Source organism: Drosophila suzukii, chromosome 4 (genome assembly GCF_043229965.1).
Source record: "Drosophila suzukii chromosome 4, CBGP_Dsuzu_IsoJpt1.0, whole genome shotgun sequence".
Taxonomy (NCBI): domain Eukaryota; kingdom Metazoa; phylum Arthropoda; class Insecta; order Diptera; family Drosophilidae; genus Drosophila; species Drosophila suzukii.
This window is the reverse complement of record NC_092083.1, coordinates 310,492-528,526: the sequence shown is the minus strand read 5'-3', so window position 1 is coordinate 528,526 and position 218,035 is coordinate 310,492. Positions and strand designations below refer to the sequence as shown.

Genomic DNA, 218,035 nt, shown 5'->3' with positions numbered 1-218,035 from the left:
ATCAAGGGTTGTTAGCTTAAGTCATTGGCATATAAAAGTTTAGTACATTAAGCATTTAGTTTAGGTTATTACAACCACACTGTCAAAGTGAAAAATGAAGTCTACGGCATTTAGACGAATGCGTTAAAACCTTAAAAGCCATCGCGCACCGTCTGAAACGTTTTTTTTCAACTTTTTCTTTTTGAAATGCGTTAATAATACCAAAAGGAAATATTTAATACAATGAGAATATGACCTTACACATTTCACACAAAAAAGGTCCGCCCTAATGTCCATGTGATATGTCAAATGATAAAATGTGTCATATGATATACAAATTGAATAAAAAATTATACTTTTAATATATAAAATAAATGTAAAAAAAAGGTTTATCAAGGTTTTTTACAGCAAATGGGTAAAAAATATCCAAGTGGTATTTTCCCCATTTTTCTTGGATAATGTTTCTTCAAGTCTTCTAAAGTCTCCAACTTTTTTTAATCTCATAACAATGATTTTTTTGAACATTTTTGAGATATTAATATGAAGTTATTTTCCTTGCTTAATAGTTATAGTGTTATTATATCTCAAGTTTAATTCGAAGATCATATACTTGAATTATCCATTGAGGTTTAAGTAAACATTTATGAAATATAAATCGAAGCAGATACGGACATTCTTAAATATTTATGTACAAATTTCAATAAAAGCTTGATTGCAAGTAAATGTTTTTACCACCTTGCGACATTTTTTTTAACTCAAAGATGCAATTAAAAAAAAAAGACATCTTGTTTGGCAAACCGATGTTTTATACCCTTGCAGTTATTACAAAAATTAACTAGTCAATAAAGGCAGATCTCAGATATATTTCTTCAATATTTATTAAGACTACAAAACGCCAAGCAACAACGAAGTAACAAGTACTAATCCCTGTTGATCTGATTAAAAATTAAATAAAAATGAATGTAGATATTTTTCAAAATGCGAAAACCTGACAGGTTGAGCTGCTAAAAAATATGTATGTATACTTTATAGGGAAGACAACTTCTTCACTGCCTTCTGACCTAAATTATAATCCTGCAAGTGTATAAAAACAACCTATACTGAGTAAATGCACATACAATTGTTTATAGACATTGTAAATAAGTAACAACCAAATAATAGTTATTAAGCAGCGTTTCCATTTTATCGGATAGCATTAAGATAAAGTAACATATGGCTAAATTTCTATTGCAATAGAAAACGTTATTACACAACGACTCTATTTTGAGTTCATGATTGTCTCTAAATTTGAATATCTTTGAAGATTTTATATTTTTAAAAACGAGTTTAGTAACAAATTACATACAAGTACATGGTTTTCAAAAAATGCGCACCTTTTTGTAATTGCGGAAAATTATCCAACCGTTTGATGAACAAATACATATATAACATATGATCGAAGAGCATTGCAACGAACTTGACACCAATAAAAGAAATACGCCAACATCTCATCCAGATAAACACACCTCCCCGAAAAAGCCTTCAGGTTTATATAATAAATGTCGTATATAATATTATGTATGGTTCAAATTTATATTTAGAACAAATTATTGTAACATTTCGGAATATACAGATGTATCTGATGTTCTAAAGAAAGATTTAATAAAATCGTACATACCTGTATAAGTTATGTTGTTCTTTATTCTTTTTTTTAACAGTTATCTTAAATCTTTAAAGAAAAACAAGGGTATAGTCGAGTACCTCGCCTATTTGATACCCGCTACTCAGCTAAAGGGACCAAAGGGAAATGGAGATATGCAAGCAGTAAAGCGAGATTAAAATGCGGCAACTTCCCGCGATCTCAATATATGGTTATGTGGGCGGTAGACAGCCTAACTTGGCAAACTTTTTTTGGGGTCAATCGATAGGTATTGTCGAGACTAATACATTTCAGTTAACATTTTTTCTAGCATGAAAATTGTGGGCGCCACAGGCTTAGGCGGTTTGTGGGCGTTAGAGTGGGCGTGGCATCTTCGCGTAACAAACTTGCACTGGGCACAAGGCTACGGAATCTAAATCTGAAATCCCAATTCCCTATCTTTGATAGTTTCCGAGATATCCGCGTTCAAATCTACGACTTTTTGAAGTTTATGCGCGGTTTGTGGGCGTTAAAGTGGGCGTGGCAAATTTTTTTTGGGTTAATCAATAGGTACTGATGAGGACAATACATTTTAGTTAAAATTTTTATTCTGGCATCAAAACTGTAGGAGCCACAGTTTTTTGCGGTTTGTGGGCGTTAAAGTGGGCGCTGCGTAAGAAGCTCAGGAATCTGCATGCCTAATCGCAGTATTGTAGCTCTTATAGTTTCCGAGATCTCAGTGTTCATCCGGACGGACGGACGGACGGACAGACGGACATGGCTAGATCGACTCGGCTAGTGATCTTAGCCTACTTTATGGGGCCGGAAACGCTTCCTTCTGCCTGTTACATACTTTCCGACGAGTCTAGTATATCCTCTTACTCTAAGAGTAACGGGTATAACAAGGGAGAACGCTATAGTCAAGTACCTGGACTATCAGATACCCGTTACTTAGCTAAAGGGAACAAAGGAAAATGGAGATATGCAAGCAGCAAATCGACATTGAAATGCACATCCTACCCGCGATCTCAATATATGGTTATGTGGGCGGTAGACAGATTTAAGCATTATGGGCGTTAGAGTAGGCGTGACAAACTTTTTTTTGGGTCGATAGGTATTGACGAGACAATGCATTTAAGTTAAAATTTTTTTCTATCATGAAAATTGTGGGCGCTACAGGTTTGGGCGGTTTGTGGGCGTTAAAGTGGGCGTGGCCAACTTTTTTTGGTCAATCGATAGGTATATATGTATATATTATATATATTATTATATTTATTTTTATTTATGTTAATTAACAGTTAAAGGCTTCATTTACGTGTCGGGGATGCTTCGCCATCTCCGCCGCGCCATCTACAGACTAGCTGTGATTCGCAATATGCCAACATGGGCCTTGAGGTAGTGGGAGTCGGATTGGGAACGGGGTTGTACCGCTGATGCTTCAGGAAGTCGCCCAGCATCCTGGCAATGCCTGGTAATGGCTTCTCAAGCTGTACCTTAGCGGGCGACCTTTTTTCCTCCTCCCTACAAAAACCAGCGCATCCTCCAGCTCTGCATTATCTGCCAGGTATCTGGTGGAGGTGTGGTCCTTCGATTCTCTAATGGAGCCCGTCGGATATCGTATTGTTGGTTGTGCAGCAAAATAGAGTGCTATATAAGTCTTTGAGTAGACTCGTCCGGCAGGATGTCGATTGGATTATCTTCAGCATCCAATATTGCTTCCTGTCAAGTGCCACAATAATGGGCAACGTGGATAAGGCTTGGACTAAACGCCCTTTTTCATTTGTACTGACCTCCAACAGTTGTTTTGGGTTTTGCATTTCATTTTTTAATTTTTGATTCAGCGCCGCTTTTTCTACACACACACCGAAAGTTTAAAATTTTGTTCCTTGCGCGACGCCTAACGGCGTTCATCGAAGTTCACTCGCGAAATCTGGTATTTTCTTACCCTATCTGGGTACCGGGCTGAAAAACAGACCCGACAAAAAGCGTTAGCCGCCTTTTTTCCACATGCTCACTCCTATGGTCAGCTCATGGTTTTCGTCGATGTGAGTACTAGTCTTAAGCCATTAACCGCATAACTCCAAAACTGCGCCTCATTTACTCCTGTACAGTAGTAGTACTGGGCAAAAGAGAGAAAAATAATTCCGTAATATGAAAATTGTAAAAAGTTATTTTGGCTATTGTTTTTGCCTAATAAAGGAAACAACGTCAGTGCAATGCAAATAAATAACACTGTGTTACCTCGATAATTGCTAAAAAATCTTACTCGCTTCGAATCACTATTTTGAAATGTGTTCGCCAAAAATCGCCATATCGCCAAAGTGCAACTCTATATCTTTCGAACCCCATAGTCGAAATAATTTTTGTAAGGGAGGTATACACGAAAGAAGACAGTCATATAGATACAGCTGCGGAATAATAATAGTGCGTCCGCCCTTCATATTTAAAAACAATTAAATGCAGCATTTTAGAAACATCATAGCCTCACTCAGTATGCCTTGCACTTTTTGCAAAATTCCATTCACTATACAATGAGCTGCTGTACGTCAAAAGCACTGTATACAGAGTGTACTGCACCATGTCTGAATGAGTACAGTATTTGGCATTACAGTCATACGAAAGAAGACAGTCATATAGATACAGCTGCGGAATAATAATAGTGCGTCCGCCCTTCATATTTAAAAACAATTAAATGCAGCATTTTAGAAACATCATAGCCTCACTGTGTATGCCTTGCACTTTTTGCAAAATTCCATTCACTATACAATGAGCTGCTGTACGTCAAAAGCACTGTATACAGAGTGTACTGCACCGTGTCTGAGTGAGTACAGTATTTGGCATTACAGTCATAGGTACTGAATTCACTCATATTTAAAGTAACAAATGGTACATGTTTTTACAATGAGTGATTCATTTGCAGTTTTGAATGCATTCCTGCTGAAAATATAAAAGCTAGAAAGTTAGGATTAAGCATTTCGATTCGGAGCTCTTAGCCTGGCAAACGTCCAACTCCCACGCACTTCCTTTCGTTTACTTAAATTATATTACACTAACTAACCATTGTGCGAAAGTTTCATCCAAATTTCTCAAGCAAGTGTCAAGTTTTTTTTTTTTAAAAGGTGCTTAAAACGTAAGACTCCAATGAATAATAAAAAGATCATTATAAAAAGTAACGAAAACGTGATGTCAAAGACTTATCGACAGATTTTACCTTGAATTCGTGTGTCGTTTGCGGAAGGACCCTGTTCTCTGAATGCTTTTTTTACAATAAAGACAGTTTTACACAGTTTACAATTGTATATTTGTTCAAATATATTACACGCACGTATACACACACATAGATTAAAATACCATAATTATCATATAAATGTTACTTAGCAAATACAAGTAGTAAGACTGGTGCAACGTTTTGCTTTTAAAGTTAATCCGATCTTTTGTAAATTCCCTTGCAAAATATATAGTCATTACGGAACAAACAAGAAGGTAATTGTCTGATCTCAATATCATTAGCAAGCGAATTTGTATTCAAATGATTTAATTTAATTTATTGTTCCACTCTGCTTATTGTATAGGTAAATTTTAGGTTGCCTATAACACCATGAATTATTTCAGTACATTTATACATTCTTATCTATCTATCTTTTTAATATTATAATTTGTTTTGCAGCAAGGACAATAAAATTCTGCATACCGAATTTCGGGCACTTTATTATGTATTCGTCAAAAAATCATAATTTTTTCGGAGGCATTATTTAATATTTATTTTATTATCGTGAAATTCGTTTTTAAGGTATATATGTTTTTATATTAGAGCGTTCTTATGCGATATGTTAGTTGGATTACGTAGCCTTTAATTCTAAAGAACAATAAAATATATTTTATTAGCAATTGCAATAGTAGGTACATTTAAAAAAAAATTAAAGTAGTACTTTTTGCACAACCAACACATACATATGTATTTTTAATTAAAAACTCTTGTTTAAGACAAATATTTAAATCCATTTGAAATAATTTGCTATAAAATTAATATAAAGTTAAAAAAAGTATATTTTTTTATACCGGTATCTTAAGAATTATAGGTTACCAAAGTAAACATAAACGTATGGAAATACATTTGTACCGAATTTTCTGGGCGCAAGTGTACCTCTCACCATGATCTCTTTTGGATAAGGACAACTCAGGATGCAGACTTTATTTAAATAATTTTATACGCCATTAAATTGGCTGTTGATATAAAATATCTCTACAGTCGGTTTTCCCGTTGATAAAAAATTATTTTTATGCTCCAAAGTAAATAATTTATTTTTAATGGATAGTTTAAAGAATAACTTTAAAAAGCCAAGTTTTGTATACCCTTGCAATTTTACGTAATATTTCTTAGCAATGCCACTCATAAATAATCAAAAATTCTTCACAAAAAAATTATAGTTAAAGTCATCGAATACTTTTAAGAATAAAGATTTTTTTGGACTCGACCTTTATAGTGTTGTAACGAAATAAATGTATACTGTATGGATATCAAAATCTCACTTCGGTCTTCCAAAGGCCGAGATCGAATTTGTATCGTTTTCAATCTACAAAATTGAGTCCAATTCATAAAAAAATAAAAGATTTGTGTATTTTTTTTTTTTAAGTCAGTTTGTAATTTGAATTTTGTAATCTGAATTTATAGTGATCGTTCCTTGTTTTTGTTTCGGGTAATAGTTTATGGGATCTACACAAATTTGAATAAATTCGTAATCAATCAACACACAATCGTCGAAGCAAATGGTATGTGCTATGCTTTTAAATAGTCAAAGCTATTAAAAGCTTTTATTTTAGCTTTTGAACACGCAGAAAATGTCTGTTATGTATAGACTACCCATAAAACTATTCGTCAGATTGGTAAATGTTGTAATATAAATGGCTTGAATTATATATTAGCACTATGCATACCTTTTTACAAAAAACGAATAGATTATACCTGTAACATTCATTCTTTGGAAGTTTAAAAATAAGAACAACAATTTTGGGTTGAAGGTTACAGAACAAAAAATAGAAAAACAATGACCGAATGTTTAGAAAGTACAACCAATATAAATATAAACCCAGGCTTGTTTTCATATATATGCGGAATTACTTTATTTCTGTTAACTGCATCACTGGAAAATGGACTGTATAATCCACAAGTTAAACCAATTTTAATAAAGAATTGGATTCAAAAAGTTTTTAGCACAATAACTACCGTTAATGCATATGTTGATACTACAACACTTAATTAAAGAAACATCTACAAAATCGTTAAAGGAATGAATATTATATTTTGTTTCTGGTAAAGATTGCATTTTGATCTATGTAAATGCTTGGCCCACAATCTTTACAGTTGGCAGCTATTACGTTTATTTAGCATATTTTAAACAAATTATAGTCAAACTGCCTGACCCCGTATGTACTTTTGGATGATTAAGAATCAAAGGAGTACAAAATATTGTGTAATAGGAACTAGTGTTTAAGTTTGTGATATAACAAATTTTAATGGAGAACTCTGCATTTTATTTTTGCAAGGGTATGTAATTATTGGCATTCCGAAGTTATAATTCGATGATTTAACTTTATTGGGGGTTTGATTTGGTGGGAATTTTTGTGTACATATTAGAACATTCAATTAACTTTTTTATTCGCGAGTGCCAGCAATGCAACTTGATACACGTTGATGCTCGGTATAGTATGACATCTACGCAATCCAATAAATATGTACAATCCATACATACACTATCAAAATATGTTATTATTCATACATTAAGTTCAATATTTATTTATACATACATACACAGATACATGAAATTTATAGTCTAAAACGTTTACGTACTACAAATGTATTCTCTTATTATCATAAGTAACTTTTCATTATAGCAATAAATTGACCAGATGAAATGCTGAACTAAAAAATATCAAGTATTTACCATTTTTTACCGACTTTTTAATGCGAAAAAAACAAATACCATGTTAATATTAAACAATTGTTAAAATTCAATTTAATTTTTATTTATAGTTGTACACAATGAATAAAAAACTTTTACATTAATTAAAATAAAACTTTATATTATAAATCAAACTTATAAATACATATATCATAAAATAATAATGCACAAGAAAACTAGTTTTAAATACAACAAATTTTATTAAAAAAATGATATTCAAAAAAGTAAGTTTGTGAAGTTTGAAAATTATTAAATTAAACGCTTTGTTTTATTTTATAAGGGAAGTTACCGTCGCATAAATATATTACTATTGGACACATTTTTAGTTACGTGGTCCCAAGAACCATAATGTTTTATGAAAAATGAATTTTTAATTTCATGTTACAGCATCATGGATACAAAAATTAAGAGTGTTCAAATATATTACAAAAGTACGAAATTGTTCATCTTTGTCTTAAACCGTTGATGTGTATCTAAATTTTTTGTAAAAGTAAATATATATGTATTTTTTTTAATCTTGATAGAATATGGTGGTGTGCATTTACTTAATGCCGCTAAGCAAAAAAAAGCAAAAGCAAAAAAAGACTGAAAAATATCAACTCTACAAAATATATTCTTTTTAACAGGATTATCACGATTATATCGAGCCCTTTTATATAAGACCGAAAATTGACATTTACATTTTTTTTAGACAGAACAAATTGTTTACAACAAAATGTTGTACACGTTTTCATGTAAGTTAAATGTATTTAAATTATATTTTTTAAACATATGTAAGATTATTACGAGAGCAACACTTATAGTTCCCTTGGTTCCCCCATTTTTTCAGGTGAAAAGTCTTTATGTTGGGACACGTTATGTTTTCACCCTGCCATTGGGTTATAAACTTGTAATACTTTTCTTACATTTTAGTTTGTCGTTAACTTGTTTCCTTTCTTTTTTTATTACCGACTCACGTATCCCATTGCGGAGGCAAAATGTTTGGTTTCCAAAATAAGTAACTTTCAACAAAAAAAAAAAAAATAATGTATATATAGGTAGGTATTTTGTATTTATTATTATAAATGCAGGAAAATGTCAAATGTGCCAAACCGACCCAGCGGACAGACCTTCTTTCCCATTCGCAAAAAAATTATAGCATGCAATTTTTATTTAATTGTTTACATTTTTCAAGTGATTTCAACTAAGAACTTGTCAATATAGAAATGCAGAATCAAAAAAAAAAAATTGAACGAAAAAATTTAATTTTTAGAATGACATTTATCTCTTTAATGAGTGTTCTTTTTCATTTTTATATTTAGGGCAAAAGAATTTGAACACACTTAATTTAATAATTGGCCAACCTTTATATATTTTTGAACGGTTATGAGAAAACCATTCGACCAAAACACATATTATGATCTGTCTACCAATTCTTTAAAATTATCACTTTAAACCACATTGCAAACCCGAGGACCAAGTAACTAAGTGTTCATGAAAAGAACATTGTCGTTTGTGTGTGTATTACGCATTAATTTACAAAATCTTTTTAACATATGTAAGAAATGAGCGATATTCTCTTTTTTTATGCGAATACACTTTTTAATTTCTTTGATTTTGACTTTCCGTAATTTTCCGTGACGATAATCACAAAAAAATTTAAAAATGTTACAACTATTTATCGTACCATTAGGAATGTGACTTAGGACCATGAACTGCGGTTCAAAAAAGCAATACACGAACATTCTTAATCTTCAATTTTTAACATAGGTAAGAAACTATATAAATATTAATCAATTACTTTATTTTAAGTTAAAATTAAAGTCAGTCGATATTTCAGTTAGATTAGTTTATCTTGAATATTAAATCTTACATAGTTTTACTTATACCAAATACATACATACATACAAAACCACACTATTTAAGCATTAAATGAGCAAATACGACATTTACAAATGATTTTTATAAATTGCATCTGAAAGAAAAGAAGAATTTTTTATAAATTTAACAGTAAATTTATATGAGACGTAACTGATAGTAATCATGATTCTTGACTCCTAAGTCACTGCGGACGGTCATCCATGACGTTTTATACTAATTTAGATAGTTTTTAATTTTAAGAGCCTGGAAAGTATGTATCAGGTAGAAGGAAGCGTTTCCGACCCTATGAATATATACTTGCTCAGGATCCCTACCCGATTAAGCATTCCAGATTGTTTTAGTTATGATTGCTGCAAAATCAATTTGACGACCGAGGATATGTAGACGTTTTACAGATAAAATCAACTTGCTAAGCCCCTTTTTTCTCCTCTGTACTGCCAGGATTGCCAGGGCAACGAGCCTATAAATGAAAACTAGTTTACCTGTCTGCATGTTAGCTGTTACTTCATCCTTATTTCAAATATTTGGGGTTGTAGATATTTTTATCGTTGCAAGCTATCTTTTCTTTGTCAATCTGGTACCACACTTCTTCCGAAAACAGATTTTTAGGTTATGTTATAAAAATATAATATTTATCTGTAATTGCAATTCTCTTTAATCTCTGCTAAACTACGAAGAATAATCAAAAGTGGGACAAATGACAATTAAATTATTTTAAAATTGAAATTGGTTTCTTGTGCAAAGGCAAAACGCTAAAACTTTGCCTACCCCACTGAAATACATTTTACCTCAAAATGTATAAACACACTTTTGTAATTTGTGCGAGATTTTCTGTTAGTATGCCTCTTTTGTGGAATTTTAAAATTAAATAATATTTTAGCATCCGAAAACTTGTACTTAGACTGCAAATGGTCGAATCCCTTCTGGCATTTAATCCCTACCTAATCCTGCAAAAAAAACATTGCTTATTACTGCAAAGGCCTATTTAATACTTAGTTTCTAAAAAGGGACCAGTTTTGAATAACCTCAAGCTACTAAAAATATTTTAGAATGTAGCTAATAAAATAAACCAAATCGATGAAGTTTTAATGAAATAAGTAAGTGTGCCAATAATTTTGTTCATGGATATGAGGCGTCCTTTTTGGTTTTTTTAATTTTTAATTATAATTATAATTTTTATAATTTATATATAATTATAATTTTTTTTCTATCTAATAAAATTAAGTCCCAAATATTACCAAAGCAGATAGAGGAAAACAGTCTTCAAGTTGAAAATACTTGTTGTGCCAATAATTAAGTTCATCATGTACATATACATAGTAGTCGCCTTCGCACACTCTTCTTGTGCGGTTGGGTACTACGTTTCCACAGAGATAAAAATAAACTGAAAAACTTCGAAAACAAGTGAAAACGCTATAGTCGATGGCCTTGATTATTATATGCCCGCTACTAAGCTTTAGGGAGTGCGCGAGGGATGGAGATATGCTGAAATCAATTCTGCTTTTTTCTGCTATAGCGCCACATATCTTCTTCTTCTATAGCGCCATCTAACCTATAACGCCCCCAGCGGGTTGTTGGCGTATTAGTGAAAAATTTGCTGCATTTGGTGTGGAATCTCGATTGAATTGCTAAATATTGATTATTATTTGGTCATAGCCTTTTAATTTTTTTGGGCATGTGGATGGGTATTAATAACACCAGTTTACAAAAAAAAAAATCAACGAAATACGCCTTGAAGACGACTTTGGTTTTCCGGTAAGGTACATTTCTCTGATTAAGAAAAGGGCACTTAACAGTTTTCCTAGTGTTGGGGAACGTAAGAATTTTGTGCAAGTTGTTACCTTACCGGAAGACCAAGGTCAACTTTAAGGCGAATTTCGTCGATTTTTTTTTTGCAAACTTGTGTAATTTCATTAAAATTTTTACAAAATATTAAATGTGGGAGCTAGACTGGTTTTAGTGTTATGGACGTTTGTGGGCGTTAGAGTGTGCGTGGCACCCTGCTAAAACTAACTTGCGCTGCGCAGGAAGCCCAAGAATCTACATGCCAAGTCCCAACATTTTAACTCTCACAGTTTCCGAGATCTCAGCGTTCATACGGACAGACGGACAAGACTAGATCGACTCGGCTAGTGATCCTGGTCAAGAATATACAGGTGTATATATAAATTTACTTCGTGTACATTTTTGCATCAATGGAAAGGTAATTTAAATTCCGCTTGAATGACACAAGACTTTTCTTAACCCATTCAGTACTTGTTGAAAATGCCTAATTTTTATGAAAATATACTTTTCAAACTTTGTTCCACGTCTTGAAAACTAAGACTTTTTTGATGCTAAAAGTTTCTCTAAACAAAATTAATAGTAACTGCGAAAACTTTTTTTAAAAAAATCAAAAAATAAAGCCAAATGATTTTTAAAATTTTTTTTGCAGTTATTGTTTTTCCTTACAAAAACTTTTTGCATCAAAAAATTTTAGTTTTCAAGACGAGCAAAAAAGTTTAAAAATTAGACTTTTCACAAAAATTTGGTATTTTCAATAGGTACTGAATGGCTTAATAAAAGTATTGTATCATTCAAACGGAATTTAAATGACCTTTCCATTGATACCAAAATGTACATGAAGTAAGTTCAAAGTATGAGTATATTTAACTTTTGTTTTGTGTAAATTCTTTTGACCACCCCAGTACATACTTTGTGGTGTCAGAAACAGTTTTATCTACCTGGTACATACTTTCCGACGAATCTAGTATTTCCGTTTTCTCAATGAGTAAGGGGTATAAAAATAAATTTCTGTGACTGATAAATATGGAAGCAATCCAGTTTAGCAAATAATGATTTTATGAACTATAACCTTATAAATAAGCTCACTTTTTGTATTTCTTTTGTCAGCGTGGTAGGATGAGAAAATTCTTATTCTGCCGACATTATGTTGTGAACTTGCTCTAATTTAAAAGCCAATCGCTGCTTTTGCGAAAATTCATCCTCTTCGAGTGTAACAGTTAGCTGTTCATTGTATTTCACAGCATATGTGTACAGCTCATGTAGTGCACAATTTGTATTAAATTCTGTTGTGTGCAGCTGAAATAAGATTTAAAAATAGATATATTCTAGAATCCATTTTTGAGACTTATAAAAACTAACCCTTGATTCTTCTGCAAGCATGGCATTCATATCCTGATCTGATATTGGGGACATATCGCGAATGTCTCTATAATAGCGGTCTACCCATTTGCGATACTCTGGTATGTCTTTCGCATATAGAAGTTTCGAGCTCGGTGAGTCCTTACCTAAGAAAGGTTAAAATGTTTAACTGTTTTTACTTAGCGCTGTCCTACTTACCCAATCGGTGATCAGAAGTTGAACAAGAGTCCATAAATGTTTGTGCCACAACTGACAAGCAAGAATCCACTATATTTGACTTATGAATGTCAAATACAAAATTAGGATTTTTAATCAAATTCACCCAAAAGCTAAAAATTAAATTAAAAAATATTAATGAATAACCATATAAGTAATAATAAAAAATACTTACCGCAATGGTAAGCTGTTACTTTTCCAAGTATGCACAACTTCTGGGTCAGTTATACCATGCAACTGAGCTTGATCGTCGAGAAAGTCAAACATGTACTTTATAGCTAGGGGCAGTGCCGATCCTCGATGAGCAGTACTAAATATCGTTTCAAAAAGATCATCTACGAATTTCTGAAGTGTACCTTTAGTTGCCAATAGTCTGGTTAAGTAAATCTCTGATACCAATTTGTTAACCCGTTCCCCTTCTTTCTGCATGTCACTATCATGGTGTTTCACTAGATGCCAGTATCTTAGACCATTATCATGCATATCATTATTAAGAGGGCTCCCGGCGCGGCTAAATGTCGGAGAGGAGGAGGTGTATTTCGATATATTAAGAGTTTCATACCTAAGATTGATAATAAAATATTAAAATTTTATGTTAAGAAATGTATATTGATTTCTTTAAATAAATATCTTACTTGTGAGATTTTTCGTTTTTATCCGACAAAATACTGAAGTTATAAATCGAACTTTGCTTTGGTACCAGACTCAAGCCGGCGCCGTCTGGAACATTGTAGTGCTGCAAAGTGTTAAGCTTTTTCCATTCGCTTTCAGTTTTAGATGTCACATCCTCATCGTACAGAATTACTCGACCTGTAGCACCTGTTCGCCACTCTAAAACAAAAGTAGTAGTTAAAATTGCAATTAATAAAAAAAGAAATTCAATTTTGCGGGTTTAAAATGTAAATAAATAGAAAATTAAACTATTTTAACTATGAACAAAGTCGCACTGCATGCTACCGATATCGATATGTGTAAACTCATAAAGTGTGTGCTACGTACATTGTACATTCTCCGGCCGTACTTTTACAAACCGAACGGATTCACAGAAAAATATATTTTTTAGAAATTTTTCATTCGCTTGAAACTTTTTTTACGTATACTATTCGGTAAATAACTAAACGCTCGTATCAGGATTTAGCTGAAAAAAGTTTCTTAGCCAGAAGTTTTGTTAAAAAACGTAAAGCTGAAAAAATACCCTCTGTTTAAACATTTATAGTAATCCGGTTGACTTTTTTCTTTTGTATTTATTTCTCAGAAACCTTTTCTTTCATAATAGCATTTTTTAAATACAATTTTTTTTTAATTTCTTTTATATTAAACAAGTTAAAGTATTTATAAACACATCCAAAGAAAAATTTTTGAATGCCAATTTAATAAGTGTGGGTAAAAATGACCTACACCTAAAAAAAAAGATAAATAAATTTGTAACGGGAAAGACTTTAACCACTAACCCTCATGCCTGTGCACCAAAAACAATGCGCTATCACTCTGAGCCTAGCCTTTTCTTTTATATTGTGACACAAAAGCTTTTCCGAAGACAACTTTTGCCAAGATTTTCGTATCAGAGATTTTTTGACACTCAATAGGGATTTTGTTCCATTTTTTGCTTTTAAGATATCGAAATTTTTATAACAAACCCTGGGAGGGATGTTAACCAAATGATGACGCCTTTGAAACAAATATTTTTTTCTCAAAATGGGGAGGTCAAAAATCGGAAAAAACTATGATTACGTAATATAAGGACAGACCCTAATGGCGTTGGGGTTTCTGCGTCGTTTAACACGTATATAGTTTTAAAACAGAGTCTACTTTGCATAGAAACAGACATTGCTATCTTCTGGCAATTATCCTCAGCAGAAGTATAATACAAAAGCAAGCCTTAACCTTAATGTTAAAGAATATAAGGAGCTCAGAAAGCATCAATTAGTTGTTACGTTAATGTAGATTATATGTTTATCCACCAAAAGCCAATCGGTGTCGTTTCAAAATCTAACAGACTATCGGTAGCCTAAAGTATTTATAACCGGTAATCGTAGAGTAAAAGAGTATACTAGATTTGTCAGAAAGTATGTAACAGGTAGATGGAAGCGTTTCCGACCCTATAAAGTAAATATATTCTTGATCAGTATCACTAGTCGAGTCGATCTAGCCATGCCCGTCTGTCTGTCTTTCCGTCCTTATGAACGCTGAAATCTCGGAAACTATTAAAGCTAGAAAGTTTGGCTTATAGATTCTTGAGCTGTGCGCAGCGCAAGTTTGTTTCAGCAGGGTGCCACGCCCACTCTAACCACCATAATAAATAAATTTGCTCTTATTATCAATATCCTTTTACATGCAAAAAAAAATTTATAAATCGGACTATTCTTTTAATAGTCAATATTTTGCAAATTCAATCGAGTGTGCACACCACATACATGCAGCATATCAGCCGTTTTTACGAATACGTCAAAAAGCCGAATAAGTCGAATAACTGATATACACATGTAGATTATTACTATTATATCCCAGTCGTAAGTTCGGGAACGCATTCCAAAAAATAACGCATTGCGGTGCTTTTTAGAAGTGGTTAATTTACACAACAAAAATTAATTCTGCCAAAATAAAAAAAATAGTGGATTCGAAAGATTTCAATTTGCTTTATATCTTTCAGAATCTCAAAAAAGGAATGGGCGCAGGACTGAACTGCGTAAAGAATAAAGTGACACAAAAATAAGTTTTATTTATTTTTAAGCTTACAGATATTTATTTTTGAAAGCATATAAGTACATTTCAGGTTAGAGTTTACAGGCGCATTCCAAATAAATGCGTACAGAATGTAATTATTTGGGGCATTCCTGGGTAAAGCTTACAGGAGCGTTCTGAATAATTGTGTACCAGAATGTGTTTAGTTGGTGCATACAGGCGCATTCCAAGTATAATAATAACTAATAATAAGATAAATTATCTTTTGTCCCTCACCCGTGTAAATAGAATGGGAAGGATCATCACTTTCGGCACACGTTTTTGGTGACCACTTCATAATGAAAGAACACGGGTTCTGAATGGAGTCATTTCCGACTGTGACAGACCCTTTACACTACTACGAATTTCATGAATTCTCCAACACGTGAAATAAATATAGCCCCTGGGAGTAAGAGTTGGATAAAAACTGTTTAGTCCAAGCTGTGGTCCATTATTGTGGGACTTGACCCACAGGAAGAAATACCATAACAGGTTTGATACTCAGAATAGCGGAAGTGCTGGAGATAATCCAATCGAGAAGCCCATTGAGAAGGAGCATGACGGGTGGGACTTCGCTCCCTACATGGACATCCTGCCGGTCGTGTCCTCGCAAAGAAAGTATGTTTTGGCCAAACAAATTTGTTTACGTTGCATTAAACTAAGTTAGTTATAAAATCTCTGACAAGCTCTCCATTGGGGAATCGCTGGACTCCACCTCCATCAGCTACTTAACAGCTAATACGGAGTTGGAGGACGCGCTGGCTTCTATAGGGAGAAAGTAAAAAAGGGAGCCCGCCAAGGGACAGCTGGAGGAGCCATTACCATCCAGAGCCAGGATGCTGGAAGACTTTCTGCAGCATCAGCGAAACAATGGATGGATCAGAAATCAGTTATCATGTTGTTCTGCTGAACGCGGTGAGTAACTTACTTTTATTACTTTCGTACCCACAAATGGTAAATACTACAATATTTTGTGGACAAATGTATTATTTTTAACAGGTTAAACTTTTGCTGTTAAGCAAAACTATGAAAGTCTCAAAATTTCAAATTTGTTTTCTTAAGTCACCTTTTTTTATGTTTATACATTTATTTAAGTTGTCTAGTAAGATATTTTTTGTTATATTATTTCTTTACAGAGATAAATTTTTGTTGCAGGTGCCCTTATTATTTTTACACAAATTTTTATTTATAGCCTGTACCAAGTTCTTGTGTACTTCACTTAGATTCTAACTAGAGGTGATATGACCCCTGATGGAAAAGAGTAACTGGAAATATTGGTATTGTGGTGGATAATCAAATTGGCCAAAAAAATCTAGAAATGTATGTTCTCAAGGCGTCTTTTGCAGTCAAATTTGGTGATTTTAGAAATTATATTGTGTCTTTTTTTTCGTTTTGAAGGCGTCTTTTTAAAGAACAACTTCACGTTTCTTAAAACAAAAAAACATCATTAAATCAAATCAGCTATTTTTTCAAGCAAAGAGAAAGTAGCATTCGATTTTTCTAGTTTTAAGGGTGTTTAAAGAAACATTTTTTATGAGTGTAGGATGTCGATTAGGTGATCAGGCTCAGTTTTGTACAGAATCGCGAAATGTCCTTGCATGGATTAACATTGATAAAGGCATGGAAATATTCATTACTAACTGAATTGGCTGGATTATTAAATATATGAATCGATAGAAATGGTGTTTGTTATCAACCAATGTTAATATTCCTGATTACTCGCGACAACAAATCAGCAGAAAAATGGTTAACCGGGTATCAATTTCATCAGTAGCCGTCTGCCAAAGACAACCATCCATGAACGGACACTCCTTTAACCAATTACTTTTGAGAATGTTAACATACAAGAAATTTATTCAAACCAACTAATGGATTGGAAGATTATAAAAAAAATGAATCAGGAAATTTTTCCTGGGAGAAAATCAAACGGGGATAAACCGCATGGTAAAAGGTCGTGCAAAAACAATTAGGGTCGACAGAAAATATTTCGTAAAATTGTCTTACAGTATTGCTTAGCAGTGCATAAAATAAATACCGGAGTTAAATTTGTAATGCATTTCCTCTAATAAAAAGTTTATAAACTACTCGGCAAGTAACGGGTACAAAAATTTATTTAGTTTAATTTTACTTACCCAAATCTAAGTCATCCTTTCGCGGTCTTTGGCTTGATGGAATGTTTTTATAAATAGTTTCCAAGCATTTTTCTTTTACTTGTCCAATTGTATCACAGTCCAAAACCTTTACAGACACATTTTCGGTATGAGGAGGTAACATATCTAAGTTGTTGCAAAATATTGGCTGTTGTATAATGCTTGCATAGACATTCATTGGTCGGAAATCGATAGACTGGCGTATAAGTTTTTCTTCACTAAGAGAGTATCTTGCCTCATGTGTACAAGCATCAACGGGACCCTTATCTACTTGGCCCTTTACAGCGCGAAAAAGCATATATAAGGGCTCTCCAGCACATTCCTTCAAAAACTTGTAAAGAAGGAAGGTAAACCAAGCACTTAACATTTTTTCTGCCACACTTTCGGTTCGCCTTAATAAGAGTTTCGGGTGACTCTTTCCCTCTATACATTTTTCAATCAAGTCTCCCAATAAAGTTTTTAATATATCTGTACAATATTCCAATTTCGATTGTAGTGTGACCATAATTAATGAGGCCACATTAACTCGTTCTCTCATGGAGAAGTATCGATTTGACTCTAAGGTTCGAATAAAAAGTAGCAGGAAAGTTTTGTTCATAATAAGTTGGCCAAAAATACGCAATCCTTTTTCCTTTCGAAGAAGCTCAGGTCGCTCCCATTGCAGTACAATGTGGTCTTCGTGATTGGGAAAAAGAATCTTCATTGCATACGATCGATAATCTAAAAATGGAATGCCTCCAGACGTAAGATCCCCTGTGAGATCAGTCATTTCTGTTTGGAGTTCTGCAAACGCCTCCTTACATTCAGCTGCGACACGTAACTCTAATATGTCCATCTGCTCCTGCATGTTTCGAAGCACCCGGTTCGATTCGGAACTTTTCTTTTTATATGCCACAAGCAAAGCAACAAAAATCAGCAGTAAGATAACGATTGTCGCTATTACAGCAAAAATTACATTTTCTCCCCAATCCAAAATGATGTTTGATGATTCGTAGCTAAGGATACCAATACGGTACTCCAGAGAAGTTCCAATACGAACAATTACTTCTGGTCCGTTTATACTTTTAGTTGCCGTTGCTTCGGGAGGAGGTCTACATGTAAGTTGTTGCCTTGAAAGAGACGTAATATTGCAAAATCCATTTCCTATTTTTACTTCCACATCAGTCTCTTTGCAGGCGCGATCTAGGTTCCTGCCATTTATTGTCAAATATTCACTCTTAAAGTACTTAACCCTTTCTTCAAATATGAAATATTCGGGATTTGGATAAAGTTCAAAATGGTTGTTATGAATTTTTGATAAATTTTGTACTCGCAAAACATTATCCATAAGGAACCCATATTCTAGAAGCATTGGTCTTTCCGCTTCAATAATTTTGCTGTCCACCTCAATAACTGGAGACGCGCATTCCATTTCAGTATCCGATTGCACTCGGCATTGGCTTGCATATATCTCTCCATTGTATACTACGTAAATGTTGGGAGTTTGTATACTGGTGAATTGGGTACCAATCACGGAAATTCGAATGCCGCCAGCTGGTATTCCTTTCGGTACCTTTATTTGCCCACTTGGTCCTGAACTAACGTGTTCAATTGTAGGATCCAGAACATATTTAAAGTTGTAGTCATTGAATTCTCGGGGACCATTATCAAACGACATTTTCAGTCTTCCTTCAATGATACCAGGGGAAGGTGAGGTGCGACATATAGCTTGTGAAGAATCTGTGCTTAGAATTTTGCAAGGCAAATGATCATTTATGGATGCTTGTATACGAGAGCCGGCATTTAAGTGCTTTCCAGTTATATGTATTTCAGTTCCACCAGAAGTTGGACCAAACTTTGGATTAAAATCCAAAATTTTCGGGTCAACAAATTCGTAGTCTTCCTTAGACTCACCCCGATAATCCCCTATTTGTACCACTATTTTGCCGTTCCTGTACATTTGTTCTCCAGGACTATCTACAGTACATACGATTTGCTTTGTGTCAATGTAAAATTGGGGAAACGGCATACAATTTATGCCGGCTATTCGAACGCCTGAATAAATGTCGTTATAATTTTTGCCCAAATTAATGCCACGTATTGTTATGTTAGTTCCTCCTTCCCATGGACCCGTTTTCGGTTCGAAAGTGTGAATTTCAGGGTTTGGGCAAATTTCACTTCGATTAAGCCAATCAGTTTTCCCTTCTTTGTTCTTGTTACACTGTTCTTCAACTTCGCATGTGTTAGTAGACGAACACCAACCGCAATTGTACTTTTCGGCTAGGGCCAAACAAATTCCACAGCTGTCAGCCATTTCTCGACATCGATATATAACAACTGCAACACATAATATTTGAAAAAGAACGTGGAGGATATTTATAAGGATCGTGTTTTATCATAAACTTACCATGTATGTTATGAGGGTTATCAAGAGGCTTGGAACCACCCCATATAACCGCGAATGTGGCTGTCAAATTGGGTGATCTTGAGGTGTACTGAAACTCCATGCTATCGCAGTAAATGGTGTCACCTAACAGTTGAGCATTTAAACTCGTTACGCGTCCTTCAATATTGAATTGGCAAACGAAACGCGTTTGAACTATAAATTGTCCTATTATATGAACTTTAACTTTTATAGATTTGCTTGTTCCACCAGACACTAGTACTTCACTTCCATCACCTGTAGCGTTAATCGTTGGACAAAACCCAGGACCTGATCTATAGCTTGGGCCTATCCGGCTAACGCCTGTAACCAAAATGTCGTTGCGACAATTTTCAGCAGTGTCGTGTGTGCACCGGTGTGCCTCAACACACCAATCACACGGAAATTCCGAGGACACACAACGCGTACACGATGAGTGTGTGCTGCAATCAAAGAACGTAAAATCCGTGGACACTAAGTCAGGTCCATTTCTGGTACGCACAGATAGTTTGGCTGTAAAATGATGTTTTCCTTGTTCAATTTGGGGAAGCATGTCTGTTCGCGGTGTTGTACAGTTTACGCCATTTCTTTTTTTCGTGGCATTAGTAAAGAGTGCTTTGTCCTCTGTGGTAAATGCGCATATTAAATTCTCCTTTAATTGCGGCAAATGATCTATAATAAGCTCTAAAGTCCGAGCGGTAGTACGTTGTAGCTGGTGGGGCACAACACTAGTTATTGTAGTACATTTCCCAGTTTTATAGCTGACCCAATACAAAGGATCGTTGGCGTCGTCCTGGCAATTGGATCGTGGGCTACATTTATTCTCCAAAGAGCACCAGCCGCAATATGGGTCTCTAGCACCTAGGCATTCTCCGCATGTCTTGTAATCGGAGCAATCGAACACTTTAACCTTGGACACTTTAGTCTCGGACATGACATACATGTAAAGGTTTTGGTTGTCAAACTGCATATCCTGACTAATGGCGGAGCCCAAGTCTACAGGAAAACTGGCATACTCATTCGCAACAGATGAAGATTCGACTACAACTTTCTTGAGGTATCCATCTGTTGTGCCCACAAAGACAACGGTATATCCACTGGTGCTTGTTGCGGCAACTGAAGTTAACTTCGTGTTAAACATGGCAACCGGCACTGAAGTAATGGGATTCTCTCCCCCTAAAGGTGAATTTACATCCAGTCCACAGAAATCTTCCCCAATAGTTTGCAGTTTCTGAAATTAGATCATCATTATAAAATATGTACCAAATAAATAAATATGTAATAAATAAATTTCTAATTCTATGGCTAAAATAACGTTATAACTATATTAAAATGTGTATAGTATATAGTTAATAACGGTCACAATGTATCCTTTTGTTGAAATGTGCATATACGATCTCAATTTTAAACTCAGAATTTTCATTCACTTTCTTCAAACGCTTTGAATCTCCATAATTATTGGTTTTTGATTTTTCATACTTCTAAATTTTGTATTGGCACACTTTAGGTACACATACACACATTTTAGGTACATGTTTGATGGGTAAATAAAACAAAATATCAAGTATCAACAAATGACACTCCAAAAAAAAATAATCTTTCCGTTAACAGGACCATCGAAAAAATTGTCCTGTTAACTCTAGTGCTTAAATGAAGGAATTTAAAATCAAGTTCCTTTTGAAGTTTTGCTAAGAGTTTAACAAATAACAATTTTAGTATTTCTAAACGTTTTTTAATTTTTTAAATTTATTTAAAATAAAATATGTTTTAAAGAATTCGGTTAATAACTTTTTGAGTTATCGGGACCTACATTTGAAATGCGTTGCGTCAGGCCAAAAATAAACAGATTTGAATCAGTGTTGTGTCTTTAGGTACTATCATTTTATTATTTTGAAAATGTAATGATAAATAATTAATTACTTTTGAGAAAGTAAGGCTAACAGGAACTGTAATTATAATGAGTTTTATTTTAAAACTCAATAAATAATCATTATTTTTGATAAAAAAAAATAGCATAATTTTTGAGTTTTATAATAAAAATCAAAAATAATCATTGTTTCTGAGCAAAAAAATAAAAATCAAAAATAATGATTATTTCTCATGTTTATTTTTTTGATCAAAATAAAACTCATTTTGAAACCACGGCTCTCCTGTGCCAATTATTTGAAATTTTTTGAATAAGCCTACAAAAGTAACGCCAATATGGTTATATCGGCCTTCTGCTCCCTTGCAGATGATATTTTTCTTTGGGCATTCTTTAAAGCAAATGAAACCATCGTTTAACACTCATCCTCTACCTCATAAGAATTCGCGGATACGGAAGAATTGGTAAGTTACTGGGCAAATTGTTGGTTTGATAATTAAATCCATTCTTCAGTAACCGCGAATTCTTAAGACGTAGAGGATTAGCTTCTACAGATGGTGTGAATCACACTCAACTTAATAAAAGAAATTTAAAATATTGGTATTGTTTTAAATGTTGGTCCCATTTGTTTTGAAGAATTAGCGGCTTCAATTGGTTAATTTGTTCATTTTGAACAAAAAAGAGGAACAACCTCATTTCGATTTGCGATTTGTGAATAGATAATCATATCTAAATAATTAATTACTTTTGAGAAAGTAACGCTAATGAAAAGTAAATTCATTACTTTTTGAAAATGTAATGCCAATGAAAAATCCATTCATTACTTTGAAAAATGTCATTGGAATGTCATTGAAATACTTTTCAAAAATATAATGAGAATGCCATAGCAAAAAATAAAAAAAAAATAATTCCAATGGAAAAACAATTCATTACTTTGGAAATCAATGTATACCCTTGCAGTTATAACTATTAAATTTAATTCGAAATTCTTAAAAATACAAAAAATTATATTTCCAATAATATAAGATATGTCAAAAAACACCGAAGCTATAATTTGTTTCATATTATTTTCCCACCAATTTTCCGATCTTTCCTATGGCAGCTATATGTTATAGTCGTCCGATTTTGATAAAATTAAATTCGAAATTCAGAACTAATTAAAAAATGTTATTTCCAAGCGTAGGAGGTTATATGTAAAAAACACCAAAGAAATAATTAAAAACAAAAAAAAAAATTTCCGATTATTCCTATGGGAGCTATAAGATATAGTTGTCCGATCCGGTTGGTTCCGATTTATAAAGTACCTGCAAAAGAAAGACGACTTTTGGGAAAGTTTCAGCCCGATAGCATTAAAACTGAGAGACTAGTTTGCGTAGAAAGGGACAGATAGACGGACATGGCTATCTGGACTCGTCTAGGGGTGCTGATCAAGAATATATATACTTTATGGGGTCGGAAACGTCTCCTTCACTGCGTTGCAAACTTCTGACTGAAATCATTATACCCTCTGCAAGGGTATACATATAATGCTTATGATTACATTCCATTAGAAAATAATAATGGTAATGAAAAATTGTATAACTAATTAAAAAATTAATTGAACGTACCTACGTCGAAGCTTGGGAAAAAAAAATCTGAAGCTATGACACATTTTATCCATTTCAATTTAAATTAAAGCGGTACCGCACATAAGGGATCTTGGCCATCTTAAGAATTCGCTATTTTTAGTTATCCACCACTAAATCGCCCCTTAGAACATTGGATCAGCATTTAATATGACAAACAACCCTTGTAGCCATCCCTTCTGAAGAAATCGCGGTTTTTGTATATCCACCTCTACAGCTTAACACTATGTAATTCAATTGGTATGACAACCAGACACCTAGGGATATATATGGCCATCTTAAGAATTTGTAACAAATATAATTTTAAATAAGATACTGAATAAAAATTAAAAATCATAAATGTCATTTAAATAATGGGTCATTTTAGAAGTGGACATCAAAAACCGCGAATTCTTAGGATAGCCATATGTATCCCTAGGTGTCTTTTGTGACTTACCAATTGAATTACGAAAGTTTAAGCTTTAGAGGTTGTTATAAAATAGCGCGATTTCTTCAGAAGAGACTGCTAGAAGGGTTGTTTGTCATGTTAAATGCTGATCAAATGTGTAATGGGGCGTTTAAGTGGTGGATAACTAAAAACCGCGAATTCTTAGGATGGCCATATGTATCCCTAGGTGTCTTGTTGTTATACCAATTAAATTACAAAAGTTTAAGCTTTAGAGGAGGATATAAAAAACGGCAATTTCTTCAGAAGGGATGGATTCAAGGATTGTTTCTTGTGTGAATGTTGTCTACCTACTTACGGTAGGTAAATATCATTCACAACGCCAAAAAAATGGTATTTTTTTTATTTATTGTTTATTTTTATTTTTAATCCTTTCACAACACTGTTAATTCTTGGTTTTATTTATTTAAATACTGTTACTCAATAGAAAATATTAAATTGGTATTTAACGAATCAAAGAAAATGTGATGAACAAGTCTAATCCAAGTCTAACACCACTTCATTGGCGTTGTGAATGATGTTTACCTACCGTATACTAAAGTCACCTAACAACGGTAGGTAAACATCATTCACAACGCCAATGAAATGGTATTTTTGTTATATATATTGTTGATATTTATTTTTAATCCTTTCACAGCACTGGTAATTGTTGGTTTTATTTATTAAATACTGTTATTTAATAGAAAACATTAAAATGGCATTTAATGGATCAAAGAAAATGTGCTGAATAAGTCTAAGCCCAAGTCTAACACCATTTCATTGGAGTTGTGAATGATGTCTACAATATATGGCAAATCAAGAAAAAAGGAAGCTATTCGGCAAGCCAAAGCCAACCTAATAACCAGCTTTAAGATCGTGGTTTATTTCAAGTACCCATTCACACTTTCACAATATAATATAACATGTGGGCTCACACGGACCCACAGACAGACATTCAGACGGACATAAATAGATTGGCTTCCTGTTCCTTCTACCTGTTACATACTTCCTGAAGAATCTAGTATACCCTTTTACTCCACAAGTAACGTGTATAACTATCGGGATGAATCTTTTACTTTTAGGAACATAAATTTTTTAATATTTCAGAATTTCTGTCAATTAAAAAAAAATCGGACGACTATATCATATAGGAACGATCGGCTTCGTTATCTTCGATCAAATTCTACCTTGGTATATAGCATTTTTGTAATATTTAAGGTTTGCGAATTATATTTTATAAAAATCGGTCTACTATATCAAATAGCTGCCATATACAGCACATTGCACAATATAGAAAGATTAGGATAGCTTACCGTTAAAACACATGGCATGCTTGGTGATATAAAGTCTAGTCCCCTCATTCCGTTTCCGTTAAAACAGGATTTTATGTTTTGCATAAATTTACGACGGATTGATTTTAATGAGTAAATGCAGAGTGCAGAGTTATTAGTTGGAGTGTTTCCGTCGCCCTTTGAAAAAACAGCGAAGAGAACATCGTCCTGTATGGATATTCCCAAACTTTGAGCCAAATCCGAGCTAGGTTTTCCCAAGAAACCGGCCTGAACCAAGTTGAATTTAGTGCCACCCTGGGCATCACTTATACATTCGACAGGAATTTCAGTGTATGAATAATAGTTTGAGTCTTCCTGGCAAATTCGCACAAGCTTTGTTATATACTCCTTAGGAGAAGAATGGTGACTGTGCTTTAACTGCGTGGTGAGAAAATATGAAAATCGCTCAGAACTGAATCCATAAACATAGTTCACAAAATAAGTTTCACGTGCGTAAGAATTAATAAAAGTTCTCGTTCCCGTCGTAACCGCCGACGAAGCAATCTGAAACATTTTCGTCTTTTCAAGAGAACGCGAAGCCACGGCTGGGATTTCACTTCGGTATGGTGAATTATTAGTATAAGTAACTCCGACGTACATCACATTTGTCACCGGATGCTGTGGAGGACCCGGTGCTATAAAAGCCACGGTTGATGAATTGGCATCGTTGGCCACAACCGCATCAGGCACTTCATGCTCAATTATGCTAACATTCTGAAGATTACGAACTGTGCATGTACCCTGAAACAGTGATCCGCATGCAATAAGTCGAGAAGTCGCACGATCTATGAGCAAGACCTTATTATAATTGTCCGTCGGACTGCGAACAGCATTTAACGGGCAGTCGAGTATACTGCACTCTACCGAATCGTTTTGGGGTCCCGTTTTAACCGTTTCGGACAGCTCCAAATCAGGCGATAACTGATACAACCTGTTAACACCACCAACAAAGACTCGACCAGTAATGGTGTCCACTAACAAGTGATTTAATTTCGTGTCAAACTTAGCTACATTTGTTATGGTGGTACTGTGGTTTTTTGCATCCTTTACCGTCGCATTTACATCAGTCATATTTATGGATTCATTTTGAATAGCCGTCTTGTCAGACCAAATATTTGCTGCCAGTGTCTGCGAACCTGCTCTTAAGTTCAGCCTGTGGTCATATTTATCTCCTAGAGTTGCTATTAGCAGCACACTAAGAATAAAATTCATCTCCAAAATCGCTCCTTCAACAGGGCGATCCAATTCACGTATTAAATTAAGAGTTCAGATGCAGTTGTCAGTATATTTATCTTATATGTTTCCAGTTTTTTATAATTATTTAATACTTTTTTTAAATTGCTGGCATTCCTGTGGTTTTTTATATCCGCCTCTCCTCAATTGGCTTTTATTTGTCTTTCATTTGTAGCAGTGACTTTTATTACAGAAGTGCAAGGAATTTATTTACTGTTATGGATAGCCACATCATTGAATCTGAAAATTGAATAACATTTTAAATCATATTAAAATTGAAAGTATTAGTTGCATTTTTAACTGTATTTTGTGTACAAATTATTATTATTTCCTCACTCAAAAAAATTGTTTGCATTTTTGATACAATAATATTAAAAGTAGAGTAAGAAGAGAGTGGTATTTAAGATGTAGCGTCAAAATTTCTGATCGGTAGATAACGATTTAATCGTGTTTCGATACCGGCATCTTTCATAACTGCAACCTAAAATGCTATTCGGCAGAATAAAAAACCTTGACATTAATAGCCTGTTCCCATAGAGTTCTATTCACCATCCCCGATCCGTTCAACTGATGGTCCATAAGGTTCTGCCGTTCTGAAAATGTTCCAGTTAGATATATAAAATCTGCCCTTTTTTCTATGAGCAAAGTGTCAGGCTCTTGTTTTGTTTTCATTTCTTACAATAATACTATTTTTTAGCAAAGGCGTTCTAAGAAGGAAGGTATGTCACTCCTCCGTACTCGTAGAGTAGAAGGGTATACAAGATTCGTCGGAAAGTATGTAACAGGCCGTCTGTCCGTCCATCCGGATGAACGCTGAGATCTCGGAAACTATAAGAGCTAGGCTATTGAGATGCAGATTCCTGAGCTTCTTACGCAGCGCAATGTGCCACGCCCACTCTAACGCCCACAATCCGCCCAAAACTGTGGCTCCTGCAGTTTTGATGCTAGAACAAAAATGTTAACTGAAATGTATTGTTCTCATCAAAAAGTTTGCCACGCCCACTCTAACGCGCATAACGCTTAAATCTGTCTACCGCCCACATAACCACTTGCATATCTCCATTTCCCTTTAGTCCCATTTGCTGAGTAACGGGTATCTGATAGTCGAGGTACTCGACTGTAGCGTTCTTCCTTGTTTTGCTTATATTGATTGATGCCAATTTTTGGCATCGTTGATTATATTGATTGATGCCAATTTTTGGCATGTAAGTAAGCATGTATTGATAAGCAAAACAAAATCCCGTTTAATTTTTTACAAAATCTTTACCCATGTAAACCAGAGTTTCACTGCGCAAGAGCCCCTTAAATCAGAATAATTAATCTTAATTTTTAAGCTTTTATAGTTAACGAGGTCTCACATACATGCGTAAATGTAACACACCTGCCGTAGCCACTCGACCGGTGTCGTGGCAGACCGCCGGTAGACGACTCCCAGACTCGAGAGTTAGGCCAGTGGTCACCACTGGTTCATACGGACGACAAGACAGAGAGACAGACTGATAAAGCTAGATAATTGGCTAGTGATCCTGATCCAGTCTTCTCGAAGTCTGTCTGGCGGCCACATTTTTTGACATAATATTTTTAAGAGTAGGTATGAAGCCCATGTGAAATGTGACTTTTATACCCGTTACTCGTATTTTACTATACTATATTCGTCGAAAAGTATGTAATAGGTAGAAGGAAGCGTTACCGACCTCATAAAGTATGTCTATTCTTGGTCAGGATCACTAGCAGAGTCGATCCAGCCATATCCGTCTGACAGTAAGAACGCTGTGATCTCGGAAACTATAAAAGCTACAATACTGGAATAAGGCATGCAGATTCCTAAAATTCTTGCGCAGCGCAACCGTCTAAAAACGTTGGTTCCTACAGTTTTAATGCTAGAATACAAATTTTAACTGAAATTGATTATTCTCATACCTATCGATTGGCCCAAAAAAAGTTTACCACGCCCACTTTAACGCTCACAAACCGACCACAAACTTCAAAAAATCGTAAATATGAACGCGGATATCTCGGAAACTATCAACTTTCTATCGTTGGGATTTCAGATTTAGATTCCGTAGCCTTGTACGCAGCGCAAGTTAGTGACGCGAATATGCCACGCCCACTATAACGCCCACAAACCGCCCAAACATGTGGCGTCCCCAGTTTTCATGCTAGAAAAAAAATTTTAACTGAAATGTATTAGTCTCGTCAATACCTATCGATTGACACAAAAAAGGTTCCCATATACATATCACCACCTCCACTTGGTCCCTTTAGCTGAGTGACGGGTATCTGATAGTCGAGGCACTCGGCTATAGCGTTTTCTCTTGTTTTTATTTTATCAATATCTATCCACGTGCCAAAAATGGTTTAAATCGGACCATTAACTAATACAATCTCGGCTATAACGTTCTGTCTTGTTTGTTTTAGAGTCCTGTTTGTAAGTTTGCAACGCAATGAAAGATACGTTTCCGTCCCTATAACGTTTTGATCATCATCACTAGACCAGTCGACCTAGGCTATCGGAATTAAACTTTCCCAAAAGTCTTCGTTCTATTGCAGGAAGTATATAAGTCGGAACAAGCCGGATCGTACCACTATAACCTTTAGCTTTCAAAGGAATTATTGGAAAAATATTGAAAAAACATTCTAGCTTCCTTGTTTTTGATGATATATTCTTCTACTCTCGTACAGCTCTCTTTTTTACAATTTCATAGTTTCGAATAAAATTGTATTTCAATCAGACGACTATATCTTATAGCTGACATAGAAATGAGAGAAAATTAATGAACAAATAATAGAAAACAAATACTAGCTTCGTTGCTTTTGATCACATTTTATTCAACTCTGTGGTATAGCAATTTGAAAATTTGTCACAGTTTAAAGACAATAGAAGTATATTTTAATCGGTGTATAAACCTGTTGCGACCGGACTATCGTAGCCGTTTTTCAATTTGTCGGATATACATATATAGTACCTTTCACGACCATAGAATCGAACAGACATTCAGAACCGTTTATAAGGCCTGTTGCTGTTGATCAAGAACAAATACACTTTAAATACCGGAAACTTGGAAACAATGAATAAAATTTATGTACAATGTAAGTCATCTAAACTCTACTTTCATTTCGAACTCAGAATCAGGTGTTTATGTTCTGTTTTTATAAACACAACACTATATTCCATGGCTGAGACCACCTTATTCTTCCCACTATGTACATATTTGTATAACCATTGAACACTCTTGAGCGAACACTGGCCATTGGGCCAGTGCCCAACTAGAGTTTTTTATAAAATGTGTACTTTGATTTGTTCAAAGACTTAAAAAAGTTTAAAAGTATTCCGTTTCCGAACTGTGTTGTAGTGTTGAAAATAACTTGAATGTACTTAAGAGATTAACTAATGCCAGTAGAATTTTTCTTTTCTTTCGATTATCTATACAAGACTTAAAACTATTTGAAGCTGTTTGCAAGGGCTATGCTTTACTTAAGAATATACATGATCCATTTGCTTTCGCATTTTCTAAGATAATGGTGCACCCACATATATATGTATGTATGTATATCAATGTACGTACATACGCTTATTTTTCAGCAATCACAGTCTGAACATATTTCTTTCCTTTGGATATACCACGCCCCTACAATAAAATTTAATCCAAGTACTTTTATGTCAGAAACGTTAAAGACTGCTACAAAGTGTTCCAGTATTTAAATTTTTTAGCAAATAAATATAATTATTTACTCCGATGCACTTTGAACGTATCGTACATATTAATCTATGTATAGATTTGTAGGAAAGGTTTTGAAAATGTATGTTTCTGTAAAAGTCACATATTAATTCCAACAATCGTACAAACGTCCCAAGTAGGTAAAATTTGCGTTTATAAGACTTCATACAATGTGTATATTTAACAAAGAACCAGACGCTAAAGTTTTTGTTAGCGTAGCGGGGTCGGTTTTTTGATTTTGTATGTATATCTGAATCATTGGGCGGAGAGCACAAATTTGATGGAGATTAGGAAACACGGCTTACTGATTTCTTGTTAAAGACACATTTGATAAGTACCAATTCATTGCATCGCAAAACATTTAACATGGTTTCTTTTCATTTTTGTATTACACTACACATTATATTACACATTATTGTACGAAAACGTTATCGATATTACTATACGCGATTAGCAACAACTAGAGATGAACCATAAACTAACACAACCCCTATCGATCAATGTCTATACTTACGAATGGGTCAAGATTCTAATGTTATCGGTTACTTTTATAGCACAGCAACACTTATAGCCTTTGCACACAGCTCCTTAAAATCGCTGTTGCAATTTTAGGGGATTTTTGTTTGGGCCAACAGTGACGCCACGGGAATTTTCCCAAGCTAGATCCGTTTAAACTATTTTAAGCATTTATAAAAAATTTCTCGCATACGATTCTTTGACCATGTCCATTTTTTTAAGTTTGGTCATTTCGTCCAGAAATAGCACAGCAATATTTATTTTCAAGATGATAACGGCGCCATTGCAGTTCAAACGCATATACTTCTCAAATAAACGCCAAGTACAAAAACTCGTAAAAAAATACTGAGTAAAAACAAGTAAAGTAAACAAGTGAAGTACTAAATCGATTTGCGTGTGCTATCCCATGTTCCGCTGACGCGAGTTGTAAGCACATTTTCCCGTCTTTTTCGGTCACGTGGATTTCTTATGCAAGAAAAAGTTGCTGAAGCCGAATTTAGTCGCTGATGCGGAAATCCCCTCTGTGTGATTAGGATATTTGAGGGGGCGATGAAAAATTTGCTTAGGTCAAAGAAGTCAGGACAAAATCAGTATATTTCCATTACAAATTAATTCCAACATTAAAACTGTAGGTGCCACAGCTTTGGCCGGCTTAATGGCGTTAGAGTGGGCGTGGCACATAACGCACAGTAGCGCCTAGTAACATGAAATATCTGGACAGGGTGATATGTTAAGAAGTAATTATACAACTTAAATATGGATGGAATAGATTTATAGCGCCGTTTTCTCTTGTGCATGCCAAATTTGAAGTAAAATGTATGCAAACTTAGACTTCTAAGCCTGCTTTAAATTTAACAAGAAGACGAGAAAACGACACGAAATCCGAAAAATTATGTATATTTTTTGGTATTGAATTAAATCATGTGAATAAAATATGAAGCTGGAATCGCTTCTAATATATTTCTCGGGAATGCTTCCAGATATTTTTTTGGAGAGCATATATGTAGGTGGGTAAAGTTTATAGGCACATAAATAAATGCGTTCCATATTGTTCAAATCCGACCATTCATTAAGAAATTATGACGAAATATTGAGATCGACGATAGGAGGCGCTCTGTAATGCTGGCTGCTTATCTCCATCTCCCTTACGCCTTCTTAAAAAAACGATGTAAAATAAGATACTTTGATGCATTGATGATTATATTTGCGTGGGCGGTCCCATTTTTCGCTGAAGCTGAGTTATAGCGGCTCTTACGCATCTATTTCTAGCACGTGTACTTCTTACGGAAGCAAATATCTCCTAAGCGGAATTTGGTCGCCGAAACGGAAACCCCCTTTGTGAAAACTGTGACGAAAACCGAGCGCCAGCTGTTTGAGAGAGAGAGAGAGGCAAATAAATGGCTAACGCGAAAGGAGGAGGAAAAAAGGCCACCCACAATGAAGGGAAAGCTGGAGAAGCCATCACCTGCCATTTCCGGCATGCACCAGCATAACTAACTGTTCCCAATACTGCTCCCACTCCCTTGGCCAAAGCCCATGTTGTTAAATTGGGAATCAAAGCTGAACAGCATGCGTCGGGAAGATGCTGCCAAGGTAAAGAAGATTATGACATAAACAATTACGCGTAAAGTAAATGGGAATGCCCGATTCGTCTGAAAGTATGTAAAATGTAGAAGGAAGCGTTTCCTTCCCATAAACATACTAGATCATGATCCCTAACCGAGTTGAACAAGCCATATTCGCATATCCGTTTGTCTGTCCGTCCGTATGAACGCTTTGATATCGGAAACTATATGCCACAGCCACTATACCGACCACAAGGTACCCAAAATGGTGGCTCTCGTCAATACCTGACAATTGATCCACTTCCACTCAAAAGTCCACAAGCCGCACAAAATCTTCCGTAACGCTGATATCGAAGAAACTATAAAAGTTAAAAAGTTGGGATTAAGCATTTAGATTTCAGCAAGGTGTCACGCCCACTCTAACGCCTACAAGCCACCCAAAACTGTGAAGCCCACATTTTCAGAGATTAAAATATGAAATAAATCTAGCTTGTCAGTACCTTCCGGCACAGCCAAAATTGTTTAAATCAGACCATTACTTCATACGTAATGATATTACGCACATAATTAGCCAGAACAGTACGATGTAAAATGTATATTTCCATCTAGGTTTCTTCTTTAAATTGATTTAATTGACTTGATTGCTGCTTGACATCAAACCCAGCTGACTGACAGCTACGTGCTAAATGCATACGGCTGAACTGTGTAAACTTCGATCACAAAGAATATGCTTTTTCGACTAGTGAAACTGTTTTTCGAACTGAGTACTTGACTTGAACTGTTTTTTTGATAAGCAAAACAATAATTTTATTGGAAAGTGATATTCACTTTCAATTCACTTTCATTCATAGTAAATTTACCAAGTTGCATAACTTGAATTGCTAAATTGTTGAAAGTTCAACAGAAAACCTTAAATAACTAATGCCATGCTCCTAAAATTCTTCAATTCAGCAATTACCCTAAGCCCGACTTAGTCCGGTTTTTATCATACGATACATTTAACTTTATGGTCTTTCACATTTAGAAACAATGGTTTCCTTTTGAGGTTTGATTATTTGCAACAATTGCTTGCCCCCGTAATAAGTCTAGTACTCAGATCGGCTAAGAGTTACACTAGCCGAAAAATCTTTTTCTTTGCTTTTCCTCCCTATAGAAGCCAGTGCGTCCTTCATCCCCGCTTTAGCTGCCAAATAGCTGGTGGAGGTGGAGTCCTTATTACCCAGTGGAGAGCTCGTGGGAGATCGTTATGGTAGCCCTTCTTAAAATGCTACTTCTATCAGTACAACGTAACCAAATTCTTTTGGCCAGAGCCTACTTTCTTTGCGAGGACACGCCCGCAAGATGTCCATGTTCCCACTGAAATTCTCTAATGGATCTCCTCCAGCACTTCAACTATTCTGTGGACCTGCCTTGTTGTGGTATTGCTTCCTATCGGTGAGATCCCACAGTAATATTCAACAGCTTTTCGTCGATGTGAGAACTAGCCTTTAGAATCAAAACAAACAAAAGCTGACATGACCCTATAAATAGAGTCAACCAAGTGTAAGCACTTTTGGAGTACTCGGGTCACTCGATAGGCAGACCGACATAGTGTGAAAAGGCTTTAAATTTTCGTAAAATACAAAAATACTAAAACCCGTTTTTACAAGCACAAACGCATCCGATATTTTGAATTTTTGGTTAACTCAGCTCTAGCTCTTCGGAACACACTCAGTACACATACTCCCACACTTCTCAGTTAGTCCGAGAAAAATGTTCGCGTTACGTGCTGCCTCCAAAGCCGATAAGAATTTGCTTCCATTTTTGGGGCAATTGTGTAAGTAGCATATAATAATGAATGTTTGTAGTTAGATCAATGCAAACTTGTATTAAATGAAGAAGTTTTGTACAAGATGTTTATAGAGTTGGATTGATTGAGTAGATGTCGAACATAACCTATACGTGCTGAAAAATGTTACGAGTGAAGAAAAATTATTACATAACGATAATGATTTAAGGTTACTTAAGTGTTATAATACATTATAAGCACATATCGTCCAACGAAACAGTCCCATTAAAACTTTGTACACTTGAATGTTAAAAAAATGTGATTTTCTGTTACGTATAGGATGAGTTTTTACGCCTTAGAAAAGATTTCGGGCTTGTTCAGTGGAGCCACTTTTATATATGCGTTAAAAATTTGGTAACTGTTTTGTTATTTTGTAGTTCCATGTTAAACAATTATTCTGACGTGAAGTAGGTCCTTGTGGGCTCTGACCACCATACATGGGTTTGGAAGAAATGAAAATCGATTTGTACATTCGGCTTGCTTTAAAATAATATTAAAGTTGATTCCGCGATCAGATATGTTCGTATTGCACAATAATAATGACCATGAAGGTGTTCAAAATAAAACTTTTTCGGTTTTATAGGTTTATACCGGGGTGACCAAAATGTTAATAAACATTCGATTAAGGGAGATTTCTGTGTGGCCCGGTTTTAATTTTGTTTCATAATCTTTTCTAATTGGTTGCCGTTGATTCTAGTTAAAGTTTTAAATAATTTGTAGAAAAATAACCTTTTGCCATCTTTAAAAAGGCTAAAAAGTATTTTTCGGATTTCAGCTTCCGCCTCCCCTACATAAAACTAAGAACTAAAAAGTGTACATATGTACGATTTGGAATTCATTTCAGCTCGAGGCCATGCTGCCAAGGCTGCAAAGGCTGCGGCTGCCGCCAACGGAAAGATTGTCGCCGTAATTGGTGCTGTCGTCGACGTGCAGTTCGATGATAATTTGCCGCCAATCCTGAACGCCTTGGAAGTCGACAATCGCTCTCCTCGGCTCGTGCTCGAGGTGGCCCAGCACTTGGGAGAAAACACCGTACGCACCATTGCCATGGACGGCACTGAGGGCTTGGTTCGCGGACAGAAGGTTCTCGATACTGGGTATCCAATCCGTATTCCAGTCGGTGCTGAAACCCTGGGCCGCATTATCAATGTGATTGGTACGTAATTTAATTTCTGACTATAGAATAATTTTGACAACTTCTTTGAACAGGCGAGCCCATCGATGAGCGTGGACCAATTGAAACCGACAAGACCGCTGCTATTCACGCTGAGGCTCCTGAATTCGTTGAGATGTCAGTTGAGCAGGAGATTCTTGTCACTGGAATCAAAGTCGTTGATCTCCTGGCTCCTTATGCCAAAGGCGGTAAAATTGGGTTGTTTGGCGGTGCCGGCGTGGGTAAAACTGTGTTGATCATGGAGCTGATTAACAACGTGGCTAAGGCCCATGGTGGATACTCAGTATTTGCGGGAGTCGGCGAACGCACCCGCGAGGGAAACGATTTGTACAATGAGATGATCGAGGGTGGTGTCATTTCACTGAAGGACAAGACCTCCAAGGTGGCCCTGGTCTACGGCCAGATGAACGAGCCTCCAGGTGCCCGTGCCCGTGTTGCTCTTACTGGACTGACCGTTGCCGAGTACTTCCGTGATCAAGAGGGACAGGATGTGTTGCTGTTCATCGACAACATTTTCCGGTTCACTCAAGCTGGGTCAGAGGTGTCCGCGTTGTTGGGCCGTATTCCCTCCGCCGTCGGTTACCAACCAACTTTAGCCACTGACATGGGTTCTATGCAGGAACGTATCACCACCACCAAAAAGGGATCTATTACTTCTGTCCAGGCTATCTATGTGCCCGCTGATGATTTGACTGATCCTGCTCCAGCCACTACTTTCGCTCACTTGGACGCCACCACTGTGCTGTCGCGTGCGATTGCCGAACTGGGTATTTACCCTGCTGTGGATCCCCTGGATTCCACATCTCGAATTATGGACCCCAACATCATTGGACAGGAACACTACAACGTTGCTCGTGGTGTGCAGAAAATCCTACAGGATTACAAATCCCTTCAGGATATCATTGCCATTCTGGGTATGGATGAGTTGTCTGAGGAAGATAAGCTCACAGTTGCTCGCGCTCGGAAGATTCAGCGTTTCTTGTCGCAGCCATTCCAAGTTGCTGAAGTCTTCACTGGGCATGCTGGTAAACTCGTGCCGCTGGAACAAACCATTAAGGGCTTCTCATCGATTCTGGCTGGGGATTACGACCATTTGCCTGAAGTTGCTTTTTACATGGTCGGCCCAATCGAAGAGGTAGTCGAGAAGGCTGACCGTCTGGCAAAGGAAGCTGCATAAACAACTAATGGCGTAATCTTCAAAGTCGTATTACCATAATAATTGAATTATACATTAAATTGTAATCAACTTTGTAACAACAAATTGGAATTCAATACACGTGAAGAACTCAATAAAACATATTTAATTAATTAATTAATTAACCATAAAAAAGTTAAAGACCCTATCTTAATCTTATCTTAACTTATATATATGTATAAGTACTGAGATATATGTATAAGGAAACGGCTTGACATAAAAATTTAAAAAAACAAATTCGAAAGTAATCATTAGGCGTTTGATACGTATAAATAGGTACAATAAGCTGCATAAAAATTCTATTTGTTTTTGTTCTAAATTTTTAATTTTGCCATTTCTCTACTATACATTTTGCAGGTGGCTTTAAAATGTGCTGTTCATAATCTTAAGGCATGCCCGAAAATTTTTTTTGGAAGTTAAGCCTCTCTAATCAATTCCCCCATGTATATGGAAATAGCCAAGTGCCTAGGTGTGACCGCATACTAACAAAATACCGGCTTTCTCTCCAACATCCTAGTAGAATTCTCTTGAAAGCAAGAATACTGAAAACAATATATGCTTGCGTTTTTTTTTTATATCCATTTTGTGTGTGTATGCATATATGCTTTTGCAGCTGGCGGGATAATGAAATTTGCTTAAATATAAATTCCTTTCTTTCAAACCTTTCCGCTACATTATAATTAATAAAATTAATATAAAAATATCTTTTATAGGAAAGTCTTGCAGAAATTTTAGAATTTCGAAATCAAAATGTAAGAGATAATATAAAGGGTAAGTTAAATAAATACATAGGTCCTTGAGGAAATCCACAAAAAAAAAAGCGCCAAAACCTCCACCTTTATGGTAATGTAGAACTTAGGAATGTTTTGAATTTAATTTAAGTAGCAAAGATAAAAGCAAGTTAAGAGTTTAGGACTATGTAACGATCTATTTACAAAATTTCCGCAGGAGACGCTTCAGGCGACCTTGCTAGTCAAATATAAAACAAGGAAGAACGCTATAGTGGAGTACCTCGACTATTAGATTCCCTAGCTAAAAGGACCAAAGGGAAATGGAGATATGTAAGCAGCAAAGCGAGATTGAAATGCGCCACCTACCCGTGATCTCAATATATAGTTATGTGGGCGGTAGACAGATTTAAGCGTTATGGGCGTTAGGGTGGGCGTGGCAAACTTTTTTTTGGGTCAACCGATAGGTATCAAAACTGTAGGAGCCACATTTTGGGAGGTTTGTGGGGGTTAGAGTGGGCGTTGCATCCTGCCGAATCAAATTGCGCTGCGCAAGAAGCTCAGGAATCTGCATGCCAAATCCCAACAGCCTAGCTCTTTTAGTTTCTGAGATCTCAGCGTTCATACGGGCATGGCTAGATCGACTCGGCTAGTGATCCTGATCACGAATATATATTCTTTATGGGGTCGGAAACGCTTCCTTCTGCCTGTTACATACTTTCCGACGAATCTAGTATATCCTTTTACTCTACGAGTAACGGGTATAAATTTGAGTGCGGACGGGAGTAGGACGAATCGTACCGGGAGTGCACTTCAAGCTGGTCTAATGCGCCAGAAAAGCCACTTTTCAAAACTTTCGCAAAAGTCTTCTTTTTGTTGCAGGTAGTAACAAGACGGGCAGCTGTATCTTATCCTAAAAATAATACAAATCAGACCATTAGTTAATACTAGGATATCTCGGAAACCATAGAAATAAGCAAGTTGGCATTCAGAGTACAGATTACAGGGAGTCCTACGCAGGGCTCCAGTGCCACGAAATACGCAAGAATCTTCATGCTTAACCCAAGCTTTGTAGCGTTTTAGGTCAAACGAAAGGTATGGGCAAAACCATCACATTACATAGGCGTGGCACCCTGCTAATCTAAATAGTCTAGCTTTTAAAGTTTCCGAGGTCTCAACGTTCATACGGATGGGCGGACATGGCTAGTTCGACTCGGCTAGTGATCCTGATCAGGAATATTTATATACTCTAAAAATTAAATAAAAAATGCGAACTAGTAGCAAGACAAAAAGCTATAACAATTGTAAAAATCAACCGAACTTGTCTGGATACGTTCGTACTATGCAGGGTCTAAATAATTTTGAAGTCGATAAAATTATTAGAGCAATACTAGTAACAAAGCAGGAATTCCATAAAAATATTTCATTGGTAGAACGAATATAAGTTAAAATGTATAAGTTGAAATCGAACACCAAACAAATCAAACTGACGAGGTTCACGGTTATTCCCCAGACTTTGTTGTTTTTTTGGCTTGCATTTATTTATTTATTGCTCTATTGGATCTACTTGAATTTATATGCGGCGCATAAACGCACAAAATCTAAAAAAAAATATTTCAAAATACTTTAAAAAGAGCAAGAACGTTAAAAAATAAAACTTAAGCGTGTTAGCGATAGACGGTGTACATTTTTAAACTAAACATTTTGATGATGAAAATATATAAAAGTGATGTTTTGGTTTTATTTTGTCCTTTTCATAAGCCAAGTCTTGCTTTTTGAGCTGCATGCGGCCAGTGGTGATAAATTGGATCTTAGTGGGCACTAGGCCCTCTATGAAATATTGGCTATGAAATTGGCTGCTCTTAGGGTACGGGCTGGGCACTAACACGCTTACATTTTCCTGCTTTTTTGTATATATCTTGAGATATGGTCGAAAACGCATCCTTCACCCTTTTTACACTCTTAGTCGAAAACAACATACCCTTTTACTCTACAAATAAAAGGTATAAAAATTAAGGATGTTAATGTCATTTGAGGTTTTGTCATTTAATACAAAGGCCACATGGTTAATGTGAATGTTTATTATCATTTTTATTAAGTATTTATTTGTATTTATTAAATCATATATATGGAATAATTTATTTTATATTTGGAATTTTTAAATTGTGTTAATGGACTTTGCATTATGGGCTAAAATTTGTATTGTTTTTAATTTCCTTAAAATATAAGAGACATCCACTAATAAAAATAAGTTTTAAAGGCAATTGCATTCCATGTTTCTTTTATTTTATTTTTTGGATTTGAAAAACATAATTCAGTTTATGAATTAGATATTATTCTAAGAACGTTTACTTTAAGAGCAACAGCTTTTTGATCAATTTAATGTGCCCAAATTCTTTAATATAGTTTGTTTTCATAGTATAAGTATTAAATATTATTTCAGAAGACATTTAGGTCCAAAAAAAGGGAATTTTTGCAACGGCATTTGAATTGATAACCATGTCAATAAGTCCCATTCCTAGATTGACTTATAGTATTAGACAATTTGAAATAATAGTCAATACATCCCAAGCACTGAAAAGACATTGCCTCATAAATATTTAAAGCTAGAGGCGTGGATTGCATTTAAAATAAAACTTCTTGGAGGCGGACCATTAATCCAAATTTTGTTGTAAACTTTTATCAGAAAATTGTTTTTGGCTTTTAAGTAAAAAAGTGTGTGCAGTGTTTGGAAATGCCTTTAAATCCAAATTTGTGTATACATACATATATGATCAGGAAACAGTTGTAATCATTTTACAATGATACAGTCTCATAAATACAATATACATATGCTCGCATTTATGCTTATAACAACGTATTTGGAGTTATACACAAAAAGATCTATTAAGTAAAGGGACTTAACCTAGTACACATTTTATTTATATTTGAATTCGAAAGTAAGGAGAATTGTTGAACGCGGGGGTTCCACAGAAATCATTTCAGCGCTAAATCGTGTAAAATTTATATTGATTAACATAAAAAACGTACGATGAATGAGCGCTCTGCGAATTCTGTGCCCCGCCCCCCCTGAACATATTATTTATGGCTTTCATCAATAGTTGATAAATATTAGATTTCTTTATAAATATTATATAGCAAAGGTGTTTAACATTGAAATTTGATCAAAAAATAAAATAGGAAGAAAATAAAATAATAATTTGTATTTAACTGTAATGTTGCGTTTTTTTTGCACATATGTCGGTATCTAACTAGATAGGTCCCAAGGACCATTTAAAATAACTTTAAAGGTTCTTTGTAAGACAATTCAATGTATCTTTACGACAAGGTTGCACAAAAATAATTATACAATATAACAATAACATATACATATACCAAAAGCGGCACTACAGTCCCACTCGAGCGGAAACATATTTAAAAGTATTAGGTAATTATTTAATCGGACGTAAGAGATACATAATTAAATACCTCCATAAATGTGACGTATGTAAGTCGAATTACCGGTATTTTGGGAACCAGATGTCTGCATTTCTGTATGTTGTCTGTACAGTCACTTCTATTTTTAGGACACCTTTATATTCTGTTATATGCCATGCGACCAGAAAGGCAACATAAATAAACATACATATGTAGATTTAAGTCATCTAGTGAACTTGAAGTAATCGCATATTTTTAATTAATTCGGCTTAATTTTATATTTCAGTTAGCTAATTTATTTTGTTTTTCATGTACTTAATTTTTCAAAATTTATAATGCTACATTGAGTTACCTAATGCTTTACAGTTTTATAAATCGTTAATGCTAACTTGAGTAATTTGTATTCGCCTGAATTCACACATTTTAATAAGCTATGCATGTGTGTATATACTTGAAGAACGAGAATAAGCGGACTGCACAAACAAATGATTATTTGTATCCTAGTAAGTGATACATGCTTTTTAAATTGTTTGCATTATTTTTAGAAGATTACGTAAAGTGGTTGGAATTATTTTCTTTCTTATTCCAATAGATACAAAGTTATTAATTTTATTTTAAGATTGATATCAATTTTAGTTAAATGATAAACTTGTTTCTTTCCTTGACACCATTCAAATTTACAATCTTATGATTGGTACAGCGATATTTACTTTAAATATTTCATGTACCAATATTATGTTGAATTTTTTATATTTGTGTTGTTTGTTCTTTTAATTTATAAAGTGACCATATTTCTAGGGGATATCTGAAATGCGATACATGCTTTTAATTTTACAGTATATTTTAACAGAGAATAACAGGGGACACAAAACACTTGAATTCAAATAAATAAAATAATAAAATTCGCACTAACAACTTTATTCGCAAATACTATTGCGTCCTCTAATTATAAATATAGCACTTTTATTCATGTGCATAATGACAGTTCATATTCCATTGACTAACGCCCACTACTTTTGGGGTATAAAATCGAATGTAGTAGCTCCGCTTATTTTGGCAGATGCACTTCGATGAAAGTGAACATTTTGCCATTTGTTGTCGCGTTTGTGCCATACGCGTGTTTCCTCAGACTGATGGGTGTGTGCATGTCCTTGCCTATATATAAAGAAACATTTTAATTTTAAGGTGTCGAGGTTATCTGTGTCAAGTACTTACTTATCAATGTACTGTGTAAGTCTGACATAGGCAATGCACGCGGCCTCTTCACCCAATAAGTGCACGTGAGGATTTAATATGGTTGTGTTTATAGCTTTGCAATTCTTACCAAGAACTAAAATGGTCATTTAATAATTTTTTATCTTTCGAATATAGTTTTATTGAACTCACCATTTTCAAAGTAAAATTTATGAAAATCAATTCCTTCGACAAGATTACCCAAAGCTTCTGGCTCGAAGGCAGTTAAATGGGGATCACATATTTTGCTGAAGAATAAAAATTATTTTTTATTGAACACATATTTAAATTAACATTTTTGATCAGATTTTGTATACATATTGTACATTGCTTATGTTGTGTGGATAGCATTATTATTTTTGTTTTTTAATAGACATCAGCAATGTTTTGTAGCCTTTGTCTTACTTCACCACAAACTTGATTTAATTTTCTATACATAATTTAGTTTAAACTATAGGCTAGCTTTATTTTAAAAAATTATTAAATCTTTTGCGTTTTGAGGAGGCGGAGAAGAACGTAGCACTAATGGCCCGTTTAACACTATGTTTCTTGAACAGGATTAAACAACTTACAAAAAAGACATAACCTCAAAAACTTCAAAAATAACTTGAACTTTTTTTTAAACCTTAAAAGTAAATGAAATGGATGTAGCTCAAGGCCACAGTAGCTATAGCTGCAAAAAAAACATAGGTTATAGGTAAATTGCAGTTGCCTTTTAAACTGAGAATAAATAAATAAGCTAAATAGCAAAGTTTTTTGAAACAATGACAAATGTTTGTGTAATATTTCAAACTTACGTGTATCCATCAAAGTCGCCACTGTTAATCGCTTCAATTAACTGTTCAGTAATCTTTATTATTTCTTGTCGTCTAGCTGCTTTGTTGATAGACAATTTTTTATTTAGGTTATTTAGGGTTTAATTGTTTAGTTGATTATGCTAAAACTAGGTATATCTCCGTCTCATATTTATCTACCCATGAATTCTAAAACACTCTGATTCTTTATAAGGTAATACACAGGGATTCCACAGAAATCTCTTCAGTTGTGTAAAATGTATGTTGATGTCTATACATTAGGGTGGACTTGTCTAAGGTAAAATGAGCTCACCAACTTAAACAGTAGTTTTCTGTACAAAATAAGTTAATGCAAAAAATTTTATTTGGAAGTTTATGCGGTGCGCAAAAAAATGATTCTTCCTTTCCTTAATTTGTCAACTTTTTTGTTCTGATCGAGTAAGGGAAATAAAGAGTAGCTAATTTCATGAGTTAAATCAGTTCGAAATAGACTAGTCTTCTGTCTCTAAACCCATAAGAATCGTGTTCGGTCCCCGAGGAATCCATTTTTTGTTGTCTATTGTGGTATTCACATTGCAATAGCAAATATATTTTATAACTTTTAGGATCAAAGCATAAATCAATTTGAATGTACAAGTTCTAATCTATTAAATAAAGGCTAAGGTTATTACAAGAAAACTGTCAAAGTTAAATATCAAGTCTACGGCATCTAGACGAATATAAAATATGCCTAAAAGTCTTAAATGCCATTTCGCACCGACTAAAACTTGTTTTTTTCTTTTGTATGTTATTCCTTAAGAATACCAAAGGAATATATTTACTGGGGTGACAGTATGACAATTTCATACAAAAAAAAGTCCGCCCCAATGTACGTAAGAAAATTAGTAACATTCAGAGTTTTGCGATTCCTGTGACACCCCGATGTGGCAGCCCATATTAATATATTCCTAACGTAGCATATAAGTTCTAGCCATCAAAAAATTAAGAGCCTTGAAACATGCGAAGTACATTTCATTAAAGACCTAAATTATTATATATAATCAACATTTTATTTTTTACCCAAAAAATATCAATTAGTTTTTAACCAAAAAATTTCGATCAAAAAATAATTTTTTCGACCAAAGCTGAACACAGATTTTTTGTAATGTAATGTTTTAATAGATTCGAATTATATCTTGTTATGTTTATCAAACATTTTCAAGAGATTTTCAAATATTTTTTAAAAATATATTTCGTTACAATATGTTTTTGATCTATATATGAAGTTAGAACAGAAAGATCATTCTTGGTTTGTAAAAGTGAATAAATAAACCTATGATTTGCCGACAATTATTGTTTGATTTTGTTACTATTTAAATTTGTTATTTATTGTAAAAGTCGACGCTTTCTAATTGGTTTAAAAATCCTGGTGCATTTATTACAGACAGTTTTTTTAGGTTCCGGACTTTTATCTTTTTGTTTATAGTTTGTATGCTTTTAAAATACGTTGTTTTAAAAAGTCTTTGGATTTTAGACTAGTCTTATTTTTTCTGTGGGGTTTTTGTTAAATATTCTTCCAGAAATGTTTGTCCTAGAATGTTTAGAATTAATTGGCATTTATGTATGTTTAGATTGACTATTGTAAGAAAACATATTTTTAAAAAATTTATAAAAATCGTCTTATGAATTGAATAGTTGGTTTCCTTGGTTCAATTTCAATCCCTTCAAATAATGCATCACTGAAAAAGCTTTCGACTATACACCTTTTAATCCAAAACACACACACAAAAAAAATGCATACATTTTTTATCGATATGTTTTCTTTCACGTACAAATTACATTTTTTTAAGCGATTAAGTAAAATTCAACAAAATAAATTTTATATCGTCATTTTTTTTTATTCAAATTGATTAATATTATTTACGGTCCCTGCATTTCTTTTTTTTTATCGAGCCGAGGGATGAAGGAAGAAGCTGGAAATACCCTTGCAGACCTATATGTATATGTTTGGCCAGAGCTTGCTAGAAATGAAACTTCATAGCAATTGGAGCTTATAAAATATTAAAGTTGAAATAAACAACATTCCAAAATTTTGTTTTACTTGTAAATCATCAACTGGTTTTGATTTCAGAGTGCCAGAACATTAATTAATAACAAAATTGAGCTGCTAAGCGCCTTTACAGAGCTTGCTTTGAGTATTACATAAGCTGTTTAGGTTTTGCTTATGTCTGAGATTATAAAATTGCATCTTTAGTACTTAGTAGGGAGTATGATTCCCTGTCAAAGTTAGCCCGCACATTGACGGTTGAAAAAACAAAATTTATAAGCAGGGACTTTGTCTGTTCGAAAAATGTTAGCCGAAACTCGAGAAATTGGCACATTTAGGTACTTAGCACCCTTATCGGGTTTGGTTAGAATCGTTTTCTGTAAGACCTTCGTATAAGGCGGTATTCTCATCATTGCAAGTATGTAAACATTATTTTTCACCTTCGTAATTATTTTGTTTCCTTGGGCCATTTAAAATTTCCTTCTTTTATTTTCTATTCAATTTTTCTTTTATTCCGAAAAATTCAACGTAATTGGTATCCATGCCGACAACCATTACCAATATTTTTACATTTTAAGATATAATAAGACATGTCAGCCTAACTTAAAAAAAGTCTGCCTTATTCTCAATTCTTATTAGGACAAAACATTTAAGTATTTATTGGAGTTCGCCTTGGTTTATAATAGAAAAGTGTTAACGGAAAAGTCTGAGGGAACAAAATATATAGGATATAAGCGTCGTTTTTGCAGTATAATTAATTGAAAATTATTGTGGTTCTAGTAATGATATTCAATACTCATCAGCAAAGTGCAAAAGGCATTATAAGTATAAAGGACATTGCATATAATTGGAACATGGTCAGCATGCACTTATACAAGCAAACGATTATGAAATTCTAGTTGACAAATATATATTTGTTGTGTATTTATGGATCTGGAAAGGGCTTCTGAATTAAAATCAACTCTACAATTTGTGGTCTTGTTGCCTGTCCTCTATAGAAGAAGGCATACAAGTTGAGACCACCTCAAAATGAGAATTTTACATTTAAAGTCATTTTAGACTTGGAACTCGAAACATTTTTTGGTATACATACATACCTGACGAGCACTGCGAGTTTCCTGTATTTTGCTGGCAAGTTTTTGCAGGACACAGTATCCTTATATCTAAAACGCACATTTAGTTTTGTATAAAAATCGATGTTTTATACAAATTGTAAGTGTTTTTAGTAAAATAATCACAAGAGAAGAATTTTTTGTAAAGAAAGCAATGAAAATTATTCCCAAGTGGTTAGGAATATGGAATGAATTGTAGTCTACGGAGTGGGCGAAAATGAGTATGCACTTTAAAACCCTGCTTAAAATAAACATGGATGTAAAAAATATGCATAAATTTTAGATCGAAATACATTCTTTTATAAAAGACGCCGTAACTAGTTACCTTGTTAACTACTTGAAAGATAAATATGCCCCCAGTTGGCGTCACTGCTGACTGTGACAGTACTGACTAAGGGGCATTCGGTCAAATGAATTGCAATAACAAAAAATCAATCTAAAACAAAAACTGTGGGCCGCACAGACTTTTGGCGTGTAAATGGATATTGCTTACACAGTGCAACCCGGAAAATGTAACAGCAGCTTGGATTTCAAATTCTGTAGGTGCTCAATTAACCAGGCTAACCTCTATTTGGGGTTTCTCTGAGTTAGCTCGCGTTTTGATACTATTGCGACTTAAATTTTTGGTATAAGACTTGATTTATAAGGCAATGTTTCTAAAGAAAATAAGGAATTTGGTATTCAATATGGAGTTTTTCCAAGATTGTTTCACAATACCGTCTTTTTTCAAAAACGATGATATTTATTTGGAATCCTTAGTGTCGTACCTATAATAACTCTGAAGACTTAAATACAAACATATGCTTTTAAGATAAATCCAATTTTTACTTGAAATCTATACATCGCTATATTATCCAAACGCAAGCTAAGGGAGAGGACAATTAAAGGGGGTTTAAATCTTTTCAAATCGTAATGTCAGGCTTTGAAATCCAAAACGCGGTTACACTCGATAACGTTTAAAACGTTGCACACTAAAAAATGCAGTCCACATTAAAGACATTCTTAAAATAAGAAAAAGCTGAGTCGGTCTATACATGTTTGTTTGTTTAATCGGAAACTATACTTTGGTTAGCTGAGTAACAGTTATGTGACAGTCTTATTTTCTCAATCTCTCTAATGAGCTGCATGTGACCGCTTTTCGAAGGCGGTCGTGGGTTCGATCTCCGGAGAAGAATGCATGAGTTATTCGTAATTATCCTTGAGATTAAATATACATTGTCAGTCTATAAAGTTTAATAAGGTTAAGAAAATATTTTAAAAAAATACAAAATCAAGAGAGAGCGCTATAATCGAGTGCCTCGACTATCAGATACTCGTTACCAAAGATAATATAGACTACAAGATGAGTAACAACCATACAACGGAACGAACAGAAAGATTTTTAGTGTGGATTATCGATCTCTATAGTGAGCGTTGTCCGTGAAAGATTCTTCGGCTGTGTTAGTGTATAATTTCGTTTGCTCTGCTGCAAAAAAGGGTCAACGTCGCATTTGACTAACGCGCAGTAAAAAAAACGATGTGGGCCAGTCGCTCCTTCAGATATATTTTTAATGTGTGTAAAATACATATCAAGGTTTTTGAAAAAGTTTTAATAACAATAAAAGCAAGAGTACATTAATCAATTTATAACAAATCGATTCGTAACGTGTACTCGAGAGACCGATTTTTCATCTTGGTTTGATGAATATGATGAATGCTTTTCACATCAAGGTTCTTGCAAGTTGTTTTTTTAGCAGGCTGCAAAAGCCACAGCACTAAGCCCCGCCCAGCGCCTAAATTTTTCAATATTTTGTAAAAATGTAAATGAGAGTTTGTTTCGGCGCTAGCAACAAGCAAGCAAATCTCCATCCCTCTCGCACTCTCTTTAGCTTAGTAACGGGTATCTAACAGTCGAGGCTAACGACTAAGCGATTTTTCTTGTTTTGAAGTTGTTTAGCTGAGTAGGGGTATCTGACTGTCGAGGCACTCGACTATAGTTTTATTTTTGTTTATTTTTAAATATATTATTATATTTTCATATTTTTAAAAAGGTTATAAGTAAAGAATAAACGTTCTTCAATTAAGAAAAATGCTTTTAAATCAAGACCAGTTTTTCTTGAGATGAAGAACATTTTGTCCTAACTAAAAAACATTCGTTCTTAACACATTTTTATGATATTAATTTTAATATTTTCTAAATTTCAGAATCTCAGTGTCATATGGACACATCTACATTGACTTTAAGTGTAAGCGTTCTGTAATTATTACAAAAATGTTCTTCCGAGTTCTTTGTTTTATAAAATTTAAAAGTTTACCCTGTTGGAAAAATTTACTTTGTTGAAAAAGATTAGTGAAAAAACATGTTACAAACGAATCCGCTTCGAAATAGGATAAGTATACAATACATTTTACGTTTTATTCTATAAACTTGTTTGACAGCCATAGCCCAGGTATGGATTATATGAATGTCGCCAACAGAAGCAGCACAGGGGTGGCTCGCGGGATTGGAAATGCCTTTTCCGTAGCTCTGCTACTGTTCTACCACTGCTCTGTTCACACACGTAGTATAGAACAATAGTCGACACTCACACTTCAACACGTTTAGCTGAGAAACGCACAGCACACATACAAGTTCCAACAAATTAATGTAACATCGGATATTGATGTCTCACTCTACAAAAAAAAAAGAAATGACCACAAAATAAAAACCCTATAATGCGATGACTTCCTTCAACAACGATTCCATAAATCAAAACTCAGCCATGGTGACATTTAATATATAATATTTTAATATTTTAATATATATATATATTATATATATAAATTTATATATATATATATATATTAATAATAATGGTAATATTTTAATATGTCGACAGTATGGATTCAAATTTAAGATAATTTAGTGTTCTTAAAAGAACATATTATAAACATCAGGATTTCATTAAAATATAGTCCGTTCAGCTGAATTTTTAGGATTATGTATTTAACACTTTTTTGGTACAATTTCGGTTTTGTGACTAATCGTCAATAGTCAATCAATACAGTCAAATAAATATTATTAAAAAGGTACTTTGCTTGCATTATAGTTTTAATCCAAATGCAGGAGATTCAAAGCTGAAATGAAAAAAAAAGACTCTTGGCAATCGACAAAAATCTTTTGAATATAAAATATTTGTTTTGTGAATAACCAGAAGCGCTCGTACATGCTAATAGTTTTCAATGTCGATGCCAATGCTGGCAAGAATATACAATACTACACATAATTTACATACGCAATGTAACCTATACTAAACTTTTTAGTGAAGTAACTTTTTAAAATCATATTAACATAGCGCTGTACATTTAAGTACTTTATATTTGTTTTATTGGAAAATGGACGGATGATGATTAAATGAAGGTGCGTTATATCTATTTGATGTTTCTTTTACAAATAAGAAATGATAATTGTATATATTACAGAAACTCAAAAATGCAGAATAAGATTTACCTTCTGGCTCTTTTGATATGACTGTGGTACTGCGATCAACGATTCCTTTTTTATCTTCTAGGGAAAACAAAAAAATTTTATATTTAAAATTGCAAGTGTACCAATATGTCCCTTATGGTAATTCTGGTAAGGTAATGAGTGGTGTTTGTGTAGAGAGTGCTTTCATTTGTTCGAATTCTCTTCCAACCAACGTCGGTTAGTTCAGGTCAAGTTAAGTGTTAGGGAGTACAATTGGTATTCATGATGCGTTGCTTATTTACAATTTTCAAGATTTAAAAAAAATAAGGTTATGCAATTATGTTGATATAAAAGATGGAATTTAAAAAGCAGCATTGACTTATAAGGTTGAAAGTCTAGGACTCACTGCAATAAGAAAGTCTGTCAAAAGAATATTTGCAATTATACAAATTGAAAATTGAAATGTTTATTATTATTATATTCAGGGTTGTACTGGGCTGACGTTCAAAGCTTTGAAATCTAAAACAATGTTGTTACCTCTTGTAAATATATATATATATAATGTCATACAACACATGACATTTAAGTGTCTTAATTTTTGTCAATAACTTAAAAACGCAAAATGCCTTAAGTCGGAATTTATAAAAAAAAATTGAATAATTATAAGTGCCTAACAGTAGTTTATACAAATAAGATCAACAAAGTACGTGGTTTAATTTTTAAGGTAAAATAATATTTTCAGAAGTGAGTTAACAGTTTATGAATAAAATATGGCACATTCTAATGAAAAAAATGGTACCTACAAAAATGTGCTTTAGTATTTTTTTTATTATAATATGTTTAATCGTTTTTTTCAAATTTTTTTTACCAAAATATTAAAGTTAAATTTAGAGGATTGAGTTTAAGCGCCATTCAGTCTGCCACCATCGTATGGATCGTATGAATGAAATCGTGCAAAAATAGTTATATAAACAAGCTTCTAACGATAGTTATATAGATAAAATAATGAATCCATCCATCTATGAATAAGCTATTTATGACAAATCTAGCCCAGCTTTCTATAATCCTGAGCAAGTTAAATACATCTTGTCAAAATGTCAGCCTGCAAGGGTAATTGAAACTTCATTCTTGGTTGATAAATAGCTAAGTTATGATGGCATTTAAATATATTCACAACATATATTTATGAAAATATTTAAAATTAAGGGTTGACTTTACAAAACATGCACTCACAAAAAACAGTTTACGTCAAAGAGGACAGGGCCAGCTTCTTTGGGAACATATAAAGGCATTACTAATTTCGGAAGCACAAAAAAAGATTACAGAATATTTTAAGTTCCATTTTGAAATATTTTATGTAAACCTTTTTTGAACTTTAAATCTTGTCACTTATAATAAACTCTCTGGTAATGTCCGATTCCTTCCTTCCCATCAAGTAAAAAAGAACAATATCGTATTTAATATAAAATATGCCAAATTTAATTATGGAGCTTAGAAAAATATCTATGTGCTTTTACGGGTTAGTTTTGTTTTATTTACTTATTAAAAAAGCTTCACCTAGCACTGTGTATTGGTGCAAAGCTCTAGCGGTTGATTGTGGTCCTGACATACCTATCTAGTTCACTAGTGTTCGCAACAACTTGACAGTTTTAGTTTTCTATAAATGAATGTGAAAGGAAATTTTAAATATAATATTTACCTTTAATGTCATCGTCTTCAAGGGTAGTGCTAGAAGAATCTGTAGATTCCTTAACTTGAGATCCGTCACCCTTTTTGGTAATCATACTTCTGCCTGTAAAATACAAGTATATTTTCATTAAAATTTGAGATCACTTTAGGTGACAATCGTTCAAACTAAATCATTTTAATATAAAAATTTCGGGCGTGCTCTTGTATTCACATTAGTTTTGCGATTTGCAAAAAAAATTTCGATTTCGTAACATGTTTTTATTTTCAAAGTTTTGGTTATTGTTTGTCCTCGGAATGTTTTATTTTGTCACCGTTTCGTTTTACTGCAATTAAATTTTATTTTGGCCAAATTAAAATTTTTTTTTTAAATCAAAATATTATTAAAAAATCTATTCCGCCATGCCTTTAACAGCTTGTTTTTCCAATCAGCCGCAACAAAAATTAGTTTTTGTATTTAATTTAAAAGATGCCGTTTATGAAATACGTCTAAATCTTACACTTTTTTCCCCGTCTGGCACAAATATTTTAAACTTCAACTACCCCTCCAATACTCTAGTAGCCATAGCCATTGTGTCTTCCCTTCGGCAAATACAAAGGCAAATTCATCTCGTGTTTTATTGTAGTGGCTTTCGCTCTCTTTGCTCCCGCCCATAACCCCTTGCAAAGGGGATAATGATTTTAGTCAGAAGTTAGCAACGCAGTGACGGAGACCTTTCCGACCTCATAAAATGTATATGTTCTTGAACAGCATGACTAGACGAGTTGATCTAGCCATGTCCGTCTGTCCGTTTCTACTCGAACTAATCGCTCAGCTTAAAAGCTACTCCGATGAAACCTTCCAAAAGGTTGTATATCTATTGCAGGTAGTATATAAGTCGGAACGATCAGACAACTATATCCTATAGCTTGGGAACTAGAAAGTAGATTCTTCGCTTCTTGCGCGGTAGGGTGGCAAGCCAATAAAGTGCGCTATCTTTGAAACATACGCTTTTCTACTTGTGTATCTCTTTCTCCTACGCACTCCCTGAGTGCTTCCAGTACACTTAGCTGTAAATGTTTCACATTAAACTGAGTAGTATTTTAAATTTGAAAACAAGAGAGAACCCTATAGTCGATGCCGTGGTACAATTACACAAGGTAGTCCCGTCGATTTTCTAATCGATCGGCTTTCAGTCCGTTAACGTGTTACAGCGATATTGATACCTTGAGTACCTTGTATAGGGTCCTCTCTTGTTTTAAAATTTAAAATACTACTGAACTAAATGTGAATCATTTACAGCAAGGAAAGTTTTTGCAGTCGACAACACTTTCTCTTGGGAATTGTGCAGCACTAGTGTTGAAATTATACAATCCTGTCATTAAACAGCTATCTAAAATTTCCAAATACATTGCATTTTGTGTCTATTGCAACTACTGTTTGTTTCTTGGATGCTATGCTTTAAATGTATACTGTAATGTATGTATGTATAATAATCGGGCCTTTGGCTGAGAAACAGAGGCAAAGTTAAATCTTTTGTTAAAAGTTTGTCACTGCAGTCAGCTGTTGTAAGGCTTTTAACCACATGTTCGTGTTTTTATGACCTTCTCTTTCTTCTAATACTAACAATGCTTTGGTAATTGTCGCGGACTTCGTCGCGGTGGTTATTGCTACTAATATAATAAATTCTTCCAACCGCATTCGTTAGGATTTTGTTTGCGTATTTCTCTGACATTCCCGTTTTTACCGATATTACCAAGTGTTTGTATTAAAAAACACGAAAGATACCCGTTACTCAGCTAAAGGGACCAAAGGGAGATGGAGATATGCAAGCAGCAAAGCGAGATTGAAAAGCGCCACCTATATCTCAATATATGGTTTTGTGGGCGGCAGACAGACTTAAGCGTTATGGGCGTTATCAGCGTTCATATTTACGGTTTTTTGAAGTTTGTGGGCGTTAAAGTGGGCGTGGCAAACTTTTTTTGGGTCAATCGATATGTATTGATAAAAACAATAAATTTGAGTTAAAATTTTTGTTCTAGCATTAAAACTGTAGGAGCCACAGTTTTGGGTGGTTTGTGGGCGTGCCACACTAACAAAACAAACATGCGCTGCGCAAGAATCTAAGAAATATGCATGCCTCATCCCAGTATTGTAGCTTTTATAGTTTCCGAGATCACAGCGTTCATAGGGACAGACGGACATGGCTAGATCGACTCGGCTAGTGATCCTGATCAAGAATATATATACTTTATGGGGTCGGAAACGCTTCCTTCTACCTGTTACACACTTTCCGACGAATATAGTATACCCATTTACTCTACGAGTAACGGGTATAATTACTTACTGGAAAAATTTCTGGTAGCCAGCATGGTCGTAAGTATGGCTCCCTTTAGCTTACGACGCGCATTAAACTTCTTGAGACAGTCTACGGTTTCTTGTCGATGCACAACGGAAGCCACGCGTTCTCGTTGCTGTAAATTCGAATGTACATTTATTTCTGAATCATTCTAAGTCGTTTTGTCTGTACTTACACAAATCCATGGGTGCTTTAAAGCCTCGGCGGCGGTTATTCGTTTATTTGGATTTACTGTGAGCATTTGATTGATAAGATTTTTTGCTTCTGGGGTCACCGTATCCCATTCTGGAGACGGATACTTAAATAAAATAACATTTAAAGATAAGCACAAATAAGTTGTTCAAGATTCCATACATCATAAGCTCCTGCTTTAATCTGCGAGTACAGTCGGTGCTGATCCTCGTCCCAGAATGGTGGGTAACCAACAAGAAGTATGTAAAGAATAACTCCTGTGATAAAAAAAAGTAAGATGCTGAATTATGCAATACGGCCTTAGATTTTCATGCACGTGAATAAGAAGAACAATAATTGCTTACCACATGCCCATATATCTACCGATTTGCCATAGGGCTCCTTTTTCAATACCTCTGGCGACAGATATCCTGGAGTGCCAGCAAATCCAAACCAAGCCTGATGATCGCCTTGAACTTCAATGGCTAGACCAAAGTCAGCGAGTTTCACTGCTGCACCCTTTGCCTTACTAGCTAATAGTAAATTCTCTGGTTTCAGATCTCGATGCACCACACCATTTTGGTGGCAGTGATTGACCGATTCCAATATTTGTTGAATACAATGTGATGCATCAGCCTCTGAATAAAATTCGCGTGCAACAATATCTTCGAAAAGTTCACCACCAGTTACACTGCAAATGTATGTATGCATAGTCAAATTTTGTGGGTGTGTTGTCTTAATTTAAATTTAGTTTATATTTCGAATAACAATAGCGGAAACAAACTCTTTACTATAATAAAGTGTTCATATTTCGCTGAAAAAAATTTTGTTCATACATATGTATGAACGATCGGAGGGAAAAGGATGAAGTATGAATCTCAATAAACAATAGTCAAGTCATTGCAATATGTATAAGCGTTTGTTAGAAATTCATATTTTTTAAAGATTTTTGGAAGTAGACAACGGGAATATTTTGGAAAGTATTTGTATGCAGTTTGTTGCTTACAGATCAAAAACAAGGTAGTGATAGTTCTCCTCCTGTATACTGTCATGCAATCGCACTGAAATAATAAAAAAGTTTCAATTAATTATTTTAAGCTGTACATTTCTGCTGCATATTTAGTACATCAAATAATAGTTCAAGAGGTAACATCGATTGCAGGTCTTTTAAGTGCGACTGTTTAATTTTCAAAAATATAAATCAATAATTAAAAGACACCATCGTGTATTTCGGTTTTCTTAAGGTAGAGTTAGCAGTAATAAAACAGTTTGTTATTCTTACACAATGATGGTAGTCGGAAACCCTGTTCCCGTTCAGAGGGCTCAAAAATTACACTTTTTAACAGTTTGAAATTTACACAACAGAATTGTTTCTGCATCAATATTACAACAACCGTGATTTCTGACTTCTAAAAGGGCAAGATTATAGCGCTTTGGTCGACGTCTATGTCCTATCTAAAGATCGGCTAATCTTGCGCAGAGTGAATTTGTTTCATATTATTTTCCCACCAATTTTCCAATCGTTCCTATGGCAGCTATATGATATAACCGTCCGATTTTGATCAAATTAAATTCGAAATTCAGATCTATTTAAAAAATGTTATTTCCAAGCGTAGGAGGTTATATGTTAAAAAACACCGAAGCTGTAATTTGTTTCATATTATTTTCCAACCAATTCTCCGATTGTTTCTATGGCAGCTATATGATATAGTCGTCCGATTTTGATAAAATTAAATTTAAAATTCAGAACTAATTAAAATATGTTATTTCCAAGCGTAGGAGGTTATCTGTTAAAAAACACCGAAGCTATAATTTGTTTCACATTATTTTCCCACCAATTTTCCGATCGTTCCTATGGCAGCTATATGATATAGTCGTCCCATTTTGATGGAATTAAATTCGAAATTCAGAACTAATTAAAAAATGTTATTTCCAAGCGTAGGAGGTTAGCCCCTTTGGGAGCTATACGATATAGTTGTCTGATCCGGCCGGTTCCGACTTATATACTACCTGCAAAAGAAAGGAGGCTTTTGGGAAAGTTTCAGCCCGATAGCTTTAAAACTGAGTGACTAGCTTGCGTAGAAATGGACGGACGGACGGACAGACGGACATGGCTAGATCGACTCGTCTAGTCATGCTGATCAAGAATATATATACTTATAGGGTCGGAAACGTCTCCTTCAATGCGTTGCGAACTTCTGACTGAAATCATTATACCCTCTGCAAGGGTATAAAAACGCAATTTTAAGGCCCTATCTGAACCTGTATTTTTAACTTTCGTTTTACTTTTAGCCCACAAAAAATGTTTCTTCGCTTTTCGGAAATCACAACTTTTCTTTTGTTTAAAATTACACTTAATGTTGAGTAATAGCTAAACGTATTATTTATTTGATTGTCCTCAACCTGCTCCGCCCAGTTTTTGTAGATATAAATGGTCTATTATTGACATATAAGCTAAGGAGATATTAAAAATGTTAAGTATTGATGAAAATAACATACAACTTTTTGACAAGCCCCACAATCTCTGCAACGAATTATAATAAATAATATACATACAAATTGTGCACTTCACATACCTATGTTGGGATGGTGTAATTTTCTGCAGATCCTTGCTTCACGTTCCAATTTTTGAAAGTCTGAATTAAATATAATAAAAAACAAATTTTGCGTTATATATTTAAGTACTTTGCAAGGTAAAGCGAATAGGTATTACCAAAAACTAACAAGGAATTTAATTGTGTTGTTGTATGTTATGTGTTAAGAGGTGTTTTTGTTTGACGAACATAGATTGCGTCGACCTTTGCTCCTTACCTCTTGCAGTTAACTTTTTTGTATTTATAATTTTTGCAGCAAATTCAAATCCAGTTGACTTTTGGACGCATCTTTTAACTATTGAAAATGCCCCTCTGAAATATAATTTAATTATTGTAATATAATCTGTTAGTTATAACCATCTTAATTACATTGACTCTGTTTAACTTACTTTCCCAGTTCTTCTTTGATGTCGTAGTTGTCCGAAAAACGCGTACAGGCTGCTGGTGCAGCCATCGCGATGGCACACTTAAGAAAATCTATTGCGACTATAAATCTTCAACAAGTCCCTAGAAGTGCCTTCTCAGGTGTTCTAAGGGTTGTTCTCTAAATATTTAAAAAATATAAGAATATTAGTTAAAATGTTTCAGAAAAACAGGTAATGGGTTTATATTTTAAAGATTTAGGTTGAAAAGGGTGGACTTAGTTTACGAAGGGCTAACGTCTACAAGCTCTGCAGCTAGAACCATATGTTTTTAAAATCATATGTATTTTACAGAAACGTTATAGACCGTACATATGCGAAGCATTTTTAATAAATATACCAATAGATCCTATTCATATTACTATCTCCTTAACTTTTCGATCGTGCGATTAAAAAACCATTTAATACTATAATTCTAAAATCTAAAAAAAAATGGTATAGGGCAGAGTAGAAGAAAATCGAAATTTTATACAGTACTATATTTTTGTCCCTGCCATTTATTTCTTATACCATTTGTTTCCTTCATTTTATAAAATAAATATTAATCGTGGTGTTACAAAATTAAAAAGAAATAACCAGACTAAAAAATATGTCCAAGGTATTTTCATTTTTCCTATAATTTACACGGGAGTTATAGGATATATATTTTCGACCCGGCCTGTTACGACTTTTATACTACCAACTATTAAAAAAGTCTCTTGGAAACTGTTCATTCAGATAGTTTTACGACTGGGCCTAACTTGCTTAGAAACTGATAGACGTAGCTAGGTCGATTCGATTGTTGATGATGAACAAAAATATATATACTTTGAGACCGAAAACGTCTCCTTTGCAAAGTTGCAATCTTTTGACTGAAATTAAAATACACACTGCAAGGTTTATACCCTTATAATTAAATTGGATTAACAAGGGTTTCCAATTTCTTCGGTGCTACAACTATAACATTATTTCTACTTCGTACTGGTGACCTTGCTTTTTCAGTTGCACGCTGGAGACTCCCGCCATCCAATCACGACCAAAAATGTTCTCTGGTCAACATGCCGATGTGGTAATCGGTTCAATCCTGGCTGCTACCTTAGGTTAATCCATAGCTCAGTGGCCGACCGGCGATCAGGTCCAGCGACCAGCTTTCGTGCAGGACTCGGCGGGTAGATCAGGAATTAGTTAATTTACTCTTCGGTGGGATACATTAAGATACAGGCAGCCTTGTTGTTGGCGAAACTCGTTCGGAAGCGACCTACGTTTTTGGTGGCAAGTCCCGGCCTATCAACCAAAATGAAGCAGCACTTACGGCACTTAGCTTTCTTGAATAATTAGGTGGGATAACTTAGGTAAATAACTTAATATACAAAATATAAAATTATCTCCAATTATTGCAATGAATATATTCATTCGGGTTGGTCACACTTTTCACTAATTTTCTTCCCCAGCTCGTAGCGGCGTTTTGAGAAAAGCCAAAATTGACTAACGCAATTGGAAAAATACACACCCGCTTAGATTACTATTGATTTACTGGTTTTTATAAGTTACACTGGTCAAGAGAATGAACATTTTTAAAAGGGGCAAGCCTATGGGTCTTGTTGCTTGCTTTAATGACAACGCTTTGCTTAAGTTGGAGATAGGGCCGGTTTCTGGAGACCCGGCTAACATTTCTTGGAAAGATAACGTGCCTGCTAAGGACATTTGGTTTTCTCGAGTGTCTACGTGAGAGCTAACTTTGACAGGGACAGACTCCCTGTTAAGAGCAACAGTTTCTTTAAAGTTTAGTCGTTCGATAAACTAACATCATATTGAAAGGATGAATCTCTTTTTCCAAACGATTTAAATTCATTCAATTCATACTGTTCGCAGATAAATAGGCAACTAGCACTTTAACAGATATCGGCCCTTAGTTAAATAAATAATAATCTCAAATTTAAAAATGGATTTTCGATGAATGTTTATTTGAAAAGGGCGTGCCACAGGACATGGCAAGTCAGGAGTTGACCTTGAGTTGAACAAAAACCCCACTAGGAAATTTTTATATTTTCGTTTTTGTGTTTATAAAAATTAAAGTTATTTCAAATAAAGATGGATCATTTTAGGGGGTTTTAATTTTAATGTATTTATTATTGTGGGTGCAACTTCTAAGACACCGCCAATTTAATGTTTCTTTTGAGTTATGCAGATCTAATTACTTCAAATCTGATGAGTTGTGCGGCTCCTTAAACACACACTGATTTTTTAGTTACAGCGGTTTAGTTTAAGCACTGATTTTGAGCGACAGGTGTTTTTGGTTAATTTTGGTTCCTTTCTAAATCAGAAATTCATGCTTAAGAGAATGTATCTGGGGCACAGTACTATCATGTACTTGTACGTAAGTATGTATCCTTTGCAGGTTTCATATACTGGAGCTTTTTTGATTGAGCTTAATGGTAAAACGCCCCTTCCCGTTTAACAAGGATATTCCAGGGCATTAGGTAGAACTTGTTGCAAATAATCCAGTTGTGTAAAATCGTATAAACCGTCCAAAATCTATCTGAAGGAACTTTTAAAGCTTTATTAATTTAACCGTCTTTTTGTCCGAGAGACAACGTGAGTAGTGGGAGTAACACAATTAGTTACTTATAACATTGTGATAAAATCAATACCCTTAACTTAAGTTAAATGAAATTTAAAAAAGATGTCTTAAAGAAATATCAAACATGTATGCAGATTTTGTAACGCAATACTACATACATACATATGCACAAAAATGGATACATGCAATCGTTAAAAATCCTATTCAACTTGTGGCGAGACGAATAAAATTACTTATTATCTTAAATACAACATGGTGCACCCTTTGTACACATAAAAAATGTTTTTAAATATTTGTAAGGTTGTGCAAACTTATATATACATATACAGAAAATATGAACATACTTTAGATCGAAAATATGTACGTTGGTGTATATTTTTGAATCTGTGTTGACCCAGAATTGTATCAGGAGAATAATACACCGTTATAGATATGTATGTATTTATATAAATATATGTATGTATATATAAGTATGCACAATGTACATACATATATAGAATTATTTTATCAATTGGATACCTATATACTTGATGTATACGTCAGAAGTGTGCACTAAAATCAATGTTTTCAACGTCTCTGCAACTCCAGCGATGTGTCTAAATCTTTGACAGTATCTTTTGGAATGACAATACGGTAAAATAATGTTCCGAAATGCACACAGAAGTATCTACATGTGTATATATATTTTTTAAGCGAACTGGGAGAACACGACGCGTTAGATTCAGATACCGAAAATTTAAAAACGTCTGTTTGCTTGAAAATCGAATTCAATACTGACTAACAAGATTTTGCGGTCGCGTTTTATTCGATGAAGTGCCAAAACGAAAAGCTTTTTGCCGACTTTTCCTCAGACTGTCGTTCAATTGAAAACTTATGCCTACGAAGGCCTTATTCAGGAGTATGCGCACTATAGTGAATATGTATCAGTATCCCGAACTACAGTTTGACAATAATTGTGTGCTGCTGGAAACTCGCTACTCGACATCAAAATCTCTTTCCAAAGCAATGTCTTAAAAGAAAGTAGAAAAGATTTTTGTGTAAAGGGTGGAAACAGCAATTACAATTTCGAAAAACTGTTGATATGTGTCAACCATTGATTGAAGTTTTCCATTTTATTCAAAAATTCGTTTTAAGTATACTAATCATAACGTTATACAATTGTATTTAATTTAAAGTCTTTATTTTCCACACATTGATATTTTTCCAGATTACAATAAAAAATTTGATTTGGGTATTTCTATACGGAGAAATCGAAGAATTTATTAATTTTTGATGAGCTATTTCACACAAACTCAATTTTTAGAAAATGTAGCACTGAATGTTGTGGCTTTTAATTTAAAGTATTAGAAATTAATTGAAAAAAATAAATGTAGGTAAATTAATCAAGATTTATTTTCCTAACCATATTACAAATATTAATGTTGTCTGCTTGAAAATTCAACTAACTAGGGTTTGTTATATTTATAACAAGTTTAAATCTTGAAGGAGGAATCCGCGTTTTGAGTGCATGTGAATATTTTAATATTAAATATTGGCTCGGATAAAAACGAGTAATATCCGAGTTCCATTGACACATTTCTCCACATTTATCCATTCGTAAGGTATTTTTAGTATATTTGGTATTTTTTCTTATTTTTAGGCAACTCATCACTAGAGTATTTGCCTAGACCTTGAGTAGGGATGGGTTTTTTTTTGCAATTTTATTTAATTTACTTTTTGTTTATTTTGATGAAGTGAATAACAAATATGCTGTAAAAAAACCGCTTATATATGCTTTTTGTTTAATAAGTGTTGGTGTTGTGTTTATTCGTGCCAATTTTGAGCTAAATGAACACGCCAAGCAATTAGACTCGAGCTATGGAGCTAGCCCAGTGAAAACAGTTTTGAAATGTGTATAAAAATACGTTTAATTTTTGTTGCGGTTTTTTAAAGTATACTTACTTTGATCTTAGGCGACTAAGGTAATGCTTGTCTTCTAGTTAAACTAACTACGAATCTATAGTATCTGAGTTTTCTCATTCTTAATTCCCGTTACTCGTTGAGCAAAAAGGGTAACTTAGATTTGTCGGAAAGTTTGTTCCATCGGAGGGCGACCAAACCATGCTGTTAAGCTTAAAGCCTGGTAGTCAGATCGACTAAGAGGTTCACTAGTCGAAAAATCGTATTCTTTGTAGTTTGACCGAAGTTTTCAATGTTCACCCGCAGTGCATGTGCATGGTCTTACTGTCAAGCAGCTGTGTTTGTTTTTAATGACGATTTCAATAAGACAAATCTGTTGGTGCACAAGGAAATACAAATTTTTTTTTTGTCATTATTACTTTAAGGCTTTCTTCTCGTGTCACGGATTCTTTTCCATCTTCCCCGCGCCATCTGCAGCCCAGCTAGTCCCATAATAATGGGCAACGCCTTGGGTTAGGCGTCCTGTTTCATCTGCACTAACATCCTACGCCCGTTTTTGGGGGTTTTCCTTCTGTTTTTAATTTTTTGTTTCCACACCGCTTCTGCACCATCACACGGAAAGTATACATTTTATATTCTTTGGGCGGCGGCCAACGGCGTTCATCGGAATTCACTGACGAAACGTGTTTTTTTTCTGGTATTTCCATAGCTCATCTGAGTACTGCGCTAAAGAAAAAGGCCTGACGAAAAGCATTGGTCGCCTGTTTGCCTCTCGCTCACTCCTATGGTTAGCTCGCGGTTTTCGACGATGTGAGAACTGGCTTTAAACAAGAAGTTTGTGGAACGCCAGGTAGGAGTATCACTAGTCGAAAAATCATATTCTCTGAAGTGGAACCGAAGTTTTCTAAGTTCACCCGCAATGCATGTAGCATGGTCTAACTGTCAAGTAGCTGGGTTTATTGACAAACGGAAAACAAATCAAGTGGATCAATTTAAAAAAGAAGAGTGCTGGTGCACAAAGAAATTAAAATAAATATACATGGAATTTTTTCATTTATGTAAATTGGTAGTTTAAAGCTTTCTTCTCGTCCCACGGATGCTTCGCCATCTTCCCCGCGCCATCTGCAGTTCAGCTCCGAGTCCCAATAGGCATATTGGACCTTAGGGAAGTGAGAGGCGGATTGGGAACAGGATTGTTCCGCTGATGCTGCAGGAAGTCGCCCACCATCAAGACAAAGGCAGGCAAAGGCTCCTCCAGCTGTCCCCTAGCAAGCGCCCTATTTTCCTCCTCTCTATAGAAGCCAGCGCGTCCTCCATCTCCGCTTTACCTGCCAAGTAGATGGTGGAGGTGGAATCCTGTGGTTCTCCAATGGAGAGATCGTTAAGGTGGTTCTGCTAAAAAGATACTTATATTGGTACTATTGGGTCAGAACAAACTTTCTTTAAAGGACCCGCCCAGCAGGATGTCCATGTAGGGAGCGAAGTCACACTCCGTTCCACTGAGTTCCGTAGTGGATCTCCTCCAGCACTTTAAAGGTTCTGCGGATTTGCCCTGTTGTAGTATTGCTTCCTGTCGGTGGAGTCGCACAATAATGGGCAACTGCCTTGACCTCCTGCAGGCGTGCTTGGGGTTTTCCTTCCATTTTTCATTTTTAGTTTCCACACCGCTTTTGCACGAACACCGCCAAAGATACAATTTTGTATTTTTTGGGCCTCGGCTAACGGCGTTCATCTAAATTCTATCCCTATATTAGGTTTTTTTTTGGTATTTCCTTAGCTCATCTGAGTACCGTGCTGCGTATTTGCCTCGCGCTCACTCCTATGGTTAGCTTTAGGCTTTAGCCTAGTACTCAGATCGGCTAAGAGTTTCACTAGTCGAAAAATGTTATTCTTTATAGTGTGACCAAAGTTTTCTATTTTCACCCACAATGCATGTAGCATGGTCTTACTGTAAAGCAGCTGGGTTTGTTGCCAAACGGAAAACAAATCAACTGAAGATATTTAAAAAGAAGGAGTCTGCTGGTACAAACAAATTTAAAATAAACAAGGAAGAACGCTATTGTCGAGTACCTCGACTATCAGATACTTGTTACTCAGCTAAAGGGACCAAAGGGAAATGGTGATATGCAAGGAGCAGAGCGAGATTAAAGTGCGCCACCCACCGGCGGTAGACAGATTTAATCCTTAGGGGCGTTAGAGTGGGCGTGGCATATTCTTTTTGGGTCAATCGATAGGTATTGATGAGAAGAATAAATTTCAGTTAAAATTTTTATTCTAGCATCAAAACTGTAGGAGCCACAGCTTTGGGCGGTTTGTGGGCGTTGGAGTGGACGTGGCACTCTGCTGAAACAAACTTGCGCTGCGTAAGAAGCTCAGGAATCTGCACGCCAAATCCCAATAGCCTAGTTTCCGAGATCTCGGCGTTCATCCGAACAGACAGACATACGGCTAGTGATCCTGATCAAGAATATATATACTTTATGGGGTCGGAAACGCTTCCTTCTGCCTGTTACATACTTTCCGACGAACCTAGTATACCCTTTTACTCTACGAGTAACGGGTATAATAAATGGAATGTTCAACAAATGCTTTTATTTATGTAAATTAGTAGCTTAAAGCTTCCTTCTCGTACCACGGACACTTCGCCATCTTTCCCGCGCCACCGCTGTCCTGCCCCGAGTTTCCAATAGGCATATTAGACCTTGAGGAAGTGGGAGCCGGAATGGGAACGGGGTTGATACGCTGATACTGCAGGAAGTCGCCCAGCATCCTGGCAGTGGCTGGCTATGGCTTCTACAACTGTTCCTTAGCGGGCGCCCTATTTTACTCCTCCCTATAGAAGACAGCGGGTCCTCCAGCTCCGCTTAAGCTGCCAAGTATCTGGTGGTGAACGTGTATGAGGTCCTAATGGAGAGGTCGTCGGAGATCGTGTTACTGGTGGTTCTGCTAAAAACATACTTCTACTAGTACAACGCAACCAAATTCTTTTGGCCAGATCTTACTTTCTTTGTGCCCGGCAGGATGTCTATCTAGAGAGCGAAGTCCCACTCGGCATGTTCCTTCCCACTGGGATTCTCTAGTGGATCTCCTCCAGCACTTCAACTATTCTGCGGATTTGCCCCTGTTGTGGTATTGCTTCCTGTCGGTGAAATCCCACAATAAAGGGCAACAACGTGTATTAGGCGTCCTACTTCATCTGCACTGACCTCCTGCAGTCGATTTTGGTTTCCATATCGCCTTTGCACTGCCAAAGACTAAATTTCTTATTCTTTGGGCCACGGCTAACGGCGTTCAACGAAATTCACTCGCTAAATCTGGTATTCTTTCTGGAATTTCCTTAGCTTATCTGAGTACCGCGCTGAAAAATAGACCCGACGAAAAGCATTGCCTCTCTCTCACTCCTATGGTTAGCTCGCGGCTTTTGTCGATGTGAGTACTAGACTATAGTAATGCGAAGTTTCTTCGGTGCGACACTGAGCTCTTCTTTTTGACAATGGAAATTTAAACATTCACTACGAAAACGTAAACAATGATGACAGGGAACAACAGAAAATGGAAGGCGCAGAAGCAACAGGCTTGGATCGATTATGCAGATCAGCTGTTATAGGATGGTAGACGGTGGATGTGCTCTATGGGAATCGTAGTTTCACATTTAAAAACGGGAGGCGCAGAAGCAACAGGTTTGGTTTGATTAGCCACAGGTCTTTAGATCAGCTGTTTACGGATGGTAGATGGTGGATGTGCCCTGTGGGAATCTGAGTTTCACATTTGACATCGATTGATAGAAAATTATATTAGTGTTGGACCCCTCCATCTTCAACACTCTATTAACATTTTTTTTGCGTGTTTTGTATTTTCAGACGGTTGAACATATCATAAGACAAGAAAGGAAGTTAGCTTCGGCAATCCGAAGTTTGTATCCCCGCGCAGTTATAATTATTAAATTTAAAAAACACCGAAGCTATAATTTGTTTCATATTATTTTCCCACCAATTTTCCAAACGTTCCTATGGCAGCTATATGACATAGTCGTCCGATTTTGATAAAATTAAATTTGAAGTTCAGAACTAATTAAAAAAGTCGGACTCCAGACAAACGAAGCGTATTCCAATCTGGACCTTATGAAAGCAGAAAATAGGCTTAGTTTCGTTTACGGATCTTTAAATTGCGTGGAATTTCGTTTTACAAACCCATACATAGCGTATGCCTTTGGAATTATATAGTTTATGTGATCAACAAAAGTAAATTTGGTATCAAACATAACTCCTAGGTCCAGGTATTCATTTCTTAAGGAAATAATATGGGAACTAATGGAATTCGAACTGAGGACATTAATTAATTGTTTGCCATACCTAACATGGAAACACATTGACAAGTTCAGAGGAAACTTATTACGAGAACACCAATTCCCCACTTTTACTAGGTCATTTTGAAAAAGTTCACTATCGGAGATTGAGTTCACAGACTTAAATATTTTAAGATCGTCCGCAAAAAACAGGAATTCAGAATTTTTTATGCAATAGCTTAAATCATTAATGAAGATGATGAAAAAAAACGGACCCAATGCACTTCCCTAAGGAAGGCCAGAAGTTGCCGCATACGGGTTTGAGAAAACACCATTGCACTCTACTCTATAAATACTACTTCTTCTAAATATAAATAAGTTTTAAACCAATTTAGTATTGATGAACGAAATCCCAATTTCTGCAGTTATGCCAATAAAGCGTTATGGGAGATTTTGTCAAATGCTTTGGCGAAGTCGGTGTAGACCACATCAACTTGATGATGCCTGATAAACGAGTGAATGCAAAAAAGATTGAACGTAGCTAAGTTAGTGGTAGTTGACCGCCCAGGCAAAAAACCATGTTGGTTAGGACTGATGATCCGACCAGCAAGAAAAGTTAGCTGCTTAGATACAATACGTTCAAACATTTTTGAGACACTGCTTAGCTTTGCAATTGGCCTATAATTGAAACAATATTTTTGTAACCAGACTTGAATATAGGAGAAACTGTGGCAAGTTTCCATCTATGCGCAAATACGCCAGTGGAAAGAGACTGGTTAAATATCATTTTAAGGGGCTCACAAAGAACACCTATACGGTTTTTCAAAATAAATGGAGAAAGGCCATCGCAGTCTAATTTCCTGAGTCGTTAAAACTCTCAGCCGCCATATAGCAGTTAAAATCAGTGACATCTAAGCAACCAATATTTTGCATCGTGGCAATGGCATTGAGTGAGTCATCGTCATTCCATGGCTGTATAAGAATTTATTAAGGAACTCAAACTCACGCTTATGATGCTTGTACCGATCAAAGTCAGCAGCATCACCACTTTCTATGTAGCCCTTATAAAATTTATTTCAGAGATTTTTATATTTTTTTAGTCCTTGTGTGTACTATGGTAGTCTATAAGAACTTTGAACTCTAGTTTTAGCGTATCTGCTAGTAGAGAGAAAAAACTTCATAGCTAGTATTCACATCAGCATGCGAGAGGACTTCCGCCCATCTAATATTATAAATATCACTACGGATAGAATCTAATCCACTTTATGGGGTCGGAAACGTCTCCTTCACTGCGTTGCAAACTTCTGACTGAAATCATAAAGTGTATAAACATGAAAAAATTGTTAAAAAATTATTATGGGTTTCTACTAAAAATTTAGATATAAAAAAAGAACAAGAACGCTATAGTCGACGTCCGGAACCATTTTATACCCATAACTCAGCCAAAGAAATGCGAGGGAGATGGAAATATGCATGCAGAAAATCGGCTGTTTCCGAAGTTTCACACTTTATTTGCCTATAATAAATGGTCCGATTTGAAAAATTTTTGGCATGTAGATGGTGATTATCGATACCCATCTACATGCGAAAAGTTAAAATGAACAAGAGAAAACGCTATAATCGATGGCCTCGACTGTTAGATTCACCTTACTCAGTTTAAGGGAGTGCGAGAGGGATGGTTAAAGCAACTTTGCTTTTTTCACTAACACACCTATCGTACAGCGCAATCCTATCTTCTCCTTCTATAGCACTACCTAGCCTATAGCGCCCCCAACTGCTTGGTGGTGTATTAGTGAAAACAGCTGCTTTGATCTCGAATGAATTGCAAAAAATTGATTATTATTTGGTTATAACTCATTAATGAATCAATAATATTCGTGTACATGGGTGTTGATAAAAATAACAAAACCTCATTTAAATTTTTACATAATTTGAATAATGTGGGCGCTAGACGGGTTATAGTTTTATAGTCGTTTGTGGGCGTTAGAATGGGCGTGGCACCCTGCTAGATCGACTCAGATAGTGATCCTGATCAAAAATATATACATAAACTTTATGGAATCGAAAACGATTCATTCTACCTGTTATATACGAGGGTGGTCCGATAAATACTTAGCCTCCAAAAGAAAAACGAAAATTTTGGAAAAGTGGCGATTTATTTCTCAACATAATCTCCTTTTAGCTCGATACACTTGACCCAGCGATGCTCCAACTTCTTAAACACGTCTGAAAAATACGTTGTTTCGAGGTCTGAAAATAGGGCTCTGTGGCGGCGACGACATCCTCACTTGACGCAAATTTCTGTCCAGCGAGTGACTTTTCAAGTTTGGAAACAAAAAGAAGTCACACGGGGCCAAATCTGGAGAATATGGTGGATGGGGTAGCAGTTCGTAGCCCAATTCGACCAATTTGGTCTTGGCGAGGGCGGAAGTGTGAGCCGGTGCGTTGTCATGATGGAAGAGCACTTTTTCTTCGCCAAATGGGGCCGTATTTTCTGCAATTCGGCTGCGAATCGGCCCAATAATTCGGCATAGTACAGCCCTGTGACCGTTTTGCCCTTCTCCAGGTAGTCGATGTAGATCACACGTTGTGAATCCAAAAAAAAACGGCGGCCATCACCTTTCCGGCCGATGGGACAGTCTTCGCCTTCTTCGGAGCAGGTTCACCCGGTGAAGTCCACTGTTTCGACTGTTCCTTGGTCTCTGGTGTGTACCAGTGGATCCATGTTTCGTCACGAAACGACGTAGAAACTCCTTCGGAGTTGTAAATTAGTATATTTCACTTTTTTGGTAATAAACATTTTCTTAAAAAATTTTTAAACATTTTTTTACATGTTTAAAATTTGTTTATAGCAGATTTATATTTTTTGATTACATTTATAAGTTTTCGTTGTTGCTGTATATTTTTAAATTTCTGATGAAATATAAAGTTTACAAGAATTGGGTCGTAGTTGACATGTAAAATCCTACCAAGTTTTCTTTCGTTTATTTTTGACCATTTTTTGTAGAAATGTAAGTTTAGACAAAAAATGAAATATAAGTTTGCACATGTTATAAGATCCGGAAACATTGACTATGAATAACATTAGTTAGAAAATTAAAAATAAATTATTTAACGTCATTCCCCCTATTGCTGAAATTTTCGTTTGGATTTTTAACAAAACTGCAATTTATCAGGTAATGGAACGTCCAGATTATTTGATGTGCGGTTAATAATAGGTAATTATTTAGTCATGGGTTGCATTGGTCAATACTCTACAAATTTTATCTTTACGAAGTTTCCACTCTAGTAGCCTACTGCTTTTCGGATAATATTAAATATAAAAAACGATATTTTCATCAACACTATAGTACGATGGTAACTCTATTTAATGATCCTATGTCATGCGCTTTGTTAAAGCCTGAACACGTTGGGCATTGCAGCTCTTACATAGAACGTGATCATCTAGGGGATAACATCCTCGGCCTTCAGCTTCAGATGACAGTAATAGCCCACAGTCCTATTATATTTATAAAAAAAATTAGTCAGTATCCTTTTTTTTGGTAAAAATAATGTATTTAAGTTACCTCGCACTTATAGCACTCGAGGTGAAAGCTTCGATCTAAGGCGACCACTCTGACCGTTTCTTCTTGGCCGGGATCTGGCATAATTGGTTGTTTGCAGACACAACAGCGGGGAGCAAATTTTCTTTGATTTTAAATTATAGAATCAAAAAGTCATATGTATCACTTAATAAAATTACTTACTTATGAAAATCTGTAATACAATAGTTTTGATTAGTAGCATCAACTGTAAATAATAACCCATCTAAGCTTATTCCACAGACAACACATGTAAAACATTGCGGATGGTATGGCTTTCCGGTAGCTCTAAGAATTCTCTCCAAAATGGGCTTCATGCAAACCGAACATTTTTCCAGTGTTTGTAAATAATCATATTCACAATATGGTTTGCCGTCTAATGCATAAAATGGTTTTCCCTGTAAGTTTATTTGGCAGTCTGTGCAAGTAAAGCATGATATATGGTATATTTGATCCATTGCTGTGCACCCACTACTCTCTCCAAGTACACGTGAATTGCATTTAACGCACCTACCTATTAACAGAAAATATTGTTTTATTGAAATTGATGTAATATTTTAACTTACCGTAGTTTTCAAACTCTTGTATTGGATCAGGGGCTACTGAGTTACTGAGTCCCTTTTCATTATTTTTATGAACAGTATTGTCAATATAACATTTACTTCGACCATTATCATTCGTGTATAACGACTGGCTTGCTTCAATTGAATTCGAAATATTTATGTCACAGGAACTGCTTGAAATATTGTTATCATTGACGTATGAACCATACATGTTACATCTTTCCCGATGCAACATGTCTCCAGAAGGACGAGGGTTTATAGGCTCATATATTGAATCATAAGTAGAAGAACTCTGTAATAATTAATAACAATTTCTTGTATATATACTCGAAGCTAAAAATCACATATTATCCCATATATTGAACTTTATAAGGTCGAAAATATCTATTTTACTAATACATTATACATTTATTTTGAAATTGGTCAATGGAGTAACGTGTATCTATTAGTCGAGACACTAGACGGTAGCGTCCCTCCTAATTACATTTATATATATACCTGTGATAGCCCACCGTAGCAATACAAGTTTGGATTCGTTTTGGACTGCAGATTCTGAAATATCAGTTAAAAGGGATTTAGGTTTAAGATATTTCAATGGTCATAGTAATGCAGAAAGATTACGATATTTGTACTTTAATGGAGATAGCGTTATAAAAATTATTATTGTCTGAAACTTATTTAGAATTGCTAAAAACGTGTGGATACTGTTGACTTAAAAATAATTTTTTATTTCTACAATTTAATTTTTAAGAATATGGAGTATGTCGCCATAGGGTTAACTGGTTTTGACTTGAGTAATAACCTTTTCTGATTTTCAAAATTAACATCGTGACATTGTCAGTACCTTAGATACTTACCTGGATAGCGTTTTGTAGTATTTTTTACATGTCCTAGGAAGCACATATCAAGAAATACCTAGTACCTTCTCCAACACTGAAGACTATATTATCTAAACGAAAATTGGCGGTCCTTTTCAAAACGCCGCTTTGTTGTATACCTTTAGGCACGTTGATTTTGATAACAGATGTAGAATAACCCACCTCGATCTATAAGTTTTCGTTCTGTATGTGCTCATATGAGTATTAAGACAATTGGGAAAGTTTAACATCTACAGCTTTTAACTGAGCTCACACACAATATAAAAAAGAGTACAACTGGCTAAAAAATAACACAAATCGCCGACACACAGTTTTAAATCTAAAATTATAAAATAAAAAATTGGTTTACCTTCATTATAGCGCCATGTTGCAGCTCATATTGGTTTGCATACATTTGTAATGAAGGATTTAATTTCTGTTTATTTTGCGAAGAACCTGTTGGCTTGTTAAAAGCAGTGGAGGCTCGACGAAGCTCGCTATATGAAGAGCTCACTGCGCTCTCTGGGCTCGGCGGTGGCGGCACATCATCCTCTACTTCGTTCTCTAATAATAAATTTGTGCAGACGGACAGCATCTTATGTGACGGGCCCAAAGCTTTGAAATCAACATGATTCAATTATTTATTTAATTTATATATTTATTTAATGAAAACTTACCAGCTTCATGAACATTTGAGTAGGTAGTTGCAGAAATATCTGTCTCCTTTGTCACAAGTTCTTTTTGTTCTGTATTTATATTGCCATATATTAAGTTTTTGCTATACGTGTTTGATATAGGCTCCGCGAAACTGTTGGCAGATTGTGGGGGTTTAACTTGCCCTCCTAAAAGACCTTTTTTTTCCATTTGAAGTTTGTGGTAAGCCAGTGCTTCCAATTGCTGTTCTAGTATTGCCGGGTTGTCCAATGTAGTTTTTCTGTTAATTGGAATTTCGCCATTTCCGCTATCAGAATTGTTAATTTTTCTGAAAGGCATGGGTCCACTTATTGTTTTGTCGATTCCAATTAGAGGTTTTGAGTATAGCGGTTCCCGCGAACAAGAAACCTGCTTACTTGATGGAACCTGTTAAAAAGACATATACATATGTATACAGCCATATTTCATAAGTAAAATAGAAATGTACTTATAATTAAATAAAATAAAATAAATTTTACCTTTTCAGATAATAAAATCTTCAAAACAGAAAGAAAAATTTACGTCTTATAAAATAAATATGTTAAGTAAACAAATCAGTTGATAATCTGTTACTAGAAATCTCGTACAACACTAGAATGCCTTCTAGTAACTAACTTTTAAAGAGAAACAAGAGACAAGCCTATAGTCGATGCCATCGACTATTAAATACACCTTACTCAGTTATGGGGATGGCGAGGGAGACAAACAAGAGACAACAATGTTCACAATTGCACACCACGCAAGCAAATATTCTTGATCAGGATCACTAGCCGAATTGATGTTCATATCTATGTCCGTCTGCCTGTCCGTATGAACGCTGAGATTTCGAAAGCTCTAAAAGCTAGCAAGTTGGGATAAGGCAAGCAGGGTGCCACTCCACGTGTTCAGCTTTTAAGCTAGGAAAAAAAATTTGATCTAAAATGTATTGCTCTCGGCATTTCCTATCGATTGAATAAAATCAAGTTGTGTCACTGCCACTCGAACGGTCACAAGCCGCACATAATCATCCGCAGGAACGGTGATAAAAGATATAATGTTTGGTTTAGGCATGTAGATTCTAGAGAATCTAACACCCTCAAACCGTCCAAAACTGCGGCGCCTACATTTTCCAAGATTGCAATTTAAAATACATTTTATGTTGTTCCACTTATCAATACCTATCGGGAAGCCGAACATTGTTAGAATCGGACCATTAGTTAATAAGTAATGTTCTTATGTCCGTATGTATGAACGATTTTGCACTTTACAGATAATCGTTTTTATTGCATTTTCCCTTAATATATCGTATATATACGCTTTCACAAAAAATCAAACTTTCAGAACAAAAGATTTTCCCGAAAATGGTTTTGCGGTGGGCAACTTAAGGGGAAACCTATAAATCCAATCGTTTTTAATTTTGCTAATTGTATAAATATAATAATCTTGCAGAGGGTCAGAAGTTTGCAACCCAGTGAAGGAGACGTTTCCGACCCCATAAAGTATAAATATTCTTGATCAGCATCACTAGAATGTTGATCTAGCCAACACCGGTTGTCAGTTTCAACGCAAACTAGTCTCTTAGTTTTAAAGCTATCGGGGTGAAACCTTACAAAAAGTCTTATTTCTTTTGCAGATGGTATATAAGTCGGAATGAGCCGTATCGCACAATTATATCCTATAGCTTCCATAGGAATGATCAAAAAAATAATTTTTAATGGAATAAATAATGTTTTTTGACATATTAACTTATACTCTTGGGAATACCATTCTTTTAATATTTCAGAACTTCTAGTAAACGAATGATCGCATAATGAATGTCAAAATAATACATAGACCGTTAAATTTCGTTTTCGTTAAACATACATGGTAGTAAATTTAAGTGGAACATTATCCTAAAATTTTTATAATTTGTTTAGTTTTCTAAAAATCGGAAAGCTCTGTACATACAATGCTACACGGGTACGACCTCCAAGGGTATAGAAACTTCGGCATGCCGAAGATGGCTTCCTTTCTTGTTTTTGTGAAAATATTCATTTTTTAGAACTAAACCGGATCCGGATTCGGCATGCCGAAGATAACTTCCTTTCTGGTCTTTTATGAAAATTTTCATCTTTTAGAGCTAAGCCAGATCCGGCATAAGTTGTCTCGAACACTCTGCAAGTTAACAAATTTTTAACAGATTTATTAATATATAAAGACATAGGCGTTTCAAATTTTGTAGCCCATTTACACTGAAGGTTCACAGATCAATGACGTGCTTACCGGCATTACCAATTATTTTCAAACCTGGCACACGTCTCAAACTTTACTGTTGACTCACGTAGCATCTTAAACTTCAAGTAATTTTTACTCAGTTTTCCTAATTAATATTAATATTCAACAAAATTTATTTGGATAATAATAATAATAATAATAATTTTTAAATTAAAGAATCGAAAAATGAGCTGATTTTGCGCGAACCAAATTAGTTTTTTTTTGCTAAATCCGCTTTGGTCTATATCCTAAAGGGTGCAATGCTAAGTTTGTATCATCAAATTATTTTAATACCTTAAATTGAAACCAAAATCGTTATATTGAAAAACAAAAAAAATAATACTCTTATCTCTGCGAAAAATAAAAATTGTATTTACAGGATCTTGGGCAAAGATATACTAACGTTTGGCGTTCTAAAGAACTCTCACAATGACAAAAATACAAGACACCTACATATGTGCCTATCGACCTATGTCGATACAAAGTTTTAAGTGGCCAGGGAGGCAAAAGGATCACATAAGAGGATAATGACAACCTTCAGATGAACTCAGTACAGATCCAAGTTTAGGATATCGACTTGTATGTATCGACTTATGTACCTTGTATATTTGCATGATGAATTTCTTTAGAACGCCAAAGTTAATAAAAGCAAAAGTGTGCCAAGAATGTTTTTGCGGGCCAGCTTGTTTTTTGTTTTATACCCGTTACTCGTAGAGTAAAAGGGTATACTAGATTCGTCGGAAAGTATGTAACCGGAAGAATGAAGCGTTTCCGACCCCATAAAGCATATATATTATATGATCAGGATCACTAGCCGATTCGATCTAGCCATGCCCGTCTATCTGTCCGTCCGGATGAATGCTGAGATCTCGGAAACTATAAGAGCTAGGCTATTGTGATTTGGTATGAAGATTCCTGAGCTTCTTACGCAGCGCAAGTTTGTTTCAGCAGAGTGCCACGGCCACTCTAACGCCCACAAACCGCCCAAAACTTTGGCTCCTACAGTTTTGATGCTAGAATACAAATTTTAACTGGAATGTATTGTTCCCATCAATACCTTTTGATTTACCCAAAAAAAAGTTAGACACGCCCACTTTTCCGCCCACAAACTTAAAAAAATCGCAAATATGAACGCGAGTATCTCGGAAACTATCAATAGAGAATTGGGATTTCAGATTTAGATTCCGTAGCCTTGTACGCAGCGCAAGTTTGTTACGCGACTATGCCACGCCCACTCTAGCGCCCACAAACCGCCCAAACCTGTTGCGCCCACAATTTTCATGCTAGGTAAAAAATTTTAACTGAAATGTATTAGTCTCGTCAATACCTATCAATTGATCCAAAAAAAAAAAGTTTGCCACGCCCACTCTAACGCCCACAAGTCGCCAAAGCCTAACGCCCATTATGCTTAAATCTGTCTACCGTGTCATAACCATATATTGAGATCGTGCGTATCCATTTCCCTTTTGTCCCTTTAGCTGAGTAATCTGATAGTCGAGGTAGTCAACTATAGCGCTCTTTCTTGTTTATTATAATAAATTTGTTTTAAGAGATACATCAGGGAAATAAAACGAACTTGCGAGTTAAATATTCCCTTCATCCGAATACTAGTTTTAATACACGGAAAAAAGGCTTGAAGTTCAAGACGCTAAGTGTGTCAGTAGTAAAGTTCGGCACTTTACATACCTACATTTATAAAGACTTGGCTATTGATGGTGAGCAAGAATATACATACATAGGTATGCACATATTTGTAGGGTCGGAAATCTTTCTTTAATGCGTTGGTCACTTCTGACTGAAATTCAAATATCTGCAAGGAGAGATAAATGATAATCCTTACAGGCTCAGCTCAGGTGTTTAAAAACCAGCATGGTTCAATTTTAAAAAGAGAAGGAAAGCTAATCGGGATTTGCAAGCAACCTGCGTGTATAGTCTAAAAGTTACCTTTTAAAAAGGGTTGAGCCTAATTTTGGATCACGACATTTACTGTCCTAAAATTACTTTGAATGACTAGGGCAACGCCACAAAGCTTATTTTAAAAAGCAGTTGGACAAACATATTTTTTGTTTGCTTCCGGGTTTTTATTACCTTTGGGTCTCGTAGCTATCACATAAAGTCAAAAGGTACCTGAGGCAATTCATTATAGTTCTTCGATGGCTTGGGAGGTCCGTCCATCTTCGTATAAGTTTCTCTTTGCTTTTGACGTATTTTGTTAACTAACTCCGCAACGTTAACATGTCCAATGGAAGCAGACGAAGAGGTACATGAAGGCTCGTCGTTTAAAAAGGACAGCTCCTTAAGTTGCTGGTCCAAGGACTCCATTGCAAATTGAGTGAAAACTGGATTATTGTGTGTAATTTCCCTAAACGGGTTTTGTGGTATCAATCATTAATGAATCTAAGCAGTTTAGCTATTTTGTTACAATCGGTTTGTTTTAAACTTTATTTCTAATAAATGTATTTAACAAAGTGGCATGTATTAATTTTATTGTAATACAGACCTAAGATATCGATATATTTTTCGCATATTATAGCGCACTCACACTATTTACATTTTAAGTTTCGCTTATTTTCGAAAAGCCTAGCTTCCACCATTTATCAAAACTTGTCTGAGAAGGAGCAATTTCGCGTTCCATACTTTAGCATAACGCAAAAGCATAAGCATTGACAGAAACAACACGATTTGAAATCTTTAATGCATTAGTGACGATAGGGTTTGAAAATGTTTTAGGAAATATTTTAGAGCGGTCCTCTTTCTTTATACCCTCTGCACACAGCCGCTTAAAAATCGCTATTGTAACTTTAAGCGGATTCCTGTTCACATAGAGAATCGCTAAAGCGAACGGCTGATCGGAATAAGGACCGTATGCAAAGGGGGAGGACGGGTAATTTCAGTTGCTCCGAAAAAAATGAAAAAAAAACGCAAAATGAGAATGATTTTGCATTTCATCATGAAAAGATATACAATCCAACGAAGAGTCAAAATTATTAAATTATTATTCTTGTAATGGCGCCATTGCAGACTAAATGCATTTCCCTACAAAAAAAATACTAACTAAAAATACTGAATCGATTTGCGTGTGCAGTGTAGTTTTCCGCTGAAGCGAATTGTGTCGACTTTTTCTGTCTCCATCTAGCAATGGTATTGAATAAAAAAGTCGCTGAAGCGGAATTTGGTCACCGAAGCAGAATGTTTTTCTCCCGTATTAAAAACGAAGCAGACAACAGCTGACACAGGCCGATAAATTGGGCCAACTTAGTGTAAATACTTTTTTGGAGTAGTCATGGCTCATTCGATAGATAACCAGACATAGTGTGACAAGGCTATTAGCCGGAAAGTAAAGTTTTGTGGTATCAGAAATTAGCTAATATTGTATTCACACATCAGCATTAATCGTAAGCTATAGTAAGGTAAGCTACATTAGCAGGTTGTCCTACAAAGGTGGGTAGCTAGGTCCCTTAACAGTTGCTGAATTCTTTAATTTTGTTGAGCTTTTTCTCTGCTGCTTTTCAAATTCTACACAATAAAATTAGTAATAACCCTCTAGCTCCACATGTCATCATTATGCCAATGACATCAACGTCGGCCAAGACGACTCTCTTATTCGACAATCGTGTCAAACCCGACTCTCTTTAATTTTCTAATAACACGTCGATAAAATGATGATGAACAAATCCAGTCTTTGTAAATGACATGTCGATTAAAGGATTAATAAATTAAAGGAGGAGATAATATGACACCTAGTGCGCACTTCCGTAGCGTACAACCTAAAACATTTCTTACTTCCAGGAAGCTGTACGCTTCTGAGCTTCGCTACTCCGTTACTTGTTGAATAAAAGGGTATTCAAGATTCGTCGAAAAGTATGTAACAGGCAGTAGGAACCGTTTCCGACCCTATAAAGTACACTTGGCCATCGCTTAACACGGACTCTTTTAGCACGAACTCGGTCTTACACGGTTACAATTTTGCTGCCATCCCCCTTTTAACACGCTTAAAACCTCGTTCTTACACGATTTCAAAATATCGATATATATATCTTTTTGATGTCAATTAACGCGATAGTGCCTTTGTGCTTGTGTCTTACGCACGGGGTGCTTGTCGAAAAAGGGGAATCCCACATTTGATCTGTCAGATGTAAGCGTGTAAGCGTGCAAACATCTTGAGATTTGCAGACGCGTAAATAAATAGTCAAAAATGTTGTGGTAAGTTAAAAGGTGGTAGAGCTTGATTAAATCAATATGTGAATACATAATTAAAATAAATAAATTCAGCTTTTACAATGGCAGATAAGAAAAACACAGCTCCTTTAAAACGAAAAGTCATTTCAATAGAAACAAAAATACAAATTCTAAACCGCTTAGACAATGGGCAAACTGCCATTCTCACTATCAAAAAGAATGAAACTGTGAAATACGACGTGCATGAAGCATTGGGTCATCTATGTATATCTACAAAATTTACCAGTAGAGCACGTGCACCAATTTTGGAGAAAATGGAAAGAGCACTTAACATTTGGATTGACGACAGCTACGAAAAAAAGATCCCTTTAAGCCAGCGGATCATTCAGGAAAAGGCACTCTTCCAGCATAGATTTCGTTGCTAGTAATGGATGGTTCGAGAAATTTAAAAAAAGGTTATCCATTCATAGCCTCAAATTTAAGGGCGAAGCGGCATCGGCCGATGATGGAGCTTCTACCACATACCCAGAAGAAATTCAGGAGTTCATTAATGAAGAGGAATTCCTGCCCTACCAAGTTTTCAATGCTGATGAAACTGGACTTTGCTGGAAAAAATGTTAAATTGAACTTTTTTATCAAAGAATGAAAAAGTAGCTCCCGGCTTTAAGACACAAAAAGATCGTTTTACACTTTTGCTGTGTAGTAATGCATCAGGCGACTTTCAAGTAAAGCCGATGCTTGTTTACAAATTAAAGGGATAGACAAGAACAAATTACCCGTTTACTGGAAAGCAAATTCCAAAGCTTGGGAAACTGCAGAATTATTTAAGGACTGGTTCTTGAATTGTTTTGTACCTGAGGTTGAAAAATATTTTAAAAAAATAATTTACACTTTAAAGTACTATTATTATTGGACAATGCCCCAGGGCATCAAAAGAAATTTAACCCATCCGTTTTTGCATACAACTGAAACCGACTCCATCTATGTAACCAGTGCTTGGAAGAAGTTTTCTATTAAAGATAGCCTTGAGTTGGTAAACTTATCTTTAAAAGAGATTAAGGTGTCAACATTAAATAGATGCTGGAGAAAATTATGGCCAGAGGTTGTTAAAAGCTCTGAAATAGAAGTGCCAAAACGTGGATTCCAGGATATATTGGACCTTGCCATTTGATTAAAGGTGAAAGTTTCGACGACATGGCAAATTATGATTTGCAAGTGTTGCTTGAAGATGAAGAAATTAATGACGAATTATTGCTTGAGATTGCTGTGAATGAAGCAAACAATTCGAAATCAGATGACGGCAGCTCCGAAGAAACCGATCCAATTAGATTATCGATAGAAAAGCTTTAAGGATTCGCATATGCTAGTAGCTTTGAATCCTGCTTTTTAAATTCAGGTCCAGTATTCGAACGACGACTTAAGTTTAAGAGAGAGTTGAAAAGAATACTTTTGCCTTATAAGGAGTGGTATAAAGAAGCTTTAAAAGCCACCAAACAATCAAAAATGACGGATTTTTTTGATAAAGAACCACTAAAAAAGAAAACATGTTGAAACAAACTAACTTAAACTGTAAGTAAGCAAATGCATTTCAAATTTAATAAGTATTAAGTTTCTATAAAGTTTAACCTGTTAATTAATTATATGAAGCAACTTTTTTAATTTAATTCCAACTTTTAATTTTGGAAATATGAATGTTATGCATTTATTAAATGTTATGCATTTATTAACTTTTGGTTAATTTTGAACAAATGTATGAAACTTAAAAAAAAACACACCAAATTTGAACAATACAAACATTTTTTTGCTGCCAATTTTGAATTTTGCGTACGCAACCCCTTATTTTGTACTGAGTCCATGTTTCGCTTAACACGAGGATTTCTAGGAACGTAACCCCCGTGTTAAGCGAGGCCCAAGTGTATATGTACTCTTGTCGATCTAGCTATGTTCGTTTGTACGTATGAACGCTGTGATCTCGACAACTAGAAAAGCTATAAAGCTTGCAGTAAAGAATAGTACTCAGATCGGCTAAGAGTTTAACTAGTCGAAAAGTCTTATTCTTTGTAGTGTGACCTAAGTTTTCAAAGTTCACCTTCAACACGTATAGCATGGTCTTACTGACAAGCAGCTGGGTTTGTTGCCAAACGGAAAACAAACAAGGAAGAACGCTATAGTCGAGTACCTCGACTATCAGATACCCGTTACTCAGCTAAATAGAGATATGCAAGTAGCAAAGCGAGATTAAAATGCGCCACCTACCGGCGGTATACAGATTTAAGCGTTATGGGCGTTAGAGTGGGCGTGGCCAATTTTTGGACCAATCGATAGGTATTGACGAGACCAATACACTTCAGTTATCTATTTTTATCTAGCATGAAAATTGTGGGCGTCACAGGTTTTCGCGGTTTGTGAGCGTTAAAGTGGGCGTGACAAACTTTTTTTTGGGTCAATCGATAGGTATTGATGAGAACAATACATTTCAGTTAAAATTTTCTATCTAGCACCAAAACCGTAGGAGCCACAGTTTTGGGCGGTTTGTGGGCGTTAGAGTGGGCGTGGCACTGTACTGAAATAAACTTGCGCTGCGCAGGAATCTCAGGAATCTGCGTGCCTAATCCCAGTATTGTAACTCTCATAGTTTCCGAGATCTCAGCGTTCATACGGACAGACGGACAGACGGACATGGCTAGATCGACTCGGCTAGTGATCCTGATCAAGAATATATATACTTTATGGGGTCGGAAACGCTTCCTTCTGCCTGTTACATACTTTCCGACGAATCTAGTATACCCTTTTACTCTACGAGTAACGGGTATAAAAAATAAAAAAGGAGGAGTCTGCTGGTACACAAAGCAATTAAATTAAAAATAAATATAATGTTCAACGAATGTTTTTATTTATGTAAATTAGTAGTTTAAAGCTTCCTTCTCGTCCCACGGATGCTTCGCCATCTTTCCCGCGCCACCACAGTCCAGCTCCGAGTTCCAATAGGCATATTGGACCTTGGGAAAGTGGGACCCGGATTGGGAACGGGGTTGATCCGCTGATGCTGCAGGAAGTCGGCCACAATCCTGGCAGTGGCTGGCTATGGCTTCACCAACTGCGGGCGCTTTATTTTCCTCCTCTCTATAGAAGTCAGCGGGTCCTTCAACTCCGCCTAAGCTGCCAAGTATCTGATGGTGTACGGAGTCCTAATGGAGAGGTCATCGGAGATCATATTACTGGTGGTTCTGCTAAAAAGATACTTCTATTAGTACAACGCAACCAAATTCTTTTGGCCAGATCTTACTTTCTTTGAGAGGCCACCCCCGGCAGGATGTTCTTGTAGAGAGCGAAGTCCCACTCGGCATGTTCCTTCCCACTGGGATTCTCTAGTGGATCTCCTCCAACACTTCAACTATTCTGCGGATTTGCCCCTGTTGTGGTATTGCTTCCTGTCGGTGAAATCCCACAATGAAGGGCAACAGCTTGGATTACGCGTCCTATTTCATCTGCAATGACCTCCTGTTGTGTGATAGACCAATTGGTAAGGTGTCTGTCTCTGATGCAAAAGGTTCCCGGTTCAAGTACGCACCGATGCAGAGTACGCTGTATGATTTATAAGAATAGTATATATCAATATATATCATAAGAATAATACAATCAATTGTAATTAGATGTTGTATTTAAAAAGTTTTCAGATTTCAAGTAAGCAAAACAATTAACCCCCATGCCGCTAACACTCTGAGCTGCACCTGCGTTTTTAATCTTGCGGCAGAATGCTTTTGTAAGATGACACAAAAAGTTTTTCGTATAAATCTTTTGCCAAGTGTCAAAGTGATCCCATATTAGGGTCAATATGTTGACCTTCGTATCAGATATTTATTGACACTCACTAGGCTTACGTTGATACCTAAATAGGGGCATATTGACAATTTCTTTTTTGGTGTATAAAGAATGTATATTCGTTATCAGGATCATAATGTGAGTCGATATAGCCATGTCCGTCTGCTTTAATATCAACGGCGAGATCGAAAAGGAACGATCGGATATAACTTGATCAGATAAAATTGCAAATATTTCGCGCAGTTACTTTGCTATTGACATAAGTCCTTCCATCAGGATTAGAGTGCGTCCTGGTCCGACAATTATGTATATCTTAACCTTAAAACATCGGCTCGCAGAAGCTAGTTTCCGTTCTCGTTATGGCAAAGGATTTGATAAAATTCAGCACCAAAACATATTTTATTCAAAAATGTATCTATTTATTTTATAAGAGTGTGTTGTTTAAGTTGTTGTTAGGAAATGTTATTATTGTTGTTGGGTAACAATACAAGGAAAACGAACAGATTGTTTAAAGTACAACAAAAAAAAGGATAATAAAGTTTCCAGCTATACCGTTTTACAAATTTTTTAAATTAATTTATGCAAAAAGTATAGAATACCTCAGCAGGACAATATTTGTTTCCTGAGAAATTCCTAAGAAAAAACATAAATTGTTTAATTAAGGGGCTTAATGACTATAATCCCGACGTACAAAGGTGTAAATTTCTATAAATGTAGAATTCAGCAGAGCTCTGTCGACATCAGCGTTGTACTTTTGTTAAGGATGGAAATTTAAATATTTTTTGGTTTATTTAATGTAATATACTTTTTAATTAAAAACAAGAGAAAACGCCATAGTCGATGGCCTCGACTGTTAGATACACGTTACTCAGCTTAAGGGAATGTGAGAGGGATGGAGATATGCTTAAAGAAACTCTGCTTTTTCACTTACACACCTAGCCTATAGCGCCACCTATCTTCTTCTAGGCTATTGCGCCCTCAGCGGCTTCGTGGCGTATTAGTGAAAACAGCTTAATTGCTGCATATGGTGTGCAATCGATTGAATTGCAAAATTTTGATTATTATTTGGCTATAACTTTTAATGGATTCTGGTCCGATTTCAAAAAATTTTAACATCCAAGTAGGTATTGATAATAAGAACAAAATCTCATTTAAATATTTACAAAACATTTATGGGCTCAAGACGTGTTTTAGCCTTATAGTCGTTGGTGGGCGTGGAACCCTGCTGAAAAAAACTGGGACTGCGCAGGAAGCAAAAGAACCTGCATGTCAAGTCCCAAAGGGTCGTGACACCCTGCTGAAACAAACTTGCGCTGCACAGGAGGACTACGAATCGGCATGCCAAGTCCCAACATTCTTGCTCTTATAGTTTCTGAGATCTCAGCGTTCAAATGGACAGACGGACATTGCTAGATCGACTCGGCTAGTGTTCCTTATTAAGAATATATATACTTTATGGGGTCCGAAACACTTCCCTTTTACTCTACGAGTAACGGGTATAAACATGGCTTTGCATTACAGCTTTTATTTTAATTACCGAACAAGCATATATTAAAACAAAAGCATCAAACTTAATTTTTCACAACTAAGCTACGGATAAACAACGGCAAAATCCCAGTTTAAAGCATTTTGGAAAAGTTAACATTTAACGGAGTTGATCTGCTATCTTGGTATCAAATTATATTTTTAGAAAACTAAACTAATTGTACAAATTTTAAGATAATGTTCCATTTCAATTTACAACCGTGTATGTATACCGAAAACGAAATATAACGGTCTAAGAATTATTTTGACACTTATTATCCGATCGTTCCTATAGCTGCTATATGATGAAGTCGTCCGATTTGATTTAAATGTTATTCGAATTCGAAAATGATAAAAGAATAATATTCCCAAGAGTATAAGTTAGTATGTCAAGAAACAACAAGATTAAATTTTTGTATACCCTTACAGAGAGTATAATGATTTCAGTCAGAAGTTTGCAACGCAGTGAAGGAGACGTTTCCGACCCCATAAAGTATATATATTCTTGGTCAGCATGACTAGACGAGTCGATCTAGCAATTATTTAATAAGTATAAGTATTAATATTAAACAAATCTTATTTACCGGAGTTTGATCAAAAACAACGTAGGTATAAATATTTCCTTATTATTTACCATTAAATACCCGATCATTATTATATCAGCTATATTATATGGACCGCTTTTTAAAAAATTTAGTTCAAAATGTTAAAGTATTTAAATAGTGATAGCCCTAAGAAAATAAAATTATAAAAAACACCCAAGTTATAATTTTTCCAACAAAAAATTTCAATATTTTTCGGTTTATTCCTATTGGAGCCGAAGGATAAAGTTGTCCGATATCTTTACAATTTTATTCAAAATTTTGAAATACTAAAAGAATGATATTGATGTCGAAAAACACAAAAGTTGAAATTTTTTTTAATTTTTTCAAAAATAGTTTTTGCAAAATTTTTTTGTTAAATCAAAAGTTGCTCTGCTAACTTTATGCACATGGTTAATTTGATATTGAGAATCTTCTTGTATCAAATTGTACTTGGAATCGTTGGTTTGTCAAAACTATTAGCTAATAACCGCTGCACACAATCTATGTTTATGCAATGCCATAAACAGGCCCATAGGTTTCATAAATGTGAATACATGAAAGTTCACTACGAACTTAGATTCAGTTCGTGAAATGGTGAGGCGCAACTCTGGTGTCGTTAGAGGGGTATTTTTTATTTGATCCATACTTATCTAAAAATTGGTTTTTGTTGTAACTTAAGAATTGAATAAGATAAATGACAGCAAACTAACTTTAAGGATTAAAGGCGGGAGCACTACTACTATTTTGACCGCAGCTGTTTTTCTATGACAGTGGCCTGTTTTGATTGTAACTCCCTTAAAAAATCAAACAAAATTTTAAGTATCGGGTTCGAGTGGCGCTTAACAAACCAATCCGTTCGCCTGTAATTGCTGTTCAAATATAGCAAAAATGTGAATTTTAAAGCGACTAAGATCTATAATAATTTATCGAGGTATATTTTGGATGTTACTTGTGTAATTTTTCGTCACAAAATTTGGTTTCAGCACTTTTGTGTGTTTGAGGTGTTGGAAGGCGTATCATCTATATTTATTTTTACAGAAACAATTCAATGTACGCTTTTGGGGCACGGCTTTAAATGTGTTTGCCTAATGTTTCGTTTGAAATATTTTCAGATGTGTTTCAAAAGAACTATTATAAGAACATTTTAAAGATATTATGGACTGAGAGGGAAATCTGAGCAAGCCCACCCGAGGTTACAAAAAAACTCTTATCAAACGCGTTCTTGGAAATTGAATCAAGATAATCAAAACAAAAAAGGAAGTTAGCTTCGGCAAACCGAAAAAAAAATACCCTTGCAGCTTAGACCACATCATTAAATTATAATTATAAGTACATATACTTGTATATACATAAATATACCTATAGTTATTATGACAGCTATTTGATAAAGTCGTTCCATTTTTACATAAACAAGAAAGAATGTTAGCTTCGGCAAGTCGTACCAGTACTCTTGCAGTTATAAGAAATAGTCAATGAAAATTACATAAGGATTGTTGTTAGCTTCAGTGATATTTAAAAAAAACGAGCTAATTACGGTAATAATAATAATTAAATATTATATCTCGAGTTATATAAGGATTTCTGCGTCGGATCCTGGATTTGAAGGAGGGGGGATCTCAAACCCAAATTTTTGTTGCATAGTTTTTGAATACCAGAGATTTATTCATCAAGTTCCCCCGTGTATCTTCGCTTGAAGTATTTTTATTATTTATTTTTTTTTTTATTAGATCGACAACGTATCCTCCAATACGTTGCAAACTTCTGACTGAAATCATAATATCTCCTGTAAGGATATAGAAATAACCCTTCATTTTATGTCCCGTCCCTTTAAAATGGAATGTAGGCTCTTACTTATATAGAGCATCCTTACGCATATACATAAATGCGACGAGTGACATTGTTTAGATGTATGTACTTTAAGTGTCGAAAATCCCTCTAATGGTGGAAATTTATATGTATTTAATCTGTACAATACTAGGCGTACCAATCGAGTGAAGTATAGTTTTAATAAATCGTTAGAATCGAAAGCCGATTTGCTTAGAGTAATATTTTACGAAATATCAGACCATCTCCTACCGTTACAGATTCAGCTTTCCTGATATTTACTTACCTAGAACAAAAGACCATTATAGAAGTAACATTTTTTCGAACTGTAATTTTTTCTGCCCGGCCTTCCAGTCAGTCATTTTGCGTGCTTATCGAGCAGCGTTTTGCTTTCAAGCAACTTTTAATTAGAGATTAAAGTTTCTTATCAGGCGTTAACTGCAATTCACGAACGAACATTCATATAATGATCTTTAAAAAATATCATTAATATGTGTTTTTAAAGAATAAACGTTATTCAACTTTGCGACCACTTATTTTCGGTTTGTTTAAAGTTTGAGTAAAGATCTTTTTTTCTAGTTCAAATGTAAATGTTTGTACATATTTACTCTTCTTAATGAAATATAAAGTCTTTCCTAGCATGTTTAGGAACTCTTTATGTATGTTATAAGGCAACCCGTAGAGAGAGATCAAATAACTAAGAGTAGGTAAAAGTTACTGAGCTGGGGTCGAGTGTGTCGAAGTCCGATTATTGTGAGATAATATAAAGTACTCGGCTTCAGCCTGAGCACCCTTCCCTAGTGATAAAGAAATGTTCTGTCGTACAAATCGCTCACTAGTATGCTCATCTTTTCCTTTGTTGGTATGCGTGTATTTATTTAGAAGGCATACACTTATATGCATGCATATACTTAAATACTATGTACCACAACTATGTACTACATGAGCAGATGTGGGTTCTCGATTTATTCGAGGTATTTAAAGTGAGTGTTTTCACGTAATCCGGCTTAATTTGTAGTCAGCGGTCATCGTATTCGTATCGGTTTAATTCGCGGTCGGTCTATGTATTTCTCATTTTAAGAAGTATAAACAAAGTGAAGTTATATCTGTGCTGTTTAAGGTAAAAATATATATTTTTACTTTATAAAAAGAGTAGAATTTCAAATTGTGCTGTTTACTTTCCCCAGGCTTTCCCCAAGGGGTCAAGCGTGATGGCGAGGATAAAAAACAAATGCCTATTGGTTGGAATCCTCCTGACTGTGTTATTAACAATACCAGCAAAGGGCGGTAAGTGCTAAAAAAATAAAAAGAATGGAAAAGTTTAATCATTAGGCTACAAAATTATAGAATCTTGAGCTTTCAATTTTTATTGAGCAAATATGAGGAACAAAAGAGTAAGCAGCAACAAGTGCTGGCTTATCAAGAATTTTAAAATCTCTTTCTAGAATTTCTTCCTTTAGATAATATGAGAAATATAGTTGCCTTCGGCGATCCAAAGATTTTGTACCTTCGCCGAAAAGTTTTTTGTCTTGATCAGCTGAATAAGGCAGTTATCCAGTTTTTACAAAAACAATTTGTCTTATGACTGTTATTAGATATTATTGCGGCGGCCTACATTTGTGCAGAAATTTGTAGCGTCCAACTCTCATGCGGCTCTTATAGTGCGGTTTAAGACATTTAAGGAATACCTGAAGATATTTTTCTGGGAAATTGCTTTACAGACTAGCAAATTTTTGCATTTTGAATACAATATTGAACAATATCTATTGGTTTGTTATTTTTGATCATATTCTTTTCCTCTTCGGCATATAGAAGTATTTTGTTATTTTAGAATTACAAAAAAATTTTTCTTTAAAATGTGACTACTAAATCGTACAGCTGCTATAGGAAGTATCGCAACATTAAAGTCAAAATAATACAAACATCGTTATGTCTCGGTCTCGACAAAACATATGCGCTAGTAAAGGGAAATGTAGCAAAATCTTCATATTTCTGTGATTGTTTTTTAATTATACAAAAGCTATGTATTTACGTTGCTCCAACAGGAACGACCTACAACGGTATATAAACTTTGGCTTACCGAAGTTAGCTTCCTATCTTGTTTACAGGTTATCTAACTGAGTTTCCCTACTGGGAGCTCTCAGGCAGTGGGAGGGAGATAGAGATATACAAGTAGAAAAGCGCCTGTTTCCAAAAATGCACATTTTAGACGGACATGGCTAGATCGACTCGGCCAGTGATCCTGATCAAGAATATATATACTTTATGGGGTCGGAAACGCTTCCTTCTGCCTGTTACACACTTTCCGACGAATCTAGTATACCCTTTTACTCTACGAGTAACGGGTATAATTATTGCAGGGCCGAACACACAAAAAGTATGGTAAAGCAAGAAACACCTTTCTGGTCCAAATTTTAAAATGGCATAAAAACCATGTAAGTTGCATACCATTTGAATGCCGCTATATAAACCAACTTTTTATCAACGCGATAGTTAAGAGATAAATAGAAATTCTGTTTTTATTTCCGACTTAGGCATAAAAAATCGGTCATCAAAAGAACTCTGTGTTATTTTTCTTACTTTATAAATAAACAGAAGCTGATCAAAAGTGAAGTTTATGTTATTATACCCGTTACTCGTAGAGTAAATGAATAAAATGTATTTGTTGGTCAATATGGGTTTTGTTTTGATTACACATTGCAACGCGGAATAGTTTACAGTAATGTGGGTTTCAAAATATGAAAGTAGTCAAAGAACCCGAATGCGAGGAACCTGTTATAAATGCTTAAAAGGGTCCAAGCTGTTGTAGCTTGTGAAAATTCTCGTGGCGTCACTGTTGGCCAAAAAAAGTCACAGTTCAATTTTCAATTCGCTTACCTTAAATGAAATCTCATCATTGATTAATTTGCTTATATGAATAATTTCTTATGAAAGATAAAGTTGCTGAAGCGAAATTTGGTCGCTGATGCGGAAGCCCCCTCTGTGTGAAAAGGCTATTACACTCCAAAACACTTAAAGTATGCTAAGAATGTTAAAATCGGACTTTTAAAAGCAAATATTGGAGTTGAAACTAGTTTGTGTGGTGTGCAATTTTTGGAAACAGTCGCGTTCGCTGCTTGCATGTCGACTATGGTGTTCTCTCTTCTTGTCATTAAGTTTCTTGCTGCAGTAAACCCAAACAATATTTTCTAAATTGAAGATGATTTTAGGATACCAAGAGGTGTACTGTCTTACCCCTAAGCAAATCGATCGTTTATTTTATTAATGTAACCTAACCGTACATTTAAATGTTTTTCATAGTTTTGAACTAATTTTATGTTTGTCTTTAATTATAGAACCCACTTGCAATATAGGATGTCCGAAATGTAAGTCACTCCAACTAAAACAAATGTATTAGGATACTAACGTTTTTTATCTTCTCATAGCGGATAATGAATTATTGAAATATATACCTGGAAATTTTTATGACTACTCCTTCGACAGTATTTTAACCATTGGACTGAGTAGCGGGGTTTTCAGTGAATCCGATGATACCAGTCTCAAAGTATCCGGGTCAGCAAAAATTTTTTCGAAAGGAAACTGTGGGTATACTTTACAGCTAAGTTCCGTAAAGGTGTCCAATACAAAAGAGTCCGTAGAGAAAAGGATTTTGAACAACATTCAGAAGCCAGTGCAATTCACGCTGGTTAGTGGACTCCTGGAGCCACAAATTTGTTCAGATACCAGCGACTTGGATTACTCGCTGAATATTAAGCGGGCAGTTATATCATTATTGCAATCGGGAACAAAAGTGGAACCCGAAGTTGATGTTTTCGGTCAGTGCCCCACGCATACTTCGACATCGAAAGTAGGCAATGCGAATATAATTACGAAAGTTCGCAACTTAAACAATTGTGCACATAGGGAGCAGATAAACAGTGGTCTGGTGTCCGGGAAAGTGAACGAGAAAGCTGGTATCACGTCCAGCCTACTATTGCAGGCGAATTATATAAAGGAGTCAAAGATTGTAAACAGTCTTCTTGAAAGTGTTCAGCTGACAGAAACATACAAGTTTATTGGGTCTACCAAGGGAAATTCCGAAATCAGTGCAAAGGTAGTCACAACTTTAAAACTAAAAAATCCTACCGGGACGAAAGCTAACTCGCCGCCTACTGGCTCCAATGTAAGAAGCGTGATTTTCCAAAGACCAGAAACCTACACATCGAAAAATATAAACGCGTTAAAAACGATACTATCTGATCTTGTGGATTCGACTGGCGATTATGTGAAAAAAGAAAGCGCTAAAAAGTTCGTAGAGTTTATTAGGTTGCTTCGTCAATCTGATAGTGAGACTTTATTAGAACTGGCTGCATATCCACATCCGAACAAAGTCTTGGCCCGCAAGGTATACTTGGATGGATTGTTTCGCACCAGTACCGCAGAGTCTGCCAGAGTTATACTAAAACAGCTTCCTAAGTTTGATGATAAGGAAAAATTACTAGCGATACTGTCTTTAAACTTGGTTAAAAGTGTGGACAAAGAGACACTCAATCAAGCGGCTGCTCAGCTGTTACCGAATGCGCCTAAGGAATTGTATCTATCTGTGGGTAGCTTAGTTGCTAAATTTTGTTTAGGAAGAAATTGCCAAGGACCTGAAATCGAAGCCATATCTAAAAAGTTTACAGATGGCCTGAAAAGATGTAAGCCAAATACTAAAAAGGAAGAAGAACGCATTGTGTATATTTTAAAGGGAATAGGAAATGCCAAAAGCTTAAGTGACAATACTGCCGCTGCCCTTAGTGAGTGCGCCTCAACGGGCCGCTCCAATCGAGTACGTGTAGCTGCTTTGAAAGCATTTTCAACCATTGAATGCAATGGAGAGCTGCAAAATAAGGCTTTTGAACTACTCAAGAACCGCAACGAGGACTCAGAGTTACGCATTGAAGCCTATTTGTCCGCTATTTCATGTCCCAACGCAGAGGTGGCCAACCAGGTTTCAGAAATAGTCAATTCCGAAACAGTTAACCAGGTAGGAGGATTTATTTCATCAAACTTAAAAGCCATTCGCGACTCGACAGACGCCAGCCGTGAGCAGCAAAGGTACCATTTAGGGAACATTCGAGTGACTAAGAAGTTTCCTGCGGATTACAGACGTTACAGTTTCAACAATGAGGTTTCCTACAAACTGGAATCCCTTGGCCTTGGAGCCAGTTCTGACTACCAATTAATTTATTCGCAACATGGATTCTTACCCCGATCATCTCGTATTAATGTTACAACTGAAATTTTTGGAACTAACTTCAACGTATTTGAAGCAAGCGTACGTCAAGAAAATTTTGAGGATGTGTTGGAATATTATCTAGGACCGAAGGGGTTGCTAAATAAAGATTTCAATGAAATTGTTAAAATCATTGAAGTTGGAAACAACGCAGCTGTTGGAGCTGGTGGTCGAGCCCGACGCTCAATTGCCGACGATGTTGCTAAAACATCGAAAAAGTATAAAACTTACGGCAGCAAAAATGTGAAAGATCTCAATTTAGATATATCATTGAAACTCTTTGGTTCGGAGTTGGCGTTCTTAAGCCTTGGTGACAACATACCAAGTACTTTGGATGACATCATAAATTATTTCTCAAATTCTTTTGAAAAGGCAAAACAAGAACTCTCTTCGTTTGAAAAGCAACTTTCCAGTCACCACCTATTCCTTGATACAGACCTCGCTTATCCAACTAGCATTGGAGTACCTCTGGAAATCGTAGCTCAAGGCTTTGCAGCTACCAAAATTGATCTTGCTGTTAACCTTGATATCAATGCCGTTCTTGAACAGAACTGGCAGAAGGCAAAATATAGATTGAAGGTTGTTCCAAGTGTTGATGTTAGTGTCAACCTTCAGGTAGGTTTCAATTCCCAAGTACTGTCCACTGGCCTCCGAGTGGTATCAACTGCGCATTCCGCGACCGGAAACGATATAACTGTAGCCGTTATCAAGGACGGGGAAGGTTTTAACGTTGACGTCGAACTTCCACGCGAAAAACTGGAGCTTATTGATGTTAAAATTGACACCGAACTATATGTAGCCGAACAAGACAAACAAAGAGCGGTTGCCCTTAAGAGCAACAAGAAAAATAAAAATGCCCAGCCTAGTGAGATATGCTTTAACCAAGCTGAAGTTGTCGGCCTAAACATATGCATTGAGAGTTCAACAAGCTTGAGCGACTTTCAAGCAGGAAGCGGCAATGATGCAGAAAAAGGAGTTGCTATTTCGGACCAATTTCATTTATCTAAGCCATTCAGTTTCGCCATTTACTTGACGGCTGAACGCAAATTTACATTCAAAGGGGTTCACACAAATGAGCCTTCCGGCCAGAAGTGGAAATTGGACTACTCCACTCCTGGTTCCAAAGTATCTCATGATGCAAGTGTAGTTTTCGAGCTTGGATCTAAGCCTAGGACTTATGGTAGAATATCCTTCGACAATTCTCAATACCACTTTGGAGTTGAAGCTGGAATAAACAGCGACAACAGCGAATTGGTAATATATGGCCAGTACGAACAAGATAAGGACATTAAAAAAAGTAAAATCGGCCTTAGCAAGCACGGAAATGAATATAAGCCTTTAATTGAAATTCAAGACAATAATGGCATTTCGAACAGCATAAATGGGTATCGCGCTGACGGAAAAATCGTAGTTAAAAAAACCAGCGATAAGATAACAAGATACAATTTTGAAAACTTCCAAGTGTCGAATGCGAATAACGACCGCATAATTGTAAATGGATGGACGGATGCTGGCCAAAGTTCATTTAACTCCGAGCTTCGTATCGCTTCAGATCAGAAGTCGTTTTTAATAAAGGGAAATTTTGAACTGGAGAACGGTCAGTATGCGGCAGGTTTATTTATAAACGATGAACGAACACCCGAACATGTTTATGGAAGTTCGGTACATTTGACAATAGCAGATCAGTCCTATGCTCTTAAAGCAATTGGCAAAGCTTCCACTTGGTCCATTAATAGCGATGCCGGCTTTGATTTCCAAAGAGATGATGAATCCAGCTCTTTACGTGAAGGTTCTCTTGTGCAAAATGTGGAAATCCATCATAAAAATAAGCGAGTTGGAGCAGTAAAGGTAAAGTCCACTTTTGATGTAAATAAATTGGATCTCGACGTGGAAATTTCACGTGAGGAAAAAGTCGGTTCACTTAACGTCAAATACAAAAGCAATCAGCGAAACGTACAAGACTATTCTCTGGAGGTGAGTGGAAAGCTCAATAAGCATTCTATCGATGTTGTATCCAAATGTGATTTTAATGGAAACGCTTATGTTGTCGACAACAGTATTACAACTAGTTGGGGAACTTTACTATCTGCGAAGGGTGAATTAGGACAACGATACTCCGTCCAAGACATCAAAATTGACCTTCAGGGCACCGTTCAAGTAAGTGGAAAGGACAAATCTTATCAATGGGTTCTCAAAGTACTTGGCACACCTGACAAAACCAGCAGTGAGTTTAAGGTTATCCGTGACACAGCAGAGCTTGTCAAATTAACCGGTGAGTCCCAACACCCTCAAGACAAAATATCCGCGGCGAAACTTAATCTTATTGTCAAGAATCAATTAACTGCTAAGAGCGAGTTTCGCGTAGCTAAAAATGGTAAGGGTGACTTGACTGCCACATTTGAGACTCTAAAGACTGAACCGAAGCACAAACTAGAAATTGAATCCAAATTCCATATACAAGCTCCTAAGTACGATGTTGACACTACCCTATCGCTTGATGGGGAAAAGAAATTGCATTTGAAGTCTGAAAACACCATAGATAAGTTGAAGTTTTCCACCAAAAATATTGGGGAATCAAACGACAAAAAAGTTATTTTCGAGGCCAATGGTAGCGTTAAAGGAGAATTGCGAACAAATGGCGAAGTTCAAGGTGCGTTTACATTGACCACTCCCGACGGGAGAGTCATTGACGGTAATGTTAACCGTAAGTCTTCAACAAATGCAAAAACGGGTGTGGTGCAAGGAAATATGGATGCACAGATTAGTGATACACCATCTGGCAGCAATAAAAAACGATCAATTACACTAAAGGGAAAGCTTGACCGGCTTAATCCAAAAACAAAAGAATTTTCTGCAAGCAATACTTTAGTATACACAGCATTGGATGGAGAAAAGTCTGAGCTAAGCTTTCAAATTAAGCAGCAACCTAACGGCGAAGCTAAAGACTTGGATTTGAACCTTAAGGCTAATGGAAATCCACTCCCCCAACCCATTGAGGTTGCCATTGTCATAGGGGAGTACAGTGCACAGCATGCTGTGATAAGTATCACAAGTAAATATGGGGAGCTCTTCTCAGTAAGAGCAAATGGAAATTACAATAACAAGCAAGGCACCTTGCCGGCTACATATGAAATTCAAGCTAACATCGAAATCCCAAAGTCCAGCTTAAAGTTCGTGGATATTAAAAGTAACGGAAAACTGTTAAAACCATCAACGGTCAATAACAATGCTGCTTATAGTCTTGAATTTTTCGTGGATTCCAAAACCGGTCAGGGTCAATTCGCTCGTGTCAACACACTGTGGAACGGTACGCCAAATGGAGGAAATTTGGATTTTGAAGCTCAAACCAATAATATGGAGTCTCCATTAAAGTTCAATGGAAAATATCAGCGGGAGCAAAATGGCAGTTTGAAGGATGGTGACCTTAGCGGCAAGCAAAAGTACACAGTTAACGCACAGTACGGAAATCAGTACGTGAAGACAGATACATCCCTTTCTTATGGTGCCGAGGAAGTAGATATAACATATGTGCTGGATTCCAGCTTCGAAGCTGCAAAGGATATTAGCCTTAATATCCGCACTCTAAAATCTGTTGATGACTCGACGTATGTAGTCACTGTACAAGCCAAACAGGCGGAAAAGTCATACATTTGGGACACTAAATTGTATCGCTCGACCCATAAAAAGGGTGTTGATATTCGTTTGAATTTGTTAAAGGAAAAGCCCATTATTATCACGAGCATCTTCGAAATATTGGGAGAGCGAAAAGGAAAGGTAGCTTTTGAAGTACAAAACTTGGCCGAATTGGACATTAAAATAAACAGTGAAGCATCTTACGTCAGCATTGACGATTTTTATGTAGTTGGGAGCTGGAGCTCTAAGAAATTAAAGCTGGATGGTTACGAACTTGAAGCACGAGCACAGGGTAAGAACATAAAAATTCAACTAAAGAATTTGGATGGCGTAATATTCCTAGGCACAGCCACATATGCTCTTAAAAAAGAACAAAATAAGGATATTATCGATGGCCAAGGACAAGTGCAGTATCAAGGAAAATCACATAGTGGAAATTTTAAGTTGACCCATCAACACTTTGATGTTACTACGGATAAGGAGGTTGGTTTCTCGTACACTTTTAATGGTAATTTTGGAACCAAAAACGGCCTATCCACAATTAAGATTACAAACAAGGAATTCAACACGAAGTTTTCCATTTGCGAAGAAAAAAGACAGTGCACAAACATTCAAGTGCAATCACTAGTAAGCATAGATGAACAAAAACTGGATGCCGTGGAACACTCAACCCTTGTTTTGGTTGATCTGCGTGAACTTGGTTATCCATATGAGTTTGAGCTAAAATCCCAAAATATACGCCAAGGATTTAAGTACCAATACCATCTAGATAGCTTTATTATAACCGGAAATAATTTTAAGTACCAACTGACTGCCAACGTTCAGCCTGCGTCAATTACTATTAAATTAACGCTTCCTAAACGACAAATTTTGTTAGAGACCGCGCAAAAAACACCGGCGGAAGGGAATATTTTTGGTCACTATGAGCAATCAGCTTCTTTCTTTATTGATAAGCTGCAAAGACCCGATGATGTTGTTCGTATTTCTGCTATTCTTGACGTCTCGGGCATCGAGCACGTTGCCCTAAACGCCAATGGTCAAGTTAAGCTTGAGCATCCAACTATTCGGCCATTGAGTATTTCTGGAAGACTTAATGGTAACGTGGATCAACAAATCGCAAGTGCCGAAATAGTTTTTGATGTTTTTCGACTGCCGGAACAAAAGGTTGTTGGAAACAGCGAATGGCGGAATTCCCCATCCAAAAATGGTTTCAACATTGCATCTACTACAACTGTCAAATCTGCTGGCCTTCAGTTCTTATACCAAATAACCAGCAATGCGGCAATAGATAAGGAAGCCCAAGAGTACAATTTTGGTGTGGAAATCAATGATAACGGTTCCATTGATATTAAGGCAAAATCGATTTTAAGTAAGGAAAATCTTGAAATCTCTTTGAGCGAATCAAATAAGCAGATTGTTCGAATAGTCGGCGACTTTAGTAGTCAAAAAAGATATGCAAAATTCAATACGAAAGTTCAAGTTATTGATAAAAATCCAATTGAATTTACAAGTGAGATTCAACCTACTTCCGCAAAGATTTCACTAAAGCGTCAAGACTTCATTGATGGCAATGCTGAAATCAAGTTGGGCAAGGAACTAAAATTCGACGTTTCTGGTAGCGGCAAGCAATTATTCAACGGACGCGTGGCTTTAGATGCAACCAACTTTTTGCAAACAAACTATGTTTTCAATGATGATAACGTGAATGCCTTTCTGGTAAGAAAAAATAAACAAATATTCTTGTTTTCTAACTAATGTTATATACATATTTTTCATTTTTCCAGCTCAACGCTGACACGGAAGTAAATAAAGACACGGAATATATTGCTAAGAACATCAAGGCACGATTCGAGAAACTACAACAAGCCACAGATAAAAACATGAAATTAGCAAAGGAAGCCCTTCCAGATTTCTCAAAACTGAAGGGTAAATTGGTCGAAAATGCAAAGAGACTTATTCAAGAGCTTGAGGCAGATCCCTCAATCGAACCGATTATTGATGGAGTGTAAGTAATTAAATAGTGTAACCTTTATACATAACCATAAATATGTCCATTCCATTTAATTTTTTTAGACGAACTGCATTTGTGAAAATATCGGCTATAATTGATGACTTAGGCAAGGCATTATTGGAAACATTCGAAAAGGCCCAAAAGTCATTTGTTGAAATTTCTGAGAAATTGCAAGCTCTTTGGAAGGACTCGCTCCTCAAAGCGTGGGAAGATTTTATCTTAACTGTAAACAATCTAATTGGTACACTACATAAGGAATTCATCAGGGTCTACACAAAGACAATTAAAAGTCTTCTCTCCGTGCTGGAAAAGTATGGCCCAGCACTGAAAAACTATGGCAAGGCCGTCGCTGAAACTCTGAAACCAATCAACGATGCAGTTCAAGAACTAGTTAAGCTCTTGGTTCGCGCGGCTGAAAGTGCAATCGACGAACTTAAAGAGTATGCCGCAAACTTACCGTCATTTGAAAGCATACGTAATGAGATTAATGACAAAGTTAAAAGTCTAAAGCTCATTGAAAAAGCTACAGAGCTGGTAAACAGTCTATTTGATCAGTTAAGTATTTTACCGCAAACTCCAGAGACCACTGAGTTCCTTCAAAAACTACAAGATTACTTAAGCGCAAAGCTAAAGCAACAACAAATCAATGATGAAAAGTCGCTTGAAGAGCTTGGAAAGCTTTTAATTAAGGCCATACGCTCAATTTGGGTCTCGATTAAAAGCACTGCTCCAGGATCATCTGCTCATGCAATTGATTTCCAATCATGGTTTGGTTCCCTGACACATTCTTTAGATTCCTTGTCTACACTCCCAACCATACTTTCATTCCGATCCAGTTTCGTGAACTATTTGTTGAATGAGAATTGGGACGCTCTATTTAACAAAAATGTACTTAAGTCGTGGATATTCTTTAATGACTTTGAGCTACGAGGCCATGTCGTCGATGGTCAGCACATATTCACTTTTGACGGTCAGAACTATGCGTACCCTGGAAACTGCAAATATATCCTGGCTCAAGACAGTGTGGACAATAATTTCACAATTATCGGTCAGCTTGCAAACGGAAAGCTTAAGGGCATCACGCTCGTAGATAGGGATGGTAACTTTGCTGAAGTAGCCGACAATCTGGCACTGAAGATAAATGGAAACCTTGTTGAGTACCCACAACAATTGTCTGGTCTTCACGCATGGCGCCGATTCTATACCGTTCATTTGCATTCTGAGTACGGAGTAAGCATAGTTTGCACCACGGATCTAAAGGTTTGCCATTTAAATATAAATGGCTTCTACACAAGTAAAACGCGGGGACTTCTCGGCAACGGCAATGCAGAGCCATATGACGACTTTCTGCGAATTGATGGTACCTTAGCGGCAGACTCGGCCGCCCTGGGAAACGATTACGGAGTTGGTAAATGTGCAGCAGTTGCACTTGACAAAGACCAAGTGGAAAGCCCGAAAAGAGAGGAAATATGTAGTGAGATATTTGGCATTGAATCACCACTTGCCTTCAACTTTATGACGGTTGACTCCAGACCTTACCGTCAGGCATGTGATAATGCCATTGCTAAAATAGCCGAAAAGGATAAGGAGGCTGCTGCATGTACGTTTGCTCTGGCCTACGGTTCCGCTGTCAAACAGATTAACAAGTGGGTGCTATTGCCACCGCGTTGCATCAAGTGCGGTGGACCTGTGGGGCAGAGGGACCTTGGAGACGAGTTCATTGTCAAGCTGCCAAACAACAAGGCGGACGTGGTATTTGTCGTCGATATCAATGTAACACCAGTAGTCCTTTCTAATCTAATAGCGCCTGCAATCAATGAAATTCGAGAGTCGCTGAAAAGCCGTGGTTTCACAGATGTCCAAGTCGGAGTTGTTGTATTTGACGAATCCAAGCGATATCCCGCTCTACTCACAAGTGAAAATGGCAAAATTAACTACAAGGGAAACCTGGCCGATGTTAAGCTCAACGGAGTAAAGAACTTCTGTGACGATTGCGTCGAGCAAATTATCACTGAAAAACGAATCTTGGATATTTACAACTCATTAAAGGAAATAGTAAAGGGCATTGCACCTCAGGCCGATGAAAAGGCGTTCCAATTGGCATTAGACTACCCATTCCGTGCTGGTGCGGCAAAGAGCATTATCGGTGTGCGAAGCGATTCTTTGGAATATAAAAACTGGGTAAGCGCAGCTTTTCGGGCTTTATAATTTTTCAAAATCTTATGAATTCCTTTTATTTAGTGGAAATTTGTTCGAGCTCAATTGACTGGATCTGTTACCAAGTTTGACGGTGCGCTTCTCCATCTTATTGCACCAGTGAAGGCGCTCACACTAGAAGGAGTGCCGGCTGAAAAACTAATTGGTAGGAATTTAAGTCTATGTCACTCTATGTGAGTCATAAGTTACACTTGATTTTTACAGGCTTCAACTCTCGTTTGGTGGCTACCCTTGATGGAAAGGATCAAAAGAAGCGAGCCAAACTGCAATTCGATAATGACATGGGTATTGACTTCGTCCTTAATAACGGTGGTTGGGTGTTTGCAACGCAAAACTTCGACAAGCTAAAGGCAGCGGATCAAAGAAAAATGTTGAACCAGATTACGTCATCGCTGGCAGATACTCTCTTTAAGACCGAAATTGTCAGTGAATGTCGCTGTCTGCCGATTCATGGATTGCACGGCCAACACAAGTGCGTCATCAAGTCTTCGACATTTGTTGCGACCAAGAAGCCCAAAGCTGCCTAAAATGATTTCAAGTTTTAGATCGAATCCTTTATTCATTAATCGAAATATCTATTACCTAAAATATAAGTGAACAAAATACATTAATAAAAACGTAACCGCGAAGAACTTTAATATAAAAAGAAAACAAGGAAGAAAGCTATAGTCGAGGGCCTCGACTATCAAATACCCGTTAGTCAGCTAAAATAAGATGGAGAGCAAACAGATCGAATGAAAACCTTTTAGAAAGTGTATTTATTTAGTCGGATGTACAATCATTTTTCGTCTCAAAATTGTATATCAGAACTTTTTTATGTTGAAGGAGCGATCGTCACGACCCCTTACCTCGGTAAGAGTTGTTTTTGTTAGATGTCAGAAGTTTTTGTTTTAAACATAAATTATTAATTGGTGGCTCTATTCACTTTTGATATAATACTCATACTCGTATGAGCTATTGTATTAGCATGGTTACTGTATGCCGCACTATACTTTAGTATAGAAACCGTTTTTTAGGAACTTAAATAAAGTATGACATCGGAAATTCAAAGCAAACATCCAAATGTTTTCCTTTTACTTAAAAAGTATGCTATAATATTCTTTTCTCATCAATTTAATCTAGCATAGTTGTGGGCATTCAAGGTAAGCTTTAAATGTTATTCCTACTGAACTTAAACGGATTGCACCCTTTATAGCTCAATATCTTCCAAATGGTAAATTTTATGAAAAAAAGTTGTATATATTAGAAGTTGAGGAATCTCAAGGTCTGTATAGATTAAAACTTTAAAAAAAATCTTTCGAAACAATATGAGGTTAATAAAAATAAAAAATCTATTGTATTAAGACAACTTAAGTAAAGGTAACGTGATTGGCAAATTATATTACCTTTTTAGCGACATATAGCACGTATCTGTAGCATTAGTTGTTATAAAACTATAAGCCTTAAATCTAGTGTTTTTTCCAAAAGTCGTTGGACAAAAGTTTTATATTTCGAGCTTCTTAATGCACACATGTTGTCCTAAAGACCCTAAAACCAAAAAAGGATTCTTGCAAACCCACAAACAAAGGGACAAACATTTTCATTTTGAAAAGAACACCAAAATCTTGTTTTTGGAATAACTAACATATGAGGTGTCATTCGCGTATTCTCAGTAAGAATAGAACTAGGTTAATAGCCGAGATCATTTATCCCCACCAGACCCAACAGCTCAAATTTTCTACATTTTCAGTTTTACACATTCACCCCTCTTTCTTCCAAACCAATTAAGATTTGTAAATTCAGTGCAATCTTCTTAGTTTTTTCGATACCTTTCGATTGGTGCATCATTCGGAACTATCAGACCATCGCAGCAGATTTTCAATTCTGTGACTATATAGTAGTCGCCTTCGCACACTCTCATGGTGCGTTTCGTCCCTACGTGGCTGCCGTCCACAGTGATATACAAGCAGCAAAGCCAGATTGTACAGCGCCACCTATTCGTGATTTTAATGTATGGTAATGTGGGCGGCAGACAGATTTCTTATTTTTAGGTCAATCGATACAGTTACAAGTTTTTTTAGCACTTAAACTGTAGGAGCCACAGTTTTGGGTGGTTTGTGGACGTTTGAGTGGACGTGGCATATTCGCGTAACAAACTTGCGCTGCTTACGAAAATAAGGAATCTAATCCCAACCCTCTAGCTTTTAGTTTCCGAAATCACAGCATTCACACGGACGTGGCTAGATTGACTCGGCTAGTGATGCTGATCTAAAACATACATACTTTATGCGGTCGGAAACGTCTCCTTCGCTGCGTTGCAAACTTCTGACTAAAATCATTACACACTCTGCAAGGGTATAAAAATTACCAATTTTTGGCATAAAGAAAGGACGGTTGTAAGCTGAAAAAACAAATGTTTATTAGTACATAGTAGAAATATTTGGTGAATATATCATTGAGGAATTGTAAATTTATTAAAAGCGGGTTTTTACCATATTCAAAGATATTTTAGTTGTAGTTGCACGATTCTTATAGTTTTAGATTTAATTTAGGCACTTTCACAATTTAGGGTAAATATATAAATATTGTCATCATGTAAAATAAAATACAATTGAGGCTAATCTATGTCAATAACACATCATTTTCATCTCGAGTCAATAAAATGTAATTACTTATATTAAAAACTCTCTTTTTGACATTGAAGATAACCGAGGACATTTATGACTATGTCTACCGGACGGAAAATGGAAAATGTCAAGGCATATATCGAGATAGCTGTGAAGAAAATCAATTTTAAAAATATTAATAGAAGTATGATATGAAAATTAATATTACTTACGCTAAGGGCAACCGCACTCATCAACAACCATTTTTGGCAAGTCTCTCTTAATGATTCCATCATCACCATAGTATATCAATGACATACTAGAGAATTTTATTGGAGCGCAACAGGGTCTCATTCCATTTAAGAGGCCCATTTTCCGATACTCTTCTATAAAATGGGCATGGAATGTTTGGAACGTATCTGGTGTCCTGAACGACCCCGTGCAATCGCCCCTGCAATAGTTCGCAAAATATCCCCTGGGTGCAATAATCCAATCATCCCAACCAAGTGCCTTGAAGGATACATAAAAGGACTCCTTGCAGCATTGGCCACTTAAGGCACCGCCACAATCCACGGCTCGTCTCCTAACTCGTCTTGTCCTCGCTGATTCTGTATGAAGTACGAGAAATGGTCGATTGGGATATGGGCTCAAATTGTCTGATGCTGATGAGTTGTCTCTTAGCTTCGATGTTTGAAAAAGGTGTAATGAGTATCGACCACTGCAGCCAGTGCAATCAATTAACAGACGCAGTTTTTCGTTACTGCCAAGCCCATACCACTCTCGGATCGTTTCGGTTAAATCGAATTTTTGCCATCCCAAATGCTTGGTGTCGACTTCAAAAGAAGCCCGGAACAGAATAGCTTTGTCTATTCCCTAATAATAAAATTCGTAAGGAAATTGTAAAATCACAGAATATCATCGTTTTAATATTACCTTCTCTGTAATATTTATCGCTGTTGATAATTGAAAAACCCAGATTTTTATTCTGTGGTGAGGTTTATTTGCCCGCCATTTTCGTTTAGTATTTAGCAAATGTTTTTCCTGCAAATGTTTTGCTCTTTCGATCCAGAAACTGTGTGGCTTGTCTATCCGTATATGAATCTGGGCGCTGCGAATGGAGAGTTTTTGGTTTGGAACACGGCGATTTTGGGGCGAAAATTCAAGTATTCGATATTGTCGATATTGGGTTCCTTAAAATAAAAGTGTTATGTCAATTAAAGATTATTAATAGATGGAAAAATGTAAGCCTTAAGGTCGGTTTACAAATAATAGTTAGGCTAAGTTCGCATAAAGTTGAATAAAAGTGAATTGGCACACACATGATTTTGCACGTAAAGTTTGTGAAATTACCAGGTCGACAAAATCTCGACGACTTTTGTAGTAATTTTACAAGTCATAATTTTTTCGAAACCGTACATTTTCCATCACGAGCCACTCTAGGGAATGTCGTCATTAAGGTAATCAAATATTACAATCTCAATTAGTAGTTTGCAACGCAGTAACGTAGAGATATTATATAACATTTATGCGTTTCTAAGCAAACTAGTCGCTCCCCTGCAGTTCCTTATGTCACAAATTAGGCCAATGACATTCTCGTGACTTCAATGTGTCGACTTCAACTTCGCCCGAGCCGACGCTCTCATTCGTCTATCGTGTCAAAACTAAAGTAAATAATTCATTTTCATTTTTAAAAAATTAAGTTAGGGAAAGTTCGACGACAAGTCGAAGAGAAGTGGATTAAAAGTGGATAAATTTGTCACTTAATGATAACTGATGCCTAAACCCTCCTTGCAGTTCCACCATTTAGCCACGATCGCAAGGAAGGCAGAGCCGAAGGCAACGGCAGAAAAGCGCTTTTTTAGTGCTTAAAAAGCGCTTACTGCAGGGCAACGGTCAGCTCGGAATACAATAACATTTTGTCTTATATTTGTGTGAACAATTTTCACGGGTCAGTGAAGACTACTTTTGTATACTGTTTGTGTAGCGACGAAGAAAAAGCAGAGCTATGCCCCATGCCCGTCTTAGTGGGGAGTTGCCGTCCGCTGCCTTAAAGCTATTAGCTGAAACTTTTCCAAAAAATCATATTTTTAGTGCAGGTAGTACGACTGTTGTCCGGATCGGATGATGCAATTTTCGAATAGAGCGCTTTCGTATCGAGCTGCAACGGGAATAAGCAAAAATTAACAAAAACGAAAACGGAAGGAATTACCCAGATTTGTCAAGTTTCTTTTATTTTGACAAGGAAAATCTAAAAACGATTTTTTAGGATAACTTTGTACAGGGTTCAGAAACATTTCTTTAAGCCCTGACTGAATTTGAGAACGAAATTCTTAATTTTAGAATGTTTTGTTCTTAAATTGTGTTCTTGAAATAGGAATATATTTTTTAAAACCAGAACAAACGTTCTTAAAGATTGTAAAAGCTCTCCTTAACTTAAAATTAATTTCGGAATTTTAATTATTACATTAGGAGAGAGACATGCTGCAAATATGATTATTTTTACAACCTTTCTAACAAAATTTATATGCCCGCTTTTGCCTCTTTCGTATTAGAAGACCATCTAAAAACATATCATATATACTTTTATGGTTAGGTTATAAGCATTTGATTTACAGACTAAAACAATAAAGTCTTCTGCAAGGAAGCAGAAAGCCGATATAACCATTAGTTGCGTTTTTTATAGGTCTACAAAAAAATATTTCCAAAAATCGGAACAGGGGAAGCTGTGGTTTCATAGTTTACTATTAGTATAGTATAGTAGTATTTAGTATTTTTTAGTTTTATAATAAAAATTGAAAAAAAAACATTATCCCTGAGCGATAAAAATTGAAACAAAAATAATTATTATTTCGGAGATTTTTTTTTTTATCAAAATAAAAATTGAAACAAATATAATTATTATTTCGGAGTTTTATTTTTTTTTTTCAAAATAAAAATTGAAACAAAAATAATTATTATTTCGGAGTTTTATTTTTTTTTATCAAAATAAAAATTAAAACAAAAATAATTATTATTTCGGAGTTTTATTTTTTTTTATCAAAATAAAAATTAAAACAAAAATAATTATTATTTCGGAGTTTTATTTTTTTTATCAATGTTTCAATTTTTATCGCGCAGAAATAATGTTTTTTTTCATTTTTATTATAATACTAAAAAATACCCAAATTGTTATTTTAAAAGTTGTTACTAACTAATTTAAGAAGGCTTTACAAGGTCAGTAGTACCGCTACCGTCCGCTAGGTCCACACTAATAGAAATGTCCTGGGATTTTATTTAATTTAAAATTTTTAACAGAAAAACGGGCACTTCAAAACAGCTTACATTTAAAACATTTTACTTTATCTTTTGCTAATACTATAAGGCTATGTCGTTCTGTAGTTTTCGTATGACCCTAAGGAAATTAAAAATATTTTAAAATGGTAGTTTAACGTGATTTTGTACTTTAAAATTAAAAAGTTTTCTTTTTGTTTCGTAGAATAAAAAAAACATGGGGCATATTATAGATTTTTTAATTTATACGATAACCGCAAATTCGCTAAGCATATTCTGTTAATATGAAAGTCGTCAGGTCGGTTTTGAGATATCTTGGCTGTCAGTAGAAAAAAGCGTAGTTTCCAGAAAAGGGGTTTGAAATTGATTTTGATCTTTTTTCCGTAGAGCCTTTCCCACAGAAATCGACTTACCTTCTTCTGCAAATGTAATTATTTCCTGAGTATTTCCAAAGAAGTCTTCACGATCAATATTTTCCTGGTCATGAACAACTGATTCGTAATGCCGCTTCGATTTTTCTTCATCAATGTTTTGGACCATTGGGTGATATTCAATGCTTGAGCTACTTTCATGGTACTGGCTTTTCTCATCAGCCTGAACACTGTAATCGTTAAAATATTCATAAGCATTGCGCCTGATCTCACCATTTATGCCACTATTGGCGCTACTATCACTACTACGATTTATATCTATTAGATATGTAGATTTTCTGTACGCATTCGCATTTATCTGTCTGTCGCTGAAGCCATTAACATTATTGGAGTCTCCACTTTTCAACATCTGAGTAACACTGCCATGGTGGCCTTCATGTTGTGTTGTAGATTTAGACGCAATACGAGAATTTATTTTTAATTGACGTTTTTCTGTCCTTCTCTTCAAAAATAGGTTTTTCCCATCGACTTTTTGTATATGTTGTCTTTTTCGGCCTGCAGACCGATTTCTCAATACTTGTTCATATACATTCCCTTTACTTGTGTTGAAGTTGAAATCGAACGGTGATCGAAATTGATGTTGAATACTAGGAAAGGTCCTTCCGCCCCGGCCACTGAACCTATGTATTTCGGGTAGGGTTAACGTCCGTGGTCTGGAGTTCTGTTGGTTAAAATCATTACCACTGCTCTCGAATGCATTGTTGATCCGTTCACCATCTGCACGATATAATGTTTCCCAAATAAATTGCTTAGGTAGGGGATGAGATACATTGGGTTTGTGGCTAAGACCAAGTTTCGTCAAAATTTGCCGTTTTATCGACTCCAAGCGAACTTGGTCGCTCGGTGCAATGTTGTTATGCGGTTGACTAGTTTTTTTGTTGAAGTAATTGTTGGTATGGTAATTGTTGTAGATGTTGTAGTCTGTGTGTGGATTATCTGTGTAAATGTGATAATTGTAAAGTGTTATGTAAGTTAAATTATAATATTTTTTTTTGGTTTTCTATGGGGTGTATTCGTATTTGTAATTTAGTATAAAGAAATTTATATACACTATTCGGCATAAGGTTTTCCACGAAACAAAAGTTAAACATACTCTTACTTTGAACTTACTTTATGTACATTTTGGCACCAATGAAATGGCCATTAAAATTAAATGTCAAATTTTTGTAAAAGTCTCCTTTTTTAAAAATCTCTTTGATAATAATTTTTATGGTATTTGAATTATTACACCGCGCAGATCGGTGATCGAGCCCACGAAACGACATGCGACAAATGTAATTATTTTCACAACCTCTTTTACGAAATTTATGTGCCCGAATTTGCCCCTTTCTTTTTAGAAGGCTAGCTAGCCCAGCGTTAAGAAAATTCATCTTATATCATCAAAATAAGTTATTTAAATTTATTTCTTTGTGTAAGTATGGAAAGTGTATGAGATTAAATAAGTACAAAATAAATAAAAAAAACAGTACAAGAATTTAAGATCTAAACACTTTACTTTTACATACTTGTTCTTACTAAACATTTCTGGGATTATTTCAAAAGCTAGACAGTCGATTTTAAAATCACTCTCAGAACTTGTAAGTAATTTGCTATGTAATTTGAGATCCCTCAACTTTTGACGTATTGGTTATTTTTAGGCTTTTATTTCCAAGTCATTGAATAAAAGTAATGGGAAGACTTAGAAGACTTTTAAAAGTCGTAAATCATAGAATTTTCAATTTTACCTATCAAATAGTTACTCTTACGTAATACGTAAACGTAAGGGTTACTATTAAAAAAGGTCTGTGCATAACTATAAAAAAGGGTAGAATGGATCCAACCCAAGAATTGTAGTTAAATAAGTATTTTCATAGTTATCCAATTCATAAAATGTAGTTAGTGAATTGTTTAATATATCTTAATATATATCTTAAAATTGAAAAGTGACTTTCAGCTAGTGTATGTTGAAGACTTCAGATAATATCCATATGTTTTAAGTCTTCACTTTTCAGATTTTGGCTTGCGAGTCTTGGTGACCGAGATGCTAGACCCAGTTGGGAATTATAAACCACACATTGGAGAACAATTTTAAAGTTTATGTGTGGAAGATTTCTTCAATTTTAGAATTTCTAATATTGGAAAAAAGAAAATGTTTTTTAATAAAAAAGCCAATTTTATATTTATGGTAAACCCGTCAACTTTAATTTCAATACTTATTTACAAGATAATCATTGCAGTCCGCAAACAATTTATTCACGGTAATTCCTAAGAAGTCACGGTCCATCGAATTACACTAGTCTTTAATTTTCAGTATCGGACTTGGTTCGGCAGGATGTAGTAACAGTTGGGTACTATAATTGCCAAAAAAAAGTATATTTAAGTTTCCATCCTTTTTTAACTTTAAAACAGTGGTCGGCAGCGGCCTATCTAGTGAGCATAGGGAAGTGTTCTGCCCATCCTCTGCTCGCTCACGTATAACGTACATGTTCGTGTGACTTCGGCATGGGTCTTCGGGTCATTTTTTTCTCAACTTCGGCTCGCTTTTTTGTTGCTGCGGCAGAGGATCTCAGTGCAAAGCAGAGAAACGTCTCGCTTCAGCACGCCGCGCGCAAACTTCGTGTTTGTTACACTCACACTAATGCAAGGCAAACTTGTGATGGTATGTGTGTGCCGACCACTGCTTTAAAATAACGATTTTGAGTGCGTTCTTTTATAAGGGAGGTTGGCAGCAACTTGTCTTGCCATACATCCATTATAAGTAGCTTCCTCCGTTCTCACTTGATTTTAAAACAAGCACGTTAGAGGTTTTCCTTTTTGGACTGCGATCCTGGGTATTATCCTTTCCGTTAGTAGCATATAAACTCCTCGTGTGAACACACACACAGCGTGTTTTTAAGAACTTCGTGTAAATCAAAAGATAAATATGAGTGACCAATATCAGATTGATAGAAGACAAGAAGCACGGGGAAAGCTTAAAGAAACCGATCAGCAGCGTAGCCTTTAACCAAAGGTGCAGTAGTACAAAAAGCTTCTTGGAAGGCAAAGCGACATGGCAGAAAACATAACAATTAATTAAGTAGATTAGCGAGTGTCATAGATGGCGTAGCTTCAGTTGGAAGCCAATTTGGCTTAGGAAAAAAATAAATTACAGTTTTAAAACAAGGAAGAACGCTGAAGTCGAATACCTCGACTATCACATTCCCGAAACGCTGTCCCGCAAGGGAAATAGAGATATGCAAGCAGCAAAGCGACTTTTTTGTGCAAACACTCGTTAAACACCCCAAACCCCGATTAAGCGAAAGTAACAATCAGTTACATGGTCGATTCGATTTTTCTCTTTAACTGGTCTTTTGAGATTTGTGGGCATTCTAGCGCTTGTAGGCGTGGCAATATTTAGGACAATGGATAGGCTTGACGAAACCAAAACATTTCAGTTAAAAGTTTTATTCTAGCCTCAAAACTGCGAGTGCCACAGTTTGAGTGGCTTGTGAGCGTTAGAGTGGGCATGGCTCCCTGCTGAAATGCACCTGCGCTGCAAGCATTTCTAGAGTCGGCCTAATCCCTACTCACTAGTTTAAATAGTTTTCCAGTGACACTCGGCTGAAGCAGATTCTGCCTGATTGTCTTCCGACTTAAAAAATGTAAATCGTTATTAAAACGATACTAGTAATAGTACAGGAGACATTTTTATTTAGTTAATAAAAAAATTTAGAATGCACTTTTAATTTGCAGCCAAATAAATTTGTTTGTCAAATAAAATTAGTTTTGCCTTTTTAAGAAAATGTTAAGGTGTGTTCTTAAACGGTAAATATTTTTTTTGAGAAAAGTAAAGTTTGAATTAAAATCAAATTTTTTTCGTTCGCAAAAAAACTTAGCCAAATATTCAGAGGGAATACAAATGAGTTATTTTAACTATTGCTGTTTATGAAATGCTTCAGTACGCCCACAAACCCCCCATACCGTGGCTCCTACAGTTTTCATGCTAGAATAAAAATTTTAACTGAAATGTGTTGTTCAGACTTAGATTCCGTAGCCTTGTATGCAGCGCAAGTTTGTTACGCGAATATGCCACGCCCACTCTAACACCCACATACCGCCAAAACCTGTGGAGCCCACAATTTTCATGCTAGATTTTACTCTGAAATTTATTAGTCTCGTCAATACCTATCGATTGATCCAAAAAAAGTTTGCCATGCCCACTCTAACGCCCACAAACCGCCTGACCCTTTGGCGCCCACAATTTTCATGCTAGAAAAAAAAAGTAAACTGAAATGTATTAGTCTCGTCAATACCTATCGATTGGAATCAAAAGAAAATGGCAAGCCCACTCTAACGCCCATAACGCATAAATCTGTCTACCGCCCATTTAACGGGTATCTAACAGTCGAGGTACTCGACTATAGCGTTCTTCCTTGTTATACCCGTTACTCGTAGAGTAAAAGGGTATACTAGATTTCCGACCCCATAAAGTATATACATATATTCTTGATCAGGATCACTAGCCGAGTCGATCTAGCCATGTCCGTCTGTCCGTCCGGATGATCGCTAAGATGTCGGGAACTATAAGAGCTAGGCTATTGAGACTTGGCGTGCAGATTCCTGAGCTTCTTACGCAGCGCAAGTTTGTTTCAGCAGAGTGCCGCGCCCACTCTAACGCCCACAGGCCGCCCAATACTGTGGCTCCTAAAGTTTTCATGCCAGAATAAAAATTTTACCTGAAATGCCTATCGATTGATAAAAAAAAAGTTTGCCACGCCCACTCTAACGACCATAACGCTTATATCGGTCTACCGCCGGTAGGTAACGCATTTTAATATCGCTTTGTTGCTTTCATATCTCCATTTCCCTTTGTTCCCTTTAGCTGAGTAACGGGTATCTGGTAGTCGAGGTACTCGACTATAGCGTTCTTCCTTGTTTTAAAATAGTTTCTGTGGACTAAAAACAATGGCGTACCGCAGAACTTTAAATTTTTATACCCTAGCAGAGGGTATAATGATTTCAGTTAAACGTTTGTAACGCAGTGAAGGAGACGTTTCCATAAAGTATATATATGTTTACACAAATTAGTCTCTCCCTTGCTATCGGGATGCAATCTTCCCAAAAGTAGTATGTAAGTCGGAACGAGACGGATCGGACAACTATATCCTATAGCTCCCATAGGAATGACCAAAAAATTATTTTTAAGAAGCTAGCTTCGGCACGTCGAAGTTTCCGATTTTTAGAAAACTAAAAACTGATTTCAAAAATTTTAAGATAATGTTTAATTTGAATTTACTACTAAGTATGTTTACTGAAAACAAAATATAACGGTCTATGTATTATTTTGACATTAGTTGTCCGATCGTTCCTATGATAGCTATATGATAGAGTCGCCCGATTTGTTTTAAATTTTATTCGAAATTCTTAAACAACTAAAAGTGATATTCCCAAGAGTAGAAGTTAATATGACAAAAAACACCAAAGTTAAAATTTTATTTACATTTTTTCAAAAATAGTTTTTTGATTATACCTATGTGAGCTAATCTATAAAGTCCGACTTAAATACTATATGTAAATGGAAATACGACTTTTGGGAAGGTTTGATCCCGGTAGCTTAAAAACTGAGAGACTGTTTATGTAGAATCGGACAGACGGTCATGGCTAGATTGACTCGTCTAGTGATGGTGACCAAGTATATATTACTTTATGGGGTCGAAAACGTCAAAAAATGATAGCTCTGGTGTTTTTATACCCGTTACTCGTAGAGTAAAAGGGTATACTAGATTCGTTGGAAAGTATGTAACAGGCAGAAGGAAGCGTTTCCGACCCCATAAAGTATATATATTCTTGATCAGGATCACTAGCCGAGTCGATCTATCCATGTCCGTCTGTCCGTCTGACCGTCTGTCCGTCTGTCCGTCTGTCCGTCTGTCTGTCCGGATGAACGCTGAGATCTCGGAGACTATGGGAGCTAGGCTATTGAGATTTGGCGTACAGATTCCTGAGCTTCTTACGCAGCGCAAGTTTGTTTCAGTAGACTGCCACGCCCACTCTAACGCCCACAAACCGCCCAAAACTGAAACTCGTACAGTTTTGATGCTAGATAGAAAATTTTAACTGAAATGTATTGTTCTCATCAATGCCTATCGATTGACCTAAAAAAAAGTTTGCCACGCCCACTTAAACGCCCACAAACCGCGAAAACCTGTGACGCCCACAATTTGGATGCTAGATAAAAAATTTTAACTGAAATGTATTGGTGTCGTCAATACCTATCGATTGATCCAAAAATAAATTTGCCACGCCCACTCTAACGCCCATAACGCTTAAATCTGTCTACCGCCGGTCGGTGGCGCATTTTAATTTCGCTTTGCTGCTTGCATATCTCCATTTCCCTTTGAGTAACGGGTATCTGATAGTCGAGGTACTCGACTATAGCGTTCTTCCTTGTTTGACATGTAAACTTCTACTCTTGGGATTATCATTCTTCTTTTAATATTTCGAATTAAACTTTAGGTAGGAAAGTAAGTAGGAAATTTGTTCTTCGTCGAGGGTATTATGGATCGTTTTCAATATAAGACCATATTAGAACATCATTTGAAAGCATCTTTGAACAAATTATGCTAACGAGTGAATTTCGAAAAGAATAAAAAAATTAATCTTAGGTGGTGTTAGTCCAAAAGTGGTGTGGAAATAAAATTAAATAATGTGACAATTAAAAAAGGTGACGAATGACCCTAATCTCCGCTAAAGCGGAGATAGAGAAGCCGCTGGCTTCTACAGCGTGGAGGAAAAAAGTAAGCCCGCTAGGACAGTGGATGAGCCATTGCCAGCCATTGCCAGGATGCTGTGCATCATCGGGACAACCCCGTTGTCAATCCGCCTTGCTCTCCCTCGAGGCCCATGTTGGAATATTTCTAATCGAAGCTGGACTGCAAATGGCTCGGAGAAAATGGCGAAGTATTCCATGACAAGAAAAGGAAGGCTTTAACTACTAATAAGTAAAAAGATCTTTTGAACATTCCATTTATTTGCATTTCTGTGTGCATCACCAGATTGGTATTTTTAAAATCCATCAATTTTTCATTTGCCAATAAAACAAACCCAGCTGCTTGACAGTATGACCATGCTACACGCATTGCGGGTGAACTTTGAGTCTTCGGTCACACTACAAAGAACACGATATTTCGACTAGTGAAACTTTTAGCTGATCTGAGTGCTAGGCTTATGGTATGTCAGGCCCGTTTTTAAGTTTTTAGTTTATAACTTAAACGGTTTAAGTTAAATAAAAATGAAATTAAGGTTGTTGTATAATAATAACATTTTAAATAAAACTGCATAATTTAGTTTCCTGTAAAAGCTATAGAAGTTTGGTAAAATCACAAAAAAGGGGTTCGCATGTAGACCTTAGCCCGCCACTGTAAGAATTATTATGAATTCAATTTGGGAAGGATCAAACAAATAACGTCATAATAATACATAATTCGTTTCCGCTAAACATATTCTCTAGTAAATTGAAATGGAATATTATCTTATTATTTCTAAAAATCTGAAAACTCTTTACATACATTGATCCCATAAAAAGAACCAGAAAGGGTGTACAAACTTTAGTTAGAAGTTGGCTTCCCTTCTTGTTTTAGGTCAATTGTATCAATTCAAACCTGCGTTTTAAGAAAAATGTTTACCTTTATCGTTGTAAATGTTGAGTTTGCCTTCCTCATGGCACAATGTGCATCCCTTATGAGTCTCTAGATTAGAAGCAAAGTAGTTCCCGCTGCTGATCCCATTGCAGTTTATTAGTTTGACTTCAAACCAAACGAGTCCAATAAGAAGCCAAATAAGATTGGCTTTATTTCGTTTAATCTTTGAGCAGTTCCGAATTGAACTTTGTGTTAGTGACCAAGGTGATATTATTTCCTTCAGAGGTGACACTAAAACGCTTCTTTCTGACCGACCCAGCAGCTTTACTTCTGGCACTGTGTCATAATCTACTCTATAATTTGTCTCTGAAGCTTGGCATGTAGCGTCGCTAAGGCCTTGTTGAAAGACGCTCTCATTAGTTTGCATCCGTTGATTAGTCCGAAGGTGTTTTGGTGGACTGCGTTGAACTTGTTGCCGCTTATCTCTAACCGCATTTCTGTTCCTGCGTCGCCTGCGCCTGCGTCGACGACGTCTTCTTCGTTGCCGTTTGCGATTGCGACTGCTGCAAAGCATTCTACACAGATTGTTGGACTTCACCTGCTGATCGTTGTTTATCTCGTACGAAGTGTAACCATAAAGTAGCTTCAGCTTTAAGTCCGAATTGCTGCTGGGAGTTTCGTTTGGCGTCGTAGGAATCGAGACGTGAACTGCTCTACTGCTGGTCCTGTTTACATCTGAGACACCAGGCTGGCCAAGTACCGAGAAGATATCCAGGAGAATGCAGCTTGTTAGGAGAGTGGTTGCCCAGCGCGCAAGCACTAAAATGGCGCCCACTAGCTTCGACACGCCTGAAATTTCGGGGTCAGGAACTTTCTTGCGCGATACAGCCGGTTGGAGAAATGATTTTCCGGAGCCATTGCTTATGCAGCAGTTAAAGCTAAAGCAGCAGCAACACTTAACGACGACAACGCAGCAACCCTGGCGACAGCAGAGGCATTGGCAATTGAAAAAGCATCTGTTGCTTTTAAAAGACGTCTCCGACTGCGATTGATGGGGGTCGAAAGCAAACCTCATCTTTGATATTTGGCAACGGGTATTACTGGCAGTGGCCCTCAGAATAGATGTAAGAGTAATGGCAGTTTTATAGTCTTGGTATCCAACTTCCGATCCATTGCAAATCTTGTTCATTGGGGCTGTGTATATTCATTTTATTCCTGTAAAAAAATAAACATAAATTTAGTGGTTTCAAAGTTGAATTTCGCAATCATTATGATTAAGTTTTACTTAAGACATGTGTTCCTTAATAGATTGACTTTTATTTATCAAATTCTTATAAATTATTTGAAAAAAAACAGTTTTATATTTTTTGGGTGAACTTCCGTTTACCTTTGATTTCGATTAAACTTTTCAAACCCAAGTTTTTTCAAGGGTCCTTATTACGAAAAAATAGTCAAGGCTGGCGCAAATACCGTTTTCATGGAAAATATCCAATATTTATACCATGCAAAATACTGACTCTGTTCCTTTAACTGCAAAGGTATGTAAGCTAAAACTTGCCGAAGCTAGCTTCCTTTCTTGTATCCATGTAATATTATGGTTTTAATATTACCATAAAATAAAACACAATAGTCGAGTGCCTGGACTATCACATTCCCGTTACTCAGCTATCCAATTAAACTTATTTGCTAATGCTAACCTTTAGGGACGTCAATGGAAATTAAAAAAATTTTACAAAATAGCATTAACATTCGGAAAATATCTTCGACAAGAAAAGAAGCTTACTTCGGCAAGCCGAAGTTTATTTATCCTTGCAGGTCGTTCCCGTGGGAGCATTGTATGTAAAGAGCTTTCCGATTTTTAGAAAAACAACAAGGAAGAACGCTATAGTCGAGTACCTCGACTATCAGATACCCGTTACTCAGCTAAATGGAGATATGCAAGCAGCAAAGCGAGATTAAAATGCGCCACCTACCGGCGGTATACAGATTTAAGCGTTATGGGCGTTAGAGTGGGCGTGGCAAATTTTTTTTTGGATCAATCGATCAATTTTTTATCTAGCATGAAAATTGTGGGCGTCACAGGCTTTCGCGGTTTGTGGGCGTTAAAGTGGGCGTGGCAAAATTTTTTTTGGGTCAATCGATAGGTATTGATGAGAACAATACATTTCAGTTAAAAATTTTATTCTAGCATCAAAACTGTAGGAGCCATAGTTTTGGGCGGTTTGTGGGCGTTAGAGTGGGCGTGGCACATTGCTGAAACAAACTTGCGCTGCGTAAGAAGCTCAGGAATCTGCACGCCAAATCTCAATAGCCTAGCTCCCATAGTTTCCGAGATCTCAGCGTTCATCCGGACAGACGGACAGACGGACATGGCTAGATCGACTCGGCTAGTGATCCTGATCAAGAATATATATACTTTGTGGGGTCGGAAACGCTTCCTTCTGCCTGTTACATACTTTCCGACGAATCTAGTATACCCTTTTACTCTACGAGTAACGGGTATAAAAATTAATTACAGAAATATTAAGACACTGTTCCATTTCAATTTACTGCCTTATATGTTTACCGAAAACCAAATATAGCGGACCGCCTTTGTATTATTTTAACACTAATTATCCGATCGTTCCTATGGCAGCTACTTAATAAAGTCGTCCGGTTTTTTTTTAAATTTTATTCGAAATTATAAGAATGATATCCCCAAGAGTAGAAGATAATATGTCAAACAAGAAAGGAAGTTATCTTCGGAAAACCGAAGTTTGTATATTATTAAATTTAAAAAAACCAAAAAATAAATATCCAATAGTATAAGGTAATATGTCATATTACATCGAAGCTATAATTTGTTTCATATTATTTTCCCACCAATTTTTCGATCGTTCCTATAGCAGCTATATGATAGAGTCGTCCGATTTTGATAAAATTAAATTCGAAATTCCGAACTAATTAAAAAATGTTTTTTCCAAGTCCCAGCAATTGCGTTCATATTCTCTATTTCAAGACAATTTTATCCTCTTTGTTACTCTTATAATTTGTGTTTCCCCAAAACCTTCTAAAATAGCATATGTTCAAAAGTTTGCATACAGCTGGAGATAGTTGCATTTATTGCCAATTTAATGGTCTGATTTAATTTGCACTATCAAGGTAGGCAATTATCAAAAGATTTGTCAATGCATTTTTAATCATGGAGGCCAAATTTAAATAGGACACGCAATTATCTTAAAAATGCAAAACTTAAAAGCAAAACCTACATCCAAATATATATATATATACTATACCAAGCTGTACGCAAAATTTTAAACTCATGTTATTTTAAAAGGTTTTGGGGAAACACGAATTATAAGAGTACCAAAGAGGATATAATTGTTTTAAACTATACAATTTGAAGGTAATAGCTGGGACTATCCACATAAAAGTTATCCTTTTTTTATATCACTTCTTTCCCAAGATTTTTACATTCAAAGCGAAAAAAAATTAAAATTAGTTGCACTGTACGCAGAGATATGACGCTGAGTGTATATGCTCTATGGGGTCGATGCACCTGTTACATACTTTTTCCTGAGTAACGGTTATTAAAGGGCAACGATATCTTGGACATTATTGTTTGCTATGCAAATCTTGTTAAACGTATAATTAAACGTACGACTTTTACATTTGAAAACAACAAAAATATGTAGATTTCAGGGAACCCGACAATTGTTTTTTGGTTGTCTTTCATTGACAAAGCATGTAAGACAAGGCATCCTTTTTCTTATTTAAAGTTAAAAAAAACTATTCCCAAAATCTCTGGTGTTTTCTATATGATATACTGCCTGCAATAGAAAGACTATTTTTGGGAAAGTTACGGTTTGACGCTACTCTTTGATGTTGACCAAGAATACATTTTAATTCAGAAATGTTTCATCCGACTTGTAATGTATTTTTACACACTCTTTAGACACTACGGAACGTAGTTTAAAAACAGGTTGAGTTTCTATATTATTCTAAGATTTTCTTAGCACCATTTCCTAACTGTTAAGCGTTTAGTAATATACAACATCATTTTATGTCTATGATGCGCTGAAAATATTTTTTTTACAAAAACGATTGTGTGGGATAGCTTTATGTAACTTAAAGCTCATTAAGAACAAGACAGCTAAAAGATTAAATTACAATTATTTGCTTTCAATTTTATGGCGTACATCGCTACCAAGCGTCATATGGCAGAGGGAGTACTTAGGCTGACAGACCACACTCTAAGGATCCCGAAAACACCCACACTTATGCAGACATGTCTGCCCCAACTAAAGAACGCAAGGCGACACTCAGTCAGCCGCAGTCGAGACGAGACGACGCCAGACTGGTCACATACAAGTACGGCAACGGAAAGGGGAGATATCAAATATCATGTGTTGTACTGCAAAACTAATACGTATGAACTACATAGTTACATGCCTACTTTGATAATGTGTATAGTATGTTTTACAAAATGTATCATCTTTGTATTTTTTAAATATCTTTAAATATCTATATTTAATTACTGTTAAATTCTTCGAGACGACTATTAATAAACACTGTATATTAAAACTTGAGGTTGTTCACATTTTTAAAAATGTATTTTGATTTTGATTTAGCAAGGAAAGAACTGACGGACGACGGTCTGAATGACATTGCATACTTTATGAGGCATGCCATACCACTTGAAGCTTTTGAAAGCTTTTTTAGTAGCGTTGCCCCCTTTCTAAAAAGTCTAAATTTAGGTACGACGTGGAAATATCGATGCTTTTGACAACATCGATAGGAATGGTCACGACATTGAAATAAGTTCAAAGCGAGGCGCGAAAATATATATATTCATTGGGATTTTGCTTATATTATTTTATTGTTTTTATATCAATCTAGTAGTTTTGAAAAAAACCGTAAAAAGACTAGTAAAGAAATACTTTCTATAAACACGGCGAGATTTGGGCTAAAAGTAGTTAAAAATGGCAACCGGCTTCTTTCGCCTTTTTGTGCTCAGTTTCTCACCCTTAAAGCCTTGTACTCACATCGACGAAAATTTGGAAATAACCATAGGAGGTGCGAGAGGCAAATAGGCAGCTAACACGGTACTCAGATGAGCTAAGGAAATAACTGAAAAAATAAATGATTTTGTGAGTGAATTCCAATGAACGTCATTATCCGACGCGCAGAGTAAGATATTTAAAATTTCGGTGCGTTCGGTGTGGAAACAAAAAATTAAAACTACAAGGGAAAAAGCAAAAGTGCATGCACGAGGTAAAAAAGGACGGCTTATCCAAGCTGTTGTCCAGTATTGTGGGACTTGACCCACAGGAAGCAATACCACAAAAAAATAAATCCGCAGAAGAATGGAAGTGCTCAGTAATCTCATTGAGAAGGCCACTTGGTAGAAGCTTGCCGAGTGGGACTTCTCTCCCAACATGGTCATACTGCCGGACGCGTCCTCGGTTGTACTAATGACCCCCAATAATACGATCTTCGACGAGCTCTCCATTGGGGAATCGCTGGACTCCACCATCATCAGCTATTCGACTTACATTGACGAAAACCGCGAGCTAACCATAGGAGTGAGCGAGAGGCATAAACGTGGCTAACGCTTTTCGCTCAGATGAGCTAAGGAAATACCAGAAAAAATACCTGATTTAGCGAGTGAATTTCGATGAACGCCGTTAGCTGCTGCCCACAGAATAAGAAATTTAATCTTTGACGGTGTTCGTGCAAAGGCAATGTGGAAACTAAAAATTAACAAGAAAGAAAGTTAACTTCGACAAGCCGAAGTTTGTATACCCTTGCAATTCTAATTATTAAATTTAAAATTACAAAAAATGATATTTCCAATAGTATAAGATAATATGTCAAAAAACACCGAAGCTATAATTTGTTTCATATTATTTTCCCACCAATTTTCCGATCGTTCCTATGGCAGCTATATGATATAGTCGTCCGATTTTGATGGAATTAAATTCGAAATTCAGAACTAATTAAAAAATGTTATTTCCAAGCTTAGGACGTTATATGTTAAAAACACCAAAGATATATTTCTATAAATTTTTTTTTATTATTCCAATGGGAGCTATAGATATAGTTGTCCAAACCGGCTGTTTCCGACTTATATACTACCTGCAAAAGAAATAAGACTTTTGGGAAAGTTTCAGCCCGATAGCTTTAAAACTAGGAGACTAGCTTGCGTAGAAACGGACGGACAGACGGACATGGTTAGATCGGATCGTCTAGTGATGCTGATCAAGAAAATATATACTTTATGGGGTTGGAAAGGTCTCCATCACTGCGTTGCAAACTTCTGACTGAAATCATAATACCCTCTGCAAGGGTATAAAAATGGAAGGACAACCCCAAAATCGACTGCCGGAGGTTAGTACCGATGAAATAGAACGCCTAATCCAAGCTGTTGCCTTTTATTGTGGGATTTCACCGACAGGAAGCAATACCACAACAGGGGCAAATCCGCAGAATAGTTGAAGTGCTATAGGAGATCTACTAGAAAATCTCAGTGGGAAGAAACATGTTGAGTGGGACTTCGCTCTCTAGATGGACATCCTGCCGGGCACGAAAGTAAGTAAGATCTGGCGAAAAGAATTTGGTTGAGTTGTACTAATAGAAGTATCTTTTTAAGACTCTGTACACCACCACCACTAGCTTCTTGGCAGCTTAAGCGGAGCTGGAGGACTCGCTGGCTTCTATAGGGAGGAGGAAAATAGGGCGCCCGCTAAGGAACAGTTGAAAAAGCCATAGCCAGCGACTGCCAGGATGCTGGGTGACTTCCTGCAGCATCAGCATATCCACCCCGTTCCCATTCCGGCTCCCACTTCCTCAAGGTCCAATATGCCTATTGGGACTCGGAGCTGGACTGCGGTGGCGCGGAAAAGATGGGGAAGCAACCGTGGGACGAGAAGGAAGCTTTAAACTACTATTTTACATAAATAAAAACATTCGTTAAACATTCCATTTATTTAAAATTTAATTTCTTTGTGTACCAGCAGACTACTCCTTTTACATTTCTCTAATTGATTTGTTTTCTGTTTGCCAACAATCCCTGCTGCTTGTGTACTTGATAGACCGATTTTTCATCGTGTTTTGAGGCATATGATGAGTGCTTTTCACATAAAATTATTATAAATTTATTAATGTGTTATAGATTTGGTTGTTATTGAAAGCAATTTTAAGAACCTCGATATGTATTTTACACACGTTTTAAAATATATGGAGCAAATAACTTTCCAATGTTCCAATCGTTAGACGACTTTTTTTCAGTAACACATATTTCAAAAGACGAACTTAACATTTTAACCCCAAACCATTACTCCTTCTCCACCGTGCTTTACGGTTTTAATCGTATATTTTGGCTTATAGGCATCTCCAGGTCGCCGCCAAACCTTAGAACGGCCATCTGATCCAAATATACTATATTTAGACTCGTCAGTGAAAATAACATTTCTCCAGAACTCAACGGGATGATTTTTGTAGGTTTTAGCGAATTCAAGTCTCTGAAGGCGTAAATCACGGTGGAGCAGGAGTAATGGTTTGGGTTTGTATGGGGCCTGCAGGCGTCGGGAACATGGAATTCATCGACGGAATTATGGATCACAAAATGTATATCGAGATCCTTAAAAGGAACTTAAAGCAAAGCGCAGATAAGCTTGGAATTGGATTATCTTTTTACTTTTACCAAGATAATGATCAAAAACACAAGGCCTTAAATACTCTCCTGTGGCTGCTGCATAATGTTCCGCACCTTCTTAAACCATCTCCGCAGAGTCCCGACCTAAACCCCATAGAGAACATATGGAATCAACTTGAAAAAAACATTAGGGGTCGCGAGATTCGCAATAAAACGGATCTAAAGGCAGCGCTACAGGAGGAGTGGAACAAAATGGACCCATCTTATCTGGAAGCATTAGTCCCATCCTTCCCAAGACGACTTAGTGAAGTCATTAAAATGAAGGGTACGCCACGAAATATAAAATTTAATATAAAACGGTTAAGCGGTTAGTTAACTTTATAGAAGGTGTATGATCACTTTTTTGGAACAAAATGTATTTCGTTTTTAAGTTTTTCCTAATTTTTAAGTAAACTATGGGAAAAAGTTGTTATATTAATTTGTAATATTATTAATATTGTTGAAATAAACAACATGGCATCCTTATTTTTTTTGTTTATATTTTAATAAAGGAGTTATTGTTAACTAAAGTATAAATAGTCTGCTGCATCATGAATTAAGTGGCACACTGTACAGCTCAGCACCGAGCCTCTACAATTTGTATACAGAATTCGAATACAGTTGGCCCTCGCTTAGCATGGACTTTTTTAGCACGAACTCGGTCTTACGCGCTAAAAACCTCGTTCTTACACGATTGCAATCGAAAATAACTGATTTTTTTTTATAAGGAGCCACAAAAAAGGAAACATGTTAAAACAAACTGACTTAAACTATAAATGCCACCAAATGCATTTCAAATTTGATATGAATAGAAACATATGATCTCCTTAATTTTTAACATTTTTAAGTTTCTATAAAGCTTAACCTGTTATTTAATTATTTAAAGAAACTTTTTTAATTTAATACCAACTTTTAATTTGAAAGTTTGAATGTTATGCATTTATTAAAGGCATATATGTACATAATAACTTTTGACTAATTTTAAACAAGTGTATGAAACTTTAATAAAAACAGACCAAGATTGAACAATAAAAAATTTCTTTTGCTGCCAATTTTGAATTTTAAGAACGAAACCCCCTATTTTGTACTGAGTCCATGTTTCGCTAAACGCGATGTCGCTTTACACGAGGATTTCTAGCGAGGGCCAAGTGTATTGGTTTACGGGCGTCGGAGTGGGCGTGCCTAAACTTGCGCTGCGCAGGAATCCCAAGAATCTGCATGCTTTCTCAACTTTTAAGCTTTTATAAATAAATTCCTACAACATAAAAAACACCGCTTAACTCTAACGGGTATAAAAAACGAACTCACTTCCGGCATGCCACTTAACTCTTTTGTTATAAGTTTATTCTCCAAAGATTGGTAGTTGACTATCCCTATATACGGATAGTCCATATCTGCAGATCTCTCCCCAGTTTTGGGAGAGAAACAAGAAAGGAAGTAAGCATCGGCGATACCCATATATCGTGCAACTAAAATAATAGGTGTATAACAAAATCCATAGAGACTTTTGCGTAGAAACGGAAACTCGGTCAAAGTGATGCTGATCCAAATTACATAAACTTTATAGGCTTAGAAATATTTTCTTTACTGCGTTGCATAACTGAAATTATAAAATTATTTGAAAGGGTATTAAAAGTTAAGAAAAAGTCGTAAGAATAAGTCGTATTTTGACTACGTGCGCATATTCTGGATCAGGAAGACTAGTCTGTTCGATCTTCCTGTCTGTCCGTATAAGCGTCGAAATCTCCAAACTTTCTTAACAGAATTGTAATACTCTCTGCAAGAGTATACCAGTAAATATAGTTAGTAGTATAAATGAGCAGTACATAACATAACAGAAACAACAATGGCAGTTCCAGTACCTAAAGTTAGCAGTCAACAACAACCAAAAGAAACGGCGGAAAAGCTGTCTCGGTTGGCTTGCAGACCGTGAAAAGCCACGAGCCACGATTGAAATACCGAATTTCATACCAAAAACATATGAATACCGATTGTTCATATCAAGAGCTATCAAGCGCAGTTCTACAAATACATACGTATGTACACATAACTATGTGCTCAAATAATACATACTTTCAGACATGCATATGTACGCACAAACTTTTGCTTCCAGTTTCTTATGTGTACTAAACGACAACCTCGTCTAGGGAAAGCTAGTTAATAAAAGTATAAAGATAATATACCTAGATTTTTAAATCTCGTATTTAAATTTATGAATATACATTTGAATCATAGCTTTTGAGATCATTGAACTTTTTGTATTTACATTAACGCACATTTTAACCACATTACATACAAAAGACGAACGGAAAAATTAACAAAGAACCTGATCGGAGGGTAGGTTTTTATTTCCAGCACGACCACCACGGTCTAACAGGTGTTCCATTTATTAAGCGCGGGCATCGTCAGTGTCACGGAATTTCCGTCGTTCAGGAAAAAGGTAAGGGATGAACATCATAAAATGTACATACATTTGTGCACTACCTAATTTAAAACAGTTTTCTGATCAAAATACTTTATATATACTTTTTTCGATTGCATAGTCTAAATAACTAAATAACTAAATATCTAACTTTTTTGGTTATAGTCTAGCTTAAGGTCCTCACTCCTAAATTTCGCGAAAAAATTACCCTCGACGGACCGCGAATTCTTATGAACTTACATGAAGACATAAAGGCGCGTTCTGCCATGGTTCTCTTATGTTCCGTGTTTTGCTATAAAAATATTGTAGCCTTTTCTACAATTTTGAGTGTTTTGCTATAAAAAAACATAGGTGCTTTTCAGTTCTTGTCAAAATAATGAGTATTGTAAAAAATGGGACAAATAGTTGTCTATATAGCAAGACAGTCCTCACACTTCGGGATCGATGACCCTAAACTAGAGTATTACCATTTGTTTATATACTTACATACATTAAAATTTAAAAACCAAAATACCGCCAATAACTAGATCCCTGGCCACAAGATACCCATCGTCTATATAGCAAGACAGTCCTCACACTTCGGGATCGATGACCCTAAACTAGAGTATTACCATTTGTTTATATACTTACATACATTAAAACTTAAAAACCAAAATACCGCCAATAACTAGATCCCTGGCCACAAGATACCCATCGTTCATCAACTAGTTGGCCGCAACAAATCGTGTAGCAAGCTCGAAGTCGTATTATTTCTTTATAGAAACAACCTTATTTGAAAAATACGTCAGTAGTTATTTTTAATGCAAACCTTTATCAAAATTCTGAAACCTGAAAATTGCTATACTCCAGAGTTATTTTCTTGTTAACAACAATTTTGTTTGAGACACCTGCGTAGAAACGGACAGACGAACAGACAAACGTACATGGCTAGATCTATTCGTCTAGTGATTCTGATCAAAAATATTTTTACTTTATAGGGTCGGTAATGCCTGATATCCCAAATTCTGATTGAAATCACAAGCCCTCTGCAAGGTTACAAAAACAGCCCAGATACAATTTGAAATTAAATTAAAAAAAGCTTGTGAAGGGTATATTGAATTCTTATTATGTTGCACAAAACAATATAAAAGAAGAAGGCCTTCTTGCCAGTTTTCCAAGTTTCTAGTTTATTAGACTAGCAGCAGCAAGCTCTTGATTTTGAGACGGTCGAGTGAATTCTCTTCTCCCTTCCGTGTAGCTTGCAACGGTAGTCGAAGATTGCTCGGCACGCGCCGTTTTCGCTTTAATAGCTGTATACCAGCAACCGGAGTTAGAACGACTTCCAGAGATACCAACATAGCTTTTTCTTAGTCTGTTCAATGCCTGCCAAATCTGAAAAATTCGAGATTGCGGTATTACCAAAGCAAGTTCAAAACATTGTATATTTTATAGAAGGTTCGACTGTACTTCTAATAATGACGACCTTCATATGGTTTTACTACAAACGAGCATTCGTGTATATACACTTATAATTTTCTACATATGTACTTGGTCGCTGTTGTCAACCTGTAGAATGCAGGTCACTCAATGTTAAAAGCAAACTCGATCGAATAAGCAAAAAGGGGGTTGATTATTCTCGTAAACAGACTTAGCTTCCGTTCAACACAATTTACTCAAATGTTATACATAATTTTGTATGCAATATTTGGAGTTCTTTATTCTTTTTGCAAACCTTTACCTTTCAGCCTTGCCTTCTTATTTTATACAGTTAGTGATTCATCCTCTTATTTTGCTCTCTAACTTATTGTTACAAAACAATATTTTAAAAATATCTTTTAAATACTTATATTTGTGTACGAGCTTGGAAATTGGTAAGGGCGTTTGAAAATACCGGTAAAGACGGGATCTTGAAACGCGCTTTGGCGATCGACTGGGCCCTACAGCAAAAAAAATCTCTACTTGCCAAAAATATATCTTAAAAAGTATATTTAAAGTAGATTCCAGACACAAAACATTTATTTCCACATTTTTGTTTATAAGGGCCAAAAACCTCTACAAAAGCTATTTATTTTTCAAATATGTGTCTTGGGTCCAGCAGAAAGTTATCAATCCAATATTCGGTTGTTTTTGTAGTATTTGACCAATTTTTAAATTGCATATAGGATATATTAACTTGAAGAATACGAAATTTTTAGTGACTGCGACTCGACTGTTATATATCCGTTGCTCAGCTAACCAATTTAACGTATTATCTAACAAACATAATCTTCATAGCCACTAGTAGAATCTAGCTTCAAAAATGTGGGCGCCAAAGCGACTGCTTCTTTTTTCGATCTAGCTCCACCTACAGGTGGAAAATTTTATTGCTCATTATTTCTATTTAAAGGTCCAATTTTATTAATTTGTTTGTAGATGGGTATTGATAAACAAACCACAATACTATTTACCCTTGTACAAAATCCGATGATTGCCTTCATATACAGAGTTCTTTGTTAGAGAAAAGTTTTAGCAAGCTCAAGTCCATTATGTCTTAAAAAAATCTTAAACACGAGGGCGCCAGACGGGTTTTAGCAGAATGGGCGTCACATCAGGATATAAACTTGCGATGCGCATGAAGACTTAGAGTCTCTATGCTTAATCCCAACTTTGTAGCTCTTACAGTTTCCGAGATCAACACTGACAGACGAACATGGTTAGATCGAATCGGCTAGAAATCCTTGTCAATAATAAATCTACTTTATAGGGTCGGATATGCTTCCTTCTACCGGTTATATATTTTCCAACGAATACAATACACACCGAACGGGTTTAAGAACATCAAAGTACAAGTATTTTTGATAAAAATCGGGAGCTTACTTCTGCAAGTCAAAGTTTTAATAAGTTGACTAAAATAGTGTTGTAACTTATAGTTTAAGCGTTTAGGTTTTTCCAGTTTGCGCCATCGAGGCTAGATTTTTGTTTTTGGCTACATATGTACATTGTACATACGTGAAAAGGAGAAAGGTTTGCCTGGTTTTTAGTTGCTTATTTACTCAAGAGTACACAAGCATTATATTGGTTGTCGGAGTGCGTTCATAATCATTAATACAATGACACGTACACATATGTTTAAAACAAAGCGTAAATTACTATTAAAAACACTCTAACATTTTGAGCATGAAGACCGTACAAAGCGAAAACGGGAATAGTCTCTCATACATTATATTTCACTGACCCAACGCTGAATCATTTCTTTTCTCTCTCTATCACACATTCGGTGCGGTGATCATATTTCAAGCCCAGCTTTTGCGCCCGACCAAAACGCTAGGTCTCCCGATTAGTCGAATGCCAGTTTGAGCGCAAATGGAACCGACCAACCGTATAGCCGTCTTGGGCCAAGTTTTGAGCGCGACTCAAACAATATATAAGCCACCATACCCACACTCAAAAAAGTGGTCGCTTGAGTTTGAGCGATGTAAAAACGGCTTCCGCCGTCCATTGCCGTTCAACAATTTAGTTTCGCTCGAGATCTCTTGGCGTACGCTTCAAGATCCACCTGAAACTCGCGGTGTTTCGTGGACTCATAGCCAACAGGTGGAACACGCTGTCTTTTTAACCTGCCAAGAGTCGTTAGAACGTTAAACTTATATAGACGTGACGATTATTTGTAATTTAAGTGATACTAAGAGTGTACCTATCAAAACTAAAAGTGTGATTTCAAAATCGATTTTCACAGAGTTTAATACCTACAAAGTGTCGTTCTATAGATTAGATTATAACACATTAAATGCTTTAAGACATTTAAAAATACGAGGCACCAACATAAAAATATTTAGTAAGTTCACTTGCTTATAGTTTAAGCTACAACTCCTCATTGTTTGAATTATCATTAAAGTAAAGATGTTTAACAATTTGAATAATATTTTACATATCACTTTACTCATCCAACTTTTGCTCTTACCCGTTTTCCATGGTTTCTATGGATCGAACTCAAATATCTTATTTTTACCCACGCTCCTGACCTTGAGCTGCTTATTTTCTCTGTTTTCATAGACTGCCTTAGCTAAGTTTTCTGACTCGCCATTATTCGGCTGGAGTGTGTGAAAATGCGGCTATTTTTCCCACTTTTAATTTTGTTGAATTGAATGTAGTATGAAAGTGAGTTGGTATTGAAAAGAACAAAGTGTACAAACCCGAATGACCTCGAAGCAGGATCGCTATGCCTGGCCGTGACTTTTGTTTTATGGTACCAAAGATATCACGATTTCTAGTACGTAGAAATGTATGGTTAATCTATCTGCTTAACACTTAAGCACTTTATGCGAGTATTATTTGAAAATAATTTAATCGTCTTTTTATAAAAACATTTTGTTTCTATGTATAAAAGTTAATATTTATATATATATGAGTATTTATATATACATGTAATTCGAAATCCTTTCAATCGAACAACATAAAGAAGAAAATGTTCTTACAAGTTTTTTTCGTATCTTATATTAGTGCAGAAGATTTACTATATACAAAACTCAGGGGTATAACTTTTGTTCTTTCATCCCTGTGCCAACACTTCCACTTTATTTTCCCGCGCTTCTGAAAACCCACCAGCAAAAAATATAAGGAATGAAATAAAAAGGGTCGACTGTGGTGGTAAGATGTGAACAGTTGAGCCGAAACCTACGTTTTAAAAGACAAGTTCATTGTGTTAGCAGCATGGGAAGAATTAACCAATAAATAAATGAAGAAGTCGAACTTAAAGGCGAATGTTTTTCTCCTACAATATGTGTGCGTATTGAAAATTTGTTTATGATTATTTACGTATGCAAAGTACAAAGCAAGAATTGATGGCACACTTGCAAAAAATAAACCGAAGATGAAGAGACATATTCGGCTATGGGGTACCAATTTCTATTAAACGCATAAAAGTGTAAAGAAAAAGCAGATGGCCTAGACCATGCACCATACCCTTAGCTGGCTCCTTCGACTACAGTGACCCTTAGGGGAGGGATAGTCCCAAAAAGGTCAATTAACAACAGGTGAATGAGTGCTAGCAAACACGTTTGCGCGGGTTCAGCCTTCATCTGGCGTGTAGCCAGTGCACCTTGCAGGGCAGGCGGCTGGCTACGACGACGAACCACAATTAAATGAGCGGGAAAAGCAATTGCCTTCTGTTGCGCATTTTAAAACCTTACAGAAATGTATGTTGATTGCCTTTAGATAACTAAAGGAAACAAATATAATAAGGGAGCCTGGCATGACAAATTTGGTTCTTTAGACCACATACAAAATTCTCACTCGAGCCCAAGCTGCTTTATCGCCGATATACATCTTAAGCCAATACGATGCACAAGACTTGTTAAACCCTTGCAGAGGATAAGTTTGCAACTCAGTGAAGGAGACTTTTCCGACCTTCAACATTCAAAAGTTCTGATATCAATTTTTGTGACAAAAATGTATGAGGAGATCCACTATATAAATTCACTGGCTGAATTTTTCTCATGATTGATATTTAGTATATCTGACTTTCTTTGATATAGGAGTGATTCTTTGTAAAACGTATCGAGATTATCTTTATGGTCTCCAACGGTTTCATATTTTTATCACGATATTATACCATTTATATAGGATTTAAAAAAAAATAAAAAAATGTATCCATTTGTCAGAAGCATGTATAACTTTAAATTACATGGTGTAAAAAAAAACATGAAAGGAAGTTAACTTCGGCACGCCGAAGTTTGTATACCCTTGCAGTTATAATTATTAAATTTAAAAATACAAAAAATGATATTTCCAATAGTATAACATAATATGTCAAAAAACACCGAAGCTATAATTTGTTTCATATAATTTTCCTACCAATTTTCCGATCGTTCCTATGGCAGCTATATGATATAGTTGTCCGATTTTGATAAAATTTTTTTTGAAATTCAGAACTAATCAAAAAATGTTATTTCCAAGCCTAGTTTTATGTTGAAAAACACCAAAGATATAATTTTTTTAAATTTTTTTTTCCGATTATTCCTATGGGAGCTATAAGATATAGTTGTCCGATCCGGCTGGTTCCGACTTATATACTACTTGCAAAAGATATAAGACTTTTGGGAAAGTTTCAGCCCGATAGCTTTTAAACTGAGAGACTAGTCTGCGTAGAAACTGACGGACCGACGGACATGGATAGATCGACTTTTCTAGTCATGCTGATCAAGAATATATATACTTCATGGGGTCGGAAACGTCTCCTTCACTGCGTTGCAAACTTCTGACTGAAATCAATATACCCTCTGCAAGGGTCTTCTTTCTTTTGCAGGTACTATATAAGTCGGAACCAGCCGGATCGCACAACTATATCTTATAGCTCCCATAGGAATAAACGGAAGAAAAAATTTAAAAAAATTATATCTTTCGTGTTTTTTTTATCATATAACCTCCTAAGCTTGGAAATAACATTTTTTAATTAGTTCTGAATTTCGTATTTCATTTTATCAAAATCGGGCAACTATATCATATAGCTGCCGTAGGAGCGATCGGAAAATTGGTGGGAAAATTATATGAAACAAATTATAGCTTCGGTGTTTTTTGACATATTACCTTATACTATTGGGAATATAATTTTTTGTATTTTTAAATTTAATAATTATAACTGCAAGGGTATACAAACTTCGGCGTGCCGAAGTTAACTTCCTTTCTTGTTTTCTTAAATTTGCTTTAATTTTTATACCCGTTACTCGTGGAGTAAAAGGGTATACTAGATTCGTCGGAAAGTATTGTATTGGTCTCGTCAATACCTATCGATTGATCCAAAAAAAATGGCCACGCCCACTCTAACGCCCATAACGCTTAAATCTGTCTACCGCCGGTAGGTGGCGCATTTCAATCTCGTTTTGCTGCTTGCATATCTCCATTTCCCTTTGTGTAGAGGGTATCTGATAGTCGAGGTACTCGACTATAGCGTTCTTCCTTGTTTATTTTCAATATTACGAACATATTGTTAGGACTTAGCAATGTATGGCCGATCACCTTGAACTCAAGTGGGCTTACAACAGCGCCAGGGAGTCCTTCTCCTGTCCTCGAAAGATGACTCCCTGGGAAGGGGTGGAGGGCCAACTTGCGCAGCTCAGCATCCTGGCCAGCCGTTTGACTTTGTTGTAGTGCAGTGTGTGTAGTCCAGCCACCGAAATGCATGTTGAGGTGTCCAAGACGTAAATACGTTTAAATTATCCAAACATCAATTAAATACAATTAAATTTGAGATGCTAACCATTTTCGAAGACTTCGATGCTACGTTTAAGCCGAAGTTTCTGTACCCTTACAGGTCGTTACCGTGGGTGCATTGTATGTACAGAGCTTTCCGATTTCAGGAAAACTTAAAACTAAGTACAGAAATATAAAGATAATATTCCATTTTAATTTACTACCGTAACAAAATGAAATCTAACGGTCTATTCTATTATTTTGACTTAATTACCCGATCGTTCCTTTGGCAGTTATATGGTAAGGTCGTCCGATTTTTTTTATAATTGTATTAAAAATTCTGAAATATTTAAAGAATAATAATCCCAATAGAAGTTAATATGTCAAAACACCGAAAAAAAATTTTATATCCTTCCCATGGAAGCCATAGGATAGTCAGATCTAATTCGTTCCAACTTATTTACTACCTGCAACAGAAATAAGACTTTTGGGAAGATTTCATCCCGATCGCTTTAAAACTGAGAGAATAGTTTGCGTTAAAGAGGACATGGCTAGATCGACTCGTCTAGTGATGCTGATCAAGAATATGGGGTCGAAAACGCTTCCTTTTTACATGTTACATACTTATCGACAAATCCAGTATATAACAAGGAAGAACTCTATAGTCGAGTACCTCGACTATCAGATACCCGTTACTCAGCTAAATAGATATATGCAAGTAGCAAAGCGAGATTAAAATGCACCACCTACCGGCGGTATACATTTTTAAGCGTAATGGGCGTTAGAGTGGGAGTGGCATATTCGCGTAAAAACCAATCGATAGGTATTGACGAGACCAATACATTTCAGTTTTTTATCTAGCATAAAAATTGTGGGCGTCGCAGGTTTTCGCGGCTTGTGGCGTTAGAGTGGGCGTGGCATATTCGCGTAAAAAACTTGCGCTGCGTATAAGGTTACGGAATCTAAATCTAAAATCCCAATTCTCTATCTTTGATAGTTTCCGAGATATCCACGTTCATATTTACGATTTTTTGAAGTTTGTGGGCGGTTTATGGGCGTTAGGGTGGCGTTTTTTTGGGTCAATCGATAGGTATTGATGAGAACATTACATTTCAGTTAAAATTTTTATTCTAGCATCAAAACTGTAGGAGCCACAGTTTTGGGCGGTTTGTGGGCGTTAGAGTGGGCGTGGCACTCTACTGAAACAAACTTGCGCTGCGCAGGAATATCAGGAATCTGCGTGCCTAATCCCAGTATTGTAACTCTCATAGTTTCCGAGATCTCAGCGTTCATACGGACAGACGGACAGACGGACATGGCTAGATCGACTCGGCTAGTGATCCTGATCAAGAATATATATACTTTATGGGGTCGGAAACGCTTCCTTCTGCCTGTTACATACTTTCCGACGAATCTAGTATACCCTTTTACTCTACGAGTAACGGGTATAATAATAAAAGTGATATGTAAAAATTGAGGAGACAATATCAAACGGATATTGTTCCGGATATTGTTCTGTGTAGTCGTCTTTGCACACTCTCCTGGTGCGCTTCGTCACTACGTTTACTGCCGTCCACAGTGCTAAAAGCTGCACTTTCAGTTTCAAAGCTATCGGGATGACACTTTCTTTAAAGTCTATTTCTCTTTCTACAGCAGTGGAATCTGGCAACTACATCCTATTGCTCCATTAGGAATGACCGAAAAATATTTAAAAAACAAGGGAAACGCTATAGTCGAGTACCTCGACCTAAGGTACCCGTTACTCAGCTAAAGGGACCAAAGAGAGATGGAGACATGCTATCTGCAAAGCGAGATTGTAACGCGCCACCTATGTATATATGGCTATCTCAATATAAGGCTGTGGGCAGCAGACAGATTAAAGCGTTATGAGCGTTAGAGTGGACCAATACATTTCAGTTACAATTTTTTCTAGCGTTAGAGTGGGCGTGGGAAACTTGTTTGGGTCAATCGACAGAAAATGATGAGAACAATACATTTCAGTAAAAAAATGGATTCTAGCGTTAGAGTGGGCGTGGCACACTGACGAAACAAACTTTCTCTGCGCAGGAATCTCTAGAATCTGCATGCCTAGTCCCAGTATTGCAGCTTTTATAGTTTCCGAGCGTTCATTCGGACAGACGGACATGGCTATATCGACTCAGCTTCACTAGTCAATCAAGAATATATTTTTTTTTGTGGTCGGAAACGCTTCCTTCTACATACTTTTCGACGAATCTAGTATCAAGAAGAACCACTATAGTCAACTGCGTCGACTATCAGATACCCGTTACTGTGTTTTAAATTTACAAGTAAAGTGAAGTATTAGGGCTTTTCTATTGGCGTGGCACACTCCATTGATCCCAGCGCAGGGTAGGTAGCGGACGGTAGCTGTGCTACTGACCATGCCAAAGCCTCTTTAACTTAGTTAGTCATAACTAATAAAATAATGCGATCACTTTCATTTTACAATGAAACCAAAATCATCAAAAATGTAGGAGCCAGACAGACATTAACGTTATGGGAGCTTGTGGGCGTTAGAGTGAGCGTGGTACTCCGCTATAACAAACTTAACCCCTAGATTTTCTATGCTTAATCCTAACTCAGCGTTCACACGGATGGACAAACATGGCTAGATCGACTCAGCCAGTGAGTGTGATCAAGAATATATAGACATCAGATTCTTAAGACACTGGCCCAGTACTATTAATTCAGAAAAAGAATATAATGCCCATTTACTATGGGTCGAAACATATCGTTACTATCGCACATGCGGCATAAAAGAGTTATGATTTCGAATTTTGGGACGGAAAATGATTATATATTCACTAAGTAAGTACACTTCAAAAATTTCGTAAACGTTCAACCAACTAAATTTCTGTATTCTTTAGATTAACGAATTTAACTCTAAGCCCATATATTTAAAAATTAAAAAACTTTAAATTGTTTTTAAATTCCAGTTCCTTTAATATTTTTTGAAGCCCTGATGCTCATAATGGATATGCAGACATCGTCACATCTTAGCCATGGGCTCGGGACACTCTCACATCAGCTTCAACACCGTAATATACACCAGCCGCAGATTCTTCACAGTACCCAAGAACAAACACTGAATACAAGTACAGGCCAGCATGAGCACGATCACCAGCATTTGCAACACCATCACCTATCACATCAACAGCATCAGGCCGTTTCACCGACATTACACACTTTGCAGAGCACGCCGACAGGTGATAGCCTAAGCACTGCTATCAACCCCAATCAAAATCAGCATGATCATCAACATCATGCCGGTAGTAACGTCTTTACCTCATCACATATGGAAGATAAGTCAAAAGGTAACCAGAGGGTTAATACATTTTATTGACATTATTATGAAAAAAAATATTAGCTTAGGTGAACGACACAAACACCAACTTTGACATTTTCATGCTTAGAACTGACCTTAAATAAAGTTTTTTTTAGATAATGACAAATAAAATAAGTCAATTGATATATTCACGTTTACATTAACGAGTAATGGAGTTAAACAAAAGATTACATTTTCATTCTATTAAAATTTTCTTGAGAAAAATGTTGACCGTCGGAGAAGAGGATGTTAATCCAAGCTACAAACGTCCGAAACTAAAGAACAATAGCATTTGCTGACAGAAGAGATGGGGAATAGTTAAGCAAGCTCACAAGAGCAATGCACTTGGGACGCGATTGCAAACCTTTATTTCCCCTCCCAGGATTTTGGCAGAAATCGATTCTTCTTGTATTCATGTTCGAGTTGTACGAATGCTTTAGGAACCAGAAATTAAATGAAAGGTGTTTGCTCCAAGTCACGGAATTTTAGGTAAAAGGAAATTTTATATGTCTTCACATTGGAATGTTCCACGATCTTTACCAGAGAATTCCTAAATAGGCATCATTTATACTGTAGGTCCATGCACTATAAAAAAATGCAAAAATGTATAACACATAGGTATGTTTGGGTATACAAGAAAATAAATTTAATTGCTAAGAAATTAAGTTTATTTGTCAGTATCTACAGATTTATTTAAACCTTTAACAATCGGACCACAATAAAACAGATAATTCTATTTAATAGAAGAATCTTGTTTCTTCGGTCAGTGAAATCTGAGTTTTGACTCTCATCAATTGAACTTTGTAAATTTGAACAATGAAATAGTTACTGTCACAACAACAAAATACTTACACACAACTTACTATTACTATTGTACACGTAGTACAAAAGGGTATTCGTCGGAAGGTATGTAACAGGCAGAAGGAACCGTTTCTGGCCCTATAAAGTATATATATTCTTGATCAGCCATTTCCTTCCGCTTGGCTGTCCGTATAAACGCTGAGCTCTCGGAAATTATAAGATAGTTTATAAGTTTTAGTTTGATGCATCGGAGTGCCTCTGTCTGAGTGAATCTGTCTGACTGGCGACCGCATTTTTCAATATTTTATAAAAGCGTTAATGGGATTGTTTTGATTATCAATATCCGTCTACATGCCATAGATCGAATAGGAAAATTCCTTAATAAGTTATAAGCCAATAAATCGACGCTAGGAAGCGCGTTGGTGTGGTGTGAAAACTCGGGAACAGTCGCTTGTTGCTTAAATATCTTCTTAGACTCCTACATAAATACATTCATAAGGCCTTTTGAATCATTCGCCCTAAAAAGGTGTACATGTTTTGCTGTACACCGAATGCTGTAAAGTGCTTTGATTATTATTGTACCCCTTTTTGTTAGTATTCCTAGTGTACTCAGTGTGTTAAATTAAATAACGACACTTCTTATGTATGAAAGGGCTTGTGGACAAAGATCTCCCAAAAACCCTATGTCTAATAATGACCGCCACGATTTTTTTGACTGTAACCCAGGAGGTACATCCTATATATATGTGATGTCCATATTCTGACATACAGGCTAAGCTAAGCTAAGAATTTTCGGTGCCATTTTAAGATTAACAAGACAGAACGCTATTGGCGATGCCATCGACTACCAAATACCCGTTACTCAGCTAAAGACAGTGCGAGAGGGATAGAGATATGCCTGCTTGAAGCTAACGCCACCTGGCGCCAACTAGTACATAACACCAACTAGCCCTTAGTGCCCCTAGCGGCTTGGTGCCTTATTAGCGAAAACAGCTGATTTACTGCATGAGGTGCGCAATTTCGATTGAATTTGCAAAATATTTACTATTACTTTTAATAAATTTTTAGATTGTAGATGCGTATTGATAATAGGAAAAAAACCTCAATTAAATTATTCAAAAATATTAAGAAATGTGGATTCTTCAGATTTGGAATGACCCTTGTGGCTTTAGAATCTTTTTAGTCCTATGTCTGCTAATAGTTAGTATCGATAATGGCTCTTTGAAAAATAAGCTAATGGTTAAGATATTTCAAATTGTATATATCGGTATGTCAAAATGCATATAACACGGTAATTAATCAAATTCATTTTTACTGTCCAAAATATTTTAAGACATATGGTCTCAACCATCAGATATTCGTTACTCAGCTAAGGGAGCGCGAGAGGGATAGAGACATGCATGCAGCAAATCGGCTGTTTTCAAAAACACGCCACCTAGCGCGTATATTCTGCACCTCATAATGTGCAATGTGCACCTTATATGTCAACTGTATGATAAAGCCATCCGATTTGTTTTAAATTTTATTCGAAACTCTGAAATATTAAAAGAGAGGTATTCCCATAAGTAGAAGTTAATATGTCAAAAAACACCAAAGTTATAATATTTGTACATTTTTTCAAATAATATTTTTGATCATTCCTATGGAAGCAATAAAATATTTTTGTCCGATCCGGCTCGTTCCGACTTATACAGTACACGCAATAAAGACTTTTGGGAAGGTTTCATCCCGATAGTTAGTCCCGACAAAACTAAGAGACTAGTTTGCGTAGAAACGGACAGATGCATGGATAGACGGTCATGGCTAGATCGACTCGTCTATTCAATGATCAAGAATATATATACTTTATGGGGTTGGAAACGTCTCCTTCACTGCGTTGCAAACTTCTGACTGAAATCATTATACCCTCTGCAAGGCAATAATAATACAACACCGTTATAGTTCGATTTCTGTTAACATATACGGTATTAAATTAGAATTTAACATTATCTTAACATTTCTGTAATTATTTTTTAGTTTTAGTTGCATACGCTCCCATGGGAACGGCCTGCAAGGGTATAGAAACTTCGGCTTGCCGAATTTAGCTAAACCAAGAGTTATTGGTTATTTTTGTTAATAAATTATATATTTTTTTTGCACTGTAGTGAACAAATTTGACGAATATTCAAACAGAATATTGGGCACCATTTCGGATACCAATACGCCACCATCTGCTAACAATTTCATGTCACAGGCCCAAGGCGTCGAATGGATGTCTGCAATGAATGATGTTCAAAACGGGGCAGGTACCATATTTATATGCGAATTACATTGAGTCTATATTTAAGTACGAAATATCTTAAATTTTTTCAGAAGACTCACACAGTTCTCAGGGCAGTATATCTGGTGATGGTAAGTGAAATAAGCGATTTTATAGTGTTTCATATTTAATTTGTAGTAACGAGTATCGTGAGACCGACTAGTACACATACCCATCTCCCACGTAAACGTAGCTATCCACGCTGATTACTGCTTCAGTAATATTCTCTCACAAAGCTAAGTGACCGCCATCCGATCAATTTTCTGTGGCTTTGTTGGAATTGTCTCAAATATCTTCGTGCCTAATTGAAAAAATGTACCTTGACCACAATGCTGTTTCCTGACTATGACAGAGTTCTTTTTGTTTCTTGTATTTATTCGGTTTGGTCAATGGAGATAGTCATTGGACACTGGACGCTGTTCCACTCACTCAGGTGACGATCGAACAACCTCAAGTTCTGATTCACATTGAGATTGAGGCTCCATCATACACAATGCGGTGTACAATTACGTAGTTGCATCAGACTTTTTAAGAAGTTGTCGGGATAGCAACTCAGTTCCGATTGCATAACCACATTTATAAGGGAATCCCAATTACATCGTCATTATAAAGTAAACCAAATAAAGACAGAAACTATAAATCAAATCATTTTCCGGTTACATAGGTACTTACTTTCGGTTTTAAAATGACATTTTACTATTATTTCGGTCAGAAATTCGCAACGTTGTGAAGGAGACATATAAATTCTTGGTTCTAATGGTAGATGCTGAACAGACGTTCCCGTCTGTTCCTCAGTCCGCTTCTACACAAACAAGTCTGTAAGTTTTAAAGCCATCACAACATTTTTAAAAGTATTCTTCCTATTGTAGTCAGTAATAAAGTAAAATCAAACCAATTGCACGACGATATTAAATAGATGTCATAGGAATAATAAGAAAAACAAGAGAAAACGCCCTCGACAAGATACCCGTTACCTAGCTAAAGGGAGTGCGAGATTGCATAAGCCTAGTACTCAGATCGACTAAGAGTTTCACTAGTCGAAAAATCTTATTCTTTGTAATGTGAACGAAGTCTTCAAAGTTCACCCGCAAGGCATGTACATAGCATGGTCTTACTGTCGAGCAGCTGGGTTTGTTGCCAAACGGAAAACCAATCAATTGGACTAATTTAAAAAAGCAAAGTCTGCTGGTGCACAAAGAAATTAAAATAAAAGTAAATGGAATGTTCGACTAATCTTTTTATACCCGTTACTCGTAGAGTAAAAGGGTATACTAGATTCGTCGGAAAGTATGTAACAGGCAGAAGGAAGCGTTTCCGACCCCATAAAGTATATATATTCTTGATCAGGATCACTAGCCGAGTCGATCTAGCCATGTCCGTCTGTCCGTCTGTCCGTCTGTCTGTCCGGATGAACGCTGAGATCTCGGAAACTATGAGAGCTAGGCTATTGAGATTTGGCGTACAGATTCCTGAGCTTCTTACGCAGCGCAAGTTTGTTTCAGTAGACTGCCACGCCCACTCTAACGCCCACAAACCGCCCAAAACTGTAACTCCTACAGTTTTGATGCTAGATAGAAAATTTTAATTGAAATGTATTGTTCTCATCAAGACCTATCGATTGACCTAAAAAAAGTTTGCCACGCCCACTTAAACGCCCACAAACCGCGAAAACCTGTGACGCCCACAATTTGCATGCTAGATAAAAAATTTTAACTGAAATGTATTGGTGTCGTCAATACCTATCGATTGATCCAAAAATAAATTTTCCACGCCCACTCTAACGCCCTTAACGCTTAAATCTGTCTACCGCCGGTAGGTGGCGCATTTTAATCTCGCTTTGCTGCTTGCATATCTCCATTTCCCTTTGAGTAACGAGTATCTGATAGTCGAGGTACTCGACTATAGCGTTCTTCCTTGTTATTTATGTAAATTAGTAGTGTAAAGCTACCTTCACGTCTCACGGAATCTCTCTCTCCGAATCCCAATAGGCATATTGGACCTTAAGAAAGTGAGAGCCGAATTGGGAACGGGGTTGTTCCGTCTGATGCTGCAGGAAGTCGCCCAGCATCCTGGCAATGGTTCTGTACCATAGCAGGCGCCCTATTTTCGTCCTCCCTATAGAAGCAAGCGTGTTCTCCATCTCCGCTTTAGCTATCAAAGAGCTGGTGGAGGTGGAGTCTTGTGGTTCCCCAATGGAGAGCTCGTCGGAGATCGTTCTGGTGGTTCTGATAAAAAGATACTTCTGTTAGTACAACGTAACCAAGTTCTTTGGCCAGAACTTACTTTCTTTGCGAGGACACGGCCGGCAGCATGCCCATGTAGGGAGCGAAGTTCCACTCGGCATGTTCCTGAAATCCTCTAGTAGATCCCCTCCAGAACTTCAACTATTCTGCAGATTTGCTCTGTTGTGGTACTGCTTCCTGTCGGTGAAGTCCCACAATAATATACAACAGCTTGGAATAGGAGTTCTCTTTTATCTGCACTCCAGAGTCGATTTTTGAGTTTTCCTTCTATTTATACCCGTTACTCGTGGAGTAAAAGGGTATACTATATTCGTCGGAAAGTATGTAACAGGTAGAAGGCAGCGTTTCCGACCCCATAAAGTATATATATTCTTGATCAGGATCACTAGCCGAGTCGATCTAGCCATGTCCGTCTGTCTGTCCGTCCGGTTGAACGCTAAAATTTCGGAAACTATAAGAGATGGGCTATTAGGATGTAGCATGCAGATTCCTGAGCTTCTTACGCAGCGCAAGTTTGTTTCTCGCCCACGCTAACGCCCACAAACCGCCCAAGCTGTGGTTCCTACAGCTTTGGTGCTAGAATAAAAATTGTAACTGAAATGTATTGTTCTCATCAGTACCTATCGATTGCCCACAAACTTCAAAAAATCGTAAATATGAACGCGGATATCTCGGAAACTAGCAAAGATAGAGAAGTTTGTTTCGCGAATATGCCACGCCCATTCTAACGCCCACAAACCGCCCAAACCTGTAGCGCCCAAAATCTTCATGCTAGATAAAAAATTGTAACTACCGATTGCCCCAAAAAAAGTTTGCCACGCCACGGCCCCTCTAACGCCCATAACGCTTAAATCAGTTTACCGCCCACATAACCATATATTGTGATCAGGGGTAGGTAGCGCATTTCAGTCTCGCTTTGCTGCTTGCATATTTCCATTTCCCTCTGGTCCCTTAAGCGGAGTAACGGGTATCTGATAGTCGAGGTACTCGACTAAAGCGTTCTTCCTTGTTTTATTTTTTAGTTTCCACACCGTTTTTGCACGAACACCGCCAAAGATTAAATTTCTTATTCTTTGGGCCGCGGCTAACGGCGTTCATCGAAATTCACTCGCTAAATCAGATTTTTTTTTGGTATTTCCTTAGCTTATCTGAGTACCGCGCTAAAAAAACAGAAAGCGTTAGCCGCGTATTTGCCACTCGTTCACTCCTATGGTTAGCTCGCTGTTTTCATCGATTGAGTACTAGGCTAAGAAATACATCGATTAAGTATTCCAGAATTGTTTTACGAGCTAAGGTGTTTTTGTGTTTTGCGTTTCGTGATTTTTTTTTTAGAAAGAAATGCATTTGAATTTTTTTTGTTGATGGAGGCTCAAAGAGCCTTCCAACGGCTCGGAATTTAGCAATTGATCTCATCTTAAGAAGAAATATTGCAAGGGTTTTTTTTTAAAGGAAATGACCATCCTCCAGCTAATGCCCGTCATGGCAAGACCTAAAATCTGTTGCACCAAAATCATTTGACGCTGAAAACATTACACATGCTAGCGTTCAAATTGTATTTAGATTTGCATTATTTTGCATTTTTTCGGAGCACCTGAATTTGCACGTCCCTTCCCTTCGGGTACGGTTTGCTTATGCCGATCAGCTGTAAGCTGAAGCGATTCTCTATATGAACAGGAATCCGATTAAAGATGCAACAACGATTATTAAGCGGCTGTGTGCAGAGGGTATTAGATCGGGTTACTACAAATTTAATTAGGCTACTCATCTGCCCTCTAAAATTTGTCCTGGTTTAGACATTTTGCAAGCGTTGCCACACATTCGTGCCTTGTCAAACTGGTTTCTCCTTTCCTTGGAAACAATGATTCAATTTACAGATAACTATTAATCTAACGATTTTAAGTTATCTAAGGTCATCCAATTTAATCTTAAGAAAAAATTCCGAGCGATTTATCTACAATCTCTTTGTGATATCGTCGAATTGTCTTAAGTGCGAACATATCAAAAAACAAGGAAGAACGCTATAGTCGAGTACCTCGACTATCAGATATGCAAGCAGCAAAGCGAGATTAAAATGCGCCACCTACCGGAGGTATACAGATTTAAGCGTTATGGGCGTTAGAGTGGGCGTGGCAAATTTTTTTTTGGATCAATCGATAGGTATCGACGAGACCAATACATTTCAGTTAAAATTTTTTATCTAGCATGAAAATTGTGGGCGTCACAGGTTTTCGCGGTTTGTGGGCGTTAAAGTGGGCGTGGCAAACTTTTTTTTGGGTCAATCGATAGGTATTGGTGAGAACAATACATTTCAGTTAAAATTTTTATTCTAGCATCAAAACTGTAGGAGCCACAGTTTTGGGCGGTTTGTGGGCGTCAGAGTGGGCGTGGCACTGTGCTGAAACAAACTTGCGCTGCGTAAGAAGCTCAGGAATCTGCACGCCAAATCTCAATAGCCTAGCTCCCATAGTTTCCGAGATCTCAGCGTTCATCCGGACAGACGGACAGACGGACATGGCTAGATCGACTCGGCTAGTGATCCTGATCAAGAATATATATACTTTGTGGGGTCGGAAACGCTTCCTTCTGCCTGTTACATACTTTCCGACGAATCTAGTATACCCTTTTACTCTACGAGTAACGGGTATAATTACTTCAAACATTCTTTTTAAAAGCAATAAGTTCAAGGTAACGAAAATTCAGGCATGGGTTAAGTTCTTGACAGCACTTAGATTCTTTGCAAGCGGCAGTTTTCTTATAACTGTAGACGATTTTTGTGGTGTTAGCCTGGCCACAGCCAGTCGTCCAAAAGTTTAATTAGAGAGTTTTCAGCTCAGAAATAATGTAAATTTAGGCCACTTTTGGATATCCGTTACTCGTGAAGTCAAAGAGATACTAGATTGGTCGGTATGTAACAGGTACAAGAAAGCGTTTCCGACCCCATAATGTATAAATATTCTTGATCAGTATTAGTAGACGAATTAATCTAGCGATGTCCGTCTGTTCGTATGAACGCTGTGATCTAGAAATTTATAAATGCTTAAATTTTGAAATTTATTTTCAAATGTTGTATAGGACATGAGCTGTTAGTATAACTATTTTATGGAATTTTTCAAAACAAGTTAACTCTGCTGGTGTGGGGTTGTCACCTTGTCCCAAAGTGGTATGTCTTTGACTTGGAGCTGTAAAGTACGGACCAGAAAACTAAAACTGATTTGTCATCTGATAAAATAAAAATAAAATTGTTTCCAAGATGACAGCACTCACACGGACAGACAGACAACGGACATGTCGAGATCGACTCGGCTAGTGATGCTGACTAAGAATATATATGGGCCCACAAACCGTTGCTGGCTTCAGATTACCGAACTTATATTTCTTTCTTGTTCTTGCTAGATTACTTAAATATTATAATCCTTCTTGTTCTTGTACTTGGGACTTATATATAGAAAAATAAATATTCGTAAATGTAATTACACAATTCCCAAAACATAAGTTAAAATTTGCTTGAATGCGTGGTCGGGAGGGTTGGTTTAATGTACCCAAACAATAGACAAAGAAAAGCTTTCATACAAGCCAGTTGAATACACAACTGGGAATTAAATGTGACCCAATCTGATAGAAGATGCCCTTTTTCATAAAAGTAACAGCTGTGTTTCTTTTTTCGGTTAGTCAAAGATGACTGCTGATGGGAAGACTATTTTTTTGCTTTTGTCTTATATAATATCATTTATATACAGATATTTATGTGTATCGAATTTCTTCTAAGTATACCGATTATCTACATTCGCTTTACCAAGTTAATTTACTTAATTTTTAAGCACTAAATGAAATTAGGAAGTATTTTATTAATAAAAAATTTATTTCAAATATTTGTACTTTATTTATATAATTATACCCGTTACTCGTAGAGTAAAAGGGTATACTAGATTCGTCGGAAAGTATGTAACAGGCAGAAGGAAGCGTTTCCGACCCCATAAAGTATATATATTCTTGATCAGGATCACTAGCCGAGTCGATCTAGCCATGTCCGTCTGTCCGGATGAACGCTGAGATCTCGGAAACTATAAGAGCTAGGCTATTGAGATTTGGCGTGCAGATTCCTGGAGCTTCTTACGCAGCGCTAGTTTGTTTCAGCAATGTGCCACGCCCACTCTAACGCCAACAAGCCGCCAAAACCTGTGACGCCCACAGTTTTCATGCTAGATACAAAATTTTAACTGAAATGTATTAGTCTCGTCAATAAATATCGATTGATCCAAAAAAAAATTTTGCCACGCCCACTCTAACGCCCATAACGCTTAAATCTGCCTACCGCCGGTAGGTGGCGTATTTTAATCTCGCTTTGCTGCTTGCATATCTCCATTTCTCTTTGGTCCCTTTAGCTGAGTAACGGGTATCTGATAGTCGAGGTACTCGCCTATAGCGTTCTTCCTTGTTACATACATTTCAGTTAAAATTTTGTATCTAGCACAGGCTTAGGCGGTTTGTAGACGTTAGAGTGGGCGTGGCATATTCGCGTAACAAACTTGCGCTGCGCTCAAGGCTACGGAATCTAAATCTGAAATCCCAATTCTCTATCTTTGCTAGTTTCCGAGATATCCGCGTTCAGACTTACGATTTTTTGAAGTTTGTGGGCGTTAAAGTGGGCGTGGCAATTTTTTTAGGTCAATCGATAGGTATTGATGAGAACAATACATTTCAGTTAAAATTGTTATTCTTCTTTTGTGGGCGTGGCACCTTGCTGAAATAAACTTGCGCTGCGCAAGAAGCTCAGGAATCTGCATGCCAAATCTTAATAACCTAGCTCTTATAGTTTAGTATATTCTTTTTCTAGGCTATTGAGATTTGGCGTGCAGATTCCTGAGCTTCTTACGCAGCGCAAATTTGTTTCAGCAATGTGCCACGCCCACTCTAACGCCCACAAACCGCCCAAAACTGTGGCTCCTACAGTTTTGATGCTAGAATAAAAATTTTAACTGAAATGTATTGTTCTCATCAAAACCTATCGATTCCTTCCTTGTTTAATTATAGTATTGGTATCCAATCCTTATAGTTTTTGCGATACCTTTAGACAAATTTTGGTTCCAGCGACATATGGCACAAGCATGTAGCTTTAGAAATTCACAAGTTACGGGCGTACGAAATTTAGCTATTTATAGCTGTTTTCCCGCCAAGCTAGCGAGGTTTTCCAAAAGAGATAGGACTAAATATTCCTATATTAAGCTGTTTAACATCATCTTAAATTTCCAGGACCCTAAAATAACGTGTAACTTTTGAACGGAGCATCGGATTTTAGCAAATGAGGTGTCATTCGACGCGTATTTAAAGTAAGAATACAACTAGACTAATGAACTTGTGGATTTATTCCCAACGTCCCCAACAGATCAAAATTTCTAAATTTTCACTTTTACACTTTCAACGCTCTATCTCCCAAACCGATTGATTTTTATGGTATATATAGTATATATTGTATTGGTATGCAATCCTTTTAGTTTTTGCAATACCTTTCGGTTAAAGTTTTACTCGATACGATCGGATTTTCATTTATTCGTGTATGTATAGTAGTCGCTTTGCACACTCTCCTGGTGTGCTTCGTCACGACGTGGACTGCCGTCCACAGTGATATAGATAAAAGCCCCTTTTAACGAGGTAAAAACTTCTTTTGTGGTGAAAAATAATTATAAACTCGACTAATTGAATATACTTTAGTCGGCATAAGTATTTTGACGAGACAAAAGTTAAGTCTACTCATAGTTTTGAGCATACTTCTTGTACATTATGGCATCAATAAATTTGTCATTTAAAATCCGGTTGAATGATACAGGACTTTTCTATTTTTTGAAATTTTTTCATATTTTAAATAATATAAAAGATTGCGGTTGCTGCAACGGCAAAAAGTATGCAATCACTTTTAAAAAAACATTTTACAACTTCTTGTTTGTTGAATGCCGACCTGTCTGTAAAGAAATCGTATAGATGGCGCAAACGCTTGAATATAGAAATCGACGGCCCCATTGCTTTGGCAGCAACTGTTGAAAAATTATGTATATTTTTTAATTAGTTAATTATGTTACAACGAAATGTATTATTACATGAACTTATAAATGTAATATCTTCCTATTTTCGTAAAATTGCACATCAAATCAAAATCAATAAATAAAAATTCACGAAATCATACCACTTCTTATTAATATGTCGGGTTTTTTAAACGGATATCTTATACACATTCGAAAAAAAGATCCCAATACATTTCCAAACATATCTAATTACGTTTTTTTTCATATAAATTGATTTAAAAATACTTTTAACAAGAGAGTACGCCACTGCTCCAACTAGTGTATTATTCCTTTCCAATTGCAACATCTTTTAACGTGTCGATGTAGAACATGTAGAACAAAATTTACACTTTTCTAACCTTTCACAAAATCTTCAAAAATGTGGGCCCTAGACAGGCTTTAGCGTTGTGGGCGATTGGGGGCTTTAGAGTGGGCGTGGCATCCTACTGAAGTAGAGTCCGTAGAATATCCAACACTTTCCGACGAATCTAGTAGACCCTTTTACTCTTCGAGTAACTGGTATAAAAACTTAAGCAGCTGCTCCGATCAAGTTGCTTTTTTGATAAAGGCGATATTAATGTCCCATTTCTAGCATATTTGTTGTACCCACTTCTCAGAGAGTAACAAATCTTAAGCTTTAACAACGCTACAACCGAGTGCCTCGACTATCAAATTACCAATTTCTTGTATATGTTTGAGCACCCGTCACTGCTCAAAACCATCACTCAGTCGATTGCGACGCCGGTAGAGCCGACTGCTCGGAAACTATAAAAGCAAATTGAGATTTGCGTATTCTTCTGATTAAGTTTGTAATCCCAATGTGCCAGGCCCACAAACGCCCATTGCTCTAAAGACTGCATATATACCGCCCACATTTTTAAAGATTTTGTAAAAGTGTCAATTGTCAATTTAAAATAATCTAGGTACATACCCTAAGTTCCGCCAGAGCCAACTGCGAAATCGTCCGATCAAAATGTGGTAACTTACTTATAACAAGAAAGGAAGTTAACTGCGGCAAGCTGAAGTTTGTATACCCTTGCAGTTATAATTATTAAATTTAAAAATACAAAAAATGATATTCCCAAAAGTAAAAGATAATATTTCAAAAAACACTGAAGCTATAATTTGTTTCATAGTATTTTTATACCCGTTACTCGTAGAGTAAAAGGGTATACTAGATTCGTCGGAAAGTATGTAACAGGCAGAAGGAAGCGTTTCCGACCCCATAAAGTATATATATTCTTAATCAGGATCACTAGCCGAGTCGATCTAGCCATGTCCGTCTGTCCGTCTGTCCGGATGAACGCTGAGATCTCGGAAACTATAAGAGCTAGGCTATTGAGATTTGGCGTGCAGATTCCTGAGCTTCTTACGCAGCGCAAGTTTGTTTCAGCAATGTGCCACGCCCACTCTAACGCCCACAAGCCGCCCAAACCTGTGACGCCCACAGTTTTCATGCTAGATAAACAATTTTAACTGAAATGTATTGGTGTCTTCAATACCTATCGATTGATCCAAAAATAAATTTGCCACGCCCACTCTAACGCCCATAACGCTTAAATCTGTCTACCGCCGGTAGGTGGCGCATTTTAATCTCGCTTTGCTGCTTGCATATCTCCATTTCCCTTTGAGTAACGGGTATCTGATAGTCGAGGTACTCGACTATAGCGTTCTTCCTTGTTTAATTTTCAAATCGTTTCTGTGGCAGCTATATGATATAGTTCTCCGATTTTGAAAAAATTAAATTCCAAATTTTGAACTAATTGAAAAATGTCATTTCCAAGATCGACGCGTCTAGTGATGCTGATCAAGAATATATATACTTTATGGGGTCGGAAACGTCTCCTTCACTGCGTGAAACTGCAAACTTCTGACTAAAATCATAATACCCTCTGCAAGGGTATAAAAATGGAGATGAAATGCAACCGATTTTTTGATGTCAATTTTTTAACAAAATCGCTGATGTAAATACATTTTATGACTCACCGTCAAAAAGCCGGTGAACCGTACTGCAGTGTAATCCGTACGGCAACCTATCCCTGTTTGTGTGCCAGCAAAGCACGAGTGGAGTGGGCTAGAGGCAACACTTTTTTAAGGGCTACTAACCTTAATTTCTTAATAACTTCTTGAACAACTGTCCAATAATAAGTACTAGGCAGGCAAGGCATTTTATTTGTCATTTAAAATCATACATACAAGCTGTGGGCACATTGTGAATTTTTCGACTTGCATACGAAGGGAGTCGATACTAGAATCTGCAGCTTTGTTCTCCACTCTCTTGTTTTAAAACTTACTACGTTTATGCGGACATACGGACGCGTCTAGATGGACTAGACTACTCGTCCTGATCAAGAATATGTTCATGTACTTCATAGGGTCGGAAACGCTTCTGTGTACTGTTAAATACTTTTCAAGAAATTAAACAAGCCGTTACATTTTGAGTCTCTAGGCGTTGTAGGCGTTTGTGGTTGCGGTAAAGAGGACGTAACACCTAGTTAAAACATATATAGACTTCACTGGTACTGCATGTCAAATTTTAATGTAGATTACGGCGTTCACACGGACATATACGCTATCTTCTACTTGGTTCAAATTTTTCATCGAATACAACACACCCTCTTATTTTTCGACAACTTTATTGAATGTAGAGGACCATGAATGGTTTTCATGTGCGAGAATGTATTAAATAGTAGTATAGGAGTAGATAGATAACGTCTGACATCGCAAGGACCCACTCTTTACCTACAGTCCCGCTGTACAAAGTAGTAGACTTAATTGTACTCGTTACTCGTAGAAAATCTAGCGTTTAGAATCTAGTATACCCCTAGATTCGTCGGAAAGTATGTAACAGGTAGAAGGAAGCGTTTCCGACCCTTTAAATTAAGTATATTCTTGATCAGGATCACTAGCCGAGTCGATTTAGCGATCCGCCTGTCCGTGTAAACGCTGAGATCTCAGAAACTATAAGAGCAAGAATGTTGGGACTTGGCATGCAGATTCGTAGTCCTCCTGTGCAGCGCAAGTTTGTTTCAGCAGGGTGTCACGCCCCCTCTAACGCCCACAAACGAGCGTGACAACAGAACCCGTCTGATTAAAAAATGTGGGCGTTTTTAATATTTTGTTAAAACTTAAATGAGATATTGTTCTTATTAGCAATACCCATCTACATGCCAAATAATTATTAACAATTAATAATTAATTGGACCAGTCTTAAAAAAGTTATAACCAAATAATAATGAATATTTTGCCACCCAATAGAGATGGCACACCACATGCAGTTAATCAGCTAATACGCCATGAAGACGCTAGGGGCGCTATAGGCAAGGCGTGTTAGTGGAAAAAGCAGAGTTGCCTTAAGCATATCTCCATCCCTCCCTCACTCCTTTTAGCTGACTAACGGGTATCTAACAGTCGAGGCTATAGCGTTTCTCTTGTTTTATAATACTTTCGAACATGATATCATTTATAAAATTTCAATGGGCAAGTGCCGACGTGCTTGTGCGAGGCAACGGCAACCGAGTCATTCAAGTGTGTGAAAGAGATGTCGAAATATGCAGAGGCAGCACTTAGTGTGGTGGGCAGGAAGGCGTGCTGTGATTGGTGCCTGGCTTTCTTTGTGGCTATTGGTGGATTGCGAGGCCGCCCGCCTACTCCACTCCATTCTCAAATGTGTGAACTTTGAAGGCCCTTTTTGGAATAGTCCAAGACGAACTCGCAGCACATGTACAAGTTAAAATATGCTTTGAATGTTGTTCAAAATTTGAAGCGGTATATTATTTAAAGTTTTAAAAGGCTGACCATGAATCATGTTTTTAGCCATGGAAGCCAAGATGGTTTAAAGCTGTGCACGGCACACATGGCGATAAGTCTGATGATTCGGTTGCTTGGCCCCTTGCTGGCTGCCATTAGCTGCAAAAGCCAAACAACTGCCTAAAAATAAACACCTTTGTCAATCCATCCACCCAAATACTGTCGCAGGGCTGAGCAATCGGATTGGCCACCACAAGAGCAGCCTCCCAGTATTGTCGTTTGCGGCGATGCTACGCCTTTGCCTGTCCCTCGGCTTCGGGCTGTCTTTATTGGCTGGTTGCAGTAAGATGGGAACGGCTGCCCGGAGTCAACGCCAACCGTTACGGGTGGGCGGCGCGGTGGCGTTGTAAGCGTAAAAAGGACCAAGTATTTCCAAGGACATGCAAACGCCCGCGCCATCCCACACTGAGTAGAGATAGGGATAAGCAAAAATAGTAGAAGTAGATAAGAATAAGGAAACCGTGCGCAGAATCTCTGCGGCTGGCATCAAACAGTCCGGAAAAAATGGTTAGCAATATTTTACGGTACACAAAACGAAAGAGAAAACACACTTTTAAATAAAAGAAGAAAAAGTAATGTCAACGGTTGAAAAGGAATCCCGGGCCAACTGAACAAGCCACAGCAACGCGAGTGTTCGGTCTACTTTACTTATGCAAAGGAGTACCCAACGAAAACCAAACTTCATCTCCAGCTGCCAGCCGATGGCCAGTGCTTTCCCAAACCGTCAATCAGAACTTCGTTGTTGCAATCGGAGGACTTCTAGAGCTGTATCGGCATCGATTACAGGTTCGGTTTACCGTTACGGTTTGCGGTTGCGGTGCGATACGTATGTCACGCTTACAGTTAAAGCTTTTCCGGTATCCAAATTTTGATAAAATGGTGATCAAAGTGAAAAAAAATATAGTGATTGTGTCCAAATTCTGATTTTGTTTCAACAAAAGGAAATATAATACAACTACTTCATCGATACCTAAACTGCTGTAAAATGGACCTATCTACAGCCTATCGCTACAACCAGAATATGATGGAATATTATACATGTAATACTCTATTCTTTATGCATTTTATGCATTTTATAAATTACACATGCTTATACTTTTAGCTTTGACAGCATATAATAGTTGATTACAAGTAACAAGCGATAATTGCCATAGCAAAGCCAAAAAATATCCTAATAATAACTCTTTAAACTGAAAAAAAACGTATAAAAAACAGTAGACGATTATTTGATACCCGTTACACTAAGATGGAGATAAGCATGCACCAAATCGGCAGTTTCCGAGATTGCACACTATATTTCCTTATAACTTTTGAATGAATGGTTCGATTTGATTTGAATTTTTGGCATGTAGATATATATTGATCAGCATTACACGATATTACAAAATGTGGGAGCTAAACAGGTTTTGGCATTATGGGCATATGTGAGACCAATTGTGATTTGATTATAAATACTCATCTACACTCGGGGAAAAACACCATGCTAAAATCAAGTACAAGCAACCTTGATTTAGGAACGATTTCATGCTTACCATTTAAGAACGTTCGTGCTGGAAAATTTCTCTCGTTGAACACATTTTCTATTTATATATCTAATAATTCCCAACTGTTTATTCTGAAAGTACTCGGTATATAAGGCTCATAAATTACACAGTGTTAATGCCCGTAAGCGGCAAGTCGTAAGTTAACTTAAAATATTAATATTATTTAGATATATCTCGTTTATTTCAGTTTCAAATACTTACTTCTCTTACTACTTACTAATTAAAACCCAACTTAAATTTACAATAAATGTAAATTGATTTAAGAATTATTCGTCCTGAAACCATGCCTGCAACTTTCTGACTATATATTTAAATTGTTCTTGTTTTTAGTACAAATATGTCTAGATTTAAGAAGCTTGGAGAAGTTTTGACTCCGAAAATACTTGATTCAAGCACGAAATTCTTGATTTTTTTCTGAGTGTACATGTCAACAATTTAAATCAGACCATTCATTAAAAAGTTAAAACCTAATAAACTGCCATTTCGAAAGCAGCCGATTTGCAGCATGCATATCTCCATCTCCCTCGCACTACGTGAGGCTGAGCAAAAGGTACCTAGTAGTCCAGGCACTAGACTATAGCGTTCCTTCTAGGATCGGACCATCACAGCACATTTTCAATTCTATGGTTATATATAGTTGTCGTCTTTGCACGCTCTCTTTGTGCACCTCGTCACCTCGTGTTTTACCATCCACAGTGATACTGCTTAAGACCTTGATTTATCGGGCCTCTATATATTACCGAGTAAGTCGCTACAATAACGTTTTACACATTCTTCTGATATTGAGATTCAATAGGTTCATTATTAAATGACAATTGAGGCACCAACAATGGTCCTTTGTTCATAGTTTTACTGCAGTAGATATCCTGCTGTTTGCTTCCAGAAGCATGGGTCAAAGCCAAGTAAATGTGTAAAAACACCTCAACATTTTCAGCTGCTATTTTTTCTACCTAACATTAAATTGCAAATATAATTCCTTTGATACAACAAAGTTTATAAATTCTTTATCGTTCCCAAAATTGTTTTGTATAATGAAATAACAAGAGTGAATGCCTTGACTATCATGAATCCGTTACTCAGCTGAAAGGAGTGCAAGGAGATAGGGATTTGCAAGTGACCGTTCCTGAGATAATCTTTTAATTTGAAAAATTTTGGACATTAATGTACATGTCATGGTGCACTTTTTTGTTTTTTATTAAATGCGAAAACAAAAACCTTTATTTTAAAGTTGATGTCTTTTTTGTTGTGATTGAATAAGGTAAATAAAGAGTACATTATTTCGAGAGATAAATCAGTTAGAAGTTGCCTATTCCGTAGAGCGTCTGTCTCTGATCCCAAAAGGACCAAGTTCGGTCCTGGAGCAATCCATTTTATTGTCTACTCTTTTAATATAAGGTGTACAGGAGACTTAATTGAATTTTGTGGTACTCGCATTGAAAAGGTAGTTATATTTTATACTTTTGACTGTGGACGGCAGTGCGCGTGGTGATGAAGGGTACGAATGCGACTACTATATATAGACGAATAAATGAAAATCTACTGTGATTGTCCGTTACGAGTGATACTCGTTACGAGTTATACATCAATCGAAAGGTATCGCAAAAACCAAACGTATTGCATACAAAGATCAATTGGTTTGGGAAAAAGAGCGGTGAAAGTGTAAAAGTGAAAATTTATAGAATTTGGTCTGTTGGGTCGGTTGAAGTAAGGAAGTCCAGTTATATTCTCACGTTAAACACGCGTCAAATGACACCTCATTTGCTAAAATGCGATGTTCCGTTCAAGAGTTATACGCAAAACGAGAATTTGGCGGACTTTTTGCTTGATTATATATGTATACACTGATAAGAAACTGATTAAATTCTGTATTAATCATAATCTTAAACGCTGCCAAGCGATTGATGGCAACTTCTGTTAGCGTTGGACCTCCGGATCATAAAAATGTCAATTACATTTTTTTGATGACACAGTTTCTTTTTAAGATTTATCGAAGCTCAAATGTTCATTTTCTGTGTTTTTAAGTTGTTTACATTGAGTATAAAAATAAATGTTTGTTGAATTTTTTCACAACTTTTGACGGTGAATATCTCAACTCATATAAATTGTGGCAGATAATGTATCATGGATATATACCGTGTGAGTATTTCAAGAGAGCCAAATCTAACGGACAATTGGTGTCCTGTTTCAGTGGCCGAATGGGTTATGTCCCTACTACTCCTCTTGAGGAACATAGGCCAGTCAATTTTGAATGGTACACTACTATCCGGCAATGCGAGCTCTCACACTTCTTGTGAATTTAAAATCGTATTATGACTAAATGCAATCTTACACTTTTTTAAAGTAATGTTTTCTTAATATCAATGTTGGTTTTCTTATACTTAAAGTTCTTAGCTTTCTGTACTCATTAAAATCAGAAATGTTACATATGGAGTAAGAGCGAGCAATTTGCACAGCAAATTCAAATTAGTGAAAGAATTGAGAATCCCGATGTGATGTATGCAAATGAAGTGTGGCAAGTGTTCTTTCCTCTTTCGCAGCATGTTTGTCATTAGTTATTTTGTCTTCAATCTGTATACGATGCGCGGTCTCTTTGTGGTTGATTAGTATCAACAGACAAATGAATAAAATAGTATGCCAATATGATTGCATGTTTAATAAAAGAAGAAACAAAACGTTCGACGTCGTTCCCCATTTGTAATCCCCTTTCCAAATATGTACCCGCAAAATTGAAAGTCTGATACGATTGTTTAACCTGAATCTTAACATTTTATACCCTATGTTCGTAAAGTAAAAGGGTGTATTGTATAAATCGGAGTGTATGGAGCAGGTAGAAAAAAGTATTTAGGACCCTATAAAGTATCAAATAAAAACACCACTTAACGGGTAAGGAGTCGAGACGATGTCACCCTCAACTAACTAAAGTTTTAAATAATTTCTTTCACTTTCTAAAACGTTTTTATTCTGCCCGCTTTAGCAAAGTATTTATCAATCGATATACATGTTTTCATTGGGAAGGCAAAGACCATTTGGTTAATGTCTGCCGTCCTTAATTATAGAAAAATGTTTTTTAGAAATTTTTAAAAAGTATGTGTAGTTAGACATTGGAAATTCAACACACATTTTGTGGGGGACAAACATTTTTATTTTGGAATGCTATCAAAATCTTTCTTTTGGAAAAACTTTTGAACGGAGCATCGGATTTTAACTAATGAGGATTCCTTTGATTTTCTAGAAATTTTTAAAAAGTATGTGTAGTTTGACATTGGAAATTCAACACACATTTTGTAGGGGACAAACATTTTTATTTTTGAATGCCTTCAAAATCTTGCTTTTGGAAAAACTTTTGAACGGAGCATCGGATTTTAACTAATGAGGATTCCTTTGATGTGTATTTTCATTAAAAACAAAAAAGGAAGTTAACTGCGGCAAGCCGAAGTTTGTATACCCTTGCAGTTATAATTATTAAATTATAAAATACAAGAAATCATATTCCCAACAGTATAACATAATATGTCAAAAAACACCGAAGCTATAATTTGTTTCATATTATTTTCCCACCAATTTTCCGACCGTTCCTATGGCAGCTATATGACATAGTCGTCCGATTTTGATCAAATTAAATTCGAAATTCAGATCTAATTAAAAAATGTTATTTCCAAGCGTAGGAGGTTATATGTTAAAAAACACCAAAGATATAATTTATTTAATTTTTTTTCCGATTACTCCTATGGGAGCTATAAGATATAGTTGTCCGATCCGGCTGATTCCGACTTAGTTTCAACAGCATAAATTTTCTTAAACTTCGCATTTACATTGTCACCGCTCTTTCTCTTAAACCAATTGATTCAAGACCTTTCTGCGCGGCGCAGGGTGCCACGCCCAATCTAACACTCACTCTAACGCCCTTAACTCTGCAACCTGTCTAGCGCCAACATTTTTAAGGATTTTGTAAAAGTGTAAGTTAAAACAAGAAAAACCGCTATAGTCGATGGCATCGACTATAAGACACCCGTTACTCAGGTTACGGGAGTGCGAGTGGAATGGATATATGCTTAAAGCAACTCTGCTTTTTTTTAACTAACACACCTAGCCTAGAGCCCATCCTGGCGCCACCTATCTTCTTCTTTTATAGCGCCACCTAGCCTACAGCGCCAACTAGCCTATAGCGCCCCTAGCGGCTTGGTGGCGTATTGGTGAAAGCAGCTATTTTGCTTGTGTGTTGTGCAATCAATTAAGAATATATATACTTTATGGGGTATAATAATAAGAGTTTGTTCCTATATACAGGCCAAAGGAGGAGAAAATCTGAGGAGAAAATACGAGAAAATTGACTCAAGATTTGTCCCAACACACACCTCTTCCCTAATTTCAAATAAATCTAAATTTGTAAGTTAAAATAATGATATATAATTATATTTCTTAAATAGGTCATGGAGGCGTTAATCAACTAGGAGGCGTATTTGTTAACGGGCGGCCACTACCCGATGTCGTTCGTCAGCGTATTGTGGAGCTCGCGCACAATGGTGTCCGCCCATGTGACATATCACGGCAGTTACGCGTGAGCCATGGTTGTGTGTCTAAGATACTATCAAGGTAATTAAGCACTAAGAAGAACCGATTTTTAATAGCAAATAACTTATAGAGGCATCAAAATCTAGGGGAGCTTTAGACATTGTGCGGACTTGGCTAGATCGACTAGGCTAGCAATGCTGATCAAGAATACATTTACTTTATATCAGTAGGAGATGCTTCCTTCTACCAGTTACATACTTTTCCCCGAATATTGTATTCTTTTAATCTACGAGTAACGGGTATAACAAAGAAGATCGCTATAGTAGAGTGCCTAGACTATCAGATACCAGTTACTCTAAAAGGAGAAAAAGAGAGAGTACGACGTACAAGCAGCAAAGTGAGATTGTAATTTAAGCGTTATGGGCGTTTGTTGGCGTTAGATCAGGGCGTGCCAAACTTTTTTTTTTAAGCCAATCGATAGGTACTGGCGAGAAAAATACATTTCAGTTAACATTTTTATTCTGAAAAGTGCCCTAAAATCTTGTTTTGTGTATAACTTTTGAACGGAGCGTCGGGTTTTAATTATTAATGATGTGTAATTAGACTCGTATTGTCAGCAGGAATCCAAAAAACATATAAAAGGGCCCACGCACCCCCACTGGCCCCACAGCTCAAAGTTTCTAAATTTAAACTTTTACTTTTCAATGCGCTTTTCCCAAGCCAATTGATTTTCTTAAAGTCTTGGAATGCAATCCCTTAAGATTTTGCGATACCTTTCAATCAGTGTATCACTCGTTAGGATCGGACTATCTTTTTCAATTCTGTGACTGTATAATAGTCGCCTTCGCACACTCTCTTGGTGCACTTAGCCACTACGTGGACTGCCGTGCAGAGTGGTAGTAGTCCGATTTGTATCAAATTTTATTCGTGATTCTGAAATAATAAAAAAACAGCTATATGCCGGAGTAGAAAAGAAGAAAAATAACAAAGCTTTAAATATTTACCCATTAATTATCCGATTGTTCCTATGGCAGCTATATCACATAGTCGTACGATTTTTTTTAACTCGAAATTCTGAAATAGTACAAATCATAAAATTCTAAACAGTAGAAGATTATGTCAAAAACCACGGAAGTTGAGGGCCTCGACTATCAGATACCGATACCCGTTACTCAGCTAAAGGAAGCAAAGCGAGATTTTAAAGCGCCACCGCGATTTCAATGTATGGCAATATGGCAGCAGACATATTGAAGGGTTGTGGGCGTTTTTTGCGTTGCGTACGATAAGAAATCTAAATCTGAAATTTAAACCCTCTAGCTCTAGTTTCCGAGATCACAGCGTTCACACGGACAGACGGACATGGCTAGATCGACTCAGCTAGTATTCTAATCAAGAATATATTTACTATGCGGTCGAAGACGATTCCTTATACCTGTAACATAATTTTCCCCGAACACAATGTTCTTTTGTAATCTACGAGTAACGAGTATAACGAGTATTTTTCATTATTTTCCCGGTTGTTTCTTTGGGAGCTATATATATTTGATATGATTGTCCGATCGTGCTCGTTCCGACTTATATTCTACCTGCAATAAAAACGACTTTTGGGAAGTATTCATTCCGATAGTTTTTAAGCTGAAAGACTAGTTTGCGTAGAAACGGAACATGAACATGACTAGATCGACTCGTCTAGTGATGCTGATCCAGAATATATACACTTTATGGGATCTGAAACGTCTCCTTCACTGCGTTGCAAATTTCTGAATGAAATTATTAGGTACAAGTGTACAAATACAACTTCGTAATGGTTAGGAGGCCAGTGCTAGAAGAGGTATTCAATAGTGTTTGTGGCGTCAATAAAATTGCGACATCTGGAAAAATATTTATTTAAAATTGGCACTCAACCATATCTTTTGATTTTGTTTAGCTAATAAAATATCACATGCTTTATTTTCAGATATTACGAGACTGGTAGTTTTAAGGCCGGTGTTATTGGAGGCTCCAAGCCAAAAGTGGCCACCCCGCCGGTAGTAGATGCAATTGCCAACTATAAGCGTGAAAACCCCACGATGTTTGCTTGGGAGATACGAGATCGGCTTTTGGCAGAAGCTATTTGCTCTCAGGATAATGTACCCAGTGTTTCATCGATAAACCGGTAAGAACAACATTTCAAAAATTGTAGTCACCATTAAGCTTGAAACGTAAGCGTGGACTAGAACGGATATACGCACATCCGTTATGCGCTACGTTAGTATTCCGAAGTTTGTTTGCTGTCATGCTGTTAACATCCGTGTCCGTTTCCTCCAAGCGAAATTCGGATAGAACCCAACATCATGCTCTACTCTGACTTCATATTTTACCAAACCTTTCATCTAATAAAAATATCTAAGTAGTTTTTAGCGTTCATAATTGTGGCACAATGCTTGACACACGACCACAACAAAAGCCACTTTCCTCTCGAGCATCCGGTGTGGCTTTATTGCCGACAACATCATCGTAGAGTCTTGGCCATGCCACGTGGCACTTCCGACGTCAACACTGCCCCACATTGCTTTTATATACGCACTTCCTTTTTGACCATAATTTATGTTGGTACCGCTCAAAGATGCCGCCGAAAAGAAATTGCAAAAACCTCAAAATTATCGTCTAGTAAATATTAGCTGTACCCTGTAATTTACATATTTTCCTTTTGCAACACATGTAATGCTTAAATACTAGAGGCTTCTCAAAAACTTTAATCAGTATGTTTATAGCCGTTATGTCCGTCTGTCTGCCTGTCTGTCCGTTCGAATGAACCCTGAGATCTCAAAACCTAAAAAAAAACTAGAAAATTTGGATTTGTCATGCAGATTCTTGAGGTTCTGGGACAACGACAGTTGGCTTCAGCAGGGTGCCACGCCCACTCCAATGCCCACAAACGGCCATACGCCCACGTTAAAACCTGTCTAGCGCCAACATGTTTGAAGATTTTGTAAAACTGCAAATGGAATTTTGTTTTGGTTATGAATATCTAAATTCATGCCAAAAATTGTTCAAATCGGACTATCCATTAAAAGGTTATAAGCAATTGTGAACAGTCGCCATACTGCGACACTATCTCCCTCGCAGTTCCCTTAGCTGAGTAACGGGTATTAGATAATCGATGGCATCGACTACAGCGTTTTCTCTTGACTTTATATTAAGTTGTGTTTTTATATCCGTTCCGTACTAGATTCGTCGGAAAGTATGTAACAGGTAGAAGGAAGCGTTTCCGACACTATAAAGTATTTATTTCTTGATCAGAATCACTAGGCCAGTCGATCTAGCCGTGTCCGTCTGTCCGTATGAACGCTGATTCTCGGAAACTATAAGAGCTAGAATGTTATTATTATTATAAGACCTAAAGTTTCTTAAATTTACCTGTTTAACGTCATTTTTATTTTTCCAAGACGTTAACATTGAGTGTGGATACGCGCCCTTTTTGTTGATTAACAACTTTGAAATGTGAAATTTTACAACAATATGTGGCATGTCAAAAGTTTAAGAATCTTAAGGGCTAAACAGTCTAAAGCTTAAATAAAAATTGTAAGAGCCGTTTTGAAGAATTAAAAAAAAGCTTTAAAAATTGGAGCAAAAACTTTTGAGCATAATTTTTAATCTATGGTATTTAGACAAATCATGTTAGGAAACGTACACAGTCTTTTAAAATTCCTTTCCAAGGACATATAGCTCAAAACTTTTGAACGGAACATCGAATTTTAATTTTTAAAGAGGTGTAATCCGACGCGCACTGTCAGCAGGAACCCTAAAAGTCTAATAAAATGGCCCCCGCAACCGCCCTGGCCCCAACAGATAAAATTCTGTAGATGTTCACTTATACACTTTCACCGCTCCTTATCCCAAGCCAAACGATATTCTTAAAGTCTTGTTATGCAATCCTTTTAGTTCCGATCGGACTATCACAGTAGATTTTCATTTTTTGTGTATATATAGTAGTCGCTTTCGCACACTCTCGTGGTGTGCTTCGTCATTAAAAAATGTTTGATTCAAAACTATATCCCCTTTTTTTTATAAGTTATTATTATAAAAACTTCTTTTAGTTAAACACGCGGACGAGAAAATGGTTCTTAATGTCATTTCTTGAAACTTGATAAACTAATCAAATGTCATGTCAGAAAATGAGTTGAAAGTAAAGGAGCTTAGACGAAAATAATGTGATTGAAGTAAGCAAATGACAAGGGCATTATAAAAATAGTAATTATCTCGCTGGCAGATATTGTTTCCATGCAAATTATCAATAGTTAATGGCGTGTATAACCTTCAGAAAGGTTCAAATGTCGTATTGCACTTGTTTGGTACTCTTTACCACACCGATCACAGCGTGGTTGCAGCTAAAAAAATTAAATTAGAATTGGAGTTTTCAACCGCACCCGACACGTGCTACCATTCCTAATCAATTCGATTCGTGTTTCTACAAAATCCCGGAATACTTTACGAATGCCAAGACTGACATGTGACCGATGATAATGCAAAAGTCGCGGCGAGCAGGGTAATTCATGGTATAATCAGCAAGAACATTTCATAATGCGACAATGTGTGATGTGATGGCACTTGAGCGATGATTAGGGTGGTGGTGATTCAATCGGATCAAAATTGTGCGTACGAGGGCGGTAGGAATCCCCATGTACTGATTCCCAGGAGACTGACACTTAATAAAGTGACTTTCATAGCACTCAACCAATTTTAGTTTTCAGCCCTCCGCTGAAACACATTCAAATGTATCTACACATTTATACAAAAGAACATGCAGCGGGTAGTACTTTCCTCGCATCCCAAACATATGTCTCAATTGTGTGCACTGTCCAAATATCCAATTGCTCATCCCGTCTCCAAACTGGTACTCAAAAAAAATCAGAGACTGTTGTCATCAGGGCATGATTTGGGCGGAATTGACTTCTGGCCCTGCAACCCTCTGAAGCATATGGTGTTCCTACCAATCTTAAAAGCAACCTGTCAAATGTACTTACATAATGCATTTGGGGACTCCAGGTAGTTAAATAATTCCTCAAAGGCGCATTAGGTCGCCTCAATGTGTAATTTGTAATGTAATTGATATAGCCTTGCAGTTAAAACAAAATGCAATTATAGTCCATCTACTTGATATAGCTTTCTGGTTTCGGTAAAATTGTGTTACTAATCAGCCATTATCTGAGGTGTGACTGAAATCTCCGACTGTCTCTGGGACGGTTGCATTGAAAACCAAGCAAAAGATAAGTCGGTGTTACATAATCTAGATATTATTCTTTGATTGGTTTCAAGTCGTCTACTTATTTTTAGAACGGTTTCTGTAAGTCCTCTGAATATTTCATATGTACGGTATGTCGAATAAATGTACTACAATTTTGACGATTTTAAATTATTTATTTCGTTTAAAATAATTACTATCCAGCTTATAAGTTTCCGTCAATTTGTAAAGATGTTAAATTAGTTAATTCGTTTCAAATAATTAAGAACGAGCATATAAGTTCCAGTCAATTTGTAAAGATTTTTCACATTTTTTAATTTCAGCATTGTAAGGAACAAGGCCGCCGAGAAGGCGAAACACGTACATCACCACCAACAGCATCATGTACCACAGGGTCTCGGAGGAGGCCACATGGCCACAGAAAGTCTCGATAGCAGCACAGGAACGAACGGCGAACCGCAGCCCCCGGGTGGTGGAACTAGCAATAGCAGTGCTAATTCGGCAAACACAAACGCTTCTGCGGCGGCGATTGCGACGCACGCATCAATACCGACGTCAGGCTCTGATACTGTCCAAGTTTCAGTCGGCCAAATCAATGCGAGCAGCAGTGACACAAGCAATGGGAATATCAACTCAACGACTGAACAACGAACGACTGGATATAGCATTAATGGAATTTTAGGTATACAACATGGACACCATTCTCACAACAATAACAACAACAGTAGCGTCAACAACAACAATAATACAGATCCCACCAATTGTAAACGTAAAAGAATCGAAGCTCATGGTAAGTTTCCTTCGAGTCATCGCACATCTTTCGAACACAAACTTAATAGGGTCACAGAGCCAAATTAAATATGTTGTTTATTAGGTCTAAGACTGGTTTTTGATCGCCATTGCGAATTTTCGCAAAAATAAATTGTTAATAAGCTTTATACATGGGTACTGTGAGGCTGTGCGCCTGTTGAAAACTGAAAATTTACATAGCTTACTCCTTATTTATTTATTATTCGTCAAATCCCAGTCGGTTCATTTACATATCAGAACGCAAAGCCAGGCACAGAATATATTGCTTGGAAGCAAACATTATTGCGTGCAAAGGCGAAAAGTCTTGTGGTATCATTAATTCAGATGTCTTGTACCGCATGTCGGGCAGAGCAATTAGATACTATCTTAATTGATTGTGGGGGATGCTGATGTACAGCTTCACCAATATCTTAGATGGAATTTTGATAATAATGCCAAGCTGTCCAAATTATCTATTTCTCAGGAAGTCCCTGTCGGTTTCAATAAATATCCGTTAATGCATAACATCAGCAAACAATCGCACCCCAGATGAAGAGATTATGAGTCAATGGTACAACACCCAACTGTCTGAGTTTTTACTTATTTTTTAGAATTAGATACAATTACCCATGCTATCAGATCTTACCAGGACTCCAAAGTCGTGTCATTGAGTGGGTAATAAAAAGTCACGTAAAAATCACAATCCACTCATTGCCGATTTTTTTAAAGCGCTCTGAAATTGCTATTTCGGTCGCTTTGGGAATTAACTGCTGTTCACTTGTGGCAAATTTGTTCACATAAAGCAGATCGATGCAGGAAAAGTACCATGACATATGACAAAGGGTTGGTTTCCAAGTGACCTTTGTGTGGCCATATGTCAAATTTGATTCAGCATCAACTTCTAAAAGAGCAAAAATAATTTAATTTTAATTTATGATACAAATATAATAATACATTTCATTTACAGTTTTAACCGATCCTAACATGAAAAATAGAAGATTCCTTATGCGGTAAAAACCTAAAAATAGAAAATACCTTATGTGATCTCTTTTTTGCGCATGTGAATGTACTGCAGGTCAGTGTAGAGAGACAAAAAGCGAGGAATAAGAAGCTCACATCCCGCGCCCGTACCATTTATCAATTTAACTTTTACAGTAACCTAATCGGAACTAGACAAATTAAGCAAGGAAGAACGCTATAGTCGAGTACCTCGACTATCAGATACCCGTTACTCAGCTAAAGACACCAAAGGGAAATGGAGATATGCAAGAAGCAAAGCGAGATTGAAATGCGCCACCTACCGGCGGTAGACAGATTTAAGCGTTATGGGCGTTAGAGTGGGCGTGGCCAATTTTAGGATCAATCGATAGGTATTGACGAGACCAATACATTTCAGTTAAAATTTTGTATCTAGCATGAAAATTGAGGGCGCCACAGGCTTGGGCGGTTTGTGGGCGTTAAAGTGGGCGTGGCAAACTTTAATTTGGGCTAATCTATAGGTATTGATGAGGACAATACATTTCAGTTAAAATTTTTATTGTAGCATAAAAACTGTAGGAGCCACAGTTTTGGGCGGTTTGTGGGCGTTAGAGTGGGCGTGGCACATTGCTGAAACAAACTAGCGCTGCGTAAGAAGCTCAGGAGTCTGCACGCCAAATCTCAATAGCCTAGCTCCCATAGTTTTCGAGATCTCAGCGTTCATCCGGACAGACGGACAGACGGACATGGCTAGATCGACTCGGCTAGTGATCCTGATCAAGAATATATATACTTTGTGGGGTCGGAAACGCTTCCTTCTGCCTGTTACATACTTTCCGACGAATCTAGTATACCCTTTTACTCTACGAGTAACGGGTATAAATACAATGTCAAAAAACACCGAAGCTATAATATGATTCATATTATTTTCCCACCAATTTTCCGATCGTTCCTATGGCAGCTATATGATATAGTCGTCCGATTTTGATAATTTGTTGTTTCCAAGCGTAGGAGGTTATATGTTAAACAAGAAAGGAAGTTTACTTCGCCAAGCCGAAGTTTGTATACCCTTGCAGTTATAATAAATAAATTTAAAAATACAAAAAATGATATTCCCAATAGTATAAGATAATATGTCAAAAAACACCGAAGCTATAATTTGTTTCATATTATTTTCCCACCAATTTTCCGATCGTTCCTATGGCAGCTATATGATATAGTCGTCCGATTTTGATGGAATTAAATTCAAAATTCAGAACTAATTAAAAAATTTTATTTCCAAGCTTAGGAGGTTATATGTTAAAAACACCAAAGATATATTTCTATAAATTTTTTTGTTTATTATTCCAATGGGAGCTATAAGATATAGTTGTCCAAACCGGCTGTTTCCGACTTATATACTACCTGCAAAAGAAATAAGACTTTTGGGAAAGTTTCAGCCCGATAGCTTTAAAACTGAGAGACTAGATCGACTCGTCTAGTCATGCTGATCAAGAATATTTATACTTATGGTGTCGGAAACGCTTCCTTCTACCTGTTACATACTTTCCGAAGAACCTAATATACCCTCTTACTCTACGAGTAACGGGTATAAAAATAAACGGCCGTCTTTATTACAAAGTTTTGAAGCTTATTAGAATGGCCCGTCAAACTTGAAGGTCAGACTAAAAACCTATTATAATAATAGAAAAGAATGAAACGTCAAAAATAAGTTGAAAGGGTGTCGGTGTATTTATGTATATTTACATTACCCCCAACGGCAAAGTGACTATTAACTCACAAACGCACTTAGGCGGCACGTGACAAACTTGAACGTTACAAAATGCAAAGGAAATATTTTGTACAAGCTGGAATATAAATATAATTAACTGATTAATGTTTAACCAATTTACTTTTTAGATGAGAACCGTGACACAAATATACATTCCGAAGATGACGGCAAACGGCAGCGTATGGGATACAGTGGCGAACAACTTTATCCAAATGTAAGTGTGTAATTTAATGATAGTGGCTCTGGCACCCCGTTAAGCTGCTATTTTATTTTTACAAAAAGTGTTTGATTTTGTTATAAGTCTGCTAGGGTCATCGATATTTTATTTTTCTATACGAAGAAGCAAGGAGTGCGACGTTTTGCCTTATTACTCGTCGATTTACATAGTTGCACAACCGCTTCATCGATTTTTAGGGTTTTGTTTAGCTTGTTACTATCTATTGTACTGTATTTGTTGTATATATCAGGCTTATTACTAGATTTTGATTAGCGCAAAAGCTTATATTTAGCCGTTTTTTGTTGGAAACAAGTATTTATCTTATTTTTATAATGGCTTAGATGAAATTTCAGCGCTGAATAAAATTTTTTCGTGTTGTACAAATCGGCAGTGATGGTCCGATTGCAAAAACTAAAAAGACAGCTTATCAAGAATTTAATAATTTAAATAATAAATCAAAATGTACAAAATTTGAGCTGTTGGGGCCAGTTGGTAAAAGTAATTTTGCGTATCGTATGTATCGTATGTTGTGAACAAACATTTAATAGATGATTTTTAAGCCTTTAAAATGAAAAACACGGAAAACGCCTCACAAAATCATAAGCATCAAATCGATTTTAAGCCAACAAAGCAATACATTTTTAGCAATAATATTTTTTTATGTTTTAATTCAATGTATTTTTCATAAAATTTCTTTTGGAACTCCTGAGGTTAGTGCTTCAATTGGCAAATACTTATATTGGATCTTGCTTAATCCCAACGTTTTAGCTTTTATAGTTTCCGAGTTCTCAGCGTAATACGGACAGACAGACAGGACAGACGGACATGGTAAATCGTCTCGTCTAGTGATGCTGACTAAAAATATAAAGTCGGATACGTATCCTTCACTGTGTTACAAGCCGACTTAAATCATGTTTTATTCTTTATATAATTAAAGTACCAAAATAATGTCAAAAATATATAACTTCTTGTTTTCCAAGATATGGTCAGGGAAGTGGTGTATCAAGGATGAGCACAAGCTGCTCGCCGAGCTAGGAAATTTGACAACAGGCACCGGAAACTGCGCAGCATCATATTATGAGGCTCCAAACGGGTTTTCTACAAACTCGATATCTGGATCTGGCCCGGGCCCGACACCGTCTAGCAGTGAGACGTCTATGTTGTACGATAGTATTTCAACGATTTCGCAAACTCAAAGCTCACTTTATACACCGACAATAGGACCATCAATTGGTAAGTAACCCGTCCAATTATAAAATAAGGTGCTTGTATTCTTAATTTTTTTTTTTACTTTTATTTGTTATAATTTAATAACCTTTCTTTAAATATGGTATATCTATTTATTTTCCTTTAAATTTATTTTCCTTTGTAAACTTAACCGATGTAGGAGGCAGTTCGCTTACACCTCTAGTCCCTATAAGCATGCATGAAATGAAGCTTAGTGCGAATTCAGTGCAGGAACAGACAATCGCTCCTTTTTACACAGGTAAGAAAAGACAGATTGTTACACCGACTTTTTAAGGATAAGCACACAACCCCAATTTTTTTTTAAAGATTACAATATTATTAATTGTTTTAAATTATTTTCTTGGGAAACTTTGAATATTTGTCGCCGATATCTTACACTCCCTTTTGTTTAATTTAACTGTTATTGTCTTTCAAGAAGCGGTTTAGTATTGGGTGTGTACTTAAAAAATAATTAAAGCCATTAACGTAATTATGGCAACTTTAAATTTGTAATAATACCCGTTACTTGTAGAGTAAAAGTTTACGAGTACAATTGATTTGTCGAAAAATATGTAAAAGATAGATGGAAGCTTTTCCGACCGTATAGGATTGCTAGCCGAGTCAAACTAGCCATGCCCGTCCGTCCGTATGAACTCAAAAACTACAAAAGCTAGAGTGTTGGGACTTGGCACCCAGATTCTTCAGGCTCGGCTCGGCTAGTGATCCTGATCAAGAATATATATACTTTATGGGGTCATAAACGCTTCCCTTTACCTGTTACATACGAGTACTTTCCGACGAATCTAGTATACCATTTTACACTACGATTAACGGGTACTATTAATTAAACTATGTATATACAAATTGCTGTGATATGTTTTAATATAAGTTTAATGCTTTTTGGCTTAGTTGACTTTCTGGTGGAAATACCAAAATATACTTTATAGGGTCGGAAACGCTTATTTTTACCTTTTACCACACCTATGGTTCTGAAATTGTTGTTTACATATTCCATAAACGAATCAATAAGTAATTTGGAAGCAATTTTTTACTCTTAGAGTAAAAGGGTATCGTGTGTTCGTTGAAAAGTATTAAAAAGGCTTTGTTTTGCGTCAGGCTGTGTTATAAATACTCACAAGCATATCAAAAGGTGTTGAGTTCATCATCATGTTCATTCCTTCATAAAGGAATTGACCCTAGGTAGCGGCAGGGTACAATCTCAAAAACAATAGTGTTGAATAGTGTTGCTTGAAAATCTACCTTGTATTTTCTTTAACTGAGTAATGGATATCTGATCGCTTTTCTATACCGTTCTAACGTGAATGATTTAAATTGTTAAAGCTAAAAAATAAAAAGCAATAAGATTTTTACTGCAAATATTTAAAAAATTAAAAATGAAACAAAATGATTACCACGAAAATTGTAATACCTTTCAATCGTAGTTATTTTGCATTTCTCGGATGACATCATGTTTTCTCGAAAAACGCAGAGGACTGGCTTTCACGCCCATATTTGTCAATATTGATGTCTAAAAAATAATGGGACTTTTTGGGACTTCCAGACCCTGACCCCCATCTTTTTAAAAACATTTCTTATATTATACAAGCTTTTTAAATGGTGAAAAACAATTACTACCGTATAATCAAATCGCTGCACACGTATTTTTAATCCAAGTATTTGGTGGTAGCGGGAGTTTAATAAATGAGCATATAGAAATTAGCGATATCTTTTAATTTTTTTGCATATATATGTATTAGCTCTAGCATTTGACGGAAACTACTCATCAATCTCTAGCCTGGAAAATGGCAGCTCATCAGTCGGACAAGTAAACATTGATGTTCCAGAAAGCTCCGATCCGGCTAACCCTTGCACGATGGGTACAAGGATTGTGCAAGACCACTCGGAAGGTAATAGTAACCATGTAAAGGAGCCGCAGACGAACAGTGATGGGGGCAGAGAGGAAAACAATAAGGAATCTGACAAACACAATGCCAATTCGGAATCCAGTGATCATATTTCTTTGCCACACCTACATCATATGGCAGAAGATCAATTGATCAGAGGAAACAGACGCCCTCATTTAAACACCATCACGCACCCTTCTTCTCTAATACTCCTGCAGCCTTCAACCTCATCACTTAGTGGCCACGACGATCGGTCAGACATTGAACCAAATCTACGTAATAATGTAGGCCTTTATTCAACACCTACAGTGCTACCAAGTTTTAATCACTACTCTGCAGGCAAGTTGAAAATATTTGTGAGCAACGCAAATGAGAAAAGTATTCCATGACTTTCTAGTACCTGCACTTTTATCTTTTGCACTAAGCCGGTGATGGGTAATCTAAAATCAATATAATCAAAAAAGATAAAAATTACATTACCGTAAATACATGTATGATGTTTACATCCCCGGTTGAGACTGAACCAATAGGAATCATGATCGGCGTCGAAAGCCCAGTGCCTAAAGTTAAGCTTCAGAATGGGCACAAAATCGATTGTCACAAGTTTTTTTCGAGCCGAATGTGGTTGGTGTTCTAAAGTACGTCTATATAAATTCCAAGCAACTTTGGTTCGAAGAGACTTGTGTGAAATATCAATGCGTTACATTCCGAGTTGATGAAACAAATTAATTATTTTGTGACACAGATATGATAACAACTCAGTGCTGTTCAAAAAAGATCAAATGATTCAAAAATTTAAAAATAAATAAATTCAAAAGAATTGCGGGGGGACATGTTTGAAAAAGGCAGTAAATAACAAGAGAAAACGCTATAGACGACGCCTTCGACTATCAGATACCCGTTACTCAGCTAAAGTGAGCTCGAGTGCCCAACACACAGAAGCGCACCCCAGCTCTCATTCCGACTTCACTAGCACGCCACCTAGCTTTCATTCGTATATAGGAGGCGTGTTATTAAAATCTCTTAAACAGCCAATTTGCTGCATGAATATATCTCTATTTCTGTCGCACTCTACTGCTTATAATTTTTTATTGTTTGGTTATAACTTTTTATACCCGTTACTCGTAGAGTAAAAGGGTATACTAGATTCGTCGGAAAGTATGTAACAGGCAGAAGGAAGCGTTTCCGACCCCATAAAGTATATATATTCGTGATCAGGATCACTAGCCGAGTCGATCTAGCCATGTCCGTCTGTCCGTCTGTCCGTCTGTCCGTCTGACCGTCTGTCCGTCTGTCCGTCTGTCCGTCTGTCCGTCTGTCCGTCTGTCCGTCTGTCTGTCCGTCCGGATGAACGCTGAGATCTCGGAAACTATGAGAGCTAGGCTATTGAGATTTGGCGTACAGATTCCTGAGCTTCTTACGCAGCGCAAGTTTGTTTCAGTAGACTGCCACGCCCACTCTAACGCCCACAAACCGCCCAAAACTGTAACTCCTACAGTTTTGACGCTAGATAGAAAACTATCTGAACTAACTGAAATGTATTGTTCTCATCAATACCTATCGATTGACCTAAAAAAAAGTTTGCCACGCCCACTTGAACGCCCACAAACCGCGAAAACCTGTGACGCCCACAATTTGCATGCTAGATAAAAAATTTTAACTGAAATGTATTGGTGTCGTCAATACCTATCGATTGATCCAAAAATAATTTTGCCACGCCCACTCTAACGCCCATAACGCTTAAATCTGTCTACCGCCGGTAGGTGGCGCATTTTAATTTCGCTTTGCTGCTTGCATATCTCCATTTCCCTTTGAGTAACGGGTATCTGATAGTCGAGGTACTCGACTATAGCGTTCTTCCTTGTTAAAATTGGAATGTAGCTATTGATAATCCCATTAATATTAATATTATTATTAATCATTTTCGGGCTAAGAGTGCCTCCTGAAATTAACTTGCGGTGCCGTTCTCAACGTTTATACGGACGGACAGACGGTGATCGTGATCAGGAATATATATGCTTTATGGGATCAGAAACGCTTTCTTCTACCTGTTTTATACTTTCCGACGAATCTAATTTACCATTTTACTCTACGTATTAAAATCAAAGCAAACAACAATATGGTCAATCCAGTTTAAACAGTTTTTTGGCTATTAGTGGCTATAAAAATGGCAACGTTTTTGCAAGAACCATGCAACCCCAATCTTTAAGAAAAATTATATGATTATTAATTTGATTTCATAGGTACATTTACAGACTATAGGGACTAGACTAAATGGGGGTAGTTTCTAATGTGCATCAATACAAAATATACACAACGTAGCGTTGAAGTTTTGGTGGTACCATTGCTAATGTAAATCTAAACAAGTCTTCCTTGTATATACATAGATGACTTTAGCAGTTGTGTCATTTGACTTCTTTTGAGGCTAATCAAATATTTGGAATCGCTTAGGACAATGAGGTTCCATCACAAAAGCGAAGACCAAAAAATAGTTGCCTTCGTTTCTTAATTTTGCTAGCTCAACCAGGAATAATAGTTTTGTATCCAAAAGAATCAAGCTATAATAAGAAGTGCTACCCATGTTTTACCAACCATAATCCATAAAAAAATAACTATTAATAACTGTTACTTTTAGATATAACTATTAAAAACCTACTTAATAACTAAAAAGTTATTAAATTATATTTTGTGACTAGAGCTTCGACTTAACTTATATTGTAAGCATCAGCACTAGGAAGGTAATTGATAATTAATAAATAAATGATAATATAATAAATATGTTTACTTATTCGAATGTACATATTTTCATTTTTCTCCGGAACATTTAATACTAAATGTTTTGTGTGTTGAGGTTCGCTAACTATTTTACATAGTTCAGAGGTTTAGTCGTTAAATTAGACCAGATTTTCTAATTACAATTATTTGCATATTTTTATTATTCCTTATTAAATTATTTTTTTTGGTGCCTACGAATAGAATATATGTATGGATAAGTTTGTATTTTACATGGATATATTTTTTATTTTATTTACTTACGGTACTTAAAATTTTTTTTTTCTCTTTTTTAGCTTGACTTACAGTTAACAGTATAATTTTTTTGTTACAAGGCCAGCTCTTTAACATTTTTTCTTCAATTTCAGGCTGTAGCTCAGTAGTGCCCAGCACAGATTACGCCTACAACCCCGCCTATACACAATATGGTGGCGCATACGGATCCTATGGCTATGGGGCTGGCGGCGGCTTGATAAGTAAGTAACAAATATTAACTTGTTAAGTAAGTAAATAAAATTAATTATACCCGTTACTCGTAGAGTAAAAGGGTATACTAGATTTATCGGAAAGTATGTAACAGGCAGAAGGAAGCGTTTTCGACCCCATAAAGTATATATATCCTTGATCAGGATCACTAGCCGAGTCGATCTAGCCATGTCCGTCTGTCCGCCTGTCTATCCGGATGAACGCTGAGATCTCGGAAACTATAGGAGCTAGGCTATTGGGATTTGGCGTGCAGATTCCTGAGCTTCTTACGCAGCGCAAGTTTGTTTCAACAGAGTGCCACGCCCACTCTAACGCCCACAAACCGCCCAAAACTGTGGCTACAATAAAAATTTTAACTGATATGTATTGGTCTCGTCAATACCTATCGATTGATAAAAAAATTTGCCACGCCCACTCTAACGCCCACTCATAACGCTTAAATCTGTCTACCGCCGGTAGGTGGCGCATTTCAACCTCGCTTTGCTGCTTGAATATCTCCATTTCCCTTTGGTTCCTTTAGCTGAGTAACGGGTATCTGATAGTCGAGGTACTCGACTATAGCGTTCTTCCTTGTTTTTTCTTAAATAAAGTACAAAGTACAACTCCCTTGCTTAACTAGTTTTATAATTGTTAGGTTCCTAAAATCCAGCCGCGTTCTTTGTGGTAAACATCATTTGCGTTAACAAAGTTACCTGAAAACAAGAGGAAACGCTATAGTCGACGGCTCCGACTATCAGATACCCGTTACTAAGCTAGCAAAAAGCGCAACCTATCGTTCATTCCTATCGGCTGTATACGAGATATCACTTGGTGGCGCTGGTGAAATTTCGTAAGCAGACGATTTTCTGTAAGAATATATATATAAATAAATATATGTATATATATATATATCTCGCACTTTAACTATACATTATTGTTTGGTTATAACCTGTAAATGCATGGTCCGATTTGAATAATTGTTGGCATGGGGATGGGACGTTACCTGTTACATACTTTCCGGCGAATCTAGTATACCATCTTACTCTACAAGTAACGGGTATAAATATAAATGACACTGCGCTCAAAAAGTAATACAAATCCGCAGGTAACGTAGAAATGTTTAAAATGTTGCAGAATTATTATCCCTTTAAACGCAGTATCGTTTGTATTTGTCAGTAGGAATTTTTTGGCTTTAAACCAATCTCATTATTATTTTAAAAGTTATGGCTAACTAAGTTAAACAGTCAGTGTGTCGCGTAAATAGAAATGCCCTGGAATGCCTCCTTGGCAATTATTTAAAAGCCTGTAAAACCGAATGTATCTAAACAAATTTACGACAGCTTGTGAAAATCTTGCTCTCTTTGAAAGTCAACTCTCCACTACTAGTTTTACCTGAAATTTCCCGAGTTTCCTAAAGTTGACGTTAAATGTGCATACATATTTCAGATTCATCCTACTACTACGAGAGCGGACAACCTCAGTCGACACTAACGCCAGACCTGGTCAGGTCCCCTTTAGCTGCAACTCGGGCAAACTCCCTAGCATCCGCTGCTTCGCCAGGGAGTGGAAGTGCGTGCACAAAATCAGAATCCTCAGACATTTTTCTTGTTTAATTTTGATTTTTAGGCACTCGGAACATAATTTACTGATTAAATTAAATTATATCAACATTTGAAGTACTATGATTTCCTGTTTAAGAGGTATACTTCTTTTTGTTATTGCATTTAAAGTCTGTTTATGTAAATATCCACTTAATACCACCAACTTAAAAACAAAGAAAATCTATTAATGCAAGTCAAAAACATGTAAGCAAGTTTAAGTGGGAAGAATCTCTATTTTTCCCAACAATTTGCACTTATAATTAAAAATGTTACTAAAAAATGTTCAAGGCTTATTAACCTACGTTCTTTGCTCTCCGTGTAATAAAGGGATTTTGCAATAAGTATACAAGTACATTTAAACATACTTACGTACGCATGTAGAACAAAATCTCGAACAGATAGAATGAATGATATAAAGTGTTTATTTATCGGGGGGGTGACAGATAACGCCGAGCTCTGAATGGGGGTGGGTTTCTCATGTGCATCAATACAAATTCTACGCCGAGCGATTTCTGTGGCACCCCCGCATTAAAAAATTTTGTATATAACAAACATTTTTATACAAACGTGCATTTATGGATCAATTTAAGTTTAAACTTTAGGAGGCTTACAAAAGTATCGAAAGAAGTGAAGTATTTGAAATATTACAAAAATAGTATACTACTCTCATACATACGAAACCAAAATGTCCATTAAGGCGATATTCAACCAAAAACATTAAAACAAAAGTTTTTAAAACTTTTAAAATATTTATTTCCATTAACTTTTCATTATTCATAATTGTTCAATAATAATTCATGTAAAAATGTATATAATTAAATGATTCTTATAACATATTATCAGGCTACAAAATGCACTAAGATTTTAAGTTCAAAAGAATGTGCACAACAATGAAATGTTCACGTTGCTTAAAATGTTGTGTAGTTAATAAATGCCACAAAAATTCATACAGCGCGCATTAAGCCACGGACTGTTTAAAATTAGTTTACAAATAATTTATAATCTAGCCCGAGTTGAAACTAATCACGACTTGATGGCAAACCCATATTTTATTTGTAGGCAAATTTTAGTAAGAATATTATATAATTTGTCTTAGCGTTAGTATTGCAATGTTTTATCGACTTAGCGAACTTTATGATAAAATACTTTTCCCTTCAAACGGATTAATAAATTACACAGGCCAACAGAAATTTTCGTGCATCCCTAATCGGACAAAAATTATTCCAAGCAATTTCTTATATCTACATATGTGGGAAAACAAAATGTAATTTTAATATAAACCATAATATAAATAAGTTTGGACTCAAACTTCTTCAACATTTACAAATTTATTTTCGAAGGAAAATAATATTGCCTTGTGGCCTACATAGCATACTAAAATGCGAGTGCAATCCAAGCACAACGCCTAATTCTCTTGGCCTTTGTAATATACATATCTAAAATTAAATACTTTTAATATTTTTATGTAACAGAATGCCCAAGAAATTAATGATAATATGAAGTGTTATTTTTATTTGATACTGGTATTAAAATGCATATATTCTGATCTAAAATACTCTAGTAGATTTTGAAACCAAAATTTCAATTGTATCGTTGAGCTATGTATTTAGGCTAAAACTAGTTTTAAGTTACCGCTTAGAATAAGAAAGCACAAACCAAATTTAAATATATTTAGAAATAAATATCTGTGTATCTAAAAAAAAGAAAAAAAACAAGTTTTACTTTAATTTAAAATGTTTTGTTTTTTTTATCTAAAAGCAAATCTTGCTGACAGAGAAATCTTTTGTGGTTGGATTCAAATCTTTGAAAAAACGCATGGCCATAAGCATCTAATAAAAGTGAGCCAGATGCACTACTGGCTGCAACGTGCGTTTGTAGAATAATTTTATATCTTAAAAACAAACCAGAGATAACGCTATAGTCGACGACCTCGACTACCAGATACCCGTTACTTAACTAAGAGAAGAGATTTGCAAGCAGCAAAGCGACGGTTCCCAAGATTGCACACTCTGCAATTGCGCTACCAAGCGAAGAGTTCATCATTTGACTATAACTTCCTAATGAATGGTCCGATTTGAACAATTTTGGACATGAAGATAAATGTTGATAATCAAAACAAAATCCCATTTACACTATAACATAATCTTCAAAGATTTGGGCGCTAGACAGGTCTTAGCGTTATGGGCGTTGGTGGGCGGTAGAGCGGGCGTGGCACTCCGATAAAACAAACTTACGCTGCCTAAGATGCTATGGAATCCGATTGCTAAATCCCAACTTTCTATCTTTAATAGTTTTCGGGATCTTAGCTAGTTCGACTCGGATAGTGATCCTGATCAAGAATATATATACTTAATAGGATTGGTAACGTTTCCTTCTACCTGTAACATGCTTTCCGACAAATCTAGTACACCTATCCCTCGCTTTGCGTCTTTTCGTTTTACGTTTTTTCGAAGTTGCTAAGTTTTCAAAGTTCACCCGCAATGCATGTGGCATGAACTTACTGTCAAGCAGCTGGGCTTATTGCCAAACGGAAAACAAATCAATTGGAGCAATTTTAAAAAGAAGAGTCTGCTGGTGCACAAAGAAATTAAAATAAAAATAAGTGAAATGTTCAACGAATGTTTTTATTTATGTAAATTATAAGTTTAAGGCTTCCTTCTCGTCCCACGGATGCTTCGCCATCTTTCCCGCGCCATCTGTAGTCCAGCTCCGAGTCCCAATAGGCTGGCCAATAATCTGAGTACCGCGCTGGAAAACAGACCCGACGAAAAGGGTTAGCCGCGTATTTGCTTCTCGCTCACTCCCATGGTTAGTTCGCGGTTTTCGTCGATGTGAGTACTAGGCTTTAAAAAAAAATGTTCAGCAAACATTGGAACAATTTTTTTTAAAGAAAGCTGGCCTACGACATCAGAGGTTAAAGACTCGTCAGAGAGTGATTAATTCTTATTTATTTTTCATAATTGAGTATGTAATTTAAGAATTTATTTTGTTTTAAATAATACAGTTTTTTTTTTGTTTTTATATGTATAATTTTCTTTTTAAAAAGTAGTATTTTTGTAACCCTGGAACCCATCTTCGAACTTTACATGGTTTGCTATAGAAAATCCTAATTCACTTTGCGTCGTTTCAATTTGCGTCGTATTTTTTTGGAACGCATCCCCGCCGCAAAGCGAGGGATAGGTGTATACTGTTTTACTCTACGAGTAAAGGGGATAAATACCAAAAATGTATGGGTTTAGTCAAGAAAATCTGTTAAGCGTCTTAATTATTTAAGGTTTTGTATTAATGGGGTTCTGTTCTGCTTATCATCTTCTTATTATGATTAAATAATGTTATCGTCGCTAGGTGGCGCCCTGCCATCTCGGTATTCGCTTTTCTTCTTGCATATTTTCATCTTCCTTGCGCATCATTTAGCTGAGAAACGGGTATCTGATAGCACAGGCACTCGACGAGATTTTGTTCAATGTTGATTTTATTTTACCTAATTTGTCAATATTTATTGGCGTTCTAGAATATGGAGGAGCTACGTACCAGATTTTTTTTGAGTTTTGTTATACTCTTGCAGAGGGTATTATGATTTCAGTCAGAAGTTTGCAACCCAGCAAAGGAGACGTTTCCGACCCCATAAAGTATATATATTCTTGATCAGCATCACTAGGCGAGTCGACCTAGCCATGTCCGTCTGTTCGTCCGTTTCTACGCAAACTAGTCTCTCAGTTTTGCAGATAGTAAATAATTCGGAACCAGCCGGATCGGACAACGATATCTTATAGCTCCCATAGGAATAATCGGAAAAAAACTAAAAAAAAACAAGGAAGAACGCTATAGTCGAGTACCTCGTCTATCAGATACCCGTTACTCAGCTATATGGAGATATGCAAGCAGCAAAGCGAGATTAAAATGCGCCACCTACCGGAGGTATACAGATTTAAGCGTTATGGGCGTTAGAGTGGGCGTGGCAAATTGGGTCAATCGATAGGTATCGACGAGACTAGTACATTTCAGTTAAAATTTTTTATCTAGCATGAAAATTGTGGGCGTCACAGGTTTTCGCGGTTTGTGGGCGTTAAAGTGGGCGTGGCAAACTTTTTTTTGGGTCAATCGATAGGTATTGATGAGAACAATACATTTCAGTTAAAATTTTTATTCTAGCATCAAAACTGTAGGAGCCACAGTTTTGGGCGGTTTGTGGGCGTTAGAGTGGGCGTGGCACTGTGCTGAAACAAACTTGCGCTGCGTAAGAAGCTCAGGAATCTGCACGCCAAATCTCAATAGCCTAGCTCCCATAGTTTCCGAGATCTCAGCGTTCATCCGGACGGACAGACAGACGGACAGACGGACAGACGGACAGACGGACAGACGGACAGACGGACATGGCTAGATCGATTCGGCTAGTGATCCTGATCAAGAATATATATACTTTGTGGGGTCGGAAACGCTTCCTTCTGCCTGTTACATACTTTCCGACGAATCTAGCATACCCTTTTACTCTACGAGTAACGGGTAAAATTATATATTTGGTGTTTTTTAACATATAACACCCTGCGCTTGGAAATAACATTTTTTAATTAGTTTTGAATTTTGAATTTAATTTTGTCAAAATCGGACGATTATATCTTAGAGCTGCCATAGGAACGATCGGAAAATTGGTGGGAAAATAATATGAAACAAATATTGGCTTCAATGTTTTTTGACATATTATCTTATACTATTGGGAATAATATTTTGTGTATTTTCAAGAATTTCGAATTAAATTTAATAAAAATCGGACGACTCTTACATATAGCTGTCAAAAAAACGGTCAGAGAAATAGTGAAATAATTATTATACCCTTGCATTTATTTTTATATTATTTTTTGTAATTGATTTTTTTTTTGGTAAGTTTTACAGAAATTGTCTTCTATTTCAACTATCAAAGCTCATAGCTTGGCTTAAATAACACGGATTTCAAAATGCCATAGCTAATAATGTTGTGGAACCTCTAAGTCAACATTTAATATTTTTATACACTTGCAGAGGGTATTCTGTTTCCGTCAGAAGTTTGCAACGCAGTGGAGCAGACGTTTCCGACCCCATAAAGTATGTATATTCTTGATCAGCGGCACTAGACGAGTTGATCTAGCCATGTCCGTCTGTCAGTCTGACTTTAAGCTATCGGGCTGAAACTTTCCCAAAAGTGTTCTTTCTTTTGCAGGTAGTATATAAGTCGGAAAAAGCCGGATCGGATGACTATATCATATAGCTGCCATAGGATCGATAGGAAAATTGGTGGGAAAATAACATGAAACAAATCATAGCTTCGGTGTTTTTTGACATATTATCTTATACTATTGGAAATAACATTTTGTGTATTTTTAAGAATTTCGAATTAAATTTAATAATTTTAAATTATAAATGCAAGGGTATACAAACTTCGGCTTGCCGAAGTTAACTTAATTTCTTGTTTTTGTTTTAATTTCTTTATACACCAGCAGGAAATGAACAACCTCCTGCTTATGTCCTTTCTGGCAAGACCCTTCACCAGTTGCAACAAAATGTACATTACTTATCTAAAGAAAAAGCTATTTTAAGGCGAATCCACCTCCCAGAGAGGAAAAAACAAAGCAAATTGTGCTTGAATTGAGAACATTTGTTCTTAAAAACCGTGTAAGTACAAATTTTCTTATTTTAAGCTGGGTGTTATTGATTCAAGAACAAAATGGTAGGAACTAAAAAAGTGAAGTGAGTGGATTTCGTTCCATTTTCAAGTTGATTTTGGACTTGTTTTAAGAACATATTTTTAGCAAATGGTATAAAAAGAAGTTCTTTTGTTCTGTTTTCCAGATCGTTTTGGTATAAATATGATGACATTTTGTGATTGACTTTTTTTAAATTTGGGATCAAAAGAAGAACACTTAAAACTTTAAAATAAATTAATCTTATAAATATTCTGAGTTACTTCTGAAAGTGTCGTTAAAGTCACTCCTAGAAGTGTCGCCGAAGTGGCACATTTCTTCCCGAATGCGATATCGCCGATCGTAACTTCTGGAAGTGTCGCCGTAGTCACTTCTGGAAGTCACTCAGAAGTGACTTTACATATGCTTGTAAAAGATATTTAGAAGAGTCTTTCCCAATTGGAAAATCTTGAATTTTTTTTACTTATTTTGCAATATTTTGCATTTATTTTTTGTATAAGGGCTTTGTCCGCTTGTATACACGGTCCCTGGAATGCAGGACACTTTGCTGAACAATGATTTTCAGGTCCAGCTCCTTCGACATAAGAAATTTACTAAGAACCTTTTCTAAATGAAACAAAAACGAAAATTTGTTTTTTGTTCATTCTAAGTAAAAATAAACTAGAAGACATTACATTTTACAATGAAATATGCGGACAATCGTTGGGTGCTGGGTTTCTCCGCAGTTATACGCCTAGTAATGTCCACAGCAAGCTTGTCCGTAAATAGCTTTAAATAATCGTACAGCTCACGATAATCACTTAATTCGCACCCTTTGTTGTTGTAAAAAACATTTACAAAAAACAAAGCTATATTTTGTAAGAGCACAAATTTGATACAACACTGCACTGTCCACAGACAAATCGCGAAACGAAATGACGCTAATAGCGTGGGTCAAAAGGAAGACCCGAAAAATTTTCCGAAAAAAGGGGTAACGCAAAATTATCTCGACCTCTTTTTATTGCGTGTTTTTCCCATTAATTTTATTTTTGTAAAATGTGTACTATCGTCTTTCTATCGCGTAGAAGTGTCTAAGAAGTTACTTATACTAGACCCCGATCCTTTATGTTTTTGTAAAATTTTACTAGTCTTTCTATCGCTCAGAAGTGTCTCAGAAGTTACATCTTCGCGATCCCGACCCTTTTTGTTTTTGTAAAATGAGCACTATCGTCTTTCTATCGTCCAGAAGTGACTTAGAAGTTACTTTTACGCGATATATGTATATTTCATTTTTGTAAAATGTGTTTCAACGTGACTTCTGGACGACAGGGGATAAATATATCGCCCTTTGCTGCAGGGAAATAATTCATTTGTAGACAAACACTTGCATGTGTATGTACATTCCATACATATGTACATAGATTTTACTGCAAAGAAAAGAAAAAAAGAGCTGTAAAAGTGTGTTTTAATTTTAAGCTCTTAGTACTAAGGAATTTATACTAATCTTTAAGGAATTTCCTTACGGACTCCATTTCAATATCTTTCAGGAACCTTTCCTTTCACTTGTTCCTTATACTCATTTTTCGTATGGCCTGTCACGTGCCGGTGAATCACTTGGGATAATCAGAATTTTTCCTTGAGTTTTCACTTGTAAAATCACTTGCAAGGGACACGTCCCAAGTGAATCACTTGTGAAAATCAGAGTTTTTCCTTGATTTTTCAATTATAAAAATATAAAATTAAAATACATACATATTTAATTTCATTTTAATTCATTTTAATTATATGGTATTATTTAGATTTTCAAAAATTGTACAATTGTTGTTTCTGTTTTTATGCTTCGTAAGCTTATTTTTAACGTTAGTCATCGCCGTTCTTAAACCTTTGTCCGGGTCCTCTGAATCCTTGGCCAACGCTCCTGAAAAAACATACATATGTCTCAAAAATGCGTTTTATTTGTTTAATTGTATATTTACCTTTTATAGCTGTGTTTAACCCTTTGCAGGATTTTTATTGGCACAAAACATTTCGTCATCCACTTTCGGATAACGGAACCCATGGAATACCTTCAAAATTTACGTACTTTAAACTAAGATCAATGCACAACATCTTAAACTTAATGTAGCACTTACCTGACTTTATTATATTAACTAAACGATTAAAGTAACTCTGCTGCGCACCATTAAAATGGATGCTTCCCTTTCAATCACTCAAACAGAATGCACCAAGTCTTCTCACCCCTTTACTAGATTTCTTTTGTTTTCTCTTCGCTGTTGGAGCGTGCCACTGCACCTATACCCTTTCTAAAGTGAAATATATCCGACTATATAGTTTTTACTTCTTGAGTAAAAAATACAATACGATTTTTTTTAAAATGTTAATACTTAAATGTTTTAAATACTTAAATCAATTTTAACGGACTAAATTTCTATAACTTAACTATAAAATTATATTGTAATAAGAATGTATAATAAGTAAATATAACATTATAAGTAAATTCAATTTACTAAATTTTACTATAATCAAATAGTTTACTTTTATAAAACAATATTAGTTGTTTTTTTCGATACACAATAATGCTCCTAAAATATTAGGGCATTCACATGTCGCTTCTCCACGAAAATTTTTCCGCCGAAATATTAGTCGCTAGCCGAACATAACGGAGAGACGCAAAAAAAAATAACGGACCAGCCGAAATTTGTCTCTGCGAGCGCGGACTGCAGGCAGATTATAAGACAAGAAAGAGAGGGAAATATCCGAATATCTGCCTCTCTTTGTTGCACGATCGTTTTCGTGGGCAGTCTTCTACGCTGCGCCGACTGCTCTGCTGACGTCAACAGCGGCACAGCGTTTTAGGCACAAAAAAAGCTTTTTGCCTTGAGCCATGTCACCGCGTCCCTACTGCAGAACTGAAGGGATAATACCCAGGATCGCATTCCAAAAAGGAAAACCTCTAACGTGCTTGTTTTAAAATCAAGTGAGAACGGAGGAAGCTACTTATAATGGATGTATGGCAAGACAAGTTGCTGCCAACCTCCCTTATAAAAGAACGCACTCAAAATCGTTATTTTAGAGTTAAAAAAGGATGGAAACTTAAATATACTTTTTTTTGGCAATTATAGTACCCAACTGTTACTACATCCTGCCGAACCAAGTCCGATACTGAAAATTAAAGACTTTATAAAATAATTTATAATATAATATATTGCATTACAACATACTTGCTTTGGAACAAAGTTTGAAGGAGGAATGTTGTTTCAAACTAAATCACTGGCAAAGTACGGGGAAAACACTGCACTTAGCATGTGATTATTTCCGACTGGCTATAATTAGCATATGTTCTACCTTCGAAGAGCGAGATAACACTGTAGCATTACCAGACTTCAATGAAAGTATTTAACTGTATAGTGACAGGAAACTGCCAACCGCTAGTATAATTCGATGGACCGTGAATAAATTGTCTGCAGACTGCAATGATTATCTTGTAAATAAGTTTTTAATTAAAGTTGACGGGTTTACCACAAAAATCAAGTTGGCTTTTTTTATAAAAAAAAAACATTTTCTTTGTTTCAGTACTAGAAATTCTAAAATAACTTTAAAAATGTTCTCCAATGTGTGGTTTGTAATTCCCAACTGGTTCTAGCCAAGCCAAAATCTGAAAGGTGAAGACTTTACTTAAAACATATGAATATTATCTGAAGTCTTCAACATACTTCCATACTAGCTGGAAGTCACTTTTCCATTTTAAGGTATATATTAACTACAAAAAAAATTCTCTAACTATGTTTTATGAATTGGATAACTATAAAAATACTTATTTAACTACAATTTATGGGTTGGATCCATACCTTTTTTAATAGTAAGCCTACGTATTACGTATTACGTAAGAGTAACTATTTGATAGGTAAAACTGACAATTCTATGATTTACGACTTTTAAATTAAAGTGTGAAAATAACAGTTATTATTTGACTGAAATATAAGTCTTCCCATTTCTTGTGTTCAATAACTTTGAAATAAAAGTCTAAATATAACAATTAGACTTAAACAATAAAAGTCTAAATAACTGTTATGTGAAGACTTTTATTAATATCTAAATCATTTTTATTTGGTGACTGAAAATATAAGTCTTAAATATCTGTTGCTTTTCTCTTTTGTTTGAATTCGGTTAGAATTTTTACTTATGTATGTCGACATAACGCGACAGCGAATTTTTCAGAGCCAGAGGAACTACTATTGACTATTGGTTTTATTATTTTTGGAGCATTCAAATAAACCTGAAGAGTTACCTGCCCTGAACTGAGTTCTAGTTTTTTACGCTCAATAACTTCTAAGCGCGAGTTTTTCTGATAATGTGTAATACGTCAAAAGTTGAGGGATCTCAAATTGAATAGCAAATTACTTACAAGTTCTGAGAGTGTTTTTAGAATCGACAGTCCAGCTTTTAAAATAATCCCAGAAATTTTTAGTAAGAACAAGTATGTTAAAGTATATCGTTTTATTATTTATTTTTTCAATAACATAAAACATTTCTTTAGCTTAGGGCGTTCAGAATCTTTGACCATTAAATTTTTTACATTTTTAGCTTTTCAATTTCCACAGAAAGAATACCAGATTTAGCGAGTGAATTTCGTTGAACCCCGTTATTCGCGGTCCAAAGAATAAGAAATGTAATCTTTGGCGGTGCAAATGCGATATGGGATTTTTCCGACAGGAAGCAATACCACAACAGGGCAAATCCGCAGAGTAGTTGAAGTGCTGGAGGAGATTTACTAGAATATCCCAGTATAAGAAACATGTCGAGTGGGACTTCGCTCCCTATATGGACAATTGGTAGCATCGTACTGGTAGAAGTATATTTTTAGCAGAACCACCAGTAATACGATCTCCGACGAGCTCTCCATTGGGGAACCAAAGGACTCCATAATCACCAGCTTCTTGGTCGCTAAAGCGGAGATAGACGCTGGCTTATACAGCGTGGATGAGCCATTACCAGCCATTGCCAGAATGCTGGGCATCAGAGGAACAACTCCGTTCCCAATCCGCCTTCCACTCCCTCAAGGCCCATGTTAGAATATTGCGAATCGGAGCTGGACGGAGAAAATGGCGAAGCATTCCATGACAAGAAAAGGAAGGCTTAAACTACTAATAAATAAAAAGATCTTTTGAACATTTGTATTTCTGTGTGCATCAGCATATTGGTATTTTTTAAATTCCATCAATTTTTCATTTGCCAATAAAAAAAACCCAGCTGGCGCGGGTGAACTTTGAGTACTTCGGTCACACTACAAAGAACAAGAGTTTTCGACTAGTGAAACTCTTAGCCGATCTGAGTACTAGGCTTTAGTCCTTTCCCTTCTTACTTTAAGAACATTTTATTTATTTACTTATTCCGCCAACGGAATACCTTTACTGGCTACTTATACAATTCAAAAAGCTTATCTTACGTACTAAAATTTAGAAAATAATTGAATGATTGAAGTAGTCCTATTGCATATCAATTGGAAGTGCATTAAACTAATATAAAGCCCTATAGAGGGACTCATTTTGGGAACAATTTGTCCGCCGCAGCTCGAGAAAAAATGGTAAAAATCCCGTATTCGATACTACCCTCCACCAAATCAGAGATGAAGCAAATGGCGAGGATACTTCTACGAAGCGCAAGGGATGGTAGGTGAACAAGCCTACATTGCTGGTGATATGAAGGGACAGGGTCTAACAACAATTTCAGAAATTATTTCTGTAGTCTCATCATTGATTATTTTGCTAAAAGCAATGAAGTAATCATTTGGCGCGGAAAACATTCCACATGATAGCGTTTTAATTGAATAAGTTTTGCGTTTTTCGGGTTTTTTGAAATTGAAAGTCCTTTTCCTTCGGGTTCGCTTCAGCGATTCTCTATGTGAGCAAGAATCCGCTCAAGTTGCAACAGCGATTTTGAGCGGCTGTGTGCAGAGGGTATAAGTTAAATTGGCACTTTTAAGAGCACTTTGTAGATACCTTTCGTTTCATAAAGTGATTTTACACTTTATCGATTACTTTAAAATAGCGTTTACAATGCATTAAATCCATAGCAAAGAAATTAGCTTCAGCAAGCCGAATTTATTATACCCTCGCAGGACTAAAAAATATTTACAGAAATGTTAAAAAATTGTTTCATTTCAATGTTTACCGAAAACGAAATATAACGGTTTTTGTATGATAAAGCAGTCTGATTTTTTTAAATTTTATTCGAAGATCTGAAATATTAAAGGAATGATTATTCAAATGGGAGCTTTATGATACAGTTGTCCGACCGAACTCGCACTTTAAATTCAGCCCCAAATTAAGTTTTTGGTGCATGGTGTGTGGGCACATATCACACCGCTCAATAAGTTCCCGGCCTAACAAGGAAAAACACTTTTTTTTTTAAAATTTTGTTTTATTCATCAATATAGTTTCCATCTACGGCTATACACTCAGTCCAGCGCTTCTCCAACCTTCCTATGCCATTTTTGTAGAAAGATGAACTTTTACCCTCAAAATAGGTCTCAGTATCGACAATCACCTCTTCATTTGATCGATATCTCTTGCCTTGGAAGTGCTTTTTGAGATCTGAAAAAAGCCAGTGGTCACTGGGGGCCATATCTGGAGAATAAGGTGGGTGCGGCAGAAGTTCGAACCTCAATTCACTCAATTTCACCATTGTTGCCATAGACTTGTGGCATGGTGCATTATCCTGGTGAAACAGTGGTTTCTTCTTGGCCATATGTGGACGTTTTTCCTTGACAACGCGATCCAATCGATCCAGCAGCTTTATATAATATTCGCTGTTTATTGTTTTACCTTTTTCCAGGTAGTCTATAAATAAAATCCCATGTGCATCCCAAAATACAGAAGCCATAACCTTACCCGCCGATATTTGTGTTTTGGGACGCTTCGGACGGCTTTCACCGGCTACCATCCACTCAGAAGACTGACGACTGGATTCTGGAGTATAGTGGTGTATCCAGGTTTCATCCATGGTTACGTAACGGCGAAAAAAATCGGTCCTATTGCGCTTCAACATGCTTAAACACGTCTCGGAAGCATCGATGCGTTGTTGCTTTTGGTCCGGTGTTAGCAATCGCGGCACCCACTTCGAGCAGAGCTTTCTCATGTCCAAATGTTCATGTAATATCGTAAACACACTGCCTTCCGATATCTTTGAGGCATCAGCTATCTCCTTTAATTTCAATTTGCGAGCGGCCAATACCATTTTTCGGATTTTTGCCACATTTTCTGGCGTAACTGCTGTTTTTGGGCGACCACTGCGTTCAGCGTCTTTGGTGTCCACACGACCACGTTTAAATTCATTGTACCAATCTTTGATGGTTGATTTTCCCGGAGAAGAATCTGGGTAATGTTTATCAAGCCAAGCTTTTGCTTCTACTGTATTTTTTCCTATCAAAAAACAGTGCTTAATCAGGACACGAAACTCCTTTTTTTCCATATTGTAGAAAAACCCAAAGGTTGTATTACTTAAAAATTTGTAACTTAATAGCACGTGGTCACAGAGTTGTATAATTTTTACACAGAGCTTATGATAATCGACACTTTCGATAAAAAATATCTATATTTGCTTACTACTGCTCCTTATATGTCGGGCCGCGAACTAATTGAGCGATGCGATAGCAGACAAATGCAGCAGTCAGGACAACTGTTTAAAGTTCTGATACCACTGTGGCGCAAAAGACCCCCAAGCCAGGAGCTGCAAAGCAAAGGCTTGCTGCCTGCTCTGCAAGCACAAAAAAGAGAAAGTGCGCATTATAAGCGAGCAATACAGGATAATATTTACCGGGACTTTGCATGCAGATTCTTGGGTTTCTAACGCGCTCAAACGACTGTAACATCAAAAAAAAACTTTAACATTTAAATGGGGTTTTACTTTTATTATCAATGCCCATCTAAATGAAGAAAATTATTTTATTGTAATGTAATAAAACCCTTCTAGCGCCCACCTTTTTTATATTTTGTACAAATTTAAGTGAGGTTTTATTCTTATAATCAATGCCCATCTAAATGACGAAAATTATTGAAATCGGACCAGTCATTCAAAGGTTATAACCAAATAATCATTATTTTTCAATTCAATCGAGTAAATCAGCTGTTTTCACTAAGGCGGTATTTGCTAGGTGTGTCAGTGAAAAAACCAGAGCTGCTTGAGGCAAGTCTCCATCCCTCTCGCATTGCCTTAACCTCAGAAACGGGTATCTAATAGTCATTTTTATGACAAAACGTTTTTTTGCATACCATGCAGCAAATCTGCTGTATTCACTGATACGCCACCAAGCCGCTAGGAGCGCTATTGTTAACGAAAAAATCAGAGCTGCTTGAGGCAAATCTCCACCCCTCTCAAGGCCATCAGTTTTAGTTTATTTTAGTTTTATAACTTAATGACGAAATGGCTGGAGAAAAACAAAGACATTTATTGGCGTTATTTTCATCTTTACGTTTAAAAAGTTTTCTTCTTTTAAAGTATATTTGAATTCTTATATTTTGAATATACCAATGCATTAATAAACTGAAATATAAAACAAATGGTTAGGCTCTTCGATATTAGCTATATGATATAGTCGTCCTATTTTTTAAAAATTTAATTTAAAAGTCGGACAGAGACAGACAGACTGACAGAAGGACAATACTAGATCGACTCGTCTAGTGATGTTGATCAAGAATGTGTATTCTTTTTGTTTTGTATTTACTTACGCATTTTACAGTTGCTTTCCTAGAATTCAAAATATGAATGTATATTCGTAATAAAAACCAAAAAAGGAAGTTTAAGCTTAACAAGCGTTTGGTATCCTTTTCAAGATATGTTAACACTAATTGCTACATTACCGACTACATTTGAAATTCCAAGTTCAAAATTTTATTTAACTTATAACAACACACAAAAAACGAATAGGGCTTTGGGTAAAGAGATACAGAATTTAATGCAAGGTTACAAGTAGAAAGTAACAAAAGGTCATTGCTAGATCGACTCGTCTAGTGATGTTGATCAAGAATAATTAATTTTATGAGTCGCCAAAGAGACAAGAAAAATAGTTAAAAATAACCATAACTAAAATATTTATCTGTATATTTTAACACCTTTGCCCAGAGCATTTAAATGCTGTTCAGATGCTCGTACAGTTCGCATTCTAGCATCACCAATAACGTGACTCTTTCGGTCTGTATGTATCCTGAAAAAATCTATTTAAATCGTTTCGATCAATTTTAAAAAACGAAAATTTGTTGTATTTATAGGAAAAATGACAACTATAGCGTTTTTCTTATTTTTCAATGTGAATCACATCATTTTTAAGTTTCATTTTTCCATTGAAAACAAAGACAAAAAAGCACACTTTTTGTGTTTGTACGGATAACGAACATTTAGTAAATCCAAATTATCCTCTTCTGTTACTAAATTTCAATTTCGCCCGCAACCGTCTTTACTAATTTAAATGAACAAAAAAAGAGAATGTTTAATAGTACATTTTCAAGTTCACATATTTAGAGCTTATATGGTCGATTTAAAAATAAAATGTTTACATATTTCGATATGTCTCTTAATCTAAGTTTTAATTTTATTAAATTATAAATCAACAACAACTTCTGCTTTATTAAATAACTCAAATGATTTGGCTATTTCGATTCCCTTTGGAACATTCCGTAATTAATTTGTAAGCTTATAATATGGGGACGGAGAAACCTCCTTCTATGCATTAGCGACAGAATGCTGTTGAAGTTTGTTAGACAATGTGCATGTTACATTCTTAAGTGAAGGTTGACAAACAATAAATTACGGTAGGTCTTATTTGTATATATATGTATGTCTATATGCTTTTATTATGGATCTAGCGACGCTGGTTATATAATAATTGTACTATACCTTAGCTATAACTTGTGTCCGCGCTAATATTACATGTTCATGCAAATGTGTATTGCGCACGTCCACTGACTTAGTTTTTACAATCATAAAATTGCAACATAAACATTTTTCGCAAAATCATATATAAATGCGCGTCCTTACAATTATGTGTGCATGCATATATGCGGACTGTCATTTGAACTGATTTAACTGTTGGATAATTCTTGGTTTAGTAGTTTATATTTTAAAAGCACATTTACATATTTTAGTTCCAGTTTTGAGAAAAAATTCATGGCATTACGCAATTCATTGTTGGAATATATTGGTGTTATCCCATTCAAGTTGATTGATGTGAGCAAAACCGTCTTTCAAAGCTGAATAAAATAATGTATTACAAAAAATAACTATAAATTATGAATAAGTACTTTACCGTCTTCGTCTTCAGAGTCCGAGTTTTCTGATTCGGAACTATCCTCTGATACAGCATCTGTTTGCATTGGATTTATAGTTATAGTCAAAGCTGAGTCATCCCAAACTAAGCCATCATCAACAATCTACAAATTCAAAATGAATATTGATCGTTAATTGCAATTTAGATAAAACCATTTAATATAATGGCGATCAACTAAAATAATGTATTTGCTGGAAATAGTTTTTACGGTTTGGACAACGCCTAAAATTTTTTTTTTATGAACTTTGCTTTTATTTATTGAATCTTTTTTTAATTTTGAGACTAACAATAAGTTTACGAATTTTAACATTAAAATTTAACTAACAGTATACTACAATAAGACTGCATTCTGGTTGAGCGCCCCTCAAGTCGGTCGCTGGCTGGGTAAGTCATTGCGACGAAGATGTGATTGGTTGCTCAACCTTGTTAGACTTCTCGCCAGGTGGTTAGGGTGCAACAATAGCTTGGTAAAGTACTTTTCCTTCTGTTCTGCGATCACTTCTTTGACTGGTAGAATAATGTATCGCGATGTATGTTTTCTTTGCGAACGTACCACGGTGCCCCGGCGATTGTTCTCAAGATCTTTCCTGGCATTCCCCCATAACTGGGAGCTAGCTGCGCAGTTGCTTGCTCTGCATTTTGAGCGGCTAAGAATAGCTGTATTATCAGCAAACGTAGATGTTGTTAGTCATGTGCTTGTCGGGATGTCTGCTGTGTAGAGGACATAAAATGTTGGCCCTAGCACGCTACCTTGAGGAACTCCAGCTCCAACAGTGAAATCATCAGATATAGCAGTGTTGCACCTCACAACAAATTTTCTGTCGTAAAGGTAAGACTCTAAAAGCTTGTAGGGGAGCATTGTCTTAATCTTGTACATTCGACCTTCTAGCCAGACTATCAAATGCTTTAGAGACATCTAAAAATATGGCAGTACAGTACTCTCGCTTTTCGAACGCGTTCCGAATTTCTCATGTTATCCGGTTGACCTGCTCAATTGTTCCGTGCTTTTCACGAAACCCAAATTGATGTGACGGGATTCCTTTCCGGAGTCTTAGTTATGTGTTTATCCGAGTCAATACGCATTTTTCAAAGAGTGTAGATAAGCATGTAAGTAGGCTTATAGGTCTATACGATGTGGTGATTGTGTGGTCTTTTCCCGGCTTTGCTATCATTATTATAATTGACTTTTTCCATGTCACCGGATAGTGGCCAAGTTTCGCGATGGCATTTAAAAGCTGGGTGATAGCGCAAACGGCGCAACATGGGAGCTCAGTGATCATTTTGGGAGTTATGTGGTCGCAGCCCGGGGATTTTTCGGATTCAGTTGATTTTTGATGATGTTAACGATTTCGTTTGGGCGAAATTCAATTGGCTCATGTTGAAGCTGAGGCTCTATAGTACTAGAAGTTGACAATTGCTCTATGTAGTGGCAGTGGACATATGCTTCTTCTTGCTGTAGAGCTTTAGTAAGTTGACGTGAGGCATGTCTTAAGCTTTGCTTAGTAGATGGCGATCTGTGGAATTGCCACTCTCGACGTAAGCGTTGCTTTTCGAGGACGAGCTGTTCGATTTGTAGATTTCTCTTCTCTTAATTGCATTATGTATTTATAGTTTGAGGTGTTGAAGCTCGAGCTGCAGAGACGATTACAGACTCCAGTGAATTAACAAAGCTGTCTACGTCAGCTTCATCGTTGAGATGAGGACTTAGCTCAGTGTGTGAGCTAATATACTTTCTGTACTTAACCCAATTGGTTTTCTGTGATGTCAATTTTAGTGATTGTTCCAATGTTCCTGGATGTTGGAGTAGAATAAACAGGACAGGCGAGTGATCAGATGAAAGATCCGAAAGGCATTCGGCGCTTATCAGATTTTTAGGAATGTTTTTGGTAATCGCAAAGTCTATTAAATCGGGTAGTTTCTTTGGGTCTGCCGGCCAGTATGTTGGTGTGCCAGGAGAAACATAGTCGAGCTTGTTCCCGGTTTTGATAATTGCATTATAGAGCTGGTTTCCTTTTGCAGCCACGAGACGAGATCCCCAGTCTGTATGCTTGGCAATGTAGTCTCCTGCTGCTATGAAGTGGTCTCCTAGTGAGTTGAAAAACTGCATAAACTCATCTTCAGCTGAAGTAAAGTGAGGGGGGCAGTATACGGCGGCTAGTGTAAGTTGTACTGGCAACCAGTTAGTTGTATATTTATAGATGTGGCCTGTAGGTAGTTTTTAGCAAATTTGTTATGATAGTGGTGCTTAATACGGCTTCTGATTAGAATTCCAGTTCCACCATGTGCTTTACCATTTGGATGATTTGTTCCGTAGAAAGAATAAGCTCGTAATTGAAAATTGTATTTGTTTGTAAGGTGTGTTTCTAAAAGCATCATTACGTCGATTTGATTGTCAGGTAGGAACTGAGCTAACTCAAGTTTATGCTGCGAAACGCCGTTAGCGTTCCACGTAGATATCCGTAGGAAACTCATTATTTGGATTGTTGTGAAACCAGCATTTGAATCAATAGATTAAATTAAATTTTGCATAGTTGTGTGCATAAACGACATAAATTCCGTAAGGCTTTGTTGTAGGCTGCATATCATAGCTTCAAAGTTGCTTTTTGGCTGCTCCGGCGATTGATGCTGCTGAGCTGTGTTCGGTTCTTGGTATGCTGATTGCAGAAATGAACCTTTTGAGGGAGGGGTAGCCAGTCCTGATTTTAAAGTGCTTGCGTATGTCACATTTTTGAGAGAGCTTATGGGTCCTAGTGAGGATCTGGCTGCAGTCGAGAAGAAGACTTCAGAGTTTGATCTGGAGGCTATCAACGTTTTTCTTTTGGGTGCGGGCAGTAAATCGTCTCTGGGGGATGCGACTTTTCAGCTCCTTATAACCTGGGCAACCTCTATGGTTAGCAGTGTGATTGCCACCGCAGTTGCCGCACTTTTTCGAGTTGCAGCCATCTTCGCTCGCTGGGCAGTGTGTGGAGTCATGAAGCTCTCCACAAACTACACACACCGGGCGCAGTTTACAGTATGACCTTGTATGGCCATATTCTTGGCAGTTCGCACATTGTACCGGACCATTGCGTTTGTGCGGTTCCTCAACTGTAATTCGGCGGTGCAGCAAGAACTGAAGATTGTATATAGGGTGCACTTCGTATTTCTTCAGGGGCTTATTTTTCTGGTTCGAGCTCAACCTTAAAGAGTGGCTGCGGCTTTCTGTCCCTGTTAAGGATATTGAAGACTGTCTTAGCGCTAAATCCCTTCTCTTGTAGCGCCTTTGTTATCTCTGCAGGCGTTACTTCGGAATCTATGCCCTTAAGTACGATTGCAGGCCCTTGCTGCTTTTTAGCTGGTACGTGTAAAAGTTATTTTTATTCTCGGTAAGATATTTCGATAATACTCTGTAATTATCTTCAGACTTCACTTGAACTTTTGTTTCCTGAATGTTGCCATTTACAAGGGGTATAATGTGGAAGTTATCCTTGCCAATAAGCTCAATAATTTTGTTGATAAGAACATTGAAACTTTTTTCTTGTATATAAATAGGCGAGGGCTTTGGCTTCCTTTTCTCAACTTCAGTAGATTCATCCGCCTCAACCTCATAGGCGTCTTCCAAGATTTTAAATCGGTTTGAGTTCGTGGGCGTTTCTATTGCAGCAAGGCTAGCATTGCCACGGGTTATTTTGCGTTGAGAATTTAGGGGGCTCAGCTTCCTTTTGATTAGGATGTAGCGATCCATGCCAGTCTGCACAGCCGACTAAATATGTTCATTGTTTTTGTTCTGTTCTTCGGGAAGAGCAGCGGCAGACGTATTAATGTTTGCGCTGCTAGCTGATGATGTCGTTAAACGCGCTGTGGATACAGTTGCGGTTGTTGTTGTTACGGTTGACGTTGTCAAAGAAATTGCGGTGCTAGTTACTGCGCTCTTAGGCTGCAGAGACATCGATGGTAGCGAGGGGGAGCAAGAACGAGCTCTAGTGCTCTCTACTTTTTAGAATTCGGTTAAGTTGGGGGTAATTGGCCTCGCTTGATCAGGGCTTCCATTGTTTTCGGTTGCTTTAAAAGAGAAGTTCGCGTTCTTTCTTTGTACTGAGAGCCGTCTCTTGTCTTGCTCACGTTGACGTTGTGTGCGAACGTCGATTTGACTCATTGCAATCGAGGGTGAATTAGTTAGAGTTTTAGGTGTTATGTTTTATATTAATTAATTAGTTAATCAATATAAACATTAGCGATTTCATCGCAGAGAGCGTCTTTTCGCGTTATTGTAAATTTATTGAACCAGTCACTGCACTTTTATGACTTTATTGAATACTTTTTCCCGGAGCACAATAAATACACGTCTGCATGCGACGACGGTTATAATACATCTTAAATCTTAAAGTGATCAAATTATGTTAGTTTATGTCTAATTGTTTATTAACATTCTCCAACTGTATGACATTCGGTTTATACGTATTTATACATTTTAAATTATAACTTGCTTAACTAACTTCTACAGTTTCCGAAATCTGAGCCTTCATACGGACGGAAAGACGGACATGGCTGCAGCTAGATATTCCCTTAAAAATTAATCATTACCACATACCAAACAGGACCCTCTATATTGCTAAATAATTTTAATATAAAGGCACCACCTGATAAGGCGCTGGGATAAGGGAAATTCGTTTTACATTTTTAAACCTTTATAAGAGAGCGTATCTATTCAACGTTATTAAAAAAGCTAAATGTATTAATTATATTTTTTTATATATATACTTACTTTTGGACATGGTTGGTGGCGATCAGTATACTTTTGGTTATTCTTTATACGTGCAATCGAAACCCCACAAAGCAAAACGGCCAAAAAAACACTTACAAGAATTATAAGCATTGTAAGGTGTGAGCCTTCAGCTGAAAAATATTTAAGTACAGTAAAAAAAAACGTTAATTTGATCATTATTTTCATTACATATATGAATGATTCTTTGTGAAACGTATCGAGATTTTCTTTATGGTCTCAAAACGATTTTATATTTTTACACGGTAACATCTATACAGGACTTAAAAAAATAAAAAAAATTAATCCATTTGACAGAAGCAAAGATGTGGCGATGCCTTCTTTGTTAAGTTGATGAAAAACTTTAAATTACATGGTGTAAAAAAAAATACTTCTTAATTATTATTTCTGCCAACCTTTCAGATTATAATAACTCCCATAACAGTTTCCAAGCAACTTATAGTCCAAACATAAAAGAAAAAATTGCAGTTTTCTGCAAGTCGGAATTTTAATTTTTATATTTTTATAAAAGAAGGCATCGCCATATCTTTGCTTCTGTCAAATGGATTAATTTTTTAATCCTATATAAATGACATAGTGTCGTGATAAAAAAATGAAATCGTTTTGAGACCATAAAGAAAATCTCGATAAGTTTCACAAAGAATCATTCGTACACATATATAATATATTCCTTTATCATTTCAGTTTACCTTTGTGTACGAAAGAATGAATGTGAGACTTCGGTTCTTGCACTTCATTTGTGTGTAACTGGGAATATGAATACACCTTAGAATCTGAATGAATGAAAAAAATGAATATTAAATATATCTTTTGAATTTTTCATAACCTATATGTATAGAAAACTCACCAGTTGCCTGATTGTCATTGTCATTTATCGAACCAGAATTTAGATGATAAGTTGTTTCAGTGTTGGTATTGCCAATGACATTTAGGTTGGATAAAGAAGACGAAGGTGGTAGATTGGTAGACTTAAACAATGTCTGTTTAGGATGCAGTACAGTAAGTGTGAGTGTATATTCAGCGCTTTTGTACTGGGAGCTTAGCTGAGCACAAGAAAGCTTAAATACTCGATTTAGATAATAAGCAGGTTTCTTATTACTGTAGACAAGGGATCGTAGCACATTCAAATAATTGTAAATGGTGTCCTTTCCAATCATTTCGACTCCATCCTTATTTATATTTGTCTTTATATCCATGCTAGATGATAATGACTCATCTCCATCAATTTGAATGTCTTCATGATCTGGGTTTAAAGAGGGAAACACAACAACGCTGCAGGAGTCGAGAAAATTTTTGCCTTCCATTTTTCCTCTTTTTTTAGACAGCGAGTCAATGTATATTTTGTCCAAAATGTGTACTCCTAATTTGATTTCCTGATATGATACTAACTTATTTGACGTACCTGGAGAAAAGACATTTGAAAATATTTTAACTACAGATATTTTGTTTTATAACAAATGGATAACCAGTATACTGCACAGAAAAAATAACTCAATATGGGACCATTTGGATTCAAAAAATAACAAGATTTAATGCAAGCTTAAAAAAAGGTCTCTAAGTATGGACACTTTAAAAAGTCAATAAAACTCACCCCAAAAGTACTCCAAACTTGTACAAAATGATTTATTTTAGTTTTAGCTTCTTTCCCGTCTATTTATACACTTGCAGAGGGTGTTATAATTTTAGTCAGGAGTTTCTGACCCTACAAAGTCTATAAATTCTTGATCAGGATCACTAGAAGAGTCGATAAGGCCATGCCCGTCTGCTAGCGAAATGAAACTTTTACAATCGACAAAAAATATGTGTACACAGATTAAGTTTGAAAGCCGATCAGACGTCTATATCATATAACTTCCACAGGAACGATCAGAAATAACTTGCAAAAATTGAATATATTTTGCGCAGTGTAAAAGCTATTGACACGAACCTTTTAAGCTCTTAAAGTACCGATCGGACGTCTAAATACATTATCTCCCATATGAATATTCAGAAAAACTTGTAAAATTAAGCTATATGGGAGGAGTATAAAAGGTAGTGTAGTGTAAAAGGTATTGAAATGAATCTTTCCAAATCCTACTTTTTATGCCTACCTTGATCAAAGTAAAAGCGCGTGACAATCGGACGTCTATATCCTATAGCTGCCATAGGAATATTCGAAAAAAAATTCAAAGTTAAGCTGTTTGGCAAAGTCTGTCTGTCGGCTAAAGCATTTCTGTATTCAAAACGGGTGCCCCTACTTAAACGCTGAAAGTAGGGAAAGGAGTCCGACTCCCAACTTACACAAAGTGGGTATTTTAAAGAACAGATTTATAAAATTGTTTTAAACATATTTATTTGGACATTTTTCGAAATTTAGAAACCTACGAGGGTTTCCCCTTTCCAAATAATTTTTGGCACAATTAATTTTTTATACAATTTTTTGGGGCGTAAGAGTGGGCGTGGCACTCCGATGAAAAAAACATACGCTGCGCATCTTATAGTTTCCGAGATCTCAGCATGAACAGAAAGACATGGCTAGGTCGACTTGACTTGACTTGACAGGATCACTATCCTGATCAAGAATATATAGACTTTGAGGGGCGGAAACGCTTCCTTCTAACTTTTACATACTTTTTGACGAATCTAATATACTCATTTACTCTATACAAATTAAAAAAAAACTCATTTGGTGAAAAATCGTACACAAAATCGGCAAAAATCTCAGAAAGTCGACTGTTGTAACTTACAGACCGTCTTAAACTCAAAAATTATTTTAAAATTCAATCCGTAGAATACTTTTCATTTTATTTTATATATAAATCAAACAAAAAAAACCTCTTAACGAGGTAAAAACAAAAATTTCTGATATCAACAATTGTGACGAAAAATGATATTACATTCGATAAAATAAATAAACTTTATTAAATTTATGATTTCGGCCCGCAACGGTAAATATTTATTTATCTACACGTAAATTTTCTGTTGTAGCGTGCCGAATACAAAAATTTAATATAGTATATTTCGTATACGGAGCTGAAACGAGTTGCATTTTTATCGCTTAATATCTTCCAAACGGTAATTTTTAGGGCAAAAAGTGTTATATATCAAAAGTTGAGGAATCTCAAGGGCTATATAATTTGAAATTTAAAAAGAAATCGTTCGACTCAATTTTGAGAAAATAGTCAAAAAGTGGTTTTAAAAAATAACTTTTTGTCATAACTCGAAATCTATTATATTCTGACAACTTTACTATATGAAGGGTATTTAGCAAATTAAATTATCTTTTCAGAGATATATTTCCCGTTTCTGTAGCATTAGATTTTTAGATACTATAAGCAGGTTTTTCCAAACGTTTTCTAATTCAAGCTACTTTATACACCCATATGGTTTCCAAAACCCTAAAACTAAGATGGGATGCATACAAACCCACAAACAAAGGGACAACCATTTTCATTTTGGGAAGAAGAAAATCTTGTTTTTTTAAAATACTTTTGAACGGGACATCGGATTTCAACAAATAAGGTGTCATTCGACGTATATTTTCAGTAAGAATAAAACTAGCTAAACAGCCGGCTACTTTTCTCCCCACCGTATCCATCAGCTCAAATTTTTAAAATTTTTACTTTTACACTTTCACCGCTTTTTCTCCCAAACAAATCTGTATTTTGAAATTCTTGATATGCAGTCTTCTTAGTTAGTGCGATACCTTTCGATTGGTGTATCACTCGTTACGATCGGACCATAATGGCAGATTTTCAATTCTGCGGCTATATATAGTAGTTGTCTTCGCACGCTCTCTTGCGCGCTTCGCCACTACCACTAGCGGTCGGCAGCGCTCTATTAGGTGACTATAGAGAATTGTTCTGCCCATCCGCTGCTCGCTCACGTATAACGTAGACGTTCGTGTGACTTCGGGATGGGTCTTTGGGTCTTTTTTTCTCAGCTTCGGGGCGCTTTTTTGCTGCTGCGGCAGAGGTTCGGCGTCGCATAGCGACAGAAATCACGGCAGAGAAATGCACGCTTCAGAGCGCTGCGCGCCTACTTCGTGTTTTTTACACTCACACTAATTCAAGGCTGGTTTATAGTTATATTTATAGAGGTATTCACAATTACCCTTAAAAACAACCTTTTCTTAAAACTTAATAAAATCCCATATAATTAACTAATACCATTTTATATTTTTCTTATCCTTACCTTTTCTATAATGTTTATAGTCTATTGGATATAGCAGTAAAACTCTTAGTATTTTCATAATTTTATGCATTTGTAAATTTTTAAAAACATCCAGATTGGTTTTTTAAATACGATTGGGAAAGTTAACGTTGATAGTTCTTAGAATCGACTAAAAGACCAATATTTACTAAGTCTTCTGGTTTTCAATGGGCAAATTGTGCTCCAGTTCTTTCTCAAAAACATACAAATTCAATTTTGAGAACTTACCAACTCCAATTAAATTTTTTCTGTGAGGAGTTTTATATGACAATTGCGATAAACTTACCAGATATTGTTATTTTTATGGAATCCGACTGTAGATCTTGATCAGAGGGCTCGAGCTGTAAGAATGATTTGAATTTATTAATGGTGTCTGTCAAAGAGGCATTTATATTTTCATTTACCGACGGCGATCCGACATCAATATCGATGCCGAGTGGAGCTATCGGTTCGTTAACCATAATATAAGTCTCAATTGGCGGCAAACGAACGGAACTTTCATTTCTACATGCCAGAGCTGTACGCACTTCTATGTTACGACGCCCAAATGTAGGGTTTTGTTTAATGTTGATATACTGTATTTTACGCATCAATTGTTCAATATCGTGTTTAGTCTTTGCTTCAATATATATTTCGTTCATTTGAGTGTTTGCTTGAATCTGAGCGCTTAGGGAGTCCATTTTTTTATTTTTCATTGACAATTGCTTAGGGGATAATAAGTGCTCAGCACACGTGGTTCCACATTTAATGTCTTCAGTTGTCAATACACCATTGAGAGTGACTTTAACCTCAGAAATATCTCCATTAAAGCCATGTTTTAATCTATTTTCCAAACTTTGATAACAGGCACCGATAGCTAAAGATGTATTTACTCCATGAGCAGCGTGTAAAGGCCAATCGTCAATTACCTCCGGGTTACTATGACGATCCTCAATAGAATTTTCGAAACGTACGCCATCGATGAATAAATCAACCTTGGCGGGGTCTTCAACATTAAGAACATAGTGATGCCATTCGTTGTCGCAAACCTCTGGTATTTTCCAACGCCATTCAGCAGGACTAAAGATATTAAGATCACCTTCGTTAAAGTTTTTTCTTAATAAAAGAATAAGACGACAATTGCGAACAAACAATGCCATATGATGGCGGTTCATTTTGTGGTCGTCAGCACTGCAGACAATATGTTCCTTAACATGTTTATTAGCCACACCTTGACTATTATGTCTAAACATGCTAAGAATGCTAAAAGGACGCGTTGAGAAATCGTAATGGTCGATAACAGTGTCCGGAACCACTACTCCAGTGGACCCATCGAAGTGAAATATAGGTTCTACACCTTCGTCGTAGCTCAATTCTTTGGTCCATTCTGCCCCATGCGGCAAAAGGTCTTTCATTTTTTGGCTTGAAGTGCAATTTGATATGTCCCGATCGCATCCGAATGAGATGTGTTTTGTCTAAAAGTATATAATACATATATGTATCTATATAGATCAAACAGATAAATATAAATACCGAATAATACCGAATAATATTTTAAATAAGACAAAAGAAGTGTAGAATTGGAAGGGTTAAACGCTCTAAAAATTATTGTATTATAATTAATTACGTTTGACTGAATCTTTTTTAACCTACAATTTTTCACGTTAGTTATTAAACCGATCGAAATTATTATTTCCGATCGAAACAAGTTCGATCGAAAGGTGTTGTGATTTTCTTTAAAGATAAGTCAGTTACGCAAAATGTACCGGACCTTTTAAATTTATACCCTTGCAGAGGGTATAATGATTTTACTCAGAAGTGCAGCGCAGTGATGGAGACGTTTCCTACCCCATAAAGTATATATATTCTTGATCAGCCATTCTTTTTATATTTCAGAATTTCAAATAACATTTTTGAAATATCGGACAACTATATCCAATGGCTCCCACAGGAATAATCGGAAAAATAATGGAATTTTTTGTATGAAAAATTATTATTTGACATATTATTTTCTTCTTTAGGGTTATCATTATTTAATTATTTCAGAATTTTGAGTTGATTTTTTTAAAAATCAGACGTTTTTATCTTATAGCTGCCATAGGAATGATCGGAAAATTAAATTTAAAAAATATGAAAATAATGATATCTTCGTTATTCACTTCTTTTCCGCTAAATAGCATTTGTTTCGATCTAGCCATGTCCGTCTGTCCGTATGAACGCTGAGATCTCGGAAACTGTAAGAGCTACAATACTGGGATTAGGCATGCAGATTCCTGAGATTCCTGCGCAGCGCAAGTTTGATTCAGCAGGGTGCCACGCCCACTCTAACGTCCACAATAACAACTTTAAGTGAAACGTATTGTTCTCATCAATAAATATCGATTAACCAAAAAAAAGTTTGCCACACTTTAACGCCCACAAACCGCCTACAAACTTCAAAAAATCGTAAGTATGAACGCTGATATCTCGGAAACTATTAAAGATAGAGAATTGGGATCTCAGATTTAGATTCCGCGGCTTTGTACGCAGCGCAAGTTTATTACGCGAATATGCCACCCCACTCTAACGCCCACAAGCCGCCCAAACCTGTGACGCCCACAATTTTCATGCTATATACAAAATTTTAACTGAAATGCATCAGTCTCGTCAATACCTATCAATTGATTAAAAAAAAGATTGTCTATCTGTCTACATCCCACATAACCATATATTGAGATCACGGGTAGGTGGCGCATTTCAATCTCGCTTTACTGCTTGCTTATCTCCATTTCCCTTCGGTCCCTTTAGCCTAGTAACGGGTATCTGATAGTCGAAGTACTCGACTATAGCGTTCTTCCTTGTTTTTTTTATCAATCTGTCCATCTGTCCGTTACTACGCAAGCTAGTCTCTGTGTTTTAAAGCTTCTGGGATGAAACCTGCCCATTAGTCTTATTTCTATGGCGAGCTCGAAAAAATTAAAAAAAATATTATTAAAAATTGTCAAGAAATTATAACTTATGTGTCAGAATTTCGAATATAGGTGTCATAGGAAGGATCGGATAATTAATGTCAAAATAACACAAAGACTGTTTTATTTTATTTTCGTAAGCGTATACGGTAGTAAATTGAAGTGGAACAATATCCTAAGATTTCTGCAATTAGTTTTTAGTTTTTTAAAAATCGGAAAGCTCTGGTCCCACGAAAACGACCTGCCAGGGTATGAAAACTTCGGCTTGCCAAAGCTAGCTTCCTTGTTTCCTTCATGTTTTTCATATTCTTTACTGAAATACGCAACGATTGGTAAAAAAAACCAATGCAATACGATGCTCTATTAGGCCACATCTAGTCCAACACAAACAATCGCACTTAACGCTCGTCTTGTTAATATTTTGTAAAAATTTAACGGACAACTCATTTAAAAGTTATAGCCAAATAACACAAAAAAATAAATAATTAGCGAACTCAATAGAGTGCGAAAGGAATGGAGATATATTCTTACGGAAAATCTACTGCTTATGAAATTTCACTAGCGCCACCTAGGTTTTAGGTTATGTGGCGAGTTATTTATATATGCCGTAAACAGCCGATGAAGTGGATAACGGGACCTGGGATTCTTTTTGTCGTATACGTTTGAGCTGAAAAACATTTCTTCTAAACTTTTTTGAAAACCCGCTAGTTTAGCGGACAAAAAGCTAGAAATAGGGTCACAGTTCCTAAACGCCTTATGCTAAATAGACGTTTTACATGTCATTGTAAAGATACATGTAAGATCTAAACACTTTACTTTCGGATATCAACTTTTGTGAGGAAAAATTATTTTAAATGGAGTAATTTATATTTAAGATATATTAATTTGGAATGCTGCAATTGAAAATGACTGTGTGGGTAGAAAGCTTTGCTAAAGCGGGCCGAATGAGTAATTTGACTGAAAACAACTTTGCCACGACCACTCTAACTATTACAAACCGTTTAGAACTGTGCCGCGTGCAGTTTTGCTACTAAAATACTAATTTTATTTATTTGCCACGCACGTTCTAAAGATCCTAACGCTTAAATCTGTCTGACGCCCACATGTCAAAAAATTGAATTCGCCGCTAGTAGCGTCTTGCGATCTCGAAAAAAGTCGTTTTCCTGCTTGCATAAATCAAATCAAATTCAATTTTAAAGATTTTGCTGATGATTTTCAGTTAGTCGGTTTGTTAGGGTGTCCGGTCTATTTAATGTTTTACAAACCTATTCTACCAATTTTTTAAAAAATCCGCTAGTTTGGCGGAAATAGCTAGACAAAGTCCCATTTGTTCGCCTTTTCTAATCGGCTGAAGATAAAGCCAAGTTCTGTACGACAATAGAAAGGTATTTAAAAATGATAGCCATGATTTCCTAACATAATTGCTTTACATACAATAGTTACAAAATTATGCTTTAAAAATGTAAAGTCTTTCGAGATTTTTGCAAAGCTCATCCCAACGACCTATTTTTCCGTGTAAATCCTCAAATTTGGCATACCTCACAAGTAAAAAGTTATTAACCCTCCAAAACAGCTACTCGAATCCTTTACTTTTACAATTACTCTTTCTTGTTAAACAATAAAGAGAGAACGCTTTATTCGTGTGCCCCGACTATTTGATACCCGTTACCCAGATAAGGAAGTGCGAAGAAGATGGTCACTATTTGCACGCGCGTCATGTAACATCTCATCAGGCAAAATCACTGTGCCGCTGTCGATGTCAGCTAATAAGTCGGCGCAGCGTCGAAGACTGCCGACAAAACCGGTCGGGCAAGAAAGAGATGCAGATATTCGAAGATTTCCTCTCTCTCATTCCTTGTCGTATAACATTGTGTTCTTTACTTTTAATTTAATTTTACTTATCTGATCTGTTATACGATCCAATAAGTAAAATTAAATTAAAAACGAAGAACACTATATTGTATTATATTACAATTTCGTCACAAAAGAAGAAATCAGAACGTTTGTATGTTTTTTTACCTCTTTAAGAAGTTTTTGGTTTGATTCACAAAATATATAATATATATATATATATATACACGTTATATAGAGTAAAAGGGTATATTGGATTCGTCGGAAAGTATGTTTGCCTGTCTGTCTGTCACCGGTCATACGGGTGAGATCTCGGAAACTAAAAGGGGAAGAATGTTGGGACTATACATGGACCACAAACGACTATAACGCGGAAACCTGTCTGGCGCCCACATTTATTGAATGTTTAGTTAAAGTGTAAATGAGATTTTGTTCTGACTATCAGTGCCCATTTACATGCCAAACATTTTTCAAATCTGACCTTTCATGTAAAAAGTTATAAGCAAACAATGCAATATACGCTATATGGCGTGTTTCGCTTGAGACGCAATCTCGGAAACAGCCGATTTGCTGCACGCGTATCTCCCTCGCACTCCCTTTACCTGAGTAACGGTTATCTAATGGTCGAGGCCGATATTTCTACTTTTCTTAACCAAAGGGTCCTCTGCAAGGGTATACAGATGTATACATTTATCCCTGAAGATAAATGTTAATAGAGCATAAAACAGTGATTTAATTTTTCGCAAGGAAAACTATTGTAACAAATATAGTTAGGCTTACCTTAAGAGCTATTGATGCATGAATACTCAGGTCTTCATTCTTGCAAGAAATATCACACAAGTCCAAGCGAGCATTGGGAAACAATTGAAGGCTTTCAGTGCTACCGGACTGAACGCGAAGATTACATAAAAACAATAACTTTTATTTTTTAATTTATTACGTTTCTGATATACATACCGTATAATCAATTCGTTCTGGCATGCCTAAAAACTTTGTCTCACACACGCGTCGAACTTTGATGCTAACCATTATTGCGGCAGATTCTTTCATTGCACAGTCGTAGGCAACAACAGATAGTATGTGGTTATGCGATGCTTTATGGGAAAGTGGTTCAGTGTTTTTGATTGAGCCCTCGTTATCTATTGAGAATGGTTCGTCATTGTTAAGTATCTCATATTTGCAAACATCTCCAAAAAGTGGAGTACAGTCCTTATCGGAAGCTTCGACTCTTAAGATCTCGTTGTAAAGTCGACCTTCGTCAACTTCTGTTACGTAAGACGGTTCCAAAAATGTTGGTGCATATTCATTTATGTCGATAACAGTAATATGAACATTAGCTGTATTTGAAGGTGTTCCATCGCAATATACTGCAACAATTTCAAAATGATAGCTCTTGCGTTTTTCGCAATTCAACGTCCGGCGTGCTTTTAAAATTCCAAGGTTATTAGCCAGTTCAATCTAAAATATTAATTGTTAGTTATTTAGAGAGTATGCAAAATCGAAAACTTACCTCAAATGGAATCTCATGATATGGCTTTTTGAGAATATGAAAGTTACAAATTTTTTCTTCATCCACTTTAATTAATGGAGTTATTTCCACTAAAGTTTCGTTTTCTCGAATCAACCCATGATAAGACTTTTCTAAAATGACCTCTAAAATAGAATAAAAGGAAATTAAATACAGTCCTTTATAACTTAATAATATAAAAAGAGAAATCGCTATTGTCGAGTGCCTCGACTATTATATACCTGTTACTCAAGTAACCCATTTAACTAATTTACTAATGGTAAGATTTTATCAATTTTTGGCACGTCAATAGATATTGACAAATAAAATTAAAAAAAAACGAAAACTTTAGTTGCTCATAATTATATACAGACTTTGTTAAATCAAACTTGTGCTGCGCAAGGATCTCAAGAACCTTCATGCTTAATCCTGTTTTTTTGGCGTGTCCAATATTTTTTATCTGATATATTGCCGAAACCTATAAAGTTTAGTTAACATGTTTATTCTAACCAAAAATATTAAATAAATTTTTTATGATATAATGTCTTATTTGGCAACAAAGCCAATTTCAGAAGACAATGCAAAAGCTTATTTGGCACGAATCGTCGCATTTTGCACTAAAATAAGATTGCAAAATAAAGGCCGCAATCGTTGCTGAAGTTAATGTGCATGAGCTAAAACCAGGGACCGAAAATAAGAGTTACAGGAAACAAAAACGTCACAGTGAAACAGTTAACCCACTACCAGGATATATAACAGTATGCCAAAAGTTTTATCTTTTTTAACAATTTTCAAATGGCAAATAAATCTAAAAAATAAATTTTTATTTATAAAATCTAGTTTAAGAACTGTTTTTGATGCTTACTTCAAGAGATCTTTGATCAGACTTATTTGTGATTTTTATTCAAAAAAGTCAAAGATAAAATTTATTCATTTTTATTCGAATGTGTACATGTGTACACTATATGAACAGTTAATATTTAGCTAAACATAATTTCAATTTAGTCTCAAACTCGACTATCAGATACCCGTTACTCAGCTAAAGGGAGCAAAAGGAAGATTGTAATGCGCCACCTACCCGTGATCTGAATGTGCGGGCGTTTGTTGGCGTTAGATCAATCGATAGGTATTGACAACACAGATACATTTAAGTTACAATTTGTTTTGTAATATGAAAACTGTTGACGCTACAAAATAAGGAATCTTAATCTGAAATCTAAACCCTCTAGCTCTTATAGTTTTCGAAATCACAGAGTTCACACGGACAGACGGACTCGGCTAGTGATGCTGATCAAGAATATATATACACTATGGGGTCGGAGACGCTTCCCTACCTCGACGAGTAACAAGTAGAAAAATGTCTCCCTTGCCGCACAATAATGCGCCTGCCATACTGTGAAAACTATTTTTGTTTAGAGGAAAGGCAGAATTAAATGTGCATGGTAAATCTAGTATGATGATACGGACATGGAACAAGGAAAGATGATAGAGTCTAGTGACCTTCAAGCCAAAGTGTTCTTATAAAAGTTAAAAATAAAATGTTTTTACCCAAAGATACATCAAATCATAAAAATTTGTTTTGTTTCTATATATATTGTATTATTTTCTATCCGGCTGACCAAAATCGCTCAATTGACTATTATACAGGGTTCTAAGCTTAAATAAGAATTCAGAGCTAAGCGATTTATGTGACTGCCAAGATAGATAAAAAATTAACGGGATCATAATATATACATTGTCACTATTCGGTCTAGAAGATAGCTTTAACCAGATGACGAAGAGCCCAAATAAAACTCTGAACTACAAAAAAAAACTATTTATAGGGGCGTGCTCCGGTTTTCACTTTACTTTTGTGTTGTCAGAAAAAGGGTCGTTTCTGTTATCATTTCGTCAATGGAAAAAAATTGCGTTTTGGGTAAAACGGAGCACCAATTTTTGCGTAAGAGGTACGTTGTCGAGTCGATTTAACTATGTCCGTCTCTCCGTGCGAACGCTATTATCCCAAAAACTAGCGAGTTTTTTAATAAAAGCCCTAAAAATAATAATAAAAAAAGGTTGTTATCCCGATTTATCCCACACACTCTAACGCCCACAAGTTTCGATAGGGACTTTATGATTGTGGAAATTTGGTTTGCCCTTTAATAAAAAAAAACGTGTTTGCATTTTCTTAATGAAACGTATTTATATTTTTTATCTTACAATAAAAATGCAAATTATGGGAAACAAATATTTTCCAACAACACTAATATTGCTGAAACCGCTTAGGCGCTTAGTTATTATAAAGTATTCGTTTTACAATACCTTTTTGTGTTAAATATTCATCATCACTTTCACTTGACGTTACAGCTCCAGCAGCCAAATGTGCAGACAACATCACTGCAAGGTAAATGCAGCCTAGGTATTTGTGTACAGTCATGATTATAGGTGAAAAACAAAGGCCCATTACTTAGGATTTTCTGAAAAAGAAAGTGGTTTTTAAAATTGCAGTTGAAAACAAGTATGAAAACGCTAGCCTATTTATTCAAACTAAGTTTTTGAAACCAGTTGATTTTTTTTCCAAATTTCATACTAATACAAGATGACAAAATATTTTGAAGTCATAAAATGTCTTGCACTTTAACGCACATAGCGCTCAAATCTGTCAGGTGTCTACATTTTGTAATATTTTTTTATTGTCGAGTGCCTGACCTAAGTGTTCAGTTTTGTTTTTATACCCTTGCAGTGGTTATTGTAGTTTAAGTCGAAAGTTTCCAATGCAGTGAATTACCATTTCCGACGCAAAAACGTATATGCATGGGCATTTCATCCAGAAAGTCTACAAATCCAAAAAGCATTAAAAAGGCGTTATTGCTTTATTTTTGGTTGGAATTAGTTTCTAAGGAAACAGATTCCCAACCCAGCAACACAATTTAATATAATTTGATTCATTTTAATATCAAATCCTGTCAATATACTCAAAAATTATATTTGTTAAGCAAAGGCGAAGAAAACCACTTACCAAAACGCTAAGAAAAAATCTTCCAAACGACATGTCCCGAGAAAAAAAAGTTTGAAACATTTTACAAAATATTACCCCTTTCAAGATATCGTAAAAAATAAAAATGGTGCAAAATTAAGGTTAAAAAACATTATAGAGCTTAAGGAACAGTAAGAAGAAAAGCCCATTATGAAAATTAAATTTTTTGTTGAATTTTTTTTTAATTTTTAAAAGTGTGCGAACGTTCCGACGACTCCCTGGAATTGCCCATATGTATTCTTGATCAGCAAGAGAAAAATATGAACCAAATTGAAGCTTCATTGTTTTTATCATATTCTCTTCTACATTAATATTTCTGAACTTCGAATAAAAAGTTTATCTGTCCAAGGCAAAATCGAAAAATTAATCGGAAATTACATGAGAACATGACAAAAATTATATACCCTCTGGTGAATAGACTTTTTTAAGATTTATGTATTTCTAATTTAAATTTAAAAAAAAGAATACATCACATTTTCGAAATTATTATTTTATTAATATACAAATTTTCCATGTGCGTATAATATACGTATGATTTTAAAAACTGTGATATGGTTTTAGCTGTAAGGATATATAGACTTTAGCTTTCTTTCTGAAAAAGTATTGAACACAAATTATGAATTTCTTCGCTACTTCGCGCTACATCGAGGATAGATTTTCGATATTTTTACCCAACAATCGTTTCTTTGACTGCACACTACACATGTTAGGCGTTATAAATAATGTACTGTACATACACACATATATGTACATGTCTTTAGAAGAAGTCAAGAGTGCTTTTGTAGCTATGTCCTTAACTAAATAAAATGTATGTATGTTCTTTAACTTGTTTAGAAAACATTTATACATCATGACAGTTTAATGAAAAATATAATTATCTTTCAAAACGGTACTTGTGTTATTAACCCTTTATTTATTGAAATTAAGTTTAAGTTAAACTGTAGATTAAACTGTGAATAGTTAAAAGGTTGGTAAAATAAACTGTGATCGATTCTTAAAGCCCTAATGGGTTTGATTGTCATCATTATTGGATAATATAAATTATAATGCTCGCTAGACTCTGATCCTTACAATTTTAGTTAAACTGCTTGATTGGGTTACAAAAATGTGTTCATACGTACATATTAGCATACATATACTGTGTGTATGTGTTTGTAAAAATCTTTCTTGTATGTGTTTGTATCTATGAGATACACATTCTGTAATGGATTTACTCAATTTTTCATTTCTTATGTTTGTGAATAGTGAATCGCGGATTATTTGGTCTGGGTAATATGTTATCTAAAACTATAATGAACATTTACATCAGCGGATAAACTATTTTTTTGTAACCGTCAAGTCCTTTAGTAAATTCGCCGAACATTTAAATCGATATTTTGTTTCTTTTTGTAGTTTCTTACTTCTTGTCAGTAAAAAGGGAACTTCCCGAACTAATTTTTAGTTTAAATAGAGTTTTTCTGAATATATTGGTAATGTTTATCCGACATTTTAAGATACTTGTGTAGAAAAGATTAACACTTAAAATGGACTAAAAAATACCAAATACAGGGCTGCAAAATCAAAGTGTAATATTTCGGACTTCTGTAAGAGGTAAGGTAGTTGATAAAAATGCCACTTAAGAATACAAATCTTTTAAAATACCGTACAACCAAAAAAATCAAAGAAATAAATCAAGAACTATTTTTTGAATTAAAATTCCACTCCGATAGATCCGTATAAAGACTATACCACTTAACGTAAGTGCTCGTAGGACAGACGCATGGCAATTCCTATGAGCATAAATGCCTTGAATATAGTACTCACATCGACAAAAACCGCGAGCTAACTGGAGTGAGCTAACGCTTTTCGTCAGGTCTGTTTTTCAGCACGGTACTTAGATTTGTAAAGGAAATACCAGAAAAAATACCATATTTCGTGAGTGAATTCCGATGAACTCCGTTAGCCCGGTGTGTTCGTGTAGAAGCGGTGTGGAAACAAAAAATTAAAAATGGAAGGAAGCCCCGAGAACGCCTGCAGGAGGTCAGTGCAGATAAAAAAACACACCTAATACAAGCTGTTGCCCGTTATTATGGGACTTGAGCCACAGAAAGCAGAACCATAGCAGGCCAAATCCGCAGAATAGTGGATGTCCTGGAGATAATCCAATCGAGAAGACAATTGAGAAGAAAAGTAAGTTCTGGCCAAAATAATTTGGTTACGTTGAATTAATATAAGTATTTTTACGCAGAACCACTAGTTATACGATCTCTGACGAGCTGTCCGTTGGCAAATCGCTGGATTCCACCATCACCAGCTTCTTGGTAGCTAATGGGGAGCTGGGGGACGCGTTGGCTTTTATGGGGAGGAGGTAAAAAGGACGCTAGGAAATTTTACCAGCCATTGCCAGAATGCTGGGCGCCTTTCTGCAGCATCAGCGGAACAACCAGGTTCCCAATCTGGCTCCCACTCCCTCAAGGCCCATGTTGCCATATTGCGAATCGGAGCTGGACAGCAGATGGCGCGGGGACGATTGCGAAGCTTCCGCGACACGAGAAGCCCTAACTTACTAATAATATAAAAAAAAGCATTCTTTGAATTTATTTCTTCATTTCTTTGTGCACCAGTAGATTCGTCTTTTCTAAATTGGTAAAATTTTTCGCCTGTCAATAAAGCAAGCCCAGCTGCTTGACAGTAAGACCATGTTACATGCATTGCGGGTGAACTTTTAAAACTACCGTCAAACTACAAGGCATATGATTTTTCAACTAGTAAAATTCTTTGCCGATCTGAGTACTAGGCTGAAATAGTAAAATGTTGGTTATTCATTAAAGCTGCAGAAGTATAAGTTATTGTTTTTATTAATATGTTGCTTAATTTAGAATTTAATTTTTTGACATTTACTGTGGTTTGTTTGGTTATAAAGGCATGGTCAGTTAATGATTTAAACGTCAATTTAAAAGTGAGTTTAAGCTATACTCTTCTTCCGTATGAGCAAGTCCCTCGCACAAACAAAGTTACTACTTGTTTAGTATGAATTGCTTTTGAGGCCTAAAATTAAGAATTTTTGATTTCGTTACTTTGGGCAAAATCGTGCGCCAGATATAGTTAAGAGCGAGAGGGAAATAGGCGGCTTTCCGTAAAGTCCTTTTTTCACCGCTGTACTAAGAGTAGCTAAGGAAAAAAAATACCGGATTTCCTAAGTGAATTTCGAAAAGCCGCTCAAAGAAGAAAACACGTAATATTTCGCTATTGATCCAGAAGATGTGTCGGAAAAAAAAATATAAATGGAGGGGAAAACTCAAAGACCACGCAAAAAAACCATTAGGAGTTCAGTGCGATGTAAAAGTACGCCTAATCCAAGGAGTCGGCCAGTATTGTGGGACCTGACCCACAAACATCATTTTGAAACCAACTACAAGTATCACAACAGGGCAAAGCAGCAGAAAAGTTAAATAGTAGGAGATACACTGAAGAAGCCCGTTGGGAAGGAGCATGCCGGGTGGGATTTCGTTTCCTACATGGATTTCCTACAGGACGTGACCTTGCAAAGAATGTATTACCCTCTTCCCACAGAGAACCATCCTCCATATACATAGAGTAATAAACTATACAGAGCAACCATTTGCTTTGCCCGAACCTCTGCGCAACCTCTGCTGAGAGGCAATTCAAAGTCAAGTTCGAAGCTAACTTCGATTTCCCAACACACCCAACAAGTGCGAAGCAACAGCAAAAGTGGTGAGGTTACAAAAACAAAACAGTGAGTGAAAGCGGTGAAGATATATAATTTCACATAAAACCCACCGCGGCATAGAATTACAAGGTCACATCAAACATTTTAAATACTAAGAATATTATCGTTTTTCGCCTGGGTGGCATCGTTGGCAAAGTCTCCAAAGAGAGCGGCATAGATATATATTCTTACTCTATGACGGAAGCAAAAATTGAAAATGGAAGGCTCAGAAGCAACAGGTCTTTAGATCAGCGGTTATCAGATGGTAGATGGTAAATGTACTCTGTGGGAATCGGAGTTCTACATTTGTCAAAAATACCAGCCGTTTCCAATCAACAGACTCTATGAAAAAAAGGGTATAAACGAATTTGGTTACGTTCTTCTAATAAAATTATACTTTAAGCAGAAATGCTAATAATGTGTAATACTTGCCAGCTAAGGATAAGGTGATGGTTGCGCTGAGGGAAGCTGTACATGTATTACTACGGATGTTGATCCCCACTGGAGGAGCCATCACCAGCCTTTGTCAGGTTGCTGGACGACTTCCTGCAGCACTAGCAGAAGAACTTCCGTTTTTTTTACCCTCAAGGTCCATATTGGCAGATTGGAAATGCTCTGAAAAAATGCAAAGCAACGCCAAACTAAATCAAATTGGAACGTCAGCATGTGGAATGTTTTCAGCGCTAAATTAATACATATTTCATTGCTATTTGTAAATTGATCAAGGATGATATTTCCATGCAGGCAAGCGTAGCGACAATTAAATAGGGAGTATTGTGGGAGTATTGTGTGACGCAAATGGTTGCTCTATATAGTTTACTACTCTATGGAGCCGGCAGGCCTTCTCGAATAACTGCCGCTGCAATTTGTAGGGAGTTATTCAATCTCTCACACCGCTTCAGCGACTTTTTCTTCCACAAGAAATACACAGAAGCGAGAGGGGAAAAGTCCCTTCCCCACGTTTCAGCGGAAAATGGAACCACACATTCAAATCGATTCAGTAATTCAGTGTTTTTATTCAGTATTTTTTACGAGTCTAGCTGATTTTGCTACTTGGCGTTTCGCGATTTCTTGAGAAGGAAATGCAACGGCGATTTTAAGCAGCTGTGTGCAGCGCCTATAACGCTCTTCGTCGGGTTTGTGACTCACCGCGGTACACAGATGAGCTAAGGAAACACCAGAAATATACCAGATTTAGTGAGAGAATTCCGATGACCGCCGTTAGCGGTGTTCCAAAAACCACGAGACAAACGCATGCAGGAGTGTAGTGCAAAAGAAAAAGTAGGCCTATTTTAAGATATTGAGGGTCCCCCAGTTTTATAGGGCTTGAACCACAGGAAACTTTACCACAGCAGGGCAAGTAAGCAGAAGTGCTGGAGGTGAACCAATGGAGAGCACATTGAAAAGGAGTATATCGTGTGAGACTTCGCTCCCTACATGGGTTTCCTGCCGAACGTGTCCTCGCAAAGAAAATAGGTTATGCCCACAAGTTTAAGTTGTACTATTAAAAGTATATTTCTATACTATACTACTACACTACACTAAGCGCGAGCTAACCATAGGAGTGACCGAGAGGCAAACAGGCAGCTAAAGGTTTTCGTCGGGTCTGTTTTTCAGCGCGGTACTCAGATAAGCTGATGAAATACCAGAAAAAATACCATATTTTACGAGTGAATTTTCGATGAACGCCGTTAGCCGCGGCCGAAAGAATAAGAAAAACACCTAAAACGGCTAAAGGAGGCCAGTGCAGATGAAAAAGGACGCCTAATCCAAGCTGTTGCCTATTGTTGTGGGACTTGACCGACAGGAATCAATTCCACAACGGGGAAAGTCCGCAGAGTAGTTGAAGCTTTGGAGAAGATCCACTAAAGAATCCCAGTGGGAAGGAACATGGAACATCTTTCGATCTCCGACGAGCTCTCCATTGAGGACTGCACCTCCACCAGCTACTTGACAGCTAAAGTGGGACGCGTCGGCTTCTGTAGGGAGGAGAAAATATGGTCGCCCGCTTCGGGACAGCTGGAGGACCCATCACCAGCCATTATTGGCCAGCCTATTGGGACTCGGAGCTGGACTACAGATGGCGGGGGAAAGATCGCGAAGCATCCGTGGGACGAGAAGGAAGCCTTACACTTCTAATTAACATAAATAAAAACATTCGTTGAACATTTCATTTATTTTTATTTTAATTTCTTTGTGCACCAGCAGGCTCTTCTTTTTTAAATTGCTCCAATTGATTTCTTTTCCGTTTGGCAACACGCCCAGCTGCTTGACAGTAAGACCATGCCACATGCGTTGCGGGTGAACTTAGAAAACTTCGGTCCCACTACAATGAATAAGATTTTTCGACTAGTGAAACTTTTAGCTGACCTGAGTACTAGGCTTTAGTCAAAATACCCAGCTGACTCACAGTAAGACCATGCTACAAGGAATACGACTTTTCGACTAGTGAAATTCTTATATCATATTCACACAAATGAGGGTTTCGCTTCAGCGACCAAATGAGTGTTCCTGGCCTAGTGGCTTATCTTCGTTAATTTAGGTCCTGCAGTTTGTAATCAGTAATAGCTATATCCTTCAACTCATATGTTAAAAATTTTGGTTTTCGAAATGCCGAATAATTTGGCCATTAAAGGACAATAGCAATCCGCTTATCCAATGGAATGGCTTGCGTCTCTTTTCCAAACTCAACCAACTTCTGTATGATTTTTGATCCTCACGAATTTTTCAAATATGCTGATTTTGATACTCATAATGTATGAACTGGAATTCAGAATGAACATAAATGGTTTCTTTTCTAGCAAAACATACATATGGAAATTATGCACACATATACAATTTACCAGTGTTATCAGTTTAAAAATTACCGAGTAATAGTCTGTTCAGACAACAACGCTTCTGCAATTTGCTTTGTAATTTATGGTAATGCATAACATCTATCTCTTTTTTTATCGCCTTGATATTTTTAGTAAAATACGGCTTTTGCCAAAAGAATATTGATTGATGCTTGGTATTTTTGTAGCTGAGTTTTTTTTGCTACATTAGTTCAACTTTAGAATGACGTCATTGTTTGGCTCATTCATTAGAAGCAGACTGAAAAATGTTTCGTAAGTGCGAGCAAGACAGACATTAGTAACCCCTAAAGAGCAATTAATGATCAATTAATTTGCAAGCCCGACAAGCACATCTGTTATTTTACTACTATTGAAAAATAATTTTCAAAGCTTGGCGTGTTGTAGCTCATAATATACTCAATGTAGCCTATTCATTTATATGACAAAATTAAAGGGCGACACTTTAATTGTAAACTAAAATATTTGCTACCTAAATCGGTTCAGCGCAACTCAAGATATAATTAAAAACAAGGAGATACCAAAAAAATTTATTTTAAAAATCTATTAAAAAACATCTATTTAAAACTTTAGATTTTTTTTGTATTCTAGAGGTACAACTCTACCATGAACTACCATCCTCCTTTTGGTGCATTTTGGCTGCTCATAAAATAAAATAAAAATAAAATCTTTGAAAATGTGGGCGCCAGAGTTTTGGGTGGTTTGTGGGCGTGGCACTCTTCTGAAATATAATCTACATGTTTAGTCCCAACTTTTAAGCATTTATAGTTTCCGAGATATAAGCGTTCATAGGTCGATTTTGCCCGGTTTGTGGGCACTAGAGTGGGCGCTGTTTAATTTTAACTTCTTAGACCTACTCGGCTAGTTATCCTGATCAAGAATATGTATATATTTTATAGGTTCGGAAAAGCTGCAAATTACCTGTTACATACTTTCCTGTCTACCGCCACACAGCGCCGGGAGTTTGTAAAAGTAAATTGAATTTTCTATTGATTATTGTTCGTACCCAATTTTGCTCAACATGACCAGCACCCAACAAAGCAAGGTGCACTGGAAAACAGACTCTAGGTGTACTGGAAAATTTAGCGGATGCACCAGCGAAAATGATCAGTAATATCAGTTTCACTTAAGGTCGTGTAACCGATTTCAGGAAATGGATCCTAAGTCGCGGCGCCAATCTATTATTCAAGTAGGAGCATGCACAAGATGCTTGTCTACAGCTCATAAGGTTGAAGGCTGTGGATCACTGGCCACTGGTGGAGTCAGTCAACAACGGCATCATTCACTGTTACACAAAGGACACTGGTCCGGCGGAAACCAGACCTATTTTGGAGGACCGCGAAGACGGTCTTGCAGGACCGAACCCTGCCTGTGAGCCAACGAAGAATAAAACTCCGGTGGACGGTGGAAAATACATGTAGCCAATCAAAACATATCGGGACTGACTCCCCCATACGGGAATCAACCTCTACAAATAATGGTTCCTTGCGGCTAACTTAAGTACATTCTGCAAAAGAAATAAAGATTAAAATAGGACTGATTTTTCATCGACTTCAAAACTACAAGAATTCTACATTTTTGGTAACATTTCTAAATTTAACCAAGAAATATCCAAGCATTGTTTAGAAAGTCCACATACTATAGAAGTGGAATATGATCAATTTTTACTGGGGCACAATTTCAGTTCCTATGGCAATGACATCTTTGTTGCAAAAGGGTGCGTTCAGCAGCAGCAAGAAGATATGTAGGACACCGATTAACTTGACGGTACACTGACTACCCTCCTAAGCGGTCAGCACATTTTGCAGTGTCAACCGAGCCAACTACGCAAACTGATACCATAATCAAAATTCACTGACCTACTCTAGAATATATTTCATTTTACTACTCACTACACTAAGCTTCCGTGTTCCAAGTAGTATACAATCATGTAATCTGTTTAAGAATAAATCCGTTATCAACGCAACCTGTACCGTCAGGGTTCTACTTCCTACCTCCTTGAATAGGTCTCGTAATACTACACTATCAACTAGCAGATAACCTCCGTTAGTTCAACCTCAGCGCAGTCCTAGTATCGTCTGTGGTCCGGCATAGCAGTAACCATAGTTACCATTGTCGGACGCGATCGTCCTGCCATCAAAGAGTGCCAGTACCCGCGACAAGAGGTCAATACTCCGTTGTTATTCTGGACAGAAAGCCAGATTAAAAGACTAACTACCCCTGCCGGAAAGCCATTGGGCGCAATGTGGCATGTCAGTTAGATGGCTCTATACTGCGGTTATACCCCCGATACTACTATTCTGTGCATCGATCTGGCGGCCGGCAATGTTAAAAAGCTGTTTAAATCACCGACGCACTTTACATATATTTATTTAGTTGGGTAACAATTACAACAACTATCTATAAAAGAAGGTACAATAAATGAGTATAATTACGAGTCTAATGATTAATATGTCTTACTAATCGGAAGAGCACTAATATGTATTTTAAATTACAAAATATTATTTAGGCTTTTGTAATTCCTACACAGTGCACGAAGAGGTTCATGTTGGGCATAAATTGACCTGCACAAAGGCAATCGCAAAGGTCGGAATAAGCGTGTTAATCTTGATGGAACGATTAAATCTATATAGGATAGAAGGGATTCAGACGAGACCCGAAAGAAGCTTATGAACAAATATTATGGCATTGCAAGTTCTGCGGTGTTGTAATGACGGCAAGTCGATTTATTTAAGTCTGCATCGATAAGATGGTAGTAGTCTACCGGAATACCGTCAAGATTACGCAGTGCAAAGATGAGAAAATGCTTTTGTACAGATTCGATAATGGTTTGAGGCACCTCGTAGTGCGGACTAAGCTACATACAGTGTTTCGGTAGTGTAGGGGTCGTCCAATCTTTTGGACCATCTCTTTTTAAAAGCGAGGACACCCTCGGCTTTGTTAACCATTGAAGTAATATGACTATTGAAGCATAGTATATGATCGAAAAGGACTCCAAAGTCATTTAAAGTGGTAATGCGGTCTAGGTTTTGATTACTAAAGCTATAGCAGACAAGATGCGGGGAGGAACGGTAGAAAGACATAAGTTTGCATTTTGTATGGTTTGGGAAAAGGGGATTACTGTCGCACCACATTCGTTGAGGTCAAATTGAAGGTGTGAATGAAGGTACCAATCAGAATAGGAGAAACAGATTTTAACGTCATAGGCTTATATAAAAATAGAAGAGTAAGATATAACTTCAGGTAGGTCGTTTACAAAAAGTACAAAGCAAAGGTCCAAGGTTGCTCCCTTGAGGAACACCAGAAGTATCATCAACAATATGAAATAGGCCATTCATAAAAATAACTCGTTGGGTGCGGTTTGATAGTTACGACTCTATCCACTTTAGGTTATTTGGAAAAAAGAAAGTTTACGTAGAAGCACTGAATGGTTTACCGAATCGAAAGCCTTGCTGAAATGTGTGTATATAACGTCGGTTTGTAGACGGTACCGAAACCCCCGATTAATCAAGTATGAGAATTCAAGAAGATCGGTTGAACCCATGCTGAGAAGGGGATATTAGGGAACTGCAGAGATGTTGCAATTAAAGAGAGGGTTATGATGTTCCAGAAGATTAGGAATAGCTGATGGTTTGGCAATGCCACTGACTCATTACAGACTCCAGTCAGGCAAGGCAAAGAGATTGATAAGGTAAAAAGATGAGTAATCGGAAATGACAGATTCTGCTCACAGTGTTTTAAAATGCAGCTTGGCACCTTATCAGGTCCAGCTGAGTATAAAACGTCAATAAAAGACATTCTTTCCAAAACGACTCTCTCTGTGGAAGGGGATAAGAATATGTGATTAGCGTGCGGTATATAATAGGGATACGGTGTAGTAGTGTTTAGAAGAAAAAGTTGACTGGGAAAAAGATGGAAAGGTATTGATTATAGGTTTGATTATTTTCAGTAAGAAATTGGGAGCGGATAGAGGAGTAACGGACAAAGTCAAGTAGAGATCAGGATTTTTGATATTTTTTGCAAAGCCTTGCTTTTTTGTTTTTTAGGTACGACAAATGTTTGGAAAACCACGGGGGTTTGGGGGAAGGAGAAATAGCTAATGGTGGGACGAAAGCTACCAAGGCAGGATAAATGGAGTTGCAAAATTGTAGGACAGCGGTATACAAATCTTAGATTGCTAATAAAGATGACCAGTCAATCCTCGAAGGGGACATATTTAGACCAGTGTAATCTGTTTTTGAAAACATTTTATCGGACAAGTTGTTAATAAGGGCAATTTGTAAGATTGGTCTTAATGTCTTAAATACATTGTAGCATTTGCATTAATCCAAATGCTCCCAGCATCCAAGAGGTTGGAGTCATCACAGGGAATCCAAGATATATTTGGGAGGTTAAAGTCACCCAATACCATCGTTAGCAAAAGGAAACAACTCGGAGAAGAAATTGTTATTTACCGCGATAAGGACACCACCAGCAATAGAAGGTAAGTCCGTTCTATAAGTAGAGAACTTATGCACAAAGATTTCGTGGTCAGAAACTGAAGAAATAAGCCAAGTTTCGGTCAAAGCGATGGCATTAAAGTCAAATCACGCGCTATAAGTGTTAACTTGGTTACACAAAGGACTGGGTACGATTTTATAATTAATGGTAAAAAGCAACCTAATTTTTTGAACCGATAATATTGGGAGTGTAGTTCGAGTCTTTAGGCAGAAATTCAGGAAGAGCATAATGAAGGATTCAAAGCTTTTGATAGGAAACTTTTTGGGAGAAAAAATTTTCGCGGGTGGACAAATTAAATTTGTTAGCATTAAACTTGGAGCACAGATGATTTTTGGTGGCTTCCGGCGTAGTATCAGGTGACAAACGAGCCCAAATATAGATTTCCGAAATTTGACTGACCGCAATGGTAATTCAGGTGGGCGAGCAACAGACATTAACGCCAACTCATCGAGATTTGGAACATTTGCAGAAGCGTTGGTACTGCCAGCAGTTCCAGACGGGGGCAAGGTAAAACTTCAGTAAGTGGTCGCAGTGCGGAAGATGAGGGGCTAGGACCAGTATCGTTCACCTAGGTATGTAGGAAAGTTGAGTCCAGTGGAGTACGATCGGGGTTAGCGGTTTGAGGAACGTTAGCAGTTGTTTTAAGAGCTATATCTGGGTCATCACCCTCGATATATTTCCCATCGATATCATAGGGAAATTATCGGCTACTCCTTCGGGGTTGTTCTTGGCCACGTTAATACCAAGTTGGAGCTCTTCCCATTGTCAGAAAAAACTGATTATTGCACCCCAAAATGGAATGCAGGACCACCGGGACCCCCTTATCTACTCACATCTACACTGATGGATCAAAATTTGATGACCAGGTGGAGGAGGAGTTTACTCTAAGCTCCATGGGCTAAACATGTAACTCAGACTCCCTGATCACTGCAGCGTCTTCCAGGCGGAAATTCTTCCCATTAAGGATGGTCTACTTGACCTAAGATCCTCAGCATCCCTCAATCAGTCTGCATCTACTCAGATAGTCAGGACTTTGCTTGCTCGACAGACTATCATCAAACTTCAAAACTGTGAATAACTGTCGCAAATCTCTTAACGCGATGTCGAAACAGCTTGTCATCTATCTCATACAATCTACTTTAAATGGGATGACCATTTAAAGTAATCCCCTCCCGATAAATTAAATGTAATTGCCAACGTTTTTTCCTATCCTCGAAACATGCCAAATAGTCCCGTGCCGGTATAGCCATTAGCGCCGTCTTCGTTTTTTATATCTCCTCAATCGACATGAAAAGCGTTCCCCTTTGAGTTGTGTGAATAGGCAGAAGTCACACGGAGCCAAATCGGGCGAATTCGGTGCTTGCGGTACTATATGAGTCGAATTTTTGGTAAAATGGTCACGAAGAACGAGTGAAATGTTTGCAGGATAATTATTGTAATGCAAAAACCAAGAGTTGTTGTTGCCCATATTTCTGGCCTCAAATAATATTCTTTACAAAGACTTTGCACCACGAAAATCTAAAAAAAAGACAAATTCACCTTACTTTTTGCCTACTGTAGTATGGGTTCCTGAACACAGGGACATAATGGGAAACCGTGCAGCTGATGAACTGGCCAGACTGGTCACTACCTCCCCTCTTTCTAGGAAGAGGGAGGATGTGGACATTCCTATTTCCTCGTGCAGGCGCTATGCAGACATTTCTTTAAGACACTTCAAAAGACTGGGTGATGCCCCGAAGGAAGTCCTTTTCGGCTTTCATAATATAGACCGTGATACAGATCATCGTATGCTATATTCCTGACAAGGACATCGATTTGGGCATAAAAGAATCCAAAGTATCCGATAGCATCGATAGCGTTATAAAA

The 218,035-nt window shown here is 36.3% G+C and overlaps 9 protein-coding genes and 3 long non-coding RNA genes across 54 annotated transcripts; 4 read left to right on the top strand and 8 right to left on the bottom strand.

Moving 5' to 3' along the window:
• Window positions 1-9,370: 9,370 nt before the first annotated feature.
• On the bottom strand, window positions 9,371-30,723 carry PlexA (plexin A). 2 transcript variants are annotated; one of them, XM_017088637.4, is made up of 10 exons: window positions 30,584-30,723; window positions 25,276-26,766; window positions 20,035-21,280; window positions 17,631-19,964; window positions 13,413-13,608; window positions 12,953-13,339; window positions 12,760-12,890; window positions 12,562-12,707; window positions 12,289-12,498; window positions 9,371-9,511 (listed from the first exon to the last, which is right to left on the bottom strand). In XM_017088637.4, exons 2-9 carry the CDS (start codon window positions 26,503-26,505, stop codon window positions 12,331-12,333), a joined length of 5,838 nt encoding a protein of 1,945 aa, XP_016944126.1. In that variant the 5' UTR covers window positions 26,506-26,766; window positions 30,584-30,723; the 3' UTR covers window positions 9,371-9,511; window positions 12,289-12,330. The 2 variants fall into 2 exon arrangements, with proteins under 2 accessions (XP_016944126.1, XP_016944125.1); XM_017088636.4 differs by having other exon boundaries at window positions 30,551-30,707.
• Window positions 30,724-33,984: 3,261 nt separating this feature from the next.
• On the top strand, window positions 33,985-36,664 carry ATPsynbeta (ATP synthase, beta subunit). Its single transcript, XM_017088730.4, has 3 exons — window positions 33,985-34,142; window positions 34,999-35,310; window positions 35,364-36,664. The coding sequence occupies exons 1-3, from the start codon at window positions 34,079-34,081 to the stop codon at window positions 36,503-36,505; spliced, it is 1,518 nt and encodes a 505-aa protein (XP_016944219.1). The 5' UTR covers window positions 33,985-34,078; the 3' UTR covers window positions 36,506-36,664.
• A 4,906-nt stretch (window positions 36,665-41,570) lies between these two features.
• On the bottom strand, window positions 41,571-59,815 carry CaMKII (Calcium/calmodulin-dependent protein kinase II). 20 transcript variants are annotated; one of them, XM_070997115.1, is made up of 16 exons: window positions 59,552-59,815; window positions 56,440-56,594; window positions 56,268-56,362; window positions 56,033-56,092; window positions 54,463-54,517; window positions 53,822-54,147; window positions 53,640-53,734; window positions 53,461-53,583; window positions 53,274-53,400; window positions 50,960-51,052; window positions 49,303-49,356; window positions 45,819-45,884; window positions 42,699-42,777; window positions 42,055-42,149; window positions 41,884-41,998; window positions 41,571-41,823 (listed from the first exon to the last, which is right to left on the bottom strand). In XM_070997115.1, exons 2-16 carry the CDS (start codon window positions 56,502-56,504, stop codon window positions 41,679-41,681), a joined length of 1,593 nt encoding a protein of 530 aa, XP_070853216.1. In that variant the 5' UTR covers window positions 56,505-56,594; window positions 59,552-59,815; the 3' UTR covers window positions 41,571-41,678. The 20 variants fall into 20 exon arrangements, 17 of the variants coding, with proteins under 17 accessions (XP_070853216.1, XP_016944101.1, XP_016944104.1 ...); XM_017088612.4 differs by having other exon boundaries at window positions 49,303-49,359; window positions 59,552-59,814; XM_017088615.4 differs by having other exon boundaries at window positions 42,699-42,774; window positions 49,303-49,359; window positions 59,552-59,814.
• Window positions 59,816-68,185: 8,370 nt separating this feature from the next.
• Window positions 68,186-75,630, bottom strand: Zyx (lipoma-preferred partner zyxin). 3 transcript variants are annotated; one of them, XM_017088723.4, is made up of 8 exons: window positions 75,270-75,629; window positions 70,895-71,297; window positions 70,588-70,832; window positions 69,859-69,912; window positions 69,364-69,652; window positions 68,963-69,311; window positions 68,783-68,903; window positions 68,186-68,715 (listed from the first exon to the last, which is right to left on the bottom strand). In XM_017088723.4, the coding sequence occupies exons 1-8, from the start codon at window positions 75,462-75,464 to the stop codon at window positions 68,593-68,595; spliced, it is 1,779 nt and encodes a 592-aa protein (XP_016944212.2). In that variant the 5' UTR covers window positions 75,465-75,629; the 3' UTR covers window positions 68,186-68,592. The 3 variants fall into 3 exon arrangements, with proteins under 3 accessions (XP_016944212.2, XP_070853209.1, XP_070853208.1); XM_070997108.1 differs by having other exon boundaries at window positions 75,231-75,464; XM_070997107.1 differs by lacking the exon at window positions 69,859-69,912 and having other exon boundaries at window positions 75,270-75,630.
• A 4,562-nt stretch (window positions 75,631-80,192) lies between these two features.
• On the bottom strand, window positions 80,193-86,032 carry LOC118876932 (uncharacterized). 6 transcript variants are annotated; one of them, XR_010654613.2, is made up of 4 exons: window positions 86,018-86,032; window positions 85,362-85,513; window positions 80,608-80,906; window positions 80,193-80,551 (listed from the first exon to the last, which is right to left on the bottom strand). It is a non-coding gene; the product is annotated as an uncharacterized lncRNA (long non-coding RNA). The 6 variants fall into 6 exon arrangements; XR_010654612.2 differs by lacking the exon at window positions 86,018-86,032 and adding an exon at window positions 86,002-86,016; XR_010654611.2 differs by lacking the exon at window positions 86,018-86,032 and adding an exon at window positions 85,901-85,915.
• A 24-nt stretch (window positions 86,033-86,056) lies between these two features.
• Window positions 86,057-98,815, top strand: apolpp (retinoid- and fatty-acid binding glycoprotein apolipophorin). Its single transcript, XM_017088553.4, has 8 exons — window positions 86,057-86,195; window positions 86,263-86,362; window positions 88,411-88,440; window positions 88,501-95,681; window positions 95,750-95,970; window positions 96,039-98,157; window positions 98,218-98,338; window positions 98,398-98,815. Exons 2-8 carry the CDS (start codon window positions 86,287-86,289, stop codon window positions 98,718-98,720), a joined length of 10,071 nt encoding a protein of 3,356 aa, XP_016944042.2. The 5' UTR covers window positions 86,057-86,195; window positions 86,263-86,286; the 3' UTR covers window positions 98,721-98,815.
• Window positions 98,816-100,620: 1,805 nt separating this feature from the next.
• On the bottom strand, window positions 100,621-117,116 carry Actbeta (inhibin subunit beta). Of its 9 annotated transcripts, none has more exons than XM_065867321.2 (6): window positions 117,102-117,116; window positions 112,123-113,292; window positions 104,462-105,415; window positions 101,712-101,968; window positions 101,012-101,651; window positions 100,621-100,947 (listed from the first exon to the last, which is right to left on the bottom strand). In XM_065867321.2, the coding sequence occupies exons 2-5, from the start codon at window positions 113,264-113,266 to the stop codon at window positions 101,013-101,015; spliced, it is 2,994 nt and encodes a 997-aa protein (XP_065723393.2). In that variant the 5' UTR covers window positions 113,267-113,292; window positions 117,102-117,116; the 3' UTR covers window positions 100,621-100,947; window position 101,012. The 9 variants fall into 9 exon arrangements, with proteins under 9 accessions (XP_065723393.2, XP_016944216.2, XP_065723394.2 ...); XM_017088727.4 differs by lacking the exon at window positions 117,102-117,116 and adding an exon at window positions 116,595-116,740; XM_065867322.2 differs by lacking the exon at window positions 117,102-117,116 and adding an exon at window positions 116,595-116,740 and having other exon boundaries at window positions 104,462-105,196.
• An 8,529-nt stretch (window positions 117,117-125,645) lies between these two features.
• Window positions 125,646-171,996, top strand: sv (paired box protein shaven). 7 transcript variants are annotated; one of them, XM_017088740.4, is made up of 13 exons: window positions 125,646-125,967; window positions 132,278-132,655; window positions 135,612-135,752; window positions 135,820-135,858; window positions 153,847-154,012; window positions 155,889-156,086; window positions 159,479-159,945; window positions 162,822-162,907; window positions 163,891-164,143; window positions 164,298-164,396; window positions 165,895-166,380; window positions 169,182-169,289; window positions 170,725-171,996. In XM_017088740.4, exons 2-13 carry the CDS (start codon window positions 132,304-132,306, stop codon window positions 170,889-170,891), a joined length of 2,562 nt encoding a protein of 853 aa, XP_016944229.2. In that variant the 5' UTR covers window positions 125,646-125,967; window positions 132,278-132,303; the 3' UTR covers window positions 170,892-171,996. The 7 variants fall into 7 exon arrangements, with proteins under 7 accessions (XP_016944229.2, XP_065723397.2, XP_016944231.2 ...); XM_065867325.2 differs by having other exon boundaries at window positions 125,647-125,967; window positions 132,278-132,379; XM_017088742.4 differs by lacking the exon at window positions 132,278-132,655 and having other exon boundaries at window positions 125,647-125,967.
• LOC139353312 (uncharacterized) lies at window positions 137,710-138,629 on the bottom strand. The gene is made up of 2 exons (XM_070997156.1): window positions 138,050-138,629; window positions 137,710-137,991 (listed from the first exon to the last, which is right to left on the bottom strand). The coding sequence occupies exons 1-2, from the start codon at window positions 138,082-138,084 to the stop codon at window positions 137,724-137,726; spliced, it is 303 nt and encodes a 100-aa protein (XP_070853257.1). The 5' UTR covers window positions 138,085-138,629; the 3' UTR covers window positions 137,710-137,723.
• Window positions 171,997-178,301: 6,305 nt separating the features above from the next.
• Window positions 178,302-179,778, bottom strand: LOC139353320 (uncharacterized). Its single transcript, XR_011604541.1, has 3 exons — window positions 178,666-179,778; window positions 178,510-178,599; window positions 178,302-178,451 (listed from the first exon to the last, which is right to left on the bottom strand). It is a non-coding gene; the product is annotated as an uncharacterized lncRNA (long non-coding RNA).
• Window positions 179,779-185,997: 6,219 nt separating this feature from the next.
• Window positions 185,998-206,653, bottom strand: Cals (calsyntenin 1). The gene is made up of 12 exons (XM_017088674.4): window positions 206,509-206,653; window positions 204,394-204,548; window positions 202,096-202,238; window positions 201,543-202,043; window positions 201,366-201,473; window positions 196,212-197,261; window positions 196,094-196,148; window positions 192,464-193,018; window positions 192,306-192,389; window positions 191,599-191,729; window positions 186,834-186,957; window positions 185,998-186,777 (listed from the first exon to the last, which is right to left on the bottom strand). The coding sequence occupies exons 2-12, from the start codon at window positions 204,533-204,535 to the stop codon at window positions 186,710-186,712; spliced, it is 2,961 nt and encodes a 986-aa protein (XP_016944163.1). The 5' UTR covers window positions 204,536-204,548; window positions 206,509-206,653; the 3' UTR covers window positions 185,998-186,709.
• LOC118877620 (uncharacterized) lies at window positions 206,560-207,926 on the top strand. 2 transcript variants are annotated; one of them, XR_005014414.3, is made up of 3 exons: window positions 206,560-206,698; window positions 206,961-207,277; window positions 207,336-207,926. It is a non-coding gene; the product is annotated as an uncharacterized lncRNA (long non-coding RNA). The 2 variants fall into 2 exon arrangements; XR_010654614.2 differs by having other exon boundaries at window positions 206,581-206,698; window positions 206,818-207,277.
• Window positions 207,927-218,035: the final 10,109 nt, after the last annotated feature.

Excerpts from the sequence above, each read along its gene's own strand:
- PlexA (XM_017088637.4), bottom strand. The coding sequence starts at position 26,505 with ATGAATTTTATTCTTAGTGTGCTGCTAATAGCAACTCTAGGAGATAAA. Across the intron at positions 21,281-25,275 it reads GCATGCCATGTGTTTTAACG|AAACTGCAAACTATTGGGGA; the intron begins GTAAGCTATCCT and ends ATCTAATTTCAG. Across the intron at positions 13,340-13,412 it reads AAAAACGAAAAATCTCACAA|GTATGAAACTCTTAATATAT; the intron begins GTAAGATATTTA and ends TATCAATCTTAG.
- ATPsynbeta (XM_017088730.4), top strand. The coding sequence starts at position 34,079 with ATGTTCGCGTTACGTGCTGCCTCCAAAGCCGATAAGAATTTGCTTCCA. Across the intron at positions 34,143-34,998 it reads TCCATTTTTGGGGCAATTGT|CTCGAGGCCATGCTGCCAAG; the intron begins GTAAGTAGCATA and ends AATTCATTTCAG. Across the intron at positions 35,311-35,363 it reads CCGCATTATCAATGTGATTG|GCGAGCCCATCGATGAGCGT; the intron begins GTACGTAATTTA and ends TTCTTTGAACAG.
- CaMKII (XM_017088612.4), bottom strand. The coding sequence starts at position 56,504 with ATGGCTGCACCAGCAGCCTGTACGCGTTTTTCGGACAACTACGACATC. Across the intron at positions 53,401-53,460 it reads TAAAGCACCCATGGATTTGT|CAACGAGAACGCGTGGCTTC; the intron begins GTAAGTACAGAC and ends TCGAATTTACAG. Across the intron at positions 41,824-41,883 it reads CTTACACAGTACATTGATAA|GCAAGGACATGCACACACCC; the intron begins GTAAGTACTTGA and ends CTTTATATATAG.
- Zyx (XM_017088723.4), bottom strand. The coding sequence starts at position 75,464 with ATGGAGTCCTTGGACCAGCAACTTAAGGAGCTGTCCTTTTTAAACGAC. Across the intron at positions 69,913-70,587 it reads AACATGGCGCTATAATGAAG|AATCTGCAGTCCAAAACGAA; the intron begins GTAAACCAATTT and ends CTGATATTTCAG. Across the intron at positions 69,653-69,858 it reads GCTACGGTGGGCTATCACAG|AGTTCTTCTACTTATGATTC; the intron begins GTATATATATAA and ends TAATTATTACAG.
- apolpp (XM_017088553.4), top strand. The coding sequence starts at position 86,287 with ATGGCGAGGATAAAAAACAAATGCCTATTGGTTGGAATCCTCCTGACT. Across the intron at positions 88,441-88,500 it reads CAATATAGGATGTCCGAAAT|CGGATAATGAATTATTGAAA; the intron begins GTAAGTCACTCC and ends ATCTTCTCATAG. Across the intron at positions 95,682-95,749 it reads ATAACGTGAATGCCTTTCTG|CTCAACGCTGACACGGAAGT; the intron begins GTAAGAAAAAAT and ends TCATTTTTCCAG.
- Actbeta (XM_065867321.2), bottom strand. The coding sequence starts at position 113,266 with ATGAACAAGATTTGCAATGGATCGGAAGTTGGATACCAAGACTATAAA. Across the intron at positions 105,416-112,122 it reads CAACATTTACAACGATAAAG|ATAATCCACACACAGACTAC; the intron begins GTAAACATTTTT and ends ACATTTACACAG. Across the intron at positions 101,969-104,461 it reads AATTACATTTGCAGAAGAAG|GAACCCAATATCGACAATAT; the intron begins GTAAGTCGATTT and ends TTTTATTTTAAG.
- sv (XM_017088740.4), top strand. The coding sequence starts at position 132,304 with ATGCTCATAATGGATATGCAGACATCGTCACATCTTAGCCATGGGCTC. Across the intron at positions 162,908-163,890 it reads GCGAACAACTTTATCCAAAT|ATATGGTCAGGGAAGTGGTG; the intron begins GTAAGTGTGTAA and ends TTGTTTTCCAAG. Across the intron at positions 164,397-165,894 it reads AATCGCTCCTTTTTACACAG|CTCTAGCATTTGACGGAAAC; the intron begins GTAAGAAAAGAC and ends TATATGTATTAG.
- LOC139353312 (XM_070997156.1), bottom strand. The coding sequence starts at position 138,084 with ATGGGCATGCTGCCGGCCGTGTCCTCGCAAAGAAA. Across the intron at positions 137,992-138,049 it reads GCCGTGTCCTCGCAAAGAAA|AACCACCAGAACGATCTCCG; the intron begins GTAAGTTCTGGC and ends TCTTTTTATCAG.
- Cals (XM_017088674.4), bottom strand. The coding sequence starts at position 204,535 with ATGGGCCTTTGTTTTTCACCTATAATCATGACTGTACACAAATACCTA. Across the intron at positions 196,149-196,211 it reads TTGATGTCGGATCGCCGTCG|CTCGAGCCCTCTGATCAAGA; the intron begins GTAAATGAAAAT and ends TCATTCTTACAG. Across the intron at positions 192,390-192,463 it reads CAATGACAATCAGGCAACTG|ATTCTAAGGTGTATTCATAT; the intron begins GTGAGTTTTCTA and ends TCATTCATTCAG.